The sequence below is a fragment of the Hylobates moloch genome, unplaced genomic scaffold (assembly GCF_009828535.3).
Source record: "Hylobates moloch isolate HMO894 unplaced genomic scaffold, HMol_V3 SCAFFOLD_10, whole genome shotgun sequence".
In the NCBI taxonomy this organism is placed as follows: domain Eukaryota; kingdom Metazoa; phylum Chordata; class Mammalia; order Primates; family Hylobatidae; genus Hylobates; species Hylobates moloch.
Window position 1 is genome coordinate 81,305,636 of NW_026652285.1, and position 288,358 is coordinate 81,593,993.

At 45.1% G+C, this 288,358-nt stretch overlaps 2 protein-coding genes and 1 non-coding gene across 13 annotated transcripts in view; all 3 read right to left on the reverse strand.

The window, feature by feature from the left end:
- Positions 1-2,678: 2,678 nt before the first annotated feature.
- EPB41L4B (erythrocyte membrane protein band 4.1 like 4B) lies at positions 2,679-150,365 on the reverse strand. 8 transcript variants are annotated; one of them, XM_032164820.2, is made up of 27 exons: positions 150,050-150,365; positions 109,872-109,976; positions 98,822-98,864; positions 97,920-97,998; positions 95,444-95,488; positions 95,314-95,331; positions 93,512-93,564; positions 88,633-88,753; positions 86,852-86,939; positions 86,595-86,683; positions 86,231-86,300; positions 85,968-86,137; positions 83,900-84,009; positions 81,940-81,970; positions 78,220-78,253; positions 74,087-74,151; positions 47,020-47,243; positions 43,794-43,912; positions 37,699-37,824; positions 33,396-33,463; positions 29,987-30,085; positions 23,953-24,130; positions 22,016-22,093; positions 15,936-16,052; positions 13,172-13,240; positions 6,962-7,107; positions 2,679-5,021 (listed from the first exon to the last, which is right to left on the reverse strand). In XM_032164820.2, exons 1-27 carry the CDS (start codon positions 150,350-150,352, stop codon positions 4,952-4,954), a joined length of 2,718 nt encoding a protein of 905 aa, XP_032020711.1. In that variant the 5' UTR covers positions 150,353-150,365; the 3' UTR covers positions 2,679-4,951. The 8 variants fall into 8 exon arrangements, with proteins under 8 accessions (XP_032020711.1, XP_032020710.1, XP_032020713.1 ...); XM_032164819.2 differs by having other exon boundaries at positions 23,953-24,139; XM_032164822.2 differs by lacking the exon at positions 95,314-95,331.
- LOC116475982 (U6 spliceosomal RNA) lies at positions 25,936-26,044 on the reverse strand. Its single transcript, XR_004250070.1, has one exon. It is a non-coding gene; the product is annotated as a U6 spliceosomal RNA (small nuclear RNA).
- Positions 150,366-207,393: 57,028 nt separating the features above from the next.
- Positions 207,394-288,358, reverse strand: part of PTPN3 (protein tyrosine phosphatase non-receptor type 3) — a 122,682-nt gene continuing 41,717 nt past the window's right edge. The window contains exons 5-26 of one of the 4 annotated variants that reach the window (XM_032164826.2): positions 286,244-286,322; positions 280,559-280,603; positions 277,076-277,128; positions 269,925-270,045; positions 268,695-268,782; positions 265,042-265,130; positions 260,605-260,668; positions 258,957-259,129; positions 254,683-254,817; positions 252,373-252,549; positions 242,401-242,587; positions 242,172-242,249; positions 240,565-240,621; positions 238,623-238,779; positions 236,307-236,467; positions 222,966-223,056; positions 222,633-222,694; positions 220,876-221,022; positions 215,069-215,197; positions 213,979-214,124; positions 213,337-213,472; positions 207,394-211,294 (exon numbers count right to left, since the gene is read on the reverse strand). In XM_032164826.2, the coding sequence (XP_032020717.1) occupies positions 211,217-211,294; positions 213,337-213,472; positions 213,979-214,124; positions 215,069-215,197; positions 220,876-221,022; positions 222,633-222,694; positions 222,966-223,056; positions 236,307-236,467; positions 238,623-238,779; positions 240,565-240,621; positions 242,172-242,249; positions 242,401-242,587; positions 252,373-252,549; positions 254,683-254,817; positions 258,957-259,129; positions 260,605-260,668; positions 265,042-265,130; positions 268,695-268,782; positions 269,925-270,045; positions 277,076-277,128; positions 280,559-280,603; positions 286,244-286,322 (2,453 nt within the window). In that variant the 3' untranslated portion in view covers positions 207,394-211,216. Of the gene's footprint in view, positions 211,295-213,336; positions 213,473-213,978; positions 214,125-215,068; positions 215,198-220,875; positions 221,023-222,632; positions 222,695-222,965; positions 223,057-236,306; positions 236,468-238,622; positions 238,780-240,564; positions 240,622-242,171; positions 242,250-242,400; positions 242,588-252,372; positions 252,550-254,682; positions 254,818-258,956; positions 259,130-260,604; positions 260,669-265,041; positions 265,131-268,694; positions 268,783-269,924; positions 270,046-271,888; positions 271,944-277,075; positions 277,129-280,558; positions 280,604-286,243; positions 286,323-288,358 lie in introns of those variants that run through there. The other 3 variants (XM_032164827.2, XM_058445745.1, XM_032164829.2) reach the window with 3 other exon arrangements.

The following is a 288,358-nucleotide window of genomic DNA, read 5'->3' on the forward strand; positions in this document are numbered from 1 at the left end:
GGCCACAGATAGGCTTCAGGGGTGATATGAGGACCTTATGAAAGTGCTGGAATAATGTTGTGATGTATGGGTTTTTCTAGGGAGAAAACCCATAGCTTTTTTTATGAATTATTTTTTCCATGTTCAACTTTTTTTTAATTTACTTTAAGTTCTGGGATACATGTGCAAAATGTACAGGTTTGTTACATAGGTATACATGTGCCATGGTGGTTTGCTGTACCTATCAACCTGTCATCTAGGTTTTAAGCCCTGCATGCGTTAGATATTTGTCCTAATGCTGCCCCTCTCCTTGCCTCACCCCCCACAACATGCCTCGGTGTGTGATGTTCCCCTCTCTGTGTCCGTGTGTTCTCACTGTTCAACTCCCACTTATGAATGAGAACATGCAGTGTTTGGGAAAACCTATAGCTTTTATGGGTCACTCAAAGTCTTACGCCTTTTTAGGACCTAGCAACCTATTCAGCTGCTTCCATTTCATGAGATTCTCTCCCATCCACTCAAATTGCCTTTGGGGATTTTCTTTCTCTTCGTGTTTTCTGGCAAGATTTAAGCCCTGGAAAGACTAGAGGCAGACCTATTCCAACCCTAAGCACATGCTCCCCTCTTAGTTACATCCTAGGTTTGCAGAGACCCTCTGTTCCCCACCAATGTGACTCTACAGAACAGCTGAGAAATATCGTAGTTTTCTCTACTGTGCAAATTTTCTGGGGAGGAAATTTGCCTGAACATTCTGAGACCACTGGCTGTACAAGAGCTGGCCACTCAAACAAAAACTTAGAGGTGAACCAGATTTAAATTCATTTTCATTTTAAAAAGAAAGACAGTACCTTTATTTTCTCTCCACCTCAAAGCCATTTCTCTGACACAACCTTTTTTGTGATTAAAAACTCCCACAAATCAGTGCCGCATCTTGGTATCTGATGAGTAACCAATTTGCCCAGGCTTCTGACTGTCTAGTATGTATAATTTTTCACTTTGGATTTTGTAAGAAATAAAAGCTGTGATTGTGGCAGTTCCTTAGAAAGTTAAACGTGGAGTTTCCATATGACCTAGCAATTCCAAGATAATTTAAAACAGATGTTCACGCAAAAACTTGCACACCAATGTTCATAACAATATTATTATTATTATTTTTTTTCTGACATGGAGTTTCACTCTTGTTACCCAGGCTGGAGTGCAACGGCGCAATCTCGGCTCACCACAGCCTCTGCCTCCTGGGTTCAAGCGATTCTCCTGCCTCAGCCTCCCTAGTAGCTGGGATTACAGGCATGTGCCACCACGCCTAGGTAATTTTGTATTTTTAGTAGAGATGGGGTTTCTCCATGTTGGTCAGGCTGGCCTCGAATTACTGACCTCAGGGGATCTGCCCACCTCGGCCTCCCAAAGTGCTGGCATTATAGGTGTGAACCACCATGGCCAGCCTAACAGTATTATTCATAATAGCCAAAAAGCAGAAGCAACTCAAATATCTATCAACTGATGCAACTGATGACTGGATAAGTCAAATATGGTATATCCATATAATATTATTCAGCCATAAAAAGGAGTGCAGTTCTGATACATGCTACAATATGGATGAACCTTGAAAACACTATGTTAAGTGAAAGAAGCCAATCACAAAAGACTATATATTGTATGATTTTGTTTATATCAAATTTCCAAAATAAGCAAATCCATAGACAGAAAGTAGATTAGTGGTTGCCAGGTGATGCCAGGGGTCAGAATCAGTAGTGACTGCTAACAGATGTGGGGTTTCCTTTTGGCATAATGGAAATGTTCTGGAATTAGATAGCGGTATTGTCTGCGCAACATTGTGAATGCATTAGAAACCACTGAATTGTATGCTTTAAAATGGTTATAGTGATTAATTTTATTTGAGTTTTTAAAACTGTAATTTTTGAGATGGTGAAAGATAAATATGATATCAGAATATTCCTCTGCTATATTCCTGGGGAATATAAAATTCTGGGTGCATGCAAGTGGTATCTTTTGAATGCCCTAGGATCTCAAACTCTTCAAACATAGAATTTCCTATGCAGTCTACAATCCATAAAGCTGTGGGTTGCGGGTTTCCCAGACCCCTTGCAATAACCTTCCATGCCCACCGGGAATCTGCATCCTGCAGTGTGGAGCCCTGGCTCTGGAATGACTATGTCAGTAAGCTGATTGTTTCCCCCTGGACATAAGGTGTGTGTTGTGTGCCCATATGGTGCTGTTGTTTGGGTTTAAAATATATAAAAAATGTGAAACAATTGCGCCAATTCATTTTCATCCCTATGAATCCATCCAGCACAATTTCATCTTCTCAGTCACAATGCCAAGCACCCATCATTCACTTAAATAGGCAAATAACCAGGACAACTGCTGAAACCATGGAATCCTCTTATTTTACTGGTTAGAGGTGAGCTGCCAAAGGTACTGGGTTTCAAATACAGTAACAGCCAACTTGTTTGTGGTCAGACTTCCAGTGACGTCAACCTTCAGAAACTTCAACGTCTGTGAACTCAGGGGGAAGCGGGGAAGAAGCAGGAAGCCCAGAGCCTCCTGGAAACACTGGCCAAAAAGCCCATGCATCCCTCCTTGGAAGCCAAGCAAATCTGACACATAGGAAATACCGGCTTTCCTGGCTTCCCCAAGAAACCTTCAGCTTTGCCCTGGAGGTTTCCATCAGCGAGCAGGAGGTGAAGAGCAGAAGCCTCAGAAAGCAGGTTAGAAGAGGAAGAGGGTGCTGGGTTGGCAAGAAGTGACAGCCCCATGTTGTACGGGAACATGTTTTGTATCATGTGCACAAGATAAAGAACAGCTAAAGCTGTTTTAAAAGTATAGCCGGGGGATATGGGGGGTAAAAGGCCCCAAACGCTACAATTGCCCCGGATAGCTCCACTGATAGAGCAGAGAGCAGTAAAAAACCATCAGTGAGAAGAGCATAATATCCTATAAAAGGCCAAGCCAAGCCCTACACATATTGATAGCTCTTAATGATATCACTGCACCGTACCAAGGTACAAAAGGGGCTGATGTTTATAATCATGACCATGACTCATCAAGAAAAGGTTAAATACTCTCCAGTATACTCTGTTTACTAAGGCAGGGAAGTACGTAATACATTTTAGAAAGATTTCCCTCCAAAAAAAATATTAAAATTTTAAAGATTCAGCACTTAAAGGGTTAATCCTCGGTTATCTGAATATTCGCGTACATTCCTCATTTTACAACAATACTAGTAAATGAGGCATTACCTTTTTTATAGTCATTAGTATCAAATTATTGGCACCATTCAGTTTTAAGGAGAGGGACAGGAGAGCAAACTGTACAATACAACATAAAAATACAGTTCTGATACAAATATATGAGATCAGTTCCTCTTAACAAGTGGTCATAAGAAATGAATGAACATTTTACACACAAAGAAATACAACTAGTAAATCATCACATGAAGAAGTGCTCAGCCTTGCTAGCAATTAATGAAATAAAACAACTCTTCAAGAACAACTATACATACCTATTAAACTAGCGAAAATAAATAAAAATGGCAAAACCCAATACTGGCAGAGCTATTGGTAAACAGAAATGCTTATACACTGCTGGTGGCATCATAAATTGTCGAGGGGATTCAAGCATTCAGAGGGGGTGGGGAGGCTAAACTAGATGACCTTTAAGGTCCTTCCAACCCAAAGATTGGATCTTTCTAGAAAGCAATCTGGCAATATAAAACAAGAGCTATAAAATACTTCATGCTCTTTGACCTTGTAATCCCTCTTTGGAGATATTCCTAAGGGAATAATCCAAAAGAAGGAGCAGTTTTGTTTTGTTTTTTTTTTACAGACATTCATAGCAGCACTATTTATAAGAGTGAAAAATTAGATATAACTCAAATATCTAATAACGGGGTGAAGTGAGGTTAACCATGTTACATGGATGTAAAGACATTTAAACTGGTGAGAGTAGAATCTGTGTTGACAAGAGGAGACAAGTGTTAGGCGGAGAAGTAAAACAAAAGAGAATGTACACAATGATCATAGCTATGTAAAAATATGTGTGTATTCATTGAGAAAGCTAGGGAACTAATTTAGAGGGATATTTTGTGGTTAGGGGGTTCCTTTATTCCTGCAAAGTTGTTCAAGTGCATTAATAAAAATTTAAAAACACATTTCTTGAAACTATATAAAAAGAGCAAAATTTCTTCTGGTCAAGATTCTATCAATAGGACGTGAATCAATCAACTTTAGAAATAATTTTCTGAATCTTCTTGATATTGAATCATCTTAACCTTGTAAGGATTTTTAGACAATGTAAGCTATCATTTCCTACTTTGGGTTCAATGATAAATTCTATTTATTCCAAATGATATCATATCCAAAGAGTTCACGAGTTAAATTATATTTCAGATTAAGCTGAAGTACCTTCAGTCATAGTGATATGTAACTTTCTTTTTTTAGTTCATCTACTCACATCTGAGTACAAATGAATGTTAAAGACTTTATAAGATCTGTGTATTTATCAGTGTAAATGAAAAACCAGCAATAAAGAATTATTCTTTCATTAAAAATGACTCTTTAACAAACAGTCAAAGCTCGGTGCAAGTTTCAATCATACAAAATCAAATGGTTGAAATTGATAGTAAAAGATCCCACATCATATTAACCCCTGTGGTTATTAACAGATACACACAGGTACTTCTGAAAAGGAATCCCGTTTTCCCATCTTTCTTTTCCTAGACTTACCAAATCCTGTCTCAACTACATAGAGTAATAGAAAACCTCTAATGCTTAGGAGACATAAAATAACTTTTCCCATAAAAGTCAAGCCAGAAATTGGCTTCAGCTAACCATGGAGACCTGGGCGAACAGAGCACACATTTGTATGTTGTGCTAGAGTGAGCACACAAAGCCCGAAGAAAGAAGACGGACAGAAGGCACCATGCCATCTTCCAGGTGACAAGGGGAGAATTTCACAGTTCGGTCATCAACAGTCTTTTCATCATTTTCTCTCTCTCCAGTTCCTGCCGGAGTGTCTCTGCACTAAAAAAAAAGTATGTGACAAAATAGTGAGACGATCCCTCAAAAATTGCAGAAGCAGACAGCTTAAGTATCATCTCCCAGATTCTTTCCTGATCTCAGTGTTGGACTTTCTTTTTTAGGCTCCTTGAGGACTTCCTACATTTGCTAGCATTACAGTGATCTGAAATTGGCTACTTATTGGTTTCTCAGTCCAACCATGCTGAGAGTTCCTGACTGACTATATGTCATTCATCTCTAAACCTCCAGAGCCTCGCACAGTATCTGGTGCATGGCAGCCACTCGATAAAGTCTTTTTTTTTTTTTTTTTTTTTTTTTTTTTGAGATGGAATCTCATTCTGTCACCCAGGCTGGAGTACAGTGGCACGATCTTGGCTCACTGCAACCTCCACCTCCCAGGTTCAAGCGATTCTTCTGTCTCAGCCTCCAGCATAGCTGGGATTACAGGCACGTGCCACCAGGCCAAGCTAATTTTTTGTATTTTAGTAGAGACGGGGTTTCACCGTGTTGCCCAGGCTGGTCTCGAACTCCTGAGCTCAGGCAATCCACCTGCCTTGGCCTCCCAAAGTGCTAGGATTACAGGCGTGAGCCACCATGCCTGGCCCTCAGTAAAGTCTTTCGAATGAAATGTCCAGGGGTTAGATTTATTTAAATCATGCTTTAAATTGGTTTCATATGCATTTTCTCCCAGGCTTTCATTTGATGAATATCTGAGGGAATGTTGTAACAAATAATTAATTATATTTTAATGAATAAAATTGAATGAAGTAAAATTGGCTGTTTTGAGAAGTTGCCTCTGACTTTTTGGACCTCAGGTCCAGTTGCATATCTATGTAACGTGCCTCCACTGTTTAAACACACACACACACACACACACACACACACACACACACAGAGTAAATACACATCTTTTCATTGTTTTTAGTTAGAGATGGGGCCTTGCTATGTTGCCCAAGCTGGACTTGAACTCTTGAACCCCTGGCCTCAACTGATCCTCCCATCTCTACCTCCTGAGTAGCTGGGATGACAGGCATGAGCCACCACACCTGGCAAAATACACATCTTTAAAGGCACTAACCAAGTTTAATAATTTCATTCAGGGTAGAAAACAAAGTTTCTACTGGAGCCAACAAGACCCTACGCAGTCTGGCCTTAACCCACAACTTCATAGGCCTCCTCTATTACCGTTCACTCTGCTCTGGCCATGCCGGCCCCTTAAACTTCCTTAACCATGTCAGGCACAAGCTTCCTCAGGAGCCTTAGCACTGGCTGGTTCCTCTGCGCAGTACTCCTCCCAGGTATCTGCAGCTTTCTCTATAACCCCTTTCAGGGCTCTGCTTAAATGCCACCTCATTGAGGCCATCCCATAATACCTTATTGCTGTTCAGAGTTTCATGTTCCTCCCTATCCCTTGTCAATATCTCTCTCACACACACACACACACACACACACACACACACACACACATACACTCATTTGTTGTCTATCTCCTCTAACAGCCTACCCTTGTAAACATTTCTTTTCTTTTTTTTTTTTTTTGAGACAAAGTCTCACTCTGTTGCCCAGGCTGGAGTGCAGTGGTGCAATCTCGGCTCACTGAAACCTCTGCCTACTGGGTTCAAGCAATTCTCTGCCTCAGCCTCCCGAGTAGCTGGAATTACAGGTGTGTACCACCATCCCTGGCTAATTTTAGTAGAGATGGGGTTTCACCACGTTAGCCAGGCTGGTCTTGAACTCCTGACCTCAAGGGATCCTCCCTTGTTCTGGGATTACAGGTGTGAGCCACCGCACCTGGCCCCTTTATAGACATTTCAATAAATACTTACAGAATAAATGAAAGAATGTAGGAAAAGGCTGTAGGTGTCACAAACACAATGAACCTAGAGTCTCCCTGGTTTCCCCGTCACCAGAATTATCTGTTGGTACCTGCTGACCTGACTTACCTGGCTGCCAGAGAAACAGGTTTCCGGGTGGTGTAAATGGTCTGCACTGTGGAGACGGTCTCTGTCAAAGGCCTCAGGGTCGCTGCTGGGATCAGCGGGGAAGTCGGGCCAGGACAGCACTGTAATTTACTGTCTCTGAAGTCTGCCTGGAGAAGAAACGGGAAAGAGGAGATCAATCTCAATTTGGGTTCCATTTTCACACTGTCAGTTGCTCCCTAAGCCTTACTCTACAGTTCCTGTTCTTTTTCACTACCAGCTAAAATCGACTGTCATTTTAAGTGATTTTACTTTGTACCAGACACCGTGCTAAGTACTTGACACATAATAACTCTTGACAACCCTTTAAGGTAGCGATCGTATCTCCTCACATCTTAGGCACCATCAGTTGTAAGATGCACCATTTTTGCATTTGCCACACAGAAAGAAACATGTAGCCATTTTAACTTTGTCATGACCACTATCAAACTTTGTCATGCCCAGTAGTAAACATTCTGATATCAGGAAATGTTAAAAGGTGAAAAAAAATGTATATTTTAAAACTGATTTTATGGGGAAAAGTGAGGCTCAGAGAGGTTAAGTAATCTGCCCAAGGTCACACAGTTAGTAAGTGTTAAGAACAGTATTCAGAACCAGGGCTAGCTGACGCCATAACTGGGGTTTTTCATTACTGTAGCAGTGGTTCCCAAAGTATGGGCCCTAGACCAGCAGCATCAGCATTATCTTAAAACTTGGTAAAAATGCAAATTCTCAGGCCTCACCCAAGACCAGTAGGACCCAAGAATGCCTGGGGATGAAGTCCAACAATACGTATTTCAACAAGACCTCCAGATGATTCTTCTGGAGGAATTACTATAAAGCTTCAGAACTACTGGTCTAGAGTATACTGTCTCATTTGGAGAGGATAATATATTCTTGTCATTTTCATTATATAGCAAACTATGCTCATTACTTCTATATAGAAAGCTTAGAAGACATATAAAAGTAGATAAGGCCGGGTGTGGTGGCTCACACCTGTAATCCCAACACTTTGGGAGGTCGAGGTGGGTGGATCGCCTGAGGTCAAGAGTTCAAGACCAGCCTGGCCAACATGGCAAAACCCCATCTCTACGAAAAATACAAAAAATCAGCTGGGCGTGGTGGTGCACGCCTGTAATCCCAGCTACTCAGGAGGCTGAGGCAGGAGAATCGCTTGAACCTGGGGGCGGAATTTGCAGTGAGCCGAGGTTGCACCACTGCACTCCAGCCTGGGCAACAGGGTGAGACTCTGTCTCAAAAAAAAAAAAAAAAAGTAGATCAATGAAGAAATTCCATAATTCCTTACTGTTGTCATCAGTATATTTCCTCATAGGTTCTCTCTCTCTTCCTCTCTCTCTCTCTCTTTCTTTCTTTCGACAGAGTCTCACTCTGTTGCCTAGGCTGGAGTGCAGTGGCACAATGAGAGCTCGCTGCAGCCTCAACCTCCTGGGCTCAGGTGATCCTTCTGCCTAAGCTTCTCAAGTAGCTGTCACTACAGGTGCGTGCCATGCCTGGGTAATTTTTTTAATCTTTCGTGGAAACAGAGTCTCACTATGTTGCCCAGGCTGGTCTCAAACTCCTGGTCTCAAGTGGTCCTCCCACTTTGGCCTCCCAAAGTGCTGGGATTGTAGGTGTGAGCCACCATGCTTGGCCATCATAGTATTTTTTCAATGCATAGTTTTTGTTTGTTTTATATTTTTGATAATACCAGCTATATATTTTATAACTAGATTTCTCATGCTAGTTCTTGGCCCTGAACTTGGAGAAATTTATTACATGACTTTCTAAAGAAGACACTCTGATCATCAAATGAGCAGTATCTTTTTTTTTTTTTTTTTTTTTTTTTTTTGAGTTGGAGTTTTGCTCTGTTGCCCAGGCTGGAGGCCACAATTTCGGCCCACTGCGACCTCTGCCTCCCGGGTTCAAGTGATTCTCCTGCCTCAGCCTCCTGAATAGCTGGAGTTACAGGTGCCCACCACCGCGCCTGGCTAATTTTTGTATTACTAAGTGTAAGTGTTAAGAACAGTATTCAGAACCAGGGCTAGCTGACACCATAACTGATGGCATCAAAGGCCAGGTGCATTGACTAGTGAAGAGGGGGTTTCACCTTTTGGGGGCCAGGCTGGTCTCGAACTCCTGATCTCAGGTAATCCACCTGCCTTGGCCTCCCAAAGTGCTGGGATTACAGGCATGAGCCACTGCACCTGGCCTTTGATGCCATTTTTTATTCTTTCTGAAAAAAGAGGCAAGTTTGCACTGATGGTGCAAAGGCAATAGTGAGTAAATGGGGCAGGGCCTCGGCATGAATTGAGGTAGTGGCACCAAACTGTATTAGTAGTCATTGTGTTCTTCATTGCCGTATACTTCAAGTAAAAAAAAAAAAAAAAAAAAAAAGCCAGCTTCACTAAAGAATGACCTTGAAACAGCAGTAAAAATTACTTATATTATTAAATCTCAACCCTAAGTATCTGTCTTTTTTATATTTGTTGAATGAGAAAATGAATGAGTGAATGAATGAACAAGCTTCCACTGGAACAAAGTAGGTAACAGCAGGACAGAGCCAGGTTAGAAAGAAGCATGTGGAGCAGAAATCTGGCCAGAGCCAGGCAGGGGTCCCCACCCTAGACGGACCAACATACTCGGCTGAGCAGAGACCCAGTTAATAGGCCTGAATACAAAGTAGAAACTGGTTTCAGGATCAAGCAAGAGCCCATCTATTGAAACCCAGCTCCATCAATGCTAGATCAACTGCCAGGCTAACTTTGTGCAGAGCTTCCCAGCACTGCTAAACAACCCCTGTCACTGTGGCCAGGATAGGTCTGGAGGCCTGTGGAGAGGCCAAACCTGCAGAAAGTTCAAGTGTCATGATCTTGGCAGGAAGGAGATGAGAACACTACACACAGGGGTGAGAAAATTGAGACACTGAAGCCCATGAGCTTGGCTTCTGTTACCATCCACCTGTCACTGCCTCCCTAGTCATTGTTTCCAGTCTAGTCCACTCTCTTGAGTTACAGACTTGGATTTCCAACTGCCCATTCATTGTGTCCATCCGGATATTTCAAAGGCATCGCTAATCCATCATGGCCAAAGGCAAACTCATCTCTACCAAACAAGTCTTTTTCCAAGTTTCCTTATCTCAGTGAATGGACCCACTGTCCATCCACACTCTGCAAATCAGAAATCTGGGAACAATTTCTGACCCTCTCTCTGCCTCATCTAATCCTGAATCTTACCAGCCTCCTAAATATCTTCCCTATCTGTGCGCTTCTCTCCACCTCTACCAGCAAAACCACCGTGGGTCAAGCTCTCTGCTATCTCTCCCTTAAGCCACTGTCCTGCATTTCCAGGCTACTGTCCTGAATCCACTCTGTCTGGATGCCACTGTCCTCCCACTGTGATCACAGGGATCCCTTCCAAGTGCATCTGCCCTGTCACTGCCCTGCTCAAAGTCCCTCAGAGATTTCCCATTGCTCTTAGGATGGAGATCAGAATCCCTACTGTGGCCTACAAGGCCAACAGGGTTGTACCCCTCCAGTTTTATCACCACCTACATCCCCTTCCTCCTCTCTCACCCAGCCCCGCTTGCTTTCCACATCCCAGTCCCACTGGCCTGTTTTTCAGTCCCTTGAATGTGTGATGACCCCGCCTGCCCCGGGGGTCTGGCTCGTGCTGTTCCCTCTGCCTGCTCCAGCTGTCTTCGAGCCACTCTTGCTCAGTTCTTAAAAGTCCCAGCGTGGTTTCTGCCATTGGCTTCCTGCTCTATCTTGGCCCCCAGCTTTCGGGAAGGGCTTCCCTGAGTGTCTCACAGCATTGCCAAGGCTGGGCAGAAGGCCAGAGTGCCCCACTACGGCCAACCAAGGGAGGTGGAGCCGGAGCTTCCAGCTGGGGAGCTGTGTCCAGCAAGACTGCAGGGAGCCAGGATGAGTGTCAGGGAAAGAGCATCTAACAACCTGGCAGAGCCCCGTGTCTCTGCCCTCTCATTCTTAAAAGGCAGATGCTGGAAGCAGCTCATGACCCTAGAAATGGACTGTTCAAGGAAACTGTTTTTCCCTCCGCCTGCCCTGCTGGACACCTTCCCACCTCTGCTCATCCTCTGAAACTTGAATCAGCCACTGCTCTCTCCCTCCCTATGTGGCTGAAGCCGTGTTGGGTAGTGGCCATCGTCCATCTCATAAGACTGCACTTAGAGCTACCCTTAGCCACCCACAGCCCACCTCACAGATCCTCCGGATGGCACAAAAACCCTTCGGAAGGAGCTTCAGGGACCATAGAAATTGCAAGCTCTGGTTCCCGGGAGGAGGATAGAGAGGAAGGAGGAATGGACCCCAGATTCCTCACTTCCGCTCCATCTAATTGTTCATTATACAGTGAGCTTCTGCAGAAGCTTTCATTTAAAGAACGAATTGAGCCCTGAAAAGAAGCATGAACATTATCAAACTCTCTCATTTTGCAGATGAGGAAACTACAGCACTTCAACATTTGGCAGAATTTTTTTAAAAATCAAGACAGGGTCTCACTCTGCTGCCCAGGCTGGACTCCAGTGGTGCAGCCACAGATCACTGCAGCGTCAGCCTCCCGGGCTCCAGAGATCCTCCCACCTCAGCCTCCTGGGTAGCTGGGACTACAGGTGGCTAATTTATTATTATTATTATTTTGTAGGGACAAGGTCTCTCTATGTTGCCCAGGCTGATCTCGAACTCCTGGTCTCAAGCGATCCTCTCACCTCGGCCTCCTAAAGTGCTGGGATTACAGGCATGAGCCACTGTGCCTAGCCTTAGCAAAATAAATAAGCTGCCCAGTGACACCCAGAGAGGTGGTGACAAGAAGTCTCTTGTCGGGACGACTTGTTCTCATGCATCACACCACCCTGCCTCTCCAGCCTTGAGAAACAACCATCATAACTGACAGGTGTGGGATGTTTTGTGGTTAGTAAAACACTTTCAAATTCTTGGTCCCTTTTGATCCTTGCCCAACAGGATATGACGAGGATATTCTTACTACTACTTTCACCTTAAGAAGAGGGGGCAGGCACGGTGGCTCATGCCTGTAATCCCAGCACATTGGGAGGCCAAGGTAGGAGGATCACTTGAGCCCAGGAGTTCGAGACCAGCCTAGGCAACATAGTGAGACCTCATCTCTAAAAGCAAAAAAGAAAAAGCTGCTGGTGGTCAGGGTAGTAAAGTGACCTACCTAAGACCACACCATTATCAAGATCCAACCCAAAAGAATTGAAAACAGGTGTTCAAACAGATACATGTACACACATATGCATAGCAGCACTATTCACAATAGCCAAAAGGTGAAAACGACCCCAAAACCCCCAATAAATGAGTGGATAAACAAATTGCAGTATATAGACACAATGGAATAATATTCCATCACAAAAAGAAATGAGGCTGGGCACGTGGCTCACGCCTGTAATCCCAACACTTTGGGAGGCCGAGGCAAGTAGATTACCTGAGGTCAGGGGTTTGAGACCAGCCTGGCGAATGTGATGAAACCCCACCTCTACTAAAAATACAAAAATTAGCTAGGCGTCGTGGCAAGCAGCTGTAATCCCAGCTACTCAGGAGGCCGACGCAGGAGAAACTCTTGAACCCAGGAGGCGGAGGTTGCAGTGAGCCGAGATCGTGCCACTGCACTCCAGCCTTGGCAACAGAACAGATGTCAATCCGTCTCAAAAACAAACAAACAAACAAAAAAAGAAATGAAGTATTGATACATGCGTGGATGAACCTCAAATACATTATGCTAAGTGAAAGAGGACAGTCACAAAAGGTCACATACGATACGATTCCATTTATATGAAATACCCAGACTAGGTAAATCTATAGACACAGAATGCAGACTGGTGGTTGCCAGCAGGTAGGAACAAAGGGAAAATGCGGAGGAACTGCTTAATGGGTGTGAGGTTTTTGGAGAATGCAATAAAAATGTATTGGAACTGACAGAAGTGGTCACTGCACAACACTGTGAATGTACTGTCACTGAATTGTCACTTTAAAATAGTTAATTTTATGTCAATGTCACATCAATAAAATAGAGGCAGACTGCAAATCCAAGCTTCTTCCCAACCTCACAGAGTTCAATGGTGATCAAAAGAAGTGGCTGACCTTGCTGCCTGGCATCCCGCAGAAAAGCACACCACATGGGAACAGGGTTTAAAATGCACATCTGTTTTCTGGATCTACTTACAGTAAACTGTGGCCCTGTGGTGAATGCATCAGGAAACGGGTTCATTGTGTCAACCGGGAATGTTTTTATCTTCAAAAGAGAGAAAGACAAGGGGGTTACCTTCAGATTAGAAAACAAAGTTTTGCAATCTTTGGCAGAGCACCTTTAAAATGGAACTGAAGGATTAAGGGGTGCCCCCGCAGAGCCTTCATCACTTGTGTAAGGGCACATACAAAGGGTCCCTCAGGAGTGTGAGCTGGTGGTTGTATCTGTGCCTGGAGTTGGACTGCAAGGCGGGGCTCAGTAGGGATGACAGCCTGGAGTCTCATGTTCTGAGAGCGCCCCCACACTTGCCTCGCCCTGGAGCTGCCTTCAGCGGGATCTGCTTGGCCTTCCAGGCCTGACTCATAAAAAGCCACAATCAAGGTGGATAATGAGGGAGTCAGAGCTGCCTGAGGTGGCTTCCGATGACTTCTCCATAGCTGTGGGAATGGCCTAGAGGCTGCTGAGAGGTCACATCCTGGGACACGGTATCTCACAGCGGGCAGGGTACAAGGAGGCTGGGCTAATTAAGCTAGAAAGTATTCCCTGTCTAATCACTTCAGTTACTGGACTCCCTGTATGCTTTGGCCAGTAGAGGGAGACCTCAGGGAAACCCGTGGAAGCATGGGAGAATCCTGCCGCCACGGCCTTTGGGAACAGACGGCTTGATGCACAAAGATGCCCACTGCTGGGAGTACCTGTAGTACCGAGCTAGTCTGAAAGAGGCCAGATGAACAGCTGATCAGGTAGTAGTGGCGAAAAAGACTCTTGACTTCCATGTCTTCCTCTTTGGTTATTTTGTCTTTGGCCTCCTGGAGGCCTTGGGAAATGGGAGGGCTTATTTTTTCAAGCTGGCCTAGGGTATGTCATCAGGCGCAGGAACCAGATGACTCTGACACCAGCTTTGTGTACAATTCCTGGGGGACAGAAACTGTCTGCACACCTGCTGGTGAATGCATACCATACCACCTGCCAGCAGAGGGCTGCAGGCAAGACACCAAGGCCACCACTGCCCAGGGGCAGCCGGCTTTGTGTGTCTCAAGGTCTTGCCTGTGGACACTGGGATAGCTACTCGATGCTCTTCAGTGGCTCCAATGGGAGGGTGAGGCAGGGATGAGTAAGAACACATTAGCTCAGACCCAAATCAGCCAAGCTTTCCCGAATGGGTAAAGCAGCTCTCCCCCATGTGGGGATGACAATATCCTTGCCATGTGTACTGAAATGTCCAGCCCAAGCCTGCTCCCCTTCCCCCAAATTTCTTTGGTCTCTTTACACATCTAAAAATTGCCAGAATAGGCCTGAAATTGTCTTTTTGACTCAGGTGAGAGAAGGACTCTTGGGGTGAAGTCTTGGGGTACATTCTCCTCTTGTTGCCTATTGGGTCAGCATGGTGCTCTGAGACCAATATCATAGCGGAAAGTAACAGACAGATAAGACTCTGAGATCATCATGAAGTAGAGAGGGAAAGTGGTTTATTTATTTATTTATTTTTTGAGATGGAGTCTCATTCTGTCGCCCAGGGTGGAGTGCAGAGGCGCAATCTCAGCTCACTGCAACCTCCGCCCCCCAGGTTCAAGTGATTCCCTTGCCTCAGCCTTCTGAGTAGCTGGGATTACAGGCACGTGCCACGATGCCCAGCTAACTTTTGCATTTTTAATAGAGATGGGGTTTTACATGTTGGCCAGGCTGGACTCAAACTCCTGACCTCAGGTGATCTGCCTGCCTCAGCCTCCCAAAGTGCTGGGATTACAGGCGTGAGCCACTGTGCCCTGCCAGAAAGTGGTTTGTTACTGCTATTAAAGAAAGGTGAAAGTTAGCAACCTCAAAGAATTATTTTATACCTGCTGTAAATTAGAAAAATATATTTCAACAATTACACCCTGTGTTGCTGAGGCTGTGGAGAAAAGCAAAGTCACTCTCTTCTGATGGCATTATCCATTAGCACAACCACTTTAGAAAGGGGGCAAAGGCAAAGTCACCATATTTAATCCAGTAAGGTCTAGCCTAAGAAAATAAAATTCCTGATGCAAAAAGCTATATGTGTTCTCCCGAATAATGACAAACTGGGAACAAAGCGCACGTCCTGCAGTAAAGAATGTGTTAGGTAAATGGTAGATCATTCACGTGATGAAATACAAACAGTCATATAATGTGGTAACAAGAACAAGATAGAAACAACATAGCAGCATTAAGTGAAAAGAGAAAAACAGGACAGAATATGGTTACTATGATTTAACTATGTAAAATTATGAATGATATGAATAAATAGAAGGAAATATGTAAAAATGACAAAAAATCATGCTAAATTGGGATGACAGGTAATTTTGTTCACATTGTCAGGTAGCACTCCTATTATATCATTAGCTTGATAAATAGCAGAAGAAGACAAGTTTAAAGAAGTTTTATTTTCAACAGAAATGCAACTTAAGAGTCCATCTGGTGAGTACCAAAGCATATATTTCTCTCTGGGGAAAGCACCTATGCTCATCAAAATTCTAAGAAAACAAACTCTTCTTGATTCTTGAGACCTAGAGGAGAAGGGGGCTCCATAGCTGCGTGTTCCAATCTGACCAGGGCCAGCTGGACTCCAAATCCTCCATCCATCTGGAGTGAGGGCACCTGTCGATGGGCTCTGCCCGAGATCTGGGGCTTCTGCACGCCCACCCAGGCTTCCACCTCGCCTGGTGGCTCCTGCCCACCTCACCTCTCCTGGCCAGGCCCCTCTCCCTGCCAGGGTACCTACCAGCCTCGTTTTGATTGGAGGGTACATGCAAACTCCAGTGGTCTCTTCCTTCATGGGGAGAGAGAGTGGAGGAGAACAGCGAGAGTGGGCACAGTGGGGGTTGCTGGCGGGCTCTGCCTGCTCACGAGGAGAGGAGAGAAGGGGAGGAGGAGGTGGCAAGAGAGGGGGAGGAGGAAGAGGAGATAGGGGAAGGGAAAGGAGAGAAAGACAGCACAGTGCAAGACAGATCTGGCAACTCCAGACTGTTCTCAAGCCAGCCTCACCCACAGCCTACTTCCAGGCTCTGGCCAACTGGCTTCTGGTCCCACCCTCCACCCTCTCTCTCAGTCTTCTTTTCTCCTTTCTGTCTTTCATCTGTTGTCTCCGTCACCCGAGCAGATGAGACACACCAAGACCCCATTCCCAGGCCTGGTAGGTAGAGGCTATCTCCTGTGCCAACTGCACAGGACAGGTAGTGGCTTCTCAGCACGCGGTTGAGGGTTCTGAAGCATTGCCCAGGCCAAGCCAGAAAGATAGCCAGGATGACTTAGTGATGTGAGCCATGGAGGAAATGAGGAGCGGCCACACTCTTGAAGCATTTGCCTTCCATGCTCAGTGCCCTCCTGCACTCTGCTGAACAAGGGCACACATGTAAGTGAGTGGATATCAACAGAGGGCACCAGGAAAGAAATATATCATGGGGAGAAACATATCGTTTAATTTCTCTTTTTTTTTTTTGAGACTCGCTCTGTCACCCAGGCTGGAGTGCAGTCACGTGATCATAGCTCATGGCAGCCTTAAAATCCTGGGCCCAAGAGATCCTCCTGCCTCAGCCTCCAGAGTAGCTGGGACTACAGACATGTGCCACCATGCCTGGCTAATATTTTAATTTTTCTTTTTTATAGAGGCAAGGTCTCCCCATGTTGCCCAGGCAGGTCTTGAACTCCCGGCCTCAAGAGATTCCCCACCTCCTCGGCCTCCCAAAGTACTGGGATTACAGGCATGATTCATTGTGCCCAGCTGTAACATATAGTTTAGGATTTCATATGTCTTGGCTCTTTGTTATCTGTGTTCAGAAAACGAACTGACCCTGACCCATGACGAGATGCATGGGCCCAGCCGTGGCATCTCATTTGACACTGGGACACCCTAGTGTCAAACGAGCTACTTAGCTGGAAAATACCAAACACTGTGTAAAAAGTGCCACATCCTTTGGGATACGCAGGGTTCTCCACCTTATCCTTGAATAGCACCATGCGCCCAGCAGAGGTCCAACGGCTTGTACTGGTGAAGATGAGGTTGGAGGACAGAGGATGCTTGATGTTAGGAGAGGGAACCACGGACAGGGTTATTTTGGGTCTCAGGGAGGGACCATTTGCTCCAGAGAACAAATATACATGTCTTTCAGCTCAAGAGAGTTTCCTTAAATAGTTGATATCATCCTGCTGTGAAGAATAAAACACAGCCCCTGGGTAAGTTTCATAGAAAAATGATCAAGAAAATTGCCAGCCTCTTTTCCATCTCCAAAGTGATCTATCTCTGTCCTCTTTACAATTGTGCAGTCCTGGACAATTTCCAAAGGGCTTTTTACAACTATTATCTCACAATGGTCTTCGCCATGGCCTGTTTTACTATTCAAATTTGGGAGACGTAGAAATTGCATTCGCAAAGTCTAAATCCGTGGTTCATTTTGTCGACTGTCTCAACATCTGTTGTCTCCCCACTACCCTCAGGAACAGTTCCCACTACTGCCCCAGGGCATCCATACTCCAACCAGAAACAACTACATCAGGGGCCCCAGGCCACTGGGTCTTCTCTGATGACAGCAGGCACGCAATGGGTATTTTTTGAAGAAAATAAAAGCTGGCACAAATGACCAAGAAACATGGCCACACTGCCTAGAAGCCAAAATGTGCCCTGTCCACCAGGGTCCCAACTGAAGAGCATAAAGAGCGCCTTAAGGGATTGCCCAGCGTTTGACTTTCATGGTAAAGAAGTGTTGATCCATCGCACAAGCCTTTCTGACCTTTCTAAATATGCATCTGATTGGATTGAAACAAAAGAACATCCTGGGGCTCCCACGCTCTGGACTGTTGGTAAGTGAGAAGGAAATAAGATAACACAAGGAATCAAATGCTATTTTGAAATACCACTTAATTTTCTTCTCCTAGTGTATCCTTTCTTCCTTGGGCCTTTTCCGCAGGCAAGCAGCTACATTCTTCTGTACATGCTTGGCTTTTGAGTTCAAAATCTGACTCTTAGGGAAACAAAGATTCTCAGCATAGATAAGTGACGATGAAAATGTGTAAGGCTTCTTCATCATCCAGATAGGAAAAGAGATGGCTAGTTTGACCATTGGAGAGAAAAGTCAGAGGGAAAGGGAGGAGGAGTAGACTTTAGTGAGTACTGAGCAAAGGGGCCCTGTGCAACTTTCTCCATACACTGAGGCTGGGAAGCAGGGATTGAAGAGCAGCAAGAACCAGCCCTGCCAACCCCCTCAGGTAGAGCTGAGGAGATGGCAGGCCCCAGGACAGGATGGCCTCCAAACAGAATGTTGTCCAACAGGTAGAGAGTCACACATCCTGGCAGGACAGTGATCTCCACCCACCCAAAACAGCCACGAAAGAGCCAAAGAGAGGCCTAGATGTATCAGTGAACAGATGACGTCATGGACTAAATAGATTTCTCTCCACCTCCCTGTGGCCTAGGGAACACAGCTAAAATCACAGAAGGGCACCCTAATTTGATTTGAGATTCAGCTTCAGCCCTGCTGGTATAATTAAGTCCAAAATAAAAGTAAGTTATTGCACTCCCTTCTAACACCCAACGCAGGGCCTGTTCCAATGCCCTACACAGCCTTCCTCTGGCCAGGGCCCTGTCCTTCCTGACACATGAACTTTTGACTAACATGTCATGGCCCAGAAGGGATCTGGGTGCTAATTGGCTCTGCTTTGCAGATGGGTGAGTGGTTCATGAAGCATGGGGATCAGAGAGGGAAGAGCCCCAATGAGAAAGAGTCAAGAACACAGAAAGCATAGGTGTTCATGGTCTGTGTTACCTGGGGAGGGAAGCTAGCGTGGTAGACTTGGAGTAGTGTGCAGGACTCCGCATTCTAGGGTCAACATCACTAATGCATCAATGTACCCTCCCCCAACTCCCCTCACTCAATCAATGCCAATGCCCCCAAGCACCTGCTCACATTCACACCCTAAAGAAAATACCAACTGGAGAGCAGGTGCTGTCTTGACTCACTTGCCTCCTTCCCTTCTCACTCACATATTCCACCTCTTGCAACCCAGGCAGAAACTCAGATCTGATTACGAACTCTGATACAGAATCGGAAATGGAAAGACGTGAAGCTGCAAAAGTTCTAAGGCTTAAGATTGCTAAATTGAGCTACCTAATAAAAGAGTTGGGGATTAGAGCAGAAAAGGTTTGGGAAAAGGAGGGGGAAGAAAGCTACAAAAGCGAAGTTGGAAAGAGTGTTTCTTTGTGGAGAGTTTGAGAATGAAAGTCCCTGGAGTCAAGCAGGAATGTAAGAGAATAAAAGAAAAGGCAAAAAGAGATCAAGATGTGTTACAGGAGGTGTTAATTTAATATTCTTTAATGAGTTTTTGAGAGATGCCTGTTCCAGATTGAACCTTTTTATTACTCTGGGCCCTTTGGACTGTGCTTCTTTGAAAACCACTCTACACAGAGACCGGCCACAAGTATGAAGAGTGATAAAAGTGATAAGGCTTATGCTAGTTCTTTTTTTTTTTTTATTTTTTTTTTTTTGAGATGGACTCTCGCTTTGTTGCCCAGGCTGGAGTGCAGTGGCACGACCTTGGCTCACTGCAACCTCCACCTCCCAGGTTCAAGCAATTCTCCTGCCTCAGCCTCCTGTGTAGCTGGGATTACAGGCACATACTACCACGCTCGGCTAGGGATACGCTAGTTCTGACAGTGTCTTGGTGGAACATTGCTGAATGAAGGCAAGATCTCCGGTTCCCTGTCGGTCCAGCACTGGGCCTAGGGACCAGGATAGTGGTGGGGCCTCAGGAGTCTCAGCCAGTAGGAGGCAGGGGGCTAGAGATAGGCTATAAGCTCAGGAAATGACTGCATAGCAAAAGTATTCGCCAAGGAGGGGTAATTCACTGCCTGTGTGATGAGTAGCACCGGCGAAGTTCTGACATTCATGCCTGTAAAGGGCTGTTTCCTCTTCAGCGGGAAATGCTGATGGGAAGGCCCAGAGAGAGCAGCCACAGGCAAAGGGCGCAGGGCTGGCGGCAAAATAACCATAGCTCATCTAGGCTGAGTCTCTTAGACCAAGGTACCTGAGCACCTCCCCTCCTCATGCTCCACTCAGCAACTCTGAGGACCAAACCTGGGCTGACAGCTTGGAGATGGTCCCAGGGCTGTCCCACAGCCCAGGCTGAGACCAGGGCATCTGACCCGCTTTGAGGGAAGGGACTGGCTAACAGGGAAAGAGACAGACACATCCTGGATTGGGCCATCTGCCACTGGAATGGCAGCCCAGAGTCTAGGTTCTAGAACTGGCTTTGATACACACGTGCTATGTGACTTGGGACAAGTGTCTGCCCCTGTCTGGGCCTTGGTTTTCCCATCCATATGTGAAGGACTGGATGAGATGGTCCCAAGGCATTGTTCCAGCTGATAGGCTGAGGCCAGTTAGTTGAGAAAGCCCTGGTCACAAGTCAGGCACGGGGGTTACCCTTGCCTCCCTCTACTTGCGGCTCCTTCCTGCCATGGATAAGGAAGCCCCTCTGTAGCCCTCATCCACAGCGTCCAGGACACTGACTTGCGAAGGCAGTCCCGGTCCCCTGAGATAGAGACCTCTCCATCACCCTACCAACAGGTGGGAGGGCTGCTGCTTGCATTTCTGATGCTGGGGGAAGGAGATGGAGAGAAGAGGACCAAAGGGAGAAGCAGACTGCTGGAGTCCCCTCTTCCCCTCTAGGACCCTTTGGCGCTCATGGAAACAGGATTCTGGAACAAAGTAAGGTCAAGGCCCATGGTACCAAGGAAAGCCCAAAATGGAGGAAGCTCTTGCCAAAAAGCTAGATGCCCAGGATACCTTCTCCCTGAGGTCTGTGTACATGCACTCATGCCTCAAAGGATGCTTTATCCTGAGGACACACATTCACTGCAAACTTCAGCTGTGAAGTGGTGGCTGTGTCTCAGTGCAGTGCAAGGACCTCAGTTGTCCCACGCCTGGGCAGTGAAACAGGCCCATATCCATTTCATAGCTAAGTTGGAGGTACCCTGAGATGTGAGCAGCGTGTCTTGGGGAGAGATAATGAGCTTCCTGTTACTGAAGGGGTGCAAGCAGAGGCTGGACAGTCATTTGGCAGGCGTCACCCCTTAGATCATGGCATCTCCGATTCCCTACCAGATGCTGCTTCCTTTCTAATCTCAGCCTGTTTGGTTCAAACAAAGAAAAGACCATTTAAATCTATAAGTAATTAAATCTACAAGCTGGACCTGCAACACAATGGTCTCTAAGGGAATCTCATCACTCTTGTTAAAGCCACCATGTATTTTTTTTGGAAATTGACCCTAATTCTCAGACCCACCAGGCCATTTACTTGTCCCCTGAAAAGGGTTTCTCACCTGCAGGAGTCCCACAAAGGCTGCCATCTCTAAGGGGAGACCTGTATGCAGAGGATGGAAGATGGCGGGAGATGCGAGGGGCCTGGAAATCTGGGGTGTGGCCTTGAGCCAGTGCTTCAGACCAGATGGATCGTCGGAAGCAACAGCAAGAGATTCCCCATGGGTGGGCATGCAGGGCGCAGTCCAGGAAGCCAAGAAGCCGAGACCAAAACACCGAGGGGCCCTATAACACTCGAAGTGCAGCAGACAGGCATGGGCAGGACCCCCACAACTACCCTCGGAGCAAAGGGAGCACCCCTTCCTCCCTCAAGGGCTCTAGAGGTGGAGGGACCCACAGTGCCTGACCCCTGGATGAAAGCTGATCCCTGAGCCTCCAGGACAAGAGGAAGGCTCCTCGACAGCAATGCCCACCTCTGTCCATCCGTCCCACTGCCAAGATGTTTCTATGGTCTGTGGGTTTTCTGGTTTTAGCAAAATAGGAAGTTTACCAGAGGAGTGGCTTCTGTGAAATCCATCAGAAGATCACCCGGCTCCAGAGTAAAGGCACCTCCTCGGTCAGAGGGGCTCTAGGGAGACAGACAAAAACAACCCTGGTTAGAGACAGCACTGCATCGATGATAAAGTTCACCAGAAAAGACAGACAGAGGTTCCCAGCCTCTCCTCTACACTGATCTCATTAGCATGACAATCCCCTTATATTTCCCTAGCCAAGTAATGTACAAAATGTTGAGGCTGAACCCCAATTTTTTCATAGGTAGAAGTAGGCATGGTGTGGGGAGCTGTCCCTTTCAGAGCTGCAGGCAGCTTTTCTTAAGTGCTTTTAGTGCTCTTCGACTGGTCTTTTGGGGGAAAAAAACACTTGAAGGAGTCCTCTGAATGTATAAAGAGAGAGCAAAGACTCTGTCCCAGATTAAGAGGATCAAATCCAGGGTCCTCCAGGAGCTAAACTGATCTGCACACTAAGAGCAATGGTCTTCATGGCAGGTGATGGCACGTGGATTATGTTGCCTGCTTTTAGAAAACGTTTTGTCCTCCTGCTCTGGGGTCTTAGCTGCATGGATGGCCTCGAGGTCTTTTAAGGGAGAAAAAAGAAGTCCCATCAACGTGGTCCAAGCAAGGCCCCAAGGAGAGAGATGGCCAGGAGAGGGAGCCCCGTGGCCTTTGGTAGGATGCCACTCGCATCCCCTCCACGCCACCCCAACCCCCTTCTGTTTTGTAAATGTTTCTTTCAGCCTGGTTTTAACCACAGTGTGGGATATGTGATAGGAGCCTGGGTCCACACCTGAGACAAAGTTGTACAGGGAGCTCCACGCAGTGAAGGATAATCCAGGCTGAGATACCAAGAGGTGATCTATAGAGAAGCAGAGAACCTCGGTCTTGGCCAGTTGCTGGCTGAGCACTCCAGCCAGGTTTCTGTGCAGAACACTAAGCAGAGATATTTCCGGAGACACTCAGGGAAGGGACCAGGTGAAAGACTGGCCTTGGTAATGCAGGAGGTGGCCCTGGACCATTATCCTTTAGCTGTCACCAGGAATTGTGATCCCTGAAGCTGGAAAAGCCTCAGGCATCCAGTTTGCATGAGCACTTTAACCTCCACTGAACCTGACGCCAGCCAGGGCAAGAAGGCAGATCTTATTCCCATTTTTAAGAGGAAGAAACTGAGGCTTGAAGAAATAAAGGTTTTGGAAGTGAGTGCTGTGGCTTATGAATGGAAGAGCTGGGAACAGCCTCTGAAGCTCCGGTCTTGCCTTCAGGGCACCTGCCTCATGCACGCACCTTTTCTCTGTGTAGTTGCATGAACCACTGCAACCTCTGACTTGTATCCACTTGGATAGCAATAGGTTCAACTGTATTTGGACCAATTGCCAAAGAGTGATCGCAGCTAGAGGTCTCTCAAAGAAAATCAAGAGACATATCTTGTGTAAAGCCTTTGTCATAGCCCATTCACAACTCAGGCAATTTCCTGAAATTTCAAACCAGCAAATGGAATAATATTTCCTATTTTCAAACTGCTAACACCGGCTATATGACATAAGGAAAGGGATGGGGACACTTCTATGTTTTTGCTCCTCCAAACTGTTCACTATGCTGGGGGGGCATCATTTCTCTCTTTCTATCTTTACAGTGGACTAATAGCTTATGATAAAGATGAGATTCTAAATGAAAATTGCCCTCAAAAATCTCTTACATTGCAATTAAAGTACAATGAACCTGATTTTATATTTCACTCATTCTCTCGCAAATGGTTGGCTTGTATTTTGGGGTCAAGTTGTATAAAAACATGTTCTGGTTGTTGCTGTTGTTTTATGAGTACACACAATTGATTATGCAAAATTTAAATACATGCACCAGATGCTACTCAGTAAATTGATACTGAATTCCCAGCAAGTGTGGCTGCTCGCCAGGGCTTTCCACCCGCCAGTACCTTGGCCCCAGGGGACAGCGGGCCTTTGCCTTCTGACTTGTGAGGTGAGCTGACATTCTGGACCTTGGGGGACGGCAGCGGCACGGAGACTTGTGTGGCGGCAGTTGTGGTGTTTGTGGTTGTAGCTGTGGTCACTCCCACTGCCTCGGCCAGGTCTGGAGGGAGGTCGTCTTCATCACTGCGGTTACTAAAAGCACATGAAGCTCTGCTCATTACAATAATAAACAGGCTGTGAGGAGTGGACGGAGGATGGGCAGGGGTGGGAAGACCAGGGATGGGGATTGGGGGTTCCCAAACAGATGTCTACCAGATGTCCAGCTTGCAGGATCCAATACTCTGACTTTTTTGCCAAAACAAATTGGGGTGAATTTTCTGTCATTTGCCAGGGTGTTGTTCTGTTTTGTTTTGGTGGTAAAATATACACAATATAATATTTATCATTTTAACTGCTTATAAATATACAATTCAGTGGCATTAAATGCATTCACAATATTGTGCAACCGTCGCCACTATCTGTCCCCAAAACTTTTTCATCAGTGACAACAGAAAGTCTGTATTGATATTGAACGATAACTCCCCAAGCCCATCCCTGCAGCCTCTGGTAACATCAATTCCACTTTCTGTCCCAATGAATTTGCCTATTCTAGGAACATCACATAAGTGGAATCACACACTCTATGTTCCTCTGTGTCTGGCTTATTTCAGTCACCATAATATTTTTAAGGTCCATCCACATTGTAGTATATATCAAAATTTCATTTCTTTTTATGATATAAAAATTCCGTTATATGGATATACCACATTCTGTTTATCTATTGATTTGTTAATGGACACTTGGCTTATTCCCACTCTTTTGGCTATCATAAATCATGCTGCCATGAACATGGGTGTACAAACATCTGTTTGACTCTCTGCTTTAAGGGTGGTGCCGGGGACTCCAGGCACACTGTCCCTAAGGATCTGCCGTGTAGAGCTTCTGGAGCCACCCTTGCATAGGGGTTGTGATTTAGAATGATGGCTGAGCTCAAGAGTGTAGATACAAGACCCATGACAGGTAGGCACCAGTGCAGCCTGTGCAGATCACTGGTAAGGCCTCAGCCCAGCACAGAGCCATGTGGGAACATGAGGCTGTGAGACACAGCTGCAGTGTGGATGGGATTGACTGAGGGGTCCCTGAGAGGTTTTAGATTATTCTGTGTGTGGAGAAGCCTCAAGGGAAGGACTTAGGATTCATTACTAAAAAGGGGGAAAGGTGAGAATTGAATAAATACGTGGAAAAATTAATAATACACCAAGTATTTGGATCCACACAGATGATATAGGTCAGATGGGTTACACGTTCATTCACCCACTTAATTTTCACACCGACCCTATTACCATCTCCATTTTTCAGAGAATCAGATATTTAGCAGCTGATTGTGAAATGATTTGTTCAAGGTCGCATAGCTAGTTAAGTGGAGGAGCAGGGTTAAAATTTCTTTTTACCTCATTTAAAAAATTATCACCTCAATAGCATAGTTATTATTATTTAGTTTTATATAAAAGGCCATTTAAAAACCATAGCTCATTTTTCACAGAAGGGAATCAACTGATACTGTCTAAAATTGAAAAAGACTCCAAATTCATAATGGTTTTTATCTTTTGTCTTAGTTTAGATCTTATGGCCAAGAAGCATATCTAAAATTCAGCAAGTCTTCCAATTTTACCTGTTTCTAAGGTAAATTCATGATAAAGTCACAAAACAACAGTTTAATAAGTAAAATTTTACATATAGAATGATTTTTTGCTTTGAAGTTGTTTCTATTTTAACAATATATAAGCATAGAAACTCGTCTAATGTAACAGTCATCACCTATGAACCCTGGTTATTTTTGATTCTGGGAAATTGGCTACTTTTCTCTTCTGTCTTGCCTATTTACTTTTTTTTCCTTTCTTTAAATATTTTAATTAACTTATAAATATTTTATTATTTAATTAAAAATTTAAAATATGAAACCCTTCACAAATTTGCATGTCTACCTTTTGCAGGGGGGACACACTAATCTTCCCTGTATGGGTCCAATTTTAGTATATGTGCTGCCAAAATGAGCACTATTGAATTTTTTTTAGACTTTTACACTATGTTTAAATAAACAGTGAAGTTATATTTCTGGAAAAAAATTAAATAGCTCATCATTTTCTAAACATACTAGCTCGTATCAATAAAAAATGATACTTTTGGCTGGGCACAGAGGCTAATTAATGCCTGTAATCCCAGCACTCTGGGGGGCCAAGGCAGGCGATTGCTTGAGCACAGGAGTCTGAGACCAGCCTGGGCAATGTGGTCTGGTCTCGTCTCTACAAAAAATACAAAAACTAGCCAGATGTGGTGGCACACATCTGTAGTCTCAGCTTCTCAGAAGGCTGAGGTGGGAGGATCACCTGAGCTGAATCATCTGAGGCTGCAGTGGGCTGTGATTGATCACTGGACTCCAGCTTGGGCAACAGAGTAAGGCCTTGTCTCCAAAAAAAAAGAAAAAAGACCTTTTCGCCTGCCTCAAACTCTCTGTAGAGCCCCTCTACTTCTCCCTTCTCACTGCATGCAGCAGCCACATTTTCCCTCCTTGTCATATTTCCAGGAAATCATGTGGCTGAGATTTTTGTTTGTATCTTTAAAAGCAGTGGCTTGAAGACTTGTTCGCAGCACCTGAATGTTACAATGCTTTTGCTGGAGCAACCTAAAATCTCACTACACCTTATTCCAGCCTAGGAACTAGAAATATTACAACAGCCAAAAGGGCGATGTGTGCATACAAATCTGTATCTCAAAAATGATGATGCAAAAAACATTTTCCAGAAAATCAGAGATCTGAGTTTTCCCATTTATATTCCTTGATCATGTGCCAACTTTATCAATATCAAAGAGTTAAAGAGATGGGCAAAGGCCAGGTGCGGTGGCTCATGCCTGTAATCTCAGCACTTTGGGAGGCTGAAGTGGGCAGATCACCTGAGGTCAGGAGTTCAAGACCAACCTGGCCAACATGGTGAAACCCTAGCTCTACTAAAAATACAAAAATTAGCTGGGCGTGGTGGCACACGCCTGTAATTCCAGCTACTAGGCAGGCTGAGGCAGGAGGCAGGAGGCAGGAGAATCACTTGAACCTAGGGGGCGGAGGCTGCAGCGAGCTAAGATTGCCCCATTGCACTCCAGCCTGGGTGACAGAGTGAGACTCCACCTCAAAAAAATAATAATAAAAAAAATAACAAAAAGATGGGCAAATGAGTGGTAACCAGTGTCAAGGATTCGAGAACTCTTCATGGGACAGTAACAGTGGGAAAATCTCTCCATGAATGTTGCTATTTTCTACTAATGGGGAAAATGCTGCCATCGTTTGATTTTGAAAGCAGAATACTTTGGGGGCAGCTTAAGAAATACACATGTAAAGTTCAAGGTTTGAAAAAGAGTGTCCTTAAAAGAGCCAGTTTGATTAACTGGGCATGGTGGCATGCGCCTGTAGTCCCAGCTACTTGGGAGGCTGAGGCCAAAGAATCGCTTGAACCTAGGAGGCGAAGGTTGCAGTGAGCCGGGATTGTGCCACTGAGCTCCAGCCTGGGCGACAGAGTGAGACTCGGTAAAAAAAAAAAAAAAAAAAAAAAAAAAAAAAGAGCGAGCTTGGTGAGTTAGTGAAATTTTCTTTCCTTCCAGGTTATATATCAGCCAGTCATTGTTTCAAACATGATTACATCTCTCAAATGAGTGATAGTAACATTTTGAGTTTCAAAATGTAAAAGGAATGACAAGTTCTGCCAGCTTTATCCTCGAGGGAAGCAAACTGTCGTGGCTTAATTGTCCCCCAGAGATCATTAGGACTGTTAATTATTTGAACTTTACTTCTTTTGGCTTTCCTAGGAAATGCAGCTGACCAGAAGTTTCTATGAAGGATAATGAGGTGGGACATATCTCCCTTAATATTCCCCATACATGCCTCTTTTCCTTTTCACAGGTACAAATGGCAGACCTGAGATGGCTCTTAGAGAATTGCATCCAGAATCTTGTTTCCTGTCCTACATTTTGCACTCTGGGTACCCCCTAAACTCCATCTTTCCTCAGACACTTCCAGGTCCTAGAGAAGAAAGAAAGGGGACCTCATCTTATGGCCAGGGCGTTGGGGCTTTACCCACATTCTGTCATGTTAAACCCCACAAAACTCCTCAGAGGCAGGTAGTATCCCATCCATTTTACAGAGGAAGGAAGAGAGGATCAAAGAGTCATTTCTCCAAGAGCTTACAGCTGTAAACTAGCTAGGGGCCTGACAGAAGCCTTTCCAACTCCAAAGCCCCCATGCTTTCCATTTGTCCAGCGAGCCCCCTGCAGTTACTCTCTGAGCAATGACACATCTAGGCACAGTACCCATGCCATAGCTAAGGTCAAGAAATGAGAACTACAAGTTGGGCGCGGTGGCTCATGCCTGTAATCCTAGCACTTTGGGAGGCTGGGGGCTGGGGGGGGCGCTGGATCACTTGAGGTCAGGAGTTCGAAACCAGCCTGGCCAACATGGTGAAACCCTGTCTCTACTAAAAATACAAAAAAATTAGCTGGGCATGGTGGCGGGCACCTGTAATCCCAGCTACTTGGGAGGCTGAGGCAGGAGAATTGCTTGAACCCGGGAGGTGGAGGCTGCAGTGAGCCTAGATTGTGCCACTGCACTCCAGCCAGAGTGACAGAGCAAGACTCTGTCCCAAAAAAAAAAAAAAAAAAAAGGGAACTACCACTGTGATCAGTACTACAACTATTACTAGTACTCACCACCCTGATTACAGCAGTTATCTTTCTGCTTTGGATTATAATTATTTGTGACTCTTGTCTTTCCCTCCAGTAAAGTGTGAGTCTTTGGATGGGAATTGTCAAAGTCACTTTACTATTCCCCAACGATGCCTAGAACAGTCAGGTGCACATGCGCCCTGGTGATTCTGGGACACTTTGGGAAATGGCTCCTCCTACAGGTGTCAAAGCTCAGTGATTAGCTTTGGTTCTGTTGACAGACGGGGCTGCCTTTTCATGGATATGCCATGGAAAGCAGCTTCTGATGTGGGTTGCAATGATCCCCATCCTAGTATTCATGCCACTGTGTAATCCCTCCCCTTGAGTGTGGGCTGGACATAGGGATTTGCTTCTAATAAACAGAATATGGCAAAAGTTTTGGGGGCCAGGCATGGTGGCTCACACCTGCAGTCCCAGCACTTTGGGAGGTCGAGGTAGGCAGATTACTTGAGGTCAGGAGTTCTAGACCAGCCTGGCCAACATGGTGAAACCCCATCTCTACTGAAAATACAAAAATCAGCCAGGCGTGGTGGCTCACACCTGTAATCCCAACTACTTGGGAGGCTGAGGCAGGGGAATTGCTTGAACCTGGGAGGCGGATTGCAGTGAGCCAAGATTGCACCACTGCACTCTGGCTTGAGCGACAGAGCAAGACTTTGTCTCAAAAAGAAAAAAAGTGATGGGATGTCAGTTCTGTGCATAGGTTACAAAAGACTGTGCCTTTGCCTTGCTGTCACTCTCTCTGGCTCTTCTTGTGTGCTGTCTCTGATGGAGAAGGCTGGAGAGACCTATGTGACTACAGGCTGAGGGGCATCCTCTGTCCAACAGTCCTTGAGGACCTGATCCCTGTCAGCAACCATAAGAATGAGCCTGCAAATGAGACCGCAGCCCTGACACCTTGAATGCAGCCTTGTAAGAGCCCCTGATACAGAAGACCCAGCTGAGCCATGCCCCGACCCCCACTCCACAGGAACTGTGAGGTGATAAAGGTGGATTGTTTTAAGACACTAAGTTTGGGAGCAATTTATTGCACAGTAGTCAGTAATGAATCCTTATGCCAACTATGTAAGGTTTTCAGGGAGAAAGGGCTAGTCCCGTTATTACCTAAATTGGAAATAAATGGAATTTGGGGGCTGCTCCCTGGGACTAGTCAGAGGGACTAAGAAGCATTTGTATCTAAACATTTAGTCATTGTAGTTGTTTTAATTGAAAAAGTTGCAGTACAGAACTCACAAACTATACTGTCTTGTTAACTTCCTCACTCGAGGAGGCTTGATTTCCGGCTTTTCCACAGGTGGCTGGGCAGTTTCCACACGAATAGGAATAGGACTTCTAGAGACACACCGAAAAACAGAACAATACCATCAAAAAAGGTTTATGGTCTTGTTTTAGCCATAGGGACTGCTTTCTCAGTTAATGTATACCTTAATAACATTGATAGTCAAGAAATCCATTTTTTTGCCTTTCTACTCTACTTAGTTAATAATTATTTTTTAAAACCATAGAAAATCCAAACAGTAAGAAAAAAATCACAGGGAAGAAAATATAGCAAGTGGGGGAACTAAACTAATTGAGGTACCAAATAAAATTTCTCTGCTCCAAAGCAGCCACCCCTGCCCCCAACATGAGGGGTGAACCAGACTGAGGGTTTGGTTCATAACCAGGTTTTGCCAGTAAAATGAAGAGAAACCTATGGATAACCTGTTTTTAATGCCAAGTAATCTGGTAGCTATTCTATTTTAAACATAGCACAGACTATATATTTTTTTTAAAAAGATAAGAACCATACTATACTTTGTGTGAAAAATGCATAATCAGAAGACCTTTAGGACTCGCTGTTAACACATTTTAATTCCATGTATGTGTGAAAATGCTAAAAATTAAGTTTCACTTTTATCTTTACCCAATAATTTATTTCAGGTAACCAATGGACCCTACTCAAAATAGTAATTTTAAGAAAAAGTTTTAATGCATTTTTGTAGTGGTCATGACTAATTTCATTTTTAAAAAATCAGTTCATTACATCCTAGGACCAACAAGGCATCAAAACAAGTTGAGGTCCTTGAAAGGGACCCCTGGCAAGTCAGCTGACACTTCTGGGTCAGTGCTCAATATGGTGATAAGTACGTGGCCAGAGCCTAACAAATGCATGTTGAGGCCGGGTGCAGTGGCTCACGCCTGTAATCCCAGCACTTTAGGAGGCTGAGGTGGGCAGATCACTTGAGGTCAGGAGTTTGAGACCAGCCTGGGCAACATGATAATACCCGTTTCTACAAAAAAATACAAAATTAGCCAGGTATGGTGGCGCATGCTTATAGTCCCAGCTACTCAGGAGGCTGAGGTGGGAGGATCACCTGAGTCCAGGAGGTCGAGGCTGCAATGAGCCATGATTATGCTACTCTACTGCAGCCTGGGTGACAGAGTGAGACCCTGTCTCAAAAAAAAAAAAAAAAAAAGTATGTTGAATAAACACATGAATGAGAAAACAGAGGATTTGAGTCAATGCATCCTATACTCATGGTTTCCTCAAGCTGCGACTCCAGAGTAAAGGCAATGTGGTCCCTGAAGAACGTATAGTCTATTGGGGGAGCACATGAATTTGCTTGGGTGAAACGGTCAGCATCAGGGAAAGCTACGCGGAGGAGTTTCCTCTTTCCAGATGGAGCAAAGACCACAAAGATGAGAGGCAGAGTGGCGACCTAGCTGAACGCAGGGCACTAGAACTACTGTCTGGTGAGGTCTCAGTGGAAGAGCAGAGGGTTTTGACTGGAGGGAAAGTCGAGGCCAGGTCATACGGGGCCTCAGGCTGAGGAGTCTGCACTGAAGGCAATGGGCCTCAACTCTCTTAAAGGTTTTAGGCAAAGGAGTGGCATAGTCAGATTTACATTTTAGAAAGGTCCTTAGAACAATGAAGAGGACCAGGTGAAATGGAGGACAGAAGCATCTTAGAGGATTGTGGGCAGCAGTAGGCCCGGAAGACAATGAGGGCTCAAGGTATAGTCAAGAGGAGAAGAGGACGGATGTGGAAGGTAAAATGAAAGTCAAATTGCCAGGACTTGGTGACCAATTAGATGAGGGAATAAGGTAGGAGAAAAGCAAGGACTCCCAGGTTTCAGGCCTGGGTGAGGGGTAGGTAATAATACCATTGACTAAGAATGGAAACCAGGTGAAGGTTAGTGGGGTGGGGTGGGAAGACATGAATTAAGTTTTTGAAAAGCCCTGGAGGCAGCTGGGTATGTATCTCAGGAGTAAGACAAATTTATACCAAGAACACAGATTGGGAATCATAAGGTGACACAGAGAAATGTTAGCTTTTATTTTTGGCATCAAGTATAATAATTCCCCAGAGCAGTGGTTCTAGATCACCTAGGTGCCTGTTAACATGATGATTCTTGTCTCTACTGGCACCCATCAAACCACCACCAAGCACATTCATACAAAGGATCCAAAAGGTCCGGAGTAGGACCCAGGAGTCTGTGTCTGTGTTTTTAAGAAGAGACTCTCATGCAGTGGTCCTTGGACCCATTTTGGAAAACTACCCTAAGGAGACCCTGCTGGTGTTAGTAAACCACCAGGTGGCAGTGAGGCCACCACCACCATGCCAAGAAGGAAAGAGTTCCTGTTCTCTGTGAGATCAGGAGAGGAAGGACTTCCTCTGGGTTTGGGGTGGTGGTGGCCTGGAAGCTTTAAAGAACATGTGTAGGGGATGGGAGGAGAGTGGATGATGAGAAATTACTTAATGGGTACAATGTAGATTATTTGAATGATGGATATTCTAAAAGCCCTGACTTCACTACTGTGCAATCTATGCACAGATCCAAGTTACACTTGTACCCCATAGATTTATGCAAATAAAAAATAGGCTAGGTGCGGTGGCTCACACCTGTAATCTCAGCACTTTGGGAGGCCGAGGTGGGTGGATCACTTAAGTCAGGAGTTCAAGACCAGCCTGGCCAACATAGTGAAGCCCTGTCTCTACTACAATTACAAAAATTAGCTGGGCACAGTGGCGCACACCTGTAATCCCAGTTACTCGGGAGGATGAGGCACAAGTATCCCTTGAATCTGGGAGGCAGAGGTTGCAGTGAGCCGAGATTGCACCACTGCACTCCAGCCTGGGCAACAGAGGAAGACTCTGTCTTAAAAAATAATAATTAAATAAATTTTAAAAAGGAACATATGTGGCTCCAGCACTAGCAAGAAGCTCAGCAGGCAAGGCATTTCAATGGGCCAAGGGAAGCTGGGCCAAGGCCAAGCTGGAGTTGCGAGAAGAAGCCAGGTCTTGAAGGGCCTCCTGCACTCTGTTAAGGAGTTGGGATTCCATTCTGAGTGTAAACGGAGCTTTTAAAGGGCTTTAAGCAGGGGGATGGCAAGGTGAAGCCCACATGCTTGAGTGACAACCCAAAGTGATTGATTTCTTTGTTAATGCAGCAGGCAGAGATATTAAAACTGAGAATAAGCAGCATTTTTGAGGCTTGCAGAAAGTTGGTTAAGCCAGTCTTTTTCCATCTCTTTGGGCTCATATTCTCTGTTTTCTCTGTCCTCTGATTTTATCAGCTAATGCCTTCGTGAGCAATATTTCAAGGATAATGTTGATGCTATAGAGAATATCATTTCCCCATTCAGACAAGGAGCAACAGACCTTACACTAGGGTCCTGAAGACTGGATTTCTTATTGATATTTACAAACGTTGATTCCTCTTTTCCACCCTGTTAAAGAAAGTATTCAGGTTAGTCAAAACTGAATATGTTGGCATGCAAAAAATGTTTTCAAGTCTCTTACATTCAAAAGATTATAGAAATTGGCAAGTGGACCAAAGAGGTAGTTCACCAAGTACTCAATCAATAGAGAATCTTGCTCTGGTGTTTATATATGTCAACAAAAAATGTTTTCTTGAGTAATGGGATTAAGACAATCATTCAGATGCAATCAATTCTTGCATTCATGCTTTTATTGAACACCTGCTACGTGCCAGCTCATGATTGAATTAGAAAGGGATAGTGTGGGAAAAGCCAAACCCGCAGTTTAATCCCTCACCTCACAGTTTAGGTCAGGAATAATAATCAGCTCTATGTTCACATAGCACTTACAGTTTACAAAGGAATTTGGAATCTGTCCTTTCACATCAGCATAACAACCATAACAGCCTGGCAGGAATCACGTCATATGATTTTGAGAGAAACCTTGTCCTCCTCCCTCTGATGGGTCCCACAAAGAATGGTGGGGGAAGAAGAGACACGCACTCAGCCAGCCCGGCCAGCTGACCACACACTAGTGGTCAATACAACATGCAGAGGCCTGCAGTCCTCACGCCCATCACAACATACAGAGCTTGGCCTCTGTTCTAAATACATATTAAGCAAAGATTTCAAGCCTACTGGCTTGGAGGACATGGCATTATTAGCCTGTCAAGATTGCCCACATATAGATCCAGTCTTACATCCTAATCAAAGCCTTTTTAATTTTTGTTTTTGATTTTTTATTTCTTGAGACAGGGTCTGTTCTGTTGCCCAGGCTGGAGTGCAGCAGCACGATCATGGCTCACTGAAGCCTTGACCTCCTGGGCTCAATCGATCCTCCTGCCTCAACCACCAGAGTAGCTGGGACTACGGGCTCACACTACAACACGCAGCTAATTTTTTTCATATTTTTTTGTAGAGACAAGGTTTTGCTGTGTTACCCAGGCTGGTCTTGAACTCCTGGGCTCAAGCAATCTGCCCACCTCGGCCTCCCAAAATGCTGGGATTACAGGCATGAGCTACCACACCCAGCCAAAGCCTTTTTTAGAGTTAGCAACAGATAGTACCATTGGTCTGTTTGACTTCTGCTTCCTTTCCTTATACTCTTACTGTGCACTGATGCCAATAGGGGATTAACACTTAACCCCATAGCAGTATACTTGGCTGTGCATCAACCTCCTCTCCCTCCATCACAACCCCTCAAAACCCTCTAAACCATGGATTCCCAAAGCACGCTTCTGTGTTCCTATGAATTTCAGTTCTACAGGTAAGAGTAGGAGCTACTTATGGCCAGTTAGGTGTGAAAGAAAGTAAAACAGGCTTCTTTCCTCCAGGACTTTTCAGAGCCTATAAGAAGCTGATGTGCACTGGGACTGCCCCATGGGATTTCATGTGCAGCATTTCCAGAATTATCAGGGAGCATCCCGTGGGGCTTGTGTTCCTTATAACATCTTGGGAAACACTGCTGTCAAATTACTGACTTCACACTCCCCTGCTTTTTTCCTGCTTTCATGCCCTCCCGCTATGTCTTTTTGGCTAGGAAATGTGTTCTTCCCTATTTCTCATCTCTTCCCTATACTTTACAAAATAGAATATTTTCAAGATACTGCACTTCTCCAATGGAGCAGAAATATGGGTCCTCCACAGATAATACCTGCACCATGGGGTTATTGGGGACATGTTACAACTTTCTAATGTAGATAATTACAGCTTTGTAAATTGCAAAGTATGTGTCAGTTTTGTTTGTTCTGTGATAGTATAAAAATGGCATACCTGAAATCAATGAAGGTAGACTGAAAATAAAGAATTTGTGACTATAACCTTGATATTCCTGAGTTTGTGATGGGAAATAAACCTGACCATCCTCTAAAAAGGGCTACCGCTGTTATCTGTAAGCAATCAGTGCCCCCAGCAATTTCATCACGCCACAACTGTGACCACTGCTGTCAATATCTCCGCAGTGGTAGGGCAAGGCATTGCACCAGGTACTCTGCATAGATCATCTCATGTAATCTTCACAATAACCTGATAGATGTTGTTATCTCCATTTTCATATGAGAGAACTAAGGATCAGAGAGGTTGACAAACAAGCTTACGGTGACATTCCTGATCAATCACAGATCAAGGTTCAAAGCCAGACTGTCTGACTTTGAAACTTTTGTGCTACATCTTACTGCCCCCTGTTTATATCACAACCCCCAAATAAAAAGCATTTTGTAAGCTTTCTCTTGACTTTCATGGTATGTTCTGGAAGGACCTAAATTATTCAGATTGCTACATATATAAATGGAAATAATAATACAAGAGATTACTGAGTATTAACTTTACCCTTGGCAACATAAGCATATACATTAGGTTTATAAGGAATGAAGAATATAGTTTTTAAAATTTATTTATTTTTTACTTTATTTATTTGTTTATTTTTTGTGAGGTGGAGTCTTGCTGTGTTGCCCAGGCTACAGTGCAGTGGAGCAATCTCTGCTCACTGTAGCCTCCGCCTCCTGGGTTCAAGCAATTCTCCTGCCTCAGCCTCCCGAGTAGTGGGATTATAGGCATGCACCACCACACCTGGCTAAGTTTCGTATTTTTAGTAGAGACAGGGCTGCGCCACATTGACCAGGCTACTCTCAAACTCCTGGCCTCAAGTGATCCACCCACCTTGGCCTCCCAATGTGCTGGGACTACAGGCATGAGCCACTGTGCCCAGGCTGAAGAAATAGTTATATATTTTTCTAATGAAATCATGGACTGCAGCTTTTTATAATATTTCCAGGACAAGGATGACAAGTGGGCTTCTACCTGAGTGCCAACTCTGATCAACAGGTGGTACCTCCTTGGAATACCCACCAGGTAGAAAGTGATTCTGAGGCTGCATTTAGGGTCACAGGGAAAGAGTCATGGTCCACCAGGGATACCTGTTATGAGTTGAAGTGGGAGAATTTATGGCAGGTATTAAACTAGCAACTTTTTTCTCCAAGTCCACCTTTCAAACATCTATTTTATGGAGCTGGCCCAGGGGCCTGCAAATCTCATGTCTGCTTTGCCAGTAGGCTCCATGATAGGTTCTGTCCATATGGGGCACTCCTTCTTGTCTGCTTCCTGCCCCTGCTAGTCACCCCAGCCTTGCTGCTTCATGTGGGCAGCAGTCGTTCCTCCTACAGTCACAGCTGAATACAATTTGCAGTTTTCCAACACTGGCAGATCCAGCTGCATGGTGTCCACCTCAGACATATCAGCACCAGCCAGCCGATGCCCCCTCCTCAGTCTGAGTCCAGGCCCCACAGGCATGTCTTAAGAGCTCAGAAATACCAGCGCCAGGCACAGTGGCCCCTGCTTAGAAGTCTGAGTTTAGTCTCCACAGGGCTTCTCCTCCAAATATCTAAATTTTAATGTTGACAGCATCTCTGTTCCCTCAGCTGTAGGGATGGAAAGTGTGGCTACCTCTGGTAGGGATGGAAAGGCAGTTGCTACCTCTGGTAACTTGGAGTTGTGTGGCCCCAAATGTGGTCCTGTGGGCTTGTTAGAAATGCATATTCAGGCTGGCACAGTGGCTCATGCCTGTAATCCCAGTACTTCAGGAGGCTGAGGCGGGAGGATTGCTTGAGTCCAGGAGTTCGAGACCAGCCTGGCCAAGATGGTAAAACCCTGTCTCTATAAAAAATACAAAAATTAGCCAGGTGTGATGGTGCATGCCTGTAGTCCCAGCTACTCGGGAGGCTGAGGCAGGAGGATTGATTGAGCCTGTGAGGTTGAGGCCACAGTGAGCCATGATCCCACCACTGCAGCCCAGCCTTTGCAACAGAGTGAGACAAGAAAGAAAGAAAGAAAAAGAAAGAGAGAGGGAGAGGAGAGCAGAGGAGAGCAGAGGAGAGGAGAGGAGAGGAGAGGAGAGGAGAGGAGAGGAGAGGAACCCCCACCCCAATTTACCAAATCTCTGGGGACAGGGCCCAGTTTTCCAGGTTACTTATGCACAATAACATTTGAGAACTGCTGCCTTCAAGTTCTCTTTTTACCCTTTCATGTACCTAATTCTTTTAAATTAAAATCTTGGTTCACATATCAGGTATGGTTCACATACCCGGTTCCCATCTCCTGGCTGGACTCTGACTGACACAGCATCTCAGTCCTATGGTGCCTCTTTCTTCTCTGTGGCATCAAGGAAATCCTATAACATGAAATCAAAGGAATGTATGCATTCTGCGCACCTGAATGTTCACTCGGGAAGCATTTTCCAACTGGGCTTTCAGAATGTTACACTTCACATGATCCGCCACAGGGGAAGGCAAAAGTGGAGTCTGAAGAGTTTTCTCCGAGACTTTCTTTTCTTCAGCCTGAGACAAACCAAAACACAAACAGCAGATTGTAAACAAAGAGAGAACCATGTGCATTAACTTTCCCCAATAATCATAACTGCATATAACACATAGACCTACATACATAGACAGGGGTGTCACCAACTCCTTGTATTTTTATCAGTGCTTTACTATTGGCAAAGGATTCCCAGGCACAGCATCTCATTCCCTCGTGAAATAGCGTGAGGACCTACCAGAATCCAGGGTAAAGGTTTAAAGAGAGGAAAAGGCTTTTCCAGCATCATGGGGCAAGAGCCAGTGGCAGAACAGGACATCTCCTGGTTCAAGTCCCCTAACCTCTGTCCAGTGTTATTTTCCCCATAACTGCCATCTCTTACATAGAAAGATTCAATTCTGTGACTTGTTGGGTCCAGGGGAAGGGTACAAAATATTCATTGGTAGTTTCACAACAAATCTTGCAGAAAATTGTGATTTTCAACAAGAAATTTATATTTGTTATCTTATTGTAGGGTGTCTTGCACTTCAGTAATTTGCATGACCTTTATAATTTTTGCCATACCTCGTGTATTCACTGAACATGTATCTATAATTCATGTGATCCAGTTAAGGTGAATGACTCTGGGACCACCTATTTGAACTGTGTCCAAAGCAATAATATCTTTGAAATTATAGGCTTTATTGACTATTATATTTATTATAATAAACATGATGATGTTTACATCACTATTAAAATAAAAAGTACTCATCCATGTGTACAACCTGAAATCATCTTTGATGGTATACACACCACATTTTGGGAAATAATGTCTTATTGTTAACCATGCCTATTGTGGTCATTTCATATCCCAATGCTAATATGGTACCTGGCACATAGTAGATGTCCAATAAATACCTATTAAAGAAGATTATGATAACATACAGTCATTATTAGAAGAGACGTGTTTAATAAGAAAGACACAGGACCATGAGATTGCTAGAGGTCAGTTCAGTAATATTAGGACTAAATGTGACATATCAGCCACCATGCACCAGAGCAAGAATCAAATGTCCTAAAGCTCTCAAGTTCTTCAAGTTCCAACATTAATCTTATTCACTAATTAAGAAGTCCTACTGAGCACGTTGGTACACACCAAGTGCTATGAAAGCTAGAGGAAGTATAGAGCAACTAGCCAGCTGATATCATTTAATAAAGAAATGAGGTAGAGTTTCCCAGGGGGACCTCCAAACATATGGAGAAGCATTTGGTAGACTAAGCAGAACTCTCCAATTTTATGTAATAGCAAGACAGGCAGAGACAGATTTGAATCTCAGCTCTTTCATTTACTTGGACCATTAAAAAAAAAAGGATCATGGGCTGGGCACGGCGGCTCACACTTGTAATCCCAGTGCTTTGGGAGGCCGGGGCAAGCGGATCACTTGAGCCCAGGAGTTGGAGACCAGCCTAGGAAACACAGTGAAACCTCATCTCTACTAACAATAGAAGAATTAAGAGGGCGTGGTGGCCCACATCTATAATTCCAGCTACTCGGGAGAATCACCTGAGCTCAGGGGCGGAGGTTGCAGAGAGCCAAGACTGCGCCACTGCACTCCAGCATGGGTGACAGAGCAAAACCCTGTCTCAAAAAAAAAAAAAAAAAGGAAAGAAAAGAAAAAAAAGATGCTGATTACAAAAAAAAAACCAATGCCAGTGGCCAACATATACTGAGAGCTTATTATGGGTTAGCCGCTGAATATGCATTTCATATGCATGTCTCACCGAGTCCCCTCATGTAACCATCTCATTTCAAGGTAGCTACTATCATTATCCCCATTTTATAGATACAAAAAACAAAGCAGATAGATGGTAAGTCACTTGCCCATAGTCACACAGGAAGTAAGCAGAGGAGCCAAGACTGACAGCCAGAAATGGTGACATTGGTTACTCCAAAGCCAGAGCTCCTGACTAGTCAATCATACTGCTTCCCCTTAAATTCTCTGAATCTGTTTCTTTCTACATAGGATTGTTATGGTGCTGAAGTGAGAAAAACAGATATAAATGGCACTTTCAGGTTAGATTCTTTTTTTTTTTTTTTTTTTTTTTAGACGGAGTCTCGTCTTGTCGCCCAGGCTGGAGTGCAGTGGCACAATCTTGGCTCACTGCAAGCTCTGCTTCCCGGCTTCATGCCATTCTCCTGCCTCAGCTTCCCGAGTAGCTGGGACTACAGGTGCCCACCACCGCGCCCAGCTAATTTTTTGTATTTTTAGTAGAGATGGGGTTCCACCGTGTTAGCCAGGATGGTCTCAATCTCCTGACCTTGTGATCCGCCTGCCTCGGCCTCCCAAAGTGCTGGGATTACAGGTGTGTGCCACCACGCCCGGCCAGATTAGATTCTTCAGTTAGCAAATATATACAATAATAATAATAAAAAAAGAAGAGCACTGGATGTGAGAACACTAATGATCGATCCCGAGCTATCAATCGTTCCTGAGCCGTCAAGTCGAATCTGAAGAAAGCTGGACTGGATTCGTTATCCTGAAGGCTTCCACGTTCTCCTTCAGGCAAATAAGTAACATTTATTTTGAAAGGTGAGGTTTACAGTATACCCTTAAGATAATTTATCTTATGTTTGTAAATCCTGTTACATCAAGATAATTGAATGGATATTTCACTGGTGCATGAAGAGATAATTTTAAAATTAGATTTAATTTTTCGGAATGGCAGGCTGGTATACAGGAGTCAAATTGGTTATAAAGCCCATTTGAGGCTTTTGACAATTGCTTAAGGGGAAGTAGTTATACTGGCAGTAATGACCGAAGACCCACTTCGAAAAATAGAATGCTGCTAAAATAAGAATGAAAAGTTAGCATTGATTTTCCCCTTGAATTTACTAATTCTAAACTGCATTTTTGGACATAAAATTCAAGCTGGCTTGTTCTTATTCATTCTGGACAATGCAAGACCTGTAATATTCTGCTATATGAACTGACGCAGGTGAAGGCCAATATACATTTTGGGAAATTTGTGCATCGTTATATGAATTTGTATAAGTTTCTGGGTTCCAAGACTGTATCATTCCTGCCTGGAGGATGGCTTCAAGAATGCTGTGCTTTCTCTTCTCCTGTGACTGTATTTTGTATTTTATGTTCAGTCAGTTTGAATTGTGGAAAGATACTTTGTTGTTCAATATGGGATTACAGATTTCAAAACATAGACATGAATGACAAGGAGGCTTTGATATTATTATAGTTGGAAATAGTCCATCTGTTTGGGGATATCGTTTGGGGATAAAGAAATGATCAGATGTGTATTTAAATTGTTTATACAAATTGTTTACACATCTAAAATCTGATGAGAATGAAATTCTTGTGTTAATTTTGGGCACAAGCTTTGGAACTGGACAGTGAAAATGACATCTCACCATTCAATCAAGAACAGGAAGTTATCCAAACCTTAGAAGAATCACAGGATTCTTGATCCTTGAGGCTGGAAAAAACCTTAAAAGCCATCCAAGCCAGTGGCTCCCAATTTTGGTGTCATGATCAGAAGTGAGAAGTGAGGTCTGTTGCAAGGAATGTTTCATGAATGATAACAACAACAACAAAAAAAATTAAAGTGTGGCCAGGCATGGTGGCTCATGCCTGTAATCCCAGCACTTTGGGAGGCTGAGGCGGGTGGATCACTTGAGGCCAGGGGTTCAAGACCAGCCTGGCCAACATGATGAAATCCCGTCTCCTCTACTAAAAATATAAAAATTAGCCAGGTGTGGTGGCGTGTGCCTATAATCCCAGCTACTTGGGAGGTTGAGGCAGGAGAATTGCTTGAACCTGGGAGGCGGAGGTTGCAGTGAGCCGAGATCATGCCGCTGCACTCCAGCCTGGGAGGCAGAGCAAGACTCCATCTTAAAAAAACAACAACAACAACAACAACAACAACAACAAAGTGTGAAGTAATATATTGTGTGTGTGTGTGTGTGTCAGGACAAAGTCAAAATTATCTGTATAATCACATCACTCTAGCTTACTTGATTACTAATGCATTTCTTTTTTTTTTTTTTTTTTTTTTGAAAGGGAGTCTCGCTCTGTCACCTAGGCTGCAATGCAGTGGCAGGATCTCAGCTCACTGCAACCTCTGCCTCGTGGGTTCAAGTGATTCTTCTGCCTCAGCCTCCCTAGTGGCTGGGATTACAGGTGCCCGCCACCACACCTTGCTAATTTTTGTACTTATAGTAGAAATGAGGGTCTCGCCATGTTGCTCAGGCTGGTCTTGAACTCCTGACCTCAAGAGATCCACCTGCCTTAGCCTCCCAAAGTGCTAGGATTACAGGCATGAGCCACCATGCCAGGCCAATTTCTTTGAGTGGAGGAGATAGGAAGAGAGTTGTTACTTGACCTCCAGGGAAATGCTCAATAACCCACAGGTGTCTCAGGTAGGCCTTCACCTAGAGCAAACCGCTAATGTCAATGCCCCACCAATAGTCATGGCAATTGCAAATCACTATAGAGCTTGTGAGTTCTGTGCTACACTATATGCTGTATTTCCTTGTAAAATATTTTTGGATTTTGCCAAACTCTAGATAAGCCCCCATTAAAACCATTTATTGTGTATACTGCAGAAGAAAAGTTGAAAACCAAGCGACTAAGAAAACGAAGACCAATCGGGGGCACACGGTGCATTGGGTTGAATCCCTAGCAGCTAGGGCAAGCCTGCTCAATAAAGATTTGTTGATTGAATGGCTATCAGAGCCATCCTGCAGGAGGAATTCTCTCGTGATCTGGTGATCACAGAGGGTGGTATAGAAAAAAAAGTGAATGAGCAGGGCTTTGAAGGTTAAACCTGAAGTTGGGGTCCATTAGTAATCAGAGGAACTTTAGGCCGCCCTGCTGAGGGATTATGGGAAAGGTCAGGGATGGGAAGGGCAGGAGGTGTAACCTTCCCATGCTGCACAGGGCAGTTCTTCCAAATTCTTCCTATTCCCTCTCATAAAGGGACAAAGCTAAGCATTAAAGTGGAAGAAAGGAACCATGAATGAAAAAGATTCTTCCTTTGGGGATTTAAAAAATTGAAATTTATGTACAACAGTGGCTCTCAACTGGGGAGATTTTGCTCTTCTGAGAACATTTGGCAATGTCTGGAGACATTTTCGGTTGTCACAACTGGATGGGGGTCCCTAACGGCATTCAGTGCGTTGTGGCTGCAAAACATTTTACGATGCACAGGACGGCTACTGCAAAAAAGAGTCATCAGGCCAAAATGTTGCTAGTGCCAAAGTTGAGAAACGCTGGCAAAGAAAATGAGGAAGCATGTTGGAGTGCAAAGGACACTGGATGGAGAGTCAAGGGCCTTGCAACCTTGTGAAGGGCCGTGTGACCTTGAGAAAGTCATTTCTCTTCTTCTGGTCTGAGACATTGAGAAGGTTGTCAAGGGCTGTGCAACCTTGAGAAAGTCATTTCCCTTCCTCTAGTCTGAGACATTGTGAATGTTGCACTAAATGACAGACTGAATCCAGCAGTGGTATGTATCGTTCTAAGATAAAATTTGACTTTTATAAGGCTGCCTATTTGGATGTAAGAATAGGTCTAGCCAAAAGGGGGCCTGGCTTCTGCCTTGTCTCCTTCTCCCTCTCTTCCTTCCATCTGCAAATGGTTACTGAACATCTACAATGTGCCAGGCATTGTCAGAGGGACATAGAGGGCTAGAAATGCAAAGCGGTAAATGTGGATGCTCCCTCTGAGGCTTTCGGTCTAGTAGGAGGGAGAGACAACTAACAAACAGATCTAGGCTGTCGGGCAAAACACTGGGAACGACGCCCAATGCTACAATTCACCCAAAAGGAAGGTAAGTAAATATCTGCTCCTAAAGGACAGCCTGAACAGAAATGTCAGGACAGATGGAATAGAGATCCCTCCAAAGCAAAGGCACTTGGTTTAGCAGGCAGGCTAGGGTAGTAATCAGAGGTTTGATGTCAGCACCAAGTCCATGGTCATGGCAGAGCCCCGGCCCTTGGCACCTTGTTTATGTTGATGTGCAGAGGAGGCCAGGGTCCAGCAGTCTTCACAGTTTCCAGTTCCAGCTTCTTTAGATGGGCAGCGGCTTCACTGAACAAGGCAGGTGTTCCTGGACTCAGTTCTACAAAGCAGCCAGGAGAAATAAATAAGGAAAGGTTGAAAGGACAGACAGATACAAGGGAAAAGGGACACTTGCCAGCACCCGATTCCCAGCACCCTTTCTGCTGGCCTCCTCCTCCTCCAGCAGCTCTCATGCCTTGAGTATGCATCAGCTGATAGGGTGTGAGAATATCTGAGGTCAAGGTTTCAAGATCTAACTGTCCCACACATGAGCTGGACGCCCCTGGGTACGTTGTTTTGCCTCTCTGATCCTCTGAGCCATTTAAAAATGCAAACAAAATTACTTACCTTGCAGAGTTGCTGTGAATATCAAATGAAGTCATTTATGTATAAATGCTTTAAAAATGGAAAAGCACTATGCAAATTGGAAAGATTAGTGTTCAGGCTAACAGGCATATAATGTGCCCTTAAAAGCCATGTTATATTCCTAAAATCAAATCCATTGATTTTTATTTTTGTGCTACTTTGGATTCATTTGCCGCTACTTCTCCTTCCAGCTTGAATTTACTCATTAATACATTAAATATTCATTAAATATTAAATATTCATTACATATTAAAACTTGTGCCAAGTATCATTAGCAATTGGGATCTGGGAGCTGAAAGAAAGAGGTGAATGAGACACAGTTTTAATCTAATGGAGATGACAGACACATGTGGAGATATTCTGAAGAAGACTGAGAAAAGGTTTATTTAATTGCTAAAGGAGCAAGACGGAATCGAGGATGGGTGTTACGGAACATTTCACTGACAAGCGAATATTTGAATGGGCTGCTAAGGGATGTGTAGGAGTTCAACAAGGTGGGGAAAAGTATTCCAGGCAAAGGCAACAGCAGGTGCAAAGGACAGAGTTGAGACCCAGTAGAGTATTTTGTGAGAAGAGAGTAGTTCTGTGTAGCTAGAGTATGGTGAGGAGTGGAGGGAAGAATGAAGACCTTGGCAGGGGTCAGGATATGCAAGGTCTGTGTATGGCCCTGCTCAGAAGTGAGGACTTTATCCCAGACAGTGAAGAGCTAATGAAAGGTCTTATGGCATGTGGTCAGAGTTATGTGGTGAGAACTATGACTTCGGCAGCTACTATTTGGAGATTGTCCTGGAGCTGGTACCCCTTAGGAGGCTGTTATGGTTATTTAGATATACAAAGATGAGGCAGGGACTAGGGCATGGGCAGTGTGGATAGTGATGAGGGACAGAGTTCTGATTCTTTAATACCAAGTGGGTGTCGAGTTTCCATTTCCAGCTCAGCTGACACAGAGTTGTTCCCTGTGGCCCCAAGGTGAAGGTTGGATGGCCCATCCCGTCTCACCAGCTCACAGACTCACACAATATCAGAGCTGAAAGGTTCCTTGGTCATCATCTCAATACCCTCTACCCTATTTCATGGATGAGAAAATAGAAGATCAAAGAGGGAACTCAGTTCAAGGGTAAGAGCTAGAATTGAAGCCTCCACTTTAGTACTTTTCTTTTCTTTTCTTTTTTGAGACAGAGTCTCACTCTGCCACCCAGGCTGGAGTGCAGTGGCACCATCTCGGCTCACTGCAACCTTCACCTCCAAAGTTCAAGTGATTCTCGTGCCTCGGCCTCCCAAGTAGCCAGGATTACAGGTGCACGACACCATGCCCAGCTAATTTACGTATTTTCAGTAGAGACAGGGTTTCACCATGTTGGCCAGGTTGGTCTCGAACTCCTGACCTCGGATGATCCACCCATCTCGGCCTCCCAAAGTGCTGGGATTACAAGCATAATTACAACCTCTGCCTCCAAGTTTCAAGCGATTCTCCTGCCTCAACCTCCTGAGTAGCTGAGATTATAGGCACGTGCCACTGCGTCCAGCCTTCAGTACTTTTCAAACCACATTTGATAAACAACAGGTTCTTTCCCCCAGTCTACCAAAGATGAATTCTCTGGTAACATATAATAAAAGTGAGTTTCTAGAAAAATAAAATAACGGACATGCAGAATCAAAGCCCATATTTTTATTAGATTTAAAAGATATAAACTCATTCTGTCATATTGCTAACAATATTTCTGGGCTGGGTATGGTGGCTCATGCCTATAATCCCAGAACTTTGGGAGGCTGAAGCAGGAGTGTTGCTTAAGCCCAAGAGTTCAAGACCATCCTGGGCAACATGGCAAGACCCTGTCATAAAATAAAATAATAAAATTTCAAATTGCTCACTCTCTATTTTTGTAACTCCTCTTTCTGGGACCCATAACAGTGGACAGATTGGATCCACCTGACACCACTTTGCTCTCCCAAGTGGAATGAATGTCAAAAATGGGATAGAATGAGTTTTTCTATGATGAAGAAAGTAGAAAGTCCAGCCATCACTCCCCTCTCCTCTTTCTCTTTTCCATTGCTCAAGCCAGTGCTGGGTACTGCAGAGGCAGAGAACTGTTAAGAAAGGAGGTGGCGGCCGGGCACCATGGCTCATGCCTGTAATCCCAGCACTTTGGGATTTTTTTCCTCCAGCTCTTTTGTAAGGCACTAACCTATTCATAAGAGTGGAACTCTTACGACTTAATCACTTTTCAAAAGCCTTCACTTCTTGACCGTGCGCGGTGGCTCATGCCTGTAATCCCAGCACTTTGGGAGGCCGAGGTGGGTGGGTCACCTGAGGTCAGGAGTTTGAGATCAGCCTGGCCAACATAGTGAAACCCCGTCTCTACTAAAAATACAAAAATTAGCTGGGTGTGGTGGCACAAGCCTATAATCTCAGCTACTCGGGAGGCTGAGGCAGGATAATTGCTTGAACCTGGGAGGGGGAGGTTGCAGTGAGCCGAGATTGTGCCACTGCACTCCAGCCTGGGTGACAGAGCCAGACTCCAGACTCCGTCTCAAAAAAAAAAAAAAAAAAAAAAAGAAAGGAGGTGGAGAACTGTGATCCTGTAATGAAATTAGAGTTTATTGGTAAGCCATAATCCCTAAAGTGCTTCTACTCAAATGCATAATGCTCTTGTCTACTCTGGCCCAAAACTGGTAGCCCAGCATAACATGACCACCATTGTGTGCTGCACTGCAAGGGTCTGTCTTAAGAATCTAGGGAAGTCTCGTGCCCTGCAGCATTGCTCCCCCTTTTCCTGCCTTGCCCCCTCCACCGCTACTCACTTGTAAGGGACTTGCTGCTGGAGTTTGGGGACCTCAGAGGACCCTCTTTGTTCTCCAGGGTCAGTGAGAGGCTGTAGTTTGAGTGGTGCTGGTGCTGATGCTGGTGCTGGTGCTGGTGGTGATGCCTTCCTGAAGCTGCGGTGAGGAACGGCGTGCCCCCATTCTCCTCAATGCCAAAAGGCAACCGGTCCGAGCTGCTGAGCACTGGGGAAGGGAGCGGGTAGCTGTGGAGGGTGACACAGTCAGGATTTAGAAAAGCAAAACGACCCGCAAGCCCTCTGTGTACTTTCAAAGACGTTTTCTAGGCATTAAACACTGAAAGAAATAAATTCAAAAAATAGATCCATAGTTATTATAAAGTATATATAATGGTAATGTTATACTTAAGAAAAAGAGCCAAGTAGAAGTTTGTATATATCAGAGACTTTAAATCTTGTAACTTACAGAAGTATTTGAAATTAAATGAAATCACATTTATTTCTTTTTTTAAAGGAATTCTCTAAATGAGAGGAAGAGGTAAAAACAATAATAAAAAATCATTTGTAAATAATTCTATGACAAGATCATAATGCAAACTAGAAGTCCTGGGGTCACTTTCTCTTCCTCTCTGTCACCCAGAACATGCAGAAAGCTCCAGTTAACATCACGGCTACCACATCTTTTTCTTGAGACAGGGTCTCGCTGTGTTGCCCAGGCTGGAGTGCAGTGGTGCAAACACAGCTCACTGTGGCCTCAAGCTCCCAGGCTCAAGCGATTCTCCCACCTCAGCCTCCCAGGCAGCTGGGACCACAGGGATATGACACCATGCCTGGCTAACTGTTAAAATATTTTTTTTTTTTTTTTTGAGACGGAGTCTCGCTCTATCGCCCAGGCTGGAGTGCAGTGGCGCAATCTCGGCTCACTGCAAGCTCCGCCTCCCGGGTTCACACCATTCTCCTGCCTCAGCCTCTCTGAGTAGCTGGGACTACAGGCGCCTGCCACCACGCCCGGCTAATTTTTTGTATTTTTAGTAGAGACAGGGTTTCATCGTGGTCTCGATCTCCTGACCTCATGATCCGCCCGCCTCGGCCTCCCAAAGTGCTGGGATTACAGGCGTGAGCCACCGCGCCCGGCCTAAAATTTTTTGTAGAGACAGGATCTCGCTATGTTGCCCAGGCTGGTGTCAAACTCCTGGGCTCAAGTGGTCCACCCTCCTGGGCTTCCCAAAATGCTGGGATTACAGGTGTAAGCCACTGTGCCCAGCTTACAACGTCTTTTAATTCCAGTGGACCACCTCCTTTTTTTTAAAAAAAAAAAAAAACAACTAGGATTGCCCCATTTGAAGGCTGTGTCATCTCCCACCCAGACTCTTGTAACAGATTCCTGCCAGCTCTCCCCGTCTCTGCTCGTTCCTTTAGTCCATCCTCCACAGAGTAATTGCCAGAGTGCTATTCTAATTACATTCCACACCATGCTCTCCTTCTTCAAGGAGCTTGAATATATCTCTAATACTAATAATTCTTTTTTTTTTTTTTTTTTTTTTTTTTTTGGCAGTGTCTCACTCTGTTGCCCAGGCTGGAATACAGTGGTGCTATCTCAGCTCACTGCAACCTCCACCTCCCGGGCTCAAGCAGTTCTCATGCCTCAGCCTCCTGAGTAGCTGGGATTACAGGTGCACACCACTATGCCTGGCTAAAAATTTTTGTATTTTTAGTAGAGACGGGGTTTCACCATGTTGGCCAGGCTGGTTTCGAACTCCTGACCTCAAGTGATCTGCCCCCCTCGGCCTCCGAAAGTGCTGGGATTACAGGCATGAACCACCGCACCCAGCCTAATACTAACAATTTCTTAACCACTTTAAGACAGAATCCCCTTTGAAAATCTGGTGAATACCACGAACCTTCCCTGCATCAACAAACAACATTCTACACACAATATCAGGCCCTCTAGAGCCTCTCTATGGACCCAGGTGAAGAGCCCTGGCTTGAAGGATAAAAGCCACAGTCCTTTATGTGGCACTGACAGCAAGCACCTCCACCCGCCCCCAATCTTGGTCCCTTCTCTTTTCAGCTTCATCTCCTGCTACGTCCTTCTACTTCCCACCCCAACTCCTTCCCATCCCGATGCCTCTCACTTCTTGGTGCTTCCTGGAGTCCTTCCTCATCTGTCAACCCAGTGAAAATACCCCTTCTTCCAGGAAGACTTCCAGCCTTTAAGACCCAGATAAAGATCCCTTCCTCCTACTCCCCGGCAGGGCTAAGCCCTTTTTCTGCTCATTCCCATGGTTCAGATCTCTACTGCCCACTCTTTCGCTCTGTCTTCAAGGAACTCACACTCCAGAGTAGGAAGCTCTGTGATTCAGTCACTTACAATCATACCAGAACAAACTGCTAAGAAAATGCAGAAGTGGAAGCAATCAGTTCTCCTGGGGGAAGGTGTTTGTAAGGGAAAGAGCATTTGGGGGAAGACAGTTAGGTTTTCCTGGACAATTCTTGAAACATAATCTTCTTTCTTATAGGAAACCCCATTCCTTGTGTTTGTATGGGATTGACATTTCCTCCTCAGGGGTGGGCCTGAGACTTGAGCCTGGCGAATCAGAGTCCTGCATCCTTCTAATGAGAGTGTTCTGGAATGTGATCCAGTTAGGGACAATCAGAGTTTTTCCTAAGATTTAACACATGAAAACTGAAAGGAAGGCTGTTTCTTTGTGACAGGCAAGCAGGGCTTTATTGTGCCTTTTTGTGCCACAAGCACTTTTGTCTTTGTCCATTTTCTTTCCTTTTTTTGAGAAGGAGTCTTGCTCTGTCACCCAGGCTAGAGTGCAGTGGCACGATCTCAGCTCACTGCAAACTCCGCCTCCCGGGTTCACACCATTCTCCTGCTTCAGCCTCCTGAGTAGCTGGGACTACAGGCACCCGCCACCACGCCTGGCTATTTTTTTGTGTTTTTAATAGAGATGGGGTTTCACCGTGTTAGCCAGGATGGTCTCGATCCCCTGACCTCGTGATCCACCCGCCTCAGCCTCCCAAAGTGCTGAGATTACAGGCGTGAGCCACCGTGCCCAGTCACCTTTGTCCATTTTCTATAAAAATTAACTAAAAATTAAATTTCACAACTGCATAAAAGTAAATATGTTAATAACATATATCAAAACATTTTCTTCAACTGAAAATCCATTTTTTTCTTATTTTAAAAAATCTTTAAAATCTTTTTGTGGGCCCCTGGAAGTATTGTGAGTCTAAGTATTGTGTGCCTACTGTGTGTAATGGGTAAGCTGGCTCTGGCTGTAAGGATGATGGAAGTTAGGGCTCTTTGTGAACGTCTTTTTTGGACACAGAGAAGTAGTCCCTGTGAGACTGAGGCCAATGCACAAAGAAAGACAAGATGAGCAGAGGTTAGAGATAGTAAGAGAGAGAAGAAACTTAATGGTATCATTTTAGCTCCTGGTTCCAGCCACACCTGAAGCTGGCATTACCACTGAACTTTTCAATTATAAGCTCCAGTAAATGCCTTTATTTATTTATTTATTGCTTGAAGTAGTTGAGTTTTTCCAATTAATAACCCATATGCCTGAAATCAGAGGAGGTGTGTTATTTTGTCATTGTTTTTTGTGTGTAGAATTTCTTTTCAGTGGAAAAGGCAGAAACAGCTGTTCCAGGCTTAAGGAATAGTATGAGCAAAGGAATGGTGGTTGAAAGAGCAGGATGTCTGGAGAAGTGAGGAGGGAAGTAGCAGGAAGGGAGACTAAGACAGGCTGGGGCTAGTTATGAAGGGCTTAGAGTGCCTGGTTATCAAGGAAATGGCTTAAGCAAGGGAGTTTCATTTTGGAGAGTTTGTTTTGAGTGCTGTGTGGAGGAGACTGGTTGGGGAGAGACTACAGTATCTCTCTGTTAGGAGACTGCCGCAGGGTGGAATCTAGACTAACCTGGTGGATGGAGTGAGGTGAACTGCCTTCTGGGATATTTTGAAGCTGTGTAAGCAGGGCTTGCAGACCTGTCACTTGGGGACATTGGGAGGAGGTGTCATTGAAGACTGTGTTGCAGATGCAGGAGACAGTCCAGAAGAAATGGCACTATTTGTCCCCTACATTGCCCCATGAGCTGCATCTCTGACCCATCTTGGATGCCTCCTGGAGACTTTGCTCAAGGACAGTTCTGTGTGTGTGCATGTGTGTGTGCATGCGCGTGTGTTGGTGTGTGTGAGCATATGTTTGTGTGTGCGTGTGTGTAAGAATGTGGAAGAAGGCACGGTTTTGGTTTCTGGGAATCACGATCCCTCCTCGCCTCACCAACCTGAAACATAACCAGAGTATCCACCCTCTTCATGCCCCATGGAGGTAGCAAAAAGTGCCCTGAGTTGGAGTGGAAAAACCTGGGCTCAAGTCTTAGTTCTGCCCCTACTTTGCAGGAGAAGCTTGGGCAGTCACTCTGAGCCTCCACTCCCTCAAGTGTAACGTGAGTTGAGTTAAGTGATTTCTGGGCAAATTTCGGGATCTGAGAATCATCCTTTCCCCCAACTATTTATCCAGTACTTGCCGTATGTCTCAGATACTGTGCTAGCTATTTTACAGAAAAGATTCCCTTTTAAAAACATGGAGACCTTTACCTGTTATATAGTAGGTGTTCCATAAATATTTGGTGGAAGGAAGAAGGGAGGGGAGCGAGGGGGAGGAAGGAAGAATGAAAGGAAGGATGGATTAATGAGGTTGTGCAGCTGGGATTTGACAATAGGTCTGTGGACCCCAAAGCCTGTTAATATTATTTTTCCTGTCTTGCAAATATGGTGAAAATAATATCTGTCCTAAGGAGCTGCAGAGACTGGGAGCTCAGAACAGAGAAAATTCCCCTTTGCTTGGAAGGCCTGGAGAGGGCTTCCCAACTGAGGGGATCGTCTTCCACCCTGCCCTTCTTCCTTGCTGCTGCCAGCCTATTAAAGGTCTAACACCATCATTGTCTAGGTGAGAGGCACAAATCAGAGAAACATCAAAAGGAAAAGATAGGGATACTAGCTGGATTTGAGAAAGGGAGAACATGGAGATACAGAAGGGTCAGAAAACTCCAATTTTTTTAAGCCTAGAGGACCAGGCAAATGGCATGTCATTAATAGAAAAAGGGAGGTGGCAAATGAGGGCTGCTTTGAGCAGAGAAAATTATGATAGACCATCACATGGGTAACAAAGAGTGTGAGAATGAACACCCGAAGGGAAAGATGTCTTGTAGCAGAGATCTGGCGTATATTCAGGGCTGGAGGTGGAGTTGGAAAGCTTTGAGTAAGAGTTCCTGAGGGATGGCAAATAGATATCATCTGTCATGCCAACTCCAATTGATTTTCACTCTCTGCTTGGAGTGCAAGATTCAGAAGGAGTCTGAGGTTGTGCCCAACTCAGGGGGAAAGAGTGCGGTGATTGATTATTGATGTCTGCCATGGACTTGGAAGAGCACAGTGGTATCATGCATTTGTCTTTCCAAGTTAAAAGTGAGTGGTATTTAAAACTTTTTTATTTCAAGGAAACCCAGAGTAAGGAGTTAAACAGTAAAAAGATATATATGCAGGGAGTGAGAAAGTGCATTTCATAACATGGCAAATAAAATATGCATGTGTGACCTTCATCTTATAGCTACTTTGGAGAGAGGCAGAGAAAGAAACAAATGAAAAGATAAATAGATGAGGGTCAGAGAAGCTGCCTGAAGCTGCCTGAATCTGCTCAGGTTAAAGGTCTTTCGCAGAGCAAAGGTTCCTAAGCAAGCAGAAGAATGACTTGGGTGCTTTCTCAGCTCACACGCCTGGGGGATCATCCTGAAGATTCTAACATGGAGAAGTTTTGTGGGGTTGCTCATGGCTTCATGGATAGTGCCCTGCAGAACTCCTGGAGATGCCACTCACAGACTTCAATGTAAATCACATTCGCTAGGTTGCGCGTCTTCCCTCTTCATAGAGACCTCAGAGGTCAAGCCCACCCTAGAAGGTCCAGCAGTACTCAGGGACCTTGGCTAAGGCCCAGGAGATGAGGCCTGCTGCACACTCACCATCACCAGAGACTGAGGTTTATGAGACTCCTGACATTCTGGAAAGGAGGTCCCACATCCTGGTTTTCAGGGTGGGTGACAGAGGACAGATGTAGGCTTCAGTCTCTGCCTTCATCAGCTGGCAGTTGAAAAGAAACCTAGTGTGGAAGAAGGGGCTGCTATGTGCCTAGCACTGTGCTAGGCACTTTAATGGTTAATTTTCAGTTTTCCTGCAAGGAAGCTGCTGGTGCCCCCTTAGACACTGGGGCTTAGTGAAAGGGAGTAATGCGCCCTGTTAGTAAATGCAGACTGAGAACTGACCCTGATCTCATTTCTTCTCTTCCCTTTTCTCAGAGGAAGACCCAGTTCCCATTTGGCCTCCAACTCCAGAAAAGCTAGTATTCCTACTGGGGCCTAGCCATAAGAGACTTTATTGCTTGCAGAAGAAGTGAGGTTACAGGGGCTTTTCCAGCCCTGCCTAATCCCATATGTACCCCCAACCAGAGCCTCTCCTCTCCCTGACCCTGGACTGCCAGACAACAAAACACGTGGTGCTCAGTCAAAATTGTTGCATGCTGGGCCGGGCACAATGGCTCACACCTGTACTTCCGGCACTTTGGGAGGCCAAGGCAGGAGGATTGCTTGGGCCTAGGAGTTCGACACCGGGCAACATGGGGTGATCCCATTTCCACAAAAACAACAACAAAAAATTAACCCAGCCTGGTGGCACATGCTGTGGTCCTAGCTACTCAGGAGGCTTAGATGGAGAATTGCTTGAGCCTGGGAGGTCCAGGCTGCAGTGTGATCCAAGATCGAGCCACTGTTCTCCAGCTTAGGCAATGGAGTGAGACCCTGTCTCAAAAAAAAAAAAAAAAAAAAGAATCGTTGCATATTGCATAATGGTATCCTCCGGAATCCACCACCAGAATTGTGACCAGTGCTGGGCGTGGCTTTTCCTCAACAACAAGGCTGAGTGATCAATGCTCCAACAAGCCAATCACAGACTCTACAGCTCAGCCCAGCTCTGAGTGACATGGGCTTTTCAGGGGAGCCCTGGGGATCTAATCCTGGATAAGAAATCACAGAATTTTAGAAATGGAGCCCCTCAGATATCATCCAGTTTGGTGGTTTGAAAACCTGGATAAATATTAAAATCCCTAGGGGGAGGCTGGGCACAGTGTAATCCCAGCACTTTGGGAGGCCGAGGCGGGTGGATCACTTGAGGTCAGGAGTTTGAGACCAGCTTGGCCAACATGGCGAAGCCCCGTCTCTACTAAAAATACAAAAATTAGCCAGGTGTGGTGGTGGGCACCTGTAATCCCAGCTACTCTGGAGGCTGAAGCACGAGAATTACTTGAACCCAGGAGGTGGAGGTTGCAGTGAGCCGAGATTGTGTCACTGCACTCCAGCCTGGGTGACAGAAGGCGCCTCTATCTCAAAAATAAAATAAAATAAAATAAAATAAAATAAAATAAACCAGGGGAAACTCCTATACATTGCTGGAGAGAATGCAAAATAGTGCAGCCAGTTTGAAAAACAGCTTGGCAGTTCCTCAAAGAGTTGAACGATAGTTACCATATGACTGAGCGAGCCCAATTCTAGTATATGCCCAAGAGAAATGAAAACAGGTCCATGCAAAAACTTACATGTGAATGTTCATAGCAGCATTATTCATAAGAGCCAACAGGTAGAAACACCTCAAATATCCATCAACTGATGAATGGATAGACAGAACATGGTCTATCCATACAAAAGAACATTATTCAGCCACAAAAGGGAATGAAATATTGAGCAGGCCATGACATGGATAAACTTTGAAAACATGATATACTACATGACAGAAGCCAGACACAAAAAGGACAAGTATCATATGATTCCATTTATATAAAACATCTAGAATAGGCAAATCCATAGAGATAGAAAGTGGATTACTGGCCACCTAGGACTAGGCAGGATGGCGGGCAGGGGGAAGAGGGAGTGACTGCTAATTGGCATGGATTTTCTTCTAGGGGTGATGAAAATGTTCTAAAATTATATTGCAGTGATGGTTGCACAACTTGGTGAAAATACTAAAAAACATTAAGTTGTACAATTGATGTGTATCTTAATAAAGCTGATAAAAATATCACAAGGAGAGGTTTTGAAAAGTATCAATCCCCACGCCCTTTCCCAGACTAATTACATCATAATCTATCTCTAAATCCAATGTGTGGCCAGGGCTGAGAACCATTGCTGTAGTAGTCCAACCTCCTCATTTTGCATATGGGGGGATGGGGGCTCGCTATGGGGAGGGAGGTGACCAGGTCACACAGCAGGTACCTGCCTGATCCTGGGACACAGTCCAGACTCCTGCCTCTCTGCTTGCTGCCTCAAGTGCTGCCCATCTGCTGCCTCTTCCCATCTGTCTTGGCTTCTATTTAAGGCAGCAAGTGCACTCATCAGGAAAATCCAAGTTCTCCTCAGAACCCCCCGGCTAAGACATCCTTGTGTATGTATCTTGTCCTCCCAGCCATACAGTTAACTCTGTAGGAACAGAGACTGTCACATCACATGTTTTTGTGTCCTCCACTGTGCTAAGAAAAGTACTAAGCACATAGCAGGTGCTCAACTAATACTGGTTAGATGGAGAACAAAATGAAATATCAGTGCATTTGGTACATATTTGAAGGCCAGCTCTTGTGCCTGGTACTGTGCCATGCACAAGGATAAAGACAAATGAGATGTTATCTTTGCCCTGTATTAGTCCATTTTCACACTGCTGATAAAGACATACCCGAGACTGGGCAATTTACAAAAGAAAAAGGTTTGATAAATTCACAGTTCCACGTGGCTGGAGAGGCCTCACAATCATAGTGGAAGGTGAAAGGTACATCTCACATGGCGGTAGACAGGAGAGAATCAGAGCCAAGTGAAAGGGGAAACCCTTATAAAACCATCGAATCTCATGAGACTTATTCACTACCACAAGAACAGTATGGGGGGAACTGCCCCCGATTCAATTATCTCCCACCAGGTTCCTTTCCACAACACTTGGGGATTGTGGGAGCTACATTTCGAGACGAGATTTGGGCGAGGACACAGCCAAACTATATCAGCCTTCAAGGAGCTCACTGCTATCTTGATACATGGGATAGGGGTGACCAACCCAACTGGAATCAACAAGGAATACTTCCTGGGGTAGTGATGCTTGAAGCAGGTCCTGGCTCTTGAAGGATGACGGCAGTGTCTGGGGGAGGGACTGCATAGGGCGGTCTGGGCAGAGGGCACTGCATGTGCTAAGGCCTGGAGTTGGCAATACATGCTAACTGGGGAGGGGACTTGCCTGAGCTCCATGTTGGCATGAGAGTGAACTTCCAGCTTTTATTTTTCACATTTGGATTATGAACTCATCAGGAGTTTATGTGTATATCGTGAAGTAAAGTCCTAACTTTTTCTGAAATGGAGAGCCAATTGTTCCAAGATCACCCAAAGAATCATTCACCCTTGCCCCATGAACTTGTGATGCCATCTTCACGTGTCCACCACTTTCCTGAGTGCTCTCAGATCCTTTCTCTGCTCCCCTGTGACTTACTCTGTTTACAGTAAACTTCACTTCTCAGGCTCCCTGTCCTCTGGCTTTTACATAGGTTTGGCCAATGGGAGGCACGGACATGGACTGGAGGGTGAATACAGGAGACAAGTCAGGGTATTTCTCCTTCATTTCTTCATGCCTCCGGTGATGTTTCCAAAAGCAGCCGTGAGTTCTCTGTGGCTCCAGCTCCCTCTAGACTGTCTTCCTGCTAACTTAGCTCCTGGGTGCTAGAACACTGCCACTTCCCTTTGTCCCTCCAGCTCTAGGAGTGGTAGGCAGGTTCTGGTTGTTGCTAATTTATAGGTTACCTCACTGTCCAATTAAGTTTCTCAGTTTTTTCAGCCCTTGTATAACCAATTCCCTGAATTAAATTCCCTCTGTAAGAAATGCCTAGAGTAGTTTCAGTTTTCTGGATTGCCCATGACTTATATACAATAAAAACCTGTTTTTGAATTCTTCATTTTTTTTTTTTTTTTCACAGACAGGGTTTCCCTCTGTTGCACAGGTGAGAGTGCAGTGGCACAATCATAGCTCACTGCAGCCTTGAATTCCTGGGCTCAAGCAATCTTCTTATCTCAGCCTCCCGAGTACCTACAACTACAAGTGTGCACTACCACACCTGGCTAATTTTTCATTTTTTTGTAGAGACAAGGTCTCATCATGTTGCCCAGGCTGGTATTACAGGCATGAGCCTCTGTGCCCAGCCTCTTCATACTTTTATTGTTCTACTAATCTGACCCTATATCAGACTGTCTTAATTACTTTTGTTTTAATATATACATGTATATGTGACATTATAAATCTTTTTTCTTTTTTTTTTTTTTTTGAGACAGAGTCTCGCTCTGTCGCCCAGGCTGGAGTGCAGTGGCGCAATCTTGGCTCACTACAAGCTCCACCTCCCGGGTTCACGCCATCATCCCGCCTCAGCCTCCCGAGTAGCTGGAACTACAGGCGCCCGCCACTGCGCCCAGCTAATTTTTTGTATTTTTAGTAGAGACGGGGTTTCACCATGGTCTCGATCTCCTGACCTCATGATCCGCCCACCTCAGCCTCCCAAAGTGCTGGGATTACAGGCATGAGCTACTGTGCCCGGACTGACATTATAAATCTTATTCCCTTTCTCACATCATTATTTTTCTTTTGTTTTTTTCTTAGCTGTTATCACGTGCCTAGTATTCTAGATTCCTTTTGTGATAGTAACTTGAATTCCAGAATTCAAGTTACTGCCAAAAAATCCCACTAGAATTCTGATTTAAAGCATTACATATTATGGATTAATTTGAAAGAATATATTAACAAGGAACATATTTCTCTGCATTTACTCACATCTTTTAAAATGTCCTTCAGTTAGAATTTTTAAACTTTTTCATTATGGTATAGAACATTAACTTTATTCCTAGGTATTTTTCAATTTTGTCACAATTGAAAATGAGATCTTATTAATTATTACATATCCCCCCCTTTGTTTTTTGAGACGGAGTCTTGCTCTGTCATCAGGCTGGGGTACAATGGCATGATCTCGGCTCACTGCAACCTCTGCCTCCAGGATTCAAGCGATTCTCCTGCCTCAGCCTCCTGAGTAGCTTGGACTACAGGCGTGCATCATCATGCCCAGCTAATTTTTGTATTTTTAGTAGAGACGGGGTTTCACCATGTTGGCCAGGATGGTCTCCATCTCTTGACCTCGTGATCTGCCCACCTCGGCCTCCCAAAGTGCTGGGATTACAGGTGTGAGCCATCACGCCTGGCCCCTATCACCTAATTTTTAAATGACTAGATGGATATACAAAGCGGCTGACTTTAGGATATTTCTGCCTCTGACCACTTTGCACAACTCATCAGTTAGAATTCACTTGGATTTTAAGAAGAGAATCACATGAATTTTGTTTCTTCCTTTCTAGTAGTTATTCCTAATTTTGTTTTCTTGGCTTATTCCATTGGTAAGGTCTCCAGAATAATCTTGAGTATCAGCAGTTATCCTTGTCTTATTTCTGAAGTTTATATATTATCTAGTGTTTCACCATTAAATGTCAGTTTCTGACAAATTCTACTTATCAGGTTAGACAGTTCTTCTACTTTTAGCTTACTAAAAATCTTGAAAGATTAGCATGACTTATTCTCAGCATATCTGTGCTGTTCCTAAGTCAACACTGCTTCCTTTACTAAGTGCTTACAAAAGACTCTGTTCTCAAACTTTCCTCAGTATTGCAATCCAGCTTATCAGTCTAGTTTTTGGAATTCATGTTCCAAAAAAAAAAAAAAAAACTGTTCAATCTACTTGTCTAGCATTTTCCCAAGACTTTTTCAAAGGTATTGATGCTGACTCAGCAATGTCAAGTGCAAATTTTCTCAGTGTTTCGAGAGACCATTTTTCTGAGCCTAAAGACTTGAGCTAATCAAAAAGCAGTGAAATATTTCCTGACTACTCTTTCTCTTATCTTGGACTTCAGTTTTCTTCTGTTTGTTCTCTTCACTCTCTGCAGTTAGTATAGTGACTAGCTTCCTTGTTGAAAAAGAAAAAAGCACAACAAAAGTTGAGTAGCTCTGCTTCTGCCTGTTAGACTCACAAACCATCCTCAAAACTGGGTGTCATTAAATTGCTCATCTTTTTGCCCCAACTGAAGTGAGCATCTACAAAACTTTGGAGTCCTTAAAAAAAAGTTCTGTGCCCCTTTGTTTTTGATCATATGTTCCACCTTCCTACTCTTTAAAATACTATTACAAATTGTGGTTCATCTGAGAGGCTCATAGAGCCTTTCTCTTTTGGATTATCTATGGTTTCTAAATTCACAGCCCATGTAAAAAACATTCCCTTTTAAGTCTATTCTCTTTGACATTTTGAAATTGGATTTTCTAAACAGTAAAATATATATGATGTGATTATTTCACATTGCATACCTGTTTCAAAACATCTCATATACCCCATAAATACATACACCTAATATGTACCCATAAAAATTAATTTTAAAAAAGAATATCAACAACAACAAGAAAAAGAATATGTGGAGAATTAAGCCCTGGATTTCACTCACTTCATGTTAATGATTCTGAGATGTCAGGGTTTTCTTCTTCCATGGATCTTGTTACTTACACATTTCTGATGCAGTCTTCCTTGCTGACCAGAATTTACAACAGTAATACCTGCAGGGTTTCTTCTACCTCCTAAGCAACCAAATCACCAGCCAGGCAGGCCAAGAAGCCAACAGATTCCCCGCCTTTAACAGAATGCCCATGTCTGGATGGTCAAGAAGTCCCCCATAGGTACTATGCCAGCTGATGCAGCAGTAAATGCAATAAACATCCCCTATCCAAAGTCGCATGCATCTCGTCTGGATTGCTCAGTGCACACATACCAAGTGCTGCCTGAACTCGGACTTACTCCGCAGCTATTTATGTCACGTGTCTTCAATCCAAGTTGGGGTTCCTGGCAGCGGATCAGTGTATATGTAGCCCACACAGTAGACTCACAGGTAGCACACAAGTTCTCCACACACCTTCTGGAGGAGCTGGTTGGGACAAACTGGTTCCTGTTTTACTTTTAGCCTCAATGGGGACAATTCCATATTCCTAATCAGAACTAACACATCAGGGATAAGCTGACAAGGACCTCAGTAGAACTTTCCAACTGGTAAGCCTCAGAAGGGTTGCAAGTGGGCTGAACCATTTATTCTCCCAGTCCTTGGAGTAAGTGGGCAGGACATGGGGAGCCTGGAGCTTCAAGCAGCCTTGTCTGCTTGTCCCAGCATGCTATACGTCACTTTCTGTGTGTGCCAAGGACAAGAAAAAGTCAGGAAGCCCTGCCACTAGTCCATACCCAGTCCCTTTGCCCGGAACTGTGGCTCTCCAATTGGGACTCTCTTAGGAGAATTCACTCAAGTAGTGTGTTTTTACAGCAGATGGTGTCAGCCAGAATCATTCCTCCTGACTGAACACCAGTGCTTTAATCATGCTCTTTAAATATTCACAGAGCAAAAAACCCCAAAAGCTAACATTTTTGAGTGCCCAGTACTTTACCATCAGTTAACTTAGTTAATCTTCCAACAACCATTTGAAGAAAGGACAATCATTATCATCTTCATTTTATACATAAGGAAAGAGGAGCAGAAAGACCAAGGAGCTTTCCTCAAGTCACATAGCTAGTAAATGGCAGAGCCGGGATTTGAACCCAGGTAACCTGGGCTCTCTGAATTGCTAGGCAATACTGCTTTGCCATGTGTTTGGAAGGAGCAATCTAATGACAAAAAAGGAACATGCATTGGCACTTAGCTTGGCTTTGCTGCTGTTTGCCTACGTTACCTTAGGTAACTCACTTCACTTATCTGGGTGGCAGACACTGCATTTTTGGACATTAAGCATTTGTATGCCAGGAACTACAGCTCAGTGATATAATTTGATCTGTGCCATGTCCGACTGAGAGATGAGAGAAAGCACAATTTACTCATTCTGGTTTCCCAGATAGCTGTCACTTATTTCAATTTTAATTTGGTAGAGACTAAACAGACTGATATATTGTTACATGTTCTTATTGAATTCAGGGAAAGCATACTATTTGGCAGCAAGTAGAGTCTATATTTGAAACACTGTATTTTTTCATAATGGATTTTCCGAAGAAAATTGTATCGACATCTTAGAAGTGTGATACATTATGAATGTTGCATCTATTAATTAGGGATGATTTCTTATAGCAACTTAGTGGTCTTATTTCTAAAAAAAAAGACTAGTGAGAAGGTTGACTCTACTTCATCTTTCTCTTCAGAAAAGGTCAAAATTGGCCACAAGTGGTGGCTCACGCCTGTAATACCAACACTGGGAGGCCAATGCAGGTGGATCACCTGAGGTCAAGAGTTAGAGACCAGCCTGGCCAAAAATCAGGGTGAAAACCCATCTCTACTAAAAATACAAAATTAGCCGGGTGTAGTGGTGCACGCCTGTAGTCCTAGCTACCCAGGAGAATGAGGTGGGAGAATTGCTTCAATCCGGGAGGTGGAGTTTGCAGTGAGCCAAGATTGCGCCATTGCACTCCAGTCTGGGTGACGAGTGAAACTCCATCTCAAAAAAAAAAAAAAAGGTCAAAACTGCATTTTTTGGGTGTAGTTTAGATTCCTTTATAGAGACTAATTGACACAAAACTTTTCCAATTTGTATTTCTTTCAAGAAATGTTCCAAACAATCAACTTTGCGAGCAATTCTGGTGCTAGCACAGTTGATGGATGAATCCATGCTAGATGGGGAGCTCTCAGTCTGATGATGATTAGCTACCTGGTGCCAAAGATGGCATCTTCTTCAACATACCAGCACTGCATAGAAACACAGCAGATCTTTATTCAATTAATTAGTTTAAGTGCATTAAATTTTAATTCTCCTTAGGTAATTTATCAAATCTCTATTCATAAAAGTTGCACTTTTGACATGAATTCCCTACTTGTTCCTAACTACATTATGTAGTCTCTGCAAAACTGCAGAGTAACATCCCACATCCTAAGGACTGACAAGAGCCTTTGGGGTTCAGTAGTTCCTGGGTCTGAGTCCTGTGTGAGGTAGGATAGGATATGTGCTTCCATCTCTGAGTCTGGAATTTTCTTTTGGCAAACAACTATCAAATGATTTCAATAAATAGGTGTAAGCAGGTCCCGACATTTTTCTGCTAGGAAGGCTGTTTTGTTGCGATGCTATTCTTGCTAGGTTTTGCAATGGCTTCCTTGTTGTGTGTGTGCCTTCACAGGTGTGCATGTGTGTGCAGTCCAGAGAATTACTATTTCATGAGTTGGTTTTTGTTCAGGGGCTCATGACCAAGTTTATTCAATCTTTTTCTTGACTAAAGAAAAAAAAAAAGCAATACAAATATAGTCGTTTTGCCTTACAACAGTCACTTCTAATAAGCTGAACTTTCCATTCTGGGTTTCTTTCTGTCTTTTTTTTTTGATGGAGTATCACTCTGTCGCCCAGGCTGGAGTGCAGTGGCGCAATCTCGGCTCACTGCAACCTCTGCCTCCCAGGTTCAAGTGATTCTCCTGCCTCAGACCCCCGAGTAGCTGGGATTACAGACCCCCGAGTAGCTGGGATTACAGCGTGTGTGCCACCACACCTGGCTAATTTTTGTATTTTTAGTAGAGACGGAGTTTCACTATGCTGGCCAGGCTGGTCTCAAACTCCTGGCCTCAAATGATCTGCCCACCTCGGCCTCCCAAAGTGCTGGGATTACAGGCATGAGCCACCGTGCCCGGTCACTTCTGGGTTTCTTACAGGTTTTTTTTTTTTTTTTTTTTTGCCTCTCATTTCTGTGTTCCTGTGCCTTTATTCTGTTTTTTCAGGTGGCAACAGCATTAACAGACTTTCCCCTAATCACTTCTTTAAATACATCCTCAAACAGTATCATATGAGAGCCCCCAAAGGGACAGTAAGACAAAAATAATCATTGTCATGGAAGCTCAGCTGTGAGTGTAAAATAATGTCCACATAGCAGATTCTTTGTCATCCTGTGCACTCTGGCAGAGCTACGGCAGACTCAGGCATGAGCTGGGAAGTGTTATTTTTCCACTCCCCAGACGCCATCCGCCTCACTGAATGAATGAAATTAAAACATTATTCATCCCGGAATGTAGTTCAGGTTAGATGAATAAGATGCATAATCTGTTAAGAGTAGGTTTTAGACATTCTAATTGCACAAGACACCAGTGTGAGCCAGAGTTGGAGCTGAACACTGGGTATGTGTTTCTAGGGTGATACAGATGAGGATTAATTTATTTTGGTATTCATTAGTGCTTAAAAATTTCCTCAAATGATCCTCTCTCTGTTCCCCAATTCTTGCAGGTTTTTCTGAAGCTTCTATTATGAACATACTTAGCCTCTGAAGCCATAACACTGATATGAATTTTAAGGGCTTGATGGTTTAATTGCCTTTAATACAGATAGTGTCCATTATTCAGCCAGGGAATGAAGCTGGTTGAGCATTAGCATAGCAACACCTCTTGCTTTTGAGGTCTCAGTGCAGAACGTGGATGTTTAAACCATTCACCATTCAGTAGGGGACGATTAGGAGGTTTCTGTGGGTTTCTTATAACATGAGCCTACAGGGATGTTCCTCTAATTATTCTAATCCTTTTTTAGCGGATGGCCTAGACTACAGCAGTTTTAGTATTTTAAATTCTGCAGCCTTTCATCCGAAAAAACCACAGGTGACTCTTGGGATGTGGCTGTAATTTTAGATCCAATATATTGGAACTTTAATTGTAACTAGAAGTACATCCATCCTTCCTTGGTCAATGCACCAGGGAAATTCATGATGTCTGGGTGGGTATCTAAGAAGCCTGAGTGGTAAGTTCTCAATACCCTCCCAAACAGGAAAGGAAACACAGATATTAGAAATCAATTCCTTTACCTCTGCTATCTTTATGTTGCCCACATTCCCTTTTTCAGCTCTGCAGGGCAGTATCATGCTGACTGTTACCTGAATTTCTGGAAACTTTTTTTTTTTTTTGAGACGGAGTCTCGCTCTGTCACCCAGGCTGGAGTGCAGTGGTATGATTTTGGCTCACTGCAGCCTCCGCCTCCCAGGTTCAAGTGATTCTCCTGTCTCAGACTCCTGAGTAGCTGGGGTTACAGGCATGCGCCACCAGTTCCAGCTAATTGTTTGTATTTTTAGTAGAGATGGGGTTTTGCCACGTTGGTCAGGCTAGTCTTGAACTCCTGACCTCAGGCGATCCACCAGCCTCAGCCTCCCAAAGTGCTACGATTACAGGCATGAGCCACCACGCTTGGCCTGGAAACCTACTTTCAAAAAAATGTCTGGTAAATATCAACTCATTCAAGCCTTCCCTTTCCTCACTATTATAAATGCTAAGATGACATGGTTAATTGTACTTCATCAGCCTGATCTTTATTAACGAGCATGACTCAAGAATAGCGGTTTCAGATGGTTCACAGAAAACATATAACAAACTGTCTTTAGAAAGATTAAAAGGTGCATAGACTTGTTCACAGAGAAATGTAATTAAAACAGAAATTCTGGATTTTACCCATCAGACTAAGTTAAAAAAAAAAAAAAGCTAGCAAAGGCTATGATTTGCTTCCTGTGAGGCCACAAAGGCATTGTCATAATTGCTGAGGGTGTCTGTGGCTGGGCGGAGTATAAACAGGGGAATATATTTGGAGAGAAATTTCATTAGACAATATCCAACTTAAATATGCACATACCTTTTGACCTGGATGCTACTTCGAGGGAATTTATTCTACGGATAGATTTGTTCAAGTGCACAAACACAAGGTACAAGAATGGCAGCACCACTGTAACTTGAGGGAGTTGATGCAGCTTAAATGTCCATCAATATTGATTGGTTAAATAAATATATGCTCGTTTATACATGGAGTAGCTCTAGATTGACAAGGAAAAATGCTAGCAATGTTTGCTTCCAAGGAAAACTGGGGAATAAGAAGGAGGAAAGGAAAAGTAACTTTTAGCTATTTGTATTTGAATTTTTACTACTGTTTGTATTATCTATCTTAAAAAAGGCAACAGGCCAGGTGCATTAGCTATCCCCTGTAAACCCAGTATTTGGGGAGGCCAAGGCAAGAGGATCGCTTGAGCCCAGGAGTTCAGACCAGCCTGTGCAACATGGCAAGACCCCATGTCTACAAAAGTTTTTTAAAAATTTAGCAAAGCATGGTGGTGCATGCCAGCTACTCAGGAGGCTGAAGTGGGCCATGATCACACCACTGCACTCCAGCCTGGGTGACAGAGAGAGACCCTGTCTCAAAAACAAACAAACAAAAACAACAACAAAATGGCAACAAAGCACAGTGGTTCCCTTTTATTACTAACTTTCCACTCAGTCTCCTAATAGTTAAAATCTTCCTCCAATTCGTCTAAGATGAAATCCCAAATTAGACAAGGTGGGAATGGAGCAGACGCTCTGTTTCAATTCTCCAAGCCTCTTGAGTCCCAATCGTACCAGCAGAATGGACTCTCAGCCATCTCACCAATTCTTTACTCTAAGTCAATTCTGCCATGTGCAGATGGGAAAGCATTGTCCACATTCTGCCTGGACAGTTATTTCCTAGTATTCTCGGACAGAAATATCATTTCTATTTCTTTTTTCTTTCCTCAAAAGATCCCCATGGTGTTTCTGCTCTGAGTTTGCTAGTTTCAAAGAGACATGTCTTTATATATGTGTTAATGCTCTTCCATCTGATCTGTCCTTTGGAACCAAACAACCCTTTCCCTTGCTAAACTTAGAATATACATCTCAAGCCATCAGTCTATTAGAAATACCATTTCTTCAGCTAGACTTTTTTTTTTTTTTTTTTTTTTTTTTTTAAAAAAGCCCCCCACTCTCCCCCAGGGGGGGGTGGGGGGGTGTGTTTTGGGCTCACTGCAACCTCTGCCTCCCTGATTCAAGGTATTCTACTGCCTCAGTCTCCCAAGTAGCTGGGACTACAGGCACATACCACCACGCCCGGCTAGTTTTTGCATTTTTAGTGGAGACGGGGTTTCACCCTGTTGGCCAGGCTGGTCACGAACTCCTGACCTTGAATGATCCACCTGCCTTGGCCTCCCAAAGTGCTGGGATTACAGGTGTGATTCACCACACCCGGCCTTGAGCTATTTTGAATCTCTTTGGCCTGTTTCTGTCCACGTGGACAGCTACGACCTTACATCTCAAAAACCACTAAAAATTCTTACCATCTAGCATCAAACACTGCACAAAACGTCTTTTGTATATAATGTCATTTATTGATAATTCTCTTATCAGTGAGATACTGGTAAATTCCACTTGGGGATGAGGAAAATGAGGTGTCCAGAAGAAACTGGCCAAAGGTCCCATGGCTAGTAAGTGGCAAAGCTGGGATTCAAACCGTGTGAGATTCCAAAGCTTCCACACTTAACCTAATCAGATAACTACGGGGCTCTTGTCCCTTGACAAAACCAGACCACCAAACTGTGGACCCTTTAATCCTTCTCTCATCTGCCTGGCAATGTCTTGCCATTTTACTTCTGTAAACTTCCATCTGTTTCCCAATCATGGGCTCCGGTCTTAGCCCAGGTGCTTAGACTGGTGTATACACACGCCATGTCCTTCTCCAACAGCTGGAATTCACTAGTCCCTTGCTTCTGAAGTGGGGAGGGTTTGATAGATTGCAGGGGGCCGGTTAATGATGAAATTAAAGCCATATAAAGAACCACTAGAATGCTCACATTCTTCTGCTTCATCTTGGGCCAAAGGAAGTGCACAGCTTTGCTGAGCAGACAGATCTAGTTACTTATTATGATGCGTCCATCCATTGACTTAACATTATGCCTATTAAAAAAAAAAAAAGTTGACCTCTACTCAAAGTTAAAATTGACGCATTAAAATAAGGATGAACACAAGCAGATAAGTAGCTTTGCTTTCCCAAAGTGAAAAGCAAACCTGGACTGCCCACCTCAGGCTGTCCTGGGCTGTTAAAATGCAGGATCTTGGGTCTTACCATTGACCATTTAGAATGCCGCAATCCACATTTTTAGTAAGTTGTCCAAGCCATTCTTTAGCTCCCTAATTTTGGCAGAAATGGGCCTATTTGCAGAACTATTGAGGATTTCTTTTGCTAAGGGTTAGTTGAATGTCCATTTTACGTTTGTCTTTTTGATACTCCCAGGGTTTCTTAAAATGTGCCATTTCTCATGTGCAAGGGACCTTTAACAGTGACTTGCTTTTTCTCTCCGCCCCCTTATGCTTCGCCTCTGCATCTGTCCACCGCCTCCTGTAGCGAGGAGTGGAAGCAAATCATCCTAGACCAATGTAGGGTATTTTCCTGGTACGTTTAGAAGACTTGGTCAGCCAGGGAATTGATTTAGAACTCTTAAGTTTGGGAAATACTGATCCGAAGGGATCAATATGGCTGTTCAGGGAGTTCTTTAATGAGCTTGGATTTTAAAGGACTAGTTAAAAGCTGTAAAGTCAAGGGTAACAAAAAGACTGTCATTACTCGTGTTCAGAGCGGGACCCAGTAGGCTGGAGTCACTGACCTGGAAGGATGGTGCAATATTAACAGGCAAGGAGGACTGAGAGGAATTCCCACACTGTCCTTATTCCTCCATCTTTGCGGTTAAGGAAAACCATCTTCAATAGAAATGGTAGACCAATAAATGAAATAGGCAAAAGGGTTTTGAAGACCAAGGTAATTAATTACCTGGCAGGATTTAGAGACTTCTGGCATGAATTACATCAATCAAATGACAACTGTCTATACACTGTTGCATGTCCTGAGGGACCCCAGAAACATGAATAGATGATAAACCAGTACATACCTGAGTTCCAAAATGTAAAAGTTAATTCCATTAGTTTTGGAATAGTGAGTGTGGTTTTACTGTCAAGTAATATTTCAGAAGACATTGCTCATTTGTGAGCTCTTTGGAAGGAAGCCATAGAGTGGATCGTCTCAAATAAGCAGTGGTTCATTAAGAATAATGTCCAATCTCTGCTTCTTTGAAAATGGGACTACTGTTGAATGATGCCTGTGTGGACAGGATTTTGACTGGGGGAGGGGTGGTACGGTGTGGAGAGGGTTGTTAGACCACTGGAGGGGGTGTGTCTGGGGAGAAGACAGTAAACAGCGTTATTAGATCACAGGTGATGGAGATGAACAAGGTTACCAGCCCTGGTGTGTGTGTGTGGGAGGTATGGACAGTTATGACTGGTAGTGGTGATGGTAGAGGGAACATGGTTACCAGTCCACACTGGTGGGGGCTGTATGGACAGTTAGCTACCTACCAGTGTGGTGGTAATGCAGATGGATAGGGGTTACTAGATGGCTGGAGGGAGTGGATGGCTCTCTGGTTAGCAATTAGATTTCAGTGGAGTGAACTGTTCAACATCATCTAGCAGTCTCATGGAGATGTGGATCCCCACGGTTGCAAATGGTGGGATGAAGGGCAAGAGGCAAGAGAGCACTGTGGTTGAGACCATAGGCTCTGGAATACAGGCTGCTTGGTTAAACTCTAAGCCTGAGCTTCCCTATCTATGAAAAACAGGATACTACCCATCTCACAGAGTGGTCAGGAAGTGAAGTGACACATGCAGAATGCAAAGCCTAGCATTACATGACTAGCCCCTACATATTAGTGCAGATTAATGTCTACCTTCTGGGGGTTCCAATGTCAAGTGGCTGGACTTTCTTCTGCCCTGTACAGCATGATACCAATGCCTCAAATGAGAACACAGTTGACACACAGAGTAATATTCAGATGATGAAACTGAATCTAGAAGTCACATGGTGGTCAATGTCCTACTCACAGTATGATGCCCCCATACTGGATAAGGTTGTTCAGATACCTTCAGACCAGCCCAGAGATGATGTATTATTGCCTGTAATCTGGTTAGACATCTCCTTTCAAATGAATGTGGAATAATCCATTTGCTGAGCAGACATTCATTGAGCACCTGCTATCTGTCAGGTGCTGGGGAACAAAGGCAAGTAAGACACAAAGCTCAGACTGATGCAGTGTACAGGTTCCAGGATGAGATAAACAAAAGAGCCCATTTTAATACAAAGCTGTAAGTGCAATGTTGCTATAGATGGGGGTAGAAAGGGAGGGGGTTATTACTGGAACACAGAAATTAACCCGATTTGCAGAGGTGGGGCCGTCACGGAGTCCCTGGGAGAAGATGTCTTGGGCAGAGGCAGACATTGAGCAGGAGTTAGGGGAAGGGATGGGAGTGACAGAATTCTAGGCAGAAGGAAGAGTATTTGCAAAGGCACAGATGTGAGTAACAGCAGGGTGTGGTGCGTGCCAGGAACCACAAGCAATTTGGCATTGAAGGATTTTCAACAGTAGGGTGAGAAATAGGGGATATATGCTAGAGCAAGAGGATGGAGACACAGAGTGGGGAATTCCACAGAGAGGCCCTTGGACATCATCCTCAGGGTAATGGCAAGCACTGCAATGGCACAGGCCGACTGTGGTTTAGAAAGATCACTCTAGTGACTGGGAGGAGCATGAGCTTGTCAGGAGCAACTGGAGTCAGGGAGATCAGGAAGGACACCTCTGAGCCAGAGAAAAGATGCTCCTATGGGATCCATGCCAGTAAGAAGAGGGAGGAAAGCCCAAGTATGAATACCAAGGCAGAGGTGAACAGACCTAGGTACTGTTTGGATATGGGTGGCAACAGGGAGAAGAGTTGTAGATGATGTATACATTCTTACTGTGGGTAAAAAAGGGAATTCAGGCAGAAGAAAAGTTTTGTGGGAGGAGGGTAAAAGATGATCAATTTGATTTTTGATAGGTGGAGTCTGAGGTGTACACAGGACACCCAAGTTGAAATGTCAGTCCAAAAGTTCACAGGACAGTCTGGGTTACAGAGGATGGTTTCAGAGTCAACAGCATTATAAAATCATGACAGAATGAGAAGATTTGGGTAGACTGTGGTGAAAAGAGCAGTGAGCAGAAGAAAGACCTTTAGAAAACACCAACAGGTAATAGGATGGCAGAAAAGGAGGCTGTTAAGACTGAACTGGTCAACTGCTGTAGAGAAAGGTCCACTAAGTTAAGGAATGAAAAGTGTACACTTCATTTAACAATCAGGATGTCATAAGTATGCACACTGGTGAGGCTTCTTGGTTGCAGACAACTGAAACCACTCAAGTTACTTTAAGCAGAGAGGTATTTATTAGAGGGTATTAGATGGCATACACAATTTCCAGGAGCCCACAGGTAAGGGTTTGGATGCCTTCCTGCCAGGAAGAGCACAAGTAGCCAGGACAAACACCCACTTTTACAGGGCTATTACTGAGGAAATCCCACTGCCACCACTTCTCTCTACTCAGCACCTGTGACAGGCAGGACGACCTTCACCAGAGTTGCCCCAGCTGAAGAAAGGCATCAGCTGCTGTGCCTATAAGATCCACTCTTGCCAAGAGCAGCCTCATTCTAGGATGATCTTGCTCCACCCACCTAACTGAACGCTCACCTTCAGACTTCCAAAAGCCAACTGTTCTGTTACCAAGGTCATTCACAAATGAGACTTCTGCATAGCAACAACAATCAATAAAAAAAAATGAAGATGGAGTCAAAAAAAAAAGCAAGAATAATCTTTATTCCTTGGAAACACATTTGTAAAAATGCTATCAATAAGATGAAAAGATTCAGAACACATTTATTTGTATGCAGCACATACATTGAGGATCAGAACGTCTGCTAAAATGGAATACACCTGTAAACAAATACCTCAGGGAGAGTTTATAGGTGGTCAGCTCCACTGTGCAAGGTACGCAGCTGATACCTTCTTGCTGAATAGATTTTTGCAGTAGCCAAAAACGACCAGATTTTAGTAACAAAATATCTCAAAGGATGTCAAACATTTTTTAGAGGGCCTAACATGGGCAAAATTACAATTACATATATAAAAATGGCACAAGAATCAACTGATTTCACAGAAATACTAATAAAACATTTCAGGTCTATTATTAAGAGAAAAAATGTTTGACTCAGGGCTTGAAATGGGGGAAATAAATATTTTGGTATAAGCTTTAACCTAAAAGACAACATATTGATTTCTGGTTCTACAAACAGACTAGGGCAACACCCATCTCATTCTACTCTACAGAATGCTTTGGCACAACTTCAAGAAAACCTTACATGCTTTCATTTGAGCCATAAATGATCTTGATTGCACGTTGCTTTTTAAGAGTGAAGTCTAGGGTAAAAACCAATCCCCCAATTCTGACAGCGTGTATTCACAATTATGTCTTCTGAAATCATGCAAGTTAGCAGCACCAATCATTAAGACATTAAAAATTATTCTCATACTTGAGCAGCAAATTCTATCAAAACAAATGCTATGCAATTTAAGATTAGTATGACTGCTTAAATTCAAAGTAGCTCAACTGCTTTAAGATGTGAAATTCAAAGTCCCCCTGTATTTATATAACATCTAATAAGTTATATACTTTATTTAGCTTCTGAAAGGAGTAACTCTGTCAAGGAAGTGGGTATTGCAGTTTTCCTTGTGATAAAATTAGTTTGAATGTATGTCCTCAACCTAAACAAAATGAAATGTTAACAAATTGCAGAATTTCAGAGTTGGAAAGGACCTTGGAGATCACTTAGTCCAACCCTCTCTTTTCAAATGGGGAAAATGAGGTCAATGAAGGGGAAATGACTCGTCCAGGCCACACTAGGGAAACTGGACCCTAGCAATCTCAACTTCTACGATAGGAATATATGCTGAGCAATCTTCCCAAGCTCTTCTGGTTTTATTTGCTCCCATTAATTAAATAACAAAGAACATCAGGCACATAGTAATACGATAAACATAGACTTTGACTCCAATTTTAAAATCAGAACATCAAAATGATTCCTGAGCCTTTAACTACCTTCATTTTAACGAGAATGCAGTCAACAGTAAATTATGATAAGCTATAGTGGTTTTATCTTCAAATATTTACATGGACACCGAAAACACCTTTCAGGACTACTCCTTAAAGACACTCGTACAAACACATCCATCCATGTGAGGCCAAGACACTTTTCATGGAATGCAATGAAACTATGAAGGTGAATGGAAGAGAGATGCTTCAGTCTCTCAAAGTGCAGTCATGAGTTTATCTCGATACATCATACTTTTTTGCATCCCTCCTAAGTTCTTCTGGTTCTGGTCGTGGACATAATCAAAATGGCTGTCATCTCCACTGGCCGACGCTTTCCAATGAGACCTGTCATCCTGAAAGGATGGCCTGTTTTGTTTGCAGAGCGAATGGTTAGTGGGAGAATGGAAGAAAATGCAGAAATGTAAGTGAAACAACACAAGCACAAAGGAAATGGGGCAGGGGGAACCATGAGCCATGTGAATGGGGATGGCTATGAATGGAAATGAATGGATTTCCTATGTGAGAATTTTAAAAGTTCAGATGCAGATCACCTATGAACTTCCAAGCAGAGCAAGGGTCTGTCTATGGTCAAGTCATCATTTCTCAAAGGGTGTCTCATGGGTCAAGTCCGTCTGGAGAAAGCTCAGTGAAGCTGGAAAATGTTCCATTACTACATGGCTGCCTGGAGGCATGCCAGTGTGCACCATGAATGCCTCAGGCAGCATTTGTCAGAAGTGTTGGACTAACAAACTCTGTTTTCATGGGGTATCTTTGTAGAGCTTGAAAATACACAAAATGTTGGGCCCCACCCCATAGATTCTGATCCAGTAGGTCTGGGGTGGGGCTGAGAATTTGCATTAACAAGCTTCCAGATGACACTAAAGCTGCCAATAGCAGGCCCACCCCAGAGAGGCACTGTTTACAGCTTTCCTCAGAAGGCCTGCTGCTAGGCCATGCCTCAGAAGGAAACTAATTTGATAAAACAGGCAATGATAAGCACGAACTTTTGTAAAAACAATGTTAATTAAAATAGCGTTTCTATAAATCTCTTCTGTTTCTTATGTCTGAAGAATAAAGAACCTTTGAAACACAGCAAGATTTAGAATTATTACTCCACTAACCTGATCTGCTTTAAAAAGTTAAGTGACTACCAAGTGTTTATAAACAATCACACTTTAGGGTTACAAAATTCCCCAACAAACTTTTTCCTGGCCTTGCTCTAAGTGGGTTTATTTCCATCATTTTATTCTCCATACTTTCTCAGAGAAAGGCTAGCAACCTCACCTTTATGCAAACTGAACTTGCCAACTATGTTTCTGAAATAGCTTCACACATAAACACCAATTAAGACTGATCTAAAATTCAAATCTTAAAAGGAACATTTGCTTTCACAAAGCTAGCTTTTTAAAAAAAAAAAAAACCTGTCAAGCCTAACTATAAACACAGTCCAGCAGATGCCAGTTGGCTTAGAAAGGATTATGGTAGGTTGGGGCCAAGGTTGGTAAATGGCAGCCCTCGGCCCAATCCCACTGTTTTTCTATATCAGTTTCATTGAAGCACAGCCATAGCCTCTCATTTATGGATTGTCTAGGGCTGTTTTCAAAGCACAATGGCAGAGTTAAGGAGTTGTGACAGCGACCACAAAGCAGAAGATATTCACTGTCAGATCCTTTACAGAAAAAGTTTATTGACCCCTCAGTTTAGGGAAAAAATATCTATTGCCACAAAAAGCAAACCCATTCCCCTGGCCTGCCCCCGCAAAAAAAAAAAATCCTCAAAAAACAAAACAAAACAAAACAAAACAAAACCCATGACAACAAAATCCCCAAGCTTTCATCACATTTGAAGTAAACAAATTCTCAGGACAGAAAAATGTTACTTAGAAATTTTCAGTAACATCTTGAACACAAAACTAAAAACCAAGAATATATGAGATCAGAATGATTTTTAAAAATCAATTCATTTTTTATTTCACAAAGCATAACTTTGATACATCCACACGCCTCACTGGCTACCTTTGCTTTGAAAATTTATTCATCTCAGCCATGACAATGCATCCCTTAAGGGTTATTTCTGATGCAGACTTTCTACTCCTAACTAAGCAGAATCTGAACTTTTCTAGAGAGAGGAGAGCTTTCGAAGGTGCAGATCTGGAAGCACCAGCACTTACCTGACATTTGGAGAGTGAGGATGCCACCGGGGCTGGCTGGGATGGATATTAGGATGATACTGAGGCTAGAAATAAAACACCGAACTTGATTATTTGATGACCTTTTAATTTCAATGGTCCTCATTCACTTTCTCTGTTACTGGCATCCACCCAAGGGGCTGGGGGACTAAGAATGGAAAGGCTATAGACCCTGGCTAGGGGGTGGATGTTTCCCAGGATGATCACGTTTCCCCCTCTGACAAAGGCTGGGGGCTGGAACCCAGCGCCAGTTCTTGCCCTCTCCAGAGGAGGCTCCCTGTGAAGGGGCTGGGAAGCTGCCCTTAGAAGGTGACAACACTGGCCTTGAAGGGGGTCGTCCAGAATACCAGCAACAAGCTGTATTCATCTTCCCAAGGGAAGAGGCGGAAGGTGTCAGAGAGATGGGGAGAGTGGGAGGCAATTTCTCTCTTCAGAAACAATTTTTGTCATTGCTGAAAATGACAATGACCATGTGGAACAGTTACATCTGCACACAGACAAGGACTGGACAGGGATGCTAAGTGAAGCAGCAGGGCCGTGGGTGAAGGTTTTTTTCTTTCTCTCTGGTTTATGCAATAAAAATAATCTTCTAAAATGCAATCCAAAACAAAATACCAAAACAAACAAAACCATCCAGAGCGCTTATCATCCTGATAAAATGGGAGGGAGGAAGGGAGAGAGTTCGAGAAGAAGGGATGAGGGGAGGGAGGGAAGGAAGGCAGGGAGGGAAGGAAGGCAGGTAGGGAAGGAGAGAAGAAAGAACAAGAAGGGAAGGGAAAGAAGAAAGAGAAAGAAGAGAAGGAAGGAGGTTGAAGGTTGTCTTTTTTTTTTTTTGGCAGAGTCTCGCTCTGTCGCCCAGGCTGTAGTGCAATGGCAGTATCTTGGCAACCTCTACCTCCTGGGTTCAAGCGATTCTCCTGCCTCAGTCTCCTGGGTAGCTGGGATTACAGGCACGTGCCACCACACCCCACTAATTTTGAAGGAAGTTGTCCATTTTAAAAAGAGAACACAGACCCTGACCAGTGATTCACAAATGGACCGAGGTGCAGCCCTAGCCGGCTAGGTAGCAGCCTGCCTTTCCACTTCTGGCCTGCAGAGGGCAGTGGTCCTAGACATCAGCAGAAGTCAGGGGCTTCTCAAGGCTCAACCTCCTAAGGGGAAAATTAGGCCCTCCTGACATTTAAGTCACTACAGTCTTGCCACCGTTCCTCTTTTAATTATTTCTTCCCCTCCTTCTCAGGCTGCTTTGGTTAATAAGCAGTGGCCTGCTCTCTGGCACAGAGAATCTCAGCAGTTCTGTTCATTCCATTTTCATGGACCTGAGATGCCCTCCCTGCCTGTTCTGTATTCAAGCAGCCTTTCCTTTCTCCTTCAAAGACGCCTGTCAGCAAGCAGACTCTGCAGCCCCCGGAAGGACATGCTGCAGGAAAAGGAATCTGGAGAAAATACCTCAGGAGCAGGATCTGGGAGCTGACCAGGGCTTTAGCATCTCCCTGGTGCAATCTCTGCATATTTCTCCTTTGGGGGTACAGAAACCCACAGAGTTTAGATGATTTGCCCAGAGTCTAACTGTTCCAGGTGTTTTGATCAAATAGACAGGCCCAGAATGAGGTTCCATTCATTGGCTGTTCAACAATAGAGAAAGGCTGACCTAGAACTGGACCCTCTATGTTTTTCTCTGGCTTTAAACACAACCAAACCAGATTCATCAGGGAGAGGTGGGAACCTTAGCCACAGACCTGGAAAAAGATTTTGGAAACTTCCTTGGTCTCCTCTGGCAATTTATTCACATTCTCAACTGTCAAGGAGTATTTTAGTGTGAACCCAGCTGGTTCTCAACTGGTATGCTCATATCCCTCGGAGGGCAATGGGAAATGAATGTGTGCATGTTTGCTTGTCACAGTAACAGAGAAAAGGGAAGCTAATCATCCTGCAATTCCAGGGACAGTCCCAAACAATGAAGAACTCTCCCTCCCCAAATGCCAACAGCGTCCTCATTGAGAACACAGAGATCCATCCTTTGCAGCTGGCTGACCTTGCAGTGCTTGAAATAAGATAAATGCTGCAACACCATCCTCTCAAATACCCTTCACGGTATTCACATGCCAATCAGGCCACTCCTCAGGACGCTCTCTTCCCGGTCAATTTATTCCCAACCCTTGATAGAACACAAGACCTCTAAGACTGGCAAGGTCCAAAGGACCCGTGGTTGCCAATGATGTTGCGATAACAATGCCTAGATGAGTTTCAGTAGACCTGATTTCAACAATCGCCTCGATGTTCACTCTAAGCAGAAAACGCACAGTGAGAACACACCCCAGGGCTATGAGGAGAGGGCACAGGCAGTGCTGAGCTGCTTCACTTTTCTAAAATTTTTTTCTCTCCTTCAAGCACTGATCACCTATCAATTACCTGTCCCTACAACTTTTCAGTTACTCACACCTGAAAACCCCTTAACAAAAAACAATCAGTGAATAAGAAGATTCAAGAACCCTGGGCCAGGCACGGCGGCTCACACCTGTAAACCCAGCACTTTGGGAGGCCGAGGCGAGCAGATAACTTGAGGTCAGGAGTTCGAGACCAGCCTGGCCAACATGGTGAAACTTTGTCTCTACTAAAAATGTAAAAATTAGCCAGGCGTGGTGGCATACACCTATAACCCCAGCTACTTGGGAGGCTGAGGCAAGAGAATCACTTGAACCCAGGATTATTTAAAAATAGAGATGGGATCTCACTGTGTTGCCCAGACTGGTCTTGAATTCTTAGGCTCAAGTGATCCTCTTGCCTTGGCTTCCCAACGTGCTGGGATTACATGCATGAGCCACTGTGGCCGACTCTGAGTTGGTCTTTGAGAGATACTTTAATATACTGATAGGAAGCAAAGGAATTCCAGGCAGACGAACATGGGCAAAGAATGGTGGGAAGAAATTATGGGGCAACAATTATGCAATTCCCTGTGAGCTGAACATATGGAGCGTGATGGGAGTGGTGAGAAATAAATAGAGAAGTTGGAACCAGGTGGTACAAGCCTATGAATGGCCAGAGAGACAGCCACCCACGGCGGCTTAGGAAGAATGTGCTTGATCCAGGCTGAGCTGTAAACCACACCTTTCATGCTACCAGGCATGGGTGAGCTGCCAGGTGGCACAGGCCCTGGTTGGCCGTCCTGAGAAAGAGCAAGACGCCAGCCATGGAAACGAACCTCTGCTCCTTCTTGCAGGCGATGGGCCTAGCACAGTGCTTTACAAAGCAGGTTCTAGAAACCATGTATCTATTCGTGTCAATGAGTTCACCACCACCAAATAATGGTAGGGGCTGAGGGTAGTGTTTTTTTAAAAAGATATGAAGGGGCTGAAGCTAGTGTTTGTCTTTTTAAATAGATGAGTTCTCACTGTGTCATCTGGGCTGAAGTGCAGTGGTATTCATGATAATAGCTCACTGCAGCCTTGAATTCCTGGGCTCAAATGATCCTCTCGCCTTAGCCTCCCCAAATAGCTGGCACTACAGATGTACACCACAGTGCCAGCTCAAGACTAGTTTTTTTTTTTTTTTTTTAATCAGGGGCATGAGAGGGGAGCAATTTGCAAATAATTCGGGGAAACAATAAATTTAAAAAAAAAAACGTCTTTCTTGCAGGATTTCTCTGTACTCTCATACCTCAATGGACACTGTAAAATCCAAGAAGGGGAATGAAAGATGCGACATTTCCCAAACATCTGACCAAAACATCCTTTCCTGGAAGCCCATCTCAAGGGACTCATGTTCTCTAGGCCTAAAACACACTTTGACAAAAAGCTGCCTCACTTGAATGCCACTAAGGGGCTGTGTCTGGCCACCCAGAAACTTAAACATATGTCCCTGATGCTTGCCAGTTGACAAGGTTAAGAAAAACAGGCAGTTCAGATGGCCAAGAGGCGGCAGGGGTCAGAAGGAAAGGGCTCTCCTCTTACCATTTTCTCAAAAAAACAAATATTGTTATTATTTCCTCAAAATCTGATTACAAATATGATGACTGCTCATTATGGAAAATTTAGAAACTTTACAAAAACCTTTATTTTTATTTTTATTTTTAAACTTTCCTTTTTTAAAGAAAAACTTTAAAAGCAGTATCTTACCTGGTAATTATGGACTTCTGGATTTGTTTTAGAGCTAAAAAAAAAAAAAAACAGAAAAAAAAGAAAAGAAAAATAACTTAGGTTGTAGAGTGGCATTATTACTGATTTACTTAGCAATCATGAACTAGCACTATTCCTATGTGCTACATACTCTAATAGGAGCTTCCACATAATGACTTTTTTTTATGGTTATTGGCTGTTTAAATGAACATATGACAAGGAAAACCACAGACAGCAACTCTCACTTGTCCTTTCAGAGCTCACAAACAGAAACAGTAGGAAATATTCCAGAATGCAGCCTCAATGTCATATTTAGGTGGCAAAAAGGAGGTCCTGTTTCAGTTGGGGAAACCAAGTAATTTTACTCCCATTTCAGGCCTGCCTTGGCATTGCTGGGAGACCCCACAGCACTGGCACTAGAAGCTCCAGTGATGCTCAGAACCTCTTCCCACGGCAGGGGGAGGCACCAGTCCCTCCTGAGCATCTCCCACTGAGTACTGTGGTGGGAGCCACATGTGGGTCCCCTTGCTATTAAAAACACTGCCAATAATCTGACCACCACTTTGGAATGTTCTCTCCAGACAAGACTCTGTACTGGGAACTTCACATCTGTTATTACTTAATCCACACAACAAGGCTATGAGGTCAACAAATGTGACCACCTCGTGTTACAGATAAAGGAACAGTTGCCTAATAGAGAGTTGGGAAACCTACTCAGGGTTGCCTGGCTGGTCAGTGGGAGCCAGGCCTAGAATCAACATCTGCAGAATCCTAAAGCCTGTCTTCTTTCTGCTAAACCAACTTGGCTCTTAGAGGGACTGAGAAAAGGCTCAGGGCTTCTCATGCATGACCCTATTTCGATGGAATCTTTTTGTTTGTTTTAAGAGGTGAGATCTCACATGTTGCCCAGGCTGGTCCTGAACTCCTGGGCTCAAGCAATTCTCCAGCCTCAACCTCCCAAAGTGCTGGGACTATAGGCATGAGCCACTGTGCTTGGATGATGGGCTCTTAAATGTTAAAAATATATATATATAGGCCAGGCCTGGTGGCTCACACCTGTAATCCCAGCACTTTGGGAGGCTGAGGCGGGTGGATCACGAGGTCAGGAGATCGAGACCATCCTGGCTAACATGGTGAAACCCCGTCTCTACTAAAAATACAAAAAATTAGCGGGCGTGGTGGCGGGCACCTGTAGTCCCAGCTACTCGGGAGGCTGAGGCAGGAGAACGGCATGAACCCAGGAGGCAGAGCTGGCAGTGGGCCGAGACCGCGCCACTGCACTCTAGCCTGGGTGACAGAGTGAGACTCCATCTCAAAAAAAAAAAAAAAATATATATATATATATATATATATATGGACAGAGCGGGCAATTATTATTGCCAGGAGGTGTGCTTCAAATCAAGTGTTATTGCTGGCTTCTCCAACACTGAGAGGCAAACAGATCATTGTTGTAAGTCTTGCTTGGGGTCTAAATGGCTCTGTGTTCCGGTTTTCAGGGAGGACCAGTACACAGAGCTAGGCTCTGGGCCAGATCACCTCCGGCTGGACTTCATCAGGTAAGTTAAGCGTTCTGCAAGGTGCTATTTTTCTAGTAGTACCTCTGGAGCCCAGAGCACAATTTCATCCACGGCTCCCATAGCAATCCTACTCACCCTGGGATCCCACAGGCTGTGAAGAGCAATTGAACAGCTGCGAACAGCAGTTATTAGCTCATTTGTTCCTAAAGGGTATATTTACCAAGCTTTTTTTTTTTTTGGCAGAATTTTTTTTTTTTTTTTAGTTTGTTTTGGTTCCCAATATATAATCTCCACTAGATGCTGGGAGAAAAATGTAATTTTATTAGGGAGAAACAAGCAAAACAATCACTACCTTAGAGAGCAAAGCAAAGACATTGGGGCTGTAACTTACAAGCCCCAGAGAATTAAAAGCAAGACACCCCAACAGGCTAAGAAAGGTACAGATACCATTTGGCATACTATCTGCCAGAAGGATCCTGGAAATGGGGTGAATCTAGCGACCTACAACTAACCCATCCAGAATACTGCAACCTCCTCCCACCCTCCGGGGCAGGGGGCGACACAGAGCAGTTCAACAGAACCCCTGAGCCCCTTCATCAGATGCTGAGAACAAAACCCAGGGACAAAAGGCAGAATGACACTGAAAGTAGGATTTGGAATCAGAGATGCGAGGTTGAGTTTCCAGCTGTGTAATATGAGGGACCAGCTGTGTTCTCTAGAACCCTGGGTTCCTTGAAGGTGCCCTGGAGCTATGGGGTGGGAGGAGTGGCAGAAGAGCAGGCAGGAACTGGCCTCTCCTTCCCCACTCGGCTTCATCCAGAGGACCTCCGCATTTGTCTGTTCTGTATTTTGGGCTTTGACATCAGGTTTCTTCTAGAGGGTGAAAATCAGAGGGTAAAACAGTTTGGAAAAACGCTCATCTAGCCCAACCTCCTGATTTACAAAAAAGAAAACGGAGGCCCAGAAGTAGGAAGGCCTAAGTCTCCAGAGCTGGGTTAGAACACAGGGAGGGCTCCTGATGCCTCAGCCAGGGCTGTCCTCGCTCACCGGGGTATCTGCAACCCGCTCCACCCCATGCCATGTTCTGTCAACTGTCCTGACTGATAGTGCATGGCACAGTCAAGCTGTGCCCATCTCAAAGACCACCCTCTCAGCCGCCATGAGACCTGCGCCTGGGATGACTGAGAGCCTAACGAACCTGGCCTACCTACCAGCGGCTGCAGTTCAGACCAAAGGTCCAAACAATGCAAGTCTGTGGTTCTCTCACATGACAGCTTGTCTACTTAACAAGCCAAAACTCACGTAAGACAGGCAGTTGTTTCAGAGAGCAAGAGAGGTACATACCGGGCAGACTCACCCGGGCAGCTTTAAAAACAAGCTATGTGGGTCCCACCCTGAGAGACTGATTCAATGAGCCTGGGGTGTGGCTGCGGAGGATGTTGAGATAATTATGCTCACCAGATCACTCTACTATACAGGCAAGACCCTGGACACCTGTGCCAGGGAAGAGGCCCGCAAAAACTATACCCCTTGGGCCAAATCTGGTCCACCGATATTTATAAGGAAAGTTTTATTGGAATGCAGTCACGTTCATTCATTTACATATTTTCCACAGCAGCTCTCTAGCTACAACAGCAGAGCTGAGTAGCTGTGAAAGACACAGCAGAGCCTGCAAAGTCTCAAATATGGACTACGTGGCCCTTTACAGACAATGTTTGCTGAATCCTGTGCTGGCAATTTTCACTCTTGTGATAAGTTCATTTTCCTGCAGGAATTCAGTAAAGGTGTTTAATGTCTTCTATGATGTCAAACCTGCACGTCACTGAGCAAATCTAGCATCTGCTCTCGTCCAGCTTTTGCTCGCGAGCAAGGCCTTCCTCTCCCAGCACTGCCTGCCACGCCATGAGCACAGTATGCTGCGCACAGGCCTCTACCTTTCCCACCCACTGTTATCATAAACAAAGCACACGGCTACTCAAACAAAGCAGCTGTGTTTTCCAAAAAAACCAAACCGTCTTGGAACATTACATTGTGTACTTATTGAAAGCCACGAGCATGGAATAGCCCGGCAGCAGAAAAAGGGAAAAAAAAATTACGAGATGACACACTTTCTGATTTCACTGTAGTAAAGAAAAAGTCAACATTGCAAATAAATACAATCCTTAGAGAGGAGAGCTGTGCTCTAGAGCTCAAGGACACTCACCAGAGCTGGGCTGCTATCACTGGGTTGCTTGCTGTAAAGGAAAAACCGAAAGTTATGACATTTTAGAGAACTTTATCGCTTTCACCATGCAATGACAGATAATGGCCATGTGAGACTTCTACCATCACAGAGCTGTTACAACCCCAACCCAGGCAGAACTGCACGGTGGCTACTTCTCCTTTCCTCAGGGAGAGTAAACCATCCCTCCCTCTGATTCACTCAGTAACCATCCACTCAGCGGGTTCCCAGGGCTGGGCGCTCTGGGAGGCAGGGACAAAGAGACACAGTCTCTGTTCTCAAGAAGTTCCCTGTCTAGAGACAGAGAAAGGCAGATACAGAGAAGTGGGTAAAAGGAAAAACAGCACACGGTGATCAGGGATGAAATATAAGCATGGGTCTGGACTGAGGGGCCTCGGGGCAACCCTGAGGGTCTGCATGGACAGAGCCCCGGGGATGAGGTACAGCTTAGCCGCTTACACTCCATTTTGTTTTTAAAAGGATATATGTGGCAGGGAAAATCATTAAAAGCTTCACAAAGAAGATGCTAGAACTCTGGCTGGAAAAAAGTCAGTGAAATAAGGGAGAGAAAAGAGGGAGCAGGAAGAGAATCACACACCCTGGGGCCCAGAAGATCTCTAAAGCCATCTGGTGGGGTCAAGCCACAGGATGTCCACTCCCCTCTGTGACAGCCACACCAGGGGGTCCCTCCCTTTGTGCTGTATACACCTGTAGGGGCTGGGAGCGCACTGCTATCTTGAGACAGCTCTTTTGATCTTTGGAAAATTGTTCCTTACACTGGGCTATTTCTGGACAACTCTAACCTAGTAGACTACACACACCAGCATAATCCTCCTCACGGAACAGAACAGACAGCGTTCTGGCCCCTCACTCCTGGGCGCTGTGGCCACCCTTCATCAACCCATCGCCCTTCTCTGGACACACTCTCATCCCCTGGCCTCTCTCGAAGGGCAAGACTATTTCCTGTGCTGTGGGCATTTTCCCTTCACTAAAGCAGCTGAGAGTGATTAAGAATTCCAGGTAGTCATGCTGTTGTGCCATTGGTTCATAAAGGAAAGAATGGTGGGGAACACAAAGTTACATATTCCAGAAGGGAACAAGTAGAGGTACCAAGCCCCATGGAAGCCCACTAAGTCCTGAGCCAAGAAAAATGCATGGAGTGACCACAAGGAAATCATATACAGAAGGGGCCAGGAGGCTGGGAGTGCAGAGGCTCTGCCATAAAAGAGCACACACTGAGTGCTAACTGGGTGTCCTAAGTGGGGGAGCAACCTAGTGTAGAGAAAGAAGAGCTACGAGATGGGACTGGAGGCTGGGATCCAACAGAAATGAGCCTGGCTTGCTCATTCACTGACTGAGTTGTACTGTGTTTCAGGCCTCATACAGGTATGAGGCTCCAGCTGTAACTGATAGACAAGGTTGAAGGGGTTTGGAAAGGGGAAGGGGGCAGGCATTCTAGGGTCTGGCTAAATTTAAGGGTGAGGAAAGTCTGGACTGACTGTGGGACTTGAGCCGAGTATCTAAAAGTTCTTCATGTACTTGTACGTGTCAGAATTCCAGTTAGCATGGGCCTGATGTCCACACTTAAAATTGCAAGATGATGGAGATACAGTATCTTCTATAGGCAAGAAAGGTGTTTCCCTGTGATATTCCTGAGGTCCCGGGGCTTGAGCCCAGGTCTAAAAGAAGCAAAAAGGCACATGGAAAGAAATATGGAGAAAGGGAAGAAATAAATGAACACATCCAAGGGAAACACTAATGACAGAGGGATGGCGGAAGTGGCCAGTCCCATTAAAAGAACACCACTGGGATTATTTTTCCAAAAGCTCCAGACTGGAGAACTGCGGGAACTTTCTTCATAAGCTGCTTGACCAAGCTCCTTGAGGGCTTAAATGACTCAAGCATAATGTAAAATTCCAAGACAGAATGAAAAACACACAACCTTTGAACGTTGAATGTCTCCGGGATGGATAACGTTTACTAGGCTTCCTCTCAAAGGTGCTGGTTCTTCGTAACCTGGAGCCATGTGTAGCTTGATATTCTGTCCGCCCACTGGGAAGTAAATATTTTCTTGTGTGTTATCAATATCAGAATCTCAATACATCACATGTTTTTGAAAGTGCACTTTTATTTCCAAGAGCTCCAATGTACGTTCCAACTTAGCCTGAACTCACTTGGGTAAAGAAACACAAAGTTTAGCCTTCCATTTGGAAATAAAATCTCCTTTGCCAAGTCCAGGCTACAGTCCAGGGGCAGATATTTCCACCAAAGGACAAAACCTGCAATTCAGGTACCAGCCACTTGGCTGCACAAACCAAGCAGGTTTGATACATCTCATTAAGAGAACATTGATTTTCACATAAAATAACCTTTCACGGAACACATTGCACAGACATTTAACCCATCTTTTAAAAGAATGTTATCAATACCCACTTAACTAGGCCTTGGCTTTCTTTGCTATGCCAAGGCAAACATTACTGATTTCACTAAGGCTTTTTGGGTTTCAACCAATGTGACGCCCGGCTGCAGATTCCAGGAGGTTGCTGGTTTCGTCTGATCTACCCCTCAACTGCTTCATTCCAGTTGCTCTTCGTCACCATTTGTCACCCGCTCTGTGTACCTCTAAGGGGCAACCTCTTCTCCAAACTCCCTTCCTTCTTACACTTCTAGACGAGTAGAAAGGAACACGGTCTGAGACTAAGCCTGGGGCAGTTTCCTCCCAGGAAAGAAAAGCCTGCCTTGGCAACTGCCCTGACTGTCCTTCCCGCCTCACTCCAGCCCGAGTGGACACCAGCATTCTGTGGAGTGTCTCTAGTAACCTCTGCATCCTCCAAAGGACCCTGGGATTTGATTGTTTCTCAAAAAGAGCTTGGTCTTCCCCCCACCCCGCCCCTGACCCCTTGGAGCATTTAAAACAAAATAATTCTTTAAACAGAAGTTCATAGCCATTTCCTCGCACAGTAGAAACATTTGAAATGAGCAAATCTTTTGGCATTTAAATAGAGTTCAGGGACGTGCCATGTGTGGGTAGAGGTTATGAAACCATGTGAAGTTTTAGATATCGTAACTGAGATTCTCACATGTAAATGGGCCTCAAAAACCCTGGGAGCACATTTTAAATGCATCCTGCCAGGCCTTATACAAACACACACATGCATAGCCACAGATTCTGACTGCAAAGGTCTCAGATGAGGTTGTTGTCCTCATTTTTAACAGACACCAAGAAAGTTTTCATACACTTTGAGAAAAATGGTCTCAGGATGATAAGCAAAAATATATCAGAATAAGCTCTCGATGTTTTCAGGCTCTTTTCAGGTTCAAATATCTACTCATCCTACCCTGGGTTACATGTTGATATCTGCTCTCATTCTTAATCAACCCAAATTTCTGGATATTGGCATGCAAAAGGCAATAAAGTAGCAGTTAGAAATTTAACAGCCAAAGTTCACGGGGTTGAATCTCAGCTCTACCACTTAATGGCTGTGTGTGACTTTAAGCGTAACGCCTCTGGCCCTGGTTTCCTTATCTGTAAAATGGGGATAATCAACCTACCTTATTAAGGGTATGTGAACAGTTCTGGCACAGTGCTGGCCAACAGAACTTTCCAAAATGATCCTGTGTCCTGTGTCTATATTGTCTAATATGGTAGCCACTAGCCACATGTGGCTTCTTGGCCGCTTGAAATATGACTAGCGATACTGTAGAATTACATTGTAAAATTTATTTCATATTCATTAACTTAAATTGCCACATGTGGCTAGTGGCTACTGTATTGAACAGCACAGCTCTGACTAAATGTCAGTTATTAACAATTTTGTTATTAGTTCCATTTTATCAATGAGGATGTGGGGGTCAAAAGAGCTTCAGTGACTCACCTTAAGAAAAGTGGGGACGGGACACACAGCCTAAGTTTCTGGACTCAAATCCACTAGTCTATTCGCATACAAGAAAGAAATCACAGTTGCCCTCCTTCAGAAGACGTGATCCATGTTGCAGAAATGGCTCCCTACCTGAATCTGAAGCGAGAACCCAGCCTGATAAAGTCAGATCTGTTGGATTTGCTGTTTCCTGGTGTCCGCAGTCGGAAGAACGCGTGGTGCTCGACTGCACACTTCCAAAGGTGTTTGCAGGTCCTGGCACTGTCTAACCGGAACACAAACGTGTGCTCTTGCTCACGTCCCTTAAAGAGGAAGCACAAGGGCCTCGAGTGGGCGTTTGCAACCCCAACGCAGGATTTTCACAGCAAGGGGGAAGAAACGGGAGCAAGGCCTACCTGATCATCATCCTCGACCACCACAAGTGTCAATTTGCTCTTTTTAAAATCCATTTTGGTAATTTTAGGCCTAGTCAGAGAGAAAGCATTTTAAAAGCACAATCTGCAGTAAAACTATCTACGCATCAAATAGCAGTTTCCTTTCTAGTTTTAAAGCTTAGAATGACTAAAAAAAAAAATCATTCATTCAAGTGTGATTATCCAGAAGTTTCAGCACAACTGCCACAGACCCACAACAGCAGCACAGTGTGTGCTCTGAGGATGAATCTGGGTGTTGCAGACACCCCTCAATAATCATCCATCACATAGAATTCCATCACAAAATAGGAAAAGACATTTTTAATATTAGACAAAACTAAATTACCAAAAGAATAAGCCTATTTTGTTAGCTCCTTCAAAGATTAATATGCCTGTCGGGGTCAGTCCAAGAGAATATTCACAGCCATCTCTTCCCTACAAATAAACGAAGTGACAATCGGTAGAGGGTTCTAACAGGTCGTCACACAGCAGAATGCAAAATGCAAAAACAGTTTCCTCACAACAAGTTACTTTGTTTGCATAATGTTCATACATTTTTCAGTAACAGCAAAACCAAATTACTTAAACGCACACAGTTCTTACCCTGACAATGTGCATGTCTACCCCATACATTTCCAGCCACTTCGCTTTATTCAGATAGGAGAGTTCCGCTTGGGCAGGGCTCTTTCCCCTTAGAAAAACCAATGGAAATACATGTAAACTGCGACTCGTAAGCCCACAGGATTCTGAAGGGCATGGCCTTCCTATGGAACGTTATGCAGCAATTAAAGTAATGAGGGACGCCAAATTATAGTAATACAAAAAGATTCCCAAGAACTTACTGTTAATTGACTAGAGCGACCACAGAACAGGCTGGGCACAGTGGCTCATGCCTGTAATCCCAGCACTTTGGGAGGCCAAGGTGGGTGGATCACTTGAGGTCAGGAGTTCGAGACCAGCCTGACTAACATGGTGAAACCCCGTCTCTGCTAAAAATACAGAATTAGCCAGGCATGGTGGCACATGCCTGTAATCCCAGCTACTTGGGAGGCTGAGGTAGGAGAATCACTTAAACCTAGGAGGCGGAGGTTGCAGTGAGCCAAGATCCAAGATCGTGCCATTGCACTCCAGCCTGGGCAACAAGAGTGAAACTCCATCTCAACAACAACAACAACAACAACAACAAAAGACCATAGAACAGTGCTTACAATATGATCACTTAAGGAAACAACAAAACAAGTTGTACATGTAAATGCAAAAGGAAAAGACTACAGACTGCCAATGATAGCTTCCTGCAGGGAGGACAGTGGATGTGTAAGTGTGTGGGTGGGGTGTTGTGCCATACCCGCAGACATTTATGTTGCTTCAGTGTTACACAATGAGAATGGACTAATGCCATCTTCCATTAAAATAGTCACAGGAGCTTTTCAGAATGACTGAGGGATAACAGAAAGTCATGCTAAGCTCCAGAGCCCAAGGGTGACCTGGAGGAGGCAGTGTTTGGGGAAGATGGGATGGGAGGGAGGAAACCCGTGAGTGAGGGGTGGTGTTGGTAGTCCAGGCATGAAAGTGGTGCCTGCAGGGGGAATGGAGGGAAAAAACAAAGGGGATAAATGACACCGCTGGATTTAGGTATGATGATCACATTTCCTGAAATGTAACACTGTACAACACACGGTCTCAAATGCATATGTTCCTATACAACAGGGTGTATTTCTAAATTTAGTGCTTGTTTCATAAGGTTCAGGCCCTGAGGTCCCAGAGATGCAGGTATGTGAGAGTGTCTGGGATGCCCTGGGGTGTCACCAAGACAGTGGTGGCTCCCCTGGCTGCAATAAACAAATCAGAACCAGGCTCTGTTTGCAGAGAGACAAAAGGAGTGTGGTTTGGCTCTTGCTGCACATCTCTCAAGAGACAGACAATCAGGCGTGGTGGCTCCTGCCTGTAATTCCAACACTTTGGGAGGCTGAGGTGGGACAATCACTTGAGCTCAGGAGTTTGAGACCAGCCTAGGCAACATGGTGAAACCTCATCTCTGCAAAAAATAGAAAAATGAGCCAGGCATGGTGGCATATGCCTATAATCCCAGCTGCTCGGGAGGCTGAGGCAGGAGGATTGCTTGAGCATGGGGAGGTTGAGGATTCAGTGAGCCAAGATAGTGCCACTGCACTCTGGCCTGGGCAAGAGAGCGAGACTCTCTCAAAAATAAAAAGGACAAGATGTGGGCCTTTGGAAAAACAGGACTGACACAAGGAGAGAAGAGTTGGAGCTGCAGTTTTATGGCCATCAACAGAGCAATTCTACTGGCAGATAAAGGAGTGTGATCAACACTTATTTATGACAAAATAGATATATCAGAATGCTAGATGGTTGCATCAAGGTACCTGCACTCTTTCCATCTCTGGAAGATATCAAATTCCATTGCTTCTGTCTGATTTGGAATGAACCGAAACTCAGACACAAGCTCTGGTGTGTGTTCTGGAAGCTCGCACTCCCCAAGCTCCGCTGTAAGTTTCATAAAAGAGAGGAAAATAGGAGACATTGAATGATTTCAGTTATTGCTGCAACCAGGTCCAAAAGCATTTTGCATGATTATAAGGCACAGGCCTCCCCTAATGTATAACTCTCTCCTTTCGGGAAGACTTAACTCTCACTTGGGTAGTCATATGTACACTCAAAATCCTAGAAGCATTCTAATGTCCTCCCTGTCGGGTGATACAGCATCATCCTAGTTATTACTGTCTTTCTCTCCACTGTTGTTCCCACCCAGGGAAGCCCCAGTTACATTTTTCCCACGAAGTGGCAGAACCCTGAATTTGCAATAAAAGGCAATTGCAGGGAATGAGGATGTGCCCAGAAACATCCATTTAACATGCCTCTCCTTAAGAGTAGGTCAGAGCAGCACTTCAGGGTCTGCAGTGCTGGAGAGGATGGATTAAGAATTCGGCACATGCAGCATCCAGGGGGAAAGTAGGAAGGGGAGGGAGAGGGAGAGCGGGAGGGAGGCAGGGAGGAGGGGTGCGAGGGCTGCAGGAACAACTGCGGAAAGTCAGGCAGAACCTGGGAGGGAGACAGCTGTGCAGAAAGGAGGGCGGAGCAGCCACACGAGTGATCCGAGCAAGAAGCCCAATTTGTGCTGCAATTTGTGCTGCCCTTGCCAAGTCCCCCATAGGACGGGGGGCCTGAGGATACAGGTGCCCCCCCCTCCAGGGATGATGAGAAAATCCACTCTCCCCGACCCCCTGCAGCTCAAGAAGCAGACCCCAGAATGAAAAGGAATCCTCTAGAGTTCCCTCTAACACAAGGCTACACCAAGTGTGGACCACACACCAACAGTACTGCCATCCCCTGGGAGCTTGCCCAAAACGCAGAACCTGAAGCCCCACCCCAGACCTATTCAGGCAAAACCTGCCTTTTAACAAGATGCCCAGGTCACAGGCCTGCACATTTGTTGGAAAAATCACTGATCTATAATAGTGGCTTTCGAATTTGGGTGTGCATCAGAATCACCTGGCGAGCTGGTTAAAACGCACATCACTGGGCCCCGCCCCCAGAGTTTTTGAATCCCTAGGTCTGGAACCCGGCCTGAGAACTGGCTTTTCTAACAAGTCTCCATGTGATGCTAATGTGGCTACCCTGGAAAACACTTTAAGAACCTCTGCTGCACACATCAGATCTCATCAACTAACACTGCACTCAATTTGCAATCTCTGCAGCCAGGCCTCAGCTCTAGGAGGCCATGGAGGGTGGTGGAAACAGCTCAGACACAAGAGGGCTTGGATCCCAACCCTATCATAATCTATCTATGTGACTGCAGGCAAGTCACTTAACATCTCTGGGTCTCCGGTACCTGATTTGTAAAATGGGAATTGTTACAAGAATGAAACAGGAGCACAGGCGTGCAACAGATGAGAGGCCTATTAGTTCTCCCTTCTTTTCCTTTTACCTGGTTTAATTTTTAAATCTACCACAAATTTAGTTCCCAAAAGAGCACAGCCACCCTGCAGGGCCACTGTATCACAACTCAGGAGGCACCGAGGACAACCACAGCAAGATATGTCTTCAAGGCTCAAGCACAGGAGGAAACACAACCCTTCATTTTATTCAAACCTACAGAGATGCTCTAGTGATCCTTACAGTCCCAGACGAGCTAGCTCAGCTGTGGTTAAAGTGGAAAGCAGGCTGTAGCATTTACTTACGGAATGGGGTTGGGGAGAGGGGGCACGGAGGGACAATGTAACAAGAGCCTCCCTCTGTGTCTAAGTCTTCAGTCTTTTACTTTTCTTTTCTTTTGAGAAAGGGTCTTAGTTGCCCAGGCTGGAGTGTAGTGGCGTGATCACGGCTTTCTGCAACCTCGAACCTCAACCTCCCCTGGCTCAGGTGATCCTCCCAGCTCAGTCTGTAGCTGGGATTATAGAGGTGCGCCACCATACCTGGATAATTTTTGTATGTTTTGTAGAGACGGGGTTTTGCCATGTTGCCCAAGCTGCTCTCAAGCTCCTGGGTCCAAGCCATCTGCCCACCTCAGCCTCCCAAAGTGCTGAGATTACAGGCATGAGCCACCATGCCCAGCCAAGTCTTTTTATTTCTATCTGACATAACAATCGTATCTTTTTTTTTTTTTTTTTTTTTTTTGAGACGGAGTCTCGCTCTGTCACCCAGGCTGGAGTGCAGTGGTGCGATCTCAGCTCACTGCAACCTCCACCTCCTGGGTTCAAGCAATTCTCCTGCTTCAGCCTCCCAAGTAGTTGGGATTACAGGTGTCCACCACCATGCCTGGCTAATTTTTGTATTTTTGATAGAGACGGAATTTTGCCATGTTGGCCAGGCTGGTCTTGAACTCCGGACCTCAGGTAATCCACCCGCCTTGGCCTCTCAAAGTGCTGGGATTACAGGCATAAGCCACCGCACCCAGCCAACACAACTGTATCTTAAAATCACACTGACATTATGATTTCAGCTCAAATGGATAATTTCTCCAAGAAAGGTCACAGAGAATTGACCTTATTTGTGTCTGTCTCGGCTCTGGGGCAAGGTTTTGGTTCTACACGACTCTGTTAAGTGTGGTGAGGGCTTCATTACAATGGGGTGGGATGGTAGTATGTGCACCTCATCCTCTCATCTTTCAGGACAACGTACGAGCTTACAATATTGTGCCAATGGCTTTAGGAGGAAACCTTGCCAGAGGATTAACGGCCTTGCGTCTGACATACACGCTTTTGTCTCATTAATGACACCATGACATCTACTGCTGGGCTATCAAGGCTGATGGTATGACCTCTGGCAGCTCAGGAACTCTAGGGTAGAGGAAAGCCACCTGCTAAGTGGGTGAGTGGCTGGAGTGCAGAGGCCACTGTCATGTTCTCCAAGCCATGCCTGTCATTAGAGCACTTGCCATAAAGACTGTCATATCAGAAAAATACATAGGAAGCACTGAGCACTGTATTTGGCACGGATGGTTATAGACAACATTACCATCAACTCTACCACCAGTTTAAAGGCTCTACCTTTAAAGTTCTTGGCGGGGGTGGGGTGAGGGGGTCTCTCCAATTTCAATAATTCAACTTACTCTGCACTTACCAAGCATCTACTATATGCCAAGTCCCCATTAGATAATAAGAATTAAGAGTCTGGGTGCGGTGGCTCATGCCTGTAATCCCAGTGCTTTGGGAGGCTGAGGTGGGAGGATCGCTTGAGGCCAGGAGTTCAAGACAACAGGAATTAAAAGGTGACTGAAGAATAGAATTTTCAGGTAATGGGAGCATCCTACGGTCATTAAAAACTATCTCTATGAGTGTAAACATGACAAAATACACATACTAAAAATACCAAGTAAAAAAATCATACAAAAATTTGCGGATGACTGATCAAAATCACATTTTCAAAAGTCCACTCAAAACTCATAGATAGAAATTCTGGTTGCCTGTGGGTGGTAGGACAGTGGGTTCCTTCCTTCCTTCCTTCTGCTTGTCTGATTGGTGGGTTGTTGTCCTGATATTCTGTAGTGTGTACTAATTTTATAATTTGAAAAAACCTCTCAGTTCCACTTTTAAAAACTGGCCAAATACAAAAGCGAGAAGTCAATTCTCATTATGGTATTCCTAAATAATTACTAATTATGAATGAATATATCATAATCCATAATCCAGTAGAAGCTGATGAACACGCTGGCAAACAAGTGCACAATATATGTCTATCTGATGTACTAATGAAATCCTGGATGTGCAGTTACACATTAGTATTCTCTTAATTAGTGCTAGAGACTTTAGCAAGTGTTTCTTCTGCATCCAAAACTACAAACCACCAGGGCATCACACAGATAAACGGCCAACACTGACAATCATGCAGGCAGACCTCTTACCATCCAGTTCCCACTCACATGCACAAATACCCTTTGCACCCCGCCAGGCCTGACATTAATGCTTCCAGCCTGACCTCTCTGAGTGAGCCAGATTCAGGTACTCAAGAACCTGCTGGTGCTTCTAGAACCTCTTAGCCAAGGGGCCCAACACAGACCATTTCCTCCACTGGAGCCCACCTCTTCTAACTTCTATCCATCCCCGGAAACAGCCTGAGAATCATCTCAAAACTCCTCCCTCAACACCTAAGTCTAGTCACCAAGTCCTTCTCCTTGTACTGCCAATGCTATTTCCTGGTGGGTGTGTGTGTGTGTGTGTGTGTGTGTGTGTGTGTGCAAACCCCTGCCCTAGTTAGTTTCCTTTCCCTTCTATTACAGCAGCACCTTCTCACTGGACTCCCAGTCCCAGTCTTGGTCCTGCTCTGATCCCTTCTCCCCATACAGCCAACGTGGCCTTTCTAAAGTGCATATTCGGCCAGGACTGCTCCCTCTTAAGAGCTTTCAAAGGGTCACTGCTGACTGCATGAAATTCTTTCTCTTTAAATGGGGCCCGAGGTCATCCACCTGTCCAAATTCTTGAACTTCACTCTGCAGCGTCACTCAACTGCTGCTAACCTCTCTGCACTTTTGTGCCTTGGTTCCTTGACTCATGGTCTTCTCATCCCCAAAATGGGCCTTCCTTGTCCAAACCTCCTGCATGTCTCTGTTCCTGAAGGAACTGCACTGCAGTCCTTGCTACTCCTTGCCTTCCTCACTGGACTGCAAGCCACTTGGGGACAGAGACCGTGTCATACTCATTTATATCCCCAAAGCTAAGCACTGGGCCTGGTATACTGTGGACACTCATTTGTTGAAATAAAAAGTAATAACATTAAAATGCTAATTATTACTAAAGATTAATGTACCTTGTAGACACAGAGCAGCTAACTCCACAGCTGTTTCATAAGGGCATTTCAATCTTGAAAAAAATAAAATGAAATTAATTCGAAATAGAAACTTAAGTACAACCATACAAAATGTCATTAAAATCATTTTTCAAAAGGTAGCGATATTTAGATAATGACTTGTATTCTTAGTTATATTTTTGCTGTCTACACTAAAGAATGCAACAAGCTGACTTGCACTACAAATTTCCCAAAGTCAATTCTCCTCATAGGGCAAAATAACCCAATGTCGGTATAGTTTCTATCAATCGTGTACAATTTTACTGAATTTGGCAAGAATGGAAAAGTTTAGAAAACAGAATGAAAAGTATTCCCTTTGCCTTATTATTTTTAAACATATTTTAAATTTATTTTATCTTGATATAGTACATGCATCTTTTTTAAAGCTGCCTTCAAATCTTTCTTGAAACAAGGTCATAGCGTTAAAAATAAACACACAGACACCATATCGAACACTGCCAGCATGGCTGGATACACTCAGCATTCTAAGTCTATCTAAGGCACAGCCATAGAAGAGTACTACTGCAAATTCAGTGATCTCATTCATACGTAAAATTTCAAATTTGGTTAGAAAAATAATAATGACATACATTGGTATAGCACTTCATAGTTTTCAAAGTCTTCTCATTTATATTATCCAATTTGGTCAATGCATCAAGTTTGTAAACCTTTAGGATGGGTGTTGCCAGTGAGCCCCCCCGACCCATCTCCCATTTTATAGATGAGGAACTCAGTGTTAAGGGCTCTTGCCCCAGGTCATCCAGCTGGAAGGGAGTAATGTTGGGACTCGAACACCATTCTGCTTTGAAATACAAAGCAGGCTAAACTGCATGTAAACTACAAAGTACTGTACAAATGCAAGGTGTTGCCATTAATATTTTTCCAAACCGAGGACAATTTCTAGAGTTACACAGCCTTTAGTATGAGGAGCACGTATGGAGAGAGAGAGGTAGAGAGAGAGAGAGAGACAGAGAGAGAGAGGATTAAAAAAAAGTACACACACTCATAATACACACACCAACCAAAGGTCTGTATTGCATGGCTGAATAAGGCAAATGTATACACTGTACAATCTACTTGTTCTATTGGTCTATGGAGTACATTTCACTGAGGTTTTTATAGCACATATTCTATAGAGAGTTTGCAAATTCGGAAATTACATTTTTAATTTCCTTCAGATTATATTTAAAATCAGAACATATTCTTGTCAATAGCAGGGGTTACTTTTTAGACTCAATATAGCCTTAGTTTTTCATGTAATAGAAAATATTCAGTACAGATGCTGAAAAATGACAGTTATAAGAGCTATGCCTGTTGAAACCTCCTATCTTTATGGTAAATTAAGACTGCATGCGAAATCAACCACTTCAGTGCCAATGCTTCTTGTGCTCAATGATCACTGTGTGTTGCCAGAGGCCTAGTATTTCAAAGCCATTTTTAAGACGAGAAAAGGAAGTGAGATGAGATGTCTAAAACTTTCTATTGGAATCAGAATATAACCTCTTTCCATTACATATATGCAGATGGTGATGAATGACACTTTTTGACTGTCCAAATACTTGTAAGTGTATACATACTAATAACGTATCTTGCTTGCAAATACGACAAAAGCCATTATGAATGGGACAGTGATGTGATCAGGGAGAGAGTTATTCCCAAATACACATCACTTAAGATATTAAATGGTCTTGGAAATGCTTCAAGCCATATAGTAATCATTTAAAATAGGATGATAATGACAGTGATACAAGTATTAGACTCACTTTACAATGCCTGGTGCACTTTTTTTGAATTTTGAAAAGGGAACAAGGGTAAAAGAGTTAAAACAGTGAATTATTTTGAAATATACTATGATCTATCCTGGGTTAAGAGTTAGAACAAAAACATACTTACTTTCCAGAAAGAATGTCATGCCTGAGTTGTAAAACAAACAGGTACCTGACAAACATATACAAAAGTCAACAGAGGGTAACTCTTTCCCAGCCACTCCCAATCCCCAGCTTCCCACTGCAAACCCCACCCCACACACAGCATGGAGTTTTGCATTGTAAAAAAGGAGTCCAAATCAAATGAGAACTTTGATGGAAGCATCTCCTCTTGGGTCTCCAGGAAGGCATCGCAGAACCACGCTAGGAAGGTGAGTGCATGTGGGGAACTCGCAAGATACTTGTAGGATGGAACATGATACACGTCACGGTCCAACGACAGCCTCCACAACCCCCTCGGTGCTGGAGAAGAGAGCCGAACGTGGCACGTGGGCATGCAACATGTCCAAAACCCAGGCAGGGTGGGGCCGCGGGGTCTGGCTCTCAGCCAGCTCCACCAGCCGATTCCAGATCTGCTGCGGTGGATTGTAACAAAAAGTTTGCAGCTGATTCTAGTCAAAAAACCGCTGGGGCTTCTTTTCCCCTGATGCAGTGTAACTGCAGACTCTTTTAAAACACAAAACAGGCGCACGTGCGCACACACACACATACACACACACACACACACACACACACACACACACACGAAACAAGAAAAATCCTGGCACTGGACTGCAAATGGTTAGAGGAGTAACAAAAAGTGAGAAAGAAGCCAGCAAATAACACGCGTAGGGTTTACTCAGGTAAAAAATAAATGTCTTGGCTTAAATAAGAGGGGTATCTTTGGTTTGTTTTTTACCAGGAGGTTTATCAGAACCACTCACAATGCTTTGTAAAAACCAAAACTGCCTGTGCTCTGCTCCCTACCTATGGAAACAGAATCCTACACACGAGAGTGGCCCCCAGGAATCTGAGCTGTTCAAAGCTTGCCAGGTGTTTCTGATGCACACAACCCAGGTTAAAAACCAACGGCTTTGATGACAGCTAGAAGCAGCATTCATAGAGGACTCTGAGGAGCAACACTAGAATGACTGCTTGCCAGAAATCAAGGAGATCGGGCGTGCTGAAAGTTCTAGTACATTCTAGAATGTTCCTGCTTCCTGACAGGTGTTTGGCCACCACTGAACTTCACTTCTGAATGTCAGGATACCATCTTGTATACTCATCTCACAAGAGACACAGTATAAACATGGCCAGAACTCTTGATTCCTATAAGAAAAGCTAACCATAGCAGCCCAGCAGGAGCCTGGGTAACAGTGCAAAACCCTGCCTCTATTTTAAAAAATACAAAAAAATTAGCCAGGCGTGGTGGCACACAACTGTGGTCCCAGCTACTAGGGAGGCTGAGGTGGGAGGATCACTTGAGCCTGGGAGGTTGAGGCTGCAGTAAGCTGTGATCACGCCACTGCACTCCAGCCTGGGTGACAGAGCGAGACCTTGTCTCCAAAAAAAAAAAGCCTTTAAGGCATTACTTAGGGGTCATCTCCCTAAGAACCACCCAGCAGCCTACATAGCCTATATGTCACCACTGCAGTCCATCACACAAACAACGACAAAGAGGCTCTGGGGATATCAAAAGCAGGAAAAGGCTTTGTAGAGAATTTCACTGATGGAAGAGGCTAGAGGGAAACTCCACATGTTAACTCAAATTTTCTTTTTCTTCTTCTCTGTTTCTAAAGTCCAAGACATAGACATGGGCAAACAAAACAAAAAAGAAATTCAGGCCAGGCACGGTGGCTCACACCTGTAATCCCAGCACTTTGGGAGGCCAAGGTGGGTGGATCACTTGAGGTCAGGAGTCTGAGACCAGCCTGGCTAACACAGCGAAACCCTGTCTCCAGTCAAATATAAACAATTAGCAGAGTGTGATGGTGTGCGTCTGTAATCCCATCTACTCGGGTGGCTGAGGCAGGAGAATCGCTTGAACCTGGGAGGTGGAGGCTGCAGTGAGCCAAGATCGTGCCACTGCACTCCAACCTAGGCAACACAGCAAGATTTTGTCTCAAAAAAAAAAAAAAATGCAATTCAGGGGAGTTAAAAGATAACATGAAGGGATTTTAACAACTTTGCTATAATTACTCTGTTTTTCTTAAAGAGGGTTCCTTGTATTATAACAATCAAGAGAATATTTTGCAATCCCTTAAAACATAAGATGGCGATTTAGGACTGAGAAATGCTTTTCCAATATCTGCCTTCCCTTTTTGTAGTTGAGATAAAAATAAAACACCACAGAGCAACCAATCAATTTACCCAGGGTCCAAGAAAATAGAAGTGTGACAAGAAAATGTATCTTCTAATTTCTATTCACTCAGAAAAATGTCAAATTAAGCAAAGTTGTGGATTTTTAACGGAATACAGAAGCACCAGAAAAGTACTAATAACTCTTGCTGAGAAATAGAAAGACGGCAGACAGAAGAAGAGGCAAACCCACAATTGAGAAGAGCCAGCAGTGACATGTAAGGCAAGCCCTGCTGGGCGGGAGCTTGTTCCGCATCGTGGCCTACCTTGTAAACTCCTCACGAAGGTTGTTTGGTTCTGAAGAATAGTATTTAACTCGAAAGTGTAAAGCATAAGCAGGTCCAACTAAACATTTGGAGATGGAAGGTTGAAGATGTTTTTCCCCCAGTTTTGAAGATCACAGGATGGACAAAAGGAAAAGCACGTTAAATCTACAACATTTAGCACGACATCAGGACAGCATAACTGGGCACGCGACACTAGCCAATTCTTTTCAGTCCTCGTCAGGGAAACTGAGATGGATGGACTTTTGTGTTGACTAAGATAGTTTAGCTAGTAACCTCATTCCAGGAGAAAAACCCTAGTGATCTAGACAGATTACTAAAAGCTGACATTTTACTTTCACCCCGATGCCACAATACTCCAAATTGACAGCTAGTTTTTTACAAAGTACAAAGGCTAAAGCAAAGTGATGCAAAGTGTTCTGTTATCTAAAAATACTTTAAAGTACTTTTAGGAGAATATGAATTTTTAAAAATTACCCAGGCATAAACAACATTAAAAAATGTGGTTTCCACACCTGTACATCAAGAAAGCTGTAGCAGACTATCAAAGATCCCTCCTACTCTCTCATCCTCTATGTTGTAACTCATTAGAAAGTAGATATAATAGGTATAAAGCTGAGTTTCTGAAAAGCAGATTAATCAGAGGCATCTGATTTCAAATGAGAGCACAGTCGGTTTTTCAATATCCACTAAACATTTTTATTCAAATTTTAAACTCTCATCTTTGGCTAGCCTTAAGAAATTAAAAATCATCCACTTAATACCGAATTAATTTTTAAAATGCTTCCAAGTTCTAATGAAAACATAACACCTCAAAACACTGGCAAAGGACTTTACTCTTAGAAAAAAGAAATAAATGAGTGGGCTAAATTCTGCTTACTTACTTTTCATCTGCTTTTTTATGGGTTTGGCATGATCCAACCAGTGCTGAAAGAAAGAATAAAAAGTTTCTTTAGGAATAGTTCATCAGCAAGGTTATTCAGCCCTCACAGTTACCCTCCTCTAAAAGCCTTAGTAATTCTACCCACAAAAACCAGGGTTTGGATCACATCATGGGTTCTTAGGCTGGGAATCTGCAAACTGCTAGGGATGGTATAAAAAATTCAATGTTTATGCATATATGTGCATTCTTCTGGGGAGGGGACTCCCTGGTTTCTGGAAGTTTTACAAAGGGGTGCCTGAAAGAACATAAAACCCCTTAACTAATTGATCAGCATAACCACCAAATGCCTTTTCCTTCTGAGTTTCTCAAGTTACAGCCAATCTTCTCCAAGCATTCCAGGTCTCCATTAATCTAGCAAAAAGTACAAGCTATGATACCAATAATCTCTCATCATGCACTGGTCTTGAGGTTGTCGTCCTAAACTCTTTAAAGTACAGAACTAAAATTCACAACCCCTTTATTCTTTTGCCAGGAAAATGAGCCACACTGCAAATGCAAAGGCAGGCAGGGATTTGCCTAAGATCATTTTGCTCTGGTCAATGAGGGCATTTTAACTTCCTCTAGCTTTGACCAAAAGAACTGCTTCAGTCTTATCTAAGGAGATTACAAAACCATCTGCCTCATATAAAAGTTTCTCTATGAAGTCGAAGTCGTTGATACTGCTGTCCTAAAGAGTCTCAGCCACTTAGCTTCCGTGGAGAACTGCATTTAGGAACATTCTACTGAGCCCCTCTGTGCAGACATCAGCTCCTAGAGGCCAGGGACCGTGCACTTAATTGTGACTGTTTCCTGTGCCAGGCACAAGGTACGGCACCCAGCAGGCCCCTGTTAAGATTCTTGATAAATAAATAAATAAATATTAAATATAAATTTTTTTTTTTAAAGTGAGGCAAGTAGGGACTGTTTCCATCACTTTATGTGGACCTAATGCATGCTGGAACTTCTCTGTTAGAAAGACAGCTGGGGTGATACAAGCAGAGTGGGCTTCTCATGAGTTACTCAGAGTCAGAGGCCATTCTGCTGCCTGCCAATGGGCTTTCAGACACATTTGCGCTCTGCACAGTCTAATAATGAGGAGGGGCAGGACCCAACCAGGACAGTGTACTCCACACCTAACCAAAGAGGCCATTATGACTGTGTGGGAGGAAGGGGATAAGGAAACACAAAAGCGAATAACAGATGACTGATAATACAGTAAGCTGGGGGCAGTGCAATGGGAGAACATGGGTTATGGGGCTTTTGTCATCTCCACTCCAGGCTAGGCAGCCATGTAATGTCACCACAGCAGGATGCGTATCTCGGATGCACATGTGCAGGATGTTTTATCTCATTGTTAATAGCTTTGAATTGGAAATGACCTAAATGTCCATCAACAAAGACGGATTAGAAAGCGGCTCATCCACATAATGAAATACTATTTAAAACTGATGTAGGCCTGTATTTATTGATGTGGCATGAGATCCACAGCACAATGTTACATGAGAAAAAAAATCAGGTGGAATCTCATTTATATAAAATTATTATTTTCTATCTAGAGACGTCCAGAGGGAATTGTAGAGCTTATTTTGGGATGGTGGGGCTGTGAATGCCATTTACTTTCTTTTTACCTTGCTGCATAATTGTTTATTTTAATGAGAATATTATTTTTAGGGGGTGGGCTGGGTTGTCACGTCCATATTCATTTGTTGTTTTATGAGTTCACCTCATTAGAATCAGATGCTGCTAGTGCCCTCAAACAAGCTGAAAACCCCCAACTTTGGCCCCTGGAGGGCGCTGATACAGACTTGATTTAAGCTCAATATTTACTTTCCTACCAAGTAACATGCTAATGGCTATGACTAAACCTGTTCTTTTCACTTTCAAAAGAATTCACCATTCATCCCCTAGTCTAATTAGCCCATGAGAGGCTTGTCACTTAAAGGAGCTTGTTCCATTTCTTTCCTTTCTTAAGTCTCCTCACCACCATTTTGAGTAGAACAAGTTTAGGCCTCCCTTTCCTCTCCCTCTACTGTCAAAGTGTCATCTTTAGCCAAGTCCAACTTGTGCAGTCTCCTTGGCTGTGCTTTTCGATCCTGGCTGTGTATTAGTATTACCATCACTTGAGGAACTTTGAAAAAGTCAAAATTTAGGTCCCACCCGAGACTCATTAAACAGAGTCTCAGAGCATCAGTTTTCATAAATGCTTCCAGTGTGCCCGTTAAATATTTAGTATTGAGGTTTTCCACATCCTCTCCTACCCAGGAAGAGGTTCTGATGATCTTGGAGATCTTGAAACATCCCCAACCCCTTCTCGAAATTGCTGTTTGGGCTCTGCAAAATCTCAAGCAATTTCAGGTTTTACAGGCTAGTCCAAGAGGTGAAATTGCCAAACATCTGTGGCTGGTGTGCATTCACAGGCAGACCACAGCCAGATGCTGGTACCGGGCGGCTGACTGCTTTGCCCTCTGGCCACACTGCAAAAGGCGTCCCCTCAGCCATTGCGGGCTGGGCTCCATCCTTCCTGCTCAGCCACAGAGCCCTGCCCAAAGCAGGGCCTGCCAGGATAGATGCCTATGAAAAGTCTGGGGCTGGTGAAGCTGAGAATGGAATCAGAAATGGCTTCTTCATTTTAAAAGCTCCTTGACCCCTTGGTGTTCGGATCAGGTTTTGCTTGCCTGTATCAGAGGCAGTAAGAAATCCAGCCACAATCCTAAAATGAGAGATGACAAAACATCATCTTGTATCCAACCAGTTCAAAATGATCTGACTTTCTTCTTAGTTGCAGGGGCCTTCCAGACTCTGATCACTCGTATTTTATCCCACAAGACCACCTTGTGACTTGAACACTGGGGCAATGAAAGCCCAACGTGGCATTTAGTAAACTGTATCCTACGCTCGGCTTTGAGGACTGTATTCAGCAGCAGCGGGACCTGTCTCAGATGTTCACCTATGTCCTGGCTAAATATAGCCATGCCGCCTGTGGGTAAACGCCAAGACAAATGGCTCCAGTCCTCTTAGCAGACCACTAAACCAGTCACTGGAAACAGACAGGTGCATTTCTGAGTTCAAATGGCAGGACATTTTACTCAAACACTCTAACGGGTGTTAGAAAGGTGGTTTCTAATCTGAATTTCTCATCCAAGTCCATCTGGCAAAATCCTTTCCATAAATCAAGATGTGTGAGATGATCTTGGCAAAGCCCATCTGTTCCAATAGTACATCAATTCTGGAAATATGATACCCATAAGGCTGGTTGTAGAATTTAATCATCTAAAATCTACATGGGAACACTGGAACTACAAGGCCTCAGAGCAGCTCAGGAGTTGAAGGGCATCTAACAACTCTCTGCCGGAACATCTCCTGAGCCTTCACCATTAAGTCTGAGTGATGACACTCGTAACAGGATTTCTAGTACCTGCAAATTTTCTTGGCTTATAAAGAGTATCTAAGTCAGGCATGGTGGCTCACACCTGTAATCTCAACAATTTGAGAGGCTGAGGCAGAAGGATCGTTTGAGCCCAGGAGTTCAAGATCAGCCTAGGCAACACTTGCTGCAAGACCCCATCTCTACAAACTTTTCTTTTTTAAAAATAGCTAGGCATGGTGGCATACACCTGTAGTCCCAGCTACTGAGGAGGCTGAGGTGGGAGAATCACTTGAGCCCGGGAGATCAAAGCTGCAATGAGCTATGATCACACTACTGCACTCCAGCCTGGGTGACAACGAGACCCTGTGTATATTAAAAATAGGCCAGGCGTGGTGGCTCACGTCTGTAATCCCAGTACTTTGGGAGGCCAAGGCAGGTGGATCACTTGAGGTCAGGAGTTCAAGGCCAGCCTGGACAACATGGTAAAATCCCATCTCTGTTAAAAATACAAAAACTAGCCAGGTGTGGTGGTGCATACCTGTAGTCCTAGCTACTTGGGAGGCTGAGTCAGGAGAGTCCCTTGAACCAGGGAGGCAGAGGTTGCAGTGAGCCAAGATCACACCACTGTACTCCAGCCTGAGTGACAGAGTAAGACCCTATCTCAAATATATATATAGTTTGTATTTAAACTAGAGCTGGAAGGAATCTGAAGAGATAATCAAATTGTACCCAAAGGATGAAAAGAGAAGGAAGGGGATGAACGCCTTTGGAGTTTACTGCATCACATCCATCCTCTGACTAAGGCTGGGGTGTGGGAGGTGCAGCCCTGATAAGAGGCAGAGCTGGAATTCAAACTCACACCGCTGTCAGCGTCAGCATCCAGTACTCTAGGTTTCCACACCACGGACTAGCCTAAAGTGCCTTCTCTGCCTATGGGGGATCTTTCCTGCTCCCCATGATGACCAAGCCCTATACCAGCTACCTGCTGGTGTGAGATGATTTCCTTGGAATCATCTAAATCAGTGGTGGAGACCCCTTTAGCAGCTTCCGATTCAGCACCAGTATTTGCACGTGGGCAGGAAAACACTCACCCTGCCTCCCAGCATTCAGAGACAGGATGAGGAGAGGCCTGTGGCATTTCTTTTTTTTTTTCTTTTCGAGACAGAGTCTCGCTCTGTCACCCAGGCTGGAGTGCAGTGGCGTGATCGGGGCTCACTGCAACCTCTGCCTCCTGGGTTCAAGTGATTCTCCTGCCTCAGCCTCCCAAGTAGCTGGGGTTACAGGCATGTGCCACCACGCCTGGCTAATTTTTATATTTTTAGTAGAAACAGGGTTTTGCCATGTTGGCTAGTCTGGTCTTGAACTCCTGACCTCAGGTGATCCACCTGCCTTGGCCCCCCAAAGTGCTGGGATTACAGACGTGAGCCACCATACCAGGCCCTGTGGCATTTCTTGAGTGCAGTTTACATTTCTTTGGACCACCATGCAAGGAGGCAGATGATCAGGGTTCAAGTTGCAGCTCTGCCACTCACCTGATGTGTGGCCACAAGCAAGCCCCCTGACGCTCCCAGCCCACCTCACAGCCCAGGCACCTGAGCCTCAGCTTTAGCCCCTGTAAACAGAACTATCCCCTAAGCACTGTCTATGGAAACTTCACTGAACCAAAAGGGTGGAAGGAAGGGGTTTTATCTGTTTCTAGCAGTTGTCACATAGATCCCACTATTAGCATTTATACTCTCCTATGTCCCCTCCAGGTATACCTAGTAGTCACTCTTTTCTTCTTATAATTATATCTGAGATGGCAAGAGCACCCAATAGTGTCCACGCAAGTGGCAAATGTGATGACATTCAGAACAATCATTAAAGCAAAGCCAAAGGAGCTGCAAGAGTCCCTTTAGTGGCCACTGAACCCTCCCAGCAGGCACCATATCTATGTACCAACCTCACTATGCAGGCCTGTGCCTCTCATTGCCAGATTCTATGCTGCAAAGGCCAGAGGACACACATCTGACAAGTCTTGAGACAAAGGTCAAAATAATCTATTTTGGATTCCTTACTGCAAAATATACCATCAGAAAAAGCTCCCTTTTCATGTTGAAAAGCAGCTTAGGGAAGGACTTATGGTGGCCACATCTACCCTCCAGGACACCTGCTCCCGAGAGGAAGGGAGGCTCCTGCTTGGTGGGGCTGTTATTACCACTGCCCAAAATCCCTGCCCCTCCTCCACCTGGCAAACTCCTCTTATTCTCTGTGGCCCACATCAGTGTTCACCCTTCCTCTTGGATATCTTGTTCATTTTATCAATAATACGTAGACAGTCTCTCCTCCAGACCCACAGAGGGACCTTTACACTGGTCCTTTAGAGGAATGAATACACTGTAGTTCACGGGATTACTTGTCTATGTCTCCCAACAGAATGTGGCAAGCAGGAACAATATCCAGCTCATTTGTGCAACCACAGAGCTCAGCACTGAGTGAGCTCCAAGTCCAAGTTAGCTGAATGGGATTGACTGAACCTTCCCTTTCTTCCTTCTATATACGTATGTACGCACGAACCAAGTGCATATTCAAGCTGTATAGCCAAGTGGAAAGTGCTGGACTTTGGAATGAGACCAAGTTCTGAATCCTGGCTTTAACCTTTACAGCATTCTTAGGAACATTAGTGTCTCTGAGCCTCAGCTTCACCATCTGTAAAATGGTTCTGTTTTATGGCCTACTTTATAGATCAGTGATGAATGTTAAACAAGAGTTACACAAAGACTGTAGTTCAGTGCTGGGCTCAGGGCGAGAACTGGGTAAACAGCACTTATTGTGATCAGGCAGTGGGAAAGTGAGACGGTGCAGGCCTGAGCCCTTGGCTCTCAGAAGCAAACTTTGATATGTAAACACAGACTCCCAGCCCCTGCTTTGAGCTGTACCAAAGTGAAATCTGCAGAGTGGGTTCCTGGATGGCCTCCTGTTTTGACATGGAAAAGGGAAACAGGAGGTCCTAGTCCCAACTGCTAAAAATAGATGATATCAATAGGCTTTGACAGTTGCTTCAGGGCTGGGCAGGGCACTATGGAAACCAGGCCTGGCTCTTTTCAGGGAGCTGTGGATATAAGCTGGGTATGCAGAGAGCCATGCCAAGAGCCCTGCAGCTGCCAACCCTCTGATCGGCATGTCAGGGGCTGGGTGGGAACACCAGTGCTTGAAGAAGGCTCAATTATGGGGCAATAAGCCAATAGCCAAGTGAACCATTCCCTTACGGGTCCATTTACTACCCTACTGTCCGCAGAAACACCTCCTATGACATCCAATCACCTCCCAGGTCCTATGAAAATCAATGACCCCAAAACCCATCTTAGCAGACTCTCCCAAAAGCCTCTTGTTTAAATTGGCTAAGGTTTCTCCCACAGGCAATGCGGGCCTTACAGGTTCCAATCAGCTAACTGTACCTTCTTAGCATGCTCACCCCTGGGGCCAGTGATGACTTCTGGTCCCCCCTCACACTGCCCAGCTACAAAGAGGAGACCCATACCCATGTCCCAGGTTACAAAAACTTTCTCCTCCATTAATTCTCTGAGCTCCTCAAATTCCCCATGAAACAGATGTCATTACACTACCTCCACTTTACAGCTAGGAAACTGAGCTCAAGAGTAGGATGTACTAGAAAGAGCACATAGACCTGAAATTGCAAAACTTGAGTTTGAGTCCAAGCTGTGCTATTCACTAAGCGACTTGCCAAGGTCTAAGGGCTTTGGTTTCACCATCTAGAAGACGGCAAAGAAAAGATCTAGAAAGATTTGACAAATGCATCTCCTCAGGTTCCTTCTAGCGCTAAAAAAGAAGGTTCTAGGTTATGTGCCTTGTCCCCAAGAATCACCGAGTTAAGAAGAGGAGGTCCTAAGTCTTAGGATCTAATTTTAAAGTTTTATATATATACAAAATGTATGTATATACATAAATAATACATATGTGTATATATACATATATATTATATATAATACATATGTGTGTATACACACACACACACACACACACACACAAATAACAAACCCAAGGCCAAACAGTCAAATGGCCACAGAAGGCAAAATAAGATTTGCATAGAAGAAAAAACACTTCGAGAGTTCAGGACACACTTCATGAAGGATGAGGGGGATCATCTGAGATGGTCTTGAAGGACAGCTGGAAGTTTAAACAGGTAAGAAACAGCAGGAGAAACAGCACGAGCAAAGGCACAGAGATAAGTGCAGGCATCATCAGACCAAGGCTGTAAGGAGCCCAGCTCAGAAAGCAAAGATGGGAATGAATAGAGGGTCCTGTGAACTGCTGCTGCCACACAGCTCTTGCATCCTCAGAGCTGGAGGCAGATGAGGACCCCCACCCTCCCACCTGCTTTTGCCTCACATTTGTAGAGTTGGATGCTGGAAAGGCCTGAGAGCCTGAGCATCTGCAGGTGTCTGGCCTGGGAAAGCCGCCTGTATCCTGCTGTGAACACCCCTCCTGCTGCACAGTGACAGGGCACTGGCAGGCGGGAAAGCCTGCCAGCCAAGTCAGCAGAAGCTCATGGCAAAGGCCTTCATAATGGAGTCACAGACTTGGCTTTCTGGGAATCTGAGTGGCTAATGAGGGGTCACTTGGGGATGAGGACATGCTGTCAACGCAACAGGCATAGGTTCTAAGGGCAGAAATGAAAGATACCTTCTCCTTTCTAACTAGAGAAGGCATTTGCAGCAGACATGCCAACCTCCCCTTTAGACCCAGAATAACTGAACATTAGAAGTGTAAGTTTTCTTGGAGAACAGGTCCAAGTACCCCATTTTACAGATGAGAAAACAGAGGCCAGAGGAACAAGGCAGCCTATCTAAAGCCTACCAAAAGAGTCAGAGGCAGAGCCAGGAACAAGGTACAATCTGACTTCTAGTCCAGGGCCATAGATATTCTGAAACCAAAAATACCGCATGCTTTAAGACACACAGGAGAAGGCAGAATCAAGAAGAGTTCCAGGGAAGAAGAGGGCTGGAGAGTGGCAGATGCTGGAAACAGGTGGAGGATGCTGGGGACAGAGAGAACTCTAAATGTGGCATTCAGGAAGCAAGTGGAAATAGGACTGCCGTTCCAGGTGTAGAGAGTAGATGGAGAAGTAGGCATGCAAAAAAAAAAAAAAAAAAGATGGACAGACAGAATCGGAAGTGTAGGGGAAGAAAATTCAAGGAGTTTTAGCTGAACGACCTCAGTCTTCTCAGCAGGTGAGGCAACTGCTGGAACAAAGTCTCCCTGGGGACTGGACTAAAGGTCTGTGCTAAGATCTAGACATGGACCTGTCAGGTGGCCACGAGTCAATCTGGGGCTACTGAGGCTCAGGGAGCAGCTCGGGGACTTGGACTCTGCTGAACCTGTGATCGGTGCTGATGCCAGAAGGCACAGACCGTGGCTCTCTCCAGCAACGCCTGGCAGGCTGGGACAAGCCGCAGAGGAAACAGATGGGCCTGTGTGTCAAGGGGAGGCCAGGGGACAGTCACAGGGGCAGGAGAATCAAAGGCCAAGTGAGGACACAGGTGAGGTGGCCGAGGCCTGGCTCAGGCTGGGAGGAAGGCCAGGGCAGGAGGAGGCTGGGAGGGGAGAAAGGGCAGAAGGAGACTGTTGTGGGCCAAGCCCAGAGGGAGAGCAACTGGGAAAATGGAATGAATCAAGGGAAGTTACCCTGGAATGGGGACTGGCAGAATTCTGCATCTTGGAGTGCGGGTGGTGACAGGACCCGTGGGAATCTATGTGGGTCTTATCAATCTGCTCGAGTGAAGCTTAAATGACAGGAAACAATGTCCAGAATATGTAGGAGGGCCAGTAACTTCAGTCCTGAGGCTACCCAGAGGAAGAGAAAAACCGAGACACCAAAGGCCTCGAGGGATGCGAAGGACAGTCACGAGGTCAGAGGGTAGGACACTGGTCGGCCCAACTTCAAAGGAAGCGGAACTGGAGTGAGAGGCGGAAAGGGAAAAGTTGTTCTGCCCTACTCCCGGGCCTGGTGGGCAGAGTGAGAGTCTCTGGCTGAGAAATGAGAAGGAACCCGGGAGGGTTTGAGGAGGACAGTTTGAGGAGGACACAGTTTGGGGGCAGGGTGGGGTGGCATAACAGGAAGTCCTGAAGATGCAGAAGAAGTGGCTGAGGTTGAGGGACACATCTGCACAGGGACATCCAGTGGGAGTGTCCACCCCAGAGGCACTGTAGCCAGGATGCATTCCCGTCCAGATTCCAATCTGTCACCGAAGGACTCAGCGTGTCACTAACGTTCTCCAGCAGACCTAATTCCCAGGTACCAATTTTGTACATCTTCACCTTACAAATGTCATATGTCATCTGACAACTTCCAGATACAATCAGGAAGTATCTGATAAGTATCTTCCAGTAGACAGCCTTAACCATTATGAGGAGCTCCAGGTCTCCAGCTCAAACATCCTGATCAGGGAACTCAGGCTTTAATACACTGTCTAAAAGAGTGCTTCCCCTCCCCCCCTCATCTACCCCTTCCTCGCCTTTATTTTTCTTGACTCCTATTACCATCTGGCATATGACATATCTATGTGCACTGCTTTATCCGCAACACTCAGCACAGGGCCCAGTGCATAATGGGCACTCCATAAATAGATCTAGATTGTCGAATAAATTATCTTTGAAACCCCAAGCTAGATTTTGTTGGGAAGGGGAACTATGAAGTCATTCCTGCTTTTAAAAAGAGTGGGTCTGAGCTTTGTGGAGTTCACTCATTCTAACATCTCCACTGTGAACAGTTCTGTCTCAGGCAAAGCAAGTAAAGTGCTGACCTAACACAGCCTCTTGGAACCTGCAAGATGGTTCTCGGCAACAGCAAGACCTGCTCCGACCCCATCCACCCCCAACCCCACTAAGCCTGGCTGGCATTCAGCTCCGTTCATAGCACCTGCTCTTTACCCAGGCAGACTCTGCAAGAAGATGGTGGCACAGCCTCTTCTGCTGGTTAAAAATAAAAGCAGCACCATTAAAAGAGTTTCTTTCTTTTCCTTTTTTTTTTTTTTTTTTTTTTGAGACAGGGTCTTACTCTGTCACCCAGGCTGGAATACAGCCACTGGGGAGGCTGAGGTGGCAGGATCGATTGAGCCCACTGCAGCCTTGACCATCTGGGTTCAATCAATCCTCCTACCTCAGCCTCCCTAGTAGCTGGGACTTCAGGCACATGCCACCATGCCTGGCTAATTTTTGTATTCTTTGTTGAGATGGGGTTTTGCCTTGTTGCCCAGGCTGGTTTTGAACTCCTGGACTCAAGCAATCCACTTGCCTCAGCCTCCCAAAGTGCTGGGATTACAGGCATAAGCCACTGCCCCCAGCGTAAAAGAACTTCTATAATGATGTTTCTTCTTTCTACCTTTTCTAGAAATGTGCCTATAATGCATCCCTAATGCATCCCATTCACATCCTCTCCTGGTTATTGGCCACCTCAAGGGTGAGGCACCCTACAGGCATTGTGATGCATGGCACTTGAGCACCACAACCTCCATCCTGATGCCTGTTACTGGCACAGTATCACAGTTTTACTCCTGTTTTTCTCTACCCATTTCTAGCAACTGTGGATGTGCAATTAGCAATGAAAAGCCAATCTGTTCTGAAATGAATCAAAGCAACAACTTACCGCAACCTGGGCAGAGTCGAGGAACTGGAGGCCAAAGTAATCTGTTTCCACAAGGTCCAAGTGGTACACAATCTGATCAAACAAATCCTGGCCTTTGGCATGTTTCTGGAAGACAATTGGGAAGATGAAAAAACTTAGGGTGAGACAGCTAGGTAAGAAAAAAAATGTTAAAACCCCACTTCTCTTTGTAAATTGCATACATGTCAGCACATATAAATTTTTAAATTTGTAATTAGTTTGATTGTAAGTGTAATACAAACTCATGATTAAAGAAACTCAAATGCCACATAACAGCATAAAGTTAAGAATCTAGATAACCCTGTTAACTTTTGCTAGTCTCTTCTTACAAAAAGAATACTTTTTGGATGAATACCTACATGGGAAGATAAGCTTTGCCAAAATCAGACACGCTTGAAGAAGGGTATAACAGGGCCTTACTCTAGCATAGCGAAAGCTGGGCTGTTTCTCAATGCAGGCAGCCTTACTTAGGAAAGAAAGCTCATCCTCTGAAATTAGCTCTTCCAGTCTTTCGATTTCACAAAGTAGGTAACCAAGTCTCAGGGAAACCCAAAGACCTGTTGGAGGTCACAGGCCATGAACCAGGACTCAAACTCAAATTCCAGGTTCATGCCAAGGTTTTGACTATGTGGTATACACATGGGGCATGAGCACAAGAAAGCAGTCGGAGAAACAAGGGGTCAAGTCCTGCATCTGCCACTTGACTTCGTAAAAGTCACTCCTCCTAATGCTTCTATTCCTGCCCCTGTAAAATGGGCCTCAGGATACCTGCTTTCCCCACCTGCCTTGGGAAAACAGAGAGAATTTGAATGAGAAACCACTGTGCAAGAATACTGAAGTCTCTGACAAATGAAAAGGCTTCTTAATAGTCACCTAGGCGGAGCAGACAGGCTTCTCGGATAAAACAACATCATTGTCAATGGATCCAAACACAAATATGCTTAAATCTAAGTGCCATAATCACAAAGAAAAAAAAAACCAACTCCATAGGATGACTCGGTAGCAACTCCTTATTATGGAAGCTGGTAAAGAAAGGGAAAGAATCCAGCACTGACTCTCCCTTTAACTGCAGCCCTGGGTAACCTAAGAGTAGACAGAAGCATATGCAGAAATTAATTCAAAGTGCCTCAAAGACCTAAATGTAAGAGCTAAAACTATAAAACTCTCAGAATAAAACATAGGCATAAAGCCTCATGACTTTGAGTTAGACAATGATTTCTTAGCTATGACACCAAAAGCACAAGCAACAAAAGAAAAAATAAACTGGACGTCATCAAAATGTGAGACTTTTTTTTTTTTTTTTTTGCTTCAAAGGACATCGAGACATGAAGAAAGTGCAGACAACCCAGATGGGAGAACATGTTTGCAAATCTAGACTTTTAATCTAGAATATATAAAGAACTATTACAGCTCAATAATAAAAAGGCAAGTATCCAATTTAAAAATGGACAGAAGAGGGTATATACAGCTAGTTCCCCCCAAACATACAAATGGTCAATAAACACATGAAAAGATGCTCAGCATCACTAGTCATGAGGGAAATGCAAATCAAAATTACAATCAAATACTATGTTACACTCACTAGGATGGCTATAATTAAAAAGGCTGGGCACAGTGGCTCATGCTTGTAATCCCAACAATTTGGGAGTCTGCGGCGGGTGGATCACTTGAGATCATGATGAGTTCAAGACCAGCCTGGCCAACATGGTGAAACCCCATCTCTACTACAAATACAAAAATTAGCAGGGTGTGGTGATGGGCACCTGTAATCCCAGCTATTCGGGAGGCTGAGGTCGGGGAGGTGGAGGTTGCAGTGAGTCGAGATTGTGCCACTGCACTCAGCCTTGGCAGTAGAGCGAGACTCCATCTCATAAATAAATAAATTTTAAAAAAGGCAGATCATAACAAATGTTGGAGAAGTAGAAACCCTCATATACTGCTGATGGGCATGTAAAACTGTGCAGCTGCTTTGGAAAATAGCCTGGCAGTTCCACAAATGGCTAAACATAGAGTTAGTTACCACACGACCCAGCAATTCTACTCGTAGGTAAGAGAAATGAAAACATATGTCCATGTAAAAACTTGTACACAAATGCTCATAGCAGTATTATTTATAATATTCAAAGGTAGAAACAACTCAAATATCTATCAATTGATGAATGGATCAACAAAATGCAGTATAACTGTACAATGGACTATCATTTGGCCGTAAAAAAGAATGAAGTGCTGATATGCACTTCCACAAGGATGGACCTAGGAAACATTATGCTAAGTGAAAGAAGCCAGACACAAGGAGCCGCCACACATCATATGATCCATTTATAAGAAACCTCTAAAGGAGGGAAATCTATAGAGCCAGAAATTAGATTAGTGGTTGCTTCGGGCAAAGGGTTTTGGGGGATGACAGCTAAGGGGAGTACGGTTATTTGTAGGGGGAAGGGGGATTTAAATGAAATGTTCTAAAATTGCTTGTGGTGACAGCTGCACAACTCTGTGAATATACTAAGAGCTGCTGGACTGTACATTTTATATAGGCAAACTGTATGACATGTGAATCTAAATAAAGCTTTTAAAAATAGGTGGGTGGAGTTTTTCTGTATTGAAGTATTTCAACAAATAAATGAAGAAATAACAGAACTGCAATATCATCACTTTGCAACCCCTAACAGGTAGTAGGCTCTAAGCACTGAACATCACAACAGGAGACAACCAGACATTACATACCACCTGATAAGAACACCCCAACACCTAAGATGTAACCCTGCTCCCCAACCTCTCTCTCTGCAAGATTTAGCCTCTGAGAACCACTCAGGACAAATGATCTCATTTCTTTTTTTTGAAACGGAGTTTTGCTCTTGTCGCCCAGCCTGGAGTGCAGTGGTGTGATCTTGACTCACTGCAACCTCTGCCTCCTGGATTCAAGCGATTCTGCTGCCTCAGCCTCCCGAGTAGCTGGGATTACAGGCGTGTGCCACCAAGCCCAGCTTATTTTTAGTAGAGACGGGGTTTCACCATGTTGGCCAGGCTGGTCTCGAACTCCTGACCTCAAGTGATCCGCCCACCTTGGCTTCCCAAAGTGCTGGGATTACAGGCATGAGCCACCGCGCCCGGCCAAATGATCCCATTTCTTTCTTCAACAAGCAGAATATAGGGAAGAGAAGAGATAGAGGCGATACCTACAGATTAAAAGAGATTTAAAATAGACTTTTTCTTAAAGGCAAAATGAAAAGGCAACGTCTACAGATGCATACTTGGGTGACAAAACTAGAGAAGAACAAGGAAGTGGCCACAATAAAGTCAGGGTAATTGTTGATCTTGTGGCAAGGTTACACTAAGGGCTTCTGGGCGGTGGGCAGGGTTCTCCCCTGACTTGTGTAGTGGTACCAGATGTCTGCCTTCTCGTAACCCAGTAAACTGGGTACCTTTGTTTTCTTTGTGCAGTTGTATTTGTGTGACACACACAGCAGCAATAACATAAAGTAAAAACAAAGAATGAAAACTGCATCATAGGATTACAGCCTTCAGGCTCTTTCCTTCCTCGACATACTCCTCCAAAGGCAACAGGTCAACAGAAGCAGAAGGCAGGATATGCAACTGGAGAAAGGAGGCTGGGGGGATGAGATGGCCTCATCTCTCCACCACAGGGATGCAGAACCACGACACATCAACTATCCAGAATACTGTTCAGCCATTATAAAAGATAATTATGAAGATGAGATAAAAAACAAGGAAAATTTTAATGACAATGTTAGGTAAACAGACTTTAAAGGAATAAGCAAGCTGTGATTGCAACTAAATAAAAATACATATGTGTTATGTACATAGACTGCTTGATAAAAACAGGAAATTTGCTAAAATGAAAATAGTTGTACAGATGCTCCTTATGATGGGATTACATCTCAATAAACCTATTATAAGTTGTAAATGCACTTAAGGCCAGGCACGGTGGCTCATGCCTGTAATTCCAGTACTTTGGGAGGCTGAGGCTGGAGGATTGCTTGAGGCCAAGAGTTCAAGATCAGCCTAGGTAACATAGAAAGACCCCATCTCTACAAAAAAGTAAAAAAAAAAAAATTAGTTGGGCATGGTGGCATGAATCTGTAGTCCTAGCTACTCAGGAGGCTGAGGCAGAAGGATCACTTGGAAGTTCGAGGTTGCAATAAGCTGCAATGTACCTCTATACTCTAGCCTGGGTGACAGAGTGACACCTTGACTTTAAAAAAAAAAAAGAAAAGAAAAGAAAAAATGCACTTAATACACCTAACCTACTGAACATCACAGCTTAACCTCGCCTACCTTAAACGTGCTCAGCAAAAATCATTGAACGCAAAGCCTATTGTACAATGAAGTATTGAATATCTCACGTAATTTATTGAATAACGTACTGAAAGTGAACAACAGAATGGTTGCATGGGTACCCAAAGTATGGTTTTCACTGAATGCATTATTACTTTCACACCATCATAAAGCCACAGAATCCTTAGTCAAACCACTGTAAATTGGAAACCAACTATATTAGGATGAAGCATAGAGAAACCGTGGATGGCTTTGTTCCTAAGTTTTTTGTTTGTTTTAGACAGGGTCTTGCTCTGTCGCCTAGACTGGAGTGCAGTGGCAGGATCATAGTTCACTGTAGCCTTGAACTCCTGGGCTCAAAGGATCCCACTCCCTCAGTCTCCCAAGTAGCTAGGATTACAGGCACACCCCACCACGCTGGGCTAATTTTAAAATATTTTGTAGAGGCGAGGTCTTGCTATGTTGCTCATGGTGGTCTTAAACTCTGGGCTCAAGTGATCCACCTTAGCTTCCCAAAGCACTGGGATCGGAGGCGTGAGCCCCCACACCTGGCTTCCCCCCAAGTTTTAACAGTGATCTTCTGGCAGTTGTCAGAGACCAAATACAATTTCTTAAAAATCACCATTCTGGTACTTTTCCTTCTTGATCTTAACAACCCATCTTTTGGATATTTTTTTCCCTATTACTATCCATCACTACTGGCTCTACACAATACCTATTATCATGGCTCCAGTGCTTCATTAGAGAATCTGCTAGTGGGACAGAACTAGTTAAGTAACACTTTTAGCAGCAGGATGTGGCAGAAAAATTGGGCCAGAAGGAAGCAAGAAACCTGTGCTCTAGTCCCAGATGCACCACCAACTGCGACCTTAAGCAATTCACAATTTCCCCAAATCCATATCGCCAACCCAGACTTATCCTGCAGCAGCAAATCTGCAATGGTGCCCTGAATACACAGGGCCACCAAAACTCAAATGGCCCCAAATCCAACCCGTTCCCCACCTGGGTCTGTTTTGGTTCCGGGCTGACCATCCCATCACTCACAGAGTATTAACTGAACCATCACAGCTCTACTTATGTAAAATGAAGAGGATTACCCTAAGTTTCTGTCTAGGTCATTCCAAATCTCAGTTTTCTGATGTTTCTAAAATGGCTCTTAGTGTAGAAGGGGCTGGAGGTGGAGACTGGGAAAGGGATCTTTCGAGGGATGGCAGGTCCCTCCTGCCATGCTAGACACTCACTGAGCTGGCTCGGAGATGGAAGACAGCAGGGGCTGGGGGATAGGTACCATCTTTACTCAACTCTGATGCTTTTTTAAATATATCTATAACTGCCCCTCCCATATGTCCCCCAAGTATGTCTTTGTTTGCTACCTTCTGCTGGAAGAGAGAATTCCCAAAAGCCCTTTCCAGCTTCAAGAATAATCTGGTTAAATTATGAGGGCTGGAATGGAGGGGTCCTCCAAACAGGGGTCCCCAGTGGGTTACCAGGTAGAATGAAGACAAGGTGATCGAGGTCACTGCCCTTGAAATCACCATCTCTCACTCTTCCCAGCCTGCAGTGTCCCCTCTCAAAACTAAGAAAGCTCCAGGTAACTTACTTTGCCTGCACCGCCAGCCTGGACACCCCACCCGGGGCAACCCCTACAAATCTGAGATGACACAAACTGTCATCTCAGGCTTAACCCAAACATTCCATCTTTCAGGAGCCTCCCCAACTCTACTCCCGCCCCCGGAGAAGTAAGTGCTCCCTCCTCGGCTTTCCCGTAAGCAGGTGTGTGCCTTAAGCATATACATACTCATCACACTGTACTGCAGCTGCCTGTGCTCCTGTGTCAGAATCCTACTTCTGACTGAGAGTGCTCCCTCCCTGAGGACAGGGACCAGCTGTGTTCATCTGAGTACCCACATCTCTGTTCCTCCATCCCCAAAGCACAGTGCCTGGCTGGCACACATCAGGCACTCCATAAATGACTATTTTATGCAGGGGAGGGTGGATGGATGGATGGATGGATGGATGGATGGATGGATGGATGGATGGATGTGAATGGAAGGATGGATAGCAGTGGGAGAGGGGTAAGGTCTGGGGCCAAGAAAGAGATGTTCTGGATGAGCCATGCTACAACACTGACAACAGACTGGTGGTGCTCTACCAGCAGCAGGCCTAAAAAAGAGGATACACTCATTAAAATCTTTTCAAATTAAGTATTCCATGAACAAGCACCTAGGGAACCGTGTGCACTGCCAAGGCTGTTTACCTAAGCATAATTTTGTTCCATTATGCAATGCGTTGTCTAGTGATTGTAATAGAAGATGAGTTACTGTGACAAGCCTGGAAAGCCATTTCTTGTTGCCTTATCGTTACCCAGGTCTCCCTCTCTGTGATGAATTCATCCACTCATTTAACAAATATTTGCCAACTGCTCATCAAATCCCAACCACCATTCTGGGTGTTGCGGACACAACTCACGTTACTCCCTCGCTATGGGAAGCCCTATAGGAACTAAAGGAAGTTCTCACTGAACAAGTACTTCTTGAGGGGCCGAGTCATCTAAAACAGGGTTGAAACTCAAACCCAGAGGTAGCAACACCATTTTCCTCCCTGCCTTCTTAAGCAGAAGGTACTGAATGTAACAGCTAAGTTGGGATCCCCGTTCTGAAATGCAATAATGTTCCATCTCCTTCCAGACTTGTATGGTGAGCTGTTCCCAAACACAGCAGGCTCCAGAGAGCTCCTACCTTTGAGTTCTTGCATCGATGTTTTCTAGTTTTTCTGCCAACACATTAACTTTTCCCAAAGACCAACAACTGGTGGTTTTGAGTCAGTCTATGTCTCTGTAGCAGCTCCTTCTGATGACATGAGCTAAAAATAACCCAGCTCATTAAAATCATGTGTAAAATAAGAGTACATAGTTGCCAGTGAAAGACTGGGGCAGGCAGGCAGCAAGCAGGAGAAGGGATGGACACTGGCATATCTTTGCTGGCCAGCCTGAGATTCCCATTTTGCTTATTCACTGGTTCCTAGCTGTGCTCCTGATAAGGGAGACTGCTGGACAGCTGATGTCTTAACTGCCCCCCAAAATAAATGAACTATCCTGACCTTCTTAGATAAGATTCTGCTGACAATGTCTGACTGCAGCCTGACCCAAGTGCAACATTAACAGGTCACATCTGGTCCCGGAAGAACAAAGAAAATAGAAACCAACCCATCAAATCTCATTCGTCTCAACAGCATAAGATGCCAGCCATCCCAGGCAGGTTTGAAAGGAGGAAATAAGCTGTATGTGAGCGTGCCAGTCAGATGTATACATCCTAGTTGTGAACTGAATTGCAAAAGCACGGTGCCTATGCAGTCAAAGTGATCTCAGGAACCATCTCCTTGAGGGTAAACGTGGCTCCCCCTCTATCTACCTGCCCCACATCCATCAGATGATGTGTCTTTCTTTTTTGAGACAGGGTCTTTACTGTTACCCAGGGTGGATTACAGTGGTGCCATCACGGCTAACAGCAGCCTTGATCTCCTGGGCTCAAGCAATCCTCCCACCTCAGCCTCCCGAGTAGCTGAGACCACAGGTGCACTCCACTATGGGGTCCCACTATGTTGCCTAGGCTGATCTTAAACTCCTGGGCTTAAGTGATCCTTCTACCTCGGCCTCCCAAAGTGCTGGGATTACAGGTGTGAGCCACCAATCCTGGCTGGCAAGTCTTTCTGAGGCCAGCTTCTGGAAGGCCTCTTCCCTTCCATCTCCATCACAGCTCAAGTCATGTCACTTTGTACCTGGACAACAGCAACAGGCCCCCAAGTGGTCCCATGCTACAGTTTGAATAACGGCGTCCCTCCAAATTCATACATTGAAAACTAATATCCAGTGTGATGGTACTAAGAAGTGGGGCCTTCAGGCCCCGTCACTAGGGCTCTGCCCTCAGGAATGGGACTAGTGCCTTTATAAAAGACGTTGAAGCCAGCAGCCTTGGCCCTGCTGCTGCGTGAGGATGCAGCAACAGGGTGCCATCCACAAGTACCTCACCAGCCACTGAATCTGCCGGCTCTTTGATCTTGGATAATAAAAAAAACTAGGGCCGGGCACGGTGGCTCACGCCTGTAATCCCAGCACTTTGGAAGGCTGAGGTGGGCGGATCACCAGGTCAGGAGATCAAGACCATCCTGGCTAACACGGTGAAACCCTGTCTCTACTAAACAAAATACAAAAAATTAGCCAGGCGTGGTGGCGGGCACCTGTAGTCCCAGCTACTCGGGAGGCTGAGGCAGGAGAATGGAGTGAACCCGGAAGGCGGAGCTTGCAGTGAGCCGAGATCGCGCCACTGCACTCCAGCCTGGGTGACAGAGCAAGACTCCGTCTCAAAAAAAAAAAAAAAAAAAAAAGCTGGGTGTGGTGGTATGTGCCTGTAGTCCCAACTATTCAAGAGGCTGAGGTGGGAGGATCACTTGAGCCCAGGAGGTTGAGGCTGCAGTAAGCTGTTATGCCACTGCACTCTAGCCTGGGTAACACAGCAAGACCTTGTCAAGAAAAGAAAAAAAAAAAAAAAAAAAAAAAGAAAAGAAAAGGAAAGGAAGGAAAAAGAAAGGAAAGAAAGTTTCTGTTGTTTATAATTTACCCAATCTAAGGTATTTGGTCATGGTAGCCCAGAAGGACTAAGACACCCACCCCACAGTGGGTCCCTCCTGACACCCACCTTCCCTGTGTTTGCCAGAATGTTCTTTCCATAAACACAGCCCTCATCTTAGTCACTTCTCTGCTCAAAAAACAGCCACCAGAGAATAAAGTGCAGGTTCCTCAGCCTGGTGTCAGGGACTCTGCACCCATCAACCCTGCCCAACCTAATTCAAGTTTTATCCCTCCCAGGACCCTACATGTACCCTGGGCTCCAATCAAACTACGAAGAGTGTTGTTCTCCAAATACAAGGCCCACCCCACCATACACAGCAGGCCCCGCCTCTCAGGCTTGGCTTGTGTCCTTCCTTTGCCTAGGATGCCCTTCTCCTGCACCCCCATTCCTTTCTCCACCTGCAGCAAGCCAGTCTCCAGGGCCAATTTCAAGTAACACTCTTCATTATTCAGCTTCCTTGTTGGCAGCACCCTGCCCTATTCATATTTGCTTCTCTGCCAGCTGACATTCTGAGGCTCAATAAACATAAACACCAATGTGGATTAAGGAGAATCCTCAGTTCCTACAACAGTCTTCAAACAACTCACTTTTCAGAAGCCTGATCTGCCTGGTCCAAATCCATCGGAATTCTCTGTAGCTGGCCAGGACCTGGATGCAGAACCCTGTTACTCCTGTCATCCCTTCCAGATCCCTCGTCTGTCCTAATGCACACTAGTACATTGATGTTTTGGAAACCATGTCCCACTATGGCCTATCCTTGTGGCTAACAAAATGCTATGCCTTTTATGTACAAAATGCTAATAAGTCCTGGGTTAGAAAACAACCAAAATAGTTGTAGTGATGGTTTCTAACCCCAAGTGCAGGCTTTGCATTTGTTCCAACTAAATTGCATCCTATTTAAATAGGCCTATGATCTATCCTATTAAGAACATTACAAGTCTCAGTTTGTTATTCCACTTATCAGTGATTGATCCCTGTTTTACAGCACGTGGGAAATCTGCTAAGCAGGTCTGACATGGGGAGGGTGGTGCTGGGGTATCTTTCTGTTCTTCGACAGTACCTAATGGCACCTGTCCGATGGTAACTTCAACCCCAGGCATGACTGCACACAGTTGTACCTCATGGGGCTGTGTCCTGGGACTCTGTGAGGCAGAAATGGTGAGTTGGAAACTAGTTCTACCACTTCTCTAGCAATATGACCATGGCCTTAGGCACCTCCAAGTCTTGGAGTACTCTCATCTGCCCTGTCACCCTTGCTAAATCATGCTAATAATGAAAAAGCAAGATAGCAAATGAGCATACACTGCACCCTGTGGTGTTCTATACAAAGGAATTATTGTGACTTTCATCGAAACCTATTTCTCCCACTTGTCCACAGGAATAACATGGTGTGCTTTTTGTCAGATGCTTAATAAAAATAGAGGTATGTGAAGTTTAGTAATTTCTCTGAAAGAAAAATTGAGGTTAGTCTGGTTTGGGGACTTTTGTAAACCCATGTTCATCCCTAGAGATCAATTCCTTCTTTTCCAAGTCCTTAAACACCCCTAGTTTAAATCGCTGTCCCAGAGCTCCACCTGGGATCAGCAGTTGGCTTCCCAGCCAGCAGTTCCCAGAAGGCACCAACCTCAAGGCCTGTTTCAGCTATTTCTAGGAAGTGCTGATTTCATGATTAGTTAACAGCTCTGCCCTCCCCCCAATAACTTGCCATTTTCTGAGCCTTGGCAGGAAACTAGCCATATCTCTCTCTCTCTCTCTCTCTCACACACACACACACACACACACACACACACACACACACACACACCCAACCAAGTGGCCCAGGAGTTCCCACTGCCAACACTGCTAAGCCGTCATAAACAAATACAAACTGTTTATTCTTAGGACATCATAAATACGAATATCTGAAATTACCAGATAAGTTACCTTAACATTTCATCATGAGTTAAGAAATACCATCTCAGCCATCAGCAAGATTTGGTGACTCAAAACTAGAACACGATGACGCAAAGACCATGCAGAAGTGTCCAAGGTCTACTGGACTTATGGCCAGGCTGTCCAGCTTATAAATTTCACCTCCCAGTTGAAGAGTGCCTCAATGTCACAAAGATTCTATGATCCCATTTCTCAGAGGAGACTGAGCCTCAGGGAAGTTACATCATCAATTCACACCGCTTATAAGTGGCAGAACTATAATAGGGGCCCAGCCTTCCTGATTTTTAGGACAGAGTTCTTTCTATCTCATCCCACTACCTCTCTAGGCATCTCATTCACCTCTTTAGTTCCAAGCACATATAATATGCCTTGCAAACAAGAAATATTTCTTAAGCCCAATTTAATACATAAATACTGAAAGCCTACTCCACGCATGGCCTTGGCTAGGGTTGGGATACAAGGCCACACACAGTCCAACAAATAGATCTCATGGTGGGGAGGCAATTCCCAATTCCCACTTAGTCTGAAGGGCAGGAAAGCTGCAGCAGAGTGAAAAGCAGATTATTTGCTCACAAACTAACAGAGAGGCCAAGACACTGTAGTGAGAAGGGACGTCAACAGTCTAGGCGGCTCCTGGAAATTCAATTCTGGTAAAACAGAGCACATGTTATTAATTTCCTGACTTGCCTGGCTAACAATCTCTTAGAAATCAGAGGAAGCAACAAAACAACTGTCTTTAATTTTGATCAACAAGGAAGTAAGAACAATCTTAGAAGAAAGTGACTGCCTGTCATCTTGGTGTGCCAGTCCGTGGAAGGAGACATTGATGATCAGTTCCACGGACGACCAGGGTCCTCCTCACTCCATGGGCAAGGGGCTTCCAATGTGCTGTAGGAGGCCCAGACAGGCAGATTCTAGGCTCAACTGTTCCACCACAGAACCACAGCCGCACTGGCTTCGACTCACGGAGGGATCAATTTAAAACAGTGAGACTTTGTGTTGCGTTACTGATCAACTATTGATCAGCCTCTGTTCCAGGCCGATAAACTGTCCTTAGGCCATGCTGTATTTAGATCTCTGCAGGGATTCAAAGCGCTCATTTCTTCCTTTAACAGTATGTCCTTCACAGGGCTGCTATGAGGACTGTGTGACCTCACCGGTCACATTCCTATGAACCCTCTTTCAATCAACATAGAATGCCTAACATCTGCTAGGGACCTCAATTCCTGTCTACCTATAGCTGTCCAAACATGTCTCACACTACTGATTCAATAGTTTACAAATGGGTTTCCCATTTATTCCTCAAGATGTTCACTAAAGCCAAGGACACCTAAAGCTACTTGATTCTGGCTGCTCTGAGACTTGGTTTCACCCATCACTTTTTCTGGTCACAATACTAGCAGACACATTGGCTAATATACTATCCCTACTGACAGGGACATTAACAAAATATCAGGCAGCCTCCCTAACACAAAGGTCCACTGGACAAACTTCTTTTAGAGTTTGTATTGGGAGTCTCCCGCTGTTGCCATTATCATCACGCAAGGCAATTCATGTAAATCGTCACAGTGCGCTTGCCCAGTTGAGTCCACTCAAATCCCTCATGAATGGGAATGGGAGGCAGGAGATACCCTGAATGACCTCTAAGGCAGGTGCCTCCCATCCCAGTGGCTTCCATCTTACACCAAGAGACAAGCAAGTACATGGGGACTTAAAAAGTACCAGGTGACCAAATACCTAAGGTGTCAATTTCAGTGTTACTCTTTTAAACTGTGGAGCTTACAAACATGGCCGCAATTCTCTGACACTCTTATCAAGAGAGGGGGTCTCTGTCCTTTTCCTTTGAATCTGGAAGAGCCTGGCACTGCATCAACCAAATCAAATATGGTGTTAATGATGTTCTGTGATTTCCAAGGCTAGGTGACAGTTCTTCTAGGAAGCTTGCTCTAGAAGAGCCAGCTACCATGTGAAACGTCTAACTACCCTGAGACTGCCATGTTTAAGAGGCCACAAGCAGGTGTGCCAGTCAACCATCCCAGGTGAGCTCAACCTTCTAGCAATCCCTTCCAAGACACCAGATGTGACTGCAGCCATTTTGGACACTCCATACGAGCCCAACTTCCAACTGAGTACCCCTTGGTCAATGCCATGAGGAGCAGAAGAATCTCCCAGTTGTGAGCCCTGCTCAAATTCTTGATCAACAGAACCCATCATGATAAATGTGGTTGTTTTATAGCACTAAGCATTGGGGGAGTGTGTTATGCAATAAAAGATTACCAGAATGAAAACCATACATATACACAGATACAGTATGTATGCATGGTATTGTATGCATACATGAAATATTTTGTATTTACGATGTTTTTCATAATTTAAAAAATGTTTCTTCTTAGGACATCCCCACACTATGACGTTAACTGAGGTTTCATCTGCTTGAAGACAAGGAAGCAGAATAAACATATGCTTTCTGTTTTTTTTTTTTCCTTGAGATGGAGTGTCACTCTTGTTGCCAGGGCTGGAGTGCAATGGCAAGATGTCGGGTCACTGCAACCTCTGCCTTCTGGGTTCAAGCGATTCTCCTGCCTCAGCCTCCTGAGTAGCTGGGATTTCAGGCACCTGCCACCATGCTCGGCTAATTTTTTGTATTTTTAGTAGAGATGGGATTTCATCATGTCAGCCAGGCTGGTCTCCAACTCCTGACCTCAGGTGATCCACCTGTCTCGGCCTCCTAAAGTGCTGAGATTACAGGGGTGAGCCACCATGCCCAGACAACATACACATTCTTAAAAAAAAAAAAAAAAAAAAAAGATAAACTAAAAACTGTTTTTTGAAGGGCACTAACTCCGTTTAGGAGAAAGATGCTAACGATATTGGACTCTCGGAGGCTGCCTTACACTACATCACCAACTCCATATTAGAACTCAATAAACTGCATTGAAAAGAGGAGAAGGGGATGTACAGATAAAAAGAACTTAAAAGACGTATCTACTAGATGCAATGTGTGGTCTGTAGTAGCTTCTGGTTTAAACAAACCAACTATAAAAAGGTTTTTAAGATAACTGCACTAAACCCATCAAGGACTTTGTATCAGGTGACATTAAGAAATCATTGTTGGTTGGGTGTGGTGGCTCACGTCTGTAATCCCAGCACTTTGGGAGGCTGAGGTGGGCGGATCACGAGGTCAGGAGATCGAGATCATCCTGGCTAACACAGCAAAACTCCATCTCTACAAAAATACAAAAAAATTAGCCGGGTGTGGTGGCGGGTGTCTGTAGTCCCAGCTACTCGGGAGGCTGAGGCAGGAGAATGGCGTGAACTCAGGAGGTGGAGCTTGCAGAGAGCCAAGATCGCACCACTGCACTCCAGCCTGGGTGACAGAGTGAGACTCTGTCTCAAAAAAAAAAAAAAAAGAAATCATTGTTAGGCCAGATATGATGGCTCATGCCTATAATCCCAGCAATTTGGGAGGCCGAGGTAGGTGGAATGCTTGAGCCCAGGAGTTTGAGACCAGCCTGGGAAACACAGTGAGACCTGATCTCTACTAAAAATAAGAAATTAGCCGAGTGCAGTTCCACATGCTGGTAGTCTCAGCTACTCGGGAGGCTGAGGTAGGAGGAAGATTGAGGATTGCTTGAGACCAGGAGGTTGAAGCTGCAGTGAGCCATGATCGCATCACTGCATTCCAGCCTGGGCAACAGAGACCCTGTTCCCGCTCCCCCACCAAAAAAAAAATTCCTTGTTCATTTTGTGGAGTATAATGATATTGTGGCTGTGTGTGTGGCTGTGTGTGTGTGTGTGTGTGTGTGTGTGTGTGTATAAGTATTTATTAGTGAATATTTGAGTATTAACAGGTTAAACAATAAGTTGCCTGGGACTTGCTTTAAAATATTTCGGAATAATAAGAGAGTGTTGTGTACATAAGAGAGTTTCACCACACTTTCTCAATATTTTGTATATTTTTAAATCTCCATAATAAACACTTCAAACGAAATCTTGTAACGTGCAAAGGAGTTGGGAATTGGAGGTGTCAGCACAGTGTGGGCTGAGCCCTGACTTGGAGACTCCGGGTCACTGGGTGAAGAGTCTGACATCCACAGTGACGAGGAAAGTGTTGCGGGATGCAGACAGAAAAAATTATCCAAACCCTTAACAATTAATCTCTTCCACACAGTGAAAACAAAACACAATACACAAGAGTCCTGGGACCCAACTCAGCACCCACCTACGGACGTTGAGTCACATTCTGTCCCCACGCACCAGTGCCTGGTGCACCTTATAAAGGGGATGCACTCCTGGACTTTGTGCCTAATTTCACAGACACCACATACTTTTACAGCCAGAAACAAAGTATATGCAGCAATGAAAGCTAAGTTCTTAGCTTTGAACACCAAAGCTAACTTTCTACCCAAGCTAATTTTATGTAAACAATATTTTTATCCCTTAGAAGATTGCTGAGGGATACAGGATTGATTTCTGACTTTGAACTAAAGCACCATAATCCACAACCCAGCAGAATAAGAACATTACGATATGGAACAGGACAAGCTCCTCAGTGGACATCCTTGGATGGCCACCCTGCCCGGGGCTCAGTATTACAGGCACAAGAACATAGGAATGTTCTAGAAATCTGCACATTCAAGTCCTTCATTTTATGGATGGAAAAAGTGAGGCAAGAGGCAGGTCACACAGCCAGGCAGTCACTGCAAAACCAGAATGAAAAGCAAACCTTCTGACTCTGAGACCAATACAATTTTCCTTCTTGGGACTATGTTCAGGCGACTGTATCATGGACGTTATCTGAACAGGAAAAGAAAAGGCAAGGCTCGCATTTCTGCTACTGAAAGGTTAAGAACCAAATATGCAACACCAAAAAAAACCGCAGACAGCTCAGTGTTACAAACTCCTTGGCCATAAAAAAGTGGTTTAGGTAAATATTTTTTTCTTTTTTTTTTCTTTTTTGTGGCAAATCAGGAAAAAAACCCACAACCACCTACTACTACAGGAGAAAGAAAAAGAAAATGAAATAAATGTGTGCCTGACTAAACAGTAACATGCAATTAAAATGATGGATGTCTCTGTGCCAGAGGTTGAATTTGAAACAAGCTGCTGGAAGAAGGGCAGCCCTGAAAGCAAATCGCCAAATTACTTTTTGCAGCCAGATTGCAGATTCCCCCTCCATGCAATTCTGAAAGCAAATAACTCCACATAAATAAATATGCGACAAATTCCCAGGAAATCTAGCCAAGAACGTGAACAGAAAGGACTAACTTTGAGTGGATGACTGCCCCTACCCATCCTTGCAACTTAGGAATGTGAGAACATTTGAAAAGTAAGGCATGTCAATGCTATCTCGCACATGACGCTTCCTGAAACTCCCAAGTCCTGTAGTGACTGTTCACCCATAAGCCATGAAGCTTCCACAGCCCTGAAATCATAGTTTTGGAATCTCATAATACACCTTATGATGCAGTGCACTGAAGACATCGGCTCGGGAGTCAGCAGGTGACAGTTTGAGTCCTAACTCTATTACTCAGCTCAGGCTGAGTTTGATGTCCAGTAAATTTCTTACCTAGCAAGGATGTTATAAGGATTATATGAAATGATGATGAATTTAACAGGGCTTGGCCTGGGTTCACCTATGGGACGGGCCTGGGGATGAAAGTAGCCCCATTTTAGGCATGAAAGCATGCCTATTTAGAGAAGAGGGAGGTGAGGCCAAGTGCAGTGGCTCACACCTGTAATCCCAGCACTTTGGGAGGCGGAGGTGGGAGGCTCACTTGAGGCCAGGAGTTCGAGATTGGCATGGGCAACACAGCCAGACCTCCATCTCTACATAAAATTTTAAAAATTATCTGGGCATGGTGGCACATATCTGTAGCCCCAGTCACTGGGGAGTCTGAGATGGGAAGACTGCTTGAGCCCAGGAGTTTGAGGCTGCAGTAAGCTATGATCACACCACTGCACCCCAGCCTGGATGCAGAACGACACCCTGTCTTAAAAAAAAAAAAAAAAAAAAAAAGAGGGAGGTGAGCTCATGGTGGCTAAGAGACAGGGGAGTGTTATGGGCCGAACTGTGTCACACACCCCCACCCCAAATTAATATGTTAAAGTCCTAACCCCTGGTACCTCGGAATGTGATTGTATTTGGAGACAGGGCTTTTAAAGAGGTGACTAAGCTGAAATGAAGTTGTTAGAATGACCCTAATCCAATCTGGTTGGATGACAATGTGGTGTCATTATAAAAAGAGGAGATCGGGACACACAGAGACACCAGGGACATACACGCAGGGGAAAGACCATGTGAAGGCAGAGGGAGAAGAGGCAGCGGGGGGCGGGGGACAGGGGTTGGGGGGATCTGCCAGCCAAGGAGAGAGGCTTCAGAGGAAACCAACCCTGCTACGCCACGATCTTGGATTCCAGCCTCCAGAATGGTGAGAAAATAAATTGCTTGCTGTTGTTGAAGGCACCCAGTCTGGGGTACTTTGTTACAGCAGTCCTAGCAAACTAACAAGAGACAAGAACACAGGCTTCAAGTTAGAGGGCAGGTTTGAATCTGGGCTCCACTACTTACAACCAGCATGACCCCAACAAAGCCCCTTCACCTTTCTGAGCTTGTTTTCTGTCTGTGAATGGAGGTGATAGCACACATTTCCCACCGAGTGATGTGAGGATGAAATGAGAACCAGTGCAGATGCGCCATGTGGCACAGTCATGGCCGTCCACCGGCAAAGCCAGGGCCTGTGCCCAGGACCTCTGACTCTAAGCCCCAGGACTTCCCACAGCATCCCTGCGGCAATCAGGGGCCTTGCTGCATGGCAGCCCCTGGATGCTTTGCACGGTACTCCTCTGGACTGAAACTGACGGTGAGAGCTGTCCCTAATAGCCTGGATGCTTCTTGGGCCAAGGCACAGTCTTGGACCCCAAGCTCCTTGGGTCCCACTCATGCCTGGTTTTCTGTACAGAAGGAGCAGAACTTTAGAGCTATGCACTTGGCTCTGCGTGTAAGATTTTCAAAAAGGTCAATGAGTGGAAAAGCACATGAACTTTTTTCCTTTAACCCTGTCTATGGTGAGCTTGGCTATTAGGGTCATAAAACTATAACTAAGGCATCACTATCCATTCATCTGATGGAGGTGTATACAAATAAAGTGGTCTTTTTATAGATAGCCTTTTTCTTCTGGGTGAGTCAGTAGTCTCAAGAAAAAAAAGTCACTGCCTCTTGCAGGAAGAAGGCAGAGAATGACACTTTCAGCTGGAGAAAAGAAAGGTGTGATGCTGACAGCCCCTCCTTAGGCTTGGATTTATACAGATTATCAAGATTATTTCCCTGAGGTCTGTGGTTTGTGGTTAGGGTGAGCTACTGTGAAAAGAATCTTGACTATAAGTTCACCACACAAAAAGTTGGCCTTTCCTTACCCATTAACTAAGAAGAAAATTTCCCAATCATACATGCCTTTTTTTTTCCCCCGAGACAGGGTCTTGCTCTGTCACCCAGGCTGAAGTGCAGTGGCACGATCTCGGCTCACTGCAACCTCCGCCTCCCGGGTTCAAGCAATTCTCCTGCCTCAGCCTCCTGAGTAGCTGGGATTACAGGCGCCTGCCACCACACCCAGCTAATTTTTGTATTTTTAGTAGAGACGGGGTTTCACCATGTTGGCCAGGCTGGTCTCAAACTCCCGACCTTGTGATCCATCCACCTCAGCCTCCCAAAGTGCTGGGATTACAGGCGTGTGCCACGGCGCCTGGCCCATATATGCATTTTTAAAAGCAACAACTGAATGCCAAGGAACAAGTGTTAACCGGTACTATGATGAAATATTACTTTAGAAGACACAAATAGGAAATGATTTACAGAACCAAACACCTAGGTAACGTCTCGTCATCTTTTAACTGCTAAGAGTTGACCAATTTTCGCTAACCCCAATTTTCTCCAGTTCAAGCAGAACAAATTTATCTGGAATGGTTGAGTGCACAGGGCTCCAATGTCCCAGGTATTGTCCAAAAGTATTCTTACAAAAAAAAGTACACCATGTCCAAAGGTATTCCTGCAAGAGTATCACCAGACCAGGCACTGAACCCCCCACAGTCCCTATACCTTCTAAGATACCTAGAGAAGCAAAAATAGGAGGGAATTCGGCAATGGGGTTATACATTTGCCACCCACACACCAGGCACTTTGAGGAATTCCTGCGGGATGCTGTAAAGACGGGGGACATTCTAATGAGTGAAGTGGGTCACGAGGAATGGACGTGGGCAGTCACTACACAGGTCTAGCCAACTGCCACTCCACGGGAAATCAGACTGTGCTGTCAGATCTTCCAATCTTTCAAGAAAGTATACAAATTTGATTACTTATTTATTTATTTAGGTAGAATGGGAAGATTTTTAAGAACCTTGTACGACTCTCTACATTTTTTTGTTTGTTTCTTTAAGACAAGGTCTCACTCTGTTGCCCAGGCTGGAGTACAGTGGTGCCATCATGGCTCACTGCAGCCTTGACTTCCTGGAATCAAGCAATCCTCCCACCTCAGCCTCCTGAGCAGGTGAGACTATAGGCACGCTCTTCGTTGCCTTTCTATTTTTTTTGTGTTGTGGTGGGGGGGGGGGGGGGGGGGCGGGTCTTGCTATGTTGCCTAGGCTGGTCTTGAACTCCTGGCCCCAAGAGATTCTCTTTCTTGCCTGAGCTTCCCAAAGTACTTGGATTATAGGCATGAGCCACGATGTGCAGCTTGTTGTTTTTTTTTTTAATTGAAGCATCACATACCTAGACAAAAGTGCACAGATCATACATGTACAACTCAAGGAATTACCACAAGTGAATGTGCCTGGCAACCACCATGAGGGTGAAAATACAGAACATTTCCGGCAGTACCCCCTACCCCTCGCAAAGTTCCTTGTGTGCCTCTTTCCAATTTCTACCCCTTCGTTTCCTCCCACTGGTACCACAGATTGCTCCTGCCTATGCTGAAGTTCATACACATGGAATCATACAGCATGCCTCTTTTACAGCTGTGTGGGGATGGTCCACTCACCCCCATCCCCGCATTCACAGCAGAGCTTGCAACTATGAACAACGACACACCAGTGCCATACCACAACCCTGCGAGGAACAGAAATGAGACCCAAGTGGATTCACCACAGTGAAGAAAGGCTTCCGAGTCACAGAAGGAGGGAGGAGGCAGAGATAAGAAGAGGCTAGGTGGGGCGGGGACAAAGTCAACCGAAGAGGAGGGTCTGTTCCCAGATAAAAGGGAAAGCGAAGGGATAGGGCGGTGGCGAGTGCCAGAGGGAAGAAGCTAAAAGTTCACGGTCACCGACAGGGCAGAGAATACCCAAGTCCAGCGATTACAGCCAGGGTGGCTGGGGCCATGACAAAAACTAGCCCAAATTTCTATCATGTTCCAAATCTTTCCCTCAATGGACCTAAATATACTATTAACAACGGCAGCACTATCCATCTCAGTGGAGTTTGAGGGAGACTCAATTAAACGCAGCTCCAAAAAATTTTAGTGTATTCATCAATTGCTCACATAGGTTGAACAGCCACAATTTTAACCTACAACCCCACCATCACAATCTTAAATCCATTACTTTACCTAATATTAACAGTAGCCATATTTATATTATTCAATACAAATACAGGCCAGGCGTGGTGGCTCATGCCTGTAATCCCAGCATTTCGGGAGGCCGAGGTAGACAGACCACTTCAGGTCAGGAGTTTGAGAACAGCCTGGCCAACATGGGGAAACCCTGTCCCTACTGAAAATATAAACATTAGCCAGGCGTGGTGATGGGCGCCCATAATCCCACCTACTCCGGAGGCTGAGGTAGGAGAATTGCTTGAACCCAGGAGATGGACATTGCTGTGAGCCAGGATCGTGCCACTGCACTCCAGCCTGGGCAACAAGGCAAGACTTTGTCTCAAAAACAAAGAAATAAACAACAACAATAAAAAAATCAATACAAATATAAGTGCTACAACATTATCACTATCCTATATGTGAAATCAGTTACCACTACTAACATCCATAGTGCTTGTTACTCTACTATCCCTAGGAGGACTGCCCCCACTAACAGGATTTCTACCCAAATGAGCCATCACTCAAGAACTAACAAAAAATAATAGCCTCATTATACCTATACTCATGGCCACCATAGCCCTGCTCAACCTGTAATTTTACATATGCCTAATTTATTCCACATCACTAATGATATTTCCAACAACATAAAAATAAAATGGCAATTTGAAAACACAAAACAAACCCTCTTCTTGCCGTCACTTAGCTCCACCGCCCTGAGATCCTGCATTTGCCCCAGGAGGCAACAGGTTGACTTCTCAGAAGGAGGAATCAACTAAGATTACAATTTCAAATAAACACAAAGTCAACAGAAGAGTACAGTAAACACCTGTCACTCAGCTTTGACAATGATCAACACTGTGTATCATCTTTTCCTCTATTCATTCCTCCCTGGCCCACCATTAATTTTTTTATACTTTTTTGGGAATGGTAGTAAATTGCATTTGCCTTGAAATGTACAAATCTAAGCTATTCTACTTTGACAAATGGACTGGTGTACCCCACACTCCTCTACCACTCCGCCCCTTCTCATCTCCCCAGAAAGTTCCTGGGAGGCCCCTTCCTCGTCAATCCCTGAGCTTCCCTACCCCCGAGGCAACAGTTATTCTCATTCTCATTTGTTTTCTCCACAGATTAGTTCTGCTAGTTCTAGAGCTGTGTGTACATGGAATCATACAGAGGCTACTCTTCTAAGGTTGATTTCACTCAGTGTAATGCATATGAATTAAAAAAGCCTTCAATATGCAGTTTTGGCTAATCTCATGTAGACACATCTACATACTTCCTGTGCCATCTTATGTGGGTAAGCTACAACGCGTTGAGATAAATATTTCCGATAAAAATAACCCCAACTGATACTCAGGTGGCTGAGGTGGGAGGATCTCTTGAGCCCTGGAATCCCAGGCTATAGTAAGCCATGGTCGCGCCATTGTACTCCAGCGCGGGAGACTAAGCAAGACCCTGTCTCAAAAATAAATAAATAAACAAACAACTCCAACTGGATTCAGAACCATTTTTGTCAATAAACTATTCAAGTCCTGCGTCTTCCCTTGGTCCCATGTTACAGATGCCAGCTCCTGCACCTAAAGTGCAGCAAAACAACTATGCCAGAGCTCTGGCCAACAAGAGTCAACTTTCGACATCCCCAGAGAAGCAAGGTAGACCAAAACTGGGTAAAAGCATGTAAAAACCATTGAGTTCTCTGCAGATGCAAAAGACACATATTCTTACCCAAGTGGCAGTTACTCAGGGAAAGAGTGGCATCTCTGACTTAGTCTTTATCTACCTGGAGCCTGGCTTGGTTCTGCGTACACAGTGGGTCCTCAATAAATGCCTGTCTCTTCACTGCTCTCGGCCTCTCCTTGGCTGGTAGATGGTCGTCTTCTCCTGTGTCTTCACATGGTCCTCCCTCTGTACAGGTCTGTGTCCACATTTCTTCTTAGATGACACCAGTCATATTGGATTCGGGCCTGCCCCAGGACCTCCTTTTAACTTAAATACCTCTTTGAAGACCTTATCCCCAAATACAGTCACATTCTGAGGTACTGGGGGTTAGGACTTCAACAGATGAATTTGGGGAAAATGGAGGGGGCCACAATTCAGCCCCAAACAGCTACCTCCTTAACCAAGTGAGAACTGAGGAACCTCCTCTGCCATGACTGACAGGGATGTCATCTCCGTCAGGATACTGAGGTATCCTGACCTCATGGGATTATATGAGGACTAAGAACACACCCGAAGATCCAACGTTCTTCACAGGACCTTAGAGCTTGCTGGCCAACTTCGGTCCTATGAAGAGTCATAAAAGCCCAGTAATGTGCCTTCTCGCGGCATGGCCATTCTGGATCCTTCTGTACCAGGGTGCAGCTCCCTCCCTGGCTGCAAAGATAAGATTTCTCCTTCCCATGATGAGAACCAGATGTCCCTAAGCTTTTCTTCAAACATAAGAGACAGTATAGTATAAAGATTAAGCTTATATTTTATCACAATTAAAAAAAAGAAGCTGGGCACAGTAGCATGCACCTGCAGTCCCAGCTACTCAAGAGGCTGAGGTGGGAGGATCACTCAAGTCCAGGAGTTCTGGGCTGCAGTGAGCCACGACCATGCCAATATACTCTAGCCTGGGTGACCGACTGAGACCCCACCTCTAAAAAAAAAAGAGAAAAGAAAAGAAAAAAAGGAGAAAAAAAGGGTATACATAATATGATCCCATTTTTGTTGAAAAAACTTTTTTCTCCATACTTAGAAAAAAAGAGGCAAGAACATACACCAAAATGTTAATGAAGTAGTGATCACTTGGTGAAAGTGATAAATTAAAAAAAAAAATTTTATTTTAAACTTTAATCAATAATTCCTAAACATTATCAAATAAACATGTATTACTTTTATTTTTATTTTTTAAGTTGTGGGTTTCTTTTGGGGGGCGGGTTTTGAGACAGGGTCTTGTTCTGTCTCCCAGGCTGGGGTGCAGTGGCATGATCTCGACTCACTGCAACCTCCACCTCCCAGACTCAAGCAATCCTCCCACCTCAGCCTCCCAAGTAGCTGGGATTACAGGCGCACACCATCACACCTGGCTAGTTTTTTTGTTTGTTTTTGTTTTTTGTAGAGATAGAGTTTCACCAAGTTTCCCAGGCTGATCTCAAACTCCCGGGCTTAAGCAATCCACCTACCTCAGCCTCCCAAAGTACTGGGATCACAGGTGTGAGCCACCATGCCTGGCTGGGTTTTTTTTTTTTTCTTTTCTTTTCTTTTTGTGGAGAAGGGGTCTCTTGCAATGTTGCCCAGGCTGGTCTCGAACTCCTGGGCTCAAGCACTCCTCCCGCCTCGGCCTCCCTAAATGCTAGGATTATGGCTGTGAGCCACCACATCCAGCCTTTTATTTTTTTTTAAAGGCATAGAACTGATATGACCGGATAACTTTTATAAAAAATAAAATCAGTGCTTTTCCCATTATGTTTTTTCCCTTTTTCTCTTCTTATTCAAGCAACTAGGCTGTTCTGTTCTGTCTTGGGAAAGGTATGTTATAACCAAAAAAAGAAAATTAAAAATTTTTAAAGGGAAAAGAATGAAACAGATGGATGCCAGAACCAGACTCCCTGGGTCCCCCACATTCTAGTGGCAAGACCTTGATGAGGTAATTTAGCTGTTTTGCACTTCAGCTTCCTTATCCATAAAACAGGGCAGGAGCTACCTTGTAAAGATTTTGTGCGAATCAACCAAGTAAAGATACATAAAGTGCTCAGAACTGCGTCTGGCACACAGTAAGCACTACTTTGAAAATAAACCTTTACTTGGGGTACCTCTGCCTTTCTGAGTCCTTAAGACTTATTCCTCAACATTTCAGTGGTCTTAGAACGCCAGCTGGCTTCCAATACTAGATATACAATCCTATACTTGACCCCTAACATTTAAGGGAAATTCATAGTAATACTGATTCACTCCAATTAAGCCAAGAGCTTTAGGCGCACAATCAACCCCAGGAATTCTGTTCTGCAGTCCCGAGGGGCACCTCTAATGATTTCTGCTCCTGGAGCCGTATCATATGTTGTTCTTATACCATAGATGAATTCTTCCTTGGTGTTTGATCTTTGCCCTTCTAAAGGTCAAAGTCAACAGCAGACACCAGGACACCAGCAGGACAGTGCAGGGGCCAAGAGTACTTAGGCACTGTGTGTTCTCTCGTAGTTGCCTCATCTCTGTGTGCCTCAATCTCCTGTATAATGAGGATACCAATAGGAACTGCCTACTCCATGGGGGGATGAGGGGTCAGAGTGAAGCCATGGAAAGGGCTTGGAACAATGTAAATGGTCAATCCACTTTGAAAACATAATACTGAGTGAAAGAAGCCAGACATAAAATGCCACATATTGCATGATTCTATTTATATGAAATACCCAGGGACAGTAAATCCAGAGAGACAGAAGACAGATTAGCGGCTGTCGGGGTTAGGAACAGGGGAGGAATGACAGCTCAACAGGTAGAGGATTTCTTTTTGGGGTGATGACAATATTCCGGAGCCAGATAGTAATGATGGTTTCTCAACAATGTCAATGTACTAAATGTCACTAATGGTCGATTTTGTGTCATGTATATTTTACCACAATTTTAAAAATCACTTGCAAAAACTAAAAAGGTCAATAATGTTATCTATTGCTTGAATTACTACATAATTACTATAACATGTGCTAGGTCCCACCCAAGGCAAAAAAGTGCCCTGCAAGCTCCTAGGAGGAGAGGGAATGCTATATGGGAGAAGTGGAAGAAGCAGGGGAATGTGGGGTGGTGGGGTGGGAGGATGGAATGATGGGATAAGCTTCATAAATGCGGCATCATCTGAGACAGGCCCTGAAAGATGGCTAGGCCCTTAAGGGATAAGACTCAGCCAATATGAAGGCAGCACAGGCTGGATGCGGTGGCCCAGGCCTGTAATCCCAGCACTTTGGGAGGCCAAAGCGGGTGGATCACTTGTGGTCAGGAGTTCACATGGTGAAACTTGGTCTCTACTAAAAATACAAAATTAGCTAGGTGTGGTGGTGGGTGCCTGTAATCCCAGCTACTTGGGAGGCTGAGGTAGGAGAATCACTTGCACCCGGGAGGAGGAGGTTGCAGTGAGTGGAGACTGTGCCACTGCACTCCAGCCTGGGCGACAGACGGAGACTCTGTCTCAAAAAATCAAAATAAAAATAAAAGGCCAGGCGCGGTGGTTCACACCTGTAATCCTAGCACTTTGGGAAGCTGAGGTGGGCGGATCACCTGAGGCTGGGAGTTCAAGACCAGCCTGGTCAACATGGTGAAACCCCATCTTTACTAAAAACACAAAAATTAGCTGGGCATGGTGGCCCAATGCCTATAATTCCAGGTACTTGGGAGGCTGAGGCAGCAGAATCGCTTGAATGCGGGAGGTAAAGCTTGCAGTGAGTCGAGATCGTGCCACTGCAGTCCAGCCTGGGTGGCAGAGCGAGACTCTGTCTCAAAAAAATATAATTAAATTAAATTAAAAAAATAAGGCAGCACAGGTACAGATACACAGGTAAGAAGTGAAGGGGGCACTGGGGAGCTGCCAGAGAGCCACTAGAGTGATGGCCATGAAGAAAAGCCGGAGAAGTGGACTTCAACAGCCTGGAAATGACTTTTAAGTCTAGTTTTGTATTTACTAGCTGTGGGATATGGGGCCAAAATCTTACTGGTGAGCTTTCTATAAAATTAGAACAACCAAAATTCTCTCCAGTAAGTGCTATAAGGATTAAATGAAATGATCAAAGGTGAAAGCCTGATCTAAACCTACAACGCTACACAAAAGGAAGGGAAGGAGCCCTGCAAAACATTGTTTCTCAAACCTGACTGCACCTCAGAATCACCTGGGGAGTTTTAAAACATTCTGGGCCAGGCGTGGTGGCTCACACCTGTAATCCCAGCACTTTGGGAGGCCGAGGTGGGGGTGGATCACTTGAGGTCAGGAGTTTGAGACCAGCCTGCCCAATATGGCAAAACCCTGTCTCTATTAAAAATACAAAAATTAGCCAGGCATGGTGGTGGGCGCCTGTAATCCCAGCTACTAGGGGGCTGAGGCAGGAGGATAGCTTGAACCTGGGAGGCGGAGGTTGCAGTGAGCCAAGATCGTGCCACTGCACTCCAGCCTGGGCAACAGAGCAAGCAAAAAAAAAAAAAAAAAAAAAAATTCTGATGGAGTCCCACCTCCCAAGGCCAGCAATCTTGGTGGTAGTAGTAGTCTGGGGTACACCTTAGCAGCTGGACTTTGAAAAACTCCCCAGAAGATTCTAAGCATGCAGTAGACATCGAAAACCACTGTTGTATTAACTTATTAATCAGTCTGCCCTCAAAAAGGCAGAGTAAAGCAATGCTTTGAAGGCTGGAACATTATACAGAGCTGACCCAAGAATCTAGGTGATGCAGAAGTCTGGGACTGCTGGAGCCCTCAGCACGCTGACTGGGGGCCACCAAGGCAAAGTCAAGGTAATGCAATTAACATCCATACCCCACCCTAAATGAGCTCCTTTAGAGCAATGCCCATACATCTGACCATTTTGTATTCCTCGCACAGGGCCTTACAGGCACTAGATGCTCTGCAGTTGTTTTTTTTTTTTTTTTTCTTCAAGAAATAAATGAAATAGCTGAAATAAAACAGTTGTTGTCAGTAAATGAATGCAACTGTAACTATCTGGAAAACTTACCTATGTGGAAGAGGTCATTCCCTGAAGTGAGTTAATAAACGACATGTTAACAGTAATTCTATTATAGTACATACAATCCTTTTCCTTTTAAAAGACTGCATTAAATTTTTCCTTTTTTTTTTTTTTTCCAGAAACATCTTTAATTAAGAGGAACTTCATCGCTTTTAGAATAAAACTAAATACCTCTGGACTTCAAAGCAAAATAAATCCCATAGCTCTAGAATACTGAGGTATCCTAAACAAATACCTCCGACCTTAAATTCCCTGCTCTCCTATTACAACATCCCATATCCTAGACCTCCTTTCTCAGGTTTCACCCTGGAGTGTCCCATTGGATGTGTCACTGCTGGCTGTGTGCATGACCTGGGCCAGTTCCAAGCCAGCTTGGGCCCCTCCCTGGACTTTGACCAGCCATTCTTGCTACCATCAAAGCAGCGCTGATGCCACTCAATACAGATTGCAACCGACTGAGCAGGAGGTGATATGGGCCTTAGGTCCCAGGCCCCAGCAAGCAAGAGCAATAAAAGGACTCCGGTCAGTGAAATGCCATGGAATGGGCTGTCAAGAGTGCGCTGCAGGTTAATAACTAACCCCGGTAGGCTTTTACAGTCTACCGGCCTTCCTTGGATGATGCCCATGTCCATCCCATGGGCAGGAGAGCTGGAGAAAGCCCCAGCTCCCATGTGCAGGGGATGAGAATCCTGGTCGCTTTCAGAAGAGATGGCAGAGTCTCAGAGAGGCAAAGAGGCTCGCTGGATGTCACTCATAAGCGCTGGGGGGCTAGGTGCAGGAAGCTGCACTTGTTACACCCTTGTTCATTTGCCACAGGTGAGCAGCAGCAGGCTGGAGTGAGCAGCCTTCCAAGGCAGATGGGAAAGGCCTTTCGCCGCCTCCAGAATGAGATTTTGGACCAGGTGTTCTCCAAGGGTTCCCTTAGCGGCGAACCCCACTGGTTCAAGCTGTCCCACACTCGGCCCAATTCCCTTCTCATTGATGCTGCATTCCCTAAAATGTCTGCTAGCATCTCCAGCCAGGAGAGACAAAAAGGGTTCACGGAGGGCCTCCCGAGTATGTGATGGGGTACCAAACAGGAGTGAGCTAGAGGGAGGAAGAACCCACGCTCGAGGAAGACATTCAACAGCTGATCTCCACTCAGCCTTCTTGAGGATAAGGATCTTACTGATCTCTGTGTGCTCTGATCAGATGCTTGAAATAAGACTATTCCTGGTACTAACTGTACCTCAGGGGTAACCAATGTTGAGGATGCAATCAACGAAACCCAGAAAGTAACGAACTGTAATAGGACAAACGGCCTCACTTCTCCAACAGATAAATGGCTCAAAAAGGTGAGGAGAAGGTTTTTAGGTTAAGAGTCTTAGAATATCTATCAAATGCAATGAAAGAACCTTGCTGAAAACCACAGAAGAAAATTTGAACATTGGCTGAATATCTGACACTAAAAAATAATTGTTCATTATTTTTAGAAGCTTTAATAGTATTAGGCATACATATATATATATGATGAAGTCTTGTGATGTTGCCCAGGCTGGCCGCCGATTTCTGGATTCAACTGATCCTCCTACCTCAGCCTCCTAAGTAGCTGGGACTACAGGTGTGTGCTATCACAATCAACGCTATTTTTTAAAAATTGGTCCTTATCTTTTAGAGATACATACTGAAATACATGTTTGAAATTACGTGTTTAGGCCAGGCACAGTGGCTCATGCCTGTAATCTCAGCATTTTGGGAGGCAGAGGCAGGCGGATCGCTTGAGGTCAGGATTTCAAGACCAGCCTGGCCAACACGGTGAAACCCTGTTGCTACTAAAAATACAAAAAATTAGCCATGCGTGGTGGCGTGTGCCTGTAATCCCAGCTATTTGGGAAGCTGAGGCAGGAGAATCGCTTGAATCCTGGAGCCAGAGGTTGCAGGGAACCAAGATTGCACACTGCACTCCAGCCTAGGTGACAAAGCGAGACTCCATCCTAAAAAAAAAAAAAAAAAAAAAAAGAAAAGAAAAGAAATTACACATTTAGAATTTGTTTAAAATAATCAGGAAAGGGCAGTAGGGAGGGGTATAAAAGGAGAGTGGCCATAAACTGATAAATACGGAAATGAAGATGAGTACTTAGGGTCCATATATAGTTCTTGCTACTTTGGAATATGCTTAGAAATTTCCATAATAAAAACTTCAAAAAGAGTGGGCAGAGCTGATGTGAATACTATAGATCCCGTAGCTGCTCTCGCAAAAAGCCACCAGCAGCAACCAACTTCAGCTCATTCACAGTGAAAGTGAAGTCAAAACATTAATTCCTACTTAGTGAAGAAAGATCTGCCACAGAAGCCTGTCAATTTGGGGCTTACAGTGTTCTCTCCCTTTTTTCCACCGAGGTGACCTCAGAAGAGGAAGGGGATACGGGAGACAATCTCATGGAGTCCAGGGGCCAGTGAGAAAAATACAACTCCACCTAAAAACAGGTGAAAATCATAAAACAAAACATTCCAGGAGGAACTACACATTGCTAACAACATATGAAAGACACTCAACCCTGGCCAGATGCAGCAGCTCATGCCTGTAATGCCAGCACTTTGGGAGGCCGAGATGGGAGAATTGCTTGAGGCCAGGAGTTTAATGGCCTAGGCAACACAGCCAGATCTCATCTCTATTATTAAAAAATACACACACACACACACACACACACACACACAGAGAGAGAGAGAGAGAGAGAGAGATGGATAGGTGAAAAGTACTCAACCCCATCAACAACTGGGAGAAAGTAAAGACCACAAAGGTGCCACTAACTCCCACTATCCTGGTAAAATCAAACAAAGAAGCTGACAATGCCAAGTGTTGGAGAAGAATGGATTAGGGAAGCTTTTATATGCTGTGGGGACTCTGGAAAACAATTTTGTATGATTATAAAGGGCCCCAACCACTCTTCCTCCCAGGTACACACCCAGGAGAGATGCTTCCTGACACATGTACACCAGAGACCAATTCCAGAAAGTTCAAAGTGGTATTTTTTTCCCCTAATAGTTCCAAAGTGAAAACATCCCAAATGTCCACATAGCATGAATTCCGGTATATGCATGCAATGGAATAACTACAAAACAGTAAGAACTCCAGTCATCTCACTGACACGAATTCTCACAGACACAATATTGAAGGAAAAATTCATGTATATACAGCTCACAAACCTGCAAAACTAACATGATATTGTTTAGGAAAAGGTACATATGCAGAAAACCTATAAACAAAAGAAAGGGATGAAAGACAAACTTCAGGAGGGAGGGAGGGGAATGTGACTGAGACGGAGCATGTGGGGACTTTCACAGCATTGGTGATGGTCTTTGTTCCTAAGCTGGGTGGTGGGCACAAGGATGTTCATTGTGTTATTTTTCTAAAACTATTCATGTTATAGAGAGTCTTTTGTATTTATATTTCATCATTTAAAAATCTAAAGAATGTGCTGGACAGAGGGCTTGCCAACACTGAGCAACTCAGACAAAAATGTAAGGGGGAGAAAACTTGTCTGCCACACACCCCCAAATGAAGCCCAGACAGCCTTGGAAGATGATCAGCACGATGCAGAAGAGTCCCAGGGAAGAGGTGTCAGAATCCAAGAATAACACCACGAGGTGAGGGCTGGGGACATCCAAGTCTCTGGTGGCAGTGCCACAAGTGAATGGGTAGGACCGAGTTAAGACGGTCCAGACCTGCATAAACATCCACACTCCATGAATGGATAAACTGTATGTGATATACTCTTACAAGAGAACATTACTCAGCGTTAAAAAGGAATGAAGTTCTGGCACCTGCTACATACAACATGGATGAACCTTGAGAATACTAGGCTAAGTGAAATACGCCAGCACAAATGGACAAATACTGTAGGATTCCACTTATATGGGATACCTAGAGTAGCTAAATTCATAGACAAAAAAGGAGAATGGTGGTTGCCAGGGGTTTGGGGGGAGTGAAAATAAGGAGTTGATGTTTAATGGGGACCGAGTTTCAGTTTGGGAAGATGAAAAACGTCTGGAGACCAATGGTGGTGAAGGTTGCAAAACAGTGTGAATGTACATCATGCCACTTAACTGCATACACTTAAACATGGTTAAAATAGCAAATTTTGTGTTATTTATATTAATACCATGATTTTCAAAAAAATTCATAATTCAGGGTAGGTGCAGCTCAGCAAGTGAACAGGTAGAGCAAAGGAGACGCATGATCAGGCCGACTTCAATGCACCTGAGCGAATGCTATGCTGCAGACAACGCTCAGCTCATGAGACAGGCATGGAAAAGAAACCACAGAGCTGAGGGATGCCAGCTCTGCAGGCACCCGCTGAACCAGGCAGTTGGCATCCTCACAGCTGCAGGGTAGACCATTCCACCTGGGAGGACTGAGCTGGGTAACAAGGAAGCACCGGATGATCCCACGGGTGGGACAGGACCCTTGGGATATCATCTCCCAGTTCGTAGCTTCATGAAGAAAATGCTGGGCACTCAGCCAGCTATGACTTTGGGGAAAAGAACCTGCAAAAAATGCTGAGAAATGGTAGACAGAATCCAAATGCCAGAGATGCTGAAAGGCAAAGTGGTTCAGAAGACAGGGGATTTTACTGCATGAAATTCTGACCTTCCCAGGGAGTTCTAAGAGAACACATATTTAACACAGGAAGGCTGGGTGTGCACAGCATGGGCTGAGGGGAAGAGCACTGGAAAATGAGTCCGGAAACCTAAATTCAATCTGGCTCTCCCATACTTACTAGCAGAGTGGCCCAAGGCCATCTGCTCTCCGAGACCATCTGCAAAGGGGATGATAACGTGCACTTTCCCAGGCGGCAGCGATTAAGGGAAGCAACACAGATTCTGCATGCCTTGGAGATGGGGCTGCCTGACGCGTAAGTGATCAGGTGCTTTGCACATCAACCTCCAAGCCCCCAGAGACAGGTATTACTCACTCAAACCACATCACACACAGCAGAGAATAAGGGTTGAATTTAAGTATTCTAGAATACGCACAAAAGAGGGCACCAAACTGGTGAGGAGCCTGTCAAGAAATGTGGATGGGGAGGAGAAAAGAAAAAAATGTTTTAAAGGATATACACCACGCTTATAAACATGTATACAAAAGCACAAAGATGGAAAGGAACAAAGTGAAACCAACCAGTTGCTATGCAGCAGGATAGGAATATGAAAATGTTTTTCTTTGAGATAATTTTAATGTTGTTCTATTAAGCACTTTTTAAAAACATCACCTACTTCTGATCTGAGTGTTGAATTACGGCCATCAAACCATTATGCACTCAAGTGAAATGACATTCAATGAGTCTAACTAAAGAAGTAAATCTGATCCCAAGTGGCCTACAAAGGTGGAAACCTTTTGGGGGCTCAGGGGTCCCCATCCAGCTCGGAACCTCTGGGGCAAGCTCAGAGACCTCCCACCCCCCTTGCCCCGCTGTGCTGTCAGAGACCTTCCCGGACCACAAATCAAGCTAGAGTCTGCCTTTACTAGCTACGTGACCTTGGACAAGTTTCTTAACCTGTCTGCTAAACCCTGATTCTTTCCTCTACAAATCAGGAATAACAACAGTAACCATCAACACAGTTTTTGTGAGGATTCAACAAGATAATCACCTAGATGGGCTCCCCACATCATCTTCATTTCAAAGGGAACTCACTTACTCCTTTAAGATCCAGGGACACAGCCAGAACTCATCTGGCTCCCCTACCCCAAGGAACCCGGAGTCCAGGGATGGGGCTTTTCTGACCCCCATCTTCCATGCTGTTCCCTCCACCCAGACACAGCTGAACTCCTACACATCCTTTGGGGCAATTCCATTGTCACTCTGGGGATCAAACCTTCTCCAGCTGCTCGGGTGTGGTGGCTCACACCTGTAATCCCAGAGCTTTGGGAGGCCGCAGTGGGAGGATCTCCCGAGGCCAGGAGTTCCAGGCCAGCCTGGGCAATATAGCGAGACCCCAATGTTACCAAAAAAAGAAAAAAAAACCTTCCCCAACTCCAGCCCACAGTTCAGTTGCTCACCCCTGGCACCACCCCATGTTGGTTTATGGGTATCTGTTTACTCTGTCTGCCCCTCAAGACTGGGAGCTCAAGAAACACTCTTCTCTCTCCGATACCCCTCCCCCATGCTTAACGTAGTGTAAGGGCTCAGTAAGCCTTTGCTGACTGAAGAAAACATACTGCGAGCAAACAAAAACATTTTGGAAAACAATTTAAAATAAACCGGAAATTAAAATCAAGTGGGACTAGTAAAATTAATCCAGCTCTAGAGAGAGGCCACAGAGGCTGCAGAAGGAGTGAGATTAGAGGGATTAGGGTGGTGGGGGGCACACCAGGGATGCTGCCAGGCTGCAGCCCCACTCTGCCAGATCAGCTCTGGCTGGTAGCAGAGTCATAGGCATCCCGGGCTGGCGAGAGTCAAGACTGTCCCATAGCAGGTGCTTTCAGATGCAAGGGGACTCTGAGGTCACATCAACAAGACCTTTAACCTGCCAGCAAGAGAAGGTAATTGTGGCGAGGAGGGTCAGAGTGCCAGGCAGCTTGCTTCCTACCAAGGCAGGGGCAGCAGGCAGCACACAGTGCAGATAGCTAACCAGCACTGGGGGCCTCCCCACCCCAGCTAAGAGTCCCAGGAAATGTAGAGAGGAGGGCCGAGGGCCTCACCCTAAAGAGACACAAGGTCCAAGTCGACCATCCTTATTCAACTGTGCTGAGGTGGGGTGGGGGGAAAGAGACTTCCATTAACCCATATAAGTTCATCATTTTAAAAACATATTTATATCTGAATATGAAAGAAAGCACAGATGAATGTGCACCCCAATTTTAACAGTGTTTATCTAATGAAACTGTAGATGTTGTTCCAACCTTTCCATATTTTCAAATGGGTCTTCGATGAATGCATTGTAAAGGAGAAATGAAAGGAGAGCACACACACGAACCTGGAAAACACACCCAGATGAATCAGCAGCCGACCCTGCCCTCAAGCAGCAGCCACCGGCTACAGGTGGAAACTGGAGCACAGTTCCCACTGGAGGAGAAGGCTCCAGGCAGGGCAGAGAGAGGCCCAGGGAGAAGCCCACTCCCAGCCGGCCAAAGGAAGTCAAGCAGTGGGCAAGGATGGAACACGTGTTTTGAGGACAAACGGTAGGCGGAGGATTTCTGTGGTTGCCAGGCTGGATTTTTTTCTAAGTCCCCACGCAAGAATTTAAGGGAAGGCCCCACCCCCATCGACCTTCTGCTATTTCAAAATGAAACAGACCTGTGCCTTCATCCACTGCAGTGTACTAGGAACAGAATTCAATGAGATTATGCACGTGAAAGTGCTTAGCAAGTTAATATTTGTTCAGAGCCCTGTACCAGTGTAGGGTCATGTTACTGGCTCTGGAGAGGCTGGGCTGCGGCCCCTTCTCCCTGCAGGCCAACCCCCGCCCCTTATTAACACTGACAAATCCAGCAAGTGTAGAAGGCGAGTTAGTGCTCTTGCTTGTATCATGACACCCCGTTTGGGAAGGGTGTTCATTACCCCTCTCTCACCCCCCCAACTCAGCCTTCCTTTTAAAACAAAGAAGGCATTTCCAAAAATAACACAAACTCATGACCCACTAGATATCCAAGGCCTCACTCCAGGTCTGAGAGGGGGTGTGGGTGGGGCAGGTAGTGGAAGGCCACCTTTAGCCAATACCTACCCTACAGGGGCAGAATAAGCAAGCCACCCAGAGGCCTGGGATAAGCCAGTGTGGCCATGGCAGCCAGAGCCTTGGGAAAGGTTAGAAATGAGAGGCTGTCTTCGACCTCCTGTGGGTCCCTTAATTCTTCCCAACCAAGAGTGAAGACAGCCCTATCTCAAACCTTCACCCTCCCCAACACACTCACCCGACTCCACCTGTGAGCTGCTCTCCCATTGCCCCCTTCTCCCAGCCAGGCCCTCATCACCCCTTACCTGACGACTGCAATGGCATGACTGGTCTCCAGTCCCTCCTCTAGCCCTCCACTCCACTGTGACAAAAATGGGCTCCCTAAAGCACAGGTCAAACCCCAGCTCAAAGACTGCCAACCCCCCTACCACCCCTTGCCCCATTGCTACAGCAGTTTATAATGCATGGTGTAGCTGCCTCTGTTCTCATAGTTCTAGGGCCAGGGTTTTTCACTGGCTGTGAAGAGACCACCTGCATCCGAATCACCTGGAATAACTTGTTAAAAGTTGAGCTTCCTGATATACTGAATCAAGAAATTCTCGGGGTGTGCTCTGGGAATTTTAATGGAACAAAAAAAATCCCAGATGAACTTTGTGAACATTGAAGTTGGGATCATTTTGCTCGAGTTCTTCCACTGTTTGGGAAAATCTGTTCTATTTCCATCTGCCAGGAATGTACCCCACCCCTCTTCCATGATCCTGTGTTAGGACGTGGGTTAGTCTTCCCTCCCACTGCTGACCCTACGCTTGACACCTTCAGATGCTTACAATCAGGGTTCCCAAAGCAGCCGGTTCCAACTCTTTCACTGACTGACTGAAGGGAAGTCACTTTATAGCCACAGACCACAGCTTCTCAGTTTCTCCAATGGGCCGGGGAGGTGCTGTCCAGGGTCCCTTTCAACTCCAAAATAAGCAATATGACCTTTATGTTGTATCATGTATGTTATGTGAGATCAGAGGTTTCAGTCCTAAAATTCTAAAAACCTGCATTCTCCTGTTTTTGCTGAAAAAACATCACTTTTCACATCTAAAGTGAAACTTTTAAAAAGCATTTTTCATACTATATCCAACTTCCAATTTCCACTAAAGAAGAGCCAAGCAATGGTTAGCGTGCCTGGCACAGCATTTTTTTTTAAATGTCTATTACTAGAAACTTCTTCAAATCTTTCCAAAATCCAAAGTAGAGGAAGGAGAGGTTTCTAAGATTACAACCTACTAGCAACCTTTCAGCACTCTGTTGCACCGTGAGGCCTTCCCATCACTGAATCCTCCCAACATCCCCATTTGAAAGATCAGGAAGTCAATGGCTCAGAGAGCTGAAATTGCCCAAAGCTGCAGAGCCAGGGTGTAACATGCAAAGGTAGATCTTCGAATTCTGAAATCCTCCATGTTTGCACTGGACCACAATGAGTCGATGTTGAGTTCCAGATGCAGGGAAGGCAAGTGCACCAAATGCAACAATGGCCCATGGGCCGTTCCCTCCAAAGCATGGCGGGAGTGCTAACTGGCTGACCACACATCCTAACAGCTTTCCACACTGAGCACACAGGGCAACGGGAGGCGGGGCTGAGCAACAGCCACACAAGTAAAAGCGATGCCAGGGATTTAGTCAACAGAGAGCTAATATGAGTCAACAGTGGGTGCCGCTGCCAAGCACACTAATGGGATCTTCAGCTGCATTAATAGAAGGAACGCGTCTAGGGCAGGCCGAGGGAGGGAGTCCTGCCCTGCTCTGACCAGACCACACCTGAGGGTTAGGCAGGGCTGGGCTGGGCTGGGCTGGGCTAAGGAGAGGGAGGTGCTGTCGGAGGCAGGGCCAGGGTTTCTGAAGAGGACTGGCTCAGGCTGGCACTCTGGTTGGTAGGGAGAGCAAGGGCTCATCTGGAAGCTGGGTTTGTACAGCAAGTCCACTTTAGACTGCATGTTATAGATTTTTTTTTTAAAGATCCTTTTATTCACATTTTATTTTACCAAAGATTGAAAAGCTGCTGACTATCCATAGCAAAGATTAAGAACACCCAGGGGCCAAGCACAGTGGCTCATGCCTGTAATCCCAACACTATTAGGGGCTGAGGCAGGAGGATCGCTTGAGCCTACATGTTTGAGACCAGCTGGGGCAATACAGTGAGACCCCATGTCTATAAAAATAATTTTTTTAATTAGCCAAGTGTAGTGGTGCACAACCGCAGTCCCAGCTACTAGAGAGGCTGAGGTGGGAGGATTGCTTGAGGCTAGGAGATCAAGACCGTAGTGAGCTGTGGTCGTACTACTGCACTCCAGCCTGGGTGACAGACGAGACCCCATATCCAAAAAACAAAACAAAAAAAAAGAACACTCAGGAATGCTAAGTGACTCAACCTATCACCAAGCCCTGTCAGAAGAAACAATTGCAGCTACTTTTCCCTTTATTATATACAACAATTGGCCCGTGGCTTTGCCAAGGGACACTGGATCTGAGACCCCATAATCTCAAGTGTCAAAGTCTCCTGGAAGTCCTTCCAATTCCCCCATCCCATCCGGCCACAGCACCCTGTCTGGGTGTGCCTGTCATATCACTTAGCATCACCCAGAATAAAAGAAACGTGTTTTCACCTGCGTTTCCCAAGAGCCTCCAGGCTGCATCTCATTCACCTTTGTGTCTGCAGCACAGAGCTCGGCACATTGGAGACGCCCAGTAACTGTGGTCTGGACTGGACTGAGTTGCCACAGCACGGTCAAACTGAGGGTGTTATTGCGTTCCAGACAATTTCAGAACACAAGCATCCTAACTAGGGCTAATAAAAAGGTTTATGACAGCACACAGCCAACTTTTAGGAGGTTGAGCAAAGGAATTCTCAAGGCTAATGCCGCCTGAGGGTTTTTATTACAAAGGAGACATTTAGCCTGGCAATATCCCTGGGTGCCTGAGAAGCCAGCTTGGGGTATCGCGGTCAAAGGTAAATCCTATCTTGCGACAAGCAGCAAGGCAACACCAGGGCCCAGGAAGCGGTAAAAATCCAGGAACACAAAAGAGAATAATGACAAGTGGGGCCAAATGCCAAAAAGGACAGCATAAAGAGTGAGCCCGGTGAAGTGGGTCTGAGGAGCAGCAAATGCTACAAATGCATTGGGGAGCTGGCCGCCTGGCGTTAACCTCGTAACTCAGAATTAATTACAGGAGCACACACTCAGATCTGAGAAGATTAGCGTAGGAGACTGTGATGCAGTCCTAATATCTAATAAATCTTTAAATCGATGAGCTGTGCCCACTGGCCATTTTTCTTCATCTTTCCTCCCTGAGAGCTCACGTGACACAAGCCAGCATTTGCTTTTTATCCGCCTGTGGACAGGGGGCATACACGTGTGTGTGTGCACGCGCATAAATAAAATGTGGGCTTCACTAAGTCACATCATAGAGGAATCAAGAAATTTGCCATCCTAGGAATACCTGGGACGGGGGAATTCTTTTGTCAAGCAGCCTTTTATAAAGTGAAGAAATCTTTTAGGATGCAAATATCCCCTTCCCCCACCAGGCTCCAGTGAGGGCTGCACTGGCTGGAATCAAGTCAGCCTTTCCTGTCCCAACCTGTTCATTTGTGTACCTGTTTGGGTCTATTCACCATGCACACCACTTAAGCCTGTCTCATGGAGCTGACAAGCAATACATTTTATAAACGAATCATCCCCAGGGAACAGATGAGCAAACCACCGGCAAGGAGCACTGTCAAACTTCCCAAGGATAGCATTCCTTTCCCAGATCCGAGATGCAAACTACGCCACATCCTCTCCTAACACAAGCTGCCCACTCCAGAGGCAGCCTGCTCCCCTCTCCTCCTCCCCGGCTCCTCAGGCCTCCTCTCCCAGCTGAATAAAAAGCTGGAGAGCCTCATTCTTGGGGAACAGTAACATTTTTATGCTATTTTAAAGGCAACAGCTCTAAGCACCCGAATGTTGGCTCCTTTTCCATCAATAAAAAGGCCCCAAAAGGGTATTTTCATAGCAAAATGATATCTTATGGAGAGCACAAAGAACCACAAAAATAAAATTGCCATAAATTGAAACGGTCTCGAAATTCAGCCTACACCGGGAAGCGTTAAACTCCAAGCCAGGCAGGCTCTGATTTTTCCATCTGAGACCCTTTTCACATGTTCCTAGTTCTCTCATGAAGTCCAAACATTTCTCCCACCCAGGAAGGCCTATATACTTCCTTGGAAGTCCGGGTATGTTATTTCTTCCCTTGACATCCTCGAGGTGATCTGTAACATTCATCTAAAGCTCAATTACTGCTGTGTCCTCAGTCACACCCAGAAATTCCCGAAGGCACCGTCTGCCGCAGCGCCGGGTGCACAGTGGGCGCCCGGTTAATGTGTGGTTTGATTTGATCTGATCTGGCCCCTTCAGCCAGGAAGACTGAGTGGTAACTGGACGCCCTGCAGCGGACGGCAGCGCCGGCCTAGCTCTCAGCTGGCGCGGGGCGGGGGTGCAACCACCTGTGGGCGGGTGCCCGGGACGCAGGCCCAGGCGCCGCCGCCCTGGAGTGCCCCGCCGACCCCACGCACTGTGCCCAAGGGAGAAAGTCAGGCGCGTCTGCCCCCCCGGGCACCCCGGGGTCGACTCCCAGCGCCCCAGCAAGGGCTCTGCCGGGGCAAAGCAGGCAGGTCCGAGACAGCCGACTCTAGAGTTAGCTCCCAAGTCACCCTACCCGCTGTGAGGCTGCGGGGCAGATGGGGCTCAGGGAATGGGAATGGGGTGTACCCAGAAGGGATCAGCAGAGAGCAAAAATGGTCTAACCCCCGCCTCCCAAACTTGGGGCGCCTGCCGAGCAGCAAGCGAGGGGATCTCCTCTCTGCTGTCTCATCAAGGCCTGATGGCGAGTTTGAGGGGGACAAGCTGGACACCCCGAGACGGCCTCACATTGATTTGAGATTTTCTACCCAATAACCCAGTATCAGGAAGACCCCTGCTGGAAGCTAGGGACAGAAGGGGAGCGCCGGCCACCTGCACCACGGGGGGCGGGGTCTCGGGACTCGGGGACCGTGTGTACTGGGGAGGGGGCAAGGCCCCAAGGACTAGGTGGGCGCCAGAGAAATCGCAACCCCGCGGCGCAATGTGCCAAGGAGGGGGCGCGGGCCAAAGGTGGGGCGCCGGAAGAGACCCGGACGGGGTGGCCCAAGAAGAAAAAGGATTGAGGAGTGCTCGGAGAAGGGGATGGGGGAGGGGATCCCCAGGGAGGTGCAAGGGAAGCGCCCCCGAGGCAAGCACTGGGGGAGGGGGAGCTGCCTCCAGGGGCGCGAGATGCCAGTGCCCCGGACCGGCCCCGTCACTCACCGGCAGGTCCACGCTCACTTCGGTCCCGTCGAGCAGGAAGACGCGGCAGTAGAGGGTGGCCTTGGCGGCGCCGGCGGCGGAGATGTGCACGGCCGCGCCGCCGGTGAGCAGGGGCCCGCCGCCCGCCGGGAACACGCTGCCCCCGGGCGCGACGGGCAGCGCCGAGGAGGAGGCGGCGACCGGGCCCCCCCGTGGCCCCCCGTCGCGCTCATCCCCCAGCCCCGCGGCCCCGCGCCCCGCCGCGCCCCGCGCGTAGCGCTGCATGGAGCGGCGGCCAAAGGTCCGGCGCAGGAACCGCAGCATCCTGGCTGGGGGCGCCCCCTGCCTCCGCCCCCTGCGCTGCCGCGGCCCGGAGCCGTCATGCCTCGGCCGCCCGTGCCTCTCGGGTAGGCCGGTAGCCCGGGGGCCGAGCCGGTCTGGCCGCCTGGGGGGCCGCCCGCCAGGCCGGTGCGTGGCCGCAGGGGGGTGTCGGGCCGTTCCGCCGCCGCGCCGGTCTCCGGGCCGGGGCCCTGGGATGCCGAGGGGTGTCCCGAGGGGGGGGTCCGGGCCGGGGGGCCGGGGGGGGTGGGTTGTAGGGCCAGCCGGAGCAGGGCGCCTGCGTGGTCCTGGCGCGCTCGCTCCCACTCGCCGCGCCGCGCCCGGGGCCCGAAGAGGCCCCGCCGAGCGCCCGCTCCCAAGGCGCCTTTTCCTGCGCCCGCAGCCCCCGCCTCCCACCTGGGAGGCTGCACCTCCAGCCGCCGCCGCCGCCGCCGCCGCCGCCGCCGGGACTGCAGCACGCCCTCCTCCCTTGGGGCTGCGCCGGGTAATTGCAAGCCGGGTCTGTGCTGCCCCCTGCCGGCCCGAGCGCCCCCTGCTGCTGTAGGTGTGCTCACGTGTGTACACGTAGGTGAGCACACACGTGTTTCCGGCGCCCAGAGCCCTGGAGGCGCAGAGTGCCCCCTTGCACGATAGGAAAACAAGGCCGCGTGCCCTCTGGGAAGCGTTGCTCCGGAGACCAGACAGAATAGCAGTAAGTTTTCCCCCTTGGAAAAATAGCACTGTTTCCTCTTCTGGAAAAGGAGAGGGGTGGACTAGGTAATCAACAAGGTAATCTACAAGGTCCTTGCGACTTAAGTTCTGTCAATTTAAGATCTCAGAGCTGGAAGGACTTTTTTAGTCATTCCAGTCCAGTGGACTCATTCCACATAACGAAGTTGAGGCCCGGCGAGGAGAGGAAGTATTTTTCCAATATGCTACGCAAGAAAACACCTTTCCTCAAGATCTCAGGTCCAGTATTGAGATAAAGGCCTGGATAAATAACAGAGAAGGCTAGTGAAGTTGAAAATTACTGATAAGCAGAGTAGATCTGAGGCTCCGAGAATGAATAGTGTAGGACACACTGAGAATATCGGAGAGAGACGGAATTGTTTCTAAGCAGTGGCCCTCCAGTATACAAGTTCAAGGTCCTCTTCGAGTGAAGAGGGTTGACCAGTGCTGGTAAATGAGGAATGTGGAAGAGGATGAAGCTGAAAGGAGGTCAGGCCTCTTGGGAAGAATAACACTACTATTTATCGTTCCCTTAATCTTGTGCCAAACACCGTGCTAAGCCCTTTCCATTCATCATCTCAATCCCCACAACAGCCTGGTTAGATAGACGTTCTTATCCGTATTGTACAGAGGAGGAAACTGAAGCTTAGAGAGCTTAAGAGACGGGCTCCAGATTCCATGGTTAAGACCAGCTCTTTTACCCAGCTCCAAAGCTGTTGGCTGCTAACCACTACCTCTGCTGCCAGGCAGAGGTGTGTGCATGATTGGCAGGCAAGTGAAGATGTCTGGGAGGCCTGGAAAAGGCAGTGGACACAGCAAAAAAGACAAAGAGGAAGGAGTGCATTTATGAGGCATTCTAAAACAGACATTTATTAAGGATCAGGCGCTGTCTGAGGTGATTTCATGGATGGAATTTTCATTAGTCCACACTCCAATATTTCCAGGTATTCTATGTACCCCCCAAGTCACATAGGACTGGAGTTCGGGTCTTAAGTAATATCCTTGTCCAAGGTCTCAGAGCTCCTAAGTGGCAGCAGCCAGTACCCTCACTCATTGTCTAATGTTCCTTTTATGATACTATGGAGGCCTCCCATGTGACAGTGTTCTCTGAGAGGGCATCTGTAATCGGCCTTCAGATATCCAATCTACTCCTCTCCCACTGCTCCACCCCAGACTGTATTTAATAGAATACAGCCACAAGCAGATGTTCCAAGGTAGCCCATTTCTGCTTAGTGGTTTCTAAGGATAGTCCATTTCCTACTATATAGCCCAGGAGTGCTGTGGCACACTGACTAATAGCCACCCAAAGATGTCCACAGACCAATTGCTAGAATCTGTGAATATGTCCCTTTATGTGGCCAAAAAGACTTTGCAGATGTGATTAAGTTAAGGAGTTTGAAGTAGGGCGATTATCTTGTATTAACCCAATGTAATCGCAAGGGTCCTTATAAGAGGGAAGCAGGAGGGTCAGAGTCAGAGAAGGTGTCACAACAATGGCAGCAGAAGTCAGCATAGTGGAACCAGGATACAAGGAACCTGGGTAGCTGAAAGAAGCTAGGAAAGATAAGGAACAAATTGACCCTTAGAGATTCCAGAAGGAATGCAGCCTTGATTTTAGCCCATGAAACCTCCAGAATTGTAAGATAATACATTTGTGTTGTTCTAAACCACTAAGTTTGTGGTAACTTATTCCAGCCGCAACAGGAAACTAATATGAGTGCACTATTAATAATATGGCTGGGTGTGGTGGCTCACACTTGTAATCCCAGCACCGTGGGAGGCTGAGGTGGGAGGATCACTTGAGCCCAGGAGTTCGAGACCAGCCTGGGCAACATGGTGAAACCCTGTTGGACCTCTTTTATGCCCAGTGTGAATGGGTCAGAGCTGCACATATCTTCTGTTTATCAATGCATTGCTCTTTTATGGGCCTTCTGATCTTCAAATGGTTATTCAGAACCCCCAGTGCTACGGTCTGAATGTTTGTATCCCCCAAAAATGCATATGCTGAAATCCCAACCCCAAAGGAGTAGGAGGTGGAGGTTTATTAGGTCATGAAGACAGAGCCCTTATGAATGGAATTTGTGCCCTTATAAAAGAGACCCCAAGCCGAGCGCAGTGACTGATGCCTGTAATCCCAGCCCTTTGGGAGGCCGGTGGGGAGGATAGCTTGAGCTCAGGAGTTGGGGCCTAACCTGGATGACATAATGAGACCCCACCTCTAAAAAAATTTAAAAAAATAAGAGACCCCAGAGGCTAGTCCGAAGGTAGAGAGTTATCTCAGTTGAATGTTCATAGTCAGTTACAGATCAAATTGCTGTTTGACTCTTTCTCCCCTTCTCACTGCTGCACTTGACTAATCTTAAAAAAGAAAAGAAAGAGAGAGAGAGAGACCCCAGAGACTCCTTGCCACTTCCACCATGTGAGGACACAGTGAGAAGATGCCATCTATGAACCAGGAAACGGGCCCTCACCAGGCTCTGAATCTGTCAGCAACTTGGTGTTGGACTTCCCAGCCTCCAGAACTATAACAAATACATTTCTGTTGTTTATAATGCAAGTTCATGGTATTCTGTTAGAATAGCCTGAAGGAATAAGACACCCAGGATTTCTCCTGCCTTTCTGTCTCAAACTGTCTCGGACTGAAGTTCTCAGGAAACAGTCTGCACTAACTTCTAGATCCTTTTCTTGGTCATAAGCAGTAGCTTGACTTCCTTAGTCTCATAGGTATCTTTTGGAATTTGATCTCTAGAGTCACCTTCTTGCCTTCTTGTTAAAGCTCAACTACCACCTCTTTTCCTACTTCCTCCAGGAGAACTTGCCATTATCCTGCCCATTACTACTCAGTTTTGTGTCATCAACAAACCTTGGAGAGTTCCTTATGCACTCCCTTCTTCCAGAGTAATTTTACATGTTAATTAAACAGCCCTTAGCCCTGTCTTTAAGGAACTCCTCTTCAGAAATGTGCCATTTGTCTCTATCCTTTGTTTCCTGGCTCATTTCCTAGACTCAACAAAACTGTGCCCTCATTTTGTTGGGCTCCATTTTTTTTCCCATAGAGCAGGATTACACTTTAATGTATGTTCCTATTCGCTCCCTTATAAATGTATTCTTTTAATAAACATTTATTGAGAACTTACTATGTGTCACAAAGCCATCCCTACTGCCACAGGTGTTTAATGTCAGCTTAAGCTTTCCTCTATCATTTCACAATAATAATAGCTATCATTAATTAAAGACCATATAGTAGGCAGCTGTGGTTTCTGCCAGGCTAGCATCCATTTTCTTTCTTCTGGTTACAGAACATGGGTGGCTTTGTGGAGCCATTTCACCTAGGCTTAACAGTCTAGGTGAAGCTGACCCCACACTGTGCCACAGGTGTGGACACATGATCAGGCCTGGCCAATCAGAGAATTGCATTTCCCAAAGAACTGCTACTGGCTCAAGAATAGACAATAACTCATGCCAGGCCAATGAAGGTCAGCCCTTTAACTCTGGTTGAAATTATTGGGAATAGGCCATTTCTTTCCATTGAAATTGGAGAACGAGAAGTGTGCAAGCCTGGAACTGCCTGCTGAAGACCCACTTTGACATAATTTGGAGAAAGCCTGAGGAAGACACCAACACAAACAGAAGCAGAGTCAAGAGATGGAGGGACACAGAGGACAATTTGATTTTGACTACCTGGATTCAGCCATGCCTGAAGCCAGACTTAGCTCCTGGAATTTACAACTTAAAGAGAATTAGAATGGTTTTTCAGGTCCGAGATCTTCTCTTTGTTCTCTTGTTCTCTTTCTTGAGCACAGGACATAAACATTATTTTGAATAGGTGCTCACCTCATTTATTATTTAAAGGATTCGTCTCCAGGCAAATAATTGGAATGCAATGCTTATCACTGAATTGTACAGAAATAAATGGACAGTTAATGAGTCATCTAAGCTTTTAGATCCAGAGGTGGCAATCATGGAAGGACTCTTTGGTGACTACAACTGAGTCCCAAATTTATATTCTTAGCTAATCCTTTCCCTCTGCTCCAGATGGTATTTCTGACTTCCTCCCCCACATCTAATCCCTAGTTCTCCATTCCAAACATCTACTATCTAGCCTTCCGTCGAGACCCCAAGAGATCAGTATCTGGAGAGAAACAGGAGGGTCCCATCCTTACCTGATGGCAGCCTTAGCCTGGGTTCCTATCTGAGGACCCATGTCTTCCCCAGAGGATGTGCATCCTGGTTTGGGAAACACATGTGGCTCTGATAAAATAATCCTAATATCCATATGGAAGATGCACACAGAGAGTGGAAGGGGAGTACTCATTATAGCACCTACCCACCCTGCCCTTCCATCTCCATTGTTACTTACCCTTGGGTTGCCCATGCCATGCTCCCTCTTCCTGGACATCCCTGATATGCTTGCCTGTCCCTTACGATCTCTTAGCCAACTGCTTTACCTTTGTTCTTCTCTGTTTGATGGACTAAAATCAGTCCTGTCCTACAGAACTTCCTGCAATGATGGAAACATTTTACATCTGCTCTGTCCAATACAGCAGCCACCAGCCACATGGGACCATTGCGCACTTGAAAGATGGCTAGTGAGACTGAAGAACTAAATATTTAATTTGATTTCACTTAAATTTAAATTTAAATTCACAAAATGTATATTTAAATAATCTCATGTAACTAGTGGCTACCATACTGGACAATGCAGGACTCTACATCACCCCCACCCCATCACATATAATTGGGTTCATCTCCCTTGCCCCTGTCCAATCCTCTTGGGAAGGTCTAGTTCCAACTGGTAACCCCTTTTGCCCTGTCCTAGACTGCTGACGTTAACTTTCCCATGGCTGGCCAATTCACAAGCTATGACACCTCCAATCTTTTTGCCATCAAATCAAAAACCCAGCTCCTGCCAAGTTGGTCAAAACCAAGGTAAATTGTTCTTTTAGGGAAAGCCCTTGGCAGCTGGGCTGCTGCTGGTGGTGGAATGTGCTGTTGAAATCCTGCTGCAACTCAGAGCTCACCATGGAAGCAGCATTCCAAAGTAGGGGTCCCGTGACTCACCTATGTTAACATTACACAACCAAGATACAGGAACCACAGACACAAAAGGAACCCTTCCTATATCCTCCTTCTCCTTTGGGAAACTTTGAGTCCTGGTTCAAGGCAAGGAAAGAAAATTTGGAGAAGAATGCCATGAGTAGAATCAGAGCCATGCCAGTGAAGTGTTAATAGGAGTGAGAGCCGCGAAGGGCCTCTGAAGTGAGCCAGCTGGCCTGAAGCTAGTGATCCTGGTGACCTTGAGGAGGGTATAGTGGTACAAGGAAGGAATGGACTTATATGGGCTTAAGAGAAAATAGACGCAGGGCAATACAGATGGTAGATCCTGACTATCATTTTAGAAGTTTAGCATCAGGCCAGGTATAGTTGTTCATGCCTATAATCCCACTACTTTGGGAGGCTAAGGCAGGAGGGTTGCTTGAGCCCAGGAGTTCAAGACTAGCCTGGGCAACATAGCAAGATCCTGTCTCTACAAAAAAATTTTTAAATTAACCTGGCATGGTGGCATGTCCCTGTAGTCCCAGCTACTCAGGAGGCTGAGGTGGGAGGACCGCTTGATCCCAGGAAGTCAAGGCTGCAGTGAGCTATGATTACACCACTACACTCCAGCCTGGGCAACAGAGCAAGACTTTGTCTTTAAAAAAAAAAAAAAGAAAGAAAGAAAAGAAAGTTAGCATCAAAAGGAGGCAGCGAGGTGTCTCTGAAAGAAAGAACATGGGGATGTACTGTCGCTCATGCCTGTAATGCCAGCTACTTGGGAGGCCAAGGCAGGAGGATCACTTGAACCCAGGAGTTCAAGACCTGTCTAGGCAACACAGTGAGACCCTTAGCATGGGTCTCAAATAAAAATAAAAATAACTTAAAAAAACAAAACAAAAGATATGGGACTTCTGCTGAATTCTAATCTGATACTCACTTTTCTCATCTGTAAAATGGGCAAATACTGCTCACCTCAAAATTTCATTACTATATGACATTCGCTATAGGACAAAACATAACTGATGCGTAAAAAACTTTACAAACTGTAAAATCATATAACAATATAAGAATGGAAGAAGGAGGAAACATGGCGTAGCTAAAAGGGCCAAGGAGATTAAAGGTTTTAGAGGCACGGTTCTTTTTTTTTTTTCTTTTTTGAGACAGAGTCTCACTCTGTTGCCCAGGCTGGAGTGCTGTGTCTCGACCTCGGCTCACTGCAACCTCCACCACCTCCCAGGCTCAAACGACTCTTCTGCCTCAGCCTCCCGAGTAGCTGAGTAGCTGGGACTACAGGCATGCGCCACCACGCCTGGCTAATTTTTTTGTATTTTTAGTAGAAACAGAGTTTCACTATGCTGGCCAGGCTGGTCTTGAACTCCTGACCTCAAGTGATCCACCCGCCTCAATCTCCCAAAATGCTGGTATTCCAGACGTGAACCACCGCACCCAGCCTGGGCATGGTTCTTATTTTAATATTGAGGAGGCTGATGTATATGAAGAGCAAAAAAAAAAAAAGGAAGAAGCCTTTGGAGAGGGAGAGACCAAAGGGATGAAGAGCAGCAGAGAACAAAGAGGAGGTTTATGGAGAAGGAATACATGGCATTTTCTTCCTTTCTTTTCTTTTAACTGGTGATTTCTGCTTTAGATAGATGGCATTTTCTGAAGCTGGAGGGAAGATGAGGCTGGGGAAGCTGGGTGGAGCTGCGAATTGACAAATGCTTATCAAAGGCACTCTGCTTTTCATTCCCAAGGGAATAAGAAAAAGGATAGCACCTCTTTATGCTGTGCAGAGATTTATGGTTTATTAAGTGCTGTCACAGACATTACCACATTTAATTACTCTTTGTGACAACCCTGGCAGGGAGGTGTTTTTATCCCCGGTTTATATTGAGGAAACTGGGGCTCAGAGAAGTCCTGGGACATGCCCCAGGTGACATAGCTGGGAAGCAACAGTGCGGGCTACGACCGGAACCCCTGGATCCCACAGCTGTTTGGCTGGGCCTCTTTCCCTTGCTGACGTCCTCTTCAAACTGAAACCTGGCCCTGCCCAGCGGCCACACAGGCTCCCGCCCTGACTGACTCACTGGGAGGGGGCCCCTGTTCTCGACTCCTCAGAGCCAGTTTCTGACCTTGACGTCTCCACCCTCTCTTCAATTCCTGCTCTGAGATACCCTCCCTCCCTTCATCTCCCCCTCCCCCAGGCCTTTTCTCTCTTTTGATTAAGCTGTTAGAAATGAAGGCAGGCATTTTCATAATAGTAAGATGGGGTCCACGACAGGACCATCCTGCTCTGCCACTCCCCATTCTGCTCGTAGGATTCTCAAGGGACCAGATGCCACCGACCATAGCAACAGGATACAGGCTGCGCTTTGTTATCTGCGGGGCCTGCCCAGGGCTCAGGGCTCTCCACTAAGGCTGGAGTGGAGCCTGAGGCCGTCAGTAGGCCTAACAGGGCATCTCCTTGTGCTTGAGCCCTCCTTCTTTGAGAGATGTTTCCTCCTTCTGTTCAGTAGCAGACTCGATGGAGAAGTGAAGGCGAGTGTTTAGGTGTGGGTGGAAGGAGGTGAGGGCCACATTCTTGTGTGTCTTTTTTTTTTTACACTCAGTGACCCTATTTGCGAGTAAACTTGGCCTAGCTGCTGTACTGGAACCCGACCAATCAGATTAGCTTTCTCTCCTCTGAAGAGCTGAGGAAGGAGACTTGCCCGGTGTGGGGAGTTGGGCAGGACCTCTCTGCCCATTATAGCAGTTGAAGCTAGAAACATCCATCTCTTCCTCTCCCTCACCCCCAACATCTACACCCCCAATCCCCAACTTGTCCCCAGCCATCCCTCGGGCCCCTGGACCACTGCACTGGCCTCCTCCTGCAGCCTCTCTGCAGCACCCAGGATAACCATCCTGAAAGGGAGATGGACCCTGTAGTTCCCCTACTGACAATCTTGCAGCAGGGCTGATGACAAGGGACACCAGCAAAAAGGACACAGAATTATAGGAGTCTGAAAGGGGCCCTGGGTGGTCTTTGTTGCCTAAATGGACAAATTTCACTTCAAAGAATTGTAGGTTAGGCCGGGCGCAGTGGCTCACACCTGTAATCCCAGCACTTTGGGAGGCCGAGGTGGGCGGATCACTAGGTCAGGAATTCGAGACCAGCCTGACCAACATGGTGAAACCCCCATCTCTACTAAAAATACACAAATTAGCCGGGCATGGTGGCTTGTGCCTGTAATCCCAGCTACTCAGGAGGCTGAGGCGGGAGAATCGCTTAAACCCGGGAGGAGGAGGTTGCAGTGAGCCGAGATTGCACCAGTGCACTACAGCCTGGGCAACAGAGTGAGACTCTGTCTCAAAAGAAGAAGAAGAAAAAAAAGATTTGTAGGCTGGGTGGGGAGACTGGACAAATTTTCTTTTTTCTTTCTTTTTTTTTTTTTTTTTTTTTTTTTGAGACAGAGTTTTGCTCTGTTGCCTAGGCTAGAGTGCAGTGGCATGATCATGGCTCACTGCAACCTTCACTTCCCGGCTCAAGTGATCCTCCTGAGTAGCTGGGACTACAGGTGCACGCCATCACGCCCAGCTAACTTTTGTATCTCTTTTGGTAGAGGCAGGGTTTCCCTGTGTACTGGTCTTGAACTGCTAGGTTTAAGCAATCAGGCCACCTCAGTGCCACGAAGTGTTAGGATTATGGGTGTGAGCTAGCATGCCCAGCCACTGAACAAATTTCAAAACAGAACTCCCCCTTCACTCTTGGAGGGCACATCTTTCAGGGGCTACTCATTAACCACACGGAAAAAGCCTTGATTTTGTCATTTCACTCCCAATCTAAATTCTAAGTTATTGCCATTCTTTGGAGACCCTGAGATGCCCTTCCTGTCTTGATATGCAAAATCCATCCCCCTCAAAAATATTTTTCCATCTTCCCACCTGCAAACTCTTATTTACCTTTCAGAACCCAGGTTGGCCTCCTTTGTAAAGCCCTTTCTGACTGTCTGAACAGACGTGGTCGTTTCCATTCTCTGTCCTCTCACAGCGTCATATGCACACTCATCTCCTCTGCTTCACACATGGCAGCCCCTCGGTGCTAAAGGGTGGCAGAGCTTCCTGCTTACAGACAGTGGCACCGTGGACTAGAGTGGAGCACAGTGGACAGGACTGACAGGTAATGAGGAGGGAACTCCACAGGATGTGGTGATGAGGCTGTGGGTGGTGTGGGAGGCCAGTGTCCGGTGACTCCTAGGTTTCTGACTGAGTCTCCCTCCCTCCCAAACTGAGAACTCCTGGAAGGTGGAAGCATATCTTGTTTACTTCTTCATCCCCTGCAGACCTGGTTGAGGGAATTCCTTCAACACTGGGGCAGGCCTGAACCTGCTAGAAAGTAGTATCAGTGAGTCCAGCCAGGAGGGTTTGGGGAATACAGGCAGAGCATCAAGCCAGGCGTGGCAAGGGGTAGTGGATGCTGTGTTCAAGAACTTTCATTACAAGTTGCCTCCTGTTTTTGGCTCTCAGCTCCTAACCTGCTCCCCCACTTCCCACCACCCTCTTTCTGTAGGTGAGCCAATGCCCAATGGACACCAGAAAGTCTGAGGTTTGACCAAGCACTATCTCATGTCTCTAATCCTAGTGCTTTGGGAGGCCCAGGCAGGAGGGACCCTTGAGGCAGGAAGGACCCTCGAGACCAGGAGTTCAAAGTGAGACCCCACCTCTACAAAAAAATTTAAAAAATTAGCGGGATGTGGTGGTACATGCTTATAGTCCTAGCTATTCAGGAGGCTGATGAGGGAGGATTGCTTGAGCCCAGGATTTCGAGTCTGCCATGAGCTATGATCACGCCCACACCAGCCCAGGTGACAGAGTGAGACTCTGTCTCAAAAAAATAAAAAGTGGCCAGGTGCAGTGGTTGACCCCTGTAATCCCAGCACTTCGGGAGGCCAAGACAGGTGGATCACCTGAGGTCAAGAGTTCAAGACCAGCCTGGCCAACATGGTGAAACCCTGTCTCTACTTAAAATACAAAAATTAGCCAGGTGTGGTGGCTGGTGCCTATAATCCCAACTACTCGGGAGTCTGAGGCAGGAGAATTGCTTGAACCCAGGGGGCAGAGGTTGCAGTGAGCTGAGATCATACCACTTCACTCCAGCCTGGGCAACAGAGAGAGACTCTGACTCAAAAAAAAAAAAAAGTCTGAGGTTTGAAAAACTATCTTTGAGATCTAATTCTACCCATGCTCACCACCCCTTGACCTTAGTTAAGTCACGTCTCCATGGGCCTGCCTGCCCTGGTGGAGCTCTATCCCCCAACCCTGCACTCTACAACCCTCACACACACACACACACACACACACACACAGAGTAGATGGCATATATAGCTGTTCATTACATAGCCATGGTCACCACGAGAGGGTGGATATCAGACAATCTAGTCCATTGTCCGGAGGTGGCATTTGAATCCTGGCTGTGACACTTCTTGGCTATGTGACCGTGGGCACAGAATTTGAGTCCTCACACCTTAGTTTCTCATCTGTTACGAGGCCATAATAATAGTAGTGACCTCCTAGGTCTGTTGTAGGGAGTAAACCATGTAAAGCACCTCAACTCTGACGGGTAAGTACCCAATAAATGTGAATTGTTATTGTTCACATTAGCGGTCATGTTATTATTGATAATTTTACTTCCAATAAAAAAATAGAAACTTTCTGGGTCAGAGCCTGACTAGCCTGGCAGGGGGCCCAGGGAGGAAAGGGGCCCCAAGCCTTGGGGAGGAGAGTAGCAGTAAGGTCAGCAGCCCAGAGCCTTTGGTCTGCGGGTTGGCAAGGACCATGCAGAAGAGCGGGGGGGTCAGTGGGGGTGGTGATGCATGGGGAGAGAGAGAAAGCAAGCTTCGGCTGTGGCCAGGGAACAAACTCCCAGGGAACAGAAAGTCTGCAAACCGGTCTGGGCAGTCCCAGAGCCAGGCTGGGTTAGCTGGTACAGGCTGGCATCTGGTAGGGAGAAGGCTGCCCATAGTACAGCTGCCCTTGGGCACTGCCCGAGACCTCCTCTCCTATCTAGGAAGCACTGTCAGGGACCCTCCAGGCATGGCCTATGACAGCCCTTCCGGGTCTGAGAGAGAGAGAGGGAAAGGCTGCTTTAGGGAAATCTAGGGCACACACTCTACTACTAAAAGCCATACCACACCACTTAAAGTCCAACAGAGCTGGATTTCAAACCCCATTCCCACAAGGGTAACAACATCATCCAATGGCCAAAGGACAGTCTTTTTAATAAGTGGTGCTGGGAAAAACTGGATATCCACATACAAAAGAGTGAAGTTGGACCCTTACCTTCTATCATATAAAAAAAATTAACTCAAAGTAGATCAAAGACATAAACCTAAGAACTAATGCTATGAAACTCTTAGAAGAAAATATAGGGGAAAATCTTCATGACATTTAATTTGGCAGTAATTTCTTGCGTATAAATACCAAAGGCACAGGCCAAAAAAAGAAAAAATAGATAAATTGGACTTCATCTAAATGAGAAACTTTTGTGCATCAAAGGACACTATCAACAAAGTGAAGACAACCTACAGAATGAGACAAAGTATTTGCAAATCATATATGTATGATAAAGGATTAATATCCAGACTATACAAAGAACATTTACAGTGCAGTGGGTCACGCCTGTATTCCAAGCACTTTGGGAGGCCAAGGTAGGTGGATCACGAGGTCAGGAGTTCGAGACCAGCCTGGTCAACATAGTGAAACCCCATCTTTACTAAAAATACAAAAAATTAACTGGGCGTGGTGGCGGGCGCCTGTAATCCCAGCTACTCAGGAGGCTGAGGCAGGAGAATTGCTTGAACCCAGGAGGCAGAGGTTACAGTGAGCCAAGATTTTGCCACTGCACTCCAGCCCCAGTGACAGTGCGAAACTCTGTCTCTCTCTCTCACACACACACACACAAAGAAAATTTAAAATTCAACAACAAAAAGCAACTCAATTCAAAAAATAGGCAAAAGATTTGAATAACCATTTCTCCAGAGAAGTATACAAATGTTCAACAAACACATGAAATTGCTCAACACCACAAGCCATTAGGAAAATGCAAATCAAAACCATAATTTCTACCACTTCACATCTATTAGGATAACCATTATTTAAAAAACAAAACAAACAAACAAACAAAAAAACAGAAAAGACTGAGTGTTGACCAGGATGCAGAGAAGCTGGAACCCTCAGGCATTCCCGGTGGGAATAGAAAATGGTGCAGCTACTGTGGAAAACAGTCTGGCAGTTTCTCCAAAAGTTGTAATAGAATTATCTTGTGATTCAACAATTCCACTCCTATGTTTATATACCCACAAATAAAGGAGAAACTCAAACAGACACATGTATATCAATGTTCATAGCAACATTATCCACAATAACTAAAAGGTAGAAATAAATATTCAAATGTCCACCAACAGATAAATGGATAAACAAAATGTGGTATATTAATATAATGGAATATTATTTGGCTATAAAAAGGAATGAAGTACTGATCCATGCTGTGTTATGGATGAAACTTGGAAACATTATGCTAAATGAAATAAACCAGACACAAAGAGACAAATATTATATGATTCCAGTTATGTGAGGTATCTAGATAGGGAAATTCATAGACACAGAAAGCAGAATAAAGGTTATCAGAGGATAGGGAAAGACTGAATGGGAGTTAATGTTTAGTGGGTACAGAGTTTTAGCTTGAGATGATGAAGACTTTCTGGACATAGATGGTAATGATGGTTGTATAACATTGTGAATGTATTTAATGCCAATAATAGTAGACTTAAACTGGTTAAAATGGGAATGTTTTTACATTATATATGTTTTACCACAATTTTTTTAGGGGTGACAGAGTCTCACTTTGTCACCCAGGCTGGAGTGCAGTGGCTCAGTCATGGCGCACTAACCTTGACCTCCTGGGCTCAATCAATCCTCCTAGCTCAGCCTCCGAAGTTGCTGGGACTACAGGTGCACCCTACCATGCCTAATTTTGTATTTCCAGTTAAAAGAAAACCTACTCTACCACTTACAGTATGATCTCAAGCAAGTCAATTAAGTGATCTATGCCTCAGTTTCCTTAACTTTAAAAGGGGAACAATAACTGAGAGGATTAAAGATATCCCATAGTTGAAATGCCTGGGGCACAACAGTTGCTCAAGTATTTTTTCCCTTATTGCCTTTTTTTCCCCAAACAAGAATAGCTTTATTCTCTCCTTGATTGTAAAACGAACATACTCCTTGTGAAAACATTCTTCTCAGGTAATATCTAACACAGAGAAACAAGTTTTAAAAAACATAAGGTTGACCAGGCAAAGTGGCATGAGCCTGTAGTCTCAGCTACTTGTACTTGGGAGGCTGAGGTGGAAGGATGGCTTGAGCCCAGGAGTTGGAGGCTGCAGGGAGCCATGATAGTGCCATTGCGCTTCAGCCTAGGTGACAGAGCGAGACCTGTCTCTAAAACAGTTTTATTTATTTATTTATTTATTTATTTTGGAGATGGAGTCTTGCTCTGTCACCCAGGCTGGAGTGCAGTGGCATCATCTCAGTTCACTGCAACCTCTGCTTCTTGGGTTCAAGCGATTCTCCTGCCTCAGCCTCCCAAGTAGCTGGGACTACAGGCGCCTGCCACCACACGACTAATTTTTGTATTTTTAGTAGAAATAGGGTTTCATCATGTTGGCCAGGCTGGTCTCAAACTCCTGACCTCAGGTGATCTGCCCACCTCAGCCTCCCAAAGTGCTGGGATTACAGGCATGAGCCGCCACACCCAGCCATGTCTCTAAAATATAAAAATAAAAAAATTAACAAACAAAAAACAAGAAATAACACGATCCCATCATTTAAAGAAAACCAGATATCATTTTGATACACATCTTTTCAGACTTTTTTTCTATTTCCATACATATGCATACAAACAGACATAACTTTATATTAAGTAAACAGCATTCTTTAGGTAAAGCAAAAAAGTGTAATATTTTTAAATAAAATATAAAACAGAACATGACAGTGCAATAAACAAATGCAATAGTCTACCAGTATAAACACACCCTAAAATTTTAAGAAAATTTAGAATAGTCTGTATGATTTCACATTCCTGACCTTGGAAATTTACGTTCTAGTAGTATGGGGGAGTTGGGGAGCACAACAGATAACATTTTTTTTCTGAACAAACAACGAGATGCTTTCCACATGCTATGTTGTAGCTTTCCCTTTCAGTCCACAAAATACCTTTCCAACATCCTTATTGACTTTTCGAACATATTATTTAAAGTACTTCTTAAGACACGTTTGCATTTTGACACCATGTGTGGGTTTCTGCAGTGGAGTAACTGGATGCTCTGTTTTTTCTTGCTGTAGGCCACACACTGAATTTAGTGTGCTGGTGACCTTAATGCCGCAGCAGGAATTCTCAAAGTACCTTCTTCACAACACCATTTCTTCAGCATGCTTCAGCCTATGAGACTCCTTTGGCAGGCAGAATAGATTCCAGAAAGATGCCTCAAACATTCTCCTCTTAAGGCTTCACTGAGAATTTGTTAAAGGAACATTGAAGGCTCTGATCAGTCTTGCAGTAAAGAAATCGGTTTAATTTTGTTTCATCCATTTGTCTCTTCTTTACATGAACACTAAACACTTTGGCCACGTAACCAGAGTGACGTGGATGTTTGATAAGCGTGTATGTCAGTCATTGTGTATAAAACACCCATGGGAAACACTGCAGTCAGGCATTTACTAAAACGGAAAAGGGCTGCGTTTCTGATTGGTGGGGTTTTAGGATGCTGTCACTAGAGATGTTGAAACCTCTGTTTTATTTCTGAAAATATTGGGAATAAAAGGCTTAATAGCAGAAAAAGGGGGCTGTCTAAAAGATATTATTTTGGGGAAACTCAGGGAAAAGAGAAGACATGGATAGTAAACGCCAATGGGAAATGGTTCACCTTCACTGATAATCAAAGTTAATGAAAATTAAAACAGATTTGGGGCACTTTCTGACATTTACTAAAAAAAAAATGTGGGGAGTTGGGAGTGAAATGCAAAATGGTATTCCCGGTGCTGGAAAGGTTGTGGTAAAACTGACATAGTCTGTTTCAGTGGTTACAATGACAGTGTAAATTTACGCAACCTGTTGGAAGGCAGTATGTAGCAAGAACCACAAAGATAATTATCTCTTTGACATAGTAATCCTACTGCTAGCAATCTATCCTGAGAAAATATTGAACAGAAAGCTTACACTGAAGTATCACCGACAATAGGAAAATAATGGCTGTCTCTTTTGCTAAAGTTTCACATAAGAGGAATGAGATGAGGTAGAAATGTCCTATTGGAGGTGACTAAGTACACTGGGAAATATTAAGAAGCGGGTATTCGTGGGTTCGAATTCCCTGAGGAATTTTTAAAACACAGAGTCCAAGGCTGGTATCACATTTGTGCAAAATCAGTCTTTGGCTCTCTACTTAAGTGACTACATTTGGCTTCTCTCTTCCCATTCCCTACCTGCCATTTCCAGTGTCAGATTCTTTCTGCTTCCAGTTTAGAGTCCAGAAAGGGAGAATCTGATTGGAAGATATTCTTATGTGCCAAGTCACAGGTCACCAGCCAGCCGATGAAATCAGCTTGCTTTGTGGTCAGTGCCCATCCCTGATCCCACCCACTGTAGATGGTTGACCAGGGTCGTACAAAACACAGTCCCCTATGCCTCTCTGCCTCTGTCTTCTCAGTAGGGCCAATGGACAAGACAGTTTGCTCTGGTTGCAAAGGCAATCAGAAAAACATCTTGTAGCTCTTTTGGGGGAAAAAGCGGATTACATCATCCCACATTTCCTGTTGATAAGAAATCCAACTGACTCTTTAGCTTGGGTTACAGTAGAAAATCTAGGTGAACCAGCCTGCCTTACTGGGCCAAGTATTCTAATAGAGAGAGATAAATACTGCATAGCCATGTAATAAACAACCACTGAGACAATTAGCAAATATAACCTCCAGTAGCATGGGCTTTGGCCTCCCACAAATTTCAGAAATGTTGCCTTCACTCGGGTCAGGGTTTTAAGTAGCACTTTCCCAAATTATGTTAGCAAATTAGCAGTTTGGAAAATCATGCTCAGCTTCAGAGATCCTTGCCAACCTCATCCTGCTCAGAGAAAGCCATGCACAGTCTTTTCTTCTTGTTTTTTTTCAAGACAGAGTTTCGTTCTTGTTGCCCAGGCTGGAGTGCAACGGCACGATCTTGGCTCACTGCAACCTTCGCCTCCCAGGTTCAAGCAATTCTCCTGCCTCAGCCTCCTCAGTAGCTGGGATTACAGGCACCCACCACCATGCCCAGCTAATTTTTTGTATTTTTAGTAGAGATGGGATTTCATTATGTTGGCCAGGCTGGTCTCAAACTCCTGACCTCAGGTGATCCACCCACCCTGGCTTCCCAAAGTGCTGGGATTACAGGCATGAGCCACTGCGCCGGGCCATGCACAGTCTTTTCAAAGCAGATTGTGTAATGTTTCCTGTTGCTGAAGTCTGGCCAGTGCAGTAGGGTTAACTGAGGAGGGGCCTCAGTATTGGAGCTGCCAGACTGATGAACAAGAAGCCTGAATGTCCAGAGATGCAAGATAAAAGAGGAACCCAGGCAGAGGTAAAGATGCCCTCTTTCCCTCAGCATCTCAAGGCCAGCGAACTTCTTGCTGTGCTATCTAATATGACAGCCACTAGCCACCTGTGGCTATTTAAATTTAATGAAACAAAATTTGAACATTCTGTTCCTCAGTTGCACTGGCAACGTTCAAGTGTTTTAGAGCCACACGTGTCTAACGGCTACCGTTTTAGACAGTGCAGAGGAAAACCATTTCCATCAGTGCAGAGAGTTCTGTTGGACAGAGCTCCGTCCCTGTGTTCCCTCCCTGCTCGCCCCACCTGCTAAATGTCGGTCATGCTGTGCCCACCCTGTGGGTACAGATGTCACAAAACCAGTTTGGAAATCTCTTGAGAGTTTAGTATTTGTGCTTGGAGATTTTTTGTTTTTTAATAGAGATGGGGTTTTGCTTTGTTGCCCAGGCTGGCCTTGAACTCCTGGCCTCAAGCAATTCTCTCACCTTGGCCTCCCAAAGTGCTGGAATTACAGGCATGAGCAACCACACCCAGACAGTTTGGATATCTAGTGACACAAAAACAATGTAATAAAAATCCTCTGAGGAGGGCTGCATGGCTGTAGCTTTTTCGTGGTTTTCTCTCCCTCTGCAGAGAGAGGGGGCTCATTGGTTCCCCCCTTTTGGTCTTTTCTATCAGTGCAGCCATAGTCTTCATTTCAATGAGCTGGCGATCTGTTTCTGTGCTCCTGTAAGGGACAGAAGCCTTTTTCTCCTTTTGTTTTCTTCTTTTTAGAGTTGAAGTTCTCACTCTGTTGCCCAGACTGGAGTGCAGTGGCATGATCATAGCTCACTGCAGCCTCGAACTCCTGGGCTCAAATGATCCTCCTGCCTCAGCCTCCTAAGCAGTGGGGACCACAAGTACATGCCACAACACCTGGCTAATTTTTAAAATATCTTGTAGACATGTGGTTTTACTTTGTTGCCCAGGCTGGTCTCAGACTCCTGGCTTCAAGCAATCCTCCTGCCTCAGCCTCCCAAATTACTGGGATTACAGGCATAAGCCACCATACCTGGCCAGAAAGAAGCCTTGAAATGGGGAATTGTTCCAGGATTTCAATGTCATTAAGGTTTGGGGAAAACATAAAAGGTTGCAGCTTAAACATAAACCAACCAACCTTCCCTCCCCCTGCTCACTCTCATTAGGCCAACTAGTAGTGCCATGCAATACAGTGGCTTCTGGGAGCTTTTCTGAGGAGATCACTCTGTCCCAAGAGTGGCCATGCACATCAACAAAAGCCTCAGATGAAGGCTTCACTCAGTAGAGCTGAGCCCCAACTCTCAAGTTTGCTGTTTGGAAGATTCCAAGGACATGCCCTGGGGGTTCCTGAGGCCCCATTCGATCTGCACCTTCCCTTATTCTGGTCCCAGTTCTGGAGGCACAGGAACAGAACAGTTGTTCCACTGCAGAGGGCAATGGCCATTGGCCTGGCTGAAAATCCCCAAACAAAGTTGCTCCCTCATTTGCATTCCCAGCCTGCTACCCACAACTTCCATGAGCAGAGGCCGTCTGAATTGTCTGGAGCGATCCAGCCAGCCCTGTTGCAAAACATCCTGATGATAGCCACCTAGGTTTCCCATCTGAAAGGTTTGACTTTTTTCCAAGAGAAGCCTTAATAGATTAATTAGATCTTTGCCTCTCTGGGATTTGGCAAATAAACAATGTTGCATTTATACCAACCTTAAGTATAAAGGACTAGTGTTTCATCATCAAAGTTAGCCAACCTGGGTTTAACGTGAGAGGCAAGAAGGAGTTAATATAAAGTATGTATGTTGTGGGGAGAAGATGGGTGTGGAGGTGAATTTACTGCATCCCTAACCCCTTCAGATAAAATTTGGTAAAGAGTACAAATTGAAACAAAAGAGTACAAATGTATACTCAATGTGAGTATACATTTCTTGATCTTTAGGGCCAATGCTACCCTAGATGACTAGATGCATAACTGAATAGATCTTGTTTCTGAGAGTGACAGCCCTCTTTAGCATTTGAATAAGTTGAAAACATTTGTCATGTTTGTTTTTCAGGTCTCGAGGGAGGGCTTCAGGAATTTATTTATTTTTTATTTTTTTTAGACAGGGTCTTGCTTTGTGGCCCAGGCTGGAATGCAGTCATGTGATCTGAGCTCACTGCAGCCTCAGCCTCCCCGGCTCTGGTGATCCTCCCACTTCAGCCTCCCAAGCAGCTGGGACTATAGGCATGTGCCGTCATGCTTGGCTAATTTTTAAAATTTTTTGTAGAGACAGGGCTCTCTCTATGTTGTCCAGGCTGGTGTTAAACTCCTGGGCTCAAGTGATCCTCCTACCCAGACCTCCTAAAGTCTTGGGATTACAGGTAGTGAGCCACCACTCTTGGCCAGAACATTTTTTTCATAGTGATTTTTTTCAGGGGATCTGTTTTTTAGGTCTAAGTGGGATACCTAACTTATCAATAAATTTGTCTTTGATTTAAAAATGTAAAATAATTTTCTATTTCTGGTGATTTAAAAACATAGATAGATGAGAGACAAATAGATTAATTTGAAATTTAGCCACAAGAGGTCCAATGTATATATGGGTTAAACATTCCTTGACACTTAGTAACCAAAATGTTTTAATTTCTCAAAATTTATAGAAGCCCTTTTCTAATGAGGAGGAAATCGTCTTATAGAGTCTTGAGCACATATTTCTCTATGATTCAAGAAGCAACATCAGAATGCTTCAAAGCCATTTCAGTAAGGCTGGATCACCTTCCCACCCTCCTCTCCTTCCATCCCCCACCACACACTTTGTGGTCCATGCTTCACTGTCTGTCTTTTTTTTTTTTTTCTGTCACCCAGGCTGGAGTGCAGTGGCGCAATCTTGGCTCACTGGAACCTCCGCCTCCTGGGTTCAAGCAATTCTCCTGTCTCAGCCTCCCGAGTAGCTGGGATTACAGGTGTGAGCCACCGTGTCCGGCTATGCTTCACTGTCTTTTGATACCCTACCTCTTCTGCCTGCAGCTCTTTGCATATACTATTCCCTCCACCTAAACTGCTGTGTCTTCCTTTCCTTGGGCCCCAATTTCTAACAGCTTAGCATACTCCTACTTGCTGTTTAGAATGCAGAAATTAAATGGATATTTTCGGCCCGGTGCGGTGGTTCACACCTGTAATCCCAGCACTTTGGGAAGCTGAGGTGGGCGGATCACCTGAGGTCAGGAGTTCGAGACCACCCTGGCCAATATGGTGAAACCCTGTCTCTACTAAAAATACAAAAATCAGCCAGGTGTGGTGGCACACACCTATAATTCCAGCTACTCGGGAGGCTGAGGCAGGAGAATCGCTTGAACCTGGGAGGCGGAGGTTGCAGTGAGCTGAGATGCAGAAAGCCACGCACAGTCTTTTCTTCTTATTATTTTTTTTTTGAGACAGAGTTTCGTTCTTGTTGCCCAGGCTGGAGTGCAATGGCACGATCTTGGCTCACTGCAACTCTAGCCTGGGTGACAGAGTGAGGCTCCATCTCAAAAAATAAATAAATAAATAAAATAATAAATAAATAAATGGATATTTTCAAAGTAAAAAGTAGATACACAGCAGAAAATCTGAGATACTTAGCACAGTGAACCAGTTCTGCTAGGTTTTTGTTTGTTTGTTTTGTTTTGAGACGGAGTCTCACTCCATTGCCTGGGCTGGAGTGTGGTGGCACGATCCTGGCTCACTGCAACCTCCACCTCCTGGGTTCAAGCGATTCTCCTGCCTCAGCCTCCCGAGTAGCTGGGATTACAGGCATGAGCCACCATTCCCAGCTCATTTTGTATTTTTAGTAGAGATAGGGTTTCACCATGTTGGTCAGGCTGTTTTTGAACTCCTGATCTCAAGTGATCCACCTGCCTCTGCCTCCCAAAGTACTCGGATTATAGGCGTGAGCCACTGCACCCAGCTGCTAGTTTCAACTTATCAGAGAAGTCTGGCTTCTCCTAACTGTTAGGTTCTTGATCCCCTGATCAGTCCTACCCCAACAACCCCTTCCTTGGCCCTTGAAGAAGCATGGCTAGTTTTCCAGGTGCAGTTCCTGGTTCAGGACAATGCACTTCTGCAGCCAGCTCTCAGATCCCCCAAAGCAGCTGCTGGGCCTCCCTGCTTCCCACACCCAGAAATCTCTTTCCGTGGGTCTTGCCAGAAGGCCTGGGGTTCCTGAAGCCCCGCCTACCTTAAGGCTGCCTCACTGGAGAGGTACTTCACAAGGGGCCGAGGCCTTCCTGGTTAGCATAAGAGCCATTTTTAAATTTTTTGGCCACAGTTAACTAAATGTTCCTGACTTAGCTGTCAAACTTGAATCAGCCTCTTAGTGGGAAGGGCTGAGGGCATGTTAGGCAGCCCCAGTGTTAACACGGCATGAAGCTGTACCCTAGAAAAAAAGGAGGAAGGTGATGGCCCTACCTAGAGAAGAATTCTCTTTTGCAACTGCATTTTTAAAGAGAGACATTGGCAAGTCAGAAAGAAAGGAGAATAATTCTTACTGAGCACCTTCTCTGCATACTCTGCATTCATATATATATATTTTTAATTCTCACAACAACCTAAATGCTTGTATTATTTTCCCCAGGCCTGCCTGTAACATCTGTGGGGCCAGTGTGAGGTCCACATACCATATGCCTCAATTTTTCAAAGTTAAAAATTATGCTAATAAGCTATTAACTAAAAGATGCACTAACCTCCTAACTTGACACATATCTTAATGACCTGGAAGGCCAAGTTCACATTTAGAATTCTTAAGCTCATCAGTGTTCTGTGATGAACTGTAGCCAGGCAGGGAGAGCTGCCCCCTTCTATTCTCAACCCTGACTCTGTCTTGAACCACCACGAGGACACACCTGTGTGGAAGTAGGATACCCCAGCTCTGTCCACCTCCATTCTGATCACCCCCTTCCCATCAGCTGCCTTTGACTTCCTTTGCGGCCTAGGAGGGGCCGTGTAGTCCAACCTCAAGGGGAAAAATCTGGAGAGTAACCTTCAGAGAACCCAGAAGTGGGCTCAGCCTCATTTGGACAGGGAATTTCAGGGTCCTGGCTCTTGTAATGTGGTCTAGAAATGGGAGCAATTGGGCCAGGTGCAGTAGCTCATGCCTGTAATCCCAGCACTTCGGGAGGCCAAGGTGGGTGGATCACCTGAGGTCAGGAATTCAAGATCAGCCTGGCCAACATGGTGAAACCCCATCTCTACTAAAAATACAATAAATTAGCCAAGTGTGGTGGTGGGCACCTGTAATCCCAGCTACTCAGGAGGCTGAGGCAGAAGAATCACTTGAACCCGGGAGGCGGAGGTTGCAGCGAGCCAAGATAGCACTACTGCACTCCAGCCTGGGCAACACGAGCAAAACTCCATCTTGAAAAAAAAAAAAAAGAAGAAGAAAGGGAAGCAATTGTTTTAAGAGGCAGGTCCCTTTGGCCCATGAAACCCTTGCCCAGCAGGGCGAGTATAGGCAAAAGAACACCGGAATAGGGTCTTATAGTTGATGGGTTGGTGAGGGTTATGACAGCAGGGGCCCCTGTTGCCTTAGCTTAAAGGTTTTACTGACTTCATTTCATGCACAAATGAGCTAATCAAACAGCGTTGCCAGGAGAGGCCAGTCCTTGGGACAATGAACCCAGGGAGAAGAGGCAAAGTCCTTAATCCAAGGAGAACAGCTGGTGCCATGTTAATCCATGGGTGATGCAGGGTTGACACACCAGTACTGCACATTCTCAGGTCACTTGCTGAGTTCATGGATGTGAAACGGAATGCTCAGATGCTAAACATCTCATGACCATCACATAGACAGTCAGCGACAGAGTTAGGCTGTGAACTCACATCTGTCTGATTCCAAGATCCCTGCTCTTTCTATATTCCATATTACTCCATGAAAAACCATAGAGGAGGGTGGCTGAGGTTGAAAAGAAAAGAGGATGCAGAAATTAGAGGGCCGAGTCTTCAGGATTTGATGAATCTTAGCTTTCCTGACTACAACACAAACCAAAGTCCAGTCCAAGGGGCTCCTGAATGTCAGTTGGACACCCAGATAAGCTCCTGACTGATTGCCACCCTCTAGCCCCCGTAGGCCATACTCCTGCACTTAAAATGTAAGATTCTTGTCTGTAATCCCAGCACTTTGGGAGGCTGACACGGGAGGATAACTTGAGCCTAAGAGTTTGAGAACCAGCCTAGGCAACATAGTGAGACACTGTCTCTTAAAAAAAAAGAAAAAAAACTTCCAAGATTCTCCCCTCAAGTCTCACTCTGTTTCCCAGGTTGGAGTGCAGTGGCCTGGTCTCGGCTCACTGCAGCCTCTGCCTCCCAGGTTCAAGGGATTCTTGTGCCTCAGCCTCTGGAGTACGTGAGATTACAGGTGCCCACCACTACGCCCAGCTAATTTTTGTATTTTTAGTAGAGATGGGGTTTTGCCATGTTGGCCAGGCTGGCCTCAAACTCCTGACCTCAAGTAATCAGCCTGCCTCGGCCTCCTAAAGTGCTGAGATTACAGGTGTAAGCCACTGCGCCCAGCCCCTTAGATGCATATCTCATTGTCCCAAACTTCTCCACCTGCTAACTTTAAGATTTCGCTTTGATGAACTCTGGCTTTTCCTCTCATTCTGCCAAGCCATCCTGCCTGCTCAGTGAAAAAAGGTGGCCTTGGGTTTGCCAACCAATGACACTTTCCTCAGGCAAGGGTAACTCACAGAGTACAAGTGACACAAGATTTTTTTCTTCTTAAATTTAACTACTAAAATTATAACTTATTTATAGATCTCTAATTGGCTTTGTAAATGAAGGCCAGAATGCATCGTAAAGCAAGATTCAAAGAAAGAGAACACCTAAGTACAGATTGGAAATATGGCCATTAAATTTACATGCCTATCGAGGCTGGACGCGGTGGCTCATGCCTGTAGTCCCAACACTTTGGGAGGCTGAGGTGTGCGGATCACTTGAGGTCAGGAGTTTGAGACCCACCTGGCCAATATGGCAAAAACCCATCTTTATTAAAAATACAAAAATTAGCCGGGTGTGGTGGTGCATATGCCTGTGGTCCCAGTTACTTGGCAGGCTGAGGCACAAGAATCACTTGAACCAGGAGGCATAGGCTGCAGTGAGCCAAGATTGTGCCACTGCACTCCAGCCTGGGTGACAGAACAAGAATCTGTCTCAAAAAATAAAATAAAATAAAAATAAAAATAAATAAATAAATAAAATATATATACCTACTGAGGTATTAAAAGTCTTGGCCTTCTTTCGTTATCCTTTTAACACCAGCGGTTCTCAATCTTGACTCACGTTGAAATCACCTGGAGAGTTTTAAGAGACACAAAGGCTGAGTCCCATCCCCAGAGATTTTGTTGTGCTTGCTCTGGGTGTGAGGACTTTAAAAAATTCCCCAAATAGGGCCGGGCACGGTGGCTCACGCTTGTAATCCCAGCACTTTGGGAGGCCGAAGCGGGCGGATCACGAGATCAGGAGATCGAGACCACGGTGAAACCCCGTCTCTACTAAAAATACAAAAAAATTAGCCGGGCGTGGTGGCGGGCGCCTGTAGTCCCAGCTACTCGGAGAGGCTGAGGCAGGAGAATGGCATGAACCCGGGAGGCGGAGCTTGCAGTGAGCCGAGATCATGCCACTGCACTCCAGCCTGGGCGACAGAGCGAGACTCCGTCTCAAAAAAAAAAAAAAAAAAAATTCCCCAAATAATTTTTTTTGCACAACTAAGATTGTGCATGGATTTGAAGGGCAAGTCTTACAGGTCTTACAGTAACTCTATCTGAGTTGCTTTTAGTATTTGAAAGTATGGACCTCGAGCCTGCCGAGACCCGGTATTTCCAAAGCTTACCAACTTTGTTAACTGTGAAACCTCATTGACTTCCGGGATCACGGGAGTACTCTCCATACAGTCTAAGTTCTTCCTGTAATTATGGCCTTAAGGAAAGAGGGTCTTAATTTGTCTCCTGCATAAATGAGCAAGTCAAGCATGGTGGGCCAGGAGGGGCCAATGCCTGGGAAGATAGATCCAGGGGGAAGAGGCAGAATGCTTATCCCAAAGGGAACAGCTTGCACCGTCTTCATCCTTGAGGGTTCTTGGGTCAATTGCTGAGGGAGTTTTCTCTCTCTTTTCAGCTGCACTTATCCAGCTAACACGGGCTGCTCGGGCTCTGGCAGGCTCTCCCCGTGTCAGAGTCTTCTACAGAAAGAACCCTCTTAAAACAGGTGGAAGGGGAAACAGAAGAGGAGCTAAAGGCTCAGGAGCTCAGGTCCCTGCCACCACCTCCTGCTCCTCAGCACAGCCCAGATCACATGGGTTGCCACCACTCATTTGTTGGTGACTCTGAGCCTTGATTAGGGACAATTACCCACCACAGTCCCTTAAGCAGCTGCTTAGAACTTGCCCAGCGAGTTCTGCAGCAAGGTCTGGCCTGCTGAACTCACCCCAGGACTGTGGCTCCCTGAGGCTGGAGCGGAGCCTTTTTTCAGAAACCTCTCAGATCGACTTTTTTATAAGCTGAATGCGGCCTTTGCGGTCACCCTCTTGGTCATCCACAGATCTAAAGATTCCTGACCACACTTGTTGTCAGCCGAAATAACAAACCAAGCTCTCTCCTGACCCACGACGGAACCAGGCCTGGGAAGAGAATGCCCACATTGTTTTATTGAGAGATCGGGCATAGCTTTCCCAGTGGTAAAGGGAAACCCTCAAATGCCTTTAATACTTCTGCCAGTCCTGGCAGGTTATTTTCGTTCTTCACCAGGGCACAGAAAATGATTGTTTCAGCGAACTCTCAAGCTCCCTCTAGTGTATTCAACATATTGGGCATTACTTGAGCATCAACATTTTGAGGGACATAAGGAAATAATCAGATGTTTGGACTAAGACTTATGAATGGAGATCATCATACCAGTGATATTTATTTATTTATTTATTGAGACAGAGTCTCACTCTGTCACCCAGGCTGGAGTGCAGTGGCATGATCTCGGCTCACTGCAACCTCCGCCTCCTGGGTTCAAGCGATTCTCCTGCCTCAGCCTCCTGAGCAGCTGGTATTACAGGCACGCACAACCACGCCCTGCTAATTTTTATATTTTTAGTAGAGATGGGGTTTCACCATGTTGGTCAGGCTGGTCTCGAACTCCTGACCTCGTGATCTGCCCACCTTGGCCCCCCAAAGTGCTGGGATTACAGGCGTGGGCCACTGTGCCTGGCACAGTGATATTTATTATGATAGTAAAAAATATAAGTAACCCAAATAGGGAAGTGGAAAAATAATCATGATACAGTATGGCATACAACTTTGAAACACTGATGTTTATGAAGACTTTTTAATGACATGGGAAAATGCTCATGACATTATCCTGTTAATGAAATTGTACGTACATTGAGATATACACAATGTAAAGAAGTATGTAATATTTGCACTGAAAAATGTTGGAAAGAAATGTCCCCAACTGTTAGCTATTTCTAGGGGTGGGATTATAGGTCATTTAAATTTTCTTCTTGAGTCTATATCTGAAAGTCCCACACTGAGTTTGTAGAAAGATGTAATTAGGATACAGGAATTTATAATCTGGAAAAAGTTATTCTATCAGTCGGGGCCTCGATAGGAAACAGGTGGTACACTAACATCAAAACGGTTTGAGGATGGTTCGTTGATAAGCGGATTAATTTCAAAGGTGTGGGAGTGTGGGGAAATCACAAGGGATGCTGCAGGGTCTTTAGTATAGAGCTACAGAGCTGTTACCATTGCTAGGCGAAAGAGAAGAGGCAAGGAAGGAGTTAACAGAACATAGAAGGAGCAAGAGATACACAGCTGGCCACAGTAAGAGGAGCAATGACCTTCGGTTCGGGGAAGACCCAACCAAAGGTGACCTCATAGTGTCACTTGCCTCCCTCCTCTGATCTCCTGGGGATCCCTGATAGACAGAATCAGCTGAAGCCAGCAGGCAGGAATATCATGATGCAATCCATACAGACACACGTTATGAGGCTCAGAGCAGAGTACAAAAGGGTAGAGAGTGATTTAGGGGTAGGAGGTGTTCATATGAAAGATATCAAGCAGAGATATTTTTGATGTTGTTTTGTCTTTAGAAACAGGGTCTCGCTATGTTGCCCAGGCTGGACTTGAATTCCTGGGCTCAAGTGATCCTCTTGCCCCAGCCTCCCAAACAGCTGGGATTATAGGTGTATACCACTGTGCTCAACTCAACAGAGTTTTAAGAAGAATTTGTAAAAGCTTGAAGAATTTATTAAGTGAAAGTCAGAATGGACTTTAGGGGTTTTCTAGACCAACCATGGCTTTCATTTTGCAACATACCTTGATCAAGTCCTGGGAAGATGGCCACTGGACTTTTGCAGGGGCACCTTTAGACATAGGAAGCCCTTTGCTCCTAAAAAATACCAACTCTCTTTGAACCAAAATGATTATTAGAGAGTTGTATGTGAATAAGCAGAATGATGTAACGGGAAAGGTGCAGAGACAGACACCTGGATCAAATCCCTGCCACTTGGGCAATTTATTTGTCTCGGTCTCTTTTCTCACGTGTGAAATAGGCATAATGAAATTTATGACAGAGTTGTTGTGAGGATGAAGAGAGATTATATATGTGAAGGAACTCGGTATAATATCCTGCACATGGGATGCACTCAGTGGATGTTGAATGTGAACCTGAAATCTGTCTCTTGGAAACTTTGTACTATTGGTCCCATAGTGACCCAGAGCACATCCTCTGTCTTCCTCACGCTGGACCTTCAAATGTTTGAAGATAACAGGAATGTCCCCCTGAGTATCCTCTCCTTCAAGCTAAGTGTTTCTAGTTCCTTTTGATCATTTTGGTTTTTTAAACACTGATCCTGTTCCAGGCCGTACAAGGTGGTTCATGCCTGAAATACCAGCACTTTGGGAGGCTAAGGTGGGAGGGTTTCTTGAGCCCAGGAGTTGGAGACCAGCCTGGGCAACACAGTGAGACCCTGTCTGTACAATTTTTTTTTTAATTAGCTGGGAATGTTGGCATGCACCTGTGGTCCCAACTACTTAGGAGGTTGAGGCAGGATTGCTTGAGCCCAGTAGGTCGAGGCTGCTGAGAGCTGTGTTGGTGCTACTGCACTCCAGCCTGGGTGACAGAACGAGACCCTGTCTCAAAAACAAGACAAAACAAAACAAAACAAAACAAAACAAAACAAAACAAAACAAAACAGGGAGAGGACTTGTTTTTAGATGACCCATCATCCCAGCCAGATGGATTTCTATAGAAGAGGCACCTGACCAAAGCTGGCCAATTAAATGTCTGCCTGGGGAGTTCTGAAACTGGAAGGAAGCAAATCAAACCCTCCTTCCTAGTAGGAGCTGAGCAAGGTGCGGATGAGAGGAGCAGAGAGATGGGGGACGAGGGACTGCTGCAGCATTCAGGCATCTGGTGGCAGTTGCTCCAAAAGCTCAGGATAGCATGGCCTTTCCAGTGGATTGTCATTCAGTTCTTCTTGGATTCTGCGAACCAATAAAGTGCCATTGTCTAAACCAGTTCATGGGTTTCTGAGACTTTCAAATAAAAGAATTGCACGGGCCATAGCATTGGCCAGATTTAAAAGCCTAGAGCATGGGCTCTGGAGTCCGAGACACCTGAGTTTGAATCTTATAGCAACCATTTTCTAGTTGTGTGATCTTTAGCAAGTTTCACAACTACTCTGAATCCATTTTCTTTTTTTTTTTTTTTCCTTATTAGAAAAAAATTTTTCGTAGAGATGGGATCTTTCTATGTTGCCCAGGCTGGTCTCAAACTCCTGGCCTCAAGCAATCCTCCTGCCTCCACCTGCCAAAGCTCTGGGATTACAGGTGTCAGCCACCATGCCCCACCTGAACCCATTTCCTTTACCTGCCAAGTGGGAACAGAATTACATACCTTACCACTTTATTACAAGGAGCAAGAAAGGATAATATATATAGTTCTGTACCTGGCATGCAGTAGACTCCTATCACTGATGATAGCAAAGCAATTTATCTGTATTATTCCTGAGTTATCAGTCAATTCAGACATTCACATAAGCTCTCACAAAATGTTTCCCCACCCTGAACTTGCATTGACTTTTCGAGTCTAATTGTGGGATTTGAAGAATTTCCCTGCTCAATTTCCTCCTTGTTAATTCCTAAGAAATTGTTTAACAGGAATGTCTAAATTTTTGAAAAGACAGATGCTCCTCTGTCCCCACGGAGGATTCTGACTTGTGTTGCTTTCAGAGCTTTAAGACCAGATCAACAGAAGCAGTCAATGTTTAGAGAAGTCTTTCTCCTCTGCTGTGTGTAGATTCTTGGGCCCTTTCCCAGAAATGACTTTCCAGAATAATTGTCCTAGAAAGCTACACACAGGCTGCCTGTCTGCTGAATTGCCACACATTGGAGGTGATTCACAGTTCCCATCATTTATCCACAATGATAATGTGCAAAAAGCCCTTGGCTTGGAGTTAGAAGATTCTGGGTTCAAATTCCAGCTCTAGAAATTTTTGAATTCCTTGGGTTTCTAGTAAGTGTTTACTTGAGGTCTTGAAACATCAGGCAGAATGATTCATTCACTTGTAATTCATTCAACACACATTTAATAAGCACACTTCATGTTCCAGGCTCTACAGGGACTGGTGCTGGAGTTATTAGATGAACACCTGCCAGTGACCTCAAATAGATAATATTCTAATGAAAGAGATTAGCAACATAGACCTATAATTGAATGGGTATAGTAGTGTAACTAATGGCAGGTGCTGCAACAGAAAACCCCCATCCCCAAGTCTCAGTGGCTTTTCACAAAAAATGTTTTTTTTTTGTTTGTTTTTGTTTTTGGCTAGTGCAAAGTCCAGTATAGGTTAGGAGAATTTCTTCCTTCGTATAACCACACCATATGGAATACAGTGCTGTCACAGTGGGGTAAGGAGAGATGGAGGAAGTACATTGGCTATTAACTGCCTTGACACAGAAGTAGCACCCATCACTCCTGCTCATAGTCCATTGCGTAGAACTGACCACATAGTTGGCTGAAGCTAACTTCAGCAGAGGCTGGGAAATCCAGGGAAGTTCACAGGTACCTGGTGAGCAATAACTATAATATGTCTGCCCCATGGGTAAAGCTGTGGTAACAGTGAGCAAGGGTAGTGTGTTAATTATGACTCTGTAAATGCCTGTTTTCATTTATTTATTTTTTTGGGACAGAATCTTACTATGTTGCTCAGGCTGGAGTGCAGTGGATACTCACAGGCGTGATCATAGCTCACTGCAGCCTTGAATTCCTGGCCTCAAGAGATCCTCCTACTTCAGCCTCCTGAGCAGTTGGGCCTGTAGGCATGGGCCACCATGCCCAGCTTTGTAAATTCATGTTTTAAATCAAATTTAGGAATATTTTAGTCATTATTTTTTCAATTTTTTTTCCTGCTCAATTATCTTTATTTTCTTTTTGGGATTCCAATTACAAATGTGTTAGACATGTATGTTGATATTATAATTACATATAGGATAGACACATTATGATGATACTATCTAATAGTCTGGTAGAGTCAGATTGTTAGACTCTGTTCCTTTTTTAAAAAACATTTATCTTTTTCTTCATGTTATATAATTTCTATAGCACTATTTTCAAGTTTACTTACTCTTTCCTTGGTTACTTTCATTTGGCTCCTAAGTCCATCTGTTACATTTAAAAATTTTTTAGATATTGTGTCTTTCATTTCTAGAATTTCAAGTTCATTTTTCAATCATTTGATTTTTCTTTCTCTGTTGATATTTTCTTTTTTTTTTTTGAAACGGAGTCTCGCTCTGTGGCCCAGGCTGGAGTGCAGTGGCGCAATCTTGGCTCACTGCAAGCTCCGCCTCCCGGGTTCATGCCATTCTCCTGCCTCAGCCTCCCGAGTAGCTGGGACTACAGGCGCCCGCCACCTTGCCTGGCTAATTTTTTTTTTGTATTTTTAGTAGAGACGGGGTTTCACTGTGGTCTCGATCTCCTGACCTCATGATCCGCCCGCCTCGGCCTCCCAAAGTGCTGGGATTACAAGCGTGAGCCACCGCGCCCGGCGATATTTTCTATTTTAAAAAACGTATTGAAAGTATGTTGAGAATAGCCATTTAAAACCTTGCAACATCTGGATTACCTTGGAGTTGTTTTCAGCTGATTTTCTTTTTTCTTTTCTCTCTCTCTCTTTTTTTTTTTGTTGTTGTTGTTGAGACCGGGTCTCACTCTGTCACTCAGACTAAACTGCAGTTGCGTGATCTCAGCTCACTGCAGCCTCAACCTCCCAGGTTCAAGTGATCCTCCCACCTCAGCCTCCTGAGTAGCTGGGACTACAGGCACATGCCATCACTCCTGGCTAATTTAAAAAAAAATGTGTAGAGATGGGATCTTGCTGCGTTGCCCAGACTGGTCTTGAACTCCAGGACTCAAGTGATCCTCCTGCCTCACCTTCCCAAAGTGTTGGGATTACAGGTGTGAGCCATTGTGCCTAGTGATTTTCTTTGCTCTTAAGCCTGTGTTTTATTTTCCTGGTTTGTCACACATCAGACCATTTTACACTGTCAGCTGGACATGAACATGGGAGGTCCCTTTGTGTAGCTTCCCTCATTTAATCAGCCTGCTTCTGTTCCCCTTCTAGTGCCTTCAGGGAGCTCCTTACTATTCGTAGCAAGCCAGGATGTTATAGCTGTTGTCTGTCAGATAATCCATCTAGCAGGATCTTAGATTAGTCAGAACTGGAAACGGAACTCTGTGTGGGCTTTTAATTTGCTTTGGCCTGACAGCATCTCACCTCAAGGACAAGCACACACCTTTCATTTTATGTCCCAAGACTTCTCCAATGCTGCCATGTGGGGTGCTAGGTGTTCGCACAGGTGCCCCCCAGAAAAGCCTGGGGAGTTACAGCCTTCTGGGAGCAACCATGAAATACTGGGAGTCAACGGATAAATACCTCTGATTGCTTTTAGCGTAGACTTTTTTTTTTTTTTTTAAGAGACAATGTCTTGGTATGTTGCCCAGTCTGGTCTCAAGCTCCTGAGCTGAAGCAATCCTTCCAAGTAGCTAGGACTGCAGGTGCACACTACCACACCTAACAATTCTGAGAGGGGTTCTCAGAATCATAGGATTAAGCCCCAATTATCCCAATGATGACTAACATAATAATATACTCTTTAACCGGCCTTTCCTCTTTCTTCGTTTTACTTGCTTTTGTACCTCACTCTTTTATACATATACATATTATAGAGACGGAGCTTTGTTCTGTTGCCCAGGCTAGAGTGCAGCGGCTATTCATAGGCATGGTCAGAGCTCACTACAGTCTCGGACTCCTGGGTTAAAGCAATTCTCCCACCTTAGCCTGCCAAGTAGCTGGGACTACAGGTGTGGGGCACCATGCCCAGCTAGTTTTTGTATTTTTTTTTCCTGTAGAATTGGGGTTTCCCCACATTGCTCAGGCTGGTCTTGAACTCCTGGTCCCAAGTGATCACTCTCCTGGACCTCCCAAAGTGCTGGGATTACAGGCATGAGCCACTGCACCTGGCGTCTGCACTCAAGTTCTTGTCTCAGTCTCCATTTTTGGAGGAAACCCAGGCTAAGACTCAACTGTCAGCCATATTTTCTCTTTCTGGGACCTGGGAGCAATACCATCTGATTAAGGTTCTTGTTGGGAGAAGATAAAGTAGAAAAGGTAAGTTAGAATCCCCCCCTTTTTTTTCTTTTGAGATGGAGTTTTGCTCTTGTTGCCCAGGCTGGAGTGCAATGGCGCCATCTCGACTCACCGCAACCTCCACCTCCCAGGTTCAAGCAATTCTCCTGCTTCAGCCTCCCAAGTAGCTGGGATTACAGGCATGCGCCACCACAACTGGCTAATTTTGTATTTTTAGTAGAGACAAGATTTCTCCATGTTGGTCAGTCTGGTCTCAAAGTCCCGACCTCAGGTGATCCGCCTGCCTTGGCCTCCCAAAGTGCTGGGATTACAGGTGTGAGCCACCACGCCCAGCCTAGGATCCCATTTTTAAAAGCCTTAAATGCCATCTAGGAAGTTTTGGATTCTATTCTGTAGAGAAGAAGAACTTCCCTACTGAGTATGAGAGTATGAGACTGATGAGTATGAGTATGAGATTAACACGATCGAACTCTTTAAGGTCTTTTATTGTCCCAAGATTTGAGGATGCTATGATTCTACTGACTTCCTTGAATTTCAGTTTCTGTCATTAATAAATTGGAAATAGTAGCACTTCCCTTTCTATTTCACACACTTGTAAAGACCAAATTAGATTATGCACATTCCACAAAGAGCTAAATAAATGTAGGGTGCTACTACCATTACTTTAATCTGAAGTATGTTATATGTTAGTGTGAGAACTGAGCATTATAATACCTCATAAAAATATCATATTTGCCTACTAGAATTTCCAGTTGTGGCAAAAAAACATTTTCAGCATACAGTTTCATGGACCAGGGGATCCAAGTGCAATATTCAGCAGAATCTATAAGATAATAATAAGCAAACTCTATCTGTAAGGAATTGAAGATTCTAAACTAACAAGGGGCTTAAATGATACAAGTGGGCCTTCTAAGATTGGTATGGAAGCCCTGTGGGTCTTAGGCTTCTTTCTGCTCTGCCAATCTGAGAATGTGTCTTCCATCTTCAAAGTCTCCCAAATGGCACCTTCAGACATCACGTCAGCTTCAAAGTAGGAAGAGGAAGAAAGTGGGAAAGGAAGAGGGTGAATCTTGAAGTCGAGTCAATATCCCCCCTCCCATAGAACTTTCTGGAATTTTCATCAAATGATTTCTACTTAGGTCTCCCTGGCCACCTTTTAAGCACAAAGAGCTCGGAAATATAGTCTTTTAGTTGGGCACAAGTCATCCCCCAATGAAGTCAGGGCTCCCTTAGTGAGAAGGAAGAAGAGAATAGGTATCTGGCAGACAATGAACTGTCTTGGCCATACATGGTGTCATGGAAAGAGCCCTGGATGAAATCCGGGATGTAAATTCTACTTTAGCCCTTACTTCTTGCTCACTGGGCATGTCATTTTCTGATATTCAATTTCTGCATCTGTAAAATGGTGCTCAAAATTTGTACTTTACAAAGTTTGCCCTTTACAGAACCATTTGAGGATTCTGTGAGAGAATCTATATGATGTGCCTAGCACCATGCCTGACACAATATAGATTCTCAATTTGTGGAATTTAAATCTAACAGAATTCTATGCCAGGTGTTAGGCTGCCTCAGAACTTGAACTTTGAGTGTGGGTCTGTCTTCTTTCTGGTGGCACCAGCCCCTGCCACCTTGCTGAGCACATAGCATGTGTTGAATAAACAGCTGTGGAAGGAATGAACTGATGAATGAATCTCCATTTACAGAGGAGGAAAAGGTGATTAGGAGAGGTAGGTTAATCCCGTGGGTGTTCCGACACATATGTTGGCAGAACTAGGACTCCAACTCAGGCCTCCAACACCACGGGACATAAAGTCTTTTTTTTTTTTTTTTTTGAGACAGTGTCTTGCTCTGTTGCCCAGGCTGGAGCGCAGTGATGTAATCTTGGCTCACTGTAGCCTCAACCTCTTGGGCTTAGGCAATTCTCTCACCTCAGTCTTCCGAGTAGCTGGGACTACAGGCATACACCACCATGCTTGGCTAATTTTTGTGGTTTTTTTTGTTGTTGTTGTTGAGATGGGGCTTCCTCATATTGCCCAGGCAAGGGCATAATGTCTGGCCCTCAAGGAACTCAGTGTGTGTTGAGATGTGTCACACGGGTACTGTGGTGCTCCACCCAGGCCCCCTTCAGTGTGTCTGCACCCACACCCAGATGGGGGAGTGTGGTTGCTGCTAGCCCTAGCCATGCACCTCAATAGGAACTGCCTTCAGCAGCAGGGAACTGCCCACCCCAAAGTTATGCCCCCTCCCAGGGTGGCCCAAGGCCAGGGATTGGTTAATGAGTGGGAAAAAAGCCCAGCTTCCCTGCCCTAATTTTAGGACAACTGTGAGAGCCCACCATGGCTCCAGAGAGCCCTGAACGATCAACTGAGGCACAGTTGCACCTACATTTCATTTTTCTTCCCCAAATCAGTCCTTCCGTTCTCACCTTCTTAAGGGTGTATCTCCTCAGAGCAGTCCTCAATAAATCTTCTGCATGCAACCCTCCATCTCAGAGGCTATTTCCAGGAAGCCCAAGCTAAATTAATTCCCAAGTGATTCTCAGGTGTCCTCAGCCACCAGGGCTGGGAAGCAGAACTAGAGCAACAAGACCAGCTGTTCTCCATCCCTCATTACTCCTCTGCCTCTCTGTGTGAGTGCTTCCTGACAAGTCCAGCTTTCATGGCCTCTGGCAGCCCTGATGCCATCTTAAGACTTCTTTTCTTTTTTTTTTTTTTTTTTCGAGATGGAGTTTTGCTCTGTTGCCCAGGCTGGGGGTGCATTGGCATGCTCTTGGCTCACTACAACCTCCCCCTCCCGGGTTCAAACAATTCTGCCTCGGCCTCCTGAGTAGCTGGGACTACAGGTGCATGCCACCACACCTGGCTAACTTTTGTATTTTTAATAGAGAGGGGGTTTCACCATGTTGATCAGGCTGGTCTCAAACTCCTGACCTCAAGTGATCCACCTGCCTCAGCCTCCCAAAGTGCTGGGATTACAGGTGTGAGCCACCGTGCCTGGCCAAGGCTTTTCGATGTTATCTCCTATTGCTAATTCCCTCCTTCTCTGGGGATTTCTGAACTGGTTTCTGCAAGAGAGTATCTCATGGGCTTAGCTCATCTTTTCAAGTCAATCAAGTCAAGCCACCTTGCAGGTTGCCAGTGATCATATAGATTGGGTGACTTTGGGTCAGCAGTTTATCTCTGGGCCAATCAGCAGTAGCTGTGGGGTATAAGGAGTGGGGAAGAGGTTCATGGCCCTAGGGTTTCCCCTTCAGCAGGGTGAGTGGTGGAGGAGGTGTTGCAAGGACTCTAGCATATTATAGGTGCGTTCAGAGCACCCAGGTGAAAGGAAAGGAAGTAATGAGAACACCATGTCAGGCACAGCAGGGAGGCAGGGCTGCTGCCCTATGTTTTTTTGTTTTTTTTTTTTTGAGACGGAGGCTCGCTCTGTCGCCCAGGCTGGTGTGCAGTGGCGCCATCTCGGCTCACTGCAAGCTCCGCCTCCCGGGTTCACGCCATTCTCCTGCCTCAGCCTCTCCGAGTAGCTGGGACTACAGGTGCCCGCCACCACGCCCGGCTAATTTTTTGTATTTTTTTTTAGTAGAGACGGGGTTTCACCGTGGTCTCGATCTCCTGACCTCGTGATCCGCCCGCCTCGGCCTCCCAAAGTGCTGGGATTACAAGCGTGAGCCACAGCACCCGGCCTTGTTTTGTTGTTATTTATTTATTTATTATTTAAGACAGAGTTTTGCTCTGTCCCCCAGGCTGGAATGTAGTGGCGCGATCTCGGCTCACTGCAATCTCTGCCTCCTGGGTTCAAGTGATCCTCCTGCCTCATCCTCCTCAGTAGCTAGGACTACAGGTGTGCACCACCACGCCCAGCTAATTTTTATTTTTATTTTTAGTAGAGACAGAGTTTCACCATGTTGGCCAAGCTGGTCTTGAACTCCTGGTCTCAAGTGATCCGCCTGCCTTGCCCTTCCAAAGTGTTGGGATTACAGGTGTGAACCACCACACCTGGCCCCTATGTTCTTAATTAAGGAGAAAGCTGGCTTGATTTGGAACGAAGGGTTCAAGGAGGCAGAGGGAGGAGTGGGTATGTGCGGAATAAAACCACGTGGGGCGGCCCAGCCCAGTTTCAAACGAACTTGAACTCCAGGTATCACAGAAGAAGGACCATGGGAAGGAAGGAGCAGAGAGATCAGAGCCGACCACAGTGGAGAGAGGAGAGCCAGTCCGCAGCCAGGTGTCACCAGACTTGCTTTAGTTAGGTATTGTTCTCTACGGCATACAGTGGGCTCTGCAGGGAGTCGCTGCTTGCCCGCAGGGCAGGTGCTCCCAGACCATGTGCCAGGGCTTCGTCACTGCAGCTTTTGTGCTCTGCCACTTTGAGTGTTTTCTTCCATCTCCCCGTGCCCACTTACAACAGTCACTGGGTCTTAAACGTCCCCGAAGCCTCGTTTCCTCCCACAGCTTGTTCTGAGGGAGGCATGAAACATCCTCACACCCCCTCACAGTTCTGTTTTTGCAAGGCTTGGATCTTCCCACACCCTCTCTGAGGTGGGCCCAGAGGCGTTGTCTGCTATTTAGGACACTGGCCAACACAGCAGCCACTAACCTCATGTGGCAATTTAAATTTAACGACATTGGCCAGGAGCGGTGGCTCATGCCAGTAATCCCAGCACTTTGGGAGGCCGAGGTGGGTGGATCACTTGAGGTCAGGAGTTTGAGACCAGCCTGGCCAAGATGGTGAAACCCCGTCTCTACTAAAAATACAAAAATTAGCGAGGTGTGGTGGCAGGCTCCTGTAGTCCCAGCTACTCAGGAAACTCGCAAGGCTGAGTCAGGAAAGTCGCTTGAACCTGGGAGGTGGAGGTTGCAGTGAGCCAAGATTGGGCCACTGCACTCCAGCCTGGGCAACAGAGTGAGACTCTGTCTCAAATAAATAAATAAATTTAATTACACTAAAAGAAAATGAAAAATTCTGTTCCTCAGTCACAGCAGCCACATTTTAAGTGTTCAGTAGGCCATGTGTGGCTAGTGGCTACCGTATCGGATATCACAGATACAGAACATTTGCGTCATCTAGAAAGTTCTGTCGGACAGTGCTGCCTCAGAACTCAAACTTCGAGTGTGGGTCTGTCTTGTTCTTTCTGGTGGCCCCAACCCCTGCCACCTTGCTGAGCACATCACATGTGTTGAATAAACAGCTGTGGAAGGAATGAACCAATTAATGGACCTCCATTTACAGAGGAGGAAGAGGTGATTAGGAGAGGTTAAGTTAATTCTGTGGGTGTGCCAACAAATATGTTGGCAGAACTAGGACTCCAACTCAAGCCTCCACCTCCACACCCAGGCCTTGTTTAGCCCCTCTCTGCAGCTGCCTTGATTTGCCACCAACCTCTGACAGGAGGAAATAGTTCTCACCTGTCACCACGGCAACCTCCTGCTGGGTGATTGGAAAACCGCTTTACAAAATGACTTATAATTTCCCCTGTCCCCCAAGGTAAAAGGGATAGAAAATGTGTAAAATGCAGAAAATTAGAAAAGGAAAAGTCATTCATTCCTCCAACACTCAAACCAGCTCAGTTAACATTTTGGTATGTTTCTTCACAATCTCTTTGCAATACTGAGGCTTTTCCCACAAGGTTGTGTCATTTGCTTTTGAAAAATTGATTTTCTAGGGCCAGGCATGGTGGCTCATGCCTGTAATCCCAGCTCTTTGGAGGCCGAGGTGGATGGATCACCTGATGTGGAGAGTTTGAGACCAGCCTGCCCAACATGGCAAAACCCTGTCTCTACTAAAAATGCAAAAGTTAGCCGGGCATGGTAGTGCATGTCTGTAGTACCAGCTACTTGGGAGGCTGAGGCATAAGAATCACTTGAACCCGGGAGGCAGAGGTTACAGTGAGCTGAGATCACGCCACTGCACTCCAGCCTGGGTGACAGAACGAGACGCTGTCAAAAAAAAAAAAAGAAATTGATTTTCTAGTAAGTTACTTAAGCCAGGTACTTTCTGCTTTCTTCTCCCAGTCTCATCTTGACGCTTCTGGGCCCATTTCTCTATCTTTTTCTTTTTTTTTTTGAAACAAGTTCTTGTTTTGTTACCCAGGCTGTAGTGCAGTGGCATGAACACAGCTCACTGTAGCCTTGACCTCCTGGACTCCAGTGATCCTCCTGCCTCAGCCTCTGAGTAGGTGGGACTACAGGTGCACACCACCATGCCCAGCTAATTTTTGTATTTTGTGTAGAGACGGGGTTTCACCATGTTGGTCAGGCTGGTCTCGAACTCCTGGGCTCAAGCAACCTGACTGCCTCGTCCTCCCAAAGTCCTGGGTTTATACGTGTGAGCCACTGCATTGGCCATTTCTGTCTTCTTTTTTTTTATTTTTTTTGAGACAGAGTCTCGCTGTTGCCCAGGCTGGAGTGCAGTGGTGCGATCTCGGCTCACTGCAGGCTCCGCCCCCCGGGGTTCATGCCATTCTCCTGCCTCAGCCTCCCGAGTAGCTGGGACTACAGGTGCCCGCCACCTTGCCCGGCTAATTTTTTTTTTGTATTTTTAGTAGAGACGGGGTTTCACTGTGTTAGCCAGGATGGTCTCGATCTCCTGACCTTGTGATCTGCCCGCCTCGGCCTCCCAGAGTGCTGGGATTACAGGCGTGAGCCACCGCGCCTGGCCCATTTCTGTCTTTAGATATCAGCATAGTCCAGAATTCATGAATATTTTTTCCATATCATGTGCTACACATAATATGGAAGAAGTAAAGGCCATGCAATGGTCTGAATGTTTGTGTCCTTCCAAAATTCATGTTGAAACCTACCCTCCAATGTGATGACATTAGGAGGTGGGGGCCTTTGGGGGAGATTAAATCATGGGGTTGGAGTCCTCATTAATAGGATTAGTGCCCATTTAAGGGGCTAGAGACCAGAATTATTCCCTTCCACCGTGTGAGGACACAGTGAAAAGGTGGCCAACTATGAGGGCCTCACCAGACACTGAATCTGCCAGCGCCTTGATCTTGGACTTCCCAGCCTCCAGAACTGTGAAACATACATTTCTGTTGTTTATAAGCCACCCAATTTATGGTATGTTGTTACAGGAGTCCAAATGGACTAAGACAGGCAGAGACTGATAGGGTATTATAACTAGGTGATTAGGGTAGAATATGTCATACCTACCTATGAAGGGAGGCCAGCCACAAGCTCTGTGCTTACAGAGATGAAAGCGAGTTGCCTGCCTAAAAAAGCTAGGAGTCGGCCAGGCACGGTGGCTCACGCCTGTAATCCCGGCACTTTGGGAGGCCAAGGCAGGTGGATCACCTGAGGTCAGGAGTTCGAGATAAGCCTGACCAACATGATGAAACCCTGTCTCTACTAAAAATACAAAAATTAGCCAGGCATGGTGGCAGGCACCTGTAATCTCAGCTACTTGGGAGGCTGAGGCAGAAGAATTGCTTGAACCCAGGAGGTGGTGGTTGCAGTGAGCTGGGATTGCACCATTGCACTCCAGCCTGGGAGATAAGAGCAAAACTCTGTCTCAAAAAAAAAAAAAAAAAAAAAAAAGCCAGGAGTCACAAAGGGCTGCTTCCCCGTGGAAGCAGGACCAGAAAAACTCTACCTCTTTGCTCTAGGCCATGTGCAGATATGGGGTCTGAGTGCATATCTGTGTGGTATGAGAATTCCAGTGGAGAAAATCATGGAAAGCCTTGTCCAGAACTAGTAAAACTGGGGGACTTAAGTCTATGAAATCACGAACTCTCAGAAATCTGATGAAGATGAGCTTGAAATATACTTACAAACCCACAAGGAAATAAGCCACACATAGTCAACAGCTGCAACAAACAGTAGACTTTGCACCCTACAAACCAAAGATAATACGACAGACTGAAACTTTGAAACAAGCAGGGTTAATTTTTTTTTTTTTTTTTTTGAGACAGTCTCGCTCTGTTGCCCAGGCTGGAGTGCAGTGGTGAGATCTCAGCTCACTACAACCTCCCCCTGCCAGGTTCAAGCGATTCTCCTGCCTCAGCCTCCTGAGTAGCTGGGATTACAGGCACATGCCACCATGCCCGGCTAGTTTTCTTTTATTTTCAGTAGAGACGGGGTTTTTCCATGTTGGCCAGTCTGGTCTCAACTCCTGACCTCCAGTGATTCACCTGCCTCAGCCTCCTAAATTGCTGGGATTACAGGCGTGAGCCACCATGCCCAGCCAGAGTTAATATTTTTGAAGATTTTCCAGGCATGGTGGCACACACTTGTAGTCCCAGCTACTTGGGAGGCTGAGGTGGGAGGATTGATTGAGCACAGGAAGTTGAGGCTGCAGTGAGCTGTGATAGGGTTCCTCCAGCATGGGTGACAGCAGTGAGATGCTGTCTTAAAAAGATTTTTTTTTTGGCTAGGCACAGTGGCTCATGCCTGTCATCTCAGCACTTTGGGAGGCTGAGGTGGGCGGGTCACTTGAGGCCGGGAGTTCGAGACCAGCCTGGCCAACACTAAAAAAAAAAAAAAAAAAATTAGTTGAACCTGGTGACATACACCTGTAATCCCAGCTATCTGGGAGGCTGAAACATGAGAACTGCTTGAACCTTGGTGGTGGAGATTGTAGTGAGCCAAGATGACGCTACTGCACTCCAGCCTGGGTGACAGAACCAGACTCAAGTGTCAAAAACAAACAAACAAACAAAGAAAATTTAAGAGATAAGGGAACAGATGCCTTAAGTCTTAAGGCAAGAGCAGAGCAGTATGAGAAAAGAATAGGCAGGTTTGAAAAACATCTACATAGAAATTTTAGGGAAGAAATAATACAGTGATTAAAATAAAGGGAACTTGTGGATTCAGAGAAGTGAGAAAAAAATGGGCATGGCTTTTTAGGGAATATTTCTGTGAATGATAACTTTTCCTGTGAACTAGGCACTGTTTCAGGCATTTCAAATATGTATTAACTTGTTTCATCTTCATGAGCTAATGAAGTGGGTGACACTGCTCCTTACTAGGGAGGCAGGGGATATTCTAATACACCTGTGAGTGGCCATCCCCAGGACAGCCAAGGAATAATAATAAAATGTATATATTATTATGTATAAAATAAAACACTGAAAATGGGTTATCTCATTTAATCCTTGTTTAATCATTTCATTAATCCTCATAACAAACCCTCAAGGAAGGTGTCTTTAACTCCTCCACTTTGCCGATGAGGAAAGTTCCTTAATGTTTACACAATCACCAAGCAGTTCAGTTGGGATTTAAATAAGGGCAAGTTGGATTCACGGTCCAAACTCTTAACGATGATGTTAAGGAACCAGTTATTATTCATTTTGACTTGAATTTCATGCATTGCATATTACCAAATAGGCAATACAGTCACTGATTCAAGAGGTTCCAAAGGGCATATAGTAAGACATCTCACTTCTGCCACTGTCTTTGCCTCTAGAGGCAACCTGTGTTCCCAGTTTCTTGTGTAACCTTCCAGTTATGTTATGCCTACAGACGCAAGTGTCCACATACATCTGTCTACATAGATGGGTATTCTTTTCTCCCTTTTTACATAATTGAAAGCTTCCGTGTACCTTGTTCCGTGTCTGCTGTTTTTGTTTGTTTGTTTGTTTTTGAGTTGGAGTGTCATTCTGTTGCCCAGGCTGGAGTGCAGTGGCATGATCTCAGCTCACTGCAACTTCTGCCTCCCAGGTTTGAGCCATTCTCCTGCCTCAGCTTCCCGAGTAGCTGGGATTACAGATGCCCGCTGCCATGCCTGGCTAATTTTTGTATTTTTAGTAGAGATGGGGTTTCACCATGTTGGCCAGGCTGATCTCGAACTCCTGACCTCAAGTGATCCACCTGCCTCAGCCTCCCAAAGTGCTGAGATTACAGCCGTCAGCCACTGCCCCCAGCCTGCTTTGCTGTTTTTGTTTAGCACTCTAGCTTGGAGAGCATTATGTTAGTAAATAATGATAAAAATAATGTGAAATATTTACTATTACCCATGGGGGGTAGTGGCTAACATCTATAATCCTAGCACTTTGAGAGGCTGAGGTGGGAGGATGGCTTGAAGCCCAGAGTTTGAGACCAGCCTAGGTAACAAAGCAAGATCCCCCTACATGTCCCCACACCCCATCTCTACAAATTTTTTTTTTAAGAATTAACCTATTGGCTGGATGCAGTGGCTCATGCTTGTAATCTCAGCACTTTGGGAGGCCAAAGTGGGCAGATCACAAGGTTAGGAGTTGGAGACCCGCCTGGCTACATGGTGAAGCCCTGTCTCTACTAAAAATACAAAAATTAGGTGGGTGTGGATGGCACATACCTGTAGTCCCAGCTACTTGGGAGGCTGAGGCAAGAGAATCGCTTGAACCCGGGAAGCAGAGGTTGCAGTGAGCCGAGATTGTGCCATTGCACTCCAGCCTGGGCAACAGAGCGAGACTCTATCTCAAAAAAAAGTTAATATAGAATGATAAAGTAATAAAAAGTGTTTCATTCTTGTCTATGACTGCAGAATATTCCAGTGTACGTCTAAATCATGTTATTGAAGTAGACCTCTCTGAAGGGCATTTGTGTCATTTCCAACCTTCTGCCATTACAGTGCTGCAGTGAATAACTGGATGTGTGGGCTACTTCACACAGGTGAGGACTATGTGTTCCTGACGGTTGAATTGCTGAGTCAAAGTAATGTGCATTTGTGATGTTTCAAAGAATTTTTTTTTTCTTATAAAAAAACACATGGTAATAGTGGAAAAATCCTAAGATCCCCTGTAATTCATAGACCTAGAGATATTCATTGTGAATATATTGGTGTAATCTGAGCCTTTTTTTTGTATACACGTACACATACACATCTTGGACATCACACTGTTTACCTAGTTTTTAAAAATCCAGGCTTTTACCCTGAATAGTACGTCATAGCCACTTTTCATGTTATTTTAATATTATTTACAAGTGGCATTTTCATGATTGCATAATATTCCATATGACCATACCATAATTTTTACCCACATCTTAAATATTAGATACTTAAGTTTCTAATATTGCTGTGTGTTAGACACCTCAGCAATGAATATTGCTTTACAGAAATCATCGTTCCAATTTCTGTTTTATTTCCTAGTCATTTTGTTTTCTAGTAGTCCTGTTTTATTCTAGTCATTAGAACCAATGACCAGAAGTTGGGTTACAGAATGTAAATATTTTGGAAGTTCTTTTTTTTTTTTTTTTGAGACGGAGTCTCGCTCTGTCACCCAGGCTGGAGTGCAGTGGCGCAATCTCGGCTCACTGCAAGCTCCGCCTCCTGGGTTCACGCCATTCTCCTGCCTCAGCCTCTCCGAGTAGCTGAGGCTACAGGCGCCTGCCACCACGCCTGGCTAATTTTTTGTATTTTTAGTAGAGACGGGGTTTCACCGTGGTCTCGATCTCCTGACCTCGTGATCCGCCCGCCTTGGCCTCCCAAAGTGCTGGGATTACAAGCGTGAGCCACCGCGCCCGGCCTTTTTTTTTTTTTTTGAGACAGAGTTCTCTCTCGTCACCCAGGCTGGAGTACAATGGCACGATCTCGGCTCACTGCAACCTCGGCCTCCCGGGTTCAAGTGATTCTCCTGCCTCAGCCTCCCGAGTAGCAGGGATTACAGACACGTGCCACCATGCCCAGCTAATTTTTGTATTTTTAGTAGAGACGGGGTTTCGCCATGTTGGCCAAGATATTCTCGATCTCCTGCCTTGTGATCTGCCTGCCTCAGCCTCCCAAAGTGCTGGGATTACACATGTGAACCACTGCGCCCAGCCGGAAGTTCTTAATATGTTCTATTAAATTGCCCCCCCTAGAAAGTTGCTCCAATCTTTCATCTCACCACTTCCTTACCAACATTGAGTCTTATAGGAAATTCAGCAAAAGGTGCCATCTATTGCTGTCTTCTTCTGATTATATATGTAATGCTTGTTTATTATTTAAAAATTAGAAAAGAGCAAAACTTAAAAAAACAAATCTCACCCATAAGCTCATGAGCTTGGTCTAATTACTATTAAAACATTGTTGATTTTCCAGGATTTTCTATATTTAAATATTTTTCACATAATGATCACTACATATGCTTCAAAAACATGACTTTTAGTTTTTGCCAAGTTTAAACTAAAAAAAAAAAAACACATTTTTTTATTTTGTCATATTTGTTCCAAATATTTTTCTCAGTTTCTTGACTGCTTTTTTATTATGTTTCTGGTGTTCTGAATTTTTGTGTGGTCAGATCTAGAAATCTTTTTATTTTTTTCTCCCCCAGGCTCTTAAATACGTCTTGCCATGAGGATGGGTCATTAAATCATGTAAAAAAGGAAGATTGGTAGTGTAAGGGAAAGAGTACTAGCCTATATTCATTCAAAAATCATTTATTAAGGTCTACTTAACACTGTGTGTGTCTGTGTAGGGACACAGAGATGGACAATGTATGATTCTCTCCAGGAAACAAGGCTCCAGTTGAGAAAGGAGCAGACAAGGAAGGCTTCCTGGAGGAGAGGGCATTTGAGCTGGACCTGGGCAACTGGGAAGGCATGGGGCATGTGGATATGAGGAAAGGAGAAGACAGAGCTGAGGGAATTGCTGAGGACAGAAGTTGTCATATTCCTGGCTGGACACAGTGGCTCAGTGCCTATAATCCCAGCAGTTTGGGAGGCCAAGGCAGGAGGATCACTTGAGCCCAGGAGTTCAAGACCAGCCTGGGCAACAGAGTAAGACCCCCATCTCTATTTTTAAAAACACAATAAAATAAGTTATTGTCACATTCCTGTCAGAGGGAGCAAGAAGGCACTGTGTGTGCACTGGGCAAAAAAAACTTAAAGTGATTGGCTTGTGGAAAGAGAGTTGTGTTAAAACAAGTCATCTTCATATGAAGGTTTGGAATTCCAAATTGACTTTGTCCACACCATATGTGCAATATTAACTAGAATACCTTGGGGATGGTGACATCGTAAATCAAAATGGAAATAGAATGACGGTTTTCCTCTCCTTCTTGAAGGCTGGTCCTTGAAGTAATACGGTTTGGTTTTTGTTTTGTCTTTTCTTCTTTCTTATCCTCAATTTCTATGGAGTAATACAGTTTTAATTCAAATAACATGAGGCAGGGATTAGGTAACTCTTGCAACTTTGAAGGCGGCCTCTGGACACTTTCCAGGGGCTTGTGGAAGAAGCCAGTTTGTCAAGTGTTTGGGTCAGTGATGGGCTGATTTTAGGGCCAGCCAAAATATCAGGGCCTTTTAGAGCTTAGTCTACCCCGATGGACCCCTCCTTTCTCTGGGGAGCTGTTCCTTTCTGCTGCTCTTGAGTTCTGTTGGGGTGGTCAACACTAATTGGTCTTCGGGGTGAGCAAATACCATGAGCTGGGCCAATCAGAGAGCTCTGCTAAGCAGGGCTGAAGTGGAATGGAGGGAATGTTCTCCTTCCTTTTTAGCTTTGGAGCTGTGAGGAAGAGCCACCTACCAGGCTATCTGAAGACATCCAAGATAATGAAGTCTGAGAGAAACAGAATTAAAAGGAGCCAAGAATCCAACTCTTCCATCAAGCCGCCCTACTTCCTGAAACCTTCCCTCCATTCTGGCACCTCCCTCTTGTCTTGCCCAAGAATCACCCTTTTTGGCTTAAGCTAGTCTGAGTTGGGTTATTGTCACTTGCAATCAAAAGAATCCAGTCTGACACAAGGAAGAGTGAGAGGCTCTGACTCTTACATCTAATTTCACTGCCAAGGTTAATGTTTTTTACTTTTTCCATATATATGTATCTGTAGCAATATTCTGGCCTTTAAAAAATTTACAAATGACACATGTTCATTACAGAAACAGACTATACCAGTTAGCAAAAAGAAGAAAAAGAAATTCACCTATAGCTCTATAAGTAGAGATAACTATTCTTTATTTGTTTGTATTTATTTATTTTTTGAGATGGAGTTTTGCTCTGTCACTCATGCTGGAGTGCAGTAGCACAATCTCGGCTCACTGCTCTGCCTCCCGGGTTCAAGCAATTCTCCTGCCTCAGCCTCCTGAGTAGCTGGGAATACAGGCACACACCACCATGCCTCGCTAGTTTTTGTATTTTTAGTGGAGACAGGGTTTCACCATGTTGGTCAGGCTGGTCAGGAACTCCTGACCTCAGGCGATCCACGTGGCCTCCCAAGTTTTTTTTTTGAGATGGAGTCTCACCCTGTGGCCCAGGCTGGAGTGCAGTGGTGCAATCTTGGCTCACTGCAACCTCTGTCTCCCGGATTCAAGCATTTCTCCTGCCTCAGCCTCCCAAGTAGCTGGGATTACAGGTGCGTGCCACCACGCACAACTAAGTTTTGTATTTTTAGTAGAGACAGGGTTTCACCATGTTGGCCAGGCTGGTCTCAAACTCCTGACCTCAGGCGATCCATTCACCTTGGCCTCCCAAAATCCTGGGATTACAGCCGTGAGCCACAGCGCCCAGCCAAGTTTGGGTTTTTTTAGAGACAGGGTCTTATTATGTTGCCCAGGCTGGTCTTGAACTCCTGGGCTCAAGAAATCCTCCGGCCTCAGCTTCCCAAAAGTGCTGGGATTACAGGTGTAAACAACAGCACCCAGACTAGACAGCCATTCTTTTTTTTCCAGACAGGTTCTGGTTCTGTTGCCCAGGCTGGAATACAGCAGCAAGATCTCAGCTCACTGCAACCTCTGCCTCCCGGGCTCAAACCATCCTCCACCTCAGCTTCCCGAATAGCTGTGAATACAGGTGTGCACCACCATGCCTGGCTCATTTTTGTATTTTTGGTAAAGACAAGGTTTTGCCATGTTGCCCAGGCTGGTCTCGAACTCCTGGCCTCAAGCTATCCACCTGCCTTGGCCTCCCAAAGTTCTGGGATTACAGGTGTGCAAGAACCATTCTTAACACATTGGCATTTCTCCACTTTTGCTATTATCTGTCTATCTATCTATCTGTCTATCTATCTATCTATCTATCATCTATCTATCTATCATCTATCTATGTCTCTATCTATCTATCATGTCAATCTATGAGCTATCTTTGATTTATTTATCACTGATCTATTATCATCTGTTTATCTAAAACGGTAATAGATAACAGAGCACTTATGCACCACAAATGGTCTAATTTGCCACATAACGACTCAATTTTCATGCCAACCCTATGAGATAGGTGATATTATTATCCTCAGTCTATAGAGGAGAAAACTGAAGCTCCTAAGGGTTAAAGAAAATGGGCCAGAGAGTTTAGATAATTTACCAGGACATACAACTGGTAAATGGTGAGAAGCTGGCATTTGAATCTAGATTGTTTGGCTCCATAATATCTATTCTTAGCCCCCACACTATACTGACTTTAGCTAAAGTTCGAATCCAAGCCAAGTGTGGTGGCTCGGACCTTTAATCCCAGGGAGGCCAAGGGAGGATCACTTGAGCCCAGGAGTTTGAAACCGGCCTGGGGAACATAGCAAGACTCCATCTTTACACAATATTTAAAAATTATCTGCACAGGGTGACTCACACCTATAGTCCCAGCTACTTGGGAAGTTGAGGTGGGAGGATCATTTGAGCCCGGGAATTCGAGGCTGCAGTGAGCCATGATAAGCACCACTACATTCCAGCCTGTGTGACAGAGTGAGATTCTATTTCAAAAAAAGTTTGAATTACATAGTGATACCATTCCGTAACTTGTGTTTCTTACTTATCAAAATATCATGGCTACTTTTTTTTTTTTTTTTTTTGAGATGCAGTCTCACTCTGTCACCAGGTTGGAGTGCAGTGGTGTGATCTTGGCTCACAGCAACCTCTGCCTCCCGGGTTCAAGTGATTCTCCTGCCTTAGCCTCCTGAGTAGCTGAGACTACAGGTGTGCACCACCACACAGCTAATTTTTGTATTTTTAGTAGAGACAGGGTTTCACCGTGTTGACCAGGATGGTCTCGATCTCTTGACCTCGTGACCCAACCGCCTTGGCCTCCCAAAGTACTGGGATTACAGTTGTGAGCCACTCCGTCCGGCCATCATGGCTACTTTCTGTGTATAGATACCTACAGCTCCCACATCCACTTTCAGAGTTGCATCGTGTTTCATAACAAAGATACCTCAACGTTTACTGAACCACATTCAGACTAATGAGCATTGAGATTGTTTCAAAATTTTCACTATTATAAAGATAACTTGCTGTAAAAATGATATTAAAAACTGTCTTAATATCATAAAACAAAGCCCTTAAGTTATTCTCTTAGGTCAGATTCCCAGATGTGAAATTACTGGGTTAGTGGTTTCCCATATGTTATGGGGCTTTGATGTCTGCAAACAAACTGCCACTCAGAACAACTTAAGCTCTTCGTCCTGGGGCTGATGAGGCTGTTTTTAATTTTTTTCCTTCTATTGTTAAAAGTTGAGATTTAATTTACATAAGTCACTATTCACAGCATAAAATTCAGTGGTTTTTAGTATATTCACAACATTGTACCACCATCAGCACCCTCTAATTCTAGAATATTTTCATACTCCAAAAAGAAACCCATCAGCAGTCACTTCCCATTCCTCTTCCTTCCAGCCCCTGGCAACCACTGATCCACTTTCTGTCTCTATGGAATTGCCTATTCTGGGTATTTCTTACAAATGGAGTTATATAATATGGGGCCTTTTGTGTCTGGTTTCTTCTGCTCAGCATAATATTTTCAAAGTCATCTATGCTCTACCATGTATCAGCACTTCACTCCTTTTTATGGCCAAATACTATTCCACTGTGCACATATACCACTTTTTGTTTGTTTGTTTGTTTGAGTCAGGGTCTCACTCTTGTGCCTAGGCTGGAGTGCACTGGCACAATCATGGCTCACTGCAGTCTCAACCTCCTGGGTTCAAGTGATCCTCCCACCTCAGCCTCTGGAGTAGCTGGGACCATAGGAGCACACCACCATGCCTGGATACATTTTTTTTTTTTTTTTATTGTTTTGTAGAGACGGGGTTTGGCCATGTTGCCCCGGCTGATCTTGACCTCCTAGGCTCAAATGATCCGTCCACCTTGGCCTCCCAAAGTGCTGGGATTTCAGGTGTGAACCACTGCACCTGGCCAACCATGTTTTGTTTATTGATTCATTAGCTGATGGACATTGTATCTACTTTTTGGCCATTATGAAGAAACCTGCTATGAACATCTTTTTCAGTTTTTGATGGTATGAAGAAAAGCGAGAGGAGAGCTTTCCTGAAATTAATGAGGTAGATTTGAAAAGATGAAGATTAAAAAAAAAATTGTCAGAGAGGATTTGCCTGAGGCCAATTTACTTAAATAGGAAAACAGAAAAGTAAAAGAGGTTTGCAGGGAGGTGTCCAGAAGGAAAATATCAGCTCTTTGGCCCCTTGCGCTCCTGCGCTTTCAGACAATTCTATACAAGGCAAAAATAGAATTCCTACAAACTCTTTGTAATTGAGGACAGTCTGGATTTGGTGCAAGAAACGGACCACGGTAGGGACTATAACTTTAATCATTATTTTAGAAAGTATATTTCTAGGCTTTTCTCAGTTGTTGGTTTCAAGTGACTGAGTTTTGATGGAGGTTTATAAATAGCATCTCTTTTGTTTAGAAACTGGACTTACAGGCCTTGATCGCAATCAAGCACGTTCTCCCTCACACACCTTCCCCGTTTGCCGGGTAGGTCTCTTACTGCAGCCAAAACCCTCCCCCTGACCTCAGTGAAATCTCAGTTTCTCAGTGGAGCCCCAGAGGCCTAGGGCAGAGTGACTCACACTCTGAACAGAGTCCAGACAGCACCTGCCCGGTGGGCAATGCCCCCTCACACCAGGGAGTTCTATTGTATTTTTTCTTAAATTATGTATAATTTAAAATATCTAATTTTACTTCTCCTTTTTCTTTTATTGTGTTATAGGGAATGCTGATAGTTATCACATACAATTTAGCCCATAGGGTACAGGAAAATGAGATAGGCTCATGACCAAATAGAAAAAAAATTGGGATCTGGGATTTGCCCCTAGTTGAAGTTGAGGAGAGTTCTGTTTGGCCACTTTTGGGGAAGGGTGAGCATTTCCACTTACATAAGGGATGGTCATTCTTTGCCAGGTACTGTTATATTTTACAAGTATGAGGAGAATATTGAGAGCGACAGGGGTGGACTATAGCGGACATTTGTTTTGATCATCCAGCTTCTCATTTGGAGACATCTCCACCATGTAAGGCAGAAATCAATTCCCACATCTCAAATTACAGAGGCAGAAAATGCCAAATTCTTGCATTTTCAGCCTCCCTTGCAGCTAGGCATGGGCACACAAGCTAGGCTCTGCCAGAGATCATCTCTATTTTTTTTTTTTATTAAACAGAGATGAGGACTTGCTATGTTGCCCAGACTGGTCTTGAATTCCTGGCCTTAAGTGATCCTCCTGCCTCAGTCTCCCACCTCCCTCCCAAAGGGATTACAGGGCATGAGCCACTGCATCCAGCCTGCCCCCAACTCTTAATCAGAATTCAGAGAAGCCAAGAAGCATGAAAAATGTAGATTAGTTATAGTGAGGGTGGTAGTTGCAGGGCCCCATCTAGTCAGGGTCCAGGGTAAGGTGGGCCTCAGTGGTGTCAACAGTTCACGCCATGCTCTGTGTTTAGGGGCCATGGTAGTGGGGTTCTCAGGGACCAGGTCTGAGATGGTATTTTGACATTGTTACTGGCCACACCACTTTATTTTTTTATTTTTATTTTTGTTCTTTTGCCACACCACTTTAGAAGCACCACCATTTCTGCCTGGAGTATGAAGCTGGGAGAGGGGAGGGGAGAGAGAATTCCTCCCTTTACTCACAATTGTCTACTTGGCATTAAATGAAAAGATGCAAGTTAAAGCCTCCAAGGCATGAGGCTTATTTTCAACAAGTATTCCATCAGAATCTTGGGCTGACTGTTGGGTGGTAAAAGGGGCAGTATGAAGGTCAACAGATGGGAAGGGGATGGAGTTCCAGCTGGAGCAGGTTTCAGGTTAGGCCAGAAAGCCATCAGTTGCGATTCGATATCTGCGGAGCTCCGGGGCAGTGCAGAATTTGGCACAGTGGTTCTTGTGGTCTATGTGAGGAAGCATGGTCAGTACTGCTACCTTGCATAGCTCCAGGGGGCCTCCTTTACATTGCCGTCTATGGAGGAACAGAGATGGTAAAAACATAAGGTTGTCCATGGAGCCACCTGGCTGAGTGATGGGCTGCATGACTCAGAAACTGGGTTGGGGTGGTGGCTGGAAGATGGCGTGTTTCCCCACACCCCTGAGAGGAAGGAAGAGGGTTGTTTATCCATGTTGGAGAGGGCCAGGGTAAAGCTGAACCCTACTAAAGAAAAGCACACAATGCCTGCGCCAAGACCACCAGCCAGCAGAGGACCACACAGGACGAGGCTGGGGACCCAACGGGAGCAGTCCTTCCCTCCTCACCTGTCTTGTTTTGGGGCTCTGGGGGACAACAAGGCCTCTGAGAGAGAGGACATGGACTTCTGTTTAGAATTATGATAAAATATGACTTTTACTACACTATGCACTGAATTATGTCACCTCCCAAATTCATATGCTGAAGCCCTGATCCCCATGGGGTGGTATTTGGAGAAGCCTTTGGAGGTAGGTTAGGTGAGGCCAGGAGGATGGGGCTCTTATGATGGAATTAGCATCCTTACAAAGAGAGGAAGAGATGCAGGCTCCCTCTTGTCACCATTGGAGGACACAGCAGGAAGACGGCCATTTGCCATCTAGGAAGAGAGTCCTGGCCAGGAAATAAATTTGCTGGCATCTTGATTTTGGACTCCCTGCCTCCAGAACTGTGGGAAATAAATATCTATTGCTTAAGCCACCTAGTTTATGGTTTTGTTATAGAAGCCTGAGCAGATTAAGACAACTGCATGCTTACCCCCAGAGAGATAATTTTAATAATTGGATTCAATTATAGAATCATTTGAATTGGGCCAAGTGCAATGGCTCACACCTGTAATTCCAGCAGTCTGGGAGGCCAAGGCAGGAGGATTGCTTAAAGCCAGGAGTTGGAGACCAGCCTGGACAACAAAGCACAATTCCATCTCTCTCTTTTTTTTAATTAAAAAAAGAAATCATTTCAATGGATTAAAATGTAAATAGGAATGGCACAAAAGAAAAGGCATCTACCGTGGCTGATTGAAGTGCTCAGGACTCAGAAATGTCTGCATCGTTTTGAGAATAAAGGTTTGTGTTCAGACATAGCTGCCTGAGACTCTTCAGACCGTTTACACATGTCCCCAATGTTAGAGACCCAAAGAACATTCTCACCATTGTCCCCATTTCTAGTTCTTGTTTGTAGGACCAACATCCACACAGTTGCCCAACTTATGAAATGGCCTCATCCCCTGTTTCTCCCCCTGCACACCTGCCAGGTCTCAACTCATTACTTTTCTTTTTAATCATGTCTGGGCTGTGACCACTTCACCTCCATCCTCACTGTCACCATCTCTCCCGAGAACGCTGCTGCTGCATCCCAACAAGTCTTACCTTGTTCTTCCTCTGGTTTGGGTAATCATGTTGAAAGTCCTGGGACAGCCTCAAGGAAAATTCCGGAGATTTCCTGGACCCTAAAAGGAATCCAGAGGATTAGAGACTAACCACCAAAGGTTACAAGGGCAGTCACAGATGAGGACTGGCCTGTATAATTAGGGGGTAGGGTTCTGGGATTTCTAGAAGTTTGTGATCTGTCCATTCTTACTCAAATGGTTCATGTACATAATGGATGGGTGCTGATCCTGTCAAAAGCTATCAGTGCTATACTTCAAGACAGTGGGTCACAGCCAGGTGTGGTGACTCACACCTGCAGTCCCAGCACTTTGGGAGGTTGAGGTGGGCAGATCACCTGAGGTCGGGAATTCAAGACCAGCCTGGCCAACATGGTGAAACCCTGTTTCTACTAAAAATACAAAAATTAGCAGGGTGTGGTGGTGCACGCCTGTAATCCCAGCTACCCCGGGGGCTGAGGCATGAGAATCACTTGAAATCGGGAGGTAGAGGTTGCAGTGAGCTGAGATTGCGCCACTGCACTCCAGCCTGGGAGACAGAGAGAGATTGTCTTAAAAAAAAAAAAGTGGGTCAGTCTTGCTTAAATGACAGAATTGCATTTGTTCCTGTATGCTGGGTCTTGAGTAAGGTTAACTCCTCATGAATCAGCCCTTTAGTAGATCTGAAGTCAAAGAATATGCAGGGGAAGCTGCTAATTGTGCCCTAATAATAATTTCTCCTTCAATAAAAGCCTCTTGAATTCAGACTGTTGAATTTTGGCTGTGTACTGCCATCTAGGATAAAGACTACATTTCCCAACCTGTCTTGCAGCACAGTGTATCCATATGATTAAGTTCTGGCCAACTGTTTGTAAATCAGAGTAGTGCATGAAATTTTGAGGAGGTATACTTAGAGGGAAAGGGTATTCTTTTGTTTTTCTTGCTGGAATGTTGATGTGATGGTTGGAGCTGGAGCAGCCATTTTGGACTATGATGTGGAAGCTGTGTGTTGAGGACAGTGGAGTGACCAGATTGGAGGAAACTGGGTCCCCAGTGAGTGGTACCAGCTGTGGGCTGCTGGTGTTTATGCGAGAGAGAAATAAACCGTTTTGCTTGAACCACCTTTACTTTGACTTTCAGATTCAGAATTTGATACCTGAAGACAAAATGCTGCAAATAGCATCTAAAATGTGGCACTGGCTTAGTGGAATTGGTGGGCCAGCAGATGGCAAAGATACAAATATTGCCTTTTGTGTAATGGCTAAACATTGATGAAATTGTTATCTGCTACTGGGTATGTGGAAGATGGACTACATTTGGACTGAGGCCACACACAGCAAGAGAAAATGGTAGCAGGATGCAAGAAGTGTGAATGTTGCTCCTTGTTGCTTTTCACAGTCCTACATACATGAGATGAACTGGGGCTACAGCCAGCCAGCTTGCAAGCAGAGATGGGAGGTGTTATAGTTGATGTTTGTTTTCTCCAAATCTCATGTAGAAATGCATTCTCCAAAGTTGGAGGTGGGGCCTAATGGGAGGTGTTTGGGTCATAAAGGTAAATCCCTCACGAATAATGTCCTCCCTGAGGATGGGGTGAGTTCTCACTCTCTTCATTTCAGTAAGAGCAGGTTGTTAAAAAAAAGCCTGGCCCTTCTCCCTGCTCTCTGGCTTCCTGTCTCATCATGTGATCTGCACACACTTACTCCCCTTCGCCTTTTGCCATGAGTGGAAGAGGCCCGAGGCCCTCACCAGATGCAGATGTGGGTGCCATGCTTTTTATACAGTCTGCAGAACCGTCAGACAAATAAACCTCTTTTCTTTATAAATTGCCCAGCCTCAGGTATTCCTGTATAGTAACAGTAAGCAGGCTAAGACAGGAGGGAATCTTGCTTTGCTCAGAGAGGTGCTGTCAATAGCTGCACTCAAAGCTGATTAAAGTCTTGAAGCGCTGAAAATGACAACTGCTTTTGTCCTTCAAACTGCAGCTATTAAGCGCAGTGGCTTTGAAGTGGCAGCCTTAGTGCAGATAAGGCTTCTCTGCCAGAAAATGCAAACCAGGTTGCTTCAAAGACCAGACTAAGGGTGTTGCTCCCACCAATGCTTCTTTTCCAGGCAGCCTCAAGGCGACCACCTTTAAGTCGAAGAGGCAGAAGCAGAGCAGATCTTCCACTGTGAGTAGCTGATGGATTCTATTTTCTAAGAAACTGCATGCCTGGTCTTCCTGAACCATGAAAGTAACCTTGGGGACTCCCCCAAAACTGCCCAAGGAGTAAGCAGGCTATAGAAGCTGTGATGGGCCAGGTGCAGTGCCTCATGCCTGTAATCCCAGCACTTTGGGAATGCCAACATGGGAGGATCACTTGAGCCCAGGATTTTGGGATGAACCTGGTCAACACAGCAAGATCCTGCCTTGACAAAAATTTTTAAAAATTAGCTGGGTGTGGTGGCACATGTCTATAGTCTCAGCTACCAGGGGGGTTGAGGTAGGAGGATCGCTTGAGTCTGGGAAATCAAGGCTGCAGTAGGCTGTGATTGTGCCACTACACTCCAGCCTGGGCAACAGAGCGGATTCTATGTCACAAAAGAAGGACAGCCAAAGGGTTGAGTGATGGCAGACAGCACTAATTGTCCCTCAAACCTATTATTTTGTTTCTCAGAGATAGAAGCCCTGAATTTGTTAGGCACATGGTTTCTTGGAATAAAAATGACCTTCCCTCTACTCTCTTCCTTGCAGTAGGTATGGCCCTGTGACAAAGTTCTGATCAACAGGATGTGCAATACCCTGGTGGCACCCCCTCCAGGGAGGGATCATGCTTTTCTCCTCCCCTTGCCTCCCTCCTGCTAGCTGGAATGTGTGATGGAGCTGCAGACTGAGGATGGCCGAGCAACAAGTGGGGAGGAACGTGGTACCCTGGTGACCATGAAGCCACCCTGGCAGCCCTGCAGGACAAAAGGTGAACTTGTACTATGTGAAAGCTACTCTTGTCAGGATGGTGGAACCTAATTTGGATATAGAATTTGCCACACCAGGTGATATAATTTGGCTGTGTCCCCACCCAAATCTCACCTTGGATTGTAATAATCCCCACATGTCAAGGGTGGAGCCAGGTGGAGATAACTGAATCATGGGGGAGGTTTCCCCCATACTGTTCTCGTGGTAGTGAATAAGTCTCACGAGATCAGATGGCTTTATAAATGGGAGTTCCCCTGCACAAGCTCTCCTGCCCACCACCATGTAAGACGTGACTTTGCTTCTCATTCGCCTTCCACCATGATTGTGAGGCCTCCCCAGCCCTGTGGAATTGTGAGTCCACTGAACCTCTTTCTTTCATAAATTACCCAGTCTCAGGTATGTCTTTATTAGCAGCATGAGAATGGACTAATACCCCAGGACAAGGCCAAGATGGGAGTTCATGCTCCTGATCAGAGGGAAGGTGGAGATGAGCGGAGAGCACTCTCCTCCAAAAGAGTTGATTTCTAAATGAAAGGAGAAAGCAAACACAAATAAGAAAAGATTTGCAGAAATCAATTAGAATAAAAATGTCAACAGACAATAACAGTGTTGCATAGCTTGAACATTTTTATATTGATCAAATTGTTTTTCAGTAGAATCACTGACAGAACAGGTCAGAATGAAAAACATTCCAAATATACAGAAAAAAGATTGCTGCTCAGTTAAGGTCCTTTTCCAAATAACTTCACACAAATCCTTTAGTTGCTCCAAACAGAATGAGAGCTATGAGAATGGTGGCCCAGCCCGGCCATCAGACTCCCAAGCGTTTGGTCCCCAGTCTGAGGTCACAGAATCTTTGCCATCTTTACCGAGACTGCTCTCAGCCAAGGACAACAGGCAAGAACCAGAGGACGGCCATCCTTGTCTTTGCATTCAATAGCGCCAAACTCTGAGGGACAAACTCTTGGTGATAAGTCACAGAAATGTGACACGTCTCTGTAGCAGCCATAAAGCTTTGGTTTAGGATTAATTTTGATTCTCTGGAATATCAGGCTCCCAGAATGGCAAATCTTGACCTCCTCTTGTCCAGCCCAACCTTCCCTTTTTACATATAAGAAAACTCAGGGTTGAGGGCAACATATCTTGCCTAAGTCCAGGTCTAGACCCCAGCCCTGCCTCTCACAATCTTTCCCCATTTCTGCTGCCTCTTTGTTGCCTCTGGAGGATGAAGAGGGCTTTTTCGCTTGTCCTCAAATGCCCATTCCTGAGGTACCCCCCCCCCAAAAAAAAAGGTTAGGTAGCAACACAGCAGCAAGTGTCCACACTAATCTAAAAGCATATTTAAATATGAATTACTGTGGTAAGAAACGAAAGACCAGTACAAGTGTGTGATCCAACCACTGTCCCCTAACCAAAGTTGCATTTTTTCTTCTGGAAAGTCAAAACACCAAGTGCAGGTTCTAGAGGGTGACACCAGCAGGGATCTCTCATCTTGATTAAATTGGCACATCAACGTGTTTAATTAGATCTTTCAGAAAGTGCCAGAACGTAGGATGTAAATGTCTTCTCCATTCATATCCAGCCAAATTTCCCAGGCAAAATATTTCTCCTGATTCTGATGCAGTTCTTCACTTAGGACTAAAAAAAGGCTTAAGTATAATTGCTTAAGTGTATAAGGTGGTGAAACAGGAATCTTGAGCTACGGATTTTAATTGGTAATAGCTACAGGATTTACTTGAATTGTTTGCTCTTTTAGAGAATTCTCTTGTCTTGTTCTTCCCAGTATTTCCTGGATTTTGTTCCTGGCAACCTCTGCTGGGTCTGAACTGCTGGCCTGCCCAGTGGCAGAAAAGACTGCTTGCAACCTTTGGTAGGCTTTTTAGAAATTTATGTGACCATAATGGGCGCATTTCTGCAACCATAATAAACAATTTGTTTTTGGAAAAAACCAGTAAAACACCCATCTCCAAAGACATTTAGACTACTCTGCAAGCATTTTGCACACCAGGTAATGATGCATTTTTACCAAACAGTAATGATTTGCTAAATATCCTAATGGCATTTAAATTTATGCCAGCGTTCCCTCCATCCCCCCGCTTTCTTGGAGCTTGCTGAGAGAATTTTTGTGAGTCCAGATTATTTTGTGCTCTTGTTCTCTCTCTTCTAGAAGAGCATTTTCCATTTTCCTCTCATAAAAACTCAGGCTGGGCGCAGTGGCTCACGCCTATAATCCCAACAGTTTTGGAGGCCGAGGTGGGAAGATCACTTGAGGCCAGGAGTTTGAGACCAGCCTAGGCAACACATCAAGATCCTGTCTCTACAAAAAAAAAAAAAAAAAAAAAAAAAAAAAAAGCCAGGTGAGGTGGCATGCGCCTATAGTCCCGGCTACTCAGGAGGCTGAGGTGTGAGGATTGCTTGAGCCCAGGAATTTGAGGCTGCAGTGAACAATGATCATGCCACTGTACTCCAGCTTGGGCAACAGTGAGACCCTGTCTCTAAAAAGAGAAACAAAAACCCAGTGGATTCTACTTTTGACTGATGTGTTTTTGGGCTAATCACTGATAACTAAACTTTTTTAAGTAACTCACCCACAGCAGTGTCTGTTGCTGTTCTAGCCGATAAAAAGTCACACGAATAGCGTGATCTTATTCAATCTTCACGTTCAAACTAAAGTCCTAATTATTGTTTTTACTTTACAGATAATGAAAGAGAGGTGGAGCTTCTAAGCAACCAGGCCCGCAAGTAGTTAGTGCTGAGTGGGCGTAGGAACTGAATGCCCTGCCCCTTAGCTGCAAACTTTCTGGTGGTTTCTTGTTTTCAGTATGGGGTTATGGTACTGTGTGACATCTCCCTCCCACCTCTGCCATTTAGCAGTAAAATATCCATGTGGAAAAGACAAAGTATGCCAAGTAAATATGCTAGCTCTAAAGAACCTCCCATATAGGTCTTTATCCGTCTTGCTACCAGCAAACTATTCAACTGGCACCGAATTTGCTGAATATCAAAATGGCTTCATTTATGTGCATTATAATATGAAAACATCTTTTCTATAAATACCATTAAGAACCTGGCTTAACTTCCTCTTCTGAGTACATAAAAACCGCTGTTTAAAAATACCACATTAAATGTTTATGCAATTTATTTTCCTTAAATAATAATTTGCTACAATCCTGTCACAAATTTAAAAAAATTTAACACAGTATTCACAAAGGCAGAATTCTTTAGGACAATCAAAATGATGGTGTTCTTAGAATAAATTAACATCGGATTGTGTTTATATTCAGATAGTCTGATCCTCTCCTTTGAAATGCAATGGAGACCATTGTGACTGGGGGTGAATGCACACATTTGTTCTTCTATACAGAGAGTCATTCTTTATATATACTCAACGGTAATTTGAATCGTTAGGAATCCTGAGAAACACTCACCCCTGGGCACACACATGTACACACCCCCGCGGCCAACCCTCCAGAAGCTGGGTTTCCCATGGTTCAATTACTAGAAGCTCTTTTCTCAGAAGGCCAAACATGCGGAATATTTAGATGACACTGTCCCATCTCCCCTTGAGAAAATCATAAGGTTTCAAGTGGAGGAGCTTGAAATAGCAGCAATCCATGTAGGAGATTCAGTAGTCAGTGATTCCAGTCCTGGGTGCTGAGTGTGCAGTAGGAGGCAAGCAGAGGCAAGAGACACACCTGCTTCTACAACTAAGCCACAAGATGACCAGAACACACTGAGAGTACCAGTTCTCAGAGCTTCAGCGGAAAATTCACCTGAATGCACATTACTAATCCAGGTCAGGCACCAAGAGGGAACCTGAAGAGGGACACGATTCTCAGAAACATGAATACTGGAAGTCGCTGGGAGATGGGACAAAGGGAGGGAGGGCAGAGAGGTGTTGCTCAGCCTTCAGCCTGACCCCCAGTGCCCTGCCATCTAGTACATTCATCAGGGTTTCCTTAGCATCTGGGCGGGTGAATCTGAATTGTTCCAGCTCCACCTAGACGCACAGAAAGCTCAGCCCTTACAGTCTGACACACAGAAACAAACAAAACATCCAAATGACCCGAGATAATCACACCATCTTGTTGCTGGGAGGTCAACAGCTCTGTGGGTGTCCGGTCTCAATTGCTCCAGGATGCCAACAGGGGTGTGTGTGGTGATGTTAGGGAAGAAGGCATTAGGACAGGCCCCAAACTGAGATCCTTTTTGTATCTTTCCATAGAAATACAGGCCTAAATGATGCCATAATTGCATGCTTATCTACACCAGTTCCTATGTACACGATATCTTTTCTATAGAAGTTTAAAGTGCCTGGGTTCAGAGGTGCCCATTCCTTTCCCACAGCTACTGGTTCCTCTTGCTGCTTCCAGAGAGGTCTGTCCTCCTCTCTCAAGGAGGATGCCTTTGGGAAAGAGGAATGAACGTTTTCACAGTTGTCTTAACTAGGATCCAGCATTTGGACTAAACCTTCTTCATACACACGAAGAATCGCTTCACACACAAACTTGTACTGGCTCTGGAAAAGAAAAAAAAGCTGTCAAGTCCTGTAGCTCCAGGAAATGCTGCCTACCACCCTATACCGCTGGGTCTTTTGCAGCATTTGTAAATATTCCCTGAGTGCCAACTCTGGGCCACAGGCCAGGTACACCTGTGAAGCCCTAGTTCCTATATGATGTGGGGAGGGGGCACTTCCAGAGAGGGATGGGCAAAGTGTCATGGAAACATGACAGGTGGAGGAACTGGCAGTCTGGGGGAGTCGGGAAGGAGCAAAGGTCCCTACGGGGCGGCTGTTCTTGTAAGTGGAAGTGTGGAAGCCTCAGTAAGAGCCCATTTTGAGAAATGGGGTCAGGGAGCCTGCTCCTGGACTCAACACCTGGGCATGTGGAGGAGGAGGAGCTGCACAGGTGGGCTGGGACCTGGTTGTGGGCGCCTTGTGTTGGGGTAAGGAGTCTGGATTGTGTTTTACAAAGCAGAGCCACTGAAAGAGGCTCTGCAGGATACAGTCATTTATCTTAGCAAATACCTAAGAAACATTGTAGCAAAGTATACAGGTGGGATAAAAGCATTTAGACTGAGCTTCTCCAGCTAGGAAAATCAACCAATCAATCATTCTATCTATCTATCTATCTATCTATCTATCTATCTATCTATCTATCTATCTATCTATCTTATCTATCATCTATCTGGTTTTTGAGACGGAGTCTTGTTCTGTCACTCAGGCTGGAGTGCAGTGGCGTAATCTTGGCTCACTACAACCTCCACCTCCCGGGTTCAAGTGATTCTCCTGCCTCAGCCTCCCAAGTAGCTGGGACTATAGGCACATGTCACCATGCCTGGCTAATTTTTGTATTTTCAGTAGAGATGGGGTTTCGCTATGTTAGCCAGGCTGGTCTTGAACTCCCGATCTCAAGTGATGCACCTTCCTCAGCCTGCCAAAGTGCTGGGATTACAGGCATGAGCCACCGTGCCCAGCTTCTGGCTGGGAAAATCTACTAGGATGACGGACTTTTTTCTTTTTAACCAGCCACGAGGTCTTCCATACCAAAAAACAGGGCAGAGAATGGCCCTAATAACATAAGCCGATTTTTTTTTCTCTTAACAAGATTTTCTGGGTACAAACTAATATAAAACTACCAAAGCTTAAAATCTATTAGGGAAATCTTATAAACTTTGTCCACAGCCTGTGAAGACACAGAGCTGGTTGGAACATATAGTTCCTGCTCCTTTCTTTGCTAACTCCTCATGTATCCTGGGGGTTTTTACCAGAGAAGCCACTTCTCCAGGAAGCCTTCCTAGACTTTCCAAATCCTGCTTTAGATACTCTTCCACCATCTTCTCAGACAGCCCTGAACTTTCCTCATCGCTGCTGACACTTAGCACAGACTAATCCAGTTCTCCTACTAGATACAAGCTTCAGTCTCTGCACCATTCTTTGGCAAATGAATAAATGAATGAATGTGGGATGGTCCCCATTTTGCACAGGGAAGCTGAAGCTTGGAGAGAGGTTCAGGACTTAGGCAAAGGTTGTTCATTTGTGGTGGGGCCTTAATCATGCTCTTTCCACACCGCTTCACTGCCCTGCTTGCAGTTCCAGGGGAAATCCCCAAGAATTATCCCCAAGAGTTCCTCTTGAGGACAAGAGGATGTTGCGCATGACCCTACTTTGAGCTCTGTCCTGCCCGTGGAGGACACAGCAGGTACTCAGGCACCACACGGGTGGGACAGAGCTCAAAGCAGGGTCATATGCAACATCCACTGAGCCAAAAGGAGTACCCAGGTCTAGGTGGGGGGGTGATGGACAAATGATTGTTCAACGATACAGAATGCAACCAGGGCTGTTCCCTGACACATGGGCTGGCAGGAAATAAACCAGAGACAGCAGAGCTCAGAGGTGAGATGGGTGTGGGCTGTAGCCACTGACAAGCTCTGTGACCTTGGGCAAGTGATTCAGTCCCCCTGAGCTGCAGTCTGTTGACTCACAAAGCCCTTCTCTCAGGCCTGCCTGGTGTAAAGTGCTCGGAAAGTGCCAGCCACCGTTATTACTGGATTTCTACTCACTGATGTCTGCACCATCATGGCGCGCTGGTCTCGCATTTTTCGGACAATATCCAGTGGGTAAATGGGCAGGTTCCTCTCAGTTAGGCACATGGCTGTTTCCATAGTGACCAACACACCGGTTCGACCTATTCCAGCACTGGACAGGGGAGAGAAGAGAGACGTGGGATTTGTCTGAGTAGCCTTTCTGCATGGCCCAGCGAGCAGTTCCCCGGTGACTCCCAAGGGGCTTTCCTCCCCTGGCCTTCGAGAAGACAAAATACACACTCAGGGCGTGCTCTCAAACAGGCTGAGACAGCCTATCCTCATACATCTGAGACTGGGGGCTAGCAGGCAGTGGAAAGAGGGCCACCGTGAAGTGCCAAACCCACTTCCTTACACCTATGACGAAGGTCAGCTGACAGAAGGACAGGAGAAAGGGTGTGTGAGGGGATTTTCTTCTTCAGTTCTGTGCTACATTCACAAAGTTAGGATTTCATAAAATTCCAAATAACTTTTGAAATGGTGAAGAACCACTGTCAACAGAGGTTTGTAAGGGCACACTACTTTGTGGGATGTAGGGTGGGTCTGGCGCCTGCCAGTTCTCTCCAGGCCTTTTCCGACGGGGAAAGGATTCCAAACCTAACAAAACAGCAAGCGCCATACCTGCAGTGAACCAGGACGGGCTCGCTGTCCACTCTCAGAGACCTCACATAGTTTACAAATTCCAGAAAGTCGGAGGAGTCATCGGGCACACCGTGGTCAGGCCATGCGACGTACTGGAGATGTGTCACTGTGTGTTCTTCCCTGGTCTGTGGGAGACCCAGTGGCCTTGGTGAGCCCATCCAGGTGGTGAGCATGAGGACCTAGCCTCAACCCAGACACAGGGTGGCCCTGTCTCCTGATGCTTTCTCCCTCTGTGCACAGCCCTGCTATGGCCCCTAGCAATTCCTTCCCTCCTTCCCCAAAGACCCCCATCCCCTCTCAGGCTCAGCCGTGGGCCTGTCCTGCAGGGCTGCCTTCCTTGACCACTTCTGCCCGGTGATCTCCTCCATTTGCTGCTATGGTACTTGTCATTAGAGGCCACACATGCTAACTGTTTTTAACTGTGGCAAAATATACTAACACGAGGCTTACCACTGTAACCACATTTAAATGTACAGTTCAGCAGCATTGAGGACACTCGCAATGTTGTAGAGCCATCAGCACTACCTATTTCCAGAACTTGAAAATATCCCACAAACATAAACCCTGCACTCATTATTCCATACGGCATAATGTCCATAGATCTCCTTTCTCCTCCTTCCCCAAGCCCTTGGCAACCACCGTTCTACTTTCTGTCTCTATGAATTGGACGACTCTAGGCACTTCACAGGAGTTGAATCCTACAGTATGTGTCTTTCTACGTCTGGCGTATTTCACTTAGCATAATATGCTCAAGGTTCCCAGTGTTGTAGCAGGGGTCAGAATCTCCTTCCTTTTAAAGGCTGAATCATATTCCATTGTATGGACAGACCACGTGCTGTTTATCCATTCCTCCATCAATGGACACTGGGCTGTTTGCACTTCTTGCCTGTTGTGACTAGGGCCACTATGAACTCTGGGCCCTGGCTCTTTGATGGGCAGTCTTGCACGCTTACTGACACGCTTGCCAGGTGGAAACAGAAGGCACACCTAGAAGCGTGCCCACCTAGGATGACAGCGGCCACTGATTCAGCACCTGCCCCTCCACCGTGCCCCTCAGGCTGCGGCTCACCTGGGTGTTTGTGACCAGCATTTCTCGAGACACATAGGCGATGGTGCAGTCCTCTGACTGACACTGGATGTGAAAGCTGCCGTGATCCATGACGTCGGGGGGATCCGGCCAGTACTGGTGACATTTGGTCTGTAAGGAAACACGGTGAGTGAGTGAGCCCCCTCTGTGGGGTGTCCCTGCAAGCAGTTAACCCTGGACAGGCGGACGAGTTAGGCATCCTCTCATGCACACCCGAGAGCACTGATGGGAGAAAACAAACTCAGCCAAGTCCATCAGCTGTTTCTCAGGGCTGGGTGGGGGCAGCCTGCCAGGAACCAGGCCACAGGTCTCCGCTCAGCCCCAGGCTGCAGCCTGGAGGAGGACGAGACGCAGCGTATTCATCACCAGGGGCCACTCGCTGGAAGAGCACCAGTGGCCTCAGATGCAGGACCCTAGCCTGTGAGCAACCTCTCTACCCTCCCCAACCCCAGCCCCTCAGGCCCCTCCCCGCCTCCAACGGCCCCTCCTCCTGAACCCCTCCTCCACCATCCTCCCCACCCTTTTGAGGGGGAGGCCTCCAGGCACAGCAGTTAAGGGCACACATCTGGTGTCACACACAACTCCGCCGGGATCCTTTCCTCCTCCATTTGTCAGCCAGATGATGTCGAAACAGTTGCTTAACCTCTCTGATTTTCACGTTTTCCACTGGGAAGACAGAGATGGCTCCTGCCTCAATGCTGGTGAGGCGGCCGGCGTGGGTGTGCAGTGCTTAGCCACTGTGGGGGGCAGGCCGGGGTGGCCATGACTTCTGTTGCTGTCATGGGTTACATACCAGCTTGAGTAAGAGTGATGAGGTTCCACAAAAACCCAGATTAAGGGACTCACAAATTGAGATGAATACCTTTCTCACTGGAGCAGCGTCTCTGAAGCCCTTGAAGGCTTTCTTAGGGGATGTCCTAAAGAGGTGATATCCCACACAGCAGACAAGGAACCCAGGGCTACTTGGGATTAAGTGACTTGCCCAAGGCCATGGGGCCACAGTGATGCAGTCCAGCACTCTTCCTATGGCAACCCAGTGTCTCTCAATATGGCTGTGCCGTCCCCACAGACGGGCTGATCCCACCACCCTCCCCAATTTCTATCCCCGCTTCTAAAACCTGCAGCTTGTCCTGTAAGCTATCTTAGCACCTGCCTCTGGCTTCTAAGCAAACTTCAGGGCTAGGCTGTCCATCCCATCATAGATCCTTCTGTCAGTTAAATCCTAAGTCATTAAACAAGCATTTTCCCCCGAGCCTATATGTGGTTATAGCAACTTAAGTAAAAATTACAACTGTTCATGGTGGAAAAGTGGTATAGCCATAAGACATGTGTAATTTGTTGGGAAACAGCCTCTCTATTCTTACTTTCAAATGTCACAGTGAACACTTGAAACTAAAGTATGCCACTGGAAAGCTGGAGTTAAGAATTTACTTGGAAACCTTAAACGTGGGTAATTTTGGTTAGTAGCCATTCTGTGACTTTGCTTACACGTGAGGGGTTAAGGGCTGTAGGGCCCAAGGCAGAACTGACAGATACAAGCCCTCTCTCACCTCCTCGTCTGCACAGGAAGGATAAATCCCTGCCCTGTAGGCTCCCAATGGTCCCGCCCACAGGATAATTGCAGGGAAGATATTCTCTGATGAGATCAACCCATGCAAGGCAGAACTATAAATATCTGTACTGTCAGAGAGGCTCCCCTTATTCCACAGTGAATCTGACCAGTACTAGACTCTCTCTTTACCTCTGACCAAATACAGACTACAGTTCAATTTGGATCTGAAAAAATTGGGGGTGTAATGGAAAGAGCAAGAAGTCTGTGGAGATCCTGAGTTTCAACCCTGGTTAATAAATTCTACTAAACATATTTGGTTAGTGATCTTGGGCAAATTACTTAACTTCTTTGAGCCTCAGTCTCCACATCAATGCTGTTGCAGCGAGGGGCGATGATGCTGAAGCCTCGTATCTTCAGAACGGTAGATGCTAAGCTCTGAATGGTGCCTTTCATGAACATGGCTTTACCTTGGCTTCAAAACAACCCTATGAGGTAGGTACTATGATTGTCTCTGTTTTGCATATGAGTAAACTGAGGCTCAGAGAATGGATCAATGTGTGTCAGATCACACAGAGAGGAACTGGGGCAGAGCTGGAATTTCACAACAGGCCTGTGAACCCTTAGCCAGGCTGATAATACCCTGGAATGACAAGAAAATGCACATTCCTAGGGCTGTGGTTAAATTAAACAGTAACATACGCAAAGCTGAGCATATGAGGGAAGAAGCACTTCTGGAGAAGTCATCAATGGACAATGAAGATCACTGAAGCTAGGAGGCCGGCAACATGCTGCTGGGGATGAGACCCTGGGCAGATGCTGCCAGAAGAACTCAGAATGCTCTGTCCTCAGGGATTCACAAGCCTGAGTGGGGCCTGTTTCTCATTCCCAGTCCCCAAGTGTGGTTTCGAGAAGAGGCTTCAGGAAGGGAAAGCTGACCAGGGAGATGGCTTCTGAAAGGATGTGTCTTTTTGGACCAGAGGGAACAAGCCACAAGCTGGGTGGAAGACAAGCCATATGCCTGCTGTGAGTCCTGCTCTGCTAAATGCATGATATGGGTGAACACAAATGGGACATACTGAAAATTTCAGCTCTCAGAGAAAGGGATAAACCTGCTCACTTGGAGTGACCGACTCCTAATCCAGAAGAACTGGTGGGTAGTGATGAAGATGAGATAGGAACTTAGGGGTAAAGGGCTCGGGTCATCTGGTCATCCAAGGGTTTGTAACAGGAGAGGGAGGAAATATGCACCCTGGATTTCAGAAGAACAGGTTTCTAACGATGGATAACATGCCAAAGAAGGAGACAGAGCACTATCTCAGGAAGATGGACCAGATAGGGTTTAGTGGGAGTCATGGGCTAAATTTAGAAGGCTTCATGGTGAAAAGCTTGCTTTCTTGCTCACTTAAGTCAATAAACATCCCTGGGAATGCAGAGATGAATGAGACACGATGTGGCACTGTCCTCAAGGTGCTCTCGAATCGGTATAGGGGGGATGTGGTGAAAAGGAAAGAAAGTGAGAAGTCAGAGACACAGGTGGCTCACATAGGAAGAGGAGGCAATGTCCCGAAGAGAGGGGACAGAGATCTCAGTATTGAAGGACGAGGGTCTTCATCAGGTTGGCAAGGCAAGGATGGATCATTCAGGCAGAGGGAATGGGACACACATGGTCAAGAGGTAAAGAGGTACATGGTGTACCCAGGGAACGACAGACAGTACAATACACCTGCACAGAAGGTACCAGTCTCAAGGTGAGACTTTACGTGGTGCACCTGAGAAGCCGCCAGATGGTTTGAGCAGGGAAATGGCAAGACCAGGCAACCCTCTGGAAAGGTATCACTGAAAGCTGTGCCAAGGGATGGACCAGACAGGGGTGGGGGGAGCCTCTAGGCCAGGAAGCCACTAAGGAGGCTGCTGCTGCTGCTCCTGGAAGAGAAATGCAAAAGCTCTGAGAGAAGGTGAGGGTTGGGGGACAGGGAGGGGAGACTGGCGGTGGCAGACCGTGGTGAGTGGATGTGGGAAGTGAAGAGAAGGGAGGGGTAAGACCGATTCCAGGTCCTGACTCGGGTGACTGGGCAGATGGGTGACACTGGCCAGAGTGGTGAGCTCAGGGTGCAGGTGCATGGCTGACAGCTTCAGCTTCAGGCACCTTGTATGTGAGGACACTCAGGTAGATGTGTCCTGTCAACAAATGAGCAGATGGGTCTGGGTTCAGGAGGTGGAAGGAATCAGTGCCTAGATCCATTTGCTGAACCAACCAGAGGGCCTGATGAAGCCTGACTCAGAGATCAGTTCTCTGCCAAAGAGCCTCATTGCCTAAGTGTGCATTTCACCAAACAGTGTGTTTAACAGATAACAAGAGCAAGGGGGTTTATAGAGCTTTGTGCTGCCTCAAACCTCTTCCTGTCACCTCACATGATCCTCATGGCAACCCAGGGGCCCCTAATGTTGCCCAGAGCAGCAAACCTATCTGCCTCTGGCCCTGTGAGACAAGGAGGCCAGGATCCTGACTCACTACACCACATGGAGCACCCACTACTGGATGGGTAGCCAGTCCAGGGTAGCTCATTCTTAATTCTCAAAACAATCCCAAAAGACAGGCATTACCACCTCCTTTCTAGTGACGAGGAAACTGAGGCTTAGAGCCCTGTGCAAGGTTAAACAGTGGAAAGCGGTGGTGCCAGAACTCAAACGCCTCCTCTGACCCCAAAGCTCCTGCCTCTGACAGCCAGTGGGCCAGGAAGAGTACCTGTATTATTCACATGTGGTTGCAAAAAATGATATTTCTCTCCAAAAGAAACATCTCTGGTGGAAAGTGAGGGAGAATAACTTGCTCAATTGCAATGTTTCTAAGAAGAAGAAACCCATGAGCCTCAAGGGAGAACACAAACAAAAACATTTTGGGTGGGAATTTAAAAAGGGAGAAACCAAGTATCTCGTGGGGGAGTGTCCCACTGACCGCTGGGGATATGAGGCTTCAAAGGAGGCTCTCTCTGTGCTTGCAGACCTGAGAGTAGCACAGCGAGGCTGGGGAGCGGGGGTGGACTCCAGCCAGCTGCACACCTGCTGGGAGTCCCACTCTACTAAATGCATGGTATGGGAGAAAACAAATGGGAGAGGCTGAAAGTTTCATCTCTTAGAGAAAGGGGCAAAGCTGCTGCCTGGAGTGATGGACTCCTAATCTGGAAGAACTGGTGGGTGGTGATGCGGACGGGTTAGGGCCTTCAGGATAAAGGGCTGAGGTCATCCTGTCATCCAAGAGTTTGCAACAGAAGAGGGAGGAAACATGCACCCTGGATTTCAGAAGAAAAGGTTTCTACCAATGGATAAACAGGGGAGGTTAAGTTCCAGGTTCACAGATAGGGAATGCTAGACCTCAGAGGAGATGGGTATCTCTAATGCAGGAAACTGACAAAGCAGCTGGAATGGCTTCACTGAGAAAGAAAGGGCTGGGAAACAAACCCTCCAGGTCACAACGGAGACCTCAGATGGGCTCAGGTGCAGAGTGGACATCAACAAAAAAGAGCGGCTGTCAGCAGCACGGAGCTGGTGGGCAGCAGCCATAGGAGTGGATGGAGGAAGCTGAGGTCTCCTGGATCACAAAAAGGGTCTTTTCTCCCAAGCTGGAAAAAGCAGAACAAGGGAAAGAAGGGGGCTGCTATCCAGGGCAACCAATCCTTAGGGTTATCATCAGCCCTAAGAGAACAGACCATTGCTGGGGGGGGGGGGGGGGGGGGGGGGGGGGCTCCCTTTTCTCTGGGGAGAAGAATGACCTTCCTGCTGAAAAGGCAGAGTCAACTTTACAGGGAAGAGAAGCGCAGACAGACAAGACAAGGACAGCGCTGATCTGCCCAAATGGATTCTATGGAAAATGGCACAGTGATGTAATTTCTGCTTTTTACAAAGGCCACTGTTAACCTGGCACACACATTGCTCTTTCAGGACCAGCACTTGTCCTGAATGGGCAAGGCCACATCACTGCAGGGGTTTTGGGGCACATGAAGTAAGACTGGGGAAGTGCCTTCTGGCCTGTTGTAATGGATCCAAGCTGGGACTGGGGAGGAGGAGGGCTGAGCTTCCCGTCACTAGGGGTGTCTATTGGTTGCTCTGTAGAGGAGACTTAGGGTCACATACGGGCTGGACCAGGAGACACTGAAGACCCTTCTCAGCGCTGAGATTCGTGTTCCACAGAGCAGGGTGTGACACTGCACACATCTGAATTAGAAATCAAGCTACTTACCCGCCCTCGTTCTGTGAGAGTCGTCAACATGACAATGAGTGACAACTTCTGATCCCAGACAACCTGCCAAAACTGTGCACAGGTATGCGGCAGGGGCCCCTGAGTGGCGATGTACTTGTTCACAAGGTTAGCAGCAGGAATTTCCATCTGGTAAGAAATTGGTAAAGTATTAGAATCTGTTGCTGCCCCCGGGGTGCACAGGGAACTGGATTTTAAACTCTTCTACTTGCTAACTGATATTGCACCAGAAAAATATCTCTTTATCAATTCACAGCCAATAAGGAAAATCAAACAAGTTATTTCTAAAACTTCTTGAAAAATATCTGACAACCACCAGCATTAGATCTTTAAGATAAAAGTGTGTGGTACTCAGTAGGCAAAAATCAGAAATCTATCTGTGAGATGGCAGAAGAGTTTAAATGACTTTCATTGCTCTATCCTAAATATAATCAATATTGGCTGTCTGCATTTTCAGCTATGTACCAATCCTGCCCCTAAGTCTTTTCCCTATGCAGCGTTTTCTATCAAAATCTATTTACATTTATTTAAAGCATAAACCGTACAGGTTTACACCACCAATTCTTGTTGCACTTTGCTTTCTGCATGGCTTCCAATGCTTGTATCATGAAGTTGGTCAATCTTGACATTAAATGTTGAAATGTTTTGAAATGAATGTTTCAGGTAGAAATATTCCTGCTCCATGTTTCCTTTCTGCCCTCTGGACTGAGTCCTTTTGACCAAAGAACACTCAGAACCTGTTGAGCTTTGGGCTGGCACTGAGATTCACTCACTCTTAGGTGAGCAAGGTAAAGGAAGGCTTCTAATTCATGGTTTGGCTGGTGCTTGGAGAAATGGCTTCCTCAGTCCTGGGATTACATGAAAAGACTGGTCTTTATGGTATTTCTGCCCCTAACGTTTCTGATGCTCTGCTTTTAAGACACCGGGAATGTTGAAGTGAGGGTCAATGAATCCCACAGATGCTTTGGAACAGGTGGAATCACTGATGAGACCAGTTTTTATTAGGGCATTTCTTGACACTTTGCTGTAACTTGAGAACTTAATCTGAGAAATCATCAGTCTATTTAGGAGCTGGCAGACCATATATCGCCTGAAGGCCAAATCTGTCTGCCACCTTGCAAGCTAAGAGCGGCTTTTAATCTTTTTAAGTGGTTACATTTCAAATGCAAAGATCACATATTACTATCTGGTTGGCTATAGAAAGTCTGACCCCAGATTCAGATAGAAGGAATGGAAGTCTAGAGAGGCCAAGTAAGTTGCCCAAGATGCATTTTTAGAGAGAAAATAAGTGCTCTTCCCATAACATGTGAAACATTCCACTTTTTCTTTTTGGCTTATATGTAGAGGAGGTTTTATTTTTCTCATTTTTTTTTTTTAAGGCAGGATGACACTCATTACATGGAGAGAAACAGACAGCTTCATCACTGGCCAAAAAAAACACCTGAATGGAAGCCACTCAGTACAGGGGCATGTGGACGATTGAATTAGAAACACAGAACAAGTCTGGTCCCACCTTCTGTTAGCTTTGTGACTTTTCAAATTATTTTAACTCTCCAAACCTTAGTTTTCTCCTCTGTAAAATGAGACTATTCTGCCTTCCCTCCCATGGCTGTTGTGGTGCTGAAATGTGGTGGTGAACGGGAAAGCACTGTGTCAACTGCAAAGCCCCACACAGGCCCTCATCATCGTTGCGACAGTGGTGAATGTGCTCTTTAGCATCATCCAGATTCCTAACTTACGTTCACGTAACTTGCATTAATATAATCTTCATTTCCCTGCAATAATACCCGGGTGGTGTCATCTGCGGGGAAGAGAAAAATTTACCGATTATTCCGAGCATTATTTTTATCATACCAAGTAAACCAGAGTTCAGTTCCCAGCCCCATCTGCAGCTCTGCCTCATTAGCATAAACACTATTCCCCAACTGTTCCGAGTCTGAAATGGCTGCAATAAAGACGGTGGTGTTTACAGACACACTGAAAATCGTTCCAGAATACCAGACAATCTGTTTTAAAAAGGGAAACATTATCTCAGTGTAGGGAGGGAGAAGGCATTCATGCCGGATACTCACAAGGCAGCACATCTTTATATCGGTTTTTGTCCAAATTTTGAGGCAGCTTTGCAAACGTGATGGCCAAACCTGGCTTTTTTCTGTAGAGTTGCTATGTGAGAAATAGAGAAAAAAGCAAGCATTGCAAAAATCAGATGAAGAAAGTGTGAAAACATACTTTATCATTCACAGTACCAAAATCTCAACATTTTAAAGTGATTATGTGTTATATACTAAAAGAAAATCTTCCCAATAAGAAATTCTACAGTTCCATGAGAAACTGACTAAACTCTTTAATAATTTTTTTTTTTAATTTGAAAAAAATGCCATAGGAAGGGTCTGGGTCTCAGGTAATGGAGCATGGTAAGTTAAACTTTGTCTTTATGACAACTATTTGACAAGAGCTAAAAGCAACTAGACTGGGGGAGGGGGGAAGAATTCTGACTCAAAATTAAATGGAAGTCATCTAAATTAGTCTAGAATCATTTCCCTTCAGTTCAATGCAGTGAACCACACCCTCCTTTAAGAACGAGGGCATTTCATTCATCATTTCAGAAGTCTCTTTCCACAGGAAAAACATTTATCCCAATATATAGTAAACTTCATTTACAGAGGTACCTCCCTACTACACATGTAATCCGTACGAAAAATCTCAAACAACACAATCTTTGCATATCTAAAGTCACGTACTAGACATGTTTGTACGGTATCTGATGTGACTTTCACAACAGCCCTGTAAGAGGTATTAACTGTATTCTTATTTTGCAAGTTCAATGCTTTGTTCGAGATCACAAACAAGAACTCAGATCTGACTCCAAGGCTTATGTTTTCTTTTCTATATGACTGTTTTTCCTTTTAATCCCTTCTCACCAGTGGTTTTTATTAACTCTATGGGAATTTAAAAACACAGTTTTTTCAGTGTTGGAAGTGATTCTTTTTTGCGGAAAATTTGGGAAATTCAGGCTAATATAAAGAAAAAAATTAGCAATTTCACAACTCTGAGATGAGCTTTTTGTATATTTTCTCCAGCTTATTTTTTCCGTGCCTACATGAACACAAATGAACAGAAGCATATATATGTAAACACGTAATACATTTATATACTATGTTTTTAAAAGCAAAAAATGAGACTGAACATCTTGGCACTTTTTTTTTTCTCTTCTTGAGACAGGGTCTCTCTTTGTTGCCCAGGCTGGAGTGCAGTGACGTGATCTTGGCTCACTGTAACGTCCACCTCCCAGATTCAAGCGATTCTCGTGCCTCAGCCTTCCGAGTAGCTGGGACTACAGGTGTGCATCACCATGCTTGGCTAATTTTTGTATTTTTAGTAGAGACAGGGTTTCCTCATGCTGGCCAGGCTGGTCTCAAACTCCGGACCTCAACCGATCTGCCCGCCTGGGCCTCCCAAAGCGCTGGGATTACAGGCGTGAGTCACCGCACCTGGCTATATTGGCACTTCTTATGCTATGTTCTATTCAACTTAAGTGTCCTAAAAGAAGATAGTAAGTATTCCTTAGAAAAAGTTTCAAAGTCAAGACATTTGGAAAATATTTATTTTATATTCTATGAATCTCTAACAAGACAAGTCCTGCAATGCATAATGCATACATTTGTTAAATTCTGATCAGCTAAACATATCTCAAGCTAATTTGGCCATGGAAAATCTCAGCATCTAATAGAGTATTCTGGGAAATAACTATCCTAATTTTCAAGCTGCTTTCTCCTACTTATTATATAGTATCTATTTCCCTATTTATTAAATATTATTTACACATATGATCTTTAATGGCTCAATAATCTAGTCTACTATAATTTATTCAAACTTTTATCCTACTTTTTCATTAGGCTGTTTTGAAAATTTTTTTACCCAAACTTCTAAGAAGAGAATTACTATACCAAATAATATTTTTAATGGTTTTTTTTTTTTTTTTGAGACGAACTTCACTCTTTCACCCAGGCTGGAGTGAAGTGGTGTGATCTTGGCTCACTGCAACCTCCACCCCCTGGGGTTCAAGCAATTCTCCTGCCTCAGCCTCCTGAGTAGCTGGGATTACAGGCGTCCACCACCACACCTGGTTAATTTTTGTATTTTTAGTAGAGACAGGGTTTTGTCATGTTGGCCAGGCCGGTCTTGAACTCCTGACCTCAGGTGATCCACACATGTCAGCCTCTGAAAGTGCTAGGATTTTTGAGTTTCGATACATATAACAAAGTTGCCCTACAGGGATGTACGATAAATTCACCAAATTGTGGCCAACATCCTTAATAAAGATGTGTTTGCAGTTTGAATAGGGAGGGTAAAAAGGATTTTTTCCTCTGTGTTTTTGCAAATTGTACCGTTTTGTAAACTGGCTTCTGTTAGTCTGTTTTTTCCCTTACTAAATAAACAAGTTACACAGAACTCCCCAGAAGATAATTAATATGGAGAGTTTGGGTCATAATAATGGTGCTGTTTCTTATACATTTGCCAAATGTCTAGAATTTCCAAACACTCCAAGAGCTCAGCTACTCACCACCTTTACAGTTTCAGTTCATAACCATCAGGTAGCTGAACAACTTCTTAAATAACTGCAGTCTCTAATAAACTCTGTGAGTTCATTTTAGGAATAAACTAATGATTTATTAGAGGTTTTGGGTTGACGCTGGCAGAAGGCGGGCACCTAAGTTAAATTTACCTAAATGGCATTTTAGTTCTAACTGATTAAGTGAATATAATCAACAATTAAGTGAATATACAATTAAGTGAACACAGTAAAGCTAATCTGGTGGAAAAAAGAGATTTTTTTTTTTTTGCAAACAACAAAAGTGTAAATAAAATCAACTTGAGGTGGTCTAGCAGAAAAGCACAGCTACAAAAAAAAGGCTTTAACTACCATAAGATTTTAAATATATCTCAGCAGTAATGATCTGTTGATAAATTTGTAAAGTACTAAGATTAATCCTACTAAGATAAATCATATATTAAAAAGTGTTATGGCAGTGTTTACATTTTTTTTTTTTTTTGAGACATGTTGCCCAGGCTGGGCTGCAGTGGTGCGATCTCAGCTCACTGCAACCTCTGCCTCCAAGGCTCAAGTGGTTTTCATGCCTCAGCCTCCTGAGTAGTTGGGACTACAGGCACGTGCCACCACATCCGGCTAATTTCTGTATTTTTAGTAGAGACAGGGTCTCGCCATGTTGGGCAGGCTGGTCTCAAACTCTTGACCTCAAGTGATCCACCTGCCTTGGCCTCCCTAAGTGCTGGGATTACAGGCGTAAGCCACCATGCCAGACCAGGCAGTGTTTAAAATTTTTTAAATGTGCACACTCTGGGCTTTATCCAACAGAGATACATAAAGATACATGTCATGGAAGTTTCTCTGCAGCAAAATATTTATTCTCAGAAAACCAGACGCAGCCTGGATATTCCCCAAAGGTGAAATGTTGACTTAAATGATAGTACAGTCTTATCAGAAAATTCTGTGCAAGTAATAAGAATACGACAGACCAAAAGTACAGATTTAGAAGGATATCTATTAAATACAAGGTATTGAATAATTTATACAATGATGATCATATAGTAGCAACACACAGCGTATATAATGTATAAAGACACAATCTTGTGTGTATGTGCATGTGTATATGATGTATCTGTACGAGCACTGGAACAAGTATGGAAGGATACATAAAAAATTGTTGTTTGTAAATTACAGCAAAGAGGAAGAAACTGGCCGGGCGCGGCGGCTCACGCCTGTAATCCCAGCACTTTGAAAGGCCGAAGCGGGCAGATCACGAGGTCAAGAGATCAAGACCATCTAGGCTAACATGGTGAAACCCCATCTCTACTAAAAATACAAAAAAATTAGCCGGGCGTGGCAGCAGGCGCCTGTAGTCCCAGCTACTCGGGAGGCTGAGGCAGAATGGTGTGAACCAGGAAGGCAGAGCTTGCAGTGAGCCGAGATTGCGCCACTGCACTCCAGGCTGGGCAACAGAGCGAGACTCCATCTCAAAAAAAAAAAAAAAAAAGGGGGTGGGGGAAGAAACTGAAGGGGATAGGAGTCAGGAGACTATTTTACTTTGGTTATTTCTGAATTATCTGAATTATCACAATGAGAATTGTTATTTTTAAATTCAAATGACTAAAGTGAGAAAAAGAAATACAACAAAAGAAATCTATCTATAAAATTAAAAAGCACAAAATTTTTACAAAAAGCTAGGTGGACAAATCAAAGTTAAGGTTGTTTTGGCCTTTGGGAAGTTTGAAAACACACTCATATTTATGTCTGCAAAGGCTAACACTGAATAGGACTGAAGCAACTTAGTAGAAACAGGATTTAAACACTTAGTTTCCTAAGTGTTAAGAGTTGGTTTTCGGCTGGGCACAGTGGCTCATGCCTGTAATCCCAGCACTTTGGGAGGCTGAGGTGGGCAGATAGCTTAAGCTCAGGAGTTCGAGACCAGGCTGTGTAACATGGTGAAATATATTTATATTTTTTATTTTTATTTTTTTCAAGTTCCTAATTTTTTTTTTGAGACAGAATCTCTGTTACCTAGGCTGGAGTGCAATGGTGTGACCTCGGCTCACTGCAACCTCCACCTCCTGGGTTAAAGTGATTCTCCTGCCTCAGCCTCCCGAGTAGCTGGGAGCTGTATACAGGCGTGCGCCACCATGCCCAGCTAATTTTAGTATTTTCAGTAGAGACTGGTTTTCACCATGTTGCCTAAGCTGGTCTTGAACTCCTGCGCTCAAGCAAGCCACCCATCTCGGCCTCCCAAGGTGCTGGGATTATAGCTGTGAGCCACCACGCCAGGCTTCAAGTTCCTAAAATTTATCGACTCTTCTCCAGGCCCTGTGGGCTGCTTGGCAGTCTGGTTATGAAACACTGCTGTGAGAAGGGGGAGGGACAGAGTGGAAAGTGAGTGTAGGAATCACAGGTATGTCTTTCTGAAAGGGTCAGGGATGGAATGGAATGAGTTAAGGCTTTGTGATATTGGCCAGAGTATGAGACATGGCTTTTAAGAGAAGCTTCATTCTTTTTTCATTTCCAATTCATTGGAAAAACAACAATTTGCTTTCGTTATTCCTGGGCTGAAGGAGTGAGGGAGACAACAGCTCCTGGCTGCAGATCCCTTAGATTCTGTCCTAGAACGGGAGCCACCAGGAGGCAGGGTCAAGGGGATACACAATGACAAAACCACTGAATTTTATGAAAAATTATTTTTATGTCCTAAAATGCTTTGTTCTCATTCTATCAGAGTATAGTTATAAGAAGCTCTGAAACTAACGGTAAATTATAAAAAGAGTGGGTAAGAGGGGTTGCTAAGGAACAACTGTATTGAAATTATAGTATCAATATCACCAGCTCTGGCCTCCAAAGACAAAAAATTTGAATGGTGGGAGCAGATGCTCTCCAGTGTGGTAGGGGTGTGATGGATGGTTTTTTGGCTTAAATATTTCTTCTTAGAACAAGTCACCTACCATAATATTAGAGAAGGCATCAGGTGACTCTAATCTCCTCACTCAACCAAAGGTGTGCAGCCTACTCACATCCCTGAGATGAGAGCTTCACACACCCAACTGGCTCTAATCAGAGGATGCTGGCAAGGCCCCACAAGTGGAAGCAAGCACTCCGTCAACTCTATGAACAGAAAAAGGGGAATTCCTGAAGGCTGAGAACCCAAGAAGGGGGAAGAAAAAGGGAAAAGGACAGGAAAAAAAGGGGGACCGGGAATCAAGGAAACCATGGGTAAGGAGACAGCAAACGCCAGAAGCAGACTGCCTTTCATGCCCTCCACAAAATCCCAGAGTTGACTCCAAGGAACCAAGTTTCAAAATGGCTGTTTGCTGTATCAGCCGCTACGGCATTATCTTTGTGGAGGCAGGAATCTCATTTGTTCACTGCCACAAACCCCAGGCCAGCATTGTGCCTGGCACATAGTAGGTGCTCAATAAAAATTTGTAGAGTCAAGAAATAATGGGATCTGATGTTTTCAAAAATGAGTGCCAACCATGCGAATAAAGCATGCCAAGAGAATTTCAAAGCAATTTCAGCTTTCTTAGACATAGTGCCCTATAACTAAGCTGAGGGTAACTCATTTTTCACAAAGGGCCCACTCCAAGAGGTTGTTTTCCTAGTACCACTTGGTAGACAAATTAACAGTTCACTACTCACGGGTAGCTCACCCACACTGGGACATCCCTTTTCCTTTGTATCTGACCCAGCCAGAGGGCAAGAGAAACCATCTAGTAGGGTCTTGGAGACTCTACCTACCTTCCCAGAAAAGTTTGCTGAATTGAAATCATTGCTAGTAATTTTGGGACCTTCCATAGTGCCCCTTTCCAGGCACAGTCCCAGATGCAGATTCTACTGCTGGCAAACCTAACAAGTATTCTTGCAGGATCCCTTTCAGACAGACACACAACAATAAGTTATGGCAGCACTTCCTTTAGGTGGGTCGCTGGCACTTGAAATGTAAAAGCTGCACACACGGTCATTCCAAAGCCCCCAGTTTGCTCCGTGTATCCCAGACACACACTATACTGATGATGTTTTCTTTCCTTAAAAAAAAAAAAAACAAAACACAAACTATTTGGAAAACTGTTTTTAAAAATGCAATCTTTTGGGCCGGGCATGGTGGCTCATGCCTGTAATCCCAGCACTTTGTGGGGCCAAGGTGGGCAGATCCCTTGAGGCCAGGAGTTCTAGACTAACTTGGCCAACATGGTGAAACCCCATCTCTACTTAAAATACAAAAATTAGTTGGGCATGGTGGCGCATGCCTGTAATCCTAGCTACTGAGGAAGCTGAGGCACAAGAATCACTTGAATCACTTGAACGTGGGAGGCAGAGGCTACAGTGAGCCAAGATCACACACCGCTCCACTCCTGCCTGGGCCACAGAATGAGACTCGGTCTAAAGGGTTCTAATCTTGAAGATACAATTGCTCTCATTAATTTCTACAAGTGTCAATTTAAACCTCTCATAAAGTTTTCAGCTACCTCTGCCCTTCCAAATGCACCTTTTATAATTATCACAGGAGCCAGTGAGTCACTTGTTTTGACGTTAATGGCTATCTTCTATAATGGGCAATGTAGGAGTGAGTAAAGTAAAAACAGGGGCCAGAAGAAAAAAGATGGTTTCTGGTTTTGGTGAAGATGGTGGATGCTGAAGTGGAGGGGCCGGGTATCTGAGTGTGACATGACCTTTGGCGGTCTCTTGTAGCCACTGTTGTAATCCATCAACTGGGGGATGCAGGCGTTCTCTTGTAGTGTTCCTCATTTTCAAGGTCTTAACTAACAGTGGGCAAGGAGGCAGAGAAGCTGTGAGTCACCTGGTCACCGGATGAAAATGGACACTGGGATCCTTTGTTACTGGGAAGCTGGTTCTCAAATAAAAGACAGGTTAGCATCATCACTTAGCTTTTATCCAGGAAAGTCTATACCAAATGCAGATCCTGTCCTTTGCTTAAATGGACACTTCAACTCAGGGAACATGTAGATTAAGCTGCAAGTTTTTCTTAGGAACAAACAAAAACAAGAGCTTCCTGGAAGTGGTAATTCTGGGGTGAGTGTGGACCCCAATTCTGCTCCTTTACGTAAGAGAAAGAGGAACACCCTACCTTGGCTACACAAAGAGTATTTAGGCAGTTTGGGGCCAATCAAAAATACCAGCAAACTGCTCCCACTGATTTAGCTCATACAGTGTGGCTACCAAAGGGAATGGCTAATGTGGGAGGGTAGGGTGAGGGCTGGGTACACTCAGCAATGGCGAGTTGCTGCCAGTAAGTTCAATTTTTATTTATTTGTTTTTTTGAGACAAGGTCTTGCTCTGTTGCAGCCCAGGCTGGAGTACGGTGGTATGACCAGGGCTCACTGAAGCCTCAACCTCCGAGGCTCAAGCTATCTTCCCACCTCAGCCTCCCAAAGTGTTGGTATTACAGGCACGAGCAACTATGCCTAGCCTAGAAATTTAACATATATTCTAATCGTGGCTCTATCTCTGACTAGTTGTGTGCCACTGGGCAAGTCCCTCAGCCTCTCTGATTTTCGTTTTCTCCATCTGTAAAAGGGTGATCCTAATCATGCTGGCCATATCGATTTCACAGAACTGTTGTGAGAGTTAACAGAGACAACATATGTGCACCGCACTTGCTAGGTTCCAAAGTGCTCTAGAAATGCTAATTATTAAGTGTGATTTTATGACAGCTGGGACCAAATGCTTTCTGGAACACACTTGTGATTGTTTACTGAAATCCACAAGAGGGAATGGGGAATTCCCTTTATGGAAAAAAAAAAAAATCCTCCAAAGCAAGTGCTGATAGAAACCAGCTCTCGCAGAAGGGAATTAAGGCTACCCCAGGGCAGGTCTTTCGTGTTGTGGAGTGGGTGGTGTGGACAGCTGTGGTGGGCCCTGCTGGGGAACAGCCCCTTCCTCTTCCTACTCCTGTCCAGTGTACGCCCCCATCAGCCAGGATGCCCACCTGCCAGCCACACTGGAGGAAGTAGAGAACTGGAACACCAGGACTAGACGACCCAGAGCTCCAAACCCAGCACAACACAGTTACCATTTTTTTTTTTTTTTTTAGCTGTTACCCTGGCTGGAGTGCAATGGAGCCAACACGGCTCACTGCAGCCTCAACTTCCCAGGCTCAAGTGATCCTCTCACCTCAGCCTCCTGAGTAGCTGGGACCACAGGTGTGTGCCACCATGGCTGGCTAATTTTTTTATGTTTAGTAGATATGAGGTCTTGTTATGTTGCCCAGGTTGGTCTCAAACTCCTGGCCTCAAGTGATCCCCCTGTTTTGGCCTCCCAAAGTACTGGGATTAGAGGCATGACCCCCCATGTCCAGCCTGTGACCACCTCTTTATGCAGACATCGGGCATGTTCTACAGACTCTTGAAGCCTCCCTTTATTTATAAATAATAACAGCTATTACTTTTTATGGCATTTTGACCACATACCAGACAACGACATTAAATATTTATCTCCTCTTTTTTTTTTTTTTTTGAGACAGAGTCTTGCTCTGTCACCCAGGCTGGAGTGCAGTGGCGCAATCTCGGCTCACTGCAAGCTCTGCCTCCCGGGTTCACGCCATTCTCCTGCCTCAGCCTCTCCGAGTAGCTGGGACTACAGGTGCCCGCCACCACGCCCGGCTAATTTTTTTTTATATTTTTAGTAGAGACGGGGTTTCACCGTGGTCTCGATCTCCTGACCTCGTGATCCGCCCGCCTCGGCCTCCCAAAGTGCTGGGATTACAAGCGTGAGCCACCGCGCCCGGCCTCTCCTCTAACTCTTAAATGAACTCGTAAGATACCCAACTTATAGACGGTGAAACAGAGGCCACAGAGGTTAGGGGACATGCCTAAGGCCACGCAGGAAGTGAGGGTAGAGCCAGGATTTAAAATCTGTCTGGCTCCATGTAGGGAGACAGCCTCTCAGATATTTTCGAGCTCAGATGTTCTATTATTCTAATAACAACTCTCACACATCAACAGCATTTGGTAGTTTTCAAAGGTTATTTCAGAATGGCTAAGAACCAGCTCTTGCGCTGGCCAGCCTGGGTTCGAATCAGCCTTTGACATTTACTGTGAAGAGGTCACTTAACCTGTCCAAGACTGTTCCCTCATGCCTACAACTGGGATAATGACAGCATCTATATAGGGCTCTTGTAAGAATTACCTAAGGTGATATCCTTTAAAGCCCGTGGCACATGGCAAGTGCTCATGAAAGCTTTCCTCTCCTATTAGTTTCCCATTTTATCTGGTTTCCTTTTCTATGCCTCTCCTCTGGCTGCTCTGTAAGACACCATTCTCGCACCTGTAACAGTGGTTTTCACATGACGGTCTGTCTAGCCTAGGGCTCCCTGGGGGCCAGTGAAAGGAGACTGAAGAGGCTGGGCTTTGAGGACCCCACTGGCTCCATCACAGGTCACAGAGCAGACCCGCTTTCATCTGTTCTGTATTTTGGAATTCTGCAAATGATTTTATTAAAAAGAAGGGTTTCCTACTTAAATTTCCTACTTGAGGAACTGTATAGACAAAAATGAAGGAAACGTGTACACACTAAAACGCAACCCTAAAATGTATACGTTCTCCATTTCTTATGCTATCATCCCACCATACCCTCCAAAGACAAAGCCTCGGATGCACAGCAGTGGTTCGGGTTAGGTCTTCACCTCCTCTCCTCTGCAACAGCGTGTGCATCAAAACAGGTGCTGATCTTGTTAAAAGTATCAGTATCTAGGTCCCATCCTGGTGCTGCCAATCCAGTAGCTGTGGGCGGGGCCTTGATTTAATAAACTCCCCAGGTGATCTCCATACAAGTGGTCGGAGGGTCACCCTTTGAGAAACACAGGTAGGGGACAGGGTGGGTATTTATCTCTAATGCCTTTGAAAACTTTTTAAAAAGTTGAAGGGTTTTCAAGGGAAATCACCTGCGGGATTCCCATATGTAAAACACACCTCGAATTGGAGCCACCTGCTTGAAGGAGGTTTCACCAACACCGAAACACCAGCCTTCGGGTTTTCCTCAGTGAGAGCCCACAGTGCCTCCTTGTGGACTATCTGATAAACTGGAACCAGTTCTCACGGGGCTGAAGGATGGTGGTCACCTAGAGGCATTGCCCAGGATCTGCACTGCGCTGTCCACCCAGGTAGGCCTGTCTCTTTATGCTACCTGATACCCCATGAGCTTTGTCTGCATTTGGGCTGAGATTTTCCTGGAATACGCTCCCCCCCCACACACACTTCATCCTAATCACCCCTTTATTAATCCCACATCTCACTCCAGGGATCTCCTGGAGTCCTCTCACCTCCAGTTGCTGCAGAACATACATTCTGTATAATAACATTTTACCCTGTCTTGGTCTTCAGCTGTTTCTGGGACACATGATATATCTCCTAAAATATACTATAATTAGACTGTAAACTCCTTGGGGCCAGAAACCCCGCTCTCCTTCCCTCATCAGGTTCCTGATCCAGGGGAAATACCCAAGACACACTTGCTAAATCAACAAACAAACGACTTCTCACTGCCTTTCCTGTCCTCTCTAATACCAAAAAACCGGTATGTGTTGTGACTGGCTCTTAAGTTCTTCCTTGTTTCAATTTTGGACTGTGTAAAAATATGAATGACTTTTACTGCTCACAATGTGAACTTTTTTGAAAGGCAAGGCCAGAGAAGATAACCTCTACATTTCCTTCTTCTTCTTTTTGAGATGGAGTCTTGCTCTGTCGCCCAGGCTGATCTTGGCTCACCGCAATCTCCGCATCCTGGGTTCAAGTGATTCCCCTGTCTCAGCCTCCCAAGTAGCTAGGATTACAGATGCCCACCACCCCGCCCGGCTGATTTTTGTATTTTTAATAGAGACAGGGTTTCACCATGTTGGCCAGGCTGGTCTTGAACTCCTGACCTCAGGTGATCCACTTGCCTTGGCCTCCTAAAGTGCTGGGATTATAGGCATGAGCCACTGCATCCAGCCTACATTTTCTTATTTTTAACCAAAAGTGTGAACGGCCTCCTGTAGGCCACTGAAAAAAAGGGCTATTTCCCTTTGTAGAATACTCAGTAATATATCTATTAGTTCTACTCAAGTAATTATATTGTTACTACCCTTTTATCTAGACTTCATTTCCATAACGTACATAATTTTTGTTTTATATTGTGTCAAGAAGATTAATTAAAAATTTTAAATGGTTGGGTGCAGTGGCTCATGCCTGTAATCCTAGCACTTTGAGGGGCTGAGGCAGGTGGCTTGCTTCAGCCCAGGAGTTTGAGACCAGCCTGGGCAACACGGCAAAACTGCACCTCTATAAAAGAATAATAAAAAACCAATTAGCCAGGAGTGGTGGTGCATGCCTGTAGTCCCAGATACTCGGGAGGCTGAAGTGGGAGGACCACTTGAGCTTGGGAGGTGGAGGCTGCAGTGAGCCAAGATGGCACCACTGCACTCCAACCTGGGTGACAGAGGCCCTGTCTCTAAATAAATAAATATATTAATTAATTCCCTGTTGATTGTTTTGGGCGGGGAGGTCAGTCACCTTTACTTTTTGGCTTGTGGATTTTTGCTTTCTACTGTTGTTCAATGCACATTGCTTTAATGTGTTTTCACATGCATCATAAAATCAATCTTTCACTCAAAGCTCTCTGCTTTGCATTCCTTCATTTTCAACATTCCTATTACTCATGCCTTCCTGAACTACTCTGCAGTCACACACATTTCACAAATGTCTGAGTTTTGCTTCTTTTTCCTTTATGTGGTTTTCTAATAAATAATGCATTATTGATTTCTGTTCTTGAGTCCCATGTGAGACTCTCTTCCTGAATTTATGAACCCAGACTGTTATTTCTAATGATGATCTATTTTCTTTTGTTGACCTATTTTATGCTTTTTGGTGTTATTTCTTTTATTACAGGAATTACTCTGTTTTATTCTACTTTTAAATAAATTTGGGAGATAGGCTGGGTGTGGTGGCTCACGCCTGTAATTTCAGCGTTTTGGAAGGCCGAGGCGGGAGGACTGCTTGGGTCCAGGAGTTCACGACCAGCCTGGGCAACATAGTGAGACCCTGTCTCTATTTTAAACAACAACAACAACAACATATTTAAAAAATAAAAATAAGAAAATAAATTTGGAAGATGAACACATTCTATTTTAATTCTGTTAGTGATCAGTAAAACTGGCTTAAAAGCTGAGTCTCCTTTGGTTCCCTTTTGTTTTATAAAAAATGTCTGTGTGTACCTTTGTCAACTGCCTGAATCCTATGAATCACAGGTTCCCCTGGGGAAGATGGGGGTTTGAGTTTGGTTTCTTACTTGTGTTTATAGGGTTCTGGGCAACTTGGGAGGGCAAGACACTATGCCCTCATGGGATGACACTAATTGCTCCAAATTCCAGCACATGGCTGGGGGTGGTCAGAGAGCTGGTTCCTTCACCCACCCTGGGCTGCTCACCCACAGCCACCTCTCCACTGCCTTCCACTGCTGGGAGTTTTGAGCTTTTGTGTTGACAGTTAAATACACTCAGAGTCCCTCCTCCTCAGTTTCTGGCATGTTTCTCCATGACTACCAAATGTTACTAGAATAAGAGGGTGAGACAGAGTTCAGCGAGGGTGGCCATCCTGATCCCTGCTTGCTGCTCTAAGCCTGAGAGGGCGGCTGCCTGCCGTGCCCTGTTATCCACGACAAGCACAGGCCTCGCCCTGTCAGTCCTCAGAGACTCAGCTGACTGTTTTTGGTTTGCGAAACACACAATCATCTCGACCAAGGAAATGAGGGCTCGTGTCTCTGCCTCATTTCCTCCACTGCTCAGAGGCAGGGGGAGCCCAACAGGAGACATGGCAGTGGAATTCAGCCTGGGGATTCAGCCTCCAGAGGGTCTTACCTCAAACTGGATCAGCACCGTCCCGCTTTCGAGGCCCTTCTTTAGCTGTGCCATGGATCCCTCCAAAGTGTCCCCGCCCTCCGCACACATGGGGAAAATGGCCTCGGGGAAAAGCTGGTTCAGTTCATCCTCAGACTTGAAGTCAGCAAATGAGCGGACAGCTGTAATGTACAAGACAGTGCATCTGACTTGTGTAGCAACACTCGGGTTTATCAGTTTCCCTCAAACAAATCACACCTATGACACCTGAATGCAGATGGTTTAAAACATCTTATTAAATGATTAAGCTACATGGTAATCATTTTCACCAAAGATACTACTTCCAGGTGAATGATTCAATATGTGTTAATTACATAAAATGACATACTAATCTTCCTGGTTAGTTTTAAATAATGGTGTTTAGCACTCAGAGGCTTTTGTCAAAGGTAAAGGAAAGGGAAAGAATGTTATTTAAAAAAGCGTATTGTCTCTGCTTGCTCTTTCTGACCTGGTTATTCTTTTTTTTTTTTTTGGAGACGGAGTCTTGCTGTGTCACCCAGGCTGGAGTGCAGTGGCGTGATCTCGGCTCACTGCAAGCTCCGCCTCCCGGGTTCACGCCATTCTCCTGCCTCAGCCTCTCCGAGTAGCCGGGACTACAGGCGCCCGCCACCACGCCCGGCTAATTTTTTTTTTTTGTATTTTTAGTAGAGACGGGGTTTCACCGTGGTCTCGATCTCCTGACCTCGTGATCCACCCACCTCGGCAACCCAAAGTGCTGGGATTACAAGCGTGAGCCACCGCACCCGGCCTGACCTGGTTATTCTTATTCCCACCCCGACTCCCCTTTCTTTCTCAGGTTTTTTCATTTACTTCCCTAAAATGGGCATTTCCCCAGGCATGAGGATGAGGTCCCGGGCTTTCCCTGTGATGCCATCATCCCTGAGAGCTCAATCCCTAACTCAGGGCCATTTCTATCTGGGAGGCTCCCACGTAAATATCGTACTCCTAGCATCTCTTCTATGCTTCAGCCCTACCTCTTTAGTGCACGTTCTCCCTTCATGTTAAATTCAATACAGGTGAAAGCAAAGCTAGGACTCCCTGCCCCAACCTTGCACAGGTGGGGATCCGGAGAGATCCGGTAAGGCTTCACGGAGGAGGTGGGGTCAGAGCTGGTCCTGGTGGCTCTGGACTGAGAGTTGTAGTGGGAGCAGAGCCGAGGAAGGAGCACAGCAGTATGGAGTGTGAGCCACACGTGCAAGGCAGGCAGAGATGCAGGGCTTTGCAGACACAACCTTCATTTACTTTCAGTATTTTACAGCTGTGCAGGGTGTTCAAGGAACTTGATGTATTATTTTATAACAACAAACATAAAGACAACAGTGTGATGCTCAGTAGAGGCTGTCCTTCAAACCTCTGCTCCCATCAGGCAGCAATGCAGGTGCTTTCCAGTCTAAGTGCCATTGATTGATTGATTGATTGATTGATTGAGATGGAGTCTCGCTCTGTCACCCAGGCTGCAGTGCAGTGGCACAATCTTAGCTCACTGCAACCTCCACTTCCTGGCTTCAAGCGATTCTCCTGCCTCAGCCTTCTGAGTAGCTGGGACTATACCCACACGGCACCACGCCCGGCTATTGTATTTTTAGTAGAGACGGGGTTTCACCATGTTGGTCAAGCTGGTCTTGAACTTCTGACCTGGAGTGATACACCCGCCTCGGCCTTCCAAAGTGCTGGGATTACAGGTGTGAGCCACTGTGCCCGGCCCCAAGTGCCATTTAATCTTCACAACAACCCTGTGAAGTCGGGACCACTGCTGTCCTCTTCACCTGAGCCAGCTGAACCACAGACTGGTTATGTAACTCCTGCAAGGTCCCCCAGCCCGCAGAGGCAGAGTGAGGAATCACCTGAGACAGTCAGACCCTGCTCTACTCACTGCCTCCCTGACAAAATCAAACACGCACGAATGAAATATCACCCGATCCTTCAAGAAGGGGCTGAAAATGCAAATGTCTGCAGGGTCACGCCACTTCGAGAGTGCATGATATGGGCTGCCCTGGGCCTGGGAGGAATTAGGAGCTGAGGGCTCATGTCCTGTATAAAGGGGGTGGGTGGGCGCTGCCTCCCTCCAGAAGACTGGCCACATGGGGACAGGCCTCCTGGGGGCAGATCTTAACATTTTTCAAGTGAGAAGCCAAACATCAGGTTATTACCTGAAAATTCTTGATTTTCAAATGTTGGCTACAAACTCAACATTTTCAAGAGCAGATAAAGGGCTGGAGCAGGCGCGGCTTTGCTAGGGCAGTGTCCCCATGGCTCCTCCCCCCAGGTGGCCATTACCTCTCCTCCTGATCACCAGGGCCAGCTCCCGTGAGTGGGACTCCCGGCTGGCTTTGATGAACATCACCACTTGGTCATGCGTGTGTTCTGAGATGTCCCGGCCATTGATTAACACGATTTGATCCCCTTCGTTCAGCTTAGGAATGCAGGTGTCCGCCTGGGTGGTGGGGAAAAGCGAGTTTCTCCTGTTACCATAACACAGTCCTCGGGGGACGAACGCTGACTCGCTCTGCTCCCAGACACCTGGGACCATGATCAAGTTTGCCTTCTCTCCCTTTGGTAGTACTGTCATTATTTTTATAATGCATCCACTGCTACGTGGACATGGTAGATGGTTGCAAGATATAAAGAAGTACTGCTCAGAATATAAGTTATGAAACATTTCAGAATAAGGATATAAAAACTGCTGAAGCCATTTCTCCATGGTAGTCAACCTTCACTTATTATAATATAACTATACCATTTCCAGCCTTTTGTTTCCTAGATGTACTGTTAGGAAATGATTTGCCAGCTAGAGGTGAGTATTTATCTGTCTCGCAAAGGTGAAAGCTTTTGTAAGCTTCACAGCAGAGGCAAAAACCATTATGGAGAGAAGCAATGAACTGAATGGCACAGGAAAGAAAGCCTTCTGAATTTACAGAAACTGTAAACAGTAACAAAAGTTAAATGACAAGAGCTTAAGGACTACCTCAGAGTCAAATCCCAACATGGTTCACTGTGAGGAGGCACAGTGACTCCTGCTGCTTTAAAAAAGCAGATGATTAAAAGGTAACTATGGAGCCAGGTGAGGTGGGACACACCTGTGGTCTCAGCTACTTGGGAGGCTGAGGCAGGAGGATCGCTTGAGCCTAGTTTGAGGCTGCAGTGATCATACCACTGCATTCCAGCCTGGGTGACAGAGCGAGAGCGAGACCCTGTCTCTTAAAACAGAAAAAAAAAGGTTAACTATGGAAAGTGATGAACATGTTAATTTGTTTGACTGCAGTACTATATGTGTAACAAGACATCATGTTGTACACCTTTAGTATGCACAATAAAAAAAATTAAAGGAAAAAATTACTTAATATTATTTTTAAAATGATAAAATAAATTTATTTTATTTTATTTTTGAGACGGAGTCTCACTGTCGCCCAAGCTGGAGTGCAGTGGCGTGATCTCAGCTCACTGCAACCTCTGCCTCCTGGGTTCAAGGAATTCTCCTGCCTCAGCCTCCTGAGTAGCTGGGATCACACCTGTGCGCCAACACGCCCAGATAATTTTCGTATTTTTTGTAGAGATGAGGTTTCACCCTGTTGGCCAGGCAGGTTGGTCTCAAACTCCTGGCCTCAAGTGATTCACCCGCCTCGGCCTCCCAAAGTGCTGGGATTACAGGTGTGAGCCACTATGCCTGGCCTAAAAAAATAAAATAAATTTGAACGAAAAAGCAAATGCTCTTCTTAGGAGGCCTACACAGAGGACGAAAGGGGCACTGGTGGAAAGATGGTGAGAAGAGGCACAGGGCCCATGTGCCCACTTAGAGTGAGCAGAACAGCAGACTGCCTAAGTTTCCTTCTCTTGAAAAGGACTTCTCAAAATTGAATGCACACCAACCACTTAAGGCTCTTGTTAAAAATGCAGATTCCGGTTCAGCAGGCCTAAGCTGGGGCCAGAGATTCTAATGAGGTCCCAGGTAACACAGGTGCTGTGGCTTCAAAGACCACACTGAGCAGCAAGGTTCTAGAAAACATGGTGATGTGTATCTAAGCACATTCTTTGCTCTGGCAAAAAAAGAAACAGGACTCAGAAACAGAAACCTGAGTTAGAATTAGGGAGAAACAGAAACCTGAGTTAGAATTAGGGAGAAACAGAAACCTGAGTTAGAATTAGGGAGAAACAGAAACCTGAGTTAGAATTAGGGGGAAACAGACAAACATGAGGAATAACATGGAATGTATCTACTTACAGGTGACTCTGGGTTGATCCTTGATACCACAAGAGGCATCTTTTGATCCACTCCTCCCTGTAAACATTTTAAAATAAAAACAAAAAAAAGTTTTTTAAGTTAATAAAACAAACAAAAAACAAACAAGTAGCTCACAGCATCAACAACATGGAGGTACCAATAAATGTGAGCCTTTGGTACAGGGAGGCTTCAAACTTCACTATGACTGATTCGAATCACATGTCATTTCAGAAATATGGAACAAATTCCTGATCCCTCTGGATCCAGCGGGCTGACCAGGACCCTGTTCAGAAGCCTCCCTCTGCCATCCCCACAGTCCATGAACTAAAAGATGCACTCAGAGAGAGCAAGCTCCTCCTCAAAAACGCAGACGCCCCCAGGAGAGGGACTCACAGCACCTCATCTGCTGATAAACAAACCTGCACGTTGTGCACGTGTACCCTAGAACTTAAAGTATAATATATATATATATAAAGGGGCTTTCAGCAGAGGCGAGTGAGGCCTGGGAAAGGGGCACACCCTGTGAGCACATCTGGCCTGTGAGTGCTGGTCCTCAACACAGCTGCTGGGGCAGATGAGGCTGTGCAAGATGGCAGCTGGGGGGTAGGGGACCACCTGCCCTCACTTTGTCCTAGAGTAGGGGTGAGTAAAAGTTTTCTGTAAAGGGCCAGAGAGGCTTTGTGGGAGTGAGGGCTCTGATTCAGCTGCTCAACTCTGCAGTCGTTAACCCACCAGTAAACAAATGGGTGTGGCTGTTACCAAAAAAACTAGTTACAGAAACAGATGGGATTTGGCCTGTGGGTTTAGTTTGCAGATCCTGCTTAAAGGTGCCTGGAGGAGAGTGGTGGCCCTGCAGGTTGAACTTGAATTGTTTTCTCTTATCAGCTTTAGCAATGCTGACGGGTTCTCTTAATAGCATTCCTGAAGTGGGTAGATCTGTTTGCCAACTGTGTGCCCTCATTTCTGGGAACCTCAGTATTCATTTGCAAAATGGGTTAAAAAATATTGACCTTACCACTTGTTATCAGAACTTAAGAAGGTGCTATGAATCTAGTGAATAGTCAATGCCAGGCACAAGCAGGCATTTGGCCTTCGGCAGCTGTTAAGGCCACATTAAAAAAAACCCTCTCAATTCTAGGCTGGGCACGGTGGTTCACACCTGTAACCCCAGCACTTTGGGAGGCCAAAGTGCATAGATTGCCAGGAGTTTGAGACCAGCTTGGACAACATGGTGAAACCCCATCTCTACAAAAAATATGAAAAAAATCAGCTGGATATGATGGTGCATCCCTATAGTCCCAACTGAGGTGGGAGGATCACCTGAGCCTGGGGAGGTCGGCGCTGCAGTGAGCTGCGATCGTGCCACTGCACTCCAGGTTTGGGCGATAAAGTGAGTTTTTTTCTTAAAAAACAAAACAAAACAAAACAAAAAAACCCCAAAAATCTCAAACCAAACAAAAACAAAAAAACTCTCCAACTCTCAATTCTGAGGGTTGAACCAATTTCCTTATGTAGCTCAGGAATGCAGCACATTTGTAATGCAAATTAAAAACTCATCGAAAGATTGCTTCCCAGCACAAAATTTCCTTCATAAATACACAACGTACCTTAAGATTAAATCCAAATTTTCCATCTTCATCTGGTGTGATACGGATCAAGACTAAGTAGCCGTCACCATTATCATTCTGGAAAACGTTTGAAAGTGGTCATTTACATCACATCTGTCTCCAGCAGTTGGTGATAAGATATTTTCATTTAGTCAGAGCTACTCAGCTGCCCACAAGGGGCCGGGAAGCCCTGGGTGGGTGGATCACCTGGCTGCCTGAGCTCGCTCACCTTGTCACAGTAGTACTGGCTGGCGTCCTCGGTGGAGCCCCCTTTGGTCACCCTGTGGAAGTCATCTAAGAGCTGCTGATCAACGCCGTCAGGTGAGCAGGAGCCTGGAGCATTTGAAGATGGAGACACAGAACTGGATGACTTCTGAGTCAGGTAGCTTTGTGCCGGATTGTTCTCGGATAAACTCCTTCATCACGGGGAAGGAGGAGATATTAATTACTGGGTTAATATTTTATTAGAGCAAACACTACTGACTGTAGGGGCCTGGCAGCTGGGGGCTGTATGTTTCCCTGGAGCCTCAGCTGCATAGGTTGTCAGCATGATTTGAGTACACCCAGGGCCCACTGACCACCCCTGCCTGCATCTGGCCTAGACACTGTCACATGGTTTTGGGGAAAAGGGATAGGAGGCAGGGTGGATCTGGAAACTGCTGAAAACTTTGGTCTCTTTGCTCTCTTCCCTGCTGCTTTAGAAGGGTGACAGGGAAATGTGTCCAGCTACTCTGGTGGTTTCATTACTGAACCAGGCTCTGCCAGGCAAGCTCACGCAGATGCACGGCCCATCCCTTCTGAAAGCTTTTTTCCTTCTGTCTCATTTCTGCGGATGGTTCTGCTTCATAGGACTCTTGCCTCCTCAAAGGAAATGGGACTGTTGTTGTTGTGCGTTCAGGAGGATTTATGTTATTCCTAGTTGGCATGATTTGCCTGTGACATCCATGAACTGCCATGCTGAGATCTTGTTTCATTTTCCTCTATCGAATATAGTTTCTTTTGTATCTTGGAGCTGCACTGTCTAGTATGGTAGCCACTAGTTATATGTGGCTACTTAAATTTAAATAAATTAAGACAAGAAACCAGCCATACTTCACATGCTCACTAGCCACATGCGGCCAGTGGCTCCTGTATGAGACAGTGCAGTTAGAGAACATTTCACCACGGCAGGAGGTCCTGCTGGACAGCGCTGTCTTAGAGAGTTACAGATGATGAAAACTGAACAGACGTTTGTGGTCATTTGTTCTAACTCCCAGTTCACAGATGAAGAAGCTGAGGTCAGGAGAGGCTGAGTAACTCGCCCAGGGTCACATGGCTTTCCCACTGCTTAGCAGACAGAAGCCTGACCGATGTGCGTCCTGAGCCTTTCTTCCCTCTCCAGACCATGCAGAGCCCACTCCCAAGATCCCCATTTCTAACCCCTCAGGGTCACAGGGATTAACCATCCCTGCTGTCACTGTATAGGACAGGACCCTTGAGTCTCTGCATCACCCACACCAGCCCCTTCCAGAGCCACAGGCCCAGCAGAGACACCTTACAGAACTGATGAATATGGGGCTCTTCTACATTCTAAGACTCTGCTCCACCCTAACCTCATCCAAATTGAAGTGAGGGGAGAAGCACAGAGACCAAGTCATTCAGTGAAACCCAGACAAAAGACAGCTGCTACCGCCTCTTTCTTGACCTTCATCTCAAGCCCTTATCCATGGATTTTTCATAAAATTGGTGCTTCTCTTTCTCCTAGTGAGTTTAAATGAGCTTAATTTAAATATAAAATCTGTATCATATTCACACAGAATGATTCATAATCACAATCTATTTGAATAAAATATTCAGTGACAGACCAATGGAGAAACACAGCTATACAGTAGGACAAGAGTCTGGCCTTATGGTGTCCAAGAGGCTGGTTGGGGGTAGGGTGTTATGGATGGGAAGGCATTTCAGAGAGAGAATATTTTGGAATTGAAGTTGTACACAAGTTTTCAGATTGAAAAAGAATGACTTTCGCTTATGTAAAAGGAAGCTTTAAAAAATTCCCCCCAAATATGGCATCTTTGCTAGGGTTTCACCGTTTACAAGAGCATCACCTAGTGGCAGAAAGGGCAACTGCTTGGCAGTTACAAAACAAGTTAAAATGGTATTTCCAGTTCTCGTTCTATCTGTCTCTGTCTCTACCTCTGTCTCTCTCTCTCTCCCCCTCCCTGCATCCCCCCGCCCCATCCATTTTTTTTTTCTTTCGAGACAGGGTAATGTTCTGTTGCCAGGCTGGAGTGCAGTGCTGCAATCTCGGCTCACTGCAACCTGCGCCTCCCGGGTTCAAATGATTCTCCAACCTCAGCCTCCTAAGTAACTGGGACTACAGGTGCCCGCCACCACACCCGGCTAATTTTTTACATTTTTAGTAGAGACAGGGTTTCACCATGTTGGCCAAGATGGTCTTGATCTCTTGACCTTGTGATCCAACGGCCTCGGCCTCCCAAAGTGCTGGGATTACAGGCGTGAGCCACCGTGCCCAGCCTTTTAAAATTTTTGTGTAGACACAGGGTCTCACTATGTTGCCTAGGCTGGTCTAGAACTCCTGGTCTCAAGCAATCCTCCTGCACTGGCCTCCCTAAGTGCTGGGATTACAGGTGTGAGCCACCATCCCCAGCCCTATTTTTCTTTTTCGATTTAAAACTCAATGGTCAGTCTAAACTAGCCCATGGTACTAATGACAACAGTACTACTACTATTACTATTGCTGCTGGTACTAATACTAGATTCCAAGTCATTTTATGCCCTAACCTATTTTTTTTTTTTTTTTTTGAGAGTCTTGCCCTGTTGCCCAGGTGAAGTGCAGTGGCGCAGTCTCAGCTCACTGCAAGCTCAAGCTCCACCTCCCTGGTTCACACCATTCTCCTGCCTCAGCCTCCCATGTAGCTGGGACTACAGGCACCTGCCACCACGCCTGGCTAATTTTTTTTTGTATTTTTAGTAGAGATGGGGTTTCACCATGTTAGTCAGGATGGTCTCGATCTCCTGACCTCATGATCTGCCTGCCTCGGCCTCCCAAAGTGCTGGGATTACAGGCGTGAGCCACCGCGCCTGGCCTGCCCTAACCTATTTTCTAAGCAGGGTTGGAGGGGTTACTCTGTCATTTATTTCAACAAATGGCTGATTTTTGACCTGCTCAACTGTGTACACAGGTGCTCTGTAGGGCGTGGTGATGTTCTGTTCAGTGTGCAAGATGGACAGACAGACGAGGAAGAGGACATCAAATGAGGAGATGCAATGAGTAAGTGGTAGCTGGCCACAGCACAGGGTGGCCAGGGGTGAAGGCACCAAAGCCCTAGCACCTCCTCTGTCACTGGGCAGAATGCAGTGTGGCTGAGGAGTGCAGGGGAGCTGCCCCATGAATTCCACAAGTGGAGTGAAGAAAGGGGCAGGATGAGGGACACAAGAAGATGGTGAGGGTGGGATGGAGCCAATGACTAGGGGGAGGAAGGAACAGAAGAGGTTTGTCTCTGAGGCAGGACGGGGAAGACACCGTGGAGGAGCCAGTGTGGGACTGACCACACCCTGGTTCTTAGGGAGGAAGGGGCAGAGACAGAGAAATGTGAGACACAGACCGACCATCAGGCAGACAAACAAGTATTCACCCTCCAGAAAACACATGCTTCCGAACTGTAAAGGCAGCAGGCATCAGAAACACTCCCGCACGAAGCTCTCCCTAAACCTTAGAAAATTACAAAGACCTCCCCGCCCCCCGCCTGTGAAAGGCCGCAAAGTCCTGCTCTCAAATTGCAGTGTGATGGAACAGGGGCCCTGTTTTGGGTGCTTCTCAAGGTCAGGAGACCCTAGTGCTCTTTCTGTTCCTCTCCTAGTGCTCGGAACACAGGACCAGGCACACAGGGAGTATTCAACTGAAATGCTGAGTGAATGAAGAATAAAACCTCTTGGCAAGGTACCAAGAGGATCACCTGAGGTGATTGGGTGAGTTACTCTAAAAGAGCAAGGAATTTACTCAGGAATCTGGAAGCTAAGGTGCAAAAGGAAGGCGAGTTAAATGGTTCTCAGCATCTGCAAGATCAGAGCTTCTGAGAATGTGCTGTGCACACCCATCAGCTGGGGTCCTGCTGAATGCAGAGTATGATTCGGCAGGCCTGTGTGGGTCTGAGATTCTGCATTCCGACCAGCTCTCAGGTGCTGCAGCTGCTGGCCTGTGGCCACAGCTGGAATAGCACGGCGCTAGAGGAACGCATACAACTTCACCCAGAGGGCAGTTTCTTCTGAATAAAATTCCTGGAGAAATTTCCCACATGGCTCCTTACATAAGGGTCCTTGAGTAACAGAAAGAAGACTGTCTTCCAATATGCATTTTTATGACGTGGAGACAGTCACCACAGGAAACAGCTCATCTGGAGCTGTAATAAATGCCAAGGACACAAGATCAAAGTGGCAGAAGGGATATGGTTCAGGTATGGTGCTGAGCTCACAGTCTCTTTCCTGCTGGAACAACAGATCATCAATCTGTCTGGGCTTCCCTTACAGATATCAGACACCTCATTGGCAAGAAAGCACTTGCTAAACCTCAGTCAATTCATTCCTGAATTCTCTGAGGAGAATTTCTCATTGACAGATGCCCTGCAGGGGCACCTACCACATAGTCCTTCTCACAGGTGACAGTTACCAAGCTTGTCAAAGTAAGTATGTTTGAGTTCTTGGGGTACAGATAAATATGGTGTGATGTTGCTCATGTGATATGGACACATGATATAGAAGTGGCAGAGGGGGCATCCCATTGTGAACACTTAGGAGTTTGTATCCCGGGGCCCCATCCAGTTTCATCTAACCATTTGTCCGTCTGTCCGTCCATCCATCCATCCATCCATCCATCCATCCATCCATCCATCCATCCAAATAGTCACTGAATGTCTATTAAATGCCAAATAACCATGTCAGGTTTTAAGGAAAGAGAGGTGAATAGGGCACTATCCCTGCCCTCAAAGAATTCATTGTCCAAAGGAGAAGAAGTACAATTAACCAAGTAATAATATTATCATGCTATAGTGGAGATGCTCAGATGTCTAGTGTACTATGTGAGGCCCGGAGAGCCTTCCTGGAGCAGGTGCACTTGAGCTTGAGTTTGAAAGATGAATTAATAGGAGTTTGAACAGGTAGTCAAGTGGGAAAAAGAGGGCATTCTGGCAAAACACTGATAATAACAAACACACAAACAAAAGCAGTAGCACAGGTAAAGGCAGGAAATGTTGAAAAAGCAGAGAAAAGTTATTTAAGCAGGAAGTGACATTCTTGGATGTGTATTTCAGAATGATAAATTTGCTATTCTTGTGAAGCATGGTGTGGAAGGAGGTGACACCAAAGACAGGGGAACGGTTTGGATATGACTGAGCAAGACTGTGCAGGAGACAATGGTGGCTGCATGGGGGCAGTGCAGTGGGGATGGTGGAGGAGTCAAATGCAAGAAATGTCTGGGAGGTAGAATCAACACGATGAGAAATGGCATAGGGACAGTGAAAGAAAAGGAGGAGTGAGGGACGACTGATGTTTCAAATAGGTGCAAACTGGGTAGTATTGAAACAATGGCCCCCCCTTACCAAGACACAGGAACAGCCATGGGCTAGACACCAACATGAGGAGCTGAGATTGGATCATATTGGGTTTCAGGTATTTGAGACATCCACACGCAAGTGGACCCAAACAAGAAGGCAAGGTTCAAGGAAAAGGGGCAAACACTCTGAACAAAACCCTGTCCCTGCCTGGTGTCCTCTGAGGGGGACATGTAGAATGGTATGCATGCAGATCCTTCCTCCACATTCAGATCTGGTGCCACCCTCTAGAAGGGCTCATTTGCACTTGGAGAATGGTGGTTACGAGGGTGATGGGTGGAAAGTGACTACACTGGAATTGTTTATCTTAAGGAACAGTAACCAAGGCTGGCAGGTGGAACTGGGAACAGACACCATCTGTGTTGTCCTGAGAGTTCAAGGCAGGAACCTTGATGCTGGGTCAGCGTCAAGGAGGCTTCCAGCACAGCTTGGGAAGAGCAGTGGGCACCTGGGCTAACGACAGAGCACACTGCTGCACTGTAGGGGACTCTCCATTGCTGGCAGAGTGCTCAGGCCTGGGGGGAGCCACTGTAGGGTTGGGGGAATTCCTACACTGCCGCCAAAGCTGAAGAAGGGGATCCCCTAGGTTCCTTCCAATGAACAGAAGTTTTTTGGTTTTTTTTTTCTGTTTTTTTTTGAGACAGGGACTCACTCCAATGCCCAGCCTGGAGTGCAGTGGTGCAACCACAGCTCACTGCAGCCTCGACCTCCTGGGCTCAAGTGATTCTCTCACCTCAACCTCCCGTGTAGCTAGGACAACAGGCAGAAAACATCGTGCCCGGCTAATTTTTGTATTTTTTTTGTAGAAATGGGGTTTTGCCATGTTGCCCAGGCTGGTTTTGAACTCCTGGGATCAAGCAATCTGCCCAGTGTGGCCTCCCAAAGTATTGGGATTATAGGCGTGAGCCACTATGCCTGGCCGGCACAGAATTTTTGAAATAAAAGGCAATGGCTGCCCCAAATCTCATGGAAGAAGGCAGGCTCTAAGGAAAGAGGCAAACAAACAGCAAAGAAGTTATGCAGGCATGAAGCCCCATCCACTCGGAGGGTGTCATGCTGGTGACCCATCAAGACAACTGTGATAAAATAGCAACCAGAAAGTTTTTCTAACACAACTCTAAACTGCTCTACAATGTGTTTTCCCCAGTTTCTGTTCTGCATGTCTCTTTCTTTAGGGAACATTCTCTCCCTTTTATCTGGGTGGAGAGTGGTAGGTTTTTCATTTCTGCCATGAAGGAAACTTACTTCTCTGCAGAATTTGGTCTTCACTCGGAAGCAGGGAAAGGAACACACAATGGCTGATAGAACCTTGGGAGCAACAAAAGAGTGCAGCCTACTTGGGCACAAAGCAAACTGCCAAGGATTCATAACTATAATCATAAACTTTGCTGTGCTGCTATAAATACGGAACAAACCAGCAAGTGACTCATCCGCTAAGATGGCACTCAGGCAGCCTGAGCTGCGCCACTCTGGGTTTACAGCCAAATCTAACCGCTCTTTTTCTTTCTTTCTTCTTTTTTAAACGAGTACAGAACATTGCACTTAATTCTTCTTCTTAAAAGGAACCCTCCTCACTGTCTGTGAAACTATTCATCCGATTTCTCTGACAGAATGCTTCTTTTTGCCTCTTAACACAAATCTGCTGTATAAAACATGTCAAACATTTCGTAAACATTTTGCAAATACTCACAGAAACTAACCAACAGGTTTTATTTTTCTTTTTTTCTCTCACCAGGTACAGACCAGTCTGTACTTCTTACCTGGAGCAATGGGGGTCCCCAGGCCCTCAGGAGGGCCAGCCTCTTCTGAATACCCAGCACAGAGTGGCTTCCCACCAGCAGGAAGAGGTCTCCCACCTAACAGAGGTGGTGTGGGTTGCTTTTCTGGCTGTTCATCCCACTTGCAGAGCACAGTCACTAACTTGACCCCCTGACATGTCTATTGTCAGTGCACCTGGCAAAACCCTGCAAGGAAGCCTGCCTGTGAACCACTGTTATTTGCTATTCTTAACATTTAGCTGCAAGATAAAAAGTGCCCCAAGATGACACATTTTACAAGATCTCAAGGAGGGGTTTCAAGAAGAATCACTGTGCAATGTATAGGAACAAGCAGGGCCAGAAATCACTTACATCAAGCAGTGCTTGAAGGAGTGAATTTTAAATCTTATTTAATTTTAATGAACTGGAATGTAAATAGTCCTATGGAGCTGGTGGCTGCTGTACTAGACTGTGAAGGTCTAGATGCTCCGTGATGGGACTGCAGACCACAGGAGGAAAATCTGATGTAGGACACATACTGTTCCCTAAGCCCCCCTTTTCCTTTCACCAAAGTGACAGAGCCCTGGAGTGTGGCAGTGTAGGCTGATAATGTGCTATTTGCCTAGCTGGCCTGGAGGCTCCTGAAACAACTTTTCTGATTTGCTCTGGTGTTCCCCTCAATGACCAGCCAAGGATGTATAAAATGTGCCACTGGACTTGGGAATGAATGCAAGCCCTCTAAAGCGTCCACACGTCATTGGACAGAATGCATCCCTCCCCATCTGGCACTGATTGCATAAAGAGACAGAGGGTGCTGGGCTGTGAGAGCACTCAGAGGCTGCCCACCTGCCCCATGTCACAGATGAGCAGCTGGGTGAGTGGTGTGGAGCGCCCAGACTGCAAGCAAGGTGATGATTCCAAACCTACTACCACATGAACTCTGTGTGAAAAATGCACTTTTCACTTGTAGATATTCTAGGGGTTCACTCTTTACATGAATGATGGAATAAACGTGTTAGTCTAGATGAGTGCTGCTGACAACACTTTCTGCAGTGATGGGAATGGGCTGTATCTGTGCTGTCCAAGATGGAGGCCACCACTCCTGTGTGGCTGTCAAGCACTTCAAATAAGGCTCGTGTGACTGAGGAACCGAATGCTTACATTTTTATTATTTTAATTAATTTAAATCTGAATAGACACCTGGGGCTGGTGGCTGCTGTACTGGACAGGGAAGGTTTAGATGCTGTACAATTCTGTGATAGGACTGCAAACCACCACAGGAAGCTCTGACGCGGCAGGCGTGAGTGGGTTTCCCAGAGCCCTCCAACGCTTCCCTAAACCGTTTTCTCCTTTTGCCAAAGCCACAGAGCCCCACTGCAGACGCAAAACGGCTCTAGTCACACATGCCTGCACTCCTGCCTTGTATTTCTAGATGTGCTTGTGGTTTGAAAAGCTACAAAGTCACACAAAGGAACTCACAATCATCCACTGTAGCCCTGACAAAGGGGCAGCAGGCTGCAAGTTGGAACAAGAGATAGCAACCATTTAGCAAAAGCATCATCCAAGCTCAGGTCACAAGGAAAGAATGACCACAGGGATGATTTAACCAGAGGTGTTAAGAACACAGATAAACTGGAAACCATGTTTGCTGTGGGCAAGGACAGAGGAGAGGTAGCAGCCTCACACATAAATGGGAAGATTTGCAATTCACCTGCAAATGCCTGGAGTACAATCAGGGTGCATTTGATGCTTTCAGCCTACTAGCTATAGTGGTAAAAAATTTATAGATTAACTAATGTGCCTGCTTGCTAATCCTCGGCTGTTAAGGGGGGCCCGTTATCTTTCTATATTTTAGACATAGTATGGGGCTTAACAGAATAGATACCCAATGACTATGGTTGATTTCCTAACAGTTGATCCTTTACTATCATGCTTTAACCTAATTTATAATCTATGTCTTACCTACTTAAAAAAATGATTTGCGAGTTTACCCCAAAACGTACAGATATGTAACTACGAATCCATTAAAATAAGAAAAAAAAGACCTATATAACAAAGGCAAAGGAGGAAGAGAAGTTACTATACAAGAAATCTGGGCTGAGGGAAGTGAATACAATTGAGCCTAATGTGCAGTTCTGAACTCCCTGGTAACCAAGGCAAAAAGGGAAACAAATGGGTTAAATATATCTTATTGAATAAGAAAAGCACTCAACCAGTCTTTCAGGACAGACATTTTTTCTGGCCTTGAGCAATGAGGGAACTCTGTCACATTAAAAAAGGGGGGTAGGGGGGGTAGGACATAAAAATTTAACAAAAATTTCTCAAAGAAAATTAGAGATGTTCTAACATGTTTGTTTCTTTATACTAACTATTAATTGAAAACAAAACCCCTCAGAACCCTGTTGTTCGGAGAAGGCTTTTAGAAGCAAGTTTATTTCCAATGATTTGAAATCATGTGGTGGTAAAACTTTAATAATCTAGAGAAATCAGAGTTAGCATGGCCCTAGAGTCTGTACCTCTAGAATATGGAATGATTAAACTGGGCTTTGCTTGTGAGCTGGAGAGGAGACTAATTCAAGAGACTAACAAGTACTTAGCGAGTAGAAAGTCTTTGTCGTGGACAAAAAGTACAAGCTCTAGACCCCAGGCACATAGACTGTCTTCTGGGTGAAAAGGTAGAGTCTGATTTATGTTCTTATCTTGGCAGAAGGCACCCTTGGGAGCTGGCTGCAGGCACCAGCTCTTGGTTCCTCTCAAATGGCAACCTGGACCTGAGCAAATTCCCCAACAGCCAAAAAGCAAATACCCAGAAATAAAACAACACAAGTTTCTTACTCTTGGTGCGGGCTTCGGTTCTGAGAAACTTCAGAATCGCTGTCTTGGGGGGCCAGAGTGCCCTTGTACGTGTAAAATACATCTTCCGTTTCCGTGATGTAGGTCATTTCATTTGCAAGGTTATCTGCAGAAGAGTGGCGTGGCTTTCGGATTTCGTGCCGGAGCCGAGGACTTCGCCTGGGTGGGAAAAACGTTGAGTGCAAAGTGTTCAAAGCAAATTCCACTTAAAAATTTTATTAGACACCAGTGAACCTCGTGTCCTGACCTTTCTAAGGATGCCTTCCTTGGCGGAGGCTGACATTCAGAGCTGGTTAACTCATTACTACCCCAGCAGAAGGCACCAAGGGTGACACAAATCCCTAACACTCTCAGTCAAGTCGTGGCTCCCAGAACAGTAGCCTCAGCTGTATAAACAGGCAGAATTAGATGGGTTTATGCCCTGTGGGAAGTGACGGGTATTGACTTAAGGGTAAGTTATTCTTCCAGGAGGACTCAAGCTCTCAGACATAAATAGGCCATATGGACTGCTATTCAGAGAATTTTTCTGATTAATTTGAACAATGCAAACAAAAAGTTTAGAAGCCAAACTACATTTCTCAGCAAAACTCCAACCTTATTTCAACGACGTCCCTTCATGTGAATTTCACTTGATCCAAGAGAAAATGTTTGCTTTTTAAGATATATCCCTTATTAAACATGTTTATATGCATTAGATAGGCATATAAACACTGGACTGTCCTCCAACAGCGGCAGTAGGCATGTGACCTTGGGCAAGGCACGTCACCTCTCTGGGCCTCGGCTGTACTTACCTGCTCCTGAGAATGAATCCAATGAGGCCGTGTTCTCAGGGCATCCAGTGTAGCACCTGGGCGTCAGCTCCTGCAGTGGGGGATCCCAGGCTGCCAAGCTTTCTAAGTTCTATTTTCCCTTACAGTTTTTCCATCTTCCCTTTCTTTGTTAGCCATTTCTCCTCAGGACTGTCAGGGCCTCCATGATTTGCAATCCCCCTGGGCCTGGATAATCAATAATGCTGTGTCCAAAGCAGAAGTAAAAAGGCTCTTGTGACTCCTCAGGAGAGGACCTATAAATAGCCACAGGAGCTCCGGGCCACGAGTGTGGCAACATCTAACCCCGCTGTTCCCCTGGATCCAGTCCTGGGCTCTCTGGGCCCCTGGCATTGCTGCCAATGAGATTTTCAGATAAATTAAGCTGCTGTGTTATAGCATAAACTTACCTCTTTAGAACGAGGTATCTAAATGTTGGAAACCAAGAAGCAAATCTATTCAGTTATGTCATGATTTCTAACACTAAATACTGTCACTGTCCCTTCCCAGAGCATTAGGCCCCCAGTGAAGGGTCCTTCCCTAGCAGGCCCAGCACAGTATCTCCTCTGTCTGCCTGTCTCCCAGTTTCTCTTAGGCTTAGCAGATCCTGGCTCAGGTATTTACAGCCACACACTCTTACTCCAGTGTGGAGCTGGGGGCAATGTTTCCCTGCTAGGTTTCCCCTCTGGCCCCTAGCCTTTTTGGAGGTATTCACAAAAATGGTGTGATGTCTTTGGGGACCATTATAATAAGATAATGATAATTCCACCTGACTCTTTTAAAAGCTTACTACGTACTTGTACATTATTATTTCATTTGTGGTAGTTTTTATCATCTTTTTAGAGATGGGGAAACTGAGGCTACAGAGGTAAAGAAACTTGTTAATTAACAGAAGGGCCAAAACCTGAGTTTAGGTCTTTCTGCTACAAACCCAGTGCCCTTCCCACTTTACCAAATGACCACCTATTTCTTTTTAAGCTGAGTCCATCCTCTTAAGTTGGCTGGCTACTTACTGATGTGCATTTGCTTCTGCTGCTGAAGGTCATACATCCTTACATCATTTACATCACGTACCTGCATTAGTTTTCCCCAAAGTTTATTTTGTGGGATATTAATGGAAAACATGAATTAAGTAAAGCTAACCGTACTTCTTTATCATTGGATGTCTCAGAGTGTTTAATATGCTAATGTGTGCTGTGATTCCAAAGGAGGCCTTTCAGCAGGCTCGAGTTTCCCAAATTATTTAGATCGAATAAGTTTTTTTAAAGAGAGCATCTCAGCATTATACACGATGGAAAACATTTAGCTAGACTTGTGTACTTCATGAAAACAGTTACTTCTGCCAAGAGCCTAAAATGCAAATGTAAACTGATTGTAGGTCATCTATCTTTAGAGTTTATAAGTTGAGTTTTTATTTTTAAAAGAGATAAAGTGTCTACTGTTGGGTAGTACAAAAAAAAAAAAAAAAAAAAAAAGGAGGACATACCAGTTGGGAGTAATGGGAGGGGAACGAGAAGGCAGACTCTTGGTTTCTAAGTGCTCCACTGATAAGGATCTCCGCATGGCTGGGTTCCACACCATCCCGCCAATCACCTTTTTGCAATATTGGTTATTTACCGACCTGAAAAACCAGATGCAGGTTCACTTTCTACACTGACGTTCAACAGGAAAGAAATTACTGCATGTGTGAAACAGTCTACACATGCTTCTTGTCTGAAGGATGGCAGGTTAATGCCAAGGTTATGGGGAGTAGAGGGAGACAGCTCAAAAGCGATTCCTGTCTGTCCTGGAATTTCCTTATGTGATTTCTTCTCTTCGGGTGAAAATCCTTTCTTGTCCTCACTACTCAAGCAACAAAGCTGTTTCCAGAATATAACCAAACCTAACCAGATTAGAAGGAATTCCAGGATCACAAAGAAATACAGCTCAAGTGATTTCAAGGAATTCTTATTTTATTCACACTGGCCTAAGTAAAAATATTAACCATCTTTTCAGGTGCTCTTCATCATCCTAGTCGGCAGGAGCTGTCACTATAAATCACTGGTAAATCTTTAAGAGAGAATCTGAAAATGTGCTTAGAAAGTAGTTTCAGACTGGGCACAGTGGCTCATGCCTGTAATCCCAGCATTTTGGGAGGCTGAGGCGAGTAGATCACTTGAGGTCAGGAGTTCAAGACCAGCCTGGCCAACATGGCAAAACCCTATCTCTACTAAAAAATACAAAAATTAGCCAGGTGTAGTGGTGCATGCCTATAATTCCAGCTACTTGGGAGGGTGAGGCATGAGAACCCCTTGAATCCCCGAGACAGAGGTTGCAGTGAGCCAAGATTGCACCACTGCACTCCAGTCTGGGGAACACAGTAAGACTCTGTCTCCAAAAAATAAAAATAAAAATAAAATAATAATAATAATACAGAGTTTCAGGCTATGTTCTTTGAAATGTGCTAGCTACCCTGAAGGTTACTTTTGAATTTTATTTATACCTAGAGAATTTAAATCTTAGCTATCTAGACCCCTCAGAGAATGAATTATTTGAGAGAATAGAGCATGAAGACTGTCACCCTGTTAAAGGGTGACAACTTTGGTTCTGGCATCTCTAAATTTTAAACTAGGTTTTAATGGCTTATGAAAACATTCTACATATTTCCTTGTGGCGTGACACCAACCAACCAACAAAAACAAAACAGAACAAAGAACAAACAAAAGAACATAAACAATATGAATTGCCCTGTAGCACATCATGTACTAATTCACATTAAGAAATGCTGTTGTCACCCTGATCAAAATGCTCACACAACAGCATCACTGGGAGACTCTTTCCTCTGAGGCAGGCCTACATCAGAAACCACACTGCCAGTGATGAAGAGCACAGGATCAAAACAAGGGGAGCAAACTGCCCGACTCCAAGGTTTAATGTGTCATGGGTTATTAATAGGGACTCACTGAAAAAAAAGTGTTCCATTGTCCCATAAGCTTGGAAAACAACCAAACAAATTTCTTTTTATGTGGAACCTTTCAGAAGGCCCAATAAGCAGATGTGTAGCTGTATCTCTAGGGGCTGGGCAAGTCATGTGACCCTTCTAAGCCTCAGTGTCCTCATCTGTAAAATGGAGGTAATGAGACTTGAAATTCACCAGTATGCTGAAGCTGGCACAGGTAGTAAAAGAACTGCTGACTTGTCCTCCCAAGCCATCCTCCCAACCCAAATGATCCCCTGCAGCAGATTAAAGATGACTGCAAGTTCTTTGAGTCTTGCATCTGGGTTGGCTTGTGACTGCTTTCAGCAACAGAGTCGCTGTGCCAGTGCCAGGTCTCACCCTTAAGAAGGCCGAATGGTTCTGCCTTTGGCTCCTGGAACCCTGAGTGTCCATGTAAGAAATTCAGCTACCCTCCTGGAGCATCCAGATGGGGATGCTAAGAGTCCAGGTGAGTCCAGCCTTCCAACCATTCCATCAAGACACCAGGTATGCAAGAGAAGTTATCTTGGATCCTCTGGCCACATTCACTGAGAAATCCCTATCTATACCACACAGAGCAGAAGAGGCATCTGGCCAAACCCTTCTTGGATTCCTGACTCACAAAATCATGAGATATAATAGAATGGGTGTTGCTTTCAGTCACCAAAATAGGGGTATTTTCTTGTGCCACAAGACAAGACCAGAACCCAGCCCTGCTGGCATTGGATGCATGCGGATGACAAAGCTTTGCAGATGAAGAAATAGAAGCAACAAATTAAAGCTCAAGTGACAGAGGCAGGATTTGAACCCAGGCAGCTCAGCAACAGAGGGCATGCTTTCAAATGCCTCCCCATTCCTTCTCTCATCTGGCCTGAGGATCAGGTTCCAATCTAAGTCAATGATATAATCCAGTAAGTTATTTTCATGGCTTGTTCAACAGTAGATCTACTGACTGTATAAAAATACTAAACAGTATTATAAGAGCTAAAAACTTAATATATTCGCTCTTGGTTCATCAGAAGCTGAGAGATAGCATTTAGCACCATAAATAGTATCACTGATACTAACAGAAATTAGCTACTTATTCAAACAAGTTCCCTAATGATTATCAATGTGTTAGGAAAGTAACTGAACAGTCTGATGCAGTTCCACATATCAGATAGATAATGGCTCAGACATGGGTCTCATTTAGTCAGTAATAGCCACATCAACAACAAATCACGAAAACAATTTTGAAAATCCAACAAATGATTTAGAAAATATGGCCCGGCGCAGTGGCTCACGCCTGTAATCCCAGCACTTTGGGAGGCTGAGGCAGGCGGATCACCTGAGGTTAGGAGTTTGAGAGCAGCCTGCCCAATGTGGTGAAACGTTGTCTCTACTAAAAATGCAAAAATCAGCTGGGCATGGTGGTGGGCGCCTGTAATCCCAGCTACTCGGGAGGCTGAGGTAGGAGAATTACTTGAACCCAGGAGACAGAGGTTGCAGTGAGCCAAGATCACTCCAGCCTGGGTGACAGAGTGAGACTCCGTCTCAAAAAAAAAAAAAAAAAAAAAAAAGACGGAATAGGCTGGGCACGGTGGCTCATGCCTGTAATCCCAGAACTTTGGGAGGTGGGAGGCCAAGGTGGGTGGATCACCTGAGGTCAGGAGTTCGAGACCAGGCTGGCCAACATGGTGAAACTCTGTCTCTACTAAAAATACAAAAATTAGCCAGGTGTGGTGGTGTGCTCCTGTAATCCTAGCTACTCGGGAGGCTGAGACAAGAGAATCGCTTGAATCTGGGAGGCAGAGGTTGCAGTGAGCCAAGATGGCACCACTGCACTCCAGCCTGGGTGACAGAGTAAGACTCCATCTCAAAAAAAAAAAAAAAAAAAAGAAAGAAAGAAAGAAAGAAAAAGGAAATTATAAGAATAAATTGACAATTTATGCTACCTCTTATACTTAGAGGGTAGTCTTAGAACAAAGAAAACAAAAATACAAACTGCATGGTTATTTCATTTAGAGAATAAATTTATCTTAATTAGAATTTGAAAATGTATATATGAATTATACATATAAATGTACATCCATTTCTTTTACTGTATGTCATTTTAGAGAATAAATTTTAATCTAAATTAGAATTTAAAAATTTATATATTATATATATATATTTATACATAAATATATATAAATTTACATCCATTTCTTTTCCTGTACTAGTCATTAAATATTTTGAATATCATTCTTGTGGATAATAGTTACTATCTCACAGGAGAGTTGTAAGAGTCAAATATAATTATGTGCCCAGCACAAAGTAAATGCTCAGTAATTATCAACTGTGATTACTACTGTTACTTTGTAATTATTATAGGCAATATATCCCAAAGTCACTTGACTCTGGAAATGTTTTTCTATTCCTTCATTCATTTTTATAGAGCATCTTATGGAATTAATGTTCTGTGGGAGAGGCTGGCATAGTGACATCAGACTGGGATAGCCCAGTGTGCTGGCACCAGGAGACACACAGAGCCATTGCTCCATTTCCTTTATTATGTCATGGTGCAGGGTACAGCTGCCATTCTGACTGCTTGGAAGCGCTGAGTTCAGCAGAGTTGAGAGGGAAGAAACAAATGCTGGGAACACGGGATATCCCTTAGACACTGCTGACCCCGGGAGACTTTTAGTTATGGTTCAGAGATCCAATGCCTGGAGCACCTGGGCTACGGGTTTCCTCCTCTGCCTAACAATGTCCTCTATTCACTGATGACCAGGATGCATTTACATCTCAGCCTAGTGGGGACACAGTCTTTACAGCACACTCACTTTTTGGTGTTCCGAGAGCCCATAGTCCAGTACTGAGACAGAACATTCTTTTCCTGAGGTAGTAGCTTCTTTGCCTGAAAGAACGTATGGTGCTCAACACAGGATTTCCACAAGTTTTTGCAAGATCGGTAATTCAGCATGTTGAAGGCCACAATATGTTCCCTGGATTCAGCCTGGGAGGAAAAACAGTCAAGATTTCACCCACACAGACATAGGAGCAGGGACTTGCAAGCATTTAACCCACATTGGTGAAATGAGGTAAGATGCAACAGACAGCAGAAAACTGGTTTCAAAACGCCTTGGCCACAGACCAGTGTTACCGGAATATTCAAGAGCACGATTTGTTAACCGTCTTTATGACCATGGTAATAGAGATAACCAGAATCTATTCTTTATCATCATCTGCGCTCCTTCACGAATGCTTTTATTTCAAATCTGTTTACATTTCTAGGCTGGATATATTTGGAGCAACCAGATAAAAAGTGTCTGATACACTCCTTTTAAATTTTAGCTCTGGGAACATCTCTCTCCTGAAGGAATACTCTTTCATCTATCAGACAACTGCAAGTTTATAACCCTTTGGGTTTTTCTCTATTTGCTTTCCACAAAGCACAGAGTTGAATCCAGTGCTTATATGTAATAATCATTTTAATCATTTGCTTTGCCTGCATTCTGCATGAGTTTAGGTTTTCTGTTGTCATGTTAAATTGCTATCTTATGCATTTTTGTGCCACCCTGAATCTTGCACTGAGGGGTCAGGAGATCCAGATTCCAGTCCTAGCTGCTCTGAGCTTTTGTGTCTTCATTCCTAAGAGTTCACGGCTCTGTGAGGCCATTTTAAGCATATATTACCTTTGAAAAATTGGGAAATGGACACAGTGACAGTAAGTGAAAATCATGCAACATAAAAAGATAAGAGTGTAGTGTTGTGGAAAGAGCAGGTGTCTCGGATTCGTAATGATCTGGTTCAAATTCCAGCTCCCCCGACTCACGAGCTGTGGGAGCCTCAGTTTCCTCTCCTCTAAGTTCTACATCTCTGTATGGATGAGCAAACGAAGTTATCACAGTGCTATGGACTTTGCTTATGAGATATATACACCTACCACGCCATCGTGCAGTTTCAACACATCATGGGAGGGAACTGACCTTGCTGACATTCACTGCTACTTTGCGGTGAATAAAAGACCGACGCTCTTTTATTTAATCTTCACAATTCCCTAAGAAATGGGCATTATAGCATTTCTGGAAACAAGGTAACTTGGGCTAGGGAACGTTAAGTAACCTGTCTAGCTGGTAAGTGGAAGAGCCAGGATCTGAAACCACTGTCTCTGACTCCAAAGCAAGTTAATCCTCCAACCAGCTAAGCAGAATTATACAAACACTGGATCCTCTAGACTCTGGCTCCACAATGGCATGCTCTTTCTTCCGTTATATACATAGCAAACTGCCTTCAACCCTTAAAGAACTAAAAGCTGAAGTAACTAAAAACACAATGGGGCAAAGTGGTGCATGTTTCTAGTCCCAGCTACTTGGGAGGCTGAGGCAGGAGGATCCTCTGAGCCCAGTTTAGGCAACATAGCGAGACCCTGTCTCTAACCACACACATACATACACACGAAACAAAGCAAGCACGGACTTAACTACTCACCTGTTTCTGTCGCTGATGTATAAAGAACTTTTTCCTTTTGAAAGAAATTTTGAGAATGTTCACCCTTCAAAAAATAAAACAAAACACAAACAAAGCACATCAGGGATCAGCCAGGTTGAAGCTGATGCCTCTCAATGCATGTCCTTTATTCCATGATCCCGATGAGTGGGGGCTCTTGGCTGCCTAGAGTTTACTTCTCTGTAGAAATGACGGCAGCCCCATTGCCGCAGGCTAATACCAAGTAGCTGACTGAAGCTGAGCACTGCATAAGGGCCACTGGATTATGATGTAGCTTTTAAATAACAAGAAACATGGGCCATGCGCTCTCTTTGCTATAAGCTGCTTTTGTGGCACTGCAGCTCTGCGTGAGCTGGTATATACATGGGGAAGACAGCTGAGAGCAGCATGGAGCAGCTGAAAGAGGACAGACCTGGTCCAAACCCCAGCTCCATTACTTAACAGCCACGTGTCAAGTAGCCTACTTAACATTTGCAAGATAACAGAATTCAGTCATCATTAACTGAACATTTTTTAGATACTAGGCTGCTACTAAGAGCTTTATAAACATCCCCTCAGCGAAGCCCTGCAACAATCCTGAAAAGTACATATTGTTATACCCAGTTTTCAGATGAGGAAACTGAGGCTCAGAGACATCACCAAAGTGCTCAAGATCATTCAACTAGAAATTCCTGGAGCCAGGACCTGCACCCCGGTCTCAGCTGACTCTGAAGCCTGTGCTCCTAAGCTCTCCACTATGAAGTCTTCCCAACAGTGGTGAAAACACTGCCCTTCTCAGAGAGAGGCCTTGTGAGGATTCAAGCAGAGTAGGAATGTCAAGTCCCTACCTTGTCACACAGTAGGCCTGCAATGCTTGTTCCTTTAATTAAAAACATAACTTTTAAAATAAATTTACAGCTGACCCTTGATCAACAAAGGTTTGAACTATGTGGGGTCCACTATCTGGGGGATTCTTTTTAACCAAACATGGATGGAAAACAGTATTTTCAGGATGCGAAACCCACATATACAAAGGGCTGGCTTTTCACATGCACGAGTTTTGCGGAGCCAACTGTGTGACAAGTCTGTGTAGATTTCGGTAACTACAAGTGGTCTTGGAACCAATCCCCCAAGTACACCAACGGTTGACTATCATTCATTTATGCAAAACTTCTGTAATCCATACAAAGGGCGCATATTTCCCTGCTGGAATCTTTACTTCTGAAATACTTTGGGGAAATGAAGGAATTTTACTATTCTCTAGGATCATATAAAGATCTTGGTAGAGCATTCTAGAATGGAGAGGCTGTGTAGGTAAAATGAAAGTTGAACTATTCATGGGACATTCCCCCAGATGGATCAGCAATATACCTCTATTACATATTAGATATTACCTAATACACATCTATTTTCAACAATCTGTTGGTAGATGTAACTGTGAAGTAAATTTTTTTGGGTGACTGCAGGTTAATAGCCTAAGGATGAGAAGGGTGTTTGGGCTCACCCCTTTTAGAGATACTTTCTAGTGTGTGTTACTGCTCTGCCATCTCCCTGAAGTCTGGGGAGTCTCCTCACGATTCTCCTGTGCCAACTGGCAGATGCAAAAATTCCTTTTCTGCAGAACAAGTCGGAAGAATCGACTCCCCTTTTGATTTCTTACCTTGTCTTGTTTGGCCCATGGGTATCTGTGGACCTCTTACTCCCCCCACCCCTGGCTTCATATACAGAGGTAGGAGGGCCTGGCAGGCCTCCTATGGTTCCTAGGGCTCCAGCTCAGCATCCCTTTCCCATGCTGATCCCAATTTCCCTACCTGACAGCTCTCTCCCTGAGCTGTCAAATCTGATTATGTACAGATATGAACTCTGTTGTTTCCAGGCTTGGGGCCTCAGGGGGGCTCCCTACTGCCCTTCACTCATTCATAAGAAAAAAAAAAAAAAAACACACACTGAGAGCCTAGGATGTACAAAGTCCTATGCCAGGCCCTGGGGACAGAGGGAAGAGGACATGGAGCCACTGCCATCCAGAGGCTTATAATAGAGTGAGGGAGACAGGTACCACATAAAGAATGATGCATAGAAGTAAAGCACTGTAACTGTGAGCACTGCATGCAGGAATGCCTGGAGTCTCATAAGAGCACTAAGAACTGAGCCTATAGGCTCCTGTGGCCCATGAAGCCCTCCATGACCTGGCCCCTCTCCTGCTGCTCCTCATGCCCATAGCCAGCTCCAGCCTGGCCTGCCCCATTCCTCCTGACTCACTAGCTGGGTTCTCTCGTCTCTGGACCTACACACCCTGCCCCTTCTTGTCTAGAATTTTCCTTGGGCCAAAGCTCAGCTGGTGTTCAGATCCTGGTGAGTGCCTTCCCCTGCATGCTCAGGGCCCTTCTTATGTCCTGCCCCTCCTGGGCCCTTGCCCATGCACCTCCCTTGTCACCCTGGGGTCACCATCTGGTGCTGATCTCCCCGCTGGTCTCTGAGGTTTGCACTGGAGGCAGGGGCCAGGCCTCAACAAAAGCCATCTTGATGTTGAAGGGTGAGAGAGGCTTCAGCAGGTCTGTGGGTGAGCCCGGGGGTTGGAGAGTCCCTGCAAGCTCTGCCAAAAACGCTTCTGTTCACAAACCCGCTTCTCCTGACGAAGTCTCCCACTTCTCTCTCCTGCAGTGACCTTGTGGGACCCACATCTTCTCCACAATGTGAGGGTCCAGCTCTTGTCTGTGGACCCTTAGGAGGTTTGGTCACAGGCTGGACCCAAGGGGCTTTAGGCCTGTGGCACCTGGAGGAAGCCCCCAGCATCTGGAGGAGCTGGGTGCAGAAAAATGAGCCATGTGCCCATTGTGCCCTCTGCTTAGCCTGATCTTAGTCCTGAGTGGGCCAGAGAGCTGCCTGGGCACACCCCAGCCCACCAAGCAGGCTGGAGTTTCTTGCTTCCTCTGAGGGGCTTCTAACAGAGATGAGGTGAATGAAAGATGGAGAGAAGATCCTGCTATCTGTTACACTGATTTCAGTGTCAAATTGAACAGGGCTGTCACATTTTTTGGTTTTGGAAAATAGATATATTGAAACTTAACTGAACAGCATCTATTAAGTATGTATGCTACTTAAGCGTTTTCCTACAAATACCATTTTTAGTGTTGAAACAAAAGTCCAGGCTCTGGAGCTAGACTCTGATGTGAGTTTCAACTACTCTGATTATTAGCTGTGTCACTCTGGACAGGTTCTTACTTAACTTCTTTGTACCTCTGTTTCCTCCACTGTGAAACTGGGGATAATAACCTATATAGTGCCTATCTGGAGTTTAAAGGAGATAAATCAAAGAAAATACACAGTAACAGGACTTGGACACAGTAAGCATGCAATAAGAATTACTGCTATTAATAACAATTTTGTTATATATAATTATATATTTATGTGTAATATATTATTCTATTGTATATAATATAGATTATATAACAAGAGTACATTATTAACTCATTAATATATATTATTATATAATACGTCATAATTTTACTTAAGTTACTTACAGGTTTTTTTCCTGTTATAAATAATGCTGTGATGAACATCTTTGTGTTTCAGGTAATGAAATTCTATGTTCCCAAGTTGGGGAGCAGATTTAGATGTCAAAGGTCAAACTGTGTGTGGCACATACCTGGCACCAAATCTTCTCTTATCCCCATTCCCTAACTTCCTTCCTTGCTGCCATTGTTTTGCCAAAACTCCATGTTTTTTCCCCGTTTGTCCTTTTCCATCTGCATCTCCTGCCGTCTGCGGCACTCACCCTCCTCTACCTTCCTGGCGATGTGTGCTACCCCCATTCCTTGCACCATCATGTTACCATTATGTAGATGGTATTATTTTGGTGGTGTTTCCCCTAAGAAAGCTCCCTGTTGCCTGGCACATTAAACTCAAACTTCTCTCCAAAATTCAGTTCCACTCATGAGTAATGTGGGACAGGCTGGCCTACAGGTCTCTTCCCACCAGGCCCGTGAGCTCAGAGGGCAAGCACTCAGTTGTACACGTCTTTGGGTATCTTTAGAGTTTAGAACAGAGCTGGACACTTGGTAAAGGTTCAGTTAATAACCGAGGAACAGAACTGAAACGATGGTTCCTGCCCAGAGAAAGCTCTTCCCTGAATTCGGACCAATGCACTGCCCGGGAAAAATTCCTTAATGCCAAGGCCTGTCTGTGCCATTTTATTCACTAGGTTTCCAGAGTATCCCAAACCACAGGGTGAGTTGGGGGAGGGGAATGCTAATGAAAACTAAACTCAAATTTTCCTAAGTACCAAATCTGCATCAAATTTAGAGGTCAGAGGTTAAAACTTGGGGGGCACTCTCTATCCTTTCTTTAGAAATAAACGTTTAGAACGGGAGGTAACATTACTTTTGTTCGGCATATTTTTAAAGCATGATTCAGAAAATAATGAGAACTGTTTGCACTTACCAAGGATAGAAACTTGTGCAAATGTATTTTCGGTACACAGCAACGCCCGCGGAAGCAATTCCAATCATTAGGTCTAAATTGTGCAGATCCTGTAAAAAGGAAGATCTCAGATCCACAGCGTGTTACAGTCATGCTTATGCCCTCTGGTGACTTTAAAGCACCCGCGCTGTTAAAAATAGTAATATGCATAGGCTCCAAACAGGAAAATGCTACTGAAAAGAGGCAAAAAGCCCCACTTAACAGATACTTAAGATCCAAGTACTAAGTACCAAATTCTTCTAAAGTGAACACAGCCTGTCAAGCAACATGTGGGTGCCACTGGTCTAGAAAGTTACCAAATAAGCCCACTCATTCCATGGAATCATTTACATGAACACTCAAGCTTTAAATTTTCAACAATCAGCACTAAATCAGAAAGGCCTCACCCCTTTGCAAAGCTTTTTGCAAATCTCAATTTCCATTACTGTAAAGGCTTTAGCTATTTTGAAATGATGATGAAAATGTATACGTGTAGAACTGCTGACTCTAAATGTACTTAAGAAATAAATGTTGGCTGGGTGAGGTGGCTCACGCCTATAATCCCAGCACTTTACGAGGCCAAGGAGGGTGGATCCCTTGAGCCCAGGAGTTTGAGGCCAACCTGGGCAACATGGCAAAACCCTTCTCTACAAAACAATACAAAAAATTAGGTGGGTGTGGTAGCATACGCCTGTAGTCCCAGCTACTCAGGAGGCTGAGGTGGGAGGACTGCTTAAGCCTGGGAAGTTGAGGCTGTTTGAGGCTGCAGTGAGCCGTGATTGTGCCACCATGCTCCAGCCTAGGCAACAGAGGGAGACCCTGTTTTTTTAAAAAAAAAAAAAAAAAAAAGCGTTGTTTCTAAATCCAGTGTATCCAACATTTATACGAGCCTAAGTGCTAGGCATTGCTGTGGACAGTGAGGATACAGAAGACACGGCTGCTACAAGCTGTTTCAAAAGTTTGAGAACAAGGTGAGTACAAATAAAATTTAAAAATAAAACAGTTCCTCCTATTGAGTCATTTACCTTCTTGTTTTCCCAATCAGATACTTGGTTTTTGTTTGTGTGGTTTTTCTCTGAGAGACAGGGTCTTGCTTTGATGTCCAGGCTGGAGTGCAGTGGTGCACACATGGCTCACTGCAGCCTCAACCTCCTGGGCTCAAGTGATCCTCCAGCCTCAGCTTCCCAAGTAGCTGGGACTACAGGCATGTGCCACCATGCCCAGTTAATTTTTTATATTTTTGTAGAGATGGGGTCACACTATGTTGCCTAGGCTGGTCTTGAACTCCTGGGCTTAAGGGATCCTCCTGTCTTGGCCTCCCAAAGTGCTGGGATTAAAGGCGTGAGCCACTGTGCCTGACCCAGATACTAGTAATTATAAAGAAGGGGCATGGTCTGAGTCAGTTACAACTGAGTGTGAACCTTCAGTCTGGCACCTGCTAGTTGTATAATTTTGGGCTCCTGAGACTCAATTTTTCTTCTTGTACAATAAAGATGATAGAACCCACCTCGAAGGGTTTTCATCTGGCTGAAATGAGAGAAGATGAAAACCTAGAAGGGGGCTTGGCATATGGAGCTTCTAGAATAGAGTTTGGCATGTGGAAGACATAAGGAACGTCCATTCCCCTTTGCCGTGGGACAAATCATTTGTGAACCACAATGTGAACACAGAGTTAGAGAAACTGGACAAACAAAACAGTGCTGCTATGGTGGAAAGTCCAGACAGTATTCACTATCAGTACCCAACAGAAATCACATGCTTATAACAAAACCAAATTTGCTTGATGAAGGGTAGAATTGCATTTAAATATGATACTTGAGATCACAACAGAGGGAGTATGAAGCAGGTGTGACAGAGCAAATTAGCAAAGGAAATCAAAATTGAGTGAACAAGGAAACGAATGGTTTGGGTGGGCCAAAGACCAGGTCTCAAATCTCCTAATCCTGTGGTCTTTCAGTATGCACCTCAACCCCTGCAGCACAGGCAGTTACTGTCCACTCAATTCCCAGGCCCAACCCCACATTTCCCAGCTCCCCTTGCAGAGGGCAGAGCTCGGTGACTAGTTCTGGCCACTGTGCTCTGAGCAGGAGGAATGTATGTCTCTTTTGGGCTGAAGCATTTAAGAGCTGGTGTGTAACCTTGCAGCTTCCTGTTCCCTTGTGACAAACATGGAGGCCACATGGAAAGACAGCCATGACATGGAAGCAGCCTTGACTGCTAAGTTATTGCAATGGATGGGGTGGGGGGCTGCCCTGGAAGACTCCTGGACTCAATGCAAGCTTTGAATTACTGAAAGATAAACCTTATGATACGAAGCTATGGAGATTTAGGGGTTTTTAGTTCATGTAGAACAGCCTAGTATGACCAACCCCCCTCTGATACCTTGGGGGTCTTTGCCACGCAGGTATCATCTGGCCTCACAGCCCTTGAGGGTCATTTCACTGACAGTTCTTGGGGTGGGAGAGCACAGCCCAACTCAGGCAGATATAAAGTCCTACTTCACAAACGATTAAAGTTCTCTGAAACATTCTATCTAAGATAAAATATTATTTGCAAATGGAATAAAGATGAAAGGTCAAGTCCTAAAGCTGATGTTTTGTAAGATCTAACACCATTTTCCTTCCTTATTTCCTATATCACAACTTGCTACCTCACAGGACTGTCAAGGGACCGAAGTGAAACAAAAATAAATGAAAGTGTTTCTATAAACTATGAAAATACATAGATTTAAAATTTGATCATTTACTCAATCTCTATGAGCCTCAGTTTTCTCATCAATAAAACGGGGATAACTAGAATGTCGATTTCACAAGTTTTCTATGATCCCAAGGTGAGACCTTATGGTCTCATATGAAAGCATCTGGATAAAGGCTAGTATACAGTAGGTGCTCAATTAATTTTTGCTTCCTTTTGGATATGATGCGGACCAATCACAGGTAGAAAACGTATGCCACTGCTCAAAGGTCAGATGCTAATTAGACAGTGAGGGGTCACGTGCTGAAGCTACAACTTGTGTGCTATGTGACCTCGGTTAAGTCCCTGAGTATCAGTTTCTCCATCTGTAAAATGGGGTTAATGATAACATATGGAACTCATGGTATTACCAAAGGAAATAATCCACTGGTGCATAGAAATTGCTTGGCAGATGACAGATGTTAGTAAATCCTATTAAAATAGCCACAACTAATTTCAAATATTTATTGATTTTCACAATCAAATCACCATAATCTTTTTAAAAAAACTATCACATTTGAGTAACTAGCTCCAATTTGAGCAACACTTGAGATTAAGTAGTAGAAATCTTGGCTCCTTAAACTGTCACCTGAAAAATGAATTTATACCTATTTTTTGCCTTTTAAAACCATAATATAAAATGGTCTTACGAAAATTACCAGTTTCTAGTCCCCTAACCCCTCAAAAGGAAAAAGTCTTCAAGTACAAAAGCAAACATTAAAAAAAAGCAACTGGACAAATGACCAACAAAAAATTCAGCATTACTTAATAAACCGTCCAAATATCTTTTAAAAAATCCTGTTATAATGAAAAAGAAATAGTTTCATCACAGAAGTTTTCAAACCCTCAGAGATTAAAATAAAAACATAATGTTTGAGCCAAGACATAACAAGAATACATACCCTACCACTGTGCAGTTCTACTCCATAGAAGTCGAGGGTCCGCGCTATGTTGATATAGCAGGATTCTGCTTCTGATTGTTTTAGCCCACTACAGAAGAAAAGACAAAAAGCAGAGTTCATCCAATAAAGAGAGGATATTAAATCCAATTTTAAAAAATCTAGAACATTTGATACCATTTCTGTAAGGTTATTAAATGCCATTTGTTATCAATCTTAAGCAATATAACGCTAAATTCTACTAAAGCAAGTTTTTCTTCTTATCCATTGAATGTGACTCCCTCTAACCCTCTCGTTTTTAAATTAAATAATACTTCCCCTTTAGTGGGCTCTCAATATTCAGATGGAGAAGACTGTTACCTTTCAGAATCCCTGCCCTAATTATTCCAAGTTGCTAATTAGTAGGGAATCTTTAGGTCTCTCTGCCTTTATCTCTTCTTTTGGCAGTGGCCTCAAACTTTCAAACACCACTGGCCCTGTACTATTTTAGGACATTGACTTCTGCCCTGGGAGTAGTTCTGGGAGAGAGGTTTGGCAATGCCTTCTTAGAAAGGACACTTGGTTGCCTGGCCTTTGTTTTTATGGAGTTCCCAAGAAGAGAGCAGCCCCTTGAGAGCTGGCCTTCTTGGTCAGGGTGGCCTTTATTTGACCTGGACTGCACTGCTGCCGCTGTAGCTTTAAGTAAAACGAGGGAGGGGAAGAGCAGCCAGAATTGGGCATATGTGTTGGAGCTGAGGCTCGCAACAAATATGCAGGGGCAACTGCAGAAGACTCGTGCTCCCTACTTGGATGTAGGGCACTTTTCATGAACTGAACACAGGAGACTGGTCAGCACTGTACGTCCATCTGTCTGTCTGTTTAACAAGACCTGAAGGAACAGCTTGTTTTATTAAATGTGGTAAACTGCTAAGAGGTTAACCTTGATACAGTCCATTGGAGGGGCAATCAGATTTCAAAATGGGCATTTCCTTCAGGAATTTACTGATTTCAATGACATCCTGAAAAGGATGCAGCAGCTATCACCCTAAACTCTTACTGGATTTTACACTTTACAGAAATGCTAGTTATGCCAAATATATCTGCCACCATACCAGCTCAAAGGTTCAAAAACCCCCGACATCTTGAAAGAGGATTCATGCACAAAAGAAAGAGGCTGCATCAAACACAAAGGGATATGATGTCTGAAAATACCCAACCCAAGTGCCCAAAGTAGGCCACCCCAGCCCCCCTCACCTGTGCTGCTCATGCAGAGATTCGACTTTTGTTAAAAAGTCATCATTTTGATCGGGTATAAACTGACTATCAGAAAGATAGCCTGGATGATGTATGGAAGAATTATAGTCTCCAAAATGAGCTATCAAGACAGAAGAAGGGGAAAATCATAATTAGTTTTGCCTTTTTAATATGGTTTGTATTTATAAGCATCTACAGCATCATCAGAATAACATTAATTAGAAATACTCTTCTGGTAAGTTCTGCACCACATGAACTGAAGCTTCTCACTAGCTCCAGATTCCACACTTATCTGAACCTTCACTATGAGCTAAGATATTATCACACATGATCCAATCAAATTCTCATTCTTCCCAAGGACACAGAGGGAGAAAATTGGGAGACAGTGTTTGAACCTAGGCCCTGTTCTAATCCCACACCTCTTCCATACACTGTGGTCAGCACAGCAGTTTGCACTCATGCCACTGGATAAAGAGAACCCACTGGGGGAAATGCCACAATCCACATGCCATGCACGGTGCAGGCTTTCTCTGCCATACCCCAAGGTTACCATAACACTGGACCAATCTGCTCTAAAAACTGGGTATGGGCAGAAGGGAGGCCATGCCGACCTGACCACTCTCCACATCCTGACCCCATCCCCTGGGATTCAGGGAGGTGTGGCAGAAAGGGGACCAGGATGTGCTCAGAGGCCACAGGGACAAGGGGGGGGTGGGAGTGGGGCCGAATGGTCAGGGCTCAGGCAACAGCAAAGTTCCTATGGAGAAAGACATATTCTAAGGGGAGTCAGAAGATATGAAGAGAGATTCTGGGGCTCTCAGGGGAATCACACTAGGGACCTGCAGGTGCAGAGGGAAAAGGAAGGGTGACTTCCAGACTAGCCCCTGGGCCAAATGATACTGCTCCCTTGAGACCCTTGACTGTTGTCTGCCAATGTGAATTGAATTGTTGATGCCTATGATGTGATGGGCATTCTTGACAGTTGTGCAGTGCTCAACCTGTACAAGTGTCCATGGCTACCTCAAGGACTCAAACCATTTGGGTGTCTGGACCATTGAGGAAACTGGCAAGAAGGATGGCACCAGGTGAAGAGCCAAGGACCAGGCTTACGGGACCTGAGGACATCCACTTCCCTTCTCCACAAAGTTTTCCCATTTGTCTAAAAACAGAATTGAGAAGATAATCTCTAGCTCTAATGGGGCAACTGATCTCGTATTCCATTTTCTTGACAAACAAAACAAAAAAAAGCTTCTACTTCATCTTTAAAAAAAAAATTAGCCCTGATCTTTCCAAATATTTTAATGAATTTCTTCCTGCAGCTCGCTGCAATGCCAGGAGTCTCCTGACGACTCTCAATTCAACACCAAAGATTTCCAAATCAAGTAAGTCCTTCTCTGTTACAAGGGCAGAGTATGGGAAAGATATGGTGATACTTTGTGGCCAATCTCAGAAGGGAAGTGAGTGAGACAGGTAGCTGCTTGGGTGAATTTCACCATAAAGTTGAAAGGGCAATGTGGCCGGGCACGGTAGCTCACCCCTGTAATCCCAGCACTTTGGGATGCCAAGGCGGGTGGATCACCTGCAGTCAGAGGTTTGAGACCAGCCTAGCCAACGTGGTGAAACCCCATCTCTAGTATAAATACAAAAATTAGCTGGGTGTGGTGGCGCATGGCTTTAATCCAAGCTACTTGGGTGGCTGAGGCATGAGAATCGCTTGAACCTGGAAGGCAGAGGTTGTAGTGAACTGAGACTGTGCCACTGTAATCCAGCCTGGGTGACAGAGCCAGACTCTGTCTCAAAAAAGGGAAAAAAAAAGGGCAGATGCAAAGGTTATGTCTCACTCAGCCTTGCTCACCTAACTGCCCTCACACCACAGGGCTGCTCTTTTGAGATCCACACCATAACGAAGGGATCTGTTTCCTTCCTACACTGTGCCTCAAGTGCTGGGAGTAGGTCAGACTCACCTTTAGGGCCCAGCACCAGGCATGACACACAGTAGGTGCTCAGAAATTTGGGTGCTCAGAACTGATCGGTACAGAGGCTGATGCAAAGTTCAATTCTGGAAGGGGAAAAGGGCAGAGAGCCAAGTGACCAATGCATGCAGACTTGGTCAAGTTAGACCAGAGGCTGTTAAGGCCAGCCAAATGTGGCCAAGTTGTGGAAAGAAATGTCAAGGCTACGTGGCTGGTGAGTTTGTGCAGGGTTAAGCGTACATAGTGCATTCACAGGGAATCATTTAAATGTCCTGACACAGCATGCCCAATGAGGAAAGTGCTAGAAAGCATTAGAATCACTTCCTTCAAAGCCTTCATGTTAAGAGTGAAGAAATTGCGGTCTGGAAAAGAAAAGAGACCTTTAGGACAGGGTCAAGATCAGAACCCAGGTGATCCGAACCCCAGTTAGTGCTCCTACCACCCCACCAGCCTGCCTGCCAGGCCTGTGAGCCACTGCTGGCCATTTGATGACAGCAATCATGTCCCCAAAGGCCAACCAAATGCTGTAAATGACTTTTCCTGATCCTCAAAGTAGAGTCCTATGAACCTTTACTCTGTTGGTTTCATTAGCTCATGGAGATCCTCCTGGATCCCAACAAGGTTATCCATCATACCAGTTAACAGTCCCATCCCTGGTATCATCCTGCGAACATGAACAGCAAGGTTCTCTCTTTAGGCAAGTTGCTGACAAATGTTCTGAACTTCGAACATAACCAATGAGCCTCCCTGTGGGGTGGTTTTCCCTTTAAATCCTAAGCGGCTACTCTGTGCAAAGCTCTGTGCTAACCACTAGGGGGAAACAAAGTTAAACAGTGATAAACATTTGCAAAACACTGGGTGGTTTCACATCGATTTCAATGACATCATCCCACTTGTTACTCATAACACTGTGATATAGGCAATGCTTTTTATCCCCACTAAACAGATAAGGAAACAGACCCAAAGGGGCCTGCCACTGTTGCTCAGCTGCTAATCTGGAGGCTAGACTCTGACCACGGTCCCTACTCTTACCTACTTACTATACTATATGCTCCAAACTCCTAAGTAATCCATTTTCCTATCTGTGAGAAAGCAACACATGCAAAAGCTAATTACAGCAAACAAAAAAGGAAGTGCTTATGTGGGAAATACCTTGTCATTTTAAGTTCCATGCTTTCTTCTGGTTGATAATATTTTATGTTTTGCAGCAAAGAGACGGTATATCCCAGGTTCCAAAGTACAGCGTTTCAAGCTGCCTGGCTGTTGTACTTGGAAAGACTTTTACCTGCTATTCATTCAACTCCAACCTGATCTTAGAGGCGGTTCTCAGGGGTCATTCCTGGGACGTTTTCCAGATGCTCTCCCCCCTCCCTAAGCAGGATGAAGTGCATCCCCGGTGGCCATCTCCACTGCTAGTATCATCGACATCTGTCTCCCTACAGGCTGTAGACTCCTTGGGGAGAGCAGTGTGTTTTATCCATCTGTGCACCCCGAGGCTGGTACAGACCTCTATGTGGCACAGGTGCAGTGAACATTCTGGAATAAACATATATTCCAAAAAATATACTTTATTCTTTGAGCCTCATAAAGCTTTGACAGGCCATTAACAATTTTCCATCATTGTGTATTTTCGGGTACTTTACCTGCAGATCACTTGTTTTTTTTTTTTTTTAAGAGATGGGGTTGCTCTGTTGCTCAGGCTGGCGTGCAGTGGCATGATCATGGCTCACTGCAGCCTCTAATTCCTGGGCTCAAGCAATCCTTCCACCTCAGCGTCTCGAGTAGCTGGGATTACAGGTGAAAACCACTGTGCCGGACTTTATTTTTTATGTAATAAGAAAATGTGCTTTTGGTTAGCTGGTCACAGTGAGGACTTATATTAGATGCCCCTCTTGGAAGAATTTAGCAAAATATATCATAAAATGTAGGTGTACCTTTTGATCCAGTAATTTCATATACAATAATTAATTTTTTTTTTTGAGACAGAGTCTCACTCTGTTGCCCAGCCTGGAGTGCAGTGATGCAATTATGGCTCACTGCAGCCTTGACCTCCAGGGCTCAAATAACCCTCTCATCTCAGCCTCCCCAGTAACTTGAACTACAGGGGTGTACCACCACACCTGGCTAATTTTTGTATATTTTGTAGAGACAGGGTTTCACCATGTTGCCCAGGCTGGTCTCAAACTCCTGGGCTCAAGCAATCCGCCTGCCTCAGCCTCCCAAAGTGCTGAGATTACAGGCGTGAACCACCACGCCTGGCACAAGTATTAATCTTAAAGAAATGTATGCTCTGCAATATATATATTTATTGAGGGTGGAGGGATAAAAGCTTATACTTAAAACTGCTTGCCTGATAAGCCATGATTCTATTAGCATGATAGTAATGTGACTATTTCTATTGAAGCCAGTTTGTACTTTTTAGGTGCCCACAACTTCATTAGCCCCCATTCTATCAGTTCTTTGCAGAAGGGAACCTGACTCCTGAAGCCTGGGATAGAGTTCTTTATTTGCTTTTTAAATTTTACTCTAAATGGAATTTACTGTTTACAACAGGCAATTCCCTGACAGCTTTCTTCTGGGCAGACATGAAAATACAGTAAGAGCTAACACTTGCCACGTGGCATGCACTATTCTAACAGTTTTATATATAGTCACTCATTTCATCTTCACTACAACCCTTGAAGGAGACACTTATTATCCTCATGGGTCAGGTAATGAAACTGAGGTCTGGGGAAGCTCAAAGTCGGGCAGGTACAAGTGGAAAAGGCAAGACCTAGGTATATGGCTCCAGTCCAGTTCTCAATGACTCAGCCAGGGATGGTCCAACAATAAAGAATTTTTAGTTACAGATCACCTTCACATTATTGCTTAATTTGAATCAAGTAGCCATATTGAGAGCTGTCTTAAATCACTCGTCACTTCAATTTTACAGGTGAGAAAACCAAGATTCAGAGAGGCAATCCCACATAACTGGCCACCAGAGACATTAGTATTTTTTTTGTTTTGTTTTGAGACAGGGTCTCACTCTGTCACAAAGGCTGGAGTGCAATGGCATGATTATGGCTCACTGCAGCCTCAACCTCTGGGGCTCAACAGATACACCCCCCTCAGTCTCCCTAGTAGCTGGGACTACAGGCACCGCACCACCACACCCAGCTAATTTTTCTATTTTTTGTAGAGATGGGGCTTCACAGTGTTGCCCATGCTGGTCTCGACCTCCTGGGATCAAGTGATCCCCCTGCCTCAGCCTTAGAAAGTACTAGGACTACAGGTGCATGCCACCATGCCCAGCTAATTCTTCAGTTTTTGTAGAGACAGGGTCCTACTATAATACCCAGGCTGGTCTCAAACTCTGGGTTTCGAGGGATCCTCCCGTCTCAGCCTCCCAAAATACTGGGATTACATGCGTGAGCCACCACACCTGGCCAGGGATGCCAGGATTTAAACTGAATATGCCTATATTCTAGTTAGTGTTCCTGTCTCATAAACCTGAAGCTCAGGCTGTGAACATCAAACTTGCTCTGAGACATGGGGAAGCTCAGTGTCCTCAGCTGATTGGCCTGGCAGAGACAGAGTTCACAAGATCTAGAGATCATAAGAATACAAGCTGACTGGTGACCATGCCACTTCCCATATGGATGTGAAATGGCCGAGCCTGTCCCAGGTATATTGTAGGGAGAAGGGAAGGTTCAAATTCACCCAGGCCCATTCACCTGTTTTGAGCTTCCCACTAGGGGAGGAGGAGTTGCAGGATCGATGGAGAGACTAACTCTGGTACTCGTCTTACTCGTGAATAGGGTCACAGGTGGTCATCTTTGATGTCCCCCACCCTCCACTTCCTGGTTCCATGCAGGTGTGTGGGTAAGCTGCAGGCCCAGCCACCTTGCTCTTCACCTCCTTCATTTCTGTTCTTTGCTGGTAGGGAAATAGGCAGACCTAGGGCCACCTCAGCAGTCCCTGTCAGCCTTCTCTTGCTATTACGCCTGTTCTGAGACCAGAGCAGGGTGTGTAGTTCAGCCAGTGCCTGCCCTCAGACCTGATCATCTTGCTGCCTTAATTGTCTATCACACAGTAGGTCAACAGGGTAATAGGCCAAGATGGTTTGGGCTTATGGGAAGGTAGAGGAGATTTCTTAGGTCTTGAGCTGCAAATGGCTCTACCTGAGTACTATGCTGATGAACTGTATTGCCACCACAAAGCTAGCTACTATAAAGTGACATTTTGCTCTCATCTGGCTAAACGTTCTTTTCATTGTGCCTACCCAGCATCTACCCACAGGACTTGGAAGGGAATATACCCTCGATAAAGTTTTGCTGATTGAACGAGCGGATTCCTACTCCAGTTTAAACCAGCCTTGAAGAAAATTCCATCTGGACTTTCTATCCAATACGGTAGCCACTAGCCACGCGCGGTTAGTCCAAATTGAGATGTACCGTCAGTGTAAAATCCAGACAGATTTTCAAAGACTTAGTATAAAAAAATGTAAAATATCTTGCTAATAACTTTGTATATTAAGTTAAAATGCTAATATTTTGAACATATTGCATTAAATAAAACATAAAAAACCTCCTGTTTCATTTTACCTTTTTTAATGAGTGTACTAGAAAACTTAAGAGTTGTATATATGACTCACATTATGTTTCTATTGAATAGCACTGGTATAGATCAATATACAATCCATTAGCTATATTGCAACTCTAAAAAGAAATTCCTAAGATCCCAGCAGTGTTTCAGAGTAGCACCAAACAAGCAGCAAGGGTGACTCCTAGCAAATTTCTTAACCTAGCTGGGTCTAGGTTTCCATGTGTATAAGAGATGACTGATACAAATATTTGTCCCACTGGGATTTTTATGAAGATCAGATCAAATGCCTGAGCAAAGGTTCTGGAAAATGCAATGTGCAACAGCTGTCTACTGTCTGATGGGCTCCCTTGGAGAAAACTTCACGCCACAGTTCATTCACTCCTTTCCCCTTAACCACCTTCCTTAATCCAACATCCCCATGCTACAGGAGAGTGCCAGTCTGAGTAGAAGCACATATCTGGACAGCCAAAGATATGCTGCCCAGCAGGATTCCTGGGGAAGAGGGACTTGGTCAAGCAGGAGGAACCAGTGACTTTCTCCATACACTGATCAGAACAACCTGTCCATCCGTGAAATGCTCCCTTTGTGACTTACATTGTACGGCATAGGATGCTAGAACCACTGCTGAGTTAAGAGGGCAGGTTAACCTGTCAGGAGAAAAACATATTAGCAAAGTCACAAGAACCAACAACAGCCTGAAACATTCACAGATCATGCGCAATAACACATGTCTTTCTTTGCTTTGATCAACCATTGCAAAACAACATGAATTGTAACAAAAGCAACTTCACGATACACATCAATCTCAAACAGTAAAGGTAAATGTAACACACTAAAATTAAAAAAAAATAAAATCTTTGCATGTTTAAAATAATATCCATCACAAATACCATGAAACTAAAGGTCTAATGATGGCCAGCGTTTTGGCTGGTCAAGAAGGGTCAGGCTCATATCCCTAAGAGGGAAAAAAAAGTAAAAAAATTGTACTCTGAGATCAATGGGCAGCCTTCAAATCTTTCCAGTAAAGACCTGAGACTCATCATAGGGCTAACTAAATTCCTGAGTTCTAATGACCCTTTGGTTCTTGATTACCCTCTTTCTAAAATAATAACATCCTCTTAAGAGGGACAAGTAGAAAGGTATTTTGAATTTTAAAACCTGCAATTCCTTAATTAAATTAACTAATTATGATGACTTAGGATTCCTTTATCTGTTTGCCCTCCTGAAGATCTACAGAGTTCAGTGATCTGTCTCTCAGTCTTTGTGCCATTCACTAGTAATCATGGACTTGGGTTGGCCTTGTTCTCCTTTCCTCAAACTCACTGCTTTCCCAGGTGCCCTGTTTCTGCTAATGACTCCACCTCTGTCTTAGGCACATTTTGAATACTCTGATTGCTCCCTTTTCTTTTCTGCATTCAACTGCAGACTCCACGGCCTGCCCAGGAGCTCACCAGCAGACCTGGAGCAGGGGTCACTGCTGGGCAGAACAGGTTAGGGGAGGGCAGGAAGGAGGGCTTGCAGGGTGTGGAGGTCTCTGATAAATGGAGGAATCCTTAACAGCAACACTGGGAGCCACTGGGACTTTAAAAATTCTTCCCAGCAACCCAGTGGGAAGTGGAGAACACAGTTTCTATGGCAGCCCGTGAAGTACCCAAGATGTGAATCACTCCGCCTTTCTGATAATGTGGCCCATTGTTCCTCAAGTGATGCTGTGTTCCTGCTGGGACTTGCAAATAATCTCCCCAAGGTTACAGATGTGGTCCAGGGATCTCACCTCTGTTTGTTCATCTGGAGATCTAGAGAGCCCGTGGGGAGGATAGGCAGAAACAGGATGAGTATCAGCTATTCGCTCTCCTAAAAAGATGGGGTTCGATTAAATCTAAGCCAGTGTCCGTGCTGGAGAAAGAGCAGGTGAATGGGATTTGGGGAACAACTCAGAAAAGAGGCTGAGGAGGTTCCCTCTAGATGGAAGAAGCAATCCTATGAAGAAATCAGAAAGAAAAACCTTCCAAAAACTGTTCCAAATACATACTAGGGAACACCAGAAGCCTCTGTTCTGCTCTCAACTTGGCCGCATGTTCTTAAACACATCCCTTTCTTTCACTTTGGGCTTTAGAGTCTCCACGTGCTGAGTGAAGGGCCTAGACGGGATTAACCATCTTGGAAAGAAGGAGATGACACCTTGAGTGCTGGCTACCATGGACAGCTCAAACAAATTGGGACAATTTGATACCTAGGAAAAGCGCTCAGTATGTTCCACTGGGCCTGTCAAAAGACCCACAGTTACAAATAGCCTGATCCACATCTGAGGAGCGTTTGGTAGCAGAGACCCTCTCCTCAGAGAGGTGGTGAGGACCTGACAAGAGCCACAGATCTAAGCCAGGATGTGGCTGCAACAGATTTGCCCTGACTCACGTGGAAATAACAAGGGGCATTTTGTTTGGAGAAGAAAAACTGAAGACAACCCATTATTTGGAGAATTAGACTAAAAGTTCCTGAGGAGGCAAGGCCCTGGCCTTACCTGACCAGTGTAGTTCGGTGCCTGTCTCATAAAGAGGTGACTGCAAACTATCTGTGGAAGAGACTAAGTGTGCAGAAGAGAAGGAGAGAATGGGTTTCCGCAGCTGCTAAGGACAGCCTGGACCTAGGAGAGGGGTCGGTAATTTCAACCTTGAGTTACCCTAAAATGTAAAAATGCTGCCTCATGAAAGGGTGAGCTCCCCCTCACTGGGGGTGATCAAGCAGACGCCTGAAGACCTGTAGACTGTGCTGGGGAAGTGACTCATTCCTACCTTGAACGGCAGGATGAACTAAGTGATGAGAATTCTATAATTCTATGAGTGCTCAACAGTCAACAGCTCTGGAAATCCTTTCCTCAAAATGTCTCTTGCTTCTAACTTTCCACCTCCTCTCCCCACAAACTTCACTGCCATGCCCCCAGGTCGCTGGCCTGGATGCTACAATATTTTCCTTGAAGGCTATCCATTCCCTTCTATCCAGACTGACCCGCCCCTGGCCTCTTCCAGTCTTCCCTTGTGCACAATGTTACTATCTTTGTGGATATGGCTCTTGCCACATCCTTCCTGCTTAAAAACCTTCAACAGTTCTCTTCTGCCTGCTGGATGTAAGATGCCCGCCTACGTAGGACACGAACAGCCCTCTCTATTCTCCTGTAAGCTCTCAGCATGTGGTTTCCAAGTGGGACTGTCGGGGGTGGGGTGTCTTCTCACTGCCCAGGGAAATCCACCTCCTCACTTCTCTACCCAACCCAGTTCTGGCTCATCCCAGCAATCTACAAAGACTTTTCTAGCTCACACCAGCAGGAGCTCCTCAAATCTTATGACAACTGTTGTCTCTACTGCCCATATTGGTTCTAATCGTTTCCTAATTGCTTCATGGGATACTGTCTCATTTCCCCAGTGAGACTCCAACTCCCTCACGGTACAGCACGCTGGTAGCCTCTGAAGACCCTCCTCCCCAGGGCTAAACTCACAGGGGTTGGGGGTGCGGTGAAGAGATTGGGAATAAGCTGTGCTCCTCCCACCAGTTTACCTGCTGCAGTTTCTTCCCTAAGTCAAGAAAAGGAGGCAGCTCAGGGACCACTGGCTTGGAATTTCCTCTCCCTTCTAGCTACTGAGACGGTCTTGGTAACACAAGAAGCACGGAATCACAGGCAGATGAGCAAAAAGCCTCCCAGAGAGAAAATGAGTCATCCGTGGGTACTAAGGGGCTCAGAAGTGGACCTAAATTAGGCCTGATCGGCCTTCCTGAATGAAGCTCATTGTACATTCTGGGTCCCCTCCTCCCTTTAAATTTCTCAGGTCTTTACCAGAAAGATAGCTGCATCCTTTGTAATAAAACCGAAATAACATGAAACAAAGTTATCAATCCTTAGCCTCTCTCAGACAAGACTGAGGTATAATAAAAACAGATGTCCAAAGCCTCATGCTGTACAGGATGCTTTCCACATCCACTCTGTTTAGATTTGATATTGTTACCAGAAATAAACACTCATTGGATTAAAACCAGGAATTTTGCTAGTCTAACAGGAAAAGAAAAATGTAAAATTCTCATTACCTTCCTTCACAAATATCCATCTTCAGTTGTAAGAAATACAAGTGCCTATGAAACAATTGTTTTCATTAATTCATACTCAAACTGAAATAAGCAAAAAAAAAAAAGAAAGTTTGATGAGTCAAAGACAAGAGCTGTACATGTGAAAGATACATAAAAATACGGTTTTGGCCCAAGGTCAGGTGCTACCTTACGCTCTGCAAAGCTGCCCTGTCGTTACTGATGGCTCATGTTGATGCCCTACGTCTTGACTGGCGGGGGCAATTTTCTGCCAGCGCAGGCTGTCCTATGAAGAGCTGAGCAGGGATGAATGGGGTGGAAACAGCCTACCAAAGATGGGCTGGTGCTGTGGGTTCCGCTGTCAGTGAGCGCCCCTGCCCTTGAGGACCAGAACCCATGGGTGCTCTGCACAAGCGGCGCCCACACACCGGCAGGGCCACTGTTCTGAACACTGTGCCGGGATTCATCCACCCAAGCTCCATCTGCATGAAGTTGCTAAAATGAGGGGAGTCTGTGAAGACACCTCCTTGGCTGGGGTACAAACCCCCAGGTGAGCATTCTCCTGTGTCCCAGGAATTGTGGGTGCATGAGCAAAAGCATAAACATCGGTAAACTAGAAGTTTCCAGGACCTCCAAGCTGAATTCTGCACTCATCTCTGGGCAACCAGCAAATGTAACTTCCAAACTCCAGACCTGTTTTGTGGGCAAGTCGTGGCAGGCCCCTCGGCCTGTGACTTTGCTCCTCTGCCTGGGGAGCGGGGAAAGGAGGCCGTCGGCAGCATTGCGCAGGTCAGGAAGCGCCCTGGGGAGACTTCTATTTAGGGATGCGGCATACATGTGACACTTGGCCACCAGCTCCCATGCTTTTTTAAACCCAGATTCAAACGGGATAGACATTCCAGTGTCTGGCCAAGATGACAAAAGGGAAACCTCTGGAAATCTAATACAGACAGGGCAGAAGTGCACAGGGGCAGGAGAGAAATAATTTTGACAATTGAAACAAATCAGTTTCATTATTCCTTCAAATTTATAAAGGTCAAGGAACTGGCTTTTTGAGATGGGAATGCTTCAAACAGTATTACAACCTCCTATTTGCACAGTTCCGGGCTGTGTACGTGGTACCACTTTGTAACTTTCCCTCTTATCTCAGCCTCATAACTCTGTAAGGTAGGTACCACTATCTCCATTTTTACAGATGACAAAATCGGAGCTCAGATAGGATATGTGAGGTCAATTGTGTCTTATTTTAACCTGGATGATCATGTTATAAAAAAAACTCACTATGCTACAAATTTCATATATGTTTAATGGCTAAAAAGCTTAGGATCCATGTTGTAACTCTAATACTATTACTTTGATTATAATTAACTACCTACACTGTACTGAACACCTGGCCTTGAGAGACAGTATAACATACATTTGCTGATTCACACCTATTTGGTATTGGAACCTCCATCTTTTCCACCTAGGAGAACATCACCAGTTCTTTCTAGTTTGTTTCTATGTTTATCCAAGCTGACATTCAACCAGAATTAAGTGTTCTCTCCTCCTACAATGCTACTGAGAGAAAAAAGAGAAAGGAGAGTTATAGATAACCCAAAGGTGAATCCGGGCTTTCACTGACAAGCTCAGCTAATCAGTATGACTTCCTAGGGATATAAATGAGAAGATAAATGTGGAGATCACCACTCACCAAATGCTGCCTTGTCATACATTGAGCAAAGTTTCTGAGTCAACCCCATGGCATCATACACAAAGAAACTAGAATAGTGGAACTCAACCCAAGCTTGGGAGACTTCCTAGGAATCTTGAAGGAGCCTAGTTTTGAGATTGCCAGTATATAAAATTCTGCAAAGAATGATCTAAATTTATCAGAAACAGCAGTTGTGGAGGCTCACAATGAAGAAGATATTTATTTAACAATTAGAATACAGGATAGTTCTTTAGAAGACATGCTTGGGATGCCTAACTTCAGAAATGTAATGACCTCTCTTGTGGGTACCCCACCAGTGACCTCAACTTCAGAAAAATGTAATGACCTCTCTGCCTAGATCCTTAACAAACAAACAAAAACTAACAGATACCACCTCTATACACCTTCTTTGACTCTTGAGAGCTAAAAGTGCCTTCACAGGGAATTCCCTTAAACAGGAACTACAAAGCTGGGGTAAGATAACTGTGTTCCAAGAATATAGGTAAAATCTTTTAAGTTTTTTTTTCATTTTTAAAATTTTTTTAAAGCATGTGAATTAATGGTAGAAGCCTGGTCCAAGATAAGATGATCTGGCAGCTGGGCATGGTGGTATATGCCTATAATCCCAGCTACTCAGGAGGCTGAGGGAGGATCCTTTGAGTCCAGGAGTTTGAGGCCAGTCTGGGCAACATAGCAAGACCCTGTTTCAAAAATAAATAAATATATATCTGGCAGTCCTGGTGGCCCACCAGCTCTATAAGAGTTATGGGGGTGGCTGGCTCCCACCATGGCTCCTGTTGCAGTAAGATAAATCTGGTGCCTAAATCCCAGAAGGTCATAGTTACATTCAACTCCACAATGGGATACCACCCTTCTTAAGATGGAAGGTGGGGGTGGGGTGTCAGTTGTCAACCATGAATTTTAGAAGAGACACACACACACTGTTTATTGCTCATTCTGCGCTAAAATCTGCCTCCCTGTAGCCTCCACCCACTGGCCACAATTCTATGACCCTGCACATCTAGTTCCCCTTTTCCCATGACTACTCTTCGGACACCTGAAGGCAGCCTTCATTTGTGCCCAAGGCTTCTCTCCATCACGAATGCCCTACATTTCCACCGATGTACCTCAAATGACAGGAAGGCTCAGCAGGAAGATTGCGTCAGCTCCCAGAGAAGTGGGCTTCTCTTCCACAGCGTATGGAAGTGGATGGCCAATGGCCAGGATGGGCCCTGGAGACAAACTCCTGGGTTGCACTGGCTGTAGGAATCCTCTCCCTCAAGTTCGGCCACTGGAGGGCTCTAATATGCCCAGTGGATGCCACAAACCTGGGGCTCTAGTGTTGCAGGGAGGCAGGAGACAGGTGACAATCACTAGTTTAGGCAGTGCAGTCCAGACTTGGGGTTGGAACCTCCCAGTTGGTCGTACAATCAATTTAATGGGTCACAGTTGGCATGTTTTTAAAAAAAGGAAGGCCGGGCACAGAGGCTCATGCCTGTGAGAGGCCGAGGTGGGTGGGTCACGAGGTCAAGAGATGGAGACCAACCTGGCCAACATGGTGAAACCCCATCTCTATTAAAAATACAAAAATTAGCTGTGCTTGATGGCGCGTGCCTGTAGTCCTAGCTACTCGGGAGGCTGAGGCAGGAGAATCGCTTGAACCCGGGAGGCAGAGGTTATAGTGAGCTGACAGCGCGCCACTGCACTCCAGCCTGGGTGACAGAGCGAGCTCCGTCTCAAAAAAAAAAAAAAAAAAAAAAAAAAGGAAATAAAACAGAATAGAATACTTCAGAGTACTTGGTACTTACTATAGTTTTATAAAACGTTTGCTTCACTAATTTATATATGTGTACTGTATTCTGAAACAAAATATATTTTTACCATGGAGTTGTGATTTTTAAAAAACCCACTGGTTAGAACCACACACACGTACACATGTACATATGATCACACACATTATATATAATATATAAAAGATACATATACATGTAAACACACACATATTATGTTGTTTTTAACACATCCCTTCAACAGAGCCTTTTTTTTTTTTTCTGCAACAGGGTCTCAGTTGATCACTTAGGCTGGAGTACATGGCTTGATCATGGCTCACTGCAGCCTTGAACTTCTGGGCTCAAGTGATCCTTCTAGTTAGCCTCCTGAGATGCTGACACATGCACCACCACACCTGACTACTTTTTTATTTTTGTAGAGGCAGGGTCTTGCTATGTGGCCCAGGCTGGTTTCAAACTCCTGGCCTCAAGTGACCCTCCCGCCTTGGGTTCCTGAAGTGCTGGGAAGCTCACAAGTATGAGCCACCATGCCTGGCCCAGAGCGTGTTATTTAGTACTGGCCTGAGGAAACCTTGGTAGGGTCATTTCAAACATATTCTTATAGATTTCATCACCAGCTCTGTGTCCATCAGCTTACGAAGTAACCTGCTGGGCTGAGTGTTTCTATCCTATCCCCAGTCTACCAGCATAAACAGCTGGTATGGGGAAAACTCAGAGGACAGTGGGGAAAACTCAAGAGGACAGGGCATGCTTCTGTGTGGTCACCTGATGTGTCATACCAGACACCTTGGACATTGGCTTAAAATGTAATAAAAAATACAGTCAAATTCCCAATGTCTGCTATAGTAGAGGGAGGAGGTGCACAAAGAAGGCAAAATACAGTAACAGATTAATATTTGGCCTTTCAACATATTACAAGTTAAAATGTGATGTAATTACTACTAAAAAAATAAGCAAGACCACACTCTATGTCTGAGTTAATGCTGCCTCCTTGATTATGTCTTTTGGCCACGACGAATGTAGAACAGGATTCAATACTAAGCATCTATTGCTTTTTTTCTGGTGAAATAGCTTCCCTCCCTAAGAAAAATAAATGGATCAATAATAAAAGGGCTTAACGTTGCCACAGGGGAGGGAAAGTTTGTTTGTGCAGTCTGTGTTAAAACAGCAACAACTTTCTTGTGCTACACTCTCCTCCTCCATTCCAAATACTCTGTCCCTCACACCCAGAAAAACCCAAGTACCATCCCAGGGTTGGGAGAGACTCCAAGCCCTGAGGGGTAAACAACTCCTATCACAGCCCTTTTTCCCTTATCTGGTTCACATATTTCCTGTACTTGCTGATTCACTGAGAAGACAAGCTGAATCCAGCCTGCTCTCCTTTCTAACTCTTGCAAACTGGGGATCTGATAGAAAATTCTTTTAACAAAGCTGGCCTGGTGACACATGCCAATAATCCCAGCACTTTGGGAGGCTGAGGCAGGCAGATCACTTGAGGTCAGGAGTTTGAGACCAGCCTGGCCAACATGGTGAAACCCCATCTCCGCTAAACATACAAAAAAAAAAAAAAAAAATTAGCCAGGCATGGTGGTAGCTGCCTGTAATCCTGGCTACTCTGGAGGCTGAGGTGGGAGGATCGCTTGAACCTGGGAGGCGGAGGTTGCAGTGAGCCAAGCTCGCACCTCTGCGCTCCAGCCAGGGTGAAGAGAGCGACTCCGTCTCAAAACAAAAAAAAAAGAAAGAAAATTCTTATAACAAGAGATGTCTTGTTATCTTCAAGAGCCTTGACTTTAGCTCTTCAGAGACATCATGCTATTTGACCTGTGGATGACTATTTTACAAATTTGTCTTCTACATCCTGCCTACATTGGTAGAAAATGACTTTTTGTCCTTTGAGCACAGTGTGTTCAGCAGGCAGGAGAGGCCAGGGAGGTGGAAGGAGGTGGGAGAGGTAGGAGGTGGCAGATGGGAGTATGCTGGGAATGGCACCAAATCAGGAGATAAGTGAAGCAGGCCCAAGACTGAAAACTCATTAGCTGATTAAAATGTCAGTACGTGCACCCCAGATTTTTACTTGGATCATCACTGTTGGTGCAGTTACACCCAAATGAAGTTATTTGGCCATAATAATAAAATGAAGAGTACATTTTTAGTGGTTACTCATTTTTATATACTAAACAGAAAACTTTAAAAAAATATTGTTACCTGGTTTGTTCTTGCTGCAGTGTGTTGGGATCAGGTATAAAAAATCTTACTCGAAAATGCAGGGTACAGGGGAAACCTCCTACAACATTTTTCAAAAACAAATTAAATTTTCCCTTTGACAAAGTCAATGTATGTAAGTTGCTTCTCTTCCATAAGTGATGCATTTTTTCACTCAACCATAGCTTTTTCCATTATAAAAGGGCTAATTTCAAACATGGAGTATATAAGTTAGTCGATTGTTTCAGAAATCTCCACGTCTTCAAAAAGTAAAATATTTATGCAACATCAGCACAGACTGAGTTATCATCTACTTCCTATCACACGTTTATCTTAGGGCTGTGTTTAAACATTGTACTCCGTTATCTGTATTAGGAACTTTAAAAATCCTTAAATCAGCATTATTATGCAAAATTTACAAAGAAATAATAGCCTGCGTTTGTGTAGCCATTTATACGTTTCAAGCATTTTCATGTACATTCCTGCATTTCAACACCACCATGACTATGAGTGGGCTAGGCTGCTACTGGTAGCCCCATTTTACAGATAAGCCAATAAGAGGTGACTTGCCTTAGGTCACACAGCTGGTGACAAAACCAGAATTAGAGTACTGAGATCTTTGATTCTGCTATACCACATTTCAAAATCATTTTTAAACTAGAAAATATCTCATGCTTTTAATGCAAAGTATATTAAGTTAGTATACTAGTAAATCACACAATGAACATATTCAAATACGGCTTTATGCATCAACATCTAGAGTCAATTTGCTTGTGTGGATAAAATTAGTCCATTTCTTCTCATAGAGACAGCAACAGGAGAAGATCAGATTGTGCTGCTAAGATCCCGAGATCTTCTTCATGTCAATTTCACCATCATCGCTCAGTAAATATCCGCCAGCCCTATCTAGGCACTGAGCACTTTCCTGCTCTCCGCAACTCAAATCCTTCTCACTAGCCTGCTAGATCTCCTCCTCTACCTTAGTTCATCCTGACCTCTACCCTCTCTGCTCTTTAGTGCTTTCTTTCTTCATCTGTAGCGTGTGTTCAAAGAATCCCTAATGGGGGTGTGCCCTTGAGTACACCTGTCCACATGTCTAGGTACCAGCGGATGGTGCTATGACAATCTGCACATCAGGGGAGAACAATGTCCTCCTGCTGCCTTGGGATGCTTCTTCATCTCTCCTCCCCCTCTTCTAAAACTTTTCATCTCTGCGCTGCAGGCATAGCCTCTTTGTCTTTCTGGCTGTTCTCTATCGTGTGCTTACTACTGTCATAGAATGTCGAAACCTCTGGGTTGTCTACACACTTGGCTGTGGGCTCCTTGAGGGGAGAGTGCAAATTTGATCTGGACTGGATTCCCAGGGCGTAGCCCAGCACCTTGCCAGTCTGAGCTCAGGATACGTTCACTGAAAGCAGGAGTTAATGAGAGAATGAATGACAACACCTATTCATGCCTTGTGTGGACTCATTCCTGGGGACTTGGATGAGGCAGGTATTTGTCTGCAAGTGGCCCTGAGGCTCCCACAGGTACTTCTGAACACAGAGGTCGCTGCTCATGGGAGGGAAGAACTTTAAGAATCTGGCTCCCTGTGGGGGCAGCAGTGAGATGGGAGCGAAGGCCACTGTGTCTACTCCTTCCTGCCTGGGTGCTGAGGCAGGTGTGTGTGTCTGTGTTGGGGGGCATCCTGTGTATGCACACCTGCGTGCGCAAATCCACTTGCCCTTCTCCACTCCGCCATGCACTGGCCACTTTTTTTTGTGTTGGGCACCTTGGGGATGCAGAGAGAAATATAACAAGGGTCCTAACCTCAAGGAACTTGCAGTTCTGAGAGGGAACTAAAGGCAATTAACACAGATGAGGACAAGAGCGTTCAGAACCCCAACACGGGCAATGGTAAATCTAAGAGAATGTTGAGGGAGCCACCCACAGTTTCTAGGAGAGGAAATGAGATCTGAGCAGCCTTGAAGAAAGGCAGGATTTCGAGAGAGGGAAGTGGGAGGGAAAAGCATTCCCAGCAGATGGGACAGACTGAGGGGAGGCATTGGGAGGCCCTGCATATCACCCAGGTTTGTCTGGGGCATGAGTGGCATAAAAGGGAACAATGCTGGCAATGTT

What these genes read in the sequence shown, in the direction of transcription:
- EPB41L4B (XM_032164819.2), bottom strand. Translation starts at nt 150,352, where the DNA reads ATGCTGCGGTTCCTGCGCCGGACCTTTGGCCGCCGCTCCATGCAGCGC. An exon ending in TCGACTCTGCCCAGGTTGCG is followed by an intron (nt 98,865 to 109,871) that starts GTAAGTTGTTGC and finishes TCTTTCTTTCAG; the next exon opens with CACTGGTTGGATCATGCCAA. An exon ending in CAGAAGTCCATAATTACCAG is followed by an intron (nt 74,152 to 78,219) that starts GTAAGATACTGC and finishes TTTTATTTCTAG; the next exon opens with CCTCAGTATCATCCTAATAT.